Here is a 252,616-nt window from a genome sequence, read left to right on the forward strand (position 1 = left end):
AAGGGTAGAAGGACACCTGACAATGTTTCTACTATACAGCTATAGAATATTATTCTTCATAATAATAATAATAATTTTCTTAACCCTTGTGAACATCAGTTTCCTAATTGGTGAAATTGTAATAAAAGTACCTATCTCATAGCATTATTATAAGGATTAAGGAAGACAAAATTGTTAGTGTCTAACATAGAAATGTATTCATTATTTAAGAGACATATGTGAGGTTGACATATAATAGAGATTCACTACGTGGGAGTTATCTTAATGCCTGTAAGTCATTGATACAAATGTTTAAGGTGCTGAAGTGACTGCGGACCCTCTTGGCATGACAATAAAGCTCTCCCTCAGGTTACATAATTCTGTTCATCTCTTTGAACTACACATTTTGTAGTTGTCCCACAGTTCTTAGCTATTATGTGGTTTCTCAGTCTAATTTCTCATCGCTTTCCAGTTTCAGCATTCTCTATCGAGATCTCCTCAAGCTCAGAGATTCTTTCCTGAGCTATGTCCATTCTACCAGTAAGCCCATTAAAGGCCATCTTCCTTTCTGTTACAGTGGTTTTTTATCTCCGGTATTTCAATTCTTTCTTTAAATTTCTATCTCTGCTTACATTGCCCATCTGCTCTTGTATGTTGTCTATTTCATCCATTAGAGCCTTTAGTATATTAATCATAGTTGTTTTAAATTCCTCGTCTGATCATTGCAACTTCCCTGCCATTTCTGAATCCGGTTCTGGTGCTTGCTCTGTCCTCCAAACCATTTTTTTGCCTTTTAGTATGCCTCGTAAACTTTTCTTGATAGATGGACTTGTACTGGGAAAAAGGAACCGTTGAAAATAGGCCTTGAGTGCTGTGGTGGTAAGGTACAGGAGGAGAGGAAGTGTTCTCTGGTCCTCTGATTAGGCTGTTAGTGAGCCTATGCCCCTGGACTGTGAACTTCACAAGGGCTTCCCAGCCCTCTCCCTTAGATGGAACAAGAAGGGTAGAATTAGCTGGATTGGGGTATTTCTCTTCCCCCAGGTTGGTTAGGCTCTGATGATACCCCAACAGGTTACGTTCTGGTTAAAGAGCATCTCCTGAGAGCAGACCTTGTTAAGAACAGAATGCTCTGGTGTATTTCAAATGGCTTCAGCTCTCCCCCTGCCAGAAACAGGAGATTTTTTTTTGCCAGTATTCACTATGAGAACCTCCTAAAGCTCCTGTAGGTAAAACTCACAGAAGTGTCTGTGACAACCCCTGGGTTGTTTTTTTGTTTGTTTGTTTGTTTAATCTTTCAGACTTGACTGAGACTTCAGTTGGTCATTAGGCAGACTGAGTCACCCAGTTCTGATTCATGAACAGGGTCCAGCAGCAAGTGAACACCTCCTTGGAGCAATTCACAGAACTGCTTTCTATTGATTTGATTAAAATATTTGATGAGGGGCACCTGGGTGGCTCAGTGGGTTAAGGCCTCTGCCTTCACTCGGGTCATGATCCCAGGGACCTGAGATCGAGCCCCACATCGGGCTCTCTGCTCAGCAGGGAGCCTGCTTCCCCCTCTCTCTGTCTGCCTCTCTGCCTATCTGTCAAATAAATAAATAAAAACTTAAAAAAAATATTTGATGAAAACGAGTTGGAGTTGCTGATGTGCAACCTTGGCAGTGTGGGCATGAATGACTGGGGACAACATTCTATTTATGGGATAGGCTACTGCCCAACCCTCCTGACATTCCGTGATTCTGGAAGGCTATGCTGCTGATGCTTGCCGAGAAGTGTCTCTGGTTACCACAGTGTGTCACAGGGACATCCCAAGTACCTGTCTATGAATTTGCCTCACCCTTTTATTCCAGTGGTTTTCAGTGGTTCACAATAGAGCAATACTGGAGTTCTGAAAAACTTCCCAGAGTTCACACATGCTTTAACTGCCTTGACTTAGCTCCATATGAAAACTTTGAAGATTTATGAGAAGAATTTCTCACGGCTGTGGAAAATGCACAAAGATTTGAAGAGGTCAATAGTACTCCCTGCCTCGGGGTGCTTGTTTATGGAGTGAGTCCTGCTTGTGCTTTTGAGCTTGCCCAATAGACTTGGCAGAGACAATGGCAGAACCGTTGCAAGTGTGGCTCCAAGAGCAGAGTCTTCCCCCATGCACTTACCCAAGTTCAGATGTGGGAAGCCAGTCATAGGTCATGTCCCTGCATTTTCTACTACAAATTATCAACTGGATGATGACTACACTAATTATATTTCAGGAGGACTTTGCCTATTTGTGTTGTACTTTTGTTGGCAAAGCCAATAAGTATTTCAGTAGCTTTAAAAAAAAAAAAAAAACCTCTCAGTGACTCCACAACTCTCAGACACTTTAGACTCTTATCAATTGGTCAATTATAGTTCAGGATTCTTTACCCCAGCACTGGATTGTGTAGAGGTTTTAGCTCATGGGGTTTTGTTCTATTAAGTTGTAATTCTCTGCATTGGCTTGTCTGTCTTTTCAATCTAGGGGCAGCATTTTGCTGTGTGACCGACCTCACATCTCTTACTGATCCAAGAAGAATTGTTGATTTTTCAGTTTACTCAGCATTTTACTTGTTAGGATGGAATGGTAACTGCCAAGCTCATTACATGCCAGACCCACCCACTTCTTTTTTCCTTTAATAACATCATATGTTTATTCTGTTCATGTCAGTATATGTCCTATAATCTCAGCATTTGTTCTGATGAATATTTAGATCCTCCACCATCTCTTTTTTTGGCTACTCAAAATGTTTTAAGCACAAACGAATGCAATTTCTGCTCGTTTAAAAACGTGATTATAATTTCTATCAGTTATTTTGTTCCTCTTATTTGCAATAGACATGGGGGGATTATATTTTATCTATAGAAAATAATTCCACTCACACCATACCACTCATTAAGTCCTCTCTTTGGTCTCAACGAACATTTCCAAGCACAGCCAATTTGCTTTCACAACTACTTGCTAGACAAGCGCAATCAGCAAATCCTCCACCTGCTAGAAAGATAGAGGATTGATGTGGTTGTCAAGGAATAACTCAGACATTTAGTTAAACGTTTGTGTGCTAGTTTTTTCTTGCTTGAGAAGATCATCATTACACTATTGGCAAAAAACAAAGGCAAAAGCCAGGACTTATAAAAAGGAGACAGTAAGGGAGGAAAACACACAGTCTGGAGAGAGTGAAGGTTTATTCCTGATTAAGCTAATTCGCTGGAGGACATCACACATACTGGTATGGAAAGTCTGGTGTGGAGCAGGCCAGCTGGGTCACCAGGGAAAACAATTTCAGATTTTTATGACTTTTCTGAAAAGCCTTTGTTGGAATTTGGCCATGGGGAATGTGTGACCAGTCATCCAATATCTGCCCATGTACCATTAGTATCACTGCTGTAGGTCCACCAGGTGTGTACTATTTGTTTCTCTCGCCAGAATTTCTCATTTCCCCACTTTGGTCAAAGTGGCTTCCCAAAGAATGGATTCAACCATGAGGATTTCTTTCTTTCTTTCTTTCTTTTTTTTTTTTGGGGGGGGGACAATATCAGTTGGATGTCAGCTGGGGATCATGGACATTTGGTCAAAGTGGCTTCCCAAAGAATGGATTCAACCATGAGGATTTTTTTTTTTTTTTTTTTTGGAGACAATATCAGCTGGATGTCAGCTGGGGATCATGGACATACAACATGTAAGCATTCTGATGTTCAACAGTGGAAGCACGTAACAGGTATGAGGATGATCACAAATCCCTAAGAAACATCTTGCATAAAAACCATGTTTTTATCCAGGTTTTATTCATGCTTTTATACATTTATATGGTAAGTATGATGATGCCATCTGATTACATAAGAATAGTTTAGAATGTGCACATTGAGTAACTGGAAAATGTTGTTTTTGGTAAACAGTAGTCAGTATCCATCCAAATATATCTGGACACCCTAAGACCTAACTCAATTTTAACACTGTTACAGGCACATAGAAAAGTGTGGGAGTTCATCTTATGCTTATCTTCTCATAAGAAGAGAACTGAGTGAATGTCCTAATAAAAGTTATACATCTTTCAGATGTTAATAATTCACAATATATCCACTGGTACTAGTGAGTAAATGTTACTATCATTTGTGAGTTTAAGTTTAACTATACCTTTGGTATAGTTAACTTTAGGCCAGGCATTAAAGTACACATGAAATATATATGTATATAAGTATACATTAAAGTGTACATTATGCTCTTGTTAATTACTCTCTGTAGGTATAGTCTGTCTATAACCATAGGACAAAGAAGTGTTTTTATGTGTTAGTGACCAAAATGGTTTCACATGATCCCCCAAATGATGGCATTTGCACTTTAATATGTTGGCAAGCATGTCTATGGCTGCCGTTAATTTAGGGTGACCTGATTTTAAAAGAACATTTGCTTTACTAGAGGAGGGAGTGAAGGGGAGTTGTCTAATGGGTATTAGAGTTTCAGTTGGGCAAGATGAACAAGTCCTGGAGATTGGTTGCACAACAATGTGAATATATTTAACACTACTGAACTGTATACTTTTAGGAATGGTAAAATTTATGTCATGTATTTTTTACCACAATACCAATAATTGCTTTAGAGTATTATTACATAATGCCTAATAATTATGGAAAAATCAGAAAATATAGACAAGCAAAAACGAAATCCACCCACAATCTTAACAGCTAAGGCTAACATTTCACCGCATTAAATAAATAAATAAATGTGTGTGTGTATCACACTATATATGCTATTTTAGAACTTGACTTTTTGAAATAAAATCTATACTACTTTTAAGTATATTTTATGTTCTATGGTCTTTTTTAAAAGATTGATTGATTTATTCTAGAGAGAGAGAGAGCATGAGCAGGAAGGGCAGAGGGAAAGAGAGAGAGTGAGAATCTCAAGGAGACTCCATGCTGAACATGGAACTCTACAAGGGGCTCAATCCCATGACCCTGAGATCACGACCTGAGCCAAAACCAAAAGTCAGGTGCTTATTCTGACCTCACAAGACTACACCACCCAGGCACCCCTTAAATTCTATGGTCTTAATTTAAAATCCAAAGGAGTAGGATATTTCACGTTCCTATAAATTCTAAGGCCTTAAAATGGATGTGAACCTGCATATTTAAGGGTACTTGCCCCTCCAATGATGCTTCTCTTTTTAGGTCATATGTCTTCAAGAGAAGGAATGGGCTTCTCCACTCGCAAATTGTCCACCAGCTCTGCTGACATTTTGCAGTGTTTCCTTTTATGACCATACATCCAGAGGCTTCTGGTACTTGGGAAATGATGAGTCTACCTACCCCCGGGGCTCCTCATTCCTGAGTCATGTGTCTCTCTACTGGGATATTGTAAATAAACATCTGAGTCAGGTTAATGAGTAAACTGTTAAGATGAAAGGTCAGGAGACCTGGTTTTATTAGGAACATCAGAACATCAGAATGGGAGATAACGCATTGCTGCTTGCAGTCCAGTTTCTCTGAGGAAAAGAGTAAATAAAAAACAAGAGTCACAGGAGAGTCTTCATTCCACAAGAGCTCCAGGAACCATGCTGGAGAAGTTCTGCAACTCTACATTTTGGGTGAGGAATCATACTTATTTTCACTGTTGACTCTTCTCAGACTCAGAACTAGTAGATTAACCTCAGTTGCTACCATAAGAACTAAAAAAGTTAGATGCGCACGTGGTCTAAAGCTTAGAGTTTTTTGGTTTGGGTTTGTTGTTGTTGTTGTTATTTAGGTTTTGGTTTGGGGGGCTTAAGAAAAGATATGTCATAATATCTCCAGAGGATATTCTGTGTGGAAGAGGTAATCGATGTATTCTCTACCATATATTTATTGTATCCCAGACTCTCTTCACAGACTAGCTAGCCATAAAATTGTGTTCTCTGAAGAGAAATGGGGAAAAGGCTTCCAATTTCAACAATGTTAGGAGGGAAAGTTGTTGTTGCGGAGTTTGTGGGGTGGGAGGAAGACCCAAGTTTGAGTCTTGCTAATGTTGAAATGAATATCCACTGGAGACACTTCTAGAGGGACTGGCAGTTAGTGGTATGAAGTGGAAGTTGAGGCCAGGGATACAGATTTGGGCATCATGAGCACTGAGACAATTTTTGAACCATTAGAGGAGAGAATTTCAAGTGAGGGTGAGCAACAGTACCAAATGGCTTAGTGGAATTGAAAATGAAAAGGAACCTAGATTTAGTGATTCTGTGTAAGTGTGGTCTGCAAATGCCTAGCATCAGAATCACATGGAGGGCTTGTTAAAATAGTTAAAATATCTTTTTCTGAATTCTAAAGTCAACTAACTTTATGGAGTGATAAGAAGAGTGGGAATGAGATAGCAGAGGAGTTGGTTAACACTTCACATCCTAGAAAGAACCTGGGCCCCAAGGGCCTCAAGGCTGGGACGTGTTTACCACAGGAAGGTGGGGCTTAATGGGGCCAGGATCTTACCAGGCCATCTTTGGGGAATTCTCTCTGGGAATATCTGACAGATCATGTTGGTCAGGGCGCCACAATGTTTGTTTTAAAGAGTCTGTGTGAACAACTATACAAAAATAACTAAAAAATGTTTATGAGGAGAGAAAAATCTACCCTCACAAGACTCAAGAAATAACTGGTGCTCCCCACCCTCACTTCACAAGACACTTCTATCCATTGCAGAATGTAAAGACTAGTATAGACCTGCTGGGGACGAGCCTTCCTTCTACTGGTGCTCTACAGCTCCTAGGCCCAAGGTCCCCTAAGTTCCAATGACTGTAAGCCCTCTGGCCCAAGGAGGCAAAATGCCATTGTCTGATGAAAGCTTCCAGCTGCCTGCATGTTTGAACATCTGTCAGGGAGCATAATTAGTGCTAGAAACGAAAATAAGAACAAGTTTCTGTATCCCAGGGAACTATTTGAAGAATAGTCTGTCCCTCTTCTTCCCATAACTTGGCAAATGCAGTGGTGAGGTTTACTTAGAGTAGCTGGTGAACGAAAGGTTCATAAAGGTTGCATTGACCCAAAAAGTCACTGTCATTAAATGTTGATTTTGTATCCATGGAGATTAATAGGAAAATGCATCTAGGTAAAGGGTCAGGTTGGCTATGGATATAGAATGGAATTAAAATTGTTTGGGAACGGGGTGGAAGTGGAGGGTTCCCTCACACGGGTTTTCTGTCTTCAAAAAATGAGTATATTCAATAATCTTTCTGTTTTGGTCCCCCAGAATTCTTCATTCTTGGATAGCCCAGAAGCGGACCTGCCACTTTGTTTTGAGCAAACTGTTCTGGTGTGGATTCCCTTGGGTTTCCTTTGGCTCCTGGCTCCTTGGCAGCTTCTTCATGTGTATAGGTCTAAGATCAAGAGATCTCCTATAACCAAACTCTACCTCGCTAAGCAGGTATGGGAACTCCACTATTTTCTAATTACTTGGTACAGGGCAGAGACATTTTTTGATGGTTAAAGTGTCTGCTTCCCTATCTTTAACCAGCTTTCCTAAGACAGGCAGTCACTGGCCCCATGTCATATTTCTTAGTTAAGGTAACTTTAATTTTTGCATAATGATGACTCTTGGGGCACCTGGGTGTTTCAGTTGGTTAAGTGTCTGCCTGCAGTTTGGCTAATGATCCAGAGTCCTGGGATCCAGCCCTATGTCGGGCTCCCTGCTCCCTGCCCAGCAGGGAATCTGCTCCTTCCTCTCTCTGCTCTACCCCGCCGACTCATGCTCTTTTTCCCTCTCTCTTTCTCAAATGAATACATAAAATCTTAAAAAATAGGAGGGTAGTGACACTTAAATCTTATTGATAGCAGATTTTTAAAACACCAATGACAAGTAACCAATCAGTCAAATATTTATTGTCTTTTTAATATTTGAGAAACAAATACTGGATGACCTGTCTTGAGACTGTTTGAATAACTCAGGAGACTGTAATTCAGTTGGCACCTACAATGAGGTAAAAATAAAATGCACCATTTTCTCTGTACCATTCAGGCAACCCAACCATCATTCATCTCCCATAACTTGGGTCTGAAATAAGGCTTCCATTTTCCCAAAGTCTTCCATGAGTCCCCGGACACTCACAGTAGAGTGAGATAGGGTGAGTGCTCACAGTGACATGCCTGAGTAGGGAAATATGGGAAGGACAGGAGCTGCAGGAGAGGGCCCAAGAGGAACTAGGGGAGGAGCCGGTCGGCCAGCTGCACTGATTAATGCAGAAAGGGTCTTGCGGGAACCAAGACATTCAGTTGAGTTTGAAAATCCACCTCCTAAACTCCACCATCTGCTTTTTTCATTACTCTTTTTGTTGTGGTGGTGGTGGTTTGTTTTTCCCTATCTCTCCTGATCTTTAAACTGGGTTTAATTAAAAAGATTAATTAGATTTGATGTTCTGTGAGTGCACATACCAACGACCTCAGTTTACCTGGAATCTAAACAGAAGGAAGGAACTTGGCTAAATGAAGTGGGATTTTCTTTGACACTCCAAGGCAGGGGCTGGTGGTGAGCTTTTTGGACCCTGGACAGGAAAGAATAGTCCCTGAGAGTAGGGGCAGGGTCATTGTCTCTTTTGTTGATCCAAGTGCCAAGCACAGGGCTTAACACTCAGTATGAATTTGTTAAATGTTAATATTAAACGTACTCTAGAAGTAGAAGTGGAGTCAAGAATGCGTTAGATCCTGAACATTGAACAGCATGCTCTAATGCCCCTGGGAATGAGTTAGAGACTTTCGAGAAAAGGCAGGGTAATGAATAAATCAGTATCGCAGTCTAATCATAGTTCTTAATTAACTATAAGAACTTCTAACTTAAAAAAAAAAAAAAACAGGGGCACCTAGGTGGCTCAGTGGGTTAAGCCTCTGCCTTCGGCTCAGGTCATGGTCCCGGTGTCCTGGGATCGAGCCCCGCATCGGGCTCTCTGCTCGGCGGGGGGCCTGCCTCCTCCTCTCTCTCTCTGCCTGCCTCTCTGCCTACTTGTGATCTCTATCTGTCAAATAAATAAATAAAATCTTTAAAAAAAAAAAACAGCTTTAGGGCACCTGGGTGACTCAGTGAGTTAAGCTTCTGCCTTTGGCTCAGTCATGATCTCAGGGTCCTGGGATCGAGGCCCGCATCGGGCTCTCTGCTCGGCGAGGAGCCTGCTTCCCCCTCCCCACTGCCTGCCTCTTTGCCTACTTGTGATCTCTCTCTCTGTGTCAAATAAATAAATAAAATCTTAAAAAAAAAACAGCTTTATTGAGATATAATTCACATACCATACAATTCACCCATTTATTTTTTAAATTAAATTAAGTTAAATTTAAATTCAATTAGTTAACATATAGTGTATTATTAGTTTCAGAGGTAGAGTTCAGGGATTCATAGTTGTATATAACACTTGGTACGCATTACATCACATGCTCTCCTGAATGCCCATCACCCAGTTACCCCATCTCCCCACCTCCCTCCCCTCCAGCATCCCTCAATTTGTTTCTTATGGTTTTTCTCCCTCTCTGATTTTGTCTTATTTTATTTTCCCCCCCTTCCCCTATGATTCTCTGTTTTGTTTCTTAAATTCCACATAATGAGTGAAATCATATGATAATTAGCTTTCTCTGATTGACTTATTTCATTTAACATAATATCCCCTAGTTCCATCCACATTATCGCAAATGGTAGGATTTCATTTTTTGATGGCTGAGAAATATTCCAGTGTGTGTGTGTGTTTGTGTGTGTGTGTGTGATCTTCTTTATCCATTCATCTATTGATGGACATCTGAGCTCTTTCCATAGTTTGGCTATTGTGGACATTGCTGCTATAAACATTGGGGTGAAGGTGCCCCTTAGATCACAGCATTTGTATCTTTTTGTTAAATACCTAGTAGTACAATAGGTAGTTCTATTTTTGACTTTTTGAGGAACCTCTATACTGTTTTCCAGAGTGGCTGTACCAGCTTGCATTATACCAGCAGCATAAAAGGATTCCCCTTTCTCCACATCCTCAAAAACATCTTTTGTCTCCTGACTTGTTAATTTTAGCCATTCTGACTGGTATGATGTGGTATCTCATTGTGGTTTTGATTTGCATTTCCCTGATGCTGAGTGATGTTGAGCATTTTTTTCATTTGTCTGTTGGCCATTTGTATGTCTTCTTTGGAGAAATGTCTGTTCATGTCTTCTGCTCATTTCTCGACTGGATTTTTTGTTCTTTGGGTGTTGGGTTTGTTGTTATTTATAGATTTTGGATACTAGCTCTTTATCTGATAAGACATTTGCAAATATCTTCTCCCATTCAGTAGGTTGTCCTTTGGTTTTGTTGAAATTGTTTCCTTTGCTGTGCAAAAGCTTTTCATCTTGATGAAGTCCCAATAGTTCATTTTTGCTTTAGTTTCCCTTGCCTTTGGAGACTCAATTCACTCATTTAAATATAATTTTTAGCATACTGATATATACAACCATCACCATAATCAACTTTAGAACAGAAACAAACCTCCTGTCTCCCCATCCTCCTTAGTCCTAAGCAACCACTAACCTACTTGCTATCTCTAGTTTCCTTATTTCAGAGATTTCATAAATGGAATCTTATAATACTATATGGCCTTTTATGGTTGGCTTCTTTCACTTAGCATAAGATTTTCAAGGTTCATCCATATCATAGTATATATCAGTACTTCTTTCCCATTTTATGCCCAACTTATATTCTATTATATGGGTATAATACGTTTTGTCTAACTTGTATAAATACAAATCTTTATAGACAAAAAGAAAATAAATGTATTGACTTTTTTTTTTCGTAGCTAATAATCCACTCATCCTTGCTCATAGTCTCAGGATCAGGAGCCCCATTCCTAATTTATACTTTATTTTTTGCCCTCTACCCTGAGAGTAACAAGCACAAATTAGCTGCCTCTTAAAATTTTCAAAATAATTGGTCTCTTCTTTAAAAGTAGAAGTATAACTCCTCACATAGTATAACTTTACTTCTGTGAGAACCTTCTTTTGGGCTCATTCCTCAACTTGATTTTATTTCTCCATTTCCTGCTTTTGGGCTATTTCTCTCTGACTTTCCTGAACTGTCTATACTTGTCTGAACTAAGTCCGTTTGCTTGACCAAAGTGAGAGATTCTACAAGTTTGTTTGTTTAAAGATGCATCCTTACAGAAAGGACCTGATGCACAGTAGGTAACTGAATGAATTGAATCACAAAATACATGAATGAATGAATGAGCTCAATCCCAGGGAAACAAAAAAGGAATTTGGTTCTGGAGGTTGTGGAAGTGCTGAGGTTAGAGGAAGGAAGATGTGTGGCAAAAATAGACTTGGTGTTGAGCCAGTGAAATGTGGAAATCATCTTTAAGTGATTGCAGAATATTACATAGAAGATTTCGAGCCTGTTCTGTTCGGCAGAGTTTCAGAAAGCAGGATCAAGATTAAGTGGGTGGAGGTTATTCCAGGGAAGCCTACTTTGGCTAAATATATTGAAGGACTTTCCAATAATACTGACTTTCTGAAAATAGAATAGACTGCTGGGGGTCATATTCCCTGAAAATATTGATGCTGAAGTTAAATACTTATCTGCCAGCGAAGTGATAGAAATAGACACTCTACAATGGATAGAAGATTCAACCAGAGTGACTATCATTCATAAAGCTCTGGGAAAAGGAGGACCTTGCAGAGATGGAGAGATATTAAATATGACCAAAGCACTCTTCTCTCTTTTTTAATACCAATAAGATTATGTTTCCTTAAGAAGTTTAGTAAATTCCATGTGCGCTTGAAGCTCCTCCAATAAATCAGAGATCAAAGACAAGGATTATTTCAGGACAACCATAATATTTCCCTGATCCTATTTAATAAAAGTGTGTGCATGTTTCTGATTATAAAAGTAATGCATTGTTGAGCGCCTGGGTGGCTCAGTTGGTTAAGTGTCTGCCTTGGCTCAGATCATGGTTCCAGTGTCCTGGGATCAGGCCCCATAATCAGGCTCCCTGCTCCACGGGGAGTTTGCTTCTCCTTCTGCCTCTGCCTCCTGCTCCCCCACTTGTGCTCTCTCTCTCTCTCTCTCTGTCAAATAAATACAGTCTTTTAAAAAATTAATGCAAGATTATTGTAGAAAGTTTGGAAACTCTAGGGAAATAGGAAGCCAATTAAATCCATTGACCATTGTTATCACCCTGATACATTCCTATTAACATTTTGGTATGTTTCCTGCCACTCTCTTGAAAAAGAAAAAAAAGGAGCCAAAAAACACAAAATGAAAAGTTAAAGTCTATTTCTTACCCTTCTACCTCCTAGTACCATTCTCCAGAGACCTTCATTTAAAATTATTTTAATGGTTACCTCTATATCTGTAAATAATGTGTTTATACCTGTATTTCTTGATCGATCACCTTTAAAAAAAGATCTATTTCTGCCTTCCATGCAAGACAAGGAATTCAGTTCATTGGCCCTACCCTCACCTTCCTTTTCTTCTTCTCTTTCTCTCTTTTAACTTTGTATGATTGCTTTCAGTTCTTCTGTTGGTTACCCTTATTCCTAAAGATAATCTGCCATCAATTTTAGACTCAACATCTTGATACCCCTTTTGTAAAATGAGAGAATTTGTACCCCCACAGTTCTTGGATCTGAAGAAGATCCTCAAATAAAATTTTCAGAGAGAGCAACAGTAAATAAAGTCTCAAAGTCCTTGCTTTCTGTAAATGTTCATCTGGATATGGAATGCTAGCTTCAAACACATTTTTTTTAAACTCCAAAGATGTTGCCATATTGCTTCCCAACATCCTGTGCTACTGAGTTATCTTCTGTAGAAGGCTTTATCCTCTTTTTTTCTTGATGTCTTGAAATTCCATGAGTCTGTTTACATGGGTCTTTTCTCATTCAGTGGGTTTGACGCTTTCAACCTAAAGACTGATGTCTTTCTTATCTCTGAGAAATTTTCATCTATTAATCTTTTTACTTCCTTTCCTCCAATTTTGAAATTCCATCTCTTCAGAACTTCTTTTAGGTTGGTTTTGGACACTGAATTGATTTTCCTTCTCAACTTCTCTCTTTTTAAAATTTGTTTTTCTCTTTTCACCTATGTTCTGAGATATTCCCCAATTTCTTTTCTTTCAGTCATCCTAAAGAGCCTTTATTTTTGTAATCATGGGTTTGATTTCTAAGAATTATTCTTAATTTCAGAATACACTTTAAAAAAAAACCATCAACCTATTAATGGATGCAATGTCTTCTCAGGTCTCTCCTAAGACATTAATATTAAAAATAATTTAGAAGTATCTTCTGTTCATTTAATAATTTGCTTGTTTTATCCCAGAATCAGTTGTCCTATGTAATTATCTTGGCTATCTTCTTTGCTAGTATTGGTTTTTCTCCACCTTCTTATGGTTATTACTGTTCTTTTTGCATTTATAAGCAAAGGACTAAGTTAATGAATATATGTGATGGGAGCAGACCCCTCTGCCAATCTGTAAGACAGCTCCCCCCGGGTGGCCTCTCCTTGAGGGGAGGACTGCTTTTGAGCTCTGAGTCCTGAACAACTGTGTGGAACTATGGCTTCTCCCAAGAGCAGGAGGCCACGCTGGAGTTCTCCACCCTTACTGCATGCTGCACGAAGACTAGTTTCCTCTGGGCACCAAGACACTCACTATCTTCTCATTCCTCCTCAGGAGAGCATTCTGTTTCAGACAATTACTTCTGTTTTAGCCTGATTGGGGGTGGTCGTGGCAAGTGAGTTTCAGTGGATTTGTGATGATGGGTTGGAAGTGGGAGAAACAAAGAAATGACTGGCCTAACCGTACCAGTTCTGTGCACAGGGCTTCCATTAAGACTCTGATTTCTGTCCTTTTCCCCAGTCTTACTCTCAGCTGGTGCTGACTATAAGGAATAGATTTCTGTCAGTGGAAGATCTCACTGGCAAGTCACACCTGTTAGCTGAGGCAATAAGGAATTGATTCTCTTACATAACAAGAAGACCAGAGGCAGTGCAGCCCCAGGACTTATTACTTTAGAAGCTCAACAACCTCAGCAGATAGCTGATTATTTTCATCTTTTCCTCATCAGCTCAGCCTCTCAAGCCAGTTATTAAACTAGCACATGATGACAGGGTGGCTGCAGCAGTTCCAGGAATCACACCCTCAAGTCAGTGTCCAAAGGCAGATAAAGACAGCAGGTGCTCCTATATAGCCCTTAAAAAATAGCTTTATTGATATATAGTCTACATACCATAAAACAGACCTGTTTAAAATGTACAATTCAGTGGTTTTTAGTAGACTCACAAAAATGTGTTACCATCACCCCTGTCCAATTCCAGAATAGTTTCATTACTCCAAAAAGAAACTCAGTTCTTATTAGGAAGTAACAACCCATTCCCTTCCCCCTCCATCCCTCTCCCCTAAGCCCTAGCAACTACTAATCTACTTTCTGTCTATGGCTTTGTCTTTTCAGAACATTTCATATAATAGAATTATATACTATGTAGCCTTTAGCACCTGACTTATTTAACATAGCAAAATGTTTTCAAGTTTTCCTCATCTTCTTTTTTTTTTTTTAAGATTTTTTATTTATGAGAGAGAGGGAGAGGGAGCACAAATGGGGGAAGGGGCATAGGGAGAGGGAGAAGCAGACTCCTCACTGAACAGGGAGCCTGATGTACGGCTGGATCCCAGGACCCTGAGATCATGACATGAGCATAAGGCAGACACTTGACTGACTGAGCCACCCAGATGTCCCTATTTTCAAGTTTTATACATGTAATGGCATGAATCAGTACTTCACTTCTATCTTTATTATTATCATTCTGGTAAAATACAGAGAACATAAAATTGACCATTTCATCCAACTTAAAGTGTAAGATGCAGTAGCATTAAATACATTCACAATATTCTGCAACCATCACTGCTATCCAGTTCCAGGATTTTCCATCACCCCAAGTGGAAACTTTGTATCCATTAAACCGTCACTTCCCTGTGCCCTCCTCCTCTTATCCCTTGGAAATCTTGAACCTGCTGTCTCTGTGTCTGGATAGTTCATATATAAATGCAGTCATACAATAGCCTTTTGTGTCTGGCTTCTTTCATTCAGCATTATATATTCAAGGTTCATCCATGTGGTAGCATATATCAATATTTCATTCCTTTTTATGGCTAAATAATACAATATTATAGATACATCATGTTTATTTGGGATGGACACGGATTTTCAATTTTCTTAGTATAAGTATTATACTTACATACTTAGTGTAAGTATTATATACTTTTATGCTTAGTTTAAGTATTAGTATAAGTATATACTTATGAGTAGAATTGCTAAGTCATATGGTAGCTCTACATTTGATATTTTGAGGAACTGACAAGTTGTTTTCCAAAGTGGCTATCTCCTTTAAATTCCTGCTAGCAGTGTATGGGGGTTCTAATATTCATTCTCACCAGTACTTGTCTTGGTTAATCTTTTCAGTTATAGCGATCCTAGTTGGTGCAAAGAGCTTACTATGGTTTTGACTAATGACGTTGAGCATCTTTTCGTATGCTTTTTGGCCATTTGTATACCTTCTTAGGAAGAAACCTATTCTTTAAAGAAACCCTTTGACTATTTTTTTAATTGGGTTACCTGTGGTTTTTAATTTTTATTTAATTTTTTAAAAGATTTTTCAGGGGCGCCTGGGTGGCTCAGTGGGTTAAGCCGCTGCCTTCGGCTCGGGTCATGATCTCAGGGTCCTGGGTTCGAGCCCCGCATCGGGCTCTCTGCTCAGCGGGGAGCCTGCTTCCTCCTCTCTCTCTACCTGCCTCTCTGCCTGCTTGTGATCTCTCTCTGTCAAATAAATAAATAAAATCTTTAAAAAAAAAAGATTTTTCAAAATTTATTTATTTGACAGACAGAGATCACAAGCAGGCAGAGAGGCAGGCAGAGAGAGAGGAAGGGAAGCAGGCTCCCTGCCGAGCAGACAGCCCAATGCGTGGCTCCATCCCAGGACCCTGGGATCATGACCTCTGCCGAAGGCAGAGGCTTTAACCCACTGAGCCACCCAGGCACCCTACCTGTGGTTTTTTATTGTTGACTTGTGAAGAGCTCTTTACATATTCTGGATCTATGTGTCACTTTGATCAGTGAGAAAAACATTTCCCAGAGTCCCCAGAAACAAGAAACAAGTTCCCCCCAGCTGTCCCCTAGTTCTCTTTGGCCAGAATTGTGTTGCCTGCCCATGATCCAGGCAGTTACTGGCCAGGAGAATGGGACCATCATGACTGGTTTTAACTCACCTCATGGGGTTGGAGATGGGTCCAGCTTCCACCTGAGCACATGGCTGACCTGAGTGGAGTAGATATTTTACAAAAAAGGGAAGGGGTTCTATTAGGAAGAAGAGAATAGCTTTGAGTAGGCAACTCTACCATCGGCATCACAAGAAACAGACGGCTGAGGCCAAATAGGATGTGAGAAGGTTGTATTTACAAGGGAACCTGGAGCCAACGGTTACCACTCCAGGCTTGAAGGGACAAGGATGGGGGTGAATCTGGGAGGGGAGCTACAAACACAACAACAACTATGACTATACAAAAAAAGCATGTTTGCTTTTTGTCTTCTAAAACTTTTCTGGTCTACTGAGCTTGCCCTTCTCCATTCAGATGCTCAGTGCTGTTATGGATTTATTATTTGGGTGCCTCTTTACCAGCAGTTCAAAGGGGTAGAGAGGGATGGGAATAAACAAATATACAAAATCTGGCATCTTGAATTGGAAACTCCTGTCTTTCTCTGTGCGTATTTAAAAACATAATTGAACTCCTTGCATAGGCAATTTTATAGTCTATGCTTTTCACTTAAGATGATACAAAAATCACTTCCCATTGTCATTAACACGATTTTAAATGTAATTTGGGTGACTACTGTAGGCATGCCGACAGCACTGACTCCATCTTTGACTCCTCGTCTTGTTCTCTTCTCCAATGCACAGACGGCACCACTTAGGTAACTCAGAGAGAGCCCCTCTGGTGCACAGATGGTGCCCCTTTAGATAACGACCCTGTGACCTCACCAGCAGGCCTCTCGTTCCATAAGAACTGGGGATGAGGGTCCGGATAGTCGCAGAGAGTGGGGAGGAAGGCGGTGGAGAATAGCTGTGTGGTGCTCGGGCTCTCCCGCCCATCCTTCTCTACTTCCTCTGGGCCCGGTCAGTAAGTCACCCCGAATCAAATTCTGTGTAAGTGGTATGGAGGGGCTTCCTTCGTTTTCTTCCATATTAAAGTGCCTTTCTCAGACTGAAGAAACACCCCGACCCTCCTCCAGCTTCTAACAATTGGCGCATGTAGCTTGTCGGATACAAAGAAATGAAACAGGGGTTTGTGGCAGGAGAAAGCTCGCTGTCCGTGGGGGAAAGCCCAGGTTGACTAGCTACCTCCGTGTGGGCGGGCTTGGTCGGGTTTTTTGAGCGTTTTGGACCGGGCTGTGAGTGTGGGGATGCCCCAAACACACCAGGGAGTGGTAAGGATCCCATTCTCCATGGTGTGGGGCTGGCGGGGGCGGGGGATGTCCTAGGGAGGGTCGGCTATCCTGTTCACAAAGGTGGGGACAAGGGAGTGGGGAAGAGACTGTGCATGAGTTACTGCGGGTTGTTGCTTGGCCTTGATCTGTGCCTTACAATAGGCCATGGAATGAGGGCGGGTTACAGGTGAGAGAATGCTAAGAGACCACAGATGCATTGGCTTTGGAAAAGGATAAATGAGCCACATGTGCTTCTAATACAGACAATATGTTTGAAAGAATTCAGTGTCAGAAGGAGTGGTTAGAAATTAGGGTGCAGGTGCACAGGCACAGACTAGCGTGTACTGAAGGGAGAACTCTTGTATCTTTATTCTTAATAAATATATTTTTAAAATTTAATTGACAGAGAGAGAGAGGGAACACAAGCAGGGGGAGTGGGAGAGGGAGAAGCAGGCTTCTGACAGAGCAGGGAGCCTGATGCGGGGCAGAACTATTCTATCTTGAGAGAATCAGGCCCCTAAATCTTGGGATCCCTGCGGTAAGGACTCCTCTTTGATTCAGACAAAGACTTTTTATGTGTGTGGTTAAAAGAAATCTTTATTTTACAAAATTAAAAACAAATGATACATACACTCCTCTTAAATACCAGCTTATAGTACTTGACATTTCTGGATCATTTGAAATGGAGTTTTCCATAAGCTTTTATTCATTTTTTCTTGAGGGGGGGGAGGGGCGGTAAGGGAGGGTAAGGGAGAGGGAATCTTAAGCAGACTCCTGGTCTGTCTCATGACCCTGAGATGATGACCTGAGCCGAAATTAGGAGTCTGAGCCACCCAGGTGCCCCAAGTTTTCCATAAGCTTTTAAAATGCAAGACTATTCATCCTCTTCGGTGAGTTACAGATTCATTTCCACCATTTCACAGGGGTTTTTGTTTTTTCCAAGTTGTCCATACTGTAGTCATTCAAAAAACAATACAATGTACTGGGGATGACCAAGAGGAAATTCTCGCTAGCCAGAAAGTGACTGCGGGAATATTCTGCAGCTAAATTAGTGGCGCTAAAGAGCCACTTCAAGCGAAAGGGCCTAGAGAGGGGGTGGCAGCTTGGGAATTAGGACTGTGGGACACTGAGAGATGGAAAGACCCCGAGGGAGGAGTGCAGGACCTTAGTATCTGACCTTGTCCCTATTAACCCAGTGCTAGAGTGGCTGCCACAGGGCTGACTTAAGTGAAACCAGGACAATCTGTCCAAAGGGAAATCAGTTCTACTTATTTGTAGAAGTTCAATAGGAATGTTTTCCTGGGACGCCTGGGTGGCTCAGTTGGTTAAGCCAGTGCCTTTGGCTCAGGTCATGATCCCAGGGTCCTGGGATCGAGTCCCATATCGGGCTCCTTGCTCGGCAGGGAGCCTGCTTCTCTCGCTGCCTCTGCCTGCCTCTCTGCCTGCTTGTGTGTGCACTCTCTCCCTCTGTCTCTCTCTGGCAAATAAATAAAATCTTAAAAAAAAAATGTTTTCCTTATAACATGACATCATTGGAACGATTGGTTGTATTACCAAGGCCTTGACAGGAGTGTCCTATTTGAGAGGGACCTACATAGACTCAGGTATGACCAGACAGCCTGAAAGCTCTAAGACTGACTTTATGGAGCCAATGAATGCCATTGGGGGAGTGGGGCAGGAAGCAGCCTGTTACATTCCATATAGGGTTCCTGGGAGCCTTGCCAGGTAAGTAAGGAAGGTCACTTCCCGGCAGGTTCATGAGATTTTGGAGAAGAGAGGAAGTAACCCAAAATGATAAGCATCAAAGGGGAGTTAATAGCAAGTATTTGGCTTGGCTACCCAAGAAAGCTCCAAATAATGGCTCCGTGCAGGGCGGGGGCCCAACTTACCACCAGGGAATATCTTTAATTGGATGTAAGGCTGTTTCTTGTTCTTCAAATTCTGATCCACACCCCTTTTAAATAGGAAGAAGCCAGAGTGGTTGTCACCCCTATCTCTCTGGAATGACGAATGATGAAAAGCCAGGGGTGGCACTGGCTCATGGGGCTGAAACAGCTATTGGGTTATTGCTGGAATAAGATCTGCCATGTCTATTGCCCGGAAAGCCTTTGTCTCACGGGCTTAGCACAGCTGATGTTCCCTCCTGGTGCATCAGGAAATGTCTTCCTGTCATGGGCTACCTCTTAGGCTGAAATTCACAGTTGCTTCATCTGTTGGGTCTGAGGAAAGGACCTCTTTCCTGGTTCCGGGGGGACCTTGCGTTGCTGTTTGTATTGCTGCTGTGACCCAGGAATGCAAGTCACCTCTTGCAATCTGGCTCAGGGGTCATCGTGAAGAATGCTGTGCATAGATGGTGCAGGCCATAAAGACGTCCCTGTCTCTGTTGGGGACGGAGTGTAGGAGTGCAGACAACACTGACTCCGTATCTGGCCTTCCATTTGTTCTCCCCTCTGGCTACTTTAGATAACTAGTAGAGAGCCATTCTGGTGCACAGATAGTACCACTTTAGATAACTATCTTGTGACCTCATCAGCATGGCCCTTGCTCTATGAAAGCTGGAGATTAAGGTCTGGATGGCTGTGGAAAATGGGCGGGGAAGTTTGGGGTGGAAAATAGCTGCATAGTGCCCTCCGTAGTGTGTCCGTCCTCCTCCATGATTATCCCTGTGGGTAAGTTAACTGAGTAAAACTGTCAATGGTCTAGAGTGGCTTGCAGCATTTTTGCATTTGAAAGCAGCTTCTCAGTCTGGAGGATGCATTACTGACCCTCCTCTGCCTTCTACCAGCTACATAATCGTTCATCACATGAGGATACCATAACTTGTTTTAAAAACTCTTGCAGCATTAATTCCCCTCCACCATTGTTTTGGTTTATTTTAGATTTTATAAATCACTGCTAAAACTGAGATTCCTGTTAAGATTCTGTGCACAAGTATTTGCCTGAAATTCATTGTATTTCCTTAGAATAGCTTCCTAGGAGTAGAATTACTATATCAAGGAATATGAGTGGTTAAGGCTTTTGAAACATGGGAAATTTTTTATAATTTAGGAAGCTTTTTGCTGATTTACATTCTCACCTAAGGTGTGTTAGAATTTGTCTCTGCACCTTTGCCAGCACTGGGTCTAACATATTTTTATTTTATGTGTAAAATGGCCAGGTCAGTGATTCATCAGTCTTCTATAACACTCAGTGCTCATTATGTCACTTGCCCTCCTTAATGTCCATCACCCAATTCCCCATCCCTCCACCTACCTCTCCTCCAGCAAGCCCGAGTTTGTTTCTTGTGATGAAGAGTCTCTTATGCTTCATCTCCCTCTCTGGTTTTGTCTTGTTTTATTTTTTCCTCTCTTCCCCTATGATCCTCTGTTGTTGTTGTTTTTTCCTTAAATTCCACATATGAGTGAGATCATATAATTGCCTTTCCCTGACTTATTTCACTTAACATAATATCCTTTAGTTTAATCTACGTCATTGCAAATGGCAAGATTTCAATTTTTTGATGGCTGAGTAGTATTCCACTGTATTTAACATTAATCTTTTGAGTAAATCAGGATTACAACTCAAAATTTACAAAAGGTACATGGTATTCTAGTCACTCATTCTTGTCTGAATTAGCAACCACTGACCCTAGTTCGTTGGATATCCTTTCAGAGATAAGTCATGCTTATAAAAATGCCTACTTTTCTTTATACAAATGTTAGTGTCTTGTGTTAATCTCCATGTCTTGATCCCTCCATTTTTAGCACATAAAAATCTGCTCTCTAATGTCCACTCATAGTGCTGTTATTTGGATGTATCCTAACTTATGTGCCTTATGTGACAGAAATTTAGGTGGTTTTTAACCTTCTGCCATCACAGGCAATGCTGCAAAAACAAAACAAAACCCAAAACAACAAAAAAACTTTGTTCCCCTGTGTGTCTGTAGCATAAATTCCTAGAAATGAAGTTACTGGGTGAAGAGTATATGGACTCAAAATTTTGAAATAGTTGGGGGCGCCTGGGTGGCTCAGTGGGTGAAGCCGCTTGCCTTCAGCTCAGGTCATGATCTCGGGGTCCTGGGATCGAGCCCCGCATCAGGCTCTCTGCTCAGCAGGGAGCCTGCTTCCCACCCCCCCACCCCCCCACCCCCGTCTCTCTGCGTACTTGTGATCTCTCTCTCTCTCTCTGTCAAATAAATAAATAAAATCTTTAAAAAAATTTTTTTTGAAATAGTGAAAATTATCCTCCATAGAGGTTTTTCCTCAGTCTCGCCAACTTTTTATCAAACTTTCTGATATTTGCTAAGCAGTTAAGTAAGAAGTGGTATATCCTTATAATTTGAAATTGCACTAATTTTCACATTAAGCACCTGTTCCTGTCTTTAAAAGCCACATTTTTTCTTTAAACTTTCCATCTTACGCCTTTTACACTGGATTGTTGGTTCTTATCTTGAAATGTTTTCTAGGACTGCTTTATAATGTAAGTTGTTCTTTTTGATATGGGTTGCTCAGTATATCTCTAATCAATGTGTAAGAATTTAAGTGGAAGCCTGTGGCAAGGCCTGCTCTTTTCCTTGGCCTGGGTAGCTGGTTAGTATTCCCTTCACCTATTCTCCTCAAATCCTCCTTGACTGGGTTCTCTAGCTCCACCTTGCTCATTTTTTTAAAAGATTTTTTACTTATTTATTTGATAGAGCGTGATCACATGTAGGCGAGAGGCAGGCAGAGAGAGAGGGGAAGCAGGCTCCCTGCTGAGCAGAAAGCCCCATGCGGGGCTCGATTCCAGGACCCTGAGATCATGACCTGAGCCGAAGGCAGAGGCTTAACCCGCTGAACCACCCAGGCGTCCCTCCACCTTGCTCATTTTTATACCCAATTTACCTAAAGGCAAACCTAAAGGCAAACTTATCTTACCACGTCAAAAGCTGTTATTTTTTTTCCAGAAAAAAAGCCTGTCTCATGTGAGAAAGCACAATATAGTATATTATGTACTTGAGAAATGCATTCCCTTCATTAATGTGTCTTTGACTTTATGCCTTGCTAAATAACCACACAGGTCCTACTATCCTACTATAGATGCATTCATGTCCCTCGTTGGTTGGTTTTCATCTTAAGCAGCTCAATACTTCTGCCTGAACCATTTGGGATGAATGATACATGGGATTGAATAGGGACAGATGTATGGGAGTTGAAGGGATGGGGTAGGGGAGATGGTCCTAAAGACCCTCATTTTGAGGGCTAAGATTCTGGTAGACCTCCTCTGCGGAAGTAGTAGATTTTTGTCCTGATGGGTGGGAGTGATTCTTTAGAATAATATGATGTATAGCATGTCTTATGAACTCATAGGACAAATATTGATTGGCTTGGATTCCTCCTAGGGTGACATAGTCACAACTGTTTGCAACATTAACTTCAAATCTTGTCTGGGGAAGAGGCTGGGAATAATAACCAAGGAAAGGGAATAGGACCAAGGAAAAGGGAAATCCCAATTAGGGTAAGGGGGCTCCCTTTTTAAATCTATTTTTTTAGTTACCTATTGTTGTATAAAAAATTATTCCAAAACTTAGCAATTTTTTAAAAAGCACATTTTTTCTCACATTTTCTATGGATCAGAAATTTGGGAGATGCTTACCTGGGTTCTGCTCCAGGGTCTCTCACGACATTGCAGCTGATATGCTAGCAGAGACTAAGGTCATCTGAAGTCTTGACTGGAGCTGGAGCAGCTAAGTCTAAGATGACTCACTCACATGGCTGTTGACAAGAGGCCTCTGTTATTTACCAAGTGGATCTCTCCATAAAGCTACTTGAGTGTCCTCCTGATGGCACTAGGAGCTTTCCCTGAAGTGAAGTGGGTGATCTGAGAACGAGAAGGAGGAAGCCATATTGTTTTTTATGAGCTTCTACCATATTCTGTTCTTTAGAATTGAGTCACGAAGTTAAGTTCACATTCAAGGGAACAGGTACCAAGATCTCCTTTTTGAAGGGAAGAATATCAAAGAACTTGTGAACATAGTTTAAAACCATCACACTCAGCATTCCTCAAAAACCTACCCTGGCCTACATTGAACTTCATTCCATTGCTTGAACTACAGTCCATTGCTTGGTATTCATTGATGCCAGAAGTATTTCTTGTGTTCTCTGTATCTGTGCATACCATCTTTATTATCTGTTATCAGGAACCATTCTATTCTAAAGCATGATATCCTCTTAACAGTGGTCTTTTTCCTTCTCAGGTGCTTGTTGGCTTTCTTCTTATTCTAGCAGCCATAGAGCTGGCCCTGGTACTCACAGAAGACTCTGGACAAGCCACAGTCCCTGCCATTAGATACACCAATCCTAGCCTTTACCTGGGCACATGGGTAAGTCCTACCTCCACTCCTGCCCTGTTTATCTTCTTCTTATTCATAGCTATCTAGTTGAAATGTACTCTTTTGGAATAAAATTAAGTCCAATTTCATTTATCTTTTTTGAGGGGCCTATGATGAGGCAAAATGTGGTTATAATGGGCTGAATCAAATTTTAGTTTTGTATATTCTTTTGAACACTAACTTTTGGATCCTTCTCCCTAGCATAAATACTAGCTTTGATGCCTAAGATATGTATCTTATGCCCTCCTATCCTTCCATCTAATGATTATACATGAGTGGGTGCCAGGCTGGCTGAGGCAGAGACCTGCACTCTGGTGGGCCCAGAAGGTCAGCACCATGACCATGTTCCACTTCTGGAATGGCTTCACCCTGGTCTACTTCCCCCACTTCATCACCTACAAGCACCGTGGCCTGAGTACAATGCCTTCTAGACATGTGTGCAGGCCAGGGTCACTCACCTGTTTATGCAGCTGTGCAAGATGCTCTTCCTGGCCATGGTTTTTTTCCTTCCCAGGCCATGATTTTTTTCCCACCTGGAAGGCAGCATCTGTGACTTCATTAGGATATCATGAAGGTCATCGTGGATGTGGCAGACCAGATACATCTAAACTTTGTCATGTCCTAGAATGTATGCAAGGGAGAGTACAGGATCATGGTTGCTGCCTTGGGCTGGGCCATGGCCATGCTCATTATGTCCTGCTCCTTCTCATCTGAGTTGGAGCCCAGGGCATTGAGTTTGACTGGAAGTACATCCAGAAGAGCATGGACTCCAATATCAGGCTGGTCCATTACATTGTCTCATCTGCCCAGGTCTAGATGATAACACACTACAACCCATACCACACTTTTCAGCCAGCAGTGCTCCTACTGTTGTTCCTTAGTCTCTGAGGCCTTTATCATGGAGACCTTCATCCACCTCTGTTCCCTGGGCAGCTGGACAGCACTCTGTGACCCTGTATGTCACCGTTGTCAACATGCACTCCTAGGCTTGGTGTCCCAAACATTCACACACCCTTTCCCTGGCCTCCAGGCTTCAGTGAAATAAACAGTATAAGGAAAGTAAAAATAAATAAATATATATATACACACATGAAAGCCAAGTTTCTTGATGTTAAAAGACTTTTCTAAATGCTGGAACTAGTATTCTTAAATTGACTAATGACTCATCAGTGGATCATGGAGTCCGGAGTTGTTTGTATAAACTTGATAACGGACATTGTTCTCTCTCCTGCGGGCTCAGTTTTGGGGGAGGCCTGCATAATGTTTTAAAAACAACTAAATTAATTGCTATGCCTTTTCTTTTTATTTTCTTTTTTTAAGAATTTTTTATTTATTTGATAGAGAAGTCACAAGTAGGCAGAGAGGCAGGCAAAGAGAGATAGGGAAGCAGGCTCCCTGCTGGGCAGAGAGCCCAATGCAGTCCTCAATCCCAGGACCCTGAGACCATGGCCTGAGCTGAAGGCTGAGGCTTAACCCACTGAGCCACCCAGGCACCCTCTTTTTTTTTTTTTTTAAGATCTAAAACATTTTAAAATTATTTTTATTAACATATGTTATTTGCCCAAGAGGTACAGGTCTGTGAATCATCAGGCTTACACAATTCACAGCACTCACCATATCACATACCCTCCCCAATGTCCATAACCCAACTACCCTCTCCATACCACCCCCAGCAACCCTCAGTTTGTTTGGTGACATTAAGAGTGTCTTATGTATTGTCTCCCTCCCAATCCATCTTGTTTCATTTTTTCCTTCCCTACCCCCAAGCCCACCACTCTGCCTCTTAAATTCCTCTTATCAGAGATCATATAATTGTCTTTCTCTGACTGACTTATTTCGCTCAGCATAATACCCTCCACATCATTGCAAATGGCAAGATTTCATTTCTTTTGATGGCTGCATAGCATTCCATTGTTTTATATATAAAACAAGGGAATATATATATATTATCACATCTTCTTTATCCATTCATCTGTTGATACACATCTAGGTTCTTTCCATAGTTTGGCTGTTGTGGACATTGCTGCTATAGACATTTGGGTGCACATGCCCCTTTGGATCACTACATTTGTATCTTTAGGGTAAATACACAGTAGTGCAATTGCTGGGTCATAGGGTAGCTCTATTTTCAACTTTTTGAGGAACCTCCATGCTGTTTTCCAGAGTGGTTGCACCAGCTTGCTTTCCCACCAACAGTGTAGGAGGGTTCTCCTTTCTCCGCATCCTCGCCAAAATCTGTCGTTTCCTGACCTGTTAATTTTAGTCATTCTGACTGGTTTGAGGTGGTATCTTATTGTGGTTTTGATTTGTATTTCCCTGATGCCAAGTGATTTGGAGCACTTTTTCGTGTGTCTGTTGGCCATCTGCATGTCTTCTTTGCAGGAATGTCTGTTCATATCCTCTGCCCATCTCTTGATTGGATTATTTGTTCTTTGGGTGTTGGGTTTGTTAAGTTATTTATAGATTTTGGTTACTAGCTCTTTATCTGTTAAGACATTTGCAAATATCTTCTCCCATTCTGTAGGTTGCCTTTTGGTTTTGTTGACTATTTCCTTTGCTGTGCAAAAGCACAGGACTTCTTGATGAAGTCCCAGTAGTTCGTTTTTGCCCTTGCTTCCCTTGCCTTTGGCGATGTTTCTAGGAAGAAGTGGCTGCAGCTGAGATTGAAGAGGTTGTTGCTTGTGTTCTCCTCAAGGATTTTGATGGATTCCTGTCTCACATTGAGATCTTTCATCCTTTTGAGTCTGTTTTAGAGTGTGGTATAAGGAAATGGTCCAGTTTCATTCTTCTGCATGTGGCTAACACCATTTGTTGAAGAGACTGTCTTTTTTCTATTGGACATTCTTTTCTGTTTTGTCAAAGATGAGTTGACCATAGAGTTGAGGATCTATTTCTGGGCTCTCTATTCTGTTCCATTGATCTATGTGTCTGTTTTTTGTGCCAGTACCATACTGTCTTGATGATGACAGCTTTGCAATAGAGCTTGAAGTGTGGAATTGTGATGCCACCAACTTTGGCTTTCTTTTTCAACATTCCTCTGGCTATTTGAGGTCTTTTCTGGTTCCATATAAATTTTAGGATTAATCATTCCATTTCTTTGAAAAAATGGATGGTGTTTTGATGGGGATTGCATTAAACGTGTAGATTGCTTTAGGTAGCATAGACATTTTCACAATATTTGTTCTTCCAATCCATGAGCATGGAACACTTTTCCATTTCTTTGTGTCTTCCTCAATTTCTTTCATGAGTACTTTATAGTTTTCTGAGTACAGATTCTTTCCCTTTTTAGTTTTATTTCTAGGTATCTTGTGGTTTTGGGTGCAATTGTAAATGAGATGGACTCCTTAATTTCTCTTTCTTCTGTCTTGCTGTTAGTGTATAGAAATGCCACTAATTTCTGTGCATTGATTTTATATCCTGACACTTCACTGAATTCCTGTATGAGTTCTAGCAGTTTTGGAGTGGAGTCTTTGGGTTTTCCACATAAAGTATCATATCATCTTCAAAGAATGAGAGTTTGACTACTTCTTTGCTGATTCAGATGTCTTTTATTTCTTTCCGTTGTCTGATTGCTGAGGCTAGGACTTCTAGTACTATGTTGAATAGCAGTGGTGATAGTGGACATTCCTGCTGTGTTCCTGACCTTAGGGGAAAAGCTCTGTTTTTCCTCATTGAGAATGATATTTGCTGTGGGTTTTTCATAGATGGCTTTGTTGATATTGAGGTATGTACCCCCTATCCCTACATTTTGAAAAGTTTTGATCAAGAGAGGATGCTGTACTTTGTCAAATGCTTTTTCAGCATCTAATGAGTATCATATAGTTCTTGTTCTTTCTTTTATTAATGTATTGTATCACATTGATTGATTTGCAGACGTTGAACCAACCTTGCAGCCCTGGAATAAATCCCACTTGGTTGTGGTGAATAATCCTTTTAATGTATTGGCTATGTACTGGTTAGTATTTTGGTGAGAAGTTTCGCATCTGTGTTCATCAAGGATATTGGCCTGTAATTCTTTTTGATGGTGTCTGTCTGGTTTTGGGATCGAGGTAATGCGGCCTCATAAAATGAGTTTGGAAGCTTTCCTTCCATTTCTATTTTTTGGAACAGTTTCAGGAGAATAGGTATTAATTCTTCTTTAAATGTTTGGTAGAATTCCCCTGGGAAGCCGTCTGTCCCTGGGCTCTTGTTTGTTGGGAGATTTTTGATGACTGCTTCAATCTCCCTACTGGTTATGGGTCTGTTCAGGTTTTCTATTTCTTCCTGGTTCAATTTTCGTTTGAATTGGTTCAATTTGGTTCAAATTTCATCTCTAGGAATGCATCCATTTCTTCCAAATTGTCAAATTTACTGGCGTATAGTTGCTCATTATATGTTCTTATAATTATTTGTATTTCTTTGGTGTTGGTTGTGATCTCTCCTCTTTCATTCATAATTTTATTTACTTGGGTCCTTTCCCTTTTCTTTTTGATAAGTCTGGCCAGGGGTTTATCAATCTTATTAATTCTTTCCAAGAACCAGCTCCTAGTTTTGTTGACTTGTTCTACTGTTCTTTTGGTTTCTATTTCATTGCTTTTGCTCTGATCTTTATTATTTCTCTTCTCCTGCTGGGTTTAGGCTTTCTTTGCTGTTCTTTCTCCAGCTCCTTTATGTGGAGGGTTAGGTTGTGTACTTGAGACCTTTCTTGTTTCTTGAGAAAGTCTTGTATTGCTACATACTTTCCTCTCAGGATCGCCTTTGTTGTGTCCCATAGATTTTGAAGAGTTGGGTTTTCATTATCATTTGTTTCCACGAATTTTTTCAATTCTTCTTTAGTTTCCTGGTTGACCCATTCAGTCTTTAGTAGGATGCTCTTTAGCCTCCATGTATTTGAGTTCTTTCCAACTTTCCTCTTGTGATTGAGTTCTAGCTTCAGAGCATTGTGGTCTGAAAATATGCAGGGAATGATCCCAGTCTTTTGGTACCAGTTGAGACCTGATTTTTGACCCAGGATGTGATCTATTCTGGAGAATGTTCCATGTGCAGTAGAGAAGAATGTGTATCCTGTTGCTTTGGGATGATATGTTCTGAATATATCTGTGATGTCCATCTGGTCCAGTGTGTCCTTTAAAGCCTTTATTTCCTTGTTGATTTTTTGCTTGAATGATCTGTCCACTTCAGTGAGGGGTATTAAAGTACCCTACTATGACTGTATTACTGTCAACGTGTTTCTTTGATTTTGTTATCAATTGGTTTATATAATTGGCTGCTCCCATGTTAGGGGTATAGATATTTAAAATTGTTAGATCTTCTTGTTGGACAGACCCTTTGAGTATGATATAGTGTCCTTCCTCATCTCTTATTATAGTCTTTGGTTTAAAATCTAATTGATATAAGGATTGCCACCCCAGCTTTCTTTTGATGTCCATTGGCATGATAAATTGTTTTCCACCCCCTCACTTTAAATCTGGAGGTGTCTTTGGGTCTAAAATGAGTTTCTTGTAGATAGCATATGGGTGGGTCTTGTTATTTTTTTAGCCATTCTGATATATATTTATATATGGTGAATAGAACAGAGCCACCCACTTGATTTTGGATGTATTCTGGTCTCTTAGAAGAAACTACCTCCCAAAATTTTAAAGAAAAACATATATATACAAAAATAAGGGTAAACATGATGAAGGCAAGGAATATGACTGTATAGATGAAAATTTTAAAAGATTTCTAAAAAAGGAATTGATGGTTGGAAAAAGAAAAAGAGAATGTGTTCAGGGTGGAGACTAGAACAAAGCCATGTGCTAGATTTAGGGTATATTTTGATCTATTAGAAGAAATCGTATCCCCAAATTTTAAAGAATAAAAACCTATATGTATATAAAAATAAGGCTAAATACAATGAAGGGATAAAATATGACTATAACAATGAAGGTTTAAAAAGATTTTTTAAAGAAGGTATTGTTAAGATAGACTAGTTTAAAAATGTTAAAAGAAGAAAGAGGAAAAGTCAAAAAAATAGAATAAGAAAAAAATTAATATAATTTAGTCTTGCAAAGACTAAAGGATCATGGGGGAAAAGCCATGAATTCGATGTGTTGCTTTCCCCTAGCTCTGGAGTTCCACTCTTCTCGTTGATCATTGAGCTTGGTCTTGGCTGGATATTCTTGCTGATCATCTGGGGGGAGGGACCTGTTGCTGTGATTCTCAAATGTCTTTGCCCGAGGTGGAATTGTACCACCCTTGCCAGGGCCAGGCTAAGTAATCTGCTCAGGTTAGCTCTTGGGAGCTTTTGTTCCCTGAAGGTTTTCCTTAGTGCTCTGGAGGACAGGAATGAAAATGGCGGCCTCCCAGTCTCTGGCCTGGAGGAGCCATGAGCTCGGGGCCCCACTCCTCAGTGTGCCCTCAGAGAAAAGGTGTCAATCACTCCTGTCTCCCTGGTCTCTGGCCACGCTCCGAGTTCTCTCGGCCTGTAACTGAGGATTTCTGTCCCTGGTGCATGGCCCCATTTGGAGTTGCCAAACCTGCTGACTCCTGCAGTGTACTCCTGGCTGCTTCTCTCAGAGAGGAAGGAGGGGATCTCTGTGGATCTGCCACTTGTGGGGTCCCTACTCAAAGAGCAGTGGCCCAACTGTGCCAGGTAACCATGAGCTGAGAGCTCACTCCTTGGCTCCATCTCTGTAGCTTGCTTCTCTGCTCTGATACCTGTGAGCTCTGCCACACTCAGATACCCCAGTCTTTCTGTGACCCCTCAGGACCTGAGACTACACTGTCCCTGTGAGGACTCCACCCCCGCTTAGCCTCTGGAGGATGTCCCTCAGTGGAACAGTCTTCTGAAAGTTCTGATTTTGTGCTCCATTGCTCCACTGCTTGCTGGGAGTCGGCCCCTCCCCATCGGTCTATCTTCCCATCACTTCGGATTCACTTCTCCACATGTCCTACCTTTCAGAAAGTGGTCGATTTTCTGTTCCTAGAATTCCTTACCTCCTATTGAGTTTGTAGGTGTTTGGAATGGTTTGGTAACTATCTAGCTGAACTCCTATGACCTGATGTCATTTCAGTCTGCTATACCTCCACCATCTTGCTACTAAGTTGTTATGCTTTTCAACGGAAAAGATGCCACATAACTATTTGGATTTCTAAACCTCCTTGAAAAATCAGAATGCCTGGTATCTATGGGCCTGTATCCCTGTAGGACAATGGTCAGCCTTTGCGTGTGCATCTCTTCCCAACACTGTGCTTAGTGACAGCTTGTTGGGGCCTGAAATCCACCACAGTGGTATTATCTATACCACAGAAATTAACAGATGATACTAATCATGGCTTTGTTTTCGGAACACTAGTTTACAAGCTCCACACTGAGTCTAGGAAACCAACATTTAATTATATTTAAGTGAGATGTTACAAGGCAAGGTTTTTTTTTATTGCCTAGTTTGATATTATTAGAAAATCCCATAGACAGTTTACACCTGTCCTGCAGAAACTCCCTCCCAGGTGGACTACTGCAGCACCTGAAATTCACTTCCTTGGGTCTTGGAAAGACTTTTGGCTCCCAAACCAACTCCATTATATGTAGAAGGTGACCCTCTGTGTCTGTGGCTAACTCCCCACCCAAGTGCGGTGGGGATATGGGGTGAGGAAGGGGGTCCCAGGGAGAGGATGGACACCCTAAAAGAGGAGGTTGGATTGTATCAGGGAGGAAGTCTATAACTTGACATTTGTGTGTTTTCTGCTTGGCCTGATTAGTTCTAACCGTCTCCTCCTTTAACCCACCATTCTTTCCCTGTCTCTGGCATCTTTCTTTCCTTTCATCCTTGGTGACCATATTTTTCAGAACGTGATGTGAATTTCTCTTTAGCTCCTGGTTTTGCTGATCCAACACAGCAGGCGATGGTGCATACGGAAGGATTCTTGGTTCCTCTCCCTATTCTGGATTCTCTCAGTACTCTGTGGCGTTTTCCAATTTCAGACTCTGATCCGGACACTCTTAAAGGTAAGGAGGAAAGAGAGGGTTACTTGAGGAGATAGTGTGGTGAGCAACTTCTAAGTCAGAGTGAATAGCATACAGTCAGTTGGACTCTGGGATAGAAGTATGTTTAGGAGATTTGATGATAAGCTTTAAGCACAAGCATTGACCTATGTGGGCATTTAGACTTAATTTGGGAAAAGGCTCATTTTCTGTTTTTTTTTTTTTTTCTTTCCCCCATAGGACAGCAATTCTAATCTGGCCTATTCCTGCCTGTTCTTCATCTGCTATGCACTACAGATCCTGATCCTGATCCTTTCAGCATTTTCAGAAAAAGATGCCTCCTCAAATGTGAGACTCTAAATATGCCGATCTCATGTATTATTTCATTAGATGGTATTTTGACACGTGTAACTTCGAGATGTCCTAGGCCTTGTTTGGGGGGGGGATGTCCCTCGAGCCCAGAATATAGCTGTGTGGATCATTAATGGCTTAAGGAGACCAAAAGTGGCTAGTGTATAGAAATACTCTTTTATGAGTCTGGAAATACTTTTATATTGACCCGCCAATCTTCAGCATGGATAATGCATTCATCTATCTATGCCAGAAAATCTGATTTTTACCGGTAAGACTTTAGGGTCTCCAGATAAACCTATGTTGTCCAGTCTACTTCAGTCTTAAGTCTGCTTTTTTGCATAACATTATATCTAGAAAAATCACTTTCTGATTTTAGAGTCCCACAAAGTTCCTGTTTCAGGTTGATTTACTTTTTTATTTTTTTTGTGTGTCTTGCAGAATCCATCATTCACAGCCTCATTTCTGAGTAGCATTACGTTTAGTTGGTATGACAGGTAGGAAATGCCTGGGGCGTGGGTTGTCCATATCCCTACCCCCTCATTCTTCTGAAAGTGGTGGAAATCTTAATTTTAAAAATGCTTCCTGAGGCCTCCATTTCTCCTCTACTTGGAGTCCGAGAATGTTAATTTAACAGATCTATTTATTTCAGACTGGGATGTGGAGGAGAGGATGATGGGGGCTTTGCTCTTGGTGGCCTGGAGGTTCACAGGGAAAAGGAAGGTTGTTAGGAAAGGTGGAAGGAAAAGAAGGGGGCAGGCAGTGTGACACCATTTGAAGGGTAAGGGATGAACTAGCTGGCCTGGGCTACCAAAGGATCTGCAGCCAACACTCTTGGCCTTTGTGGTTCCATGGACCACTTGGCAACTGGTACTGCCTAGGAATCCCTCCTCAGATCATGTTTTCTGTACATAAAGAAAAAGACAGGGTTACAAAGGAAACCAAATATATTGAAATATATTCACTTAAATATTAAAAAAAAATTTGTGATGTAACACAAGTGCTCCTTTAAAATGTGTTAAATAACAAGATCTAGTGATCTAGCAATAGGGCTAACAATGACCACAACCTCAAAGGAACAATGAGTGTACCTGTGCCACGAAAACACTGTGATGTCTCTTGGTGTCCAAGGAATGGGTACTCCTGTTTACAACTGCTTGTTTGCTTCCGTTCATGTTATAAGGAAAGGCTAGGTTTCAGTTAGAGGCTAGTGAAAATAAAGATGTAATTTATTTTGTATCCATGTTCTCAAACACCAGGTTGGTGGGCCTGATCAAGAGAGAGAGCAGAGAGGAGGCCTCCAGGGCTGCTCAGTTCCTTAAGGGCATTGAAGGCCCCTCAGGGAGATGCCCCAGGGGCAGAGTGGGAGCTAGTGTTCAAGGAGGAAGAAGCAGGTGGACATGATGCTCTTTTGGTTTTTCATTCAGTCGCATTGCTCCTCGTGGCCTCCTCCTCGTCTTAGTCTACATTCCATCACCTCTCCCATCTGTTTTCTGCCCTCCCCATGCCTCTGTCAGGTTTAAAGGGCTGGGAGATGGAGCAGTGGCCCCCCCTCCCTTCCTCTATCCCTCCATCTCTGAACTGGGGGTCAGGGGGCAGCTTTTGTCAGAATCAGCAGGGCAATTGCCACTGACCCAGCATGTAGGGTCTCAGCCTGTGGATCGCTCTGGTTCCAGCATCATTTTGAAAGGCTACAAGCAAGCTCTGACACTTGAAGATATCTGGGATGTCAATGAAGAGAAGAAAACCAAGACACTGGTCAGCGCGTTTGAAAAACATATGGTAGGAGAGCTGCAGAAGGCCAGGAAGGAACTCCAGAGACGGCAGCAGAGGAAGTCCCAGGGGAACACTGGAGATGGGCTGCATGGATTGAACAAGAATCAGAGTCAAAGCCAAGATATCCTTGTCCTGGTAACTTTCTCATGAGTGTCTGTGTGAATATGCTCTAGGTTTCAGGCAGGAAGATATCAGTATCCTAGTGATTCTGTCCTATTTTGATAGCGCTGTATATACTGCAGTGCATTTATGGTATTTGTAGTGTTTATAATACTAATAATACCTTAGTGATGGATACGTTTGGGTAGGATGTGCTGTTCTCTCTCCTTTAGGTTATATTTGAAATTTTCTATAATATGTCTTTAATAGTAGAAAAATAGGGGGTGCCTAGATGGCTTAGTCCATTAAGTGTCTGCCTTTGGCTCGGGTCATGATCCCAGGGTCCTGAGATCGAGGCCCGCATTGGGCTCTTTGCTCAGCGGGGAGCCTGCTTCTCCCTCTGCCTCTGCCTGCCTCTCTGTCTGCCACCCCACTTTCTTTCTTTGTCAAATGAACAAATAATCTTTTAAAAATAGAAAAATAGTACCTTGGCATTACCAGAATTCGTACTTTGGTGGGCTTTAGCATAGCAGCTACTCCTCGTATTTATTCACTCAAAGTATTAAGTACCTAGTGTCTGACTATTCTGGGCACTGGGTACAAGGAATAGCCTGAAAGTGTCCTCTTTAGAGAGCCAGAAAATAAATAATAAAAGAACACATGTTATTCTTTGAGAGTGATACATGCTATTAAGAATGTATAAATCCTGTTAAAGTCTTTGAAATGGAATGCCGTTAGGGTCATAAGAGAGACCTCTCAGAGGAGGTGTCCCTTGAGTGGAGACCCAAAGTCTTAGAAGTGGATTTCCACCTGAGGAACCGTCAGAAGGAAGGATAATCCCGTCCAAGGGAGCAGAAGTGTGAGGCCGCGGGGAACACATCTAGTTTGTCTGGAGAACTGCAAGAAGGTTCTGAGGCAGGGAGAGAGGGGCTAAGTAAGAGGTGAGATGAGTTCAGAGCAGTGGACAGGGACTGTGCCGTGTAGACCCTTGTGGGCCATGGTAAGGAGTCTAGGTTTTATTTTACAAAGGGTGGAGAGCCGGTGGAAGGTTTTGAACAGAAGAGTAATGGGATCAGATTTGTACATTAAAAAGTGCATTTTGGCTGCCGCTGGGAAGATGGATGTTTGGGGGCGAGAGTAGAAGCTGGGAGGCAGGCTGGGGCCGTTGCCCAGGCAAGAGAGACGGATCAGATGGGATCTCAGTGACCCAATTACAAGAGGACGTCACTGGTAGGAAAAACCTGGAAACTCAGGCTGTGAGGCTGTATTTGGGGCCTCATGGGACCATGGAGAATATAACAAAGAGGTCAGATCACAGGAAGAGAAAGAGGCTGGCAAGTGAGCAGCAGTGCCCCGTGGATTAGATTCCTGGATGGAACAGTGAAGTTGTGCCCTCACAAAGCACCGCTAACTGCATGGCTTCAAACCAATGTATGGTTCACAGGCAGGTTCACAAGCAGGAATCCAGAAGCCCAGTTGGAGGCAAAGTATCAGCAGGGCCATGCGCCTTCCAAAACCCGGAGGGGAGAAACTTTCCTTGCTTCTTTTACCTTCTAGTCTGGCTGTTCTTTGGTCTGTGGAGGTGTCGCTCCAATCTCTGCCTCTGTTATCACCTGGCCATCTTCTCTCCGGCTTGGAGTCTCTTCTCTTCTAAAGACACCAGTCCTACTGGACTAGGGCCCCGCTAAGGACCTCCTCTTGATTACATCGGCAAAGGTCCTATTTCCAAATAAAGACCCATTCTGAGGTACTGGGGCTTAGGGTTTCCACATCTTTTGAGGGAGGACATAATTCAACCCATAACATCCCACAACAACCACAAGCAAGAACAAACAAAAAGGCTCTGAGTATCAAAACTACGCATCAGGTCATGCCCTTCACTCTCTGGGATTACCCAGCATGCCCCCCCACTTAGGGTCTATTCTTTGTTTTTTATATGTTCTCCCCCTGCTTTGTTGCGTGGTTTTTCTCACCCAGACTAGATTAGGCGTGTCAGGATAGGGGAGAGGGAACTGGTGACGGCAGCTGAAGGGGTGGATGATGACCAGACAGAAAACCAAAACGCGTACAAAGACAGCAACAGGACTCGGGGCCTTAACACTCTGGAACTGAGCAGTGCAAGACAAAGTTTTACACTTCACGGCTCTGTAAGCTCTGTTGGTGTTTGGAATTTATACCTAGGAAGAAGTTAAAAAGAAAAAAAAGAAGTCTGGGACAACAGAAAACTTTCCCAAGTCCTGGTTGGTCAAGGCTCTCTTCAAAAATTTCTACGTCATACTCTTGAAATCGTTCTTCCTGAAGCTGGTGCACGACCTCCTCATGTTTCTGAACCCTCAGCTGCTGAAGTGAGTCCTGGGCCTTGGCTCTCCCTTGAGGGAAGCCCCCTCTGCCCCTCTCCTCTGTGCTGGCCCCTTGGATATGCAGGCAGGAGCTTTTTATTAAACCCCTGCTATTTCAAATGCTGATGAGATTCTTCTACCTGATTGTGTTGTGTTCATGAAAAGCACAAGGCCATTTTCAAGATCCAAAATGCTAGGTCCTTTAGCTTCCCTCTTTTCTATAGCCCTTCCCTCCTAGGAAGCCAGATCCTTGTTAGGAGCTCTTGTTAAACAGAATGGGAATTGTTAAACTGATATGGGAAGAGCCGTGCCCAACAGGCGGGCAGCAGGGGGCAGGACAGCCTTGTACCTGAGCTCTGGAGCCCCTGCCCTAGAGCCGCAGGCTTCTGTGGGAGGTTCAGCGTGATCAGGACAAGACTTTGCAGCGTGTGGGAATCTATGGGATGAATTCTCCTCTTGGGGGAGTTCGAACTCACATTGGATACAATTACTTCTTGGGCTTGCTTTGTCCAAGATCAAATCCACGTATCCCACGCAACCTCTTTTATCATGGGGTCAGGGGAGGCCAGGCCAAAGCCTTGCAGCAGCAGGTGTGAGGAGCATTTCTTTCATCATCCCTGCTCACAGCTACGGGCCATCCACTTGGACCTCTTGCTGCTGTGAGGAAAAGCAAGAGTCCCAGCACGACTGTGGAGTTCTGGTCTTCCACCAGCTTTCGACCATTCTGGTCACTTTGTTAACCACAGGGCAAGGGTAGGGTAGTTGGCCATACGTGAGGAGTGGGGAGAGTCCCTGGAGGCCTGACCGGACCTCACTGACTTGGTTTTGTTTCGGCAGGTTGCTGATCTCCTTTGCAAATACCCGAGACATGTATGTGTGGACCGGGTATCTCTATTCAGTCCTCTTCTTTGTGGTGGCCCTCGTGCAGTCTCTCTGCCTTCAGGGCTACTTTCAAATGTGCTTCATGCTGGGCATCTCTGTGAGGACAACCATCATGGCGTCCGTATACAAGAAGGTGAGTGGCTTGTGTCAGAACTTGCTGAAAAAATCTCCTTAAGTGTCAGCATTGATTCCAAGGGGCTGAGAAAAATTTGATGGAAATGATAACGGATCTTAACACTTGATTCTGACTAGCCAGATAGCCTCCTCTGGATTTTTCTTTGCAAGCTATGGAAAAGTGGATTCACAGACATGTGTGACAGGGCATGTGTGTGATCAGGGGACACAGGGGAGGACACACACTAGAGGAGAGCTGGCAGGCTTTTCTCCACCCAGGATCTGCCTTTCAGCCTCGAAGGCTTGCATACCTGTCCCTCTCTTCTTGCCTCTCTCAACAAAGTGAGAGCACCTTGGGAAAGAATGGAAGATCAGAGTCCTCCCTTGGCGGCACATACACTAAGATTGGAAACCCTAGAAGATCAGGAACAAAGTGCTGGCCCATGGCAAACTCTTAAAACCACCATTTAAATTAGCTACTATGTGAAACTGGATTCATAAGACTTGTGCATCCATCTCGGTGACAATTTTGCCATAGCCTAGAATGCTCTGTGGGCCAGGGCTCCATCTCCCCAGTCCCACTTTTGCTTAGACACTGCTTTTTCTCATCTTTAGCATCTGCCCATCCACTCTCTGCCTGACTCCCTTTTTCATTTTGTAAACACACATGCTCTCTGGTTACTGAGTTCTGCAGACTTGGGAAGATTACCATGACTTTACGAAGATTTTGCTAATCTTCCTTCTGATATGTTGCTTTTAACATTTAACTTTCTCAGAGCCACTGTATTTTCCTCGTGTCCCAGATACCAAGGTGAAATCTCATTTTGTCCCTTGAAAATAGAATCAAACCTATCTCAATAAAAAAATAAATGACAAGAAATGAGACTAGAATAGCTACCGTCAGTGACTACAAGCCTGAGGGAAAAATTCGTACATGAGGAGATAGGACTTTCTATAGACTAGAACATTAAACACCAATTGCTTTTTCTTCCTCTCTTTCTTGGACCACTAGAGCATCCCATAGTGATTTCTCTGTTATAGTTCCTGGTTTTCTCCTTTGCGTTTGTCTCTTAAAACTAATGTGTCATTGTCTCGCAGATGTTGACTCGTCCAGAGACCCAGACAGGTAGTCCAAAATGTCTTTAGATCAGAAGTCTGGTCCAGACTGGAATTTGTCTCCCCCTCAATTTTTAATCCCCTTATTTCTTTTGGAGATACTGGATTTCTGCCCGTTTGCAGGATATGGGGGTCCCTAACCAGGCTATCTCAGCCATTTCTGTCAATGTACACTTTTACAATCATGGTGATTCATTCCCACTATTTTTGATTCTTAATATATTCCAAGTTTTAAACTGTTACAATCCATAAAGAATTTGTAAAATGGAATCCTTAATAAGTCTCTCATTCAAATAAATTTTGCTACTTAGATAGAATTTGAAATTGATTTCTTAGGTTTAGACAATGCTTCATTAATGAAATGTTATGAAAATTTTTTAATATCCATTATCCGTTCATGGTCCTGTGAAATAACTGCATTCTTCCTATTTTACAGAGAAGTAAGGCTTAGATCATTTCAATACCTACAATCACATAACCAGGTCTTGCCCTCAGATAAGGGCTAGTGGCACTAAACTAATGTCTAATGTCTCTTCTACTACATTGAAATTTTATACAGAATAGAATAATGATGACCTTGATGGGTAATTAGTTTGTTTGGCTTTTTGGTTTGTCATGGGAAGGAGGTGTTTGTTTTTGCCCTCCCATTCCAAAGGGGGAGATAGAGCAGCCGACTGATTTCTCTAAAACCTTGGTGGCCTAACATTTTGGGGAATTTCCCTCATTTTACTGTATAACCAAGAATCCTGTTATATTCCAAAGAAGTGTGTCTTGGTGGATTAAGATGAGGATGGCTGTGGATCCCTTGGACCACCCCTAGCCCATACACCATCTTTTGTGGGAATTATAAGGCTCTCCTTCCTCTAGGAAGATGTAGCCGATGCTGGGTGGTTGTTTGGTGAGCATGGTGTGAATAAGTGCCAAATCCCTTGGCTGGGTACATTAGTGCAAGGCACTGTTGTAAGTGACAGACCTGTGGAAGTCAGTCTTTTGATCTCTCTAACATGAAAACAGAAGCCCATGCTAGATGATTCAGCATCTAGATTTTGCCCACAAGTTCCTGACAATAAGAAAATTGTTTTGCTTCATATGCATGAACCGTGCAGCTTTCCTCTTCATGCTAAGATCTCTGTCCTTCTCGGAAATGGTTGCAACTTCCTCATAAGAACATTGCTCCAAATAACATTGCCACATCCAAAGTCCAAAGGGCCAGAATCAATATGTGATTCCTCCCTTCCTGTCATCCTTCAGTATCTGATGCCCTACTGCGTGCCGTGTAATACAATAGTGAAATGAACAGATGTAGCCCTTGTCCTTACAGCGTTTACATCTGGTGGAAAAGTAGAAAGGTGAAACAATCGCAGTTCAGTGTGATGAAAGTAATGACAAAGGTAAGCCCAGAATGTTCTGGGAGTTCCCAGGAAGTACCGGCATCTAACCCAGACTCAGGAAATCTTCTCAGAATAAATTCCATCCGAACTGACACTAAAGAATGGGAATTTTCTGAGCAAAGAAATGTGTGTGTTGGGGAGGGGGTGGCAAGGGGTTCAGGGAGGTTGGAATAACCTGAAAGAGTAATCGAGAATGAGAGAACACTGTGTGTAAGATTTGGAGGCAAGAAGGCAGAGCCCCTGGGAAAAGTTGTGTCCATGTGGAGCCCATCCTTCTACTGTGTTCTCACTTCTTGAGTTTCCTTTTTACTCCCCGTTGTCCTTGGCCTTGTCCATAGATCCTAATTCCAATCTTTATCTTAGGCGCTGACCCTATCCAACCAGGCCAGGAAGCAGTACACTGTTGGAGAAACAGTGAACCTGATGTCTGTGGATGCCCAGAAGCTCATGGATGTGACCAGCTACCTTCATCTGCTGTGGTCAAATGTTCTCCAGATCACTTTATCCATCTACTTCCTATGGGCCGAGCTGGGACCCTCTGTCTTAGCGGGTGTTGGGGTGATGATACTCCTAATTCCAGTTAATGGGATACTTGCCTCCAAGAGCAGAGCTGTTCAGGTAAAGAAATCGAGTCCCCTTCTTCAAAGTCTAAAGTCTTGGGCTTACTCTAACTCTTGGGCATTTAGGCAGGCAAAGCTGATAGAAGACATTCTACCATCCCACATGAACGTGGCTTTCTCTATCTTCCCTTTTCATCTTTCGGTCACTCTTAAATGTACTCCCTCTTTACTCATGTGAGAGGGCAGAGCCTGATTAGAGAGGGGAGAGCGTCCCAGGGATCCTGCACAGAACTCTTCTAGCCTGCTCTGCTGGGCATCTTAAAAAAAAAATATTTTTAAGTAATGTCTACCCCCAACGTGGGGCTTGAACCCACAACCCTGAGATCAAGAGTCGTACCCTCCACTGATTGAGCCAGCCACTACCCCAGGGCTGTTCTTAGAGTCATGGTGATTGGTCCTGTTTCCTTATCACAGCAGGACAGACCAGTCATTCAGAGCAGATGCATGAGTGACCCAGATTTTAAGCCTAATTCTTGGCAATCAGCCCAGCTACTACCAGTGGTCAGGGCTCCCTGTGCGCAGTCCTATGATCTGCCAGAAATCCTAGGGCTCCATGGTGAAGGTGATGTATTCACTCTTCACTTTGCCTTCCTTTAGTTACAAAGAATTCTTTTTAAAAGATTTATGGTACATACTATTCTGGGATCAGGGCATTAAATTAGACCAAAGCTCTTGGTCTTGTGGAGCTTATGTTTTCCTTGGGGTGGAGAGTCAGGCCATCAACAGAAGTAAACAGGAAATCTATCAGGTCATAAATACGATGAAGAAAATGAAATGGGGTGATAGAGCAAGCGAGTGGGTGGTGGTTTTAGATTACGGAGTCAGGGAAGGGCTGTGAGGAATGTACCTCTGAGTTCAACTGCAAATAGCAGGAACCTGACTGTGAAGGAGCAAACCCCGGAAAGTACACCCTGGGAAGAGGCAAGCCAGGCAAAAAAAAAAATTATTATTATATTATTTATTTAATAAATATATTTATTAAAATATATTTAATAAAAATATTAATATTTAATAAAACATGTTTTAAGGATCAGAACAAAGATGGGTGTGGCAGAAGCAGCCTGGGCAAAGGGGGTGGGAGGTGGGGGGAGACTTGTATCCTGTCACCGGGCTCCTCCAGCTCTTACCAAGTGACATCCACAGTGCCGCCAGCAAGACCTAGCATTCGTGCCAAATCTGGACCTTCTCACGAGGAAGTTGTTTTGTTTTACTTTTTCCTGGCAGGTAAAAAATATGAAAAATAAGGACAAACGGCTAAAGATCATGAATGAAATTCTCAGTGGGATGAAGGTGAGAAGTGGAGGGGGTACGGGTGGCTCTCCATGTAAAATGGCAGCCCCATGGCGTGGCGGCCTTCACCGAGGCTGTTGGGGTGGTGGATGCCCCCTTGGGGGCCTGAGGGGTGTCGCAGGACCCCTGACTTCTCTGCCCACAAATCTCCAGGTCTCCAGGCTTCTCCCAGCTGTTTCAGGCCCTCTTTCGAATCTTGATTTCTGCTTATTTACCTTCAGTGGTTTCTTTTGTTTTATGTTTTACTGTAGAAATTGTCAAACGCACACAAAAGTAGAGAGAATGATCTTTGGCAGGGAGCCTGCTTCCCCCTCTCTCTCTCTGCCTTCCTCTGTGCCTACTGGTGCTCTCTATCTGTCAGATAAATAAAAAAATCCTTAAAAAAAAAAAAAAAGTTCATTGCCTTGGGAAGCCTGGGTGGCTCAGTTGGTTAGGCGTCTGCGTCTGTCTTTGGCTCAGGTCATGATCCCAGGGTGCTGGGATCGAATCCCACATCGGGATCCTTGCTTGGCGGGGAGCCTGCCTCTCCCTCTGCCTGCTATTCCCTCTGCTTGTACTCTGACAAATAAATAAATAAAATCTTTAAAAAAAAAAAAAGTTCATTGCCTTGATCTATTAGTAGTAGCAAAAGATTAAAATTTTAATTCTATTACTCCTTTGGCATTGATTAGCTGGAATTCTATAATGAAGAAGTATCTTTAATCAACTAGTTGGTTACCCTAAAATAAAGTTTGTATAGGACAGGGAGGGAAAGAAGTAAGCATTTACCCCACATTTGGCCAGCTTTCAAAATAGTGCATTTCCTCCTGCAAAGATCACTAAGAAGTTATTTTTTAATATTTTTTAATATTTGTGTTGTTTTGAATTCAGAAATCTAAGCATTACCCTAAACTTCTTGAAAATGAAACAGAGGCCTCTTTTTTTAATTATGTTCAGTTAGCTAGCATATAGTACATCATTAATTTTTTTTTATGTGACCGAGAGATCACAAGTAGGCAGAGAGGCAGGCAGAGAGAGAGAGGAGGAAGCAGACTCCCTGCTGAGCAGAGAGCCCGATGTGGGGCTCGATCCCAAGACCCTGAGATCCTGACCTGAGCCGAAGGCAGTGGCTTAACCCACTGAGCCACCCAGGCGCCCCTACATCATTAATTTTTGATGTAGTGTTCAATGACTCATTAATTGCCCGTAACACTCCGTGCTCATCACCATGCATGTTAGGATGCAGAGGCCTCTTTCAACTCCCTGATATTTCTCTACACAGAGCTATCATATGCCTTTCTGCTGAATGTAGTAAATGAAAAGATAGCCCTGGCTTGGAGTCTCAGTTCTTACATTTCTAGCTTGGTAACTTTGGGCAAATTAAGTAGCTTCTTCAACCTGTTTCCCTATCACTAAAATTGATACAATAATTCTACAAAAGTAGGGGACTCTCCCTGGTTTGCCCAGAACTTTCTGGGGTTAGCACTCTGAGATCCCATGTCTTGAGCAACTCCTTTAACCCCAGCAAACTGGGACAATCGATCTCACTAAGGTTGTTACAAGGATTAAGTAAGATAATGTGTATAAACCGTTTTTATACATAGGTTGTCAGTAGATGTAACCCACCTTTCTATAATCATACTTTATAATGTAGATTTCTACCCTCTGTCCCCCATTTTGGAGAGCATATCCTAAAATCTGGGCAGATGTTATCCACCTGGTGTCCTTTTGGGGCAACAGTGTGAGCTGTGCCGTTTTCTATCCTATTAGATCTTGAAATATTTTGCCTGGGAACCTTCATTCAAAAACCAAGTTCATGGACTTCGGAAGAAAGAGCTCAAGAACCTGCTGACCTTTGGGCAGATGCAGTCTGTGATGGTGTTTCTCTTATACTTGACTCCAGTCCTGGTGAGTAACAGGAATCCGTGGGTTGGATCAGCTTCCGGAAAAGGAAGGTCTGTTCTAGATAGACTGCCCAGTGCCCGTAGGCCTGACCCTGAAAGCCAGGGAGCTCTGCCCCCTCCTCAACTTCCCAAAGCTGCTATTCCTACCTCATGCCCCCCAGCTCTAGTTTCAACCTGGTGTACAATTTGGTGTTCTGTCCGCCCAGAGCACGTTTCCAGGATGGACCGCATGAAAGCGGCATCCAGGAATGGTTTGCAGAGCAGTGTGTCTTGTCTTCTTGAGGAAGCTGTGTGGGTCTAGAGCAGGAAGGAACACCAAAAAGCGAGCCGGGAGACCCGAACTGTGGTCCCAGCAATACTATTAATTGACCTGTGACCCCAGGCAAGATATTTCCTCTTCTCTGGACTCCGCTTTCTCGTTTGTAACACAAGAAGGTGGAGATAATCATCCCCAAGACTGCTTCAACTCTAATAGACTGTGTTCCCGAGACTTAGCATAAGACTGCTTGAAACCGTTGCGGAATGAATTCCTCATGACCTTGCTTTTCCAGGTGTCTGTGATCACGTTTTCAGTTTACACTCTGGTGGATAGCAATAATATTTTGGATGCAGAAAAGGCCTTCACCTCCATCACCCTCTTCAATATCCTGCGCTTTCCCCTGAGCATGTTTCCCATGGTAATCTCCTCCATTCTCCAGGTGGGTAGGATCTCTCCCTGCTAACTGATTATCTCTGGTTAAAAGCCTTACTTTCCAAAATAACTGGCCTGTCGTAGCTCACTTCCAGCTTCCATGGGTGAACTTTTGATCAGAGAGATTTCTTTGGTCTCTGGAGACCAAGTTTGGTCTTATTAAAATCACAAGCTCTCAGAGCCCTAGTTTATTTGACTATAAAATGGGGAGAATCATACCAATCTCCTCTACTCACAGGGAGACAATGGTAGTGAAGGCTTTTAGTGAGAGAATGATGACGAGCCCTGATACCTGGAATATTCCTAAGCCTTTTTCCCCAGCCCAGTTTCCCCCACATTTTTCCAAGGCTTTGGCGGGGGGGGGAAGGGGGTGGTAATTTATACAGCATTAGGGAAATACGGCACAAAGGGAAAGAAAAGATTCTCTCTGCATGAAGCCATGTGGTGGTAAAACTGAATGTAGTTCATGAGTTTGGAGTTCAAGAGGCCTCAGATGGGCCGGAGGGAGAGTGGGGCTCCTGAAGAGTGAGCACAGTCCGCGAGATGCACCGGGTGTCAGCCCTCAGGAGAATGTTTGTGGGGTGGGTGGTAGACTAGTGACGTGGCCAGGAAGATGGAATGTGGTGACGTGCATTGACCTCAGGGGTGCCTGGCTTCAGTCTGTAAGAATGACGAGTTTAAGAACTCCCTGTCCCAGAGGGTGTTAAGAAAGGCTGACCAATGGGCACCTGTGTGGCTCAAATGGTTAAGTCTCCCTTTGGCTCAGGTCATGATCTCCAGGTCCTGGGATCAAGCCCCACATGGGGTTCCCAGCCCAGCAGGGAGTCTGCTTCTCCCTCTCCCTCTGCATCTCCCCCGTTCATGCTCTCTCTGTATTTCTCTGTCTCAAATGAATAAATAAGATCTTTTAAAAAAAAAAAAAGAAAGAAAGAAAAGAAAAAAGGAAAGGCTGACTAACTTGGCTGATGAAGAAACTGCAGGTCCTTTTTAGATTCAGATGGCTTCTTACATGGATCGCAAAAGCAAGATCAGGAGAGGTTTCTGCTTCCTGCGTTCCATGTCTCACAGGATGACTAAGACATGAAGGGGGCTGGCTGACCACACACCACGGGCAGTGGGGCACTCCTGTCTGAGGTGCTGACCCACACGGCAGCTGCCCTCAGAGGAGCGGGCGAGGCAGACAGTCCGCAACTTCACTAGAACCCAGGCGGTAATGAGAAACCGTCTCCTGGCAGGCCCCCTGGGAATAGGGAGGCAAGTGACAAATGTCCTTGTAAGAGCTGCCGGGCATCCTCCCAAGTTCTCCTGTTTCAGGAGACCACAGGGTGTTCTGCCAGTGCTTAGGTCAGCTGTAGTTTGTTTTGTTTTGTTTTATTAACATAATGTATTATTAGCCCCAGGGGTACAGGTCTGTGAATCGCTGGGTTTACACACTTCACAGCACTCACCATAGCACATACCTTCCCCAGTGTCCATAACCCCACCACCCTCTCCCTACCCTCTCCCCCCGGCAACCTAGGTCAGCTGTAGTTTAAACCTGGGCCGTGTGGACATTTGTAAGGTCTCTGGGGTGCCATGGCCAATTCCTCTATAAAGGGTCCCAATGGTGGCTCAGTTAGGACGCTGGATGAGCCCAAGGCAGGAACTCCATTACAGAAGAGCACACCAGGGGCCCAGTTACCAAAACCAAACAGAAGTTAGGGTTTTGTCTTAGAAGAAGACAGAAGATGGTTTCTGAAACTGGGTCCAAAAATTGGAGAGATGGCCATAGAGTTGACCCCTGAGTTTTCTAAAGGGGTGAAACAGAACATCTTAATTGCCTTCTGTCTCCCAAGTCTGAGGTGTGGCTGAGTCTTTGGTGGGTCTGAGGTGCCCACTGCACCTGGCAAGCAGCCTGGCAAGTTGACACTGCTTCCACCTCCAGAGCTGACGACAAAGTCAAAATCCTCTCCCTGCTTGTGCTTGTCATTGGATATTTTATTCTTCAGATGCTTTGTGTCCTTCCCTAGGCCAGTGTTTCCAGAGACCGGCTAGAAAAGTACTTGGGAGGGGATGACTTGGATACCTCTGCCATTCGCCATGACTGCAATTTCGGTGAGGAATTCTGAAGTTGTTCCCCACACTGCTTCACAGCACTGGCACATTGATATTGGGGGGCTTAGGGGCAGCCAACTGATTGACAGGGAGAGCCAGGGGTTTGCCTTGAACCTACATTTGCATAATAAGCTTACTGTTTTTACTTAAATTCTGTTTTCATTTAGAGGACTTAGCCAGATTGCTAAACTGAGCTGGGCCAGCTACTGTGGGGGTGAGCAGGGAGTCCTGCAAAAGATACAAAAGTCAGGATAGAGCCAAGCATGTGAACTGGGGAAGGTAGGAAAGAACATACGCAGGTTCTGAAGGTCTGAGGCCTGGGGGCTGCCATGGCCAGAGCAAGCTGTGTGTCTGGAATCCAGGGAGTGGCCAGATTTCTGTCTGGAGGTGGAATTTTTTTTACCAGGACACAAGGCAACAGAGGGCCTGAGAATGTACCCAGAGTGTCTGCAAGTCCGGAATCTGGGTTCCTGACAGGTCTGGAAATCTGAGCAAAAGGGCCTTTGTTGGCGGGCCACCTTTGGTCTCACCGCGGGAGTTACCCTTTGCCCTTGTTAATAGGGGAGTCAGCACCTGACAGAGGTGACCTCAGGATCTGTCGAAGGAAGCGAAGATGGACATGTGAGAGCTGAGGAGGGGCAGACAGACACATGGGGATCTCCATGGGACTAAAAGAGAGGGCCTTCTTCTCCACAGACAAAGCTGTGCAGTTTTCAGAGGCCTCCTTTACCTGGGACCAGGACTCGGAAGTCACAATCCAAGAGTGAGTTGCCTCCTTTCCGTATTGTTGTTCTTTGGGATTTCCCTTGCCAGTCCTGTTCTTGGAAGATTCCACGTAATAGGGCACGTGGGAAATGGGCTATGTGCCCATGTTCAGTATAGGCTAATCCCTGGAGGGATGCGCTGATGGCAAAATCCTGAGCCTCTTTCCCTGTAACTGCCTCTGACTCCCCGCTGTCTTCCTTGGGGCTGAACGCCTCCAGCTAAGAACCCGCGAAGTACTCCAGACTGTGGATGGAGGGAGAGCAGCATTGGCAAGTGGCCTAGGGCTCTGGGTATGGTAAAGGAGACACACAAGAATCCAAAATCAATTTCATTTTATCCATTCGTTCAAAAATAGTAACCAAGAATATGGCTTCTTTCCCCCCAATGAACAATGGGACTGCCTCTAACTAAGCTTCAACTTGAGTTTTACGTCTAAATAACCCATTTCCGCATCCCACCTCCTCTGCCCTAAGCCCACCCTTTCCTGCCATGCTGCTGCTCACCCAGGAGTTTCCTTATCCACAGTTTTGCTCTCCCTGATTTCGGTTACCTGCAATCAACCTTGGTCTGGAAGGAGGTGATCCTCTTCTGACCAACAGTCTGAAGGTCAGTAATAGCCTAACGCTGGGTCACAGCACTGACATTATTCACCTCCCTTGAGCTCTTCAGGTAGGCCTTGTCTGATCTTGCGTCATCAGAAGAAGGATGCGTGCGGTACCGTAAGAGAGCAAGACCGCATTCACATGCCTTTTGTTACACTATATTGTTCCAATTTTTCTATCTTGTTAGTTATTGTGAATCTCTTACTGGGCCTAATTTATGAATTTAACTGTATCATAGGGCTGTCTGACAAGAGAAAACACTGTCTACACAGGGTGAAATACACGGCATATATCCAGCGGCACTGAACACAGCACACACGATACCCAGGAAGACTGTGCAGGCCAGATCTTCCTTCCCGACCCAGCAAACCTTATCTTCTCCCTGTTACACCTAGGACTTGCCACACTTCTTATTTCTACAGCCTTTCCTATGGATTCTGGAGCCTGCCCCAGGAGGCATCAGGCCAAGAGGCCCTCCTCTGAACCCTCCCAACCTGAAAGCCTTGCTTTGCAAAGAGAAGACTGGACAGAGCTCCCACTTTGAGCTGAACTTCTTTTAGATTTTACTAGCAATGGGCAGGTTCAGAAAGATTGTGAGCAAGAGCCCGATGTTCCAAATATTCCAGGGACTCAAAAACAGGATGGGCATAGAGTTCATAGGAGTCCAGGCCAGTGAGTGCTCCTCCCCAGCCAGACACAGTCAGATCTCCAGGGGACAGGGCAGGGAATGTGTGCTTTCAGCAAGTGTCCCCTGAATGGCTATTCTTGTCGAATAACCAAGTTTGGGAAACACGGATCTATTCCAACCCCATTAGTCCTTAAATGAGGGTCCAGACGAAGCGACTTTCCAAGATCACACAGCTTAGCGGTAGCAGAGTTGAGACTCAAACTCAGGTCTCCAGACTCCCATTAAGGTCTTGTTCAATGGTACCATGTTGGTGCTAAGAGAATTTTTCCAGTTGAAAGCTATAATGGTACAAAGAGCTCATATAGTTGGGTAAGATAGGGTTCACTCTCTAGCCCTTTAGAGCTTAAAAAAAAAAAGTATTAAAGAAGCATTTCAGGGTCTTCTATATCCAAGACAAATTTTCCAATCTTGAGGAGAAGTTTCCTAATGCCAGACTTCCCATGGAGAGTCTGAGAAGCAGCCTGAACTACTCTTGAATAACTCCCTCCATTTCCTTCAAATGCTCTTCTCTCTTTCAGTGTGAACCTGGACATTATGCCAGGCCAGCTGGTGGCTGTGGTGGGCACTGTGGGCTCTGGGAAGTCATCCTTGATGTCAGCCATGCTGGGAGAAATGGAAAATGTCCACGGGCACATCACCATCAAGGTGAGAGTGGATGCCAAGGAGAAGAGTTCTGACATTCAAGTGTGGGCCACTTAGTGCTGCTTTCTTGTTTGGGAGAATGCACTGAGGAGGAGAATCTGCTAACCGCTGTTGTTGTCTTACTGTTGGTGCTGTCTTACAGACATTTGTTAGACTTGCAAACTGTAGATCTTTGCCCTACTCCACACATAGATTCAAACTCTGGGGCAGATTCTGGAAACCTGCGGGGTTTTGCGTTTTTGGTTTTTTGTTTTGTTTTGTTTTTTGTTTGTTTTTAAAGATTTTATTTATTCAGTTGACAGAGAGAGACACAGTGAGAGAGGGAACACAAGCATGGGGAGTAGGGGAGGGAGAAGCAGGCCTCCCGCCGAGCAGGGAACCCTATGCGGGGCTCAATCCCAGAACCCTGGGACCACGACCCGAGCCGAAGGCAGCCTCCCTAACCAACTGAGCCACCCAGGTGCACTGAAACCTGAGTTTTTAATGAGGTCTCCAGGTGATTCCCATATGTATACTTAACTTTGAAAACTTAAACAGAGCCTTCTTCCTTCAAAGTATAGGCAGTTCTGCTTTATCTGTGTTTCTAAAAGCATCATTAAAAATTTACATAACTTTTGGGGCACCTGGGTGGCTCAGTTGGTTAAGTGTGCTTTCTCATGCCTTCAGCTCAGGTCATGATCCCAGGGTCCTGGGATCGAGTTCCACATCGGGCTCCCTGCTCAGTGGAGAGTCTGATTCTCCCTTTGCTTGTGTTCTCTCTCTCTCTCAAATCTTTAAAAAAAAAAAAAAAAAAGTAACTCTGTAACCAGGGTACCAACAAAACTAATAATAATAACAATTAAAACAGCAACATTCTAAATTACACTCAGCATCACAGTTAGCCCTGGACTGCCTACCTCCTCCTTTGAGAGCTTGGTCTTTGAGGGCACTGCTTCCAATACAGAAACTTGATACCAGCTGTAGATATCTTTTTTTTTTTTTAAGATTTTGTTTCTTTGTCAGAGAGAGAGAAATCACAAGCAGAAGGAGTGGCAGGCAGAGAGAGAAGCAGGGTCCCCGCTGAGCAAGGAGCCCCATGTGGGGCTCAATCCCAGGCCCTGGGATCATGACCCGAGCTGAAAGCAGCCGCCCAACCAACTGAGCCACCCAGGCGCCCCCAGGTGTAGATATCTTCATCAGTTTTTTTAAACAGAAGAAATCTTTTCATAGTAGCTTCATTAGCACTCTCTGCTTCCCCAGAGAGTTAAATTTAGGGGAAATTATAGGTACTTGGAATCATTTAACCAGTCACTACTTGCATCCAAAAAACAAACAAAAAAAAGTCAATAAGCTTTTTAGCTTTTTTCCTTAAGATCTTCGTATATTGCTAAGCATTTCTTTCTAATTAGGAGAGCCCTTGCCCCTGATTGCTGACACTGACACGCTTAGAAAATTAAGAACTAACGTTTCTTTCACATTATCCTGACATTATTCCCTGATTTACCAATCGCTTATGAGCTAATTTACATTAAATAAACATGCAGTATAGCAGAACAGACTCTATAGATTAAAATCTGTTTCCTAGCTTCTTTTTAAAAACGATTTCTTTATTTTAGAGGGCATGTGAGTGAGCGGGGGTAGGGCAGGTGGAGGGAAAGGGAGAGAGAGAATTTCAAGTATTTCAAGATCCTGGGTCACGATCCCAGGATCCTGGGATCGAGTTCCACACCAGGCTCCCTGCTCAGGGAGCCTTTGTCAGGCTCCATCTCTCTTTGGACATGATCTGCTTCATGCATCAGCCTGCACCGTAATTCAAATCTCTTGGTTCTTCCTAAAATATCATCTATATTATCTCCTGTGTCAGTGTTAGCCCTCTGTTGGTCTTAGGAAACTCACTGGGGACTGACTTAAAAAAAACATGTTTGGGGTACCTGGGTGGCTCAGTGGGTTAAAGCCTCTGCCTTTGGCTCAGGTCATGATCCCAGGGTGCAGGGATCGAGCCCCACATCGGGCTCTCTGCTCAGTGGGGAGCCTGCTTCCCCCTCTCTCTCTTCCTGCCTCTCTGCCTACTTGTGATCTCTCTCTGTCAAATAAATAAAATTTTTAAAAAACAAACAAAAAACCCCTGTTCTAGGAGCAGCATGTGCATTCATCCCGCAGTTTTTGGGATCATGACTACAAAGTGATAGTAAAAAAGGCGGGGAGGGGTAGTTGAAGAGTAGGGTCTCAAATCTTTCTCCCTTGTTGCTACAATACATACAAGCACATTTATAAATATCAGATGCCTAACATTCATCTTTTCAAATCCAAGTTCTGTTTTTTCTTCCCCATCCTCCTATTCCTTCCTCCAACCCTGCAATCCTGGAGAGATGACTGTCACGTGCTCTGATCCTTCCCATCTAGGGCACCATAGCCTATGTCCCCCAGCAATCCTGGATCCAGAATGGCACCATAAAGGACAACATCCTCTTTGGATCCGAGTTCAATGAAAAGAGATACCAGCAGATTCTGGAGGCCTGTGCCCTCCTGCAAGACTTGGAAGTACTGCCTGGAGGAGACCTGGCTGAGATTGGAGAGAAGGTACTTGGAACCCCAAGGGACCTTGAAGGGTGAAGAAATAGCAAAGGGAAAAAAGTGAGGATGGTGGAGAGGATGGGAGGACAAGAGCTGGCCGGTTTGCATAGTCAGGTTGGAACAAATACCAGAAAACATGAGTTTATACAATATTTGAAAATTAAAAATTTGTAGCTGGAAGCAAATATCAGAGTTGTGTCATCTAAAAGAAAGCTGATGAGGATCTGAGAGGCTAACCAACCAGTGCCTGGCCCAAGGCTGACCTCACAGTGGGAGGAGCAGAGAGGCAAGACCAGAACTTGTATCCTAACTCTACCTCCCGATATGAGTGAGGCCCAGAGAAAGGTCCGATAATCTCCTTCTCATGCTTAGAAATTTAGTGTGAATTATTTTCTCAGGTTATTAATGCCTTTCTTAAAAACAGATTCTTAATGACTTTACTGTATCCATTATATGGTCACAGCATAACTGGTTATGTATTTAGAGTGTTTTCAACTTTCCTCCCTATTACTAACAATGAATAGAGCAGCCTTTGGGGGACAAGGATCTTCAGATATTAGCAGATTAATGAAGATATGGCTCGAGAATGATTTTGCACATTAATTCAACATACATTTACTGAGGACCTACTATGTGCCACACACTATTTTAAGTGCTGGATTTACATCCGTGAGTTAAATAGAGAAAATCTGCCCTGATCTAGTTTTACATTCCCATGGGGATGGATACAAAATTCATAAGTAAATCATATAATAGAAAATGGTAGGCGCCTAGGTGGCTCAGTGGGTTAAACCTCTGCCTTCGGTTCAGGTTATGACCCCAGGGTCTTGGGATAGAGGCCCACATCGGGGTCTCTGCTCAGTGGGAAGTCTGCTTCCCCTCTCCCACTCCTCCTGCTTGTGTTCCTTCTCTCTCCATGTCTCTGCAAATAAATAAATAAAATCTTAAAAGAAAATGGTAATTTGGGCCTACATTTAATAATTGGGCAGTATGTATTTGAAGTAATGTATTTGAATCTAAGTTACTTACTTATATAAAGGAACCTATAAGATTTTAAAGTCCTTGATAACTTATGGGGGAAAATCGCTTCTTTTCCCCTCCTTAACGAATAGTGTCTGCAAAGGCAGAACTGTGGAGTAGTGCTTAACAGAAATTATTTTATTCTTCAGGGTATAAATCTCAGTGGGGGTCAGAAGCAGCGGATCAGCCTGGCCAGAGCTACCTATCAGAATTCAGACATCTACGTTCTGGATGACCCCCTGTCGGCCGTGGATGCTCATGTGGGAAAACATATTTTCAATAAGGTCTTGGGTCCCAATGGCCTATTGAAAGGCAAGGTGAGAAATTATTTAATGCAAAGAAGACATTGGCGTGGGGGGTGGGGTGGGGAGACACATGTCCTTGGACTGCAGCTGTCCTGAAGTAAACTTCCTTACTTATCTGCCTCCTAGGCTGCTGAGGACATACAGTGTCACACTGGTCTCCCAGGCGAGGACCCATGAAAGCTTCCAACTTGAGGTCATGGCCTGTGCCAGAACTGTCTGATTAGAGCCTTGTTCTGTGGCTCTGACATTGAGCCTCTTAGGATGATCGATTGTGATAGAAGGCTCTTTGAGACCTGTGGTATAATAAGGAATATGTTTGGGTTTTGTCCCCAGGTCCTGGCACAGACCCCCTAACCCTTGGACTTTGCTAAGTAATAATACTAGGAGTGGTTTCTGTTCATAAGCCTGAGGAGTGACTTAGGAGGTGTTCCCTCGACCGCTTCAGGACAGGGCTGTTGGAGAGAAAGCCCAGGTGATAGGTGGGTTAGAACTTTGAGCCCCACACACAAACCTCTGGGGGTGGAGGGAGGGCCTGAAGACTGGGTTACAAAAATCTGTGGACAATGGGATTCAAAGGGCTTCTGGATTGGTGTCAGCACAGCAAAGGTCCTGAGAGGATGGCCCAGCTGGTGAGAGCAGGGGAGGCCCTCAGGTGCTCCCCACAGCCCCATATGTTGCTCTGCTTGCATTTCTTCCATTTGACTCTTGGTCGTGTCCTTTACAACGAGCTGACAAACCGAAGTGTGTTCTGGAGATCTGTGAGCCACTCTAGCAAGTTATTGTTCACGAGGAAGGGGCTTTATAGCTGGTTGGTCAGAAGTACGGGCGGCACAAGAATCCCAGCCGGTGTCCGAGATCAGGTCCATCTCATGGGCCCGAGCCCGTAAGCTGTGCGGTTTGTGCTAATTCCAGGAAGTCAGTGTCAGAATGGAATTAAATCCTCTGAAAACCTCCCAGAGGACCCAACAAGTCACCTCACTGGTGGGACAGAGGTCATCCTGCAGGTTTTAGCGCTCTGCTCTATGAAGGCGCTTCCCCAGATCCCCCGCAGGATGTAGGAATGCTGTGCCTGGAAGGGATGACTCAACCTAAACATAAAGAGCCAACATTTCTTGAGTATTCGTTATGTCCAAGGCTGGTGCTAAGTACTTTGATTGCACTTCCTCACTTGGTTCTCACAATGCTCCTGGGAGACAGCACCAATGAGGCAGCCAGAACAAGTCAGAAGAGCCTGTGGTAGGTGAAGACTTGGCTTTTCTTACCATGGGCCACTTAGCACATCTTCCCGGACACGGCGGGCTGAAAGGGGAAGGGGCTGACAGATCCCCTCGAGGATTTGAGTGTGTTCCTCACCAGCAGTAAGTGTAGAATGAGGGCTGTCAAGAACAGCTCCCTGAGCATTGGTCAGTAAAACTCCCATCTGTGTTTGGCCTGTTTCTTTCAAGACTTTTTGATTGCTGCCGGTCACGATAGGTGGGCCGCTGTCCCACTGAGGCCCTTTGCCTCTTTGGATCAGCGAGTCAACAGGAGCTCACTCTCCATTCTACTCCTGGTTCTGGCTCCTGTCTGTAAGTCCTCTTGGCCCCATTTATTCATGAACTGTGTACCACCCCGTGCCTGACTTGCTGCAAAGACTGGGCATACACACATGAACAGGCCTGGTCCCTGCTTTCAAGTAAACATACAATCTAATGGGAAGACATACAGAAAAGCGAACAATAATAATACAAGAATTATTTTAATGGCAGTCTATACAAACTACAATAGAATCATTAGTCCCCAGGTAAGACAGTCCCAAGTCTTACCTGGGGAACTCAGGAAAGGCTCCCAGAAGACTTGGCTTTGAGCTGAGACTGGGAGGGTGAGCATTTCCTGGGTCTTCTAGATATGAGGGATCTGGTCTCTGTGGGGTCATGAGGTAGAGAACAGAGGCAGTGGCTTGGGTCCTCTCTCCAGAGGCCCATTTCAACCCCATCCCCTGTCTGAAACACATTACTGATCCATGAGCGTTTTTCTTTCTCTGACTGGAGTCTCTGCGTCCTTGGTCAGTGTGGTTCGCAAGTACACAGGAATACAAGGGATGCCAACTCTCCCGCACCAGGGAGGGCCTGGGCTGAAGACAAAGTTGGATGCCCCTGCCGTGTCTCTAACGTGCTGAAAGAATCTGAGCAGCTCTTGTTAGTTTAGTCGGTTAGCTGGTTATTTGAAGGGGAAGTTAGTTAGCTAGTTATTTGGTTTGTATGCATCAGTTATACTGATAGGCTTTGATCGCAAGTAACATTCCTAAGCTCCTAGGAAGCTGGAAGAATGTGTGTAGGGAAAACTGCATATCACTACAGAAAATAACTGAATATATCCACCAGGGAAGGAGTCTCATCTTACACGCAGTGTCTGGTGTTAGGATGAGGTGCTGGAAAGGAAAGAGGAAGGAAAAGAGATTAGGTGGTCAGGGCTACATTTTGAAACCCAGCCCTATTTTGAAACAGAATTAAGATGACTGTTTTTCTTTTCTTCTTCTCCTCCTCCTTCTTTCTTTCTTTCTTTCTTTCTTCTTTTTTTTTTTTTTTAAGAGCAAGTCAAGGAAGGTGATAGACATTCTGGACATTCTGGGTAATTGGAAGTTAGCTACCCATAGTTAGTGGGAGGTTAGTTTCTTTCCTTTTTAAGAGCAAGCCAAGGATGGTGGTGGCCAGAGCATCTCACTAAGGAAAGGCGATGGTACAACCCACTGTTGTTCTTTCAGACTCGACTCTTGGTTACGCATAGCATTCACTTTCTTCCCCAAGTGGATGAGATCGTGGTTCTGGAGCATGGCACCATCTTGGAGAAGGGATCCTACAGCTCTCTGCTGGCCAAGAAAGGATCGTTTGCTAAGATTCTGAAGACATTCACAAAACAGACGGGTCCTGAGGAAGAGGCCACAAGTATGTAAGGAAGAATGGAACAGGATAAAGCTTGGGTATGGAAAGGGTAGGACTGGTAAACTGTTATCTCCTTCCTGAACTATTCAGTATCCAATAGATTAGATTTGGAAGTGAATTATGCAGAGAGCCAAAATCTGTTCTTTCTATATTTTATGTCTCTGTAAAGAAACACAGTCTAAAAACTCTGTGCCTGAGCCAAATGGGGGGCTCATCTTGCTCATACAGTCTCTGACATGCAGTCGATGGACACTAGAAGGGTATGACTGAAGATTTAGGGTTATTAGCCCTTGTGGAAGAAACACTAGTGGGTTCAGGGGCCCCCTTTTAGGGATGCTGTGCTCTATTGATTCATATTACCCATCCCACCCCACCTACCCTGAATCCACTAAAACCACTTCCTGGACAAGCTTCATAGGCTGGTCCCAAGGGTACACAGAATTTTTTTTCAAAGATTTTATTTATTTATTTGACAGAGCAAGATCTCAAGTAGGCAGAGAGGTAGGTGGTGGGTGGGGGAGGAGCAGGCTCTCTGCTGAGCAGGGAGCCTGATGCAGGGCTCCATCCCAGGACCCTGAGATCATGACCTGAGCTGAAGGCAGAGGCTTAACCCACTGAGCCACCCAGGCGCCCCTGTACACAGAATTCTTGATAAGCCCTAACAAAGGCATCCGGACCAATATACCAAAACCACTGGGTGTTTCAACTCGGGAAAAATCAAGGCAGTTGCATGGTCTCACAGTGTACCATAGGAATAGCCCCTAATACCACCACTATTGGGATCATCAATTAGTTCTAGTCAGCAATGGAGCCCTGATCCCTGAGGACCTTCCCAAGGATCTGCCAACAGTAGTCCTGTACATAGTCCTAGGTATCTACTTCCAAAGCAGTCACCAGCAGAAGATCAAGCCTGAGAAAGCAAGATCTGGAGAGTGAATTCCAGAAGTCAGTTGGGAGAGGGAGTAGCTACAGAGCCAGCAAGTGGGGACTCATGCAGGCATTGAAGTCAGGAAATATGATGGTTCAAAACCACCCTGGGGAGCTCAAGAGATGGAAAGAAAAGCCTAAACCAGAAAGTCTGTAAGTGTTGGAGGGATAATGCAAGAGCAAAAACCAGGATGATATGGGTGACAGGGACTGGCAGCCATCCCAGGAGACTGGGGTAGGGGCACTTCAAACCAGCAGAAAGGAAGAAGCCAGAACTTTCCATCAGCCTTTATGTAATCTAGGGACTGGCATGGAGAAAACTAAAAGTACCTGCCTGGGGAGCAAAGGTCCCAAGTCAAAGGGCACTATCTGATGCTCGATTCCCCTGAGTCATTGCTTAGTCAACCACATCACCATGACTTGCTCCAACAGTTTCCTTATGCTAAGTCTAGCCTTTCCCCCGCTCCCTTTGGCCATGATCGGAGTTTCTGGATTCTGTTATAAACCCCCATTGGTGGATGGCCCCTTTGAAGTAATCCTGTCCTTTATGTACAAAGGTCAGTTTGCAAAACAGCTCATCAAGCCTTTGTTCTGGTAAACACTGATTAACTATGTCTGAGCGATGCCTGGCACGCTGCTGCTGTTGGTTCTGGGACTCAAGGTTCAGACCAGTATATGGCAGAATGAAGGGAAGGGCAGGAGGGCAAGGTGACCTGTATCAATACTGGTTTGGTGTATTAGTTTCTTAATTAGCTGGCATAACAAAGAACTACAGACCAAGTGGCTTAAAAAACAAATTTATTTTCTTATGGTTCTGGAGGCTAAGTCCCAAATCAAAGTGTTGGTAGGATTCGTTCCTTCTGAAGGTGATGGGGAAGGATCTGTTTCAGGCTTCTCTCCTAGCTTCTGGAGGTTTCTTGGCAGTCTTTGGCAATTTTGGCTTGGAGACACACCACTTTGTTCTCTGTCTTCATCTTCTCATGGGATGCATGTGTGTCTCTATGTCCAAATTTCCCCTTTGTATAAGGACATCAGACATAATGGATTAGGAGCCCATCCTACTCCAATCTGACCTCCTCATAACTATGTCTATAATGAGCCTACTGCCAAATATGGTCATATTCCGAGGTAGTGGAAGTTAGGATTTCAACACACACATTTGGCAGCAGACAAAATTCAGTCTATCACACCAGTCCTCTGACACACCCAAATTCTTTCTCGTGTGCAAAATACATTCATGCCATACCGACGTCCACAATGTCTTAATTATTCCAGTATCAACTCTAAGTCCAAAATCTCATCTAAATGTCAGTTCGAAGTCCCGCATATCAACATTTGACTCATGCAAGTCACTTGTGGGTGAGACTTGGAGTCTTGGGGCAGAATTCCTCTCCATCTGTCAAGCTGCAAGATCAGACAGGTTATCTGCTTCAGTAGTGAAACAAGCATAGGATAGACATTCCCATTCCAAAAGGGAAAGATCTGAAGGAAAAAAGGGGTCATGAATCCCAAGCAAATCTAAAATCTAGCAGGACAGATTCCATCAGATTTTTAAGGTTCGATAATGATCTTGTTTGGCCTGATGCTGTCTGTTGTTGAGGCTCAACCTGGGCTGATGGTTTCAACTCCTCCACCCCGGGCAGTGGTCGCACCCTATGGAACTGAGGAGTAGCCAACCCCAGTGTCATTGTTCCCTTTACTTGAATGATAACACAGCTCTCCGCAGCTGGATAGCTCTATTGGTACATGTTCCGCCTCTAGAATCCTAGAAGTCTGACAGCATTCCTTTGTTTGGTCCTGTCTCTGTCCCCTCCTGTCCAGACGGGCAGCACTTCTGCTAAGAGGGTTGGTCGGATTAAGTCCTATACTCAATCTCCTTAGTAAATCTGCTCTTGACCCTTGCTGGTGCATTTTTCATTTTCATTATTGTGCTTTTCTAGAATTTCTTTTTTAAAATTTGATCTCTTTATTGATGTTCTCTATTTGAGAACTCATTCTCATACTTCATTTATTTTTTTTATTAAAGATTTTTATTTATTTGACAGAGATCACAAGCAGGCAGAAAGGCAGGCAGAGAGAGGAGGAAACAGGCTCGCCGCTTAGCAGAGAGCCCGATGCGGGGCTCGATCCCACAACCCTGGGATCGAGCCCGATGTAGGGCTTAATCCCACGACCCTGGAATCATGACCTGAGCTGAAGGCAGAGGCTTTAACTCACTGAGCCACCCACGTGCCCCTCATTCTCATACTTCAGATCTCAGACATGGCTTCCTTTCGTTCTTTGGACATATTTATAATAGTCAATTTGAAGTCTTTCTCTGCTAAGTCCAATGTCTGTGCTTCCCTGGGTAGAGTTCCTGTTGACTGTTCCCCCCCACCCCCACCCCGTATATGGTCCCATGCTTTCTTTTTTGTATGTCTCATAATTTTTTTGTTGAAAAATGGTCACTTTAAATAACGCAACTCTGGAAATAAGATTTTTCTTCCTTAGCCTGTCAGAATTTGTTGTTGTTTGTCCTGTTTAGTTTCCTGAACTAATTCTTATGAAATCTGTATTTTTTGTCCTATGTGGCCACAGAAGTCTCTGCTTGGTTGTTCAGCTAATTATTGGACAGAGATTTCCTTAAGGGCCTGGAATCAATAAGTCACTCAGCTTTTTCTGAAAGACTTCATGGTGGGAGGGAAGGCATGTCCCTAACACACCAATAGGCAGTTGACAATTCTGCTTCACCTTTTTTTCCTTCTTGTCCAGAGTCTGAAGGTTAGCCTGGGTAAGAGAATAGGGCCTTCTCATGTCTATCTTGAGAATGTGCACAGCCCTACCCGTGCGTACAGCGTTCTAGATTGCCAGGAATACATTAAAAATATCAAAGATCTCTAAGGGTATCTTCTTCCCCTATTTTCCCTTTTAAGTTTTTGTTTAGCTTATTATTTGCCCCAACTGCTATCATCCCTTAGGCAACTCCGATGTTAGACAGTTGCTGCTGATTATTTTAGCTAACTCCAGTAAGTCCGGTCCAATAAAGACAAGCCCTGTGAATCACTTCTCGGCCTTTTGGCTAAGATCAAGTGTAAAGACAAGCCCTGTGAATGGGGTTTTCTAGAGAACTGCAGGCAGGTCAAATAATGACAATTCTCTAGGGATTGAAATTGATAATCCAAGGATTAATGGGACTAGTAATCACAACTGCAACTTTTTACCCAGGCCTTTTTTATTTACCTTTAAATTCCCTTGACTCTCCCATCTTTGGGTAGGCAAATTTGAGGCTTGTCCTCCCATCTCTTCATTTGGCTTCATCTTGCGTAAACCCTTTCCTTGTTGAACAGTTAGTATCTCAGTGATTGCCTGTCCTGTTCATTGGGAAGTCAGACGTGGGTTTGGTTCCAGGATGAGACTTTTGGGAGAGTTTGAACACATTCTCTTCCCTCCAGCAGTTAGGAGGCTGCTGATTTTTTTGTAGTTACCATGTTTGTGAGGTTATTAGTATTCTAAGCTATAGCAGATCCAAGGAGGAAATTAAACTATCAAAAAACTTAATGTTCTTACTGAGATTTAGCTATTTTTCTTAAATAAATGTTCCTTGGATTGTTGTAAGACTGGTTAATTTCAGAGTTATAAAGTTGGTTTTAACAATATTTTGCCATTGGGGCCCCTGGGTGGTTCAGTCGTTTGGGCATCTGCCTTTGGCTCAGGTCATGATCCCAGGGTCCTGGGGTCCAGGCCCACATTAGTCTCCCTGCTCAGTGGGAGCCTGCTTCTCGCTCTCCTCCCTGCTCATGCTCTCTTCTCACTATCTATCTCTGTCTTTCTCTCAAATAAATAAAGTCTTAAAAAATATATTTTGCCATTGATTTCATGGAGTTATCAATTTCCAGAGCTCTTTATCATTGCCACTGATGCCCAGGCTGTTTTAGATTTTATTTTTAATTTTTAAAATTTCTTTCTTATTTGCAGGATATGTTTTTTGGATGTTTCAAATTCAGGGATGCCTGGGTGGCTTAGTCAGTTAAGCATCTAACTCTTGATTTTGGCTCAAGTTATGATTTCAGGTGGTGGGATTGAATCCCACATCAGACTCCATGCTGGGCATGGGCCTGCTTGGAATTTTCTCTCTCCTTTCTTCCTCCTCTCCCTCCCTCTCTAAAAGGGAAAGGGAAAAAACAAGAATAAAAATAAAAAATATTTTAAATTGATAAAACTTTGTAAAGTTATTTGAAGTTCAAGAAGAGCATTTTCAATTTACTCACCTCCTTAGTCAATTCTAAGAATTAGGACTCTTCTGCTTATCTACTCTAACCCTTAAAAAGTTCTTTTCTTGCTGCAAAGAAATTAAAACGCTTCTGGGAATATTTCTCTCCTTTTGAACATTTCTCTTCTACTAGAAACTCCTCTCTCCTTTATTCTGGTATTTCTTGGTGAGAAGGTGTACTAATCAATAATCATTCTGGAACAAAATCACCAGCCTGTGTGTATGTCTGGGATCTCTTGCTGAGGGGCCAGCAAGATCAGAAAAGAATTCTTGTTTGTAGAACTTTGCAGCTCTATGTTGCCATCTCCCTAACCTTTTGATGTGTCTCCTAGTCAATGAAGACACTGAAGAAGATGATGACTGTGGGCTGATGCCCAGTGTGGAGGAAATCCCTGAGGATGTGTCCTCCTTAACCACAAAAAGAGAGAACAGCCTTCATCGAACACTTAGTCGCAGGTTGGTCATCTCGTCAGCTGGCAGCCCCTCGGCACATCCATATTTCCACTCAATCATTCTCTTTCTCTCTGTGGGCTTTTCCCAAGGGAGTGGACACCGAGATACTCCCACCCCTTTGTTTCTTTGAATGGAGTGGGGCTAGGGGGTGGCAGGTTTCCCCCAGAGCACTTCAATGTAAGCAGAGCGACTGTGACACATGCTTGCTTCTTGACCTTGGGGTGCACCTGCGTGCTCAAGAACGCATCCCCCCCTCTCGATTTCTCAGTTCTAGGTCCAATAGCAGGCATCGGAAATCCCTAAGAAACTCTTTGAAAACTCGGAATGTGAACACCCTGAAGGAGGAAGAAGAAACAGTGAAAGGACAAAAACTAATTAAGAAGGAATTCATACAAACTGGAAAGGTGGGCACCACGATAAAAAGTTCCATTTGAGGTGATACAAGGCTTGGGATCTGAACATTGTAAAGTTTGATGATTTGACTATCTGTCTACGGGAGGGATAAGTCTTGTGTCCTTTGCAAATCATTAAACTCATCATTGAAATGTTGGTAGAGGCTTTGGGCTTTCTATCAAATCATATTTCCAAGAAGGATAGGTTTCCTGTGTATATCCTCCTAGCACATTTCACGAATGATCCCATCTGATATGGGGAGAGAACAATAAAACTGCCTTGAGATGCAGGTCTTGGACCCAGAGAACACTAATGAATCAATCTCAGAGCACACGATTCAAATTAGTATAACTTAAGACCTTAAACCTAAGACCTTGGTTTGAACTTAAGTCCAAATTAATAAGAACAAATTCTAAGGTCTACAGTATAACCCCCATCCCATTCTGGGGTGTGTGTATGTGTGTGTGTTGTTGTTGTCATCCCACTCTGTTTTTATCTTTCTCCCTTAATTGCTTCTAGAAGCTCATTAATAATGTGATGTTATTTCCCCCGCACTGTATTTCAGCATTGATTATGATCCTGGCCCAATGCAGAAATAGACCACAGATGACCAAATCTTGCTGCCTGCTATCCACTTTTCCAGGGGAGGCCATTCCCCCTTGTGATTGGTATTCTAGGTAATTCCTCACCAAACACCATTAGGATTTCTAACACTGAGGATGGGGCTTTTCAGGTGAAGTTCTCCATCTACCTCAAGTACCTAGGAGCAATAGGATGGTATTCAATATTCTTCATCATCTTGGCCTACGTGATCAATTCTGTGGCTTATATTGGATCCAACCTCTGGCTCAGTGCTTGGACCAATGACTCTAAAACCTATAATGGCACTAACTATCCAGCGTCTCAGAGAGACCTGAGAATTGGCGTCTATGGAGCTCTGGGATTCGTGCAAGGTACGTCTGATGGCGATGACAGCCATCTCTTAGAGAATCTGTCTTGTCTGTGTATTTTGCTTAGACTCAGGGCAAAAAAAAATGTCCTTGTGTCCTTGGCACAAGTCCTGCGGACCGTGCTGACTAAACGGTTCTATTTCTAGGTGCATTTGTGCTCATAGCAAATCTCTGGAGTGCCCATGGTTCCACTCACGCATCGAACATCCTTCATAGGCAACTGCTAAGCAGTATCCTTCGAGCACCCATGAGTTTCTTTGACACAACACCCACAGGCCGGATTGTGAACAGGTTTGCTGGGGTAAGTACCTGAATGGCTGTGTGATGTGTTTGTATGCTGAGGGTGTTTCCACTCTGACAGGGACAGAGTTCTCCCATGGCCCGAGGCAACGCCATGCCGGTCCACTTAGCATGCACATGCTTCCTGCATACCCAGGATGAGGTCCCAAGGATCCTGGAGACACAGAGACGAAAAGCTCTGGCCCTTTAAGGCGCTCACCATCTAGTGAGGGAGACAACCAAGGAAATAAGAGGAGTATGACGGAAGACAGTAAAACCAGTGACAGCAATGTGTGTAGAGTGCTGTTCTGGGAACACAAAACAGTGACAGAGAACAGCAGTAGTAGCTCAGCCTGGGTGACAGGGTGGGAAATGTCAGAAAACATGAGACTTAGGTCCTAGAAGGAACTTTCTTAGCCAGGGAGATGGTGGAGCCAGGGGTTGGCGGTAGAAGCAAAAGGAGAAGGAATATTCTGCCGAGGGGGAAACACAAGTAAAAGCACGATCACGGGCTAGAATGGTGAATAAAAGGGAAAACAGGAAAACCCTTTGCTTGGTCTATGTTCTGTTCCTGTTTCTATCTTTGCTACTTTAAGAATAAACTGGGTCTGAACTATGGGAGAGAGCCACCTATAATTTAATTTAATTTTTAAAAAGATTTTATTTATTTGACAGACACAGCGAGAGAGGGAACACAGGCAGGGGGAATGGGAGAGGGAGAAGCAGGCTTCCTGCTGTGCAGGGAACCCTATATGGGGGCTTGATCCCAGGACCCTGAGATCATGACCTGAGCCAAAGGCAGATGCTTACTGACTGAGTCACACAGGCGTCCCAAATTTTCATAAGGTTCTAAAACCTGGTCTCTACATACTGCAGATCCTGGACCCCTTGGCATTCACTCATTCCACAGCACTTCTTGAGCACCTGAGAGGAGCACTGGAACGCTCACTAAACGTTAAGATTGTAGATGGCTCTCTTCCAAGGGCCAAACCCAACTCATTCATTCTCAATGCATAGGAGATAGTAATTTCAGGAACAGAGGAAGAAAGCAAGGAATTCTGAGTAACAGTCAACTGTCATCAGCCCAGTTTAAGTCCTCTGTTTGTAGAAGAGGAAGCACATTTTTCAAAATGTCTGAGCAGCTACGGGTCCTTCCTGGTTTTGTCTTGGAGCAGACAAAAGAAAGGCCAGCCCACAGCCAGGTTCTGGGGACACAGTGGCTGCTTCAAAAGTGTGCACATTGATTGGTCTGCATTTATCACTTTCTTCTAGGACAAAAATGGTGAGCATGATATCATTGGGGACCACTTAATAGGTTTTCTGCTCTTCAATAGAACCTAAAATAGCATACAATTTTAGATGGGAAGATTCTCATGGGAATTTTGCAAAAATCGCACACTTTTCTTATGTTGCAAAATATACATAATTAATCTTCTGAAAAAGGAATGCAGAACTTATTGTGAGTTAGTAAGGCAACTGTTCTATTTTGCTCACTGCTTTTGCATGAAAAAGGAAACTCGTGTTTGATTATATGGTGAGTTATAGGGGAAGGTTTCCTATAAAGGAAAGTTTGATTTAGAATCCTCTCGGATTGATAGCTGAGCCCCTAAGAAGAGGTGAAGGGAAAGGGTGGAAGAAAGAAAGCTGGAGAATCTGTGCCAAGTAGGGGTAAAAGGAACCTACATAGAACTGATAGCCTGTGAGGATTTCTTTCTTTTTTTTTTTTTTTTTTTTGCCAATCCTGGACATAAAGTTATTTGCATCCTGCTCTGACTTTGGGAAGGTAAATTAGACTCAGGAGTCATTCAGGACTCTCTTGGGAAACTTACCCTTACCCAGATTGGGACACTCCAGAGATAATTTGAATTCGCCTTGATAATCACATATTACTAATTGTAGAATCAGCAATATCGAAGAAATAATCGGTCAGGGAAACCCAAAGTGTAAGTCAGGCTTCCTTGTACAGTATACTAAACCATTATCCATTCATCCACCTGTCCATTTGCTCATTTATTCAACATGACATGAAGGCAATATGGCAGAAAGACCCATTTTTCACCTCTGGGTTACTCTGTTAGAACACTGGTCAGGCAAGGGTCACATTCAAACTCCTCCTCCCTCTCCCCTTGAAGCTCTGTGCTCAGTGGAGAAAACAACTTCCCAGTTAAAGGATGGTTCTTTAGTCAAATGGGGGTGACCAGGCTTGTTGACTGGAGCCTTCATACGAATTAAATGCTGGTTATGTGCCAGGTTCTGTTTAGGCACTCAGTGGAGTTAGGCCCCTTGTACAGTTAGATTAATTGAATTGGCTTGGTTATAGGAGGATTTACCTGTAAAGCTCTATTAGCTTACAATGGTTTAATAAATTCAAAGACCTTTACTAAGTCTATTGAAAAAGGTGAAGGGTGACTGCCATATCTGTTTGGAGGGATTTAGAAAGAGGAAGAAATTACAGAAATGAGATTTGTTATTGGGAGAAGCACAACCATATATTGCAAATGAATATCACGAAATGATTAAACGAAGGAGACACTGAGAACCCAGAATCAAACAAATTCTCTGCTGGAATCAGAAAGATGGAAAATGGGGCAGGAATCCATTAGTATACCATTCTTCTAATTCTGTGTTCCTAGGATATTTCCACAGTGGATGACACCCTTCCCTTATCCTTGCGCAGCTGGATATTGTGCTTCCTGGGAATAATCAGCACCCTTGTCATGATCTGCACGGCCACTCCAGTCTTCGTCGTCGTCATCATTCCTCTTGGCATCATTTATGTGTCTGTTCAGGTGGGTTTGGAAACAGCTAGGTCTCCTCTCTACTTATGAAAGCCCAGGTTCTTTCCTGAGAATCTTCTGTTTTGTCGATTGCTAGTCACTCAGTCCCGTCCAGCATCTTTGTCATTTAGTCCTATATTGATATACCAAGGAGCCGTAGGCCACTGTCTAGAGCTCAAACATCAATACCAATTGGTATATGGTTCAGAGAATATCTCACCTTAGCTGCTGCCCCCCAGAAGTTTATATGGGGCAGATTTATGTTTGGATCCAAGACTACCTTGAGGTAGTCAAGCCATCCAGAGGTTGGCTCTGGATGATCTTGAAGTTTGGTAAGATCCCCCATAATGGTTAAGTCATTGGTTGCTTCTAGAAGGGTTATATACTATGGCTGCTTCCTTGATTGGCTTAGGCTTATCTGCTGGGAGATGTATCTCGGCAGGAGCTAGATCTCTTCTCACTTCAGGGTAGTTCTAGTTTCACTGCGATGCCTATGAATGATGGGATGTCTGTAGGCTCAATGTCAGTATGTTCTTGAGGGAACCGGTGGCTTGAAAGCCAATTCTCAGGGGGGAAAAAAAAAAAAAAGGGACTCCATTCCCATATTAAAAACTGATGAGGGGAGGCAAGCTGTGGAGAGAATTCCTTAGGATGATCTATTTGCCTTGGGAAAACAATTCCAAAAAACTTGCCTTCAAGGGCAGCCCTGTCACCTGTGGTAAGGTGATACCCCCTGGTATTTGTGTTAAGTTCCTCAGGTACATTGTTTCCTCAATGACAGCCTCTCATCCAGTAAAGAAGCAGGATATTTAAGGAAATTTCCAGGTATAACATTTTGAATTCTGACACTCAAATGCCTATCCCTTTCCTGATTTCAACAAATCTCCACAGAATCTCGTAGCACCACTGAACCTCATCCCACTGAACCTCATCCTTCAACCCTTGTGTCTCAAAATCCAACTGTATACTTTTAGTTCTATTTCTTAGACTCTCGACACTCCACACATTTCCAGAACTCTCTCTATCTTCACAAACCATGAAGCACAGTGTGGTCACTTACCTGACTTGTTCAATTTTAATCTAAACCTCAGAATGCCTTTCTCTGGCCATTTCCTGTCCATCTCCACTTTCCATGCCCCTTGGGTCCCAGCTACAATTTACAAAATCCATTTGGAGACCATTTTTCTAGCTGCTACAAAAACTGTCACTTGGACAGTGTATGCAGATTCTTGGGAGAATATGGATTAGGCTGACAAAATTCCTCAGTGGTTATAGTCTCCTCACCTTCATCGTCTTCTGTTCTCCACCAACCTTTTCCTTTGTACCTCTCTCATCATTCCTCTAGCCAGAGGGGAGGCTGGAGGCTTCTGACCTGTTCAAATATGGGCTGTGCCCATCAAGGTGAAGGACACTGGGTCAGGGCCACCAAGGAAGAAGTATTCCATATGCAACATGATTGTGTGACTGACTCTTTACTTTTGGGGTCCAGATATTTTATGTGGCCACTTCCCGCCAGCTGAAACGCCTGGACTCAGTCACCAGGTCCCCAATCTACTCTCACTTCAGTGAGACAGTGTCAGGTTTGTCCGTCATCCGTGCCTTTGAGCACCAGCAGCAATTTCTGCAACACAATGAGATGCAGATTGACACCAACCAGAAATGTGTCTTGTCCTGGATTGTCTCCAACAGGTGAGGCTGCCCCTGTGTATTTACTGAAATATGCACTTTAGGCTTCCACATGTTTGATATTAGCTATGGGAGGGGAGGTGTAGCCAGTGATGTGAATTTCACTGTGGCCAAACATGGCTGTCCCGTAAGTAGAAGAAAGTATGGGCTTCAGGGTCAGAGATGGGGTCCCTGTGCCTACTTTGCTATTTACCAAGCTAGGTAAAATGCCTTGACCTTCACAGGAAAATCTCACTTCTTGTTTTTACAATGACTAGAACACAACCTATATCATAAGTCAAATGACTTCTATAAGCATTTGATACCCCAGGTACCAAACAAGCGGGGTGAGCTGGGCATTCGTAGTCGGCATCCCTGAGAAGCGGATGTGAGATTCTCCACAGGCAGGACACTCTTCGTAGGGTGGCGAGAGAAGCTTGCTTGCTTGCTTGGTAAAGCAGGTCACTCAACCTTGGGGTTGTGAGTTTGAGCCCCATGCTGGGGGTAGAGTTTACTTTTTAAAAAAAAAGTGAATTCCCAAACTCCACTCTAGGCTCCCTGAATCAATCTCCTACGAAAGAGTCCCAGAATTTTCTTGCATGAATTTTGTATTTTTAATAATTACCTCAGACAATTCTTCTGCTTTGGCAAGTATGAGAGACCCTGAATCACAGGATTCCCTTCATGTAGCAAACTTCCCTAGTGCCTTTAAAATGCCATTTATTTTCTAAAACCTAATTTTAAAAGACTTTAGGAACATATGATGTAGTCAGATTGAGGCATCTTGTGAGAACACAGCCCAACCAACTCAATCCCTCCCAATGTTCCATGGACATGTAGGTTGCTGGTTAAGGTAAGGAGGTGAATGTCAGTGACACTTTTTCTCTGGTTCTGTTGCTCTACAGGTGGCTTGCAATTCGTCTGGAGCTGATTGGGAACCTGATTGTCTTCTTTTCATCCCTGATGATGGTTATTTATAAAGATAACCTAAGTGGAGACACTGTGGGCTTTGTTTTGTCCAATGCGCTTAATGTGAGTATGAAGGTTGCGAGTTAAATTAATGCACTTATTCTCAAACCGAGTCTAGAGTATACCATGGAGTTTGTGTTCTTGATCCCTTTCTAGATCCAGAGGGACTAGGGAAGACTGAGGTTCAAGCCCTGGCTCTGTCTTTTACTAATTGTGTAACCTATCGACATGTTCCTTACCCTTTCTGAGTGGGTACCAGTGTCATCTGGAAAAATGGACAAAAATTTTGTTGCCCTTGGGAGTTAAGAAAGCAATGTGAGGGGTGCCTGGGTGGTGCAGTGGGCTGAGCATCCAACTCTTAGTTTCGGCTCAGGTTGTGATCTCAGGGTTGTGAGATAGAGCTCTGTGCTGGGCTCTGTGCTGCTCAGCCTGGAGTCTGCTTGGGATCCTCTCACCCTCTGCCTCTCCCCCCTACACTCGTGCACATACTCTCCCTCCCACTGTCTCCCTCAAATAAATCTTAAAAGAAGACAGCAATTCAATATGACTTAATCTGATAGTTCCCTGTTTCTTTGCCTCTTTGCCTGATTCTAGTCAAAAGAGAATAAATGAGTTTCTTTCCGTTTATTTAATTTTTTAAAGAAGGCTCCACACCCAACGTGGGACTCAAACGCATGCCCTTGAGATCAAGAGTCACATGCTTCACCAACTGAGCCAGCCAGGTGCCCCCAATTTCTTTTCCATAATATAGTAGTAATGAAGTCTTTTGAATATCTTTTTCTATTTTTGTTTTTCTTAAATCACAGAATAAATTCTAATAAAGAATGTGGTCCAGTAAACCAGTATGACTAGGCAATACATTATTTCCTAGTGCCCAAGGTTGTGGCTGACACTACAATCTGTATTCACTAAAGGATACTCATTTTATGAGTCATTTGACCATCTTTCATGATATTTTGGGAACTAATATATTGGCTTATATAACTACCAGTCAGTTCTGTATGGTGCTGTGCTCATTTGGAGTTAATAAGGCCTAAGGCAATCACGGTGGGGCCCCAAAGAGAACTCTCTTATACACCAGAGTTATTCAGTTCCTTGCGCCACTGCTCCTTCATTACCCCCAACCCCATTTTGGGGCTTATTAACCTCGGGTGGATGGGGCAAAGGCAACGATTAGACTAAATGAAAACAAAAACAGTCAGATATCAACAATTCATTTCACATGGCTCTACCTAAACAAAGTGGTTACTCTTCTCTCCAACATCCTGTACTCTCCCTCTTTTTAACCACCATTTGCTCAAAAAAAACTCAACAACCCTGGTCTAAGTGTATGTGTGAAAGAAGCTTGCATCTAAGTAATCCACAGATTCCCCAGGCTCTAGACTGGCGCAGACTTGGACAAGCTCTTACTGCTGGTTACATGTATTTCTGCAGGCAGGAGTTTACTGGGGTAAAGGAGGGTCCTTGTCGATGCTCCACCCTGAGCCTTGGGCTCTTGTTGAAAGCAGAGAGAGGAAGCAGCTTTTTGGAAAGCTTTCTCTTATGCTTTCCCCATTTATAGAATGCCACCCACTACTCCTTCCACAGAGAACATTGGGCTTCCAGGCAGGAGATTGGAGTTCTGGTCCCACTCTACCACCTGCCAGCTTCACCAACCCCAACTTAACCCCAGCCACTCTGGTCTCATGTTGTCTTTCATGTGCCATCACACGGTTGAGCTCTTAATTGTCTTCCAGACCTTACTGGTCTCATTGCCTCCCCCAAGGAGGTGAGGACTGTCACTGACACTTTTCCCCGCTCTCTCAAAGAGCTCAGCATAGTGCTAGTACGAAGTGGGCACTGGATTGACCTTATGGTTTGACTGAGTTGGTATCTGAGCCAGAGGTGATCTTTAGTTTTCTGTTTTTTTTCTGTAGATCACACAGACCTTGAACTGGCTAGTGAGGATGACGTCAGAAATAGAGAGCAACATTGTGGCTGTTGAAAGAATAAATGAGTACATAAAAGTGGAAAACGAGGTAAGGAGGATTTAGAAGAACCCAGGGACAAGACAAAAGAAAAATGTTCCCTTCAAGAGCTCATCTTTACCCTGTCTAGCGATTTTGCATAGAGTCACAAAGGTTCTTCTAAAGTTTGCTTTGCTCTAATTCAACCCGATTTCTTGAAACTTAAAATAGGAAATGGTTTAGGGGGAGGTGAGGTCTTGGAATGCACCAGGTTAAAGGTGTCTTCATTCTGGAAGTCCACAGAGCAGCACTGTGGAATGGAGCTTCTTTGACTAAGGCAGGAACCTTCTGGAAGTACTAGTCTAATTCATTCTAGTCAATACAGATGCCCAGAGGTGGCTAGGACACTGCTATCCTCCTAGTCTGTGACACGAGACCTGTGGGGACTATTCAGTGAGTTGCCACCATGTAAAGCACTTCTCTTCCTGTCTCTTTGCCAGGCACCCTGGGTGACTGATAAGAGACCTCCCCCAGGTTGGCCCAGCAAAGGGGAGATCCAGTTTAACAACTACCAAGTGCGGTACCGGCCGGAGCTGGATCTTGTACTGAGAGGGATCACTTGTGACATTAGGAGCATGGAGAAGGTAGGTGGAGCTGAAGAAAGGCCTGAATGTGCATCCTCGTGATCAGGACACAGTTGGACACAAGGGTGGAAAGCAGCTGGACTCTGCTTTCATTATTGGGCTGGAATGAGAGGGTCAGGGCAGTCTTCTGCCCTGGGAAGGTGCAGGGATACAGTCCTACCACCAGAGGGCAGGATATCAACAAGGGATCAACTCGACTTACTGGGGCTGGAAGGGTTTTCTGCTTAGCCCTTCCCCATCTCCCTGAGGCACCTGTGGCAGCACCGTCTTCTTCTCTGGCTGATGGGAGCTCATTTTCTGTAAGGGCCATGTCTTGTGGAGGGGAAGTCAGGAAGCACCCAGCCTAGGAAAGGAAATGGTGAGAACAGCAATGTGGTCCCAGCAGAGAGAATGATTTAGTTCTCTGGTCTGCAAAGTCCTGCACCTTTCTGTGGTGCTCCTGTTCTCAAGGACTTGGGGTCTGATGTAAAAACATAGAAATATTTTAAAAATTAAAAAAAAAAATAAGTCTGGGTAAGGTTGCTGATGAGGTTCTCAAGTGATGAGGCCTGACTTTCCCTTTTCCTCACTTCTAAACAAAGATTAAAAAAAAAAAAAAGAAACCCAACCTATAATGTCCAGTCATAATTGTAACAGCTGCTGAGGTGTCCATTTCCAACAGTCATTGTAGTTCTGAGCAACAGCAATTGAGAAAGTAGAATGAGAAGGCCTCTTTTTCTGACATCTGGGCACTTTTTTTCTCTCACCAAAACCAAAATTAGTAGAATATCTTTGAGAAGGAGGAGCCAATCACTGTCTCTTTCCACCTGGGCTTATGAATGGCCCAGACTAAAATCATCCTCCCGAAGAAGTACATGGTGAACTAATGTGCAAAGGAAATGTATTTACAGATTGGTGTGGTCGGCAGGACAGGAGCCGGGAAGTCCTCCTTGACAAATGGCCTCTTCAGAATCCTCGAGGCTGCAGGTGGCCAGATCATCATTGATGGAGTAGATATTGCTTCCATTGGGCTCCATGACCTCCGAGAGAAGCTGACCATCATCCCCCAGGTGAGCTCTAGAACTTGTTCTGTACCAGCCGCAGGGGACAGATTTTATGCAGGAAACATATGCATCTTCTTCTTGATGTATATTCACTTAGCCATGTCCTTTCTGCAGGCTACCCAGGATATCTAAGCCCGTTCCCTAAGACACATCCTTTCTAGAACTTAAAAATAACGCTGGCATTTTGTGGGGATAGGCTTGTGTGACTGCCAGCATCGAACCGCTAGGTGGCAGGAACACAACAGAAGTGAAATAGAGCAGATGATTATTTAGCATTTCTAGAGCCCATCCTGGGTTCACAAGACCATTGCAATCAACATTTGCAGTTTTGCTGCTGAAGCTTGAAACCATTAAGCTTTATACTCCCCATTTGCTATCGTTGAAGACAGCGGAGGGAATTTGCTGCAGGTTTATGTCAGCAAGTGGAATGCTTAGTGTGCATCAGCAAAAAAGTCTCCCCTTTGGCTTCCTCTGGACCCTCCCAAATAAGGTCTGCCTTGGAGGCTTCTTGGCCTGGGGGTGGGAGATGGTATGTGGGTCCTTATTAGAATCATTCCTCCTCTATTCTTGTAGCCAAGTCTCTGGGGATGGTCTTGGCTTGTCTGATGTTCACTCAGTTGGATGTAATCTTTTCTCCAGCTTCTTCAAAAGCTTAATAAATTCTTCCATGACTGTACTGTCCCTTCCCTGGCCCACCCCTGATCCCTTCACTTCCATACCCTGAATTTTCATTCGAGGGTGTGGAACATTCCTCTTCCCTTCTTAAGATATGCTGAGGCGAACTTGGAAATCCATAAATGAATCTCAAAGTGAAAAAAACAAACGCTCCCCTTTATCTTGTGGAAGCCCCCCTAGTCTTCGCAAGAGCTTGACCACTAATGAGCTGTGCGTCTCGGGTCGGTCCTATCTGCCTTCTTCTAGCCACAAATAAAGCCTGCTAGACCCTTTCTTGTCGTGCGCTTCAATAGCCCCCCTCCTCCCTTGACTCACAGGATCCCATCCTGTTCTCTGGAACCCTGAGGATGAACCTAGACCCTTTTAACAACCACTCAGATGAGGAGATTTGGAAGGCCCTGGAGCTGGCTCACCTCAAATCCTTTGTGTCTGGCCTGCAACTTGGGTTGTCTCATGAAGTGACAGAGGCTGGTGACAACCTTAGGTAATGTTTCATAACCCACTTCCCCCACAGGCAGTGGGAGGAGGTGGGGGGAAGCACCCCTTTGTTCCTGGTGCTAGTAGTAGTCTGTGGGGTCACAGAATTACTCTGGTCCTGGATGCCTTCCGAGTGGTAGGCAGGGCATGAACCCTGAGCTGAGGAAGCTCCGAACAGAAGGGTGGCCCAGCAGCTCGGGCTTCCCTTGGGAACTTGTCATGAATGCAGACTCTGACGCTAGACCGACTCATCAGAATGTACGTGTTAGCAAGAGTCCCAGGTGATCTGTGTGTACATTACAGCTTGAGAAGCACTACCTAGAGCAGGGAGTCTTAGCGAGGCTACACACTAGAACCCCTTAGGGAAATATTTAAAAATCCCAATGCCCAGGTGGTGCCCCAGACCCACTGAATCGGGGCCCAGGTGATGCCAGTGTGTAGCCTTGATACAGAATGCCATCCCGTTTTGTTTTCCCATCAGCAACAGATCTAGGAACTAGCAGGATGTAAGTGGGTCTTCAGGCCTATGCAAAAGACCCTTCAGTCCACAAATATGTACTGATCGTGTAGGAAATGTCGTGTAGCAGATAGGCAGCCACGAGGGGCTGTGGGGCTCCTCTGGCTGGATATGACATGGGGGCCTTGACATGTCTGGTTTGTGAGAACACCACATCCTACCCTCTTTCTCTCTTCATGCTGGGGACACCTAAATGGCATGACCAGGGCCTTGATTTCAGACCTGGGTTGGAGGGGTTGAAGCCTCCATTTCTCTGGTGAGTGATGGGAGGTGGGTCATGTGGAGAGAGAGACAGCGGCTGAAAGCCAGACTGGCACCTGGGCCCCAGCCTGTTCTAGGAACCCCCCCCGCCCAGGGCCAGGCAGGAGGGCATGCAACTGAACTCCAGTCTTGCCCTGTCTCTGTGAGGACACTACAGTGGAAAACTGGGAGTTCATCTTGGGTGACTTCTCATCTCCAGCAGAAATTTTCTTGCGGAGAATTACAGAACTTTAGCCCGGTCCCCCTCTGTTTAATATGTTCCCTAATGGCCACAGCAGGAAAGAGCAATTAGCGAATTCCCGAATATTTCCTTCACATCATTTCCCAAAGCTGTTTTATGTAAGTAAGAGGTCCAGCCTTCATTACTGGCTTTTAGCAAATTAAAGCGATTTGCATTTTACAAGCATATTCGATTTCCACATACATTGCATCTCACACCAAGACACCATGTTCATTAGATAGCTACGCCTCTAATCAAGGCAGAAGGCCTTGAACAAATAATTAGCCTTGAGACTAGAATTACACATTAAAATAATGAATGGATTTGCTGAGGCCGCTAAGAAATGCCACTGGGACATTCTGATGTGGTGTCACCCTATATTAATGGTGTCGGGTCAGATATGGCTGTGGTGAACTTGGTGACCTCCCATCCTATTTTGGAATTGCTGTTGATGTGCTGGGATATCACCTAGGGATCCAAAGAACGGTTCCCCGGTTACGGTTTTCTAAACTCATGAACATGGAAATTGCCTGGGGTATTTATTAAAAAATACATGCCCTGAGGCTCCTCCCCCTTGTGTTTGAGAAGAGCAGGACCCAGGCCTATGAATTTTTTAAATTAAGCACCTGCGGTAGGAGAGAGTTTGGAAAACCTCGTCTTAGCCTCTTCTGTGAGGTGTTTGTTCTGGGGGAATTTAGGAGTTGGTGTTTCAGAAGTCGGATCTGGAACGTGACCTACCCCAGTCCCACATTGGCCATGGCTCCAAGGGGCTCACGCTCACTTTGGTCCCTTGGCTGCAGCATAGGACAGAGGCAGCTGCTGTGCCTGGCCCGGGCTCTGCTTCGGAAATCCAAGATTCTGATCATGGACGAGGCCACCGCTGCCGTGGATCTGGAGACTGATCGCCTCATCCAGACAACCATCCAAAAGGAGTTCTCCCACTGCACCACCATCACCATCGCTCACAGGCTGCACACCATCATGGACAGCGACAAGTGAGTGTGGGGACAGCTTGACAGACACCACCGGGCCCTTGAATGACAGAAATAGCATTAGTCATAAAATACCCCACAGCTGAAAGTCTAACCACCATCATTTTACTGATGAGGAAACCGAAGCTTCAAGGAATTTGTCCAAAATTATACACCAAGCTAATGAAAGCCAGTAGGGTTAAGGGAATGGACTTGAGGGCAAAATGGGCAATTGTATATGATTATTAACGGAGTGTGAGGAGGTGGAGACCCTAGCCATGAGGGGCAGGTATTAGCCACAGATCTTCTCAACCCCCGAACCATGACTAGATGCTTCCTGCTTTTTCCAGCTCTGGCATAGTACGTTAAAAATAGGGGTAATGTCAGTAATCTTGGAACCTGTTTGGAGACAACAGGCTCCCTGAAACAAGGTCTATCTTTTAAAACTTCTGTAAAGGGACGTCTACTGTATTCTTCTACTACTTGATTCTTTGGCCATATATATGGAACCCACCTTTGTCAATGCAGACAGCTGCGGTCCATTCGTTCTCACTGCTTTGTAGCCTTTCATGAATGAATATACCACGTCTTCGTCCTGATTGTTCTTACAAATGCCAAGATGTAAAAGGACTGCTGACACCTTTCTTTCTCCTTTGTTTCAGGATAATGGTCCTAGACAACGGGAAGATTGTAGAGTATAGCAGCCCTCAAGAACTGCTGAGAAAATCGGGCCCCTTTTATTTGATGGCCAAAGAGGCTGGCATTGAAAGTGTGGACAGTACATCATTCTGACAGTAGGTCCCACGGGTTGGGAAAGGACTATAGGGATCATGTCTGATTTTTTGTGAGTGCAGTCACACAGAAGTGTGTAAAATGTACATTCTAAAGTAGGATCACACTCTATCCAGCCACAGTAGAACCCCCCCCAACCCCACTGTGATGATCCCATTTTGATTATACCTCCTTCCTACTTACCTTCCCAGAGATAACTCCTATCCTGGATTTTGTGATAATCATTTTCTCTTGCTTTTCACTTTAGTTTTACTATTTGGTATGTACCCTTAAACAAGGTGTATCTTTTTAAATTTATGTAAATGGCCTGACTCATACTTAACCTATTCTTCTCTGGCTTTTGTTCAGTATTATTTTATTAGAGATCCATCTGTGTCAATGCACACAGTGAGGCTGGTTCATTCTCTGCAGCAAGGCAGGGTGTGAATATGCCACCATGTCTCCATTGTCATGCTGCTCAGTAGGGTTATTGCTCGGGGTTTTCTCCCATTATGAATAATACTGCCAGGAACATTCTGGTATATTACCCCCGAGATACGTGTGTAAGAGTTTCTTTAGGATGTAGTGTAGGAATGGGGGTTAAGCGCATGCTTACGTGTATCCACTAGGTAACGCCAAACTGAGTGTCAATTCAATACACTTTTTGTCAGTTTCCCTGATTACTACTGAGATTTCTGCTGGTCCTTATTCATGGTGCTTCGTTTCCTTGTGTGCCTTGCGGATTTTGACTGAGCTGCTCACTCCCAGCATTTTATCTGTGGGCATTCTTTGAAAGCTGAGCTCCCTGGGAAAGCGTTTGCCTGTCCCTTGAGGGCATTACGCAGAACCGATTTGAATTAAATTCTCTACTAGGGGTTTCAAACCATATAGTTAGTGGGACTTCAGACCATAATCTGGCACGAGAACCAACTTGTGGTTTACAAATTCCAAAGGCAGGTTCCTCCCCTTGCCCTAGCGTCTAGCTGAAGATAGACACATTGCCTTGTTGACTCCTCCTGCAGGGTGTGGTTGATTTCTCGGTTACCTATATTACTACAGATAAAGACTTATATAGCTTTGTGTCCAGGTTTATCAGAGGGTCTCCTGTTACACTCTTTATCTTGACAGGCGTTGGCTTTATCTCTTGCCTTGGCATCCTGTATTGTCAACGAAGGTCAAAGTCTTCCCGCTTCAGAAGTCACCCTAAGCTTTGACCCTTCTTATCTTCCAGGGGTTTTTTTGTGTCCCATTACTTTGGGTTCAGTATATTCTTTACTTCCATTTCAGTGATGAAATTATATTTTTCTTTATTCATCATGTTGGCTGTTGGAGGAGATGCTCAGAGACCGAAACGTCCTATAGGAAGAGCAGAATAGCTGCGAGGCTGGGTGAGGAAGGGGTTTTCCTATTCGCTTGGTTCGGCAGCTTCACCCTGGCAGTGTTGTCTGCAGAGCAGGTCGTAGCTGGCAGCAGTGCAGACTTCAGTTTGTCCTGTGCTTCTGGAAGCAGGGTCATTGTGCTCCTCAGACACTAGCAGCACGCCTTCTCAGGAGCCTGGGAGTTGGCTCCGTGAGGACCTCCTATGTTTTGTGGGAATGCAGACTGCTCTCATTTTGTTCTCCTAGACTTCCAATGGCAGCTGCTTCTGGAAGGTGCTGGCTCTCTGGAACTTATTTTCCTTTGGTCCTTTCTTCAATGCCTACTTAATTCTTTATATGGTTCTGTTAAAATAATATAAGGTTTCTGTCTCCCGACTAACCCAGCTGATAGAACCCTTGGAGATTATCAGGTTAAAGTCTCTTATTTTTCAGAAAAGCACATAACCTGCAGAAGGTTAGAATATCCAAAGTCAAAACATGGGTGTTTCTGGCAGAGCCTGGATCAGAAATCAATTTGCTGATTTTTTTCCTTCAATGGCAAAGGGTTTTTGACCTACCTACCCCTACTGATGAAAATAAAGAGAAGGTAAAGGTCATTCTTTTCTCAAAAGTGATGACTAAGGCAGTGAAGCTGGTGGAAACCAGAACCAGCCTGAATCTAAAACTTTGGCGATGACTCCTTCCATTTCAAATCTTGTTGGCACAGACCCTGGATAACTGAACCCCCACTCTGGGCCACTTATAATATGATTGCTCTTTCCTACTTTTCTTCCTGAAGGTCCCCTTCTTTCACCTGCCCTTGAAACATTAAGATATTCTTATGTTTTGGTCCTTGACCTCTAGCTCCTTCCTCCCATCCAGTTTTGACATTCATATGTTCAACTCCCTGCAGATACTCAGACCTGAATATTCTTCAGGCATCTGACCCTCAGCTCACCCTACTTTGACAGATGCTTCTACTCCCTCCACTCAAAATATTTTCCCTCTACTTACCTCCAGTGATGACCTCATTGTCCATTCAGTCCTACAAAAGGAAAACCCTGGGCATCACTCTTAACTTTTTCTTTTCTTCTCAGGTCACACTGACCACTCCGCCCTTCCAGTTCTCTTTCTTTACCCCCATTCCTTTTACTCTAATTCAGATTCTTATAACATCAAAGGGCATAGGTATCCGTGCATCCTGTGTTATTTTCTTAAATATATCCCCCCGTGTCTATTAGAGTGATCAGATGTGCAAAACTGCCCAGATTACTCTTACACTCCAGAGTAAAGTTAGAATCCTGAGTATGGTATAACAGCTCCCCAGCATCTGGTCCAATCACATTTCTTCTAATTCCTGTTAAAGAAAGAGACAAGAAGCCCCAAATGGGGTCACTTATACTAAGCCTCATGCCACCAAGCAAAGACTTAATACTTACTTTTTAGTTTCAGCCCTTCCCAGGAATGGAATCTTAAACCAGTCAATCCTACTGAGGTAATCTGCCTGACAGACCCCCGTGTCCCCTAAAGGAAGGTGACCTGGCCACAACCACTCTACTTTTTGCTAGTATAATTTCTGTGTCCCATTCCCTTCTGCCTATAAAAAGTCTTTTCATTAATCAGATACATCAGCACTGGGGACATCAAGGCAGGGACGTCTGGCAGTCGCAGCTGTGACCATCACAGCTGTTCTCCGTTGGTGGGGGTTCTGGCACCAGGGGCCAGGGATTTGGCCTGATACTGAGCATCCTTCCTGGCTTCAAAGACTCAAATCAGGCTTTCTTCTTCTCCCAGAGAGTCAGTGAGCTAGCTGCTACCATTTGAAAACTTCCTTTCTGCTTAAGTTTTACCAGAATTGGGAACTGTCATTTACAACTCAAAATACTCCCCAGCTAATTTCTTATTACTGTATCACTTTGTCAGATAATTTTCTGTTTGGATCTCCCTCACTAAGCTGTGAGCCTCTTGAAAACAGTTTTTCCAGTGTTCAAAAAAATCTTCATAAAAAAAGCACACATTTTCCCCAGTTGTGTAACAATGCAGCAAAAGGGAAAGAAGCATAACTCCACGTTGGTACACTGGCACGAACAGGAAGAATAAACATAATGATCAAACCTTAATTTCTTGTGGGCTGGTTTTGTGTAAGCGCCTTTTGAAATGCTCTCTGGAGAAATTTATTCCAGTTAGGTCCTAGGATGAGCACATTCAATCACAAATGCACATTGTTCATGACTTTACTAAAAAATTTGCAAGCACTGTTGTGAAAATATTGACATTTAAATCTTCAAATGGTTACACCTTAGTAAGCAGAACCATAGTTAGCTCTAAGTGTGCAGTCTTCCACATAGATACTGAACTGTTTTTGAAAGACTATGCTGCTGAACAGGAGAGAGGGGAAAAAATTGAAAATAGACTAAGGGAACTCAGTGACACCATGAAGTATGATACTATTCACATTATAGGGACCCCAGAATGACAAGACAGAAAATCTATTTGAAGAGATAATAGCCAGAAAGTTGCTGAATCTGGAGAAGGGAACAAATCCAGATCCAGGAGGCAGAGAGCCCCCAACAAAATCAACCCAAGGAGGTCCACACCAAGTCCCATAGTAATTAAAAGGGCAAAAAGTAGTGCTAGATAATTTAAAAGCAGCAAGAGAAAACTGTAACATACAGGCGAAACCCTATAACGCTGTCAGCTGATTTTTCAGCAGAAGTTTTGCAGGCTACCCTGGAGAGTCATGATCTATGCAGGTGCTGAAAGTAAAACAAAACAAAAAAACCCCAACCCTGCAAATAATATTCTATCCAGCAAGGCTATCCTCCAGAATGGGAGAGGGAAAGAGTTTCCCAAACAAAGGAATTCATCACCCTTCAACCAGCCCTCCAAGAAATATTAAGGGGACTCTGAGTAGAAAAGACAAAAAGTAGGAAACACAAAGGCAGAAAATTAAGTATATCTATAAAAATCCAAGAAGTCACAAAATAAGAATGTAAAGCATGACACCATATACCTAAAATGTGGGGAGAAGAGTAAAGAATGGGTTCAAACATAAGTGACCAACAACTTAATACAGACTATTGTATGCATCTTAATGTAGAAAACTTAATGTGCTATATACTTAATATAGACTGCTATATATATAGGTTATATATAAACCTAATGGTAACCACAAATCAAAAACCAGTACTAGATATGTAAAACATAAAGAGAATGGAATTGTATCATTAAAGAAAGCCACCAAAGCTTGAGAGAAGACAGCAAGAGAAGGAAGACACAGAAAAGAATTCCAGAAACAACCATAAAGCAAGTAACAAAATGGCAATACATACCTATCAGTAATTACTTGAATATAAATGGTCAAAATGCTCCAATAAAAAGACCTGGGGTAACAGAATGGATAAAAAAGCAAGCCCAAGCTATATGCTGCCTACAAGAGACTCATTTCAGACCTAAAGACACATGCAGATTGAAAGTAAAGGGATGAAGAAGCATTTATTATGCAAATGGATATGAAAAGAAAGCTGGGGTAGCAATACTTCTATCAGACAAAATAGATTTCAAAACAATACAGGGAACAATCCAACGAGATACAACAATTGTAAATAGTTATGCATCCAGGGGAGCAAACGAATATGTAAAGCAGTAAGAAAGAAAAAAAAAGTGATAGTAGTACAGTAATACTAGGGGACTTTAACACCACACTTGCATCAATGGACACGTCACCCAAACAGGAAACCACCAAGGAAAGAGTGGTTTTGAATGACATAGGACCAGATGGATTTAACAGGTATAGTTAGAACATTCCATCCTAAAACATCAGAATATACATTCTTCTCAAGTGCACAGGGAACATTCTCTAAAACAAAATCACATATTGGACCGTAAAACAAATCTCAACAAATTCAAAAAGACCAAAGTCATACAGTGCATCTTTTTTAACCACAACACTATGAAACTATGAATCAACCACAAGAAAACATCTGGAAAGAGCACAAATACATGGAAGTTAAATAACATGCGATACTAAACAATGACTGGGTCAACCAAGAAATCAAAGAGGAAATTAAAAAAAAAAAATACATGGAGACAAGTGAAAATAGAACAATGGCCCAAGAGCAACAAAATTTATAAACCTTTAGCTAGATTCCTAAAAAAGAAATCAGAAATGAGAAACAACCAACACCTCAGAAATACAAAGGATTGTAAGAGAATATTATGAAAAGATGTATGTCAGCAAATTGAACAACCTAGAAGAACTGGACTAATTCCTAGAAATACATGACCTCCCAAAATTGAATAAGGAAAGAAAGAGAAAATATGAACAGACCAATTAGCAGCAATGAAATTAATTAAAAAAAAAAAACGCCCAACCAACAAAAGTCCAGGACCAGATGGTTTCACAAGGGAAGGGAATTCTACCAAACATTTAAATAATGTTAATACTTGTTCTTCTCAAACTATTCCAAAAAATAGAAGAGAAAGGAAAGCTTCCAAATTCATTCTATGAGACCAGCATTACCCCAATACCAAAACCAGATAAAGACAAGATACTAATTAAAAAAAAAGAGCTATACCCCCAATACCAAAACCAGATAAAGACAAGATACTAACAAAAAAAAAAAAAAAGAGCTATAGGCCAATATAGATGCAAAAATCCTGAACAGAATGTTAGCAAACTGAATCCAACAATACACTGAAAAGAATCACTCACCATGATCAAGTGGGATTTATTCCCAGGATGCAAGGGTGGTTCAATATTCACAAATCAACCAACACGATACATCACATCAATAAAAGGATAAAAACCGTAAGATAATTTTAATAAATGCAGAAAAAGCATTTGACAGAGTACAACATACATTCATGATAAGAAAACCCTCAGTAAAGTCGGTTTAGAGGGAACATACCTCAACATAATAAAGGCAATATATGAAAGACCCACAGAAAACATACTCAATGGGGAAAAACTGAGAGCTTTTACCCTAAGGTCAGGAACAAAACAAATATGTCTACTCTCACCACTTTTATTCAACATAGTCCTGGAAGTCTGAGCCACAGCAATCAGACCACAAAAAGAAATAAAAGGCATCCAAATCAGTAAGGAAGAAGGAAAACTTTCACTACTTATAGATGGCATGATACTATATATAGAAAATCCTAAAGACTTCTCACACACACACACACACACACACACCTTCACTAGGACTGACAAATGAATTCAGGAAAGTTGAAGAATACAAAATCAATATACAGAAAGCCATTGCATTTCTATATACTAATAATGAAGTAGCAAAAAGCAAAAGAAACAATCCAATCTAACTCAACATCCCAAGAACAAACAATTTGGTCAAGAAATGGACAAAAGACGTGGACAGATATTTCTCTAAAGAAGACATACAAATAGCCAAGAGACACATGAAAAAATATTCAATATCACTCAGTGTCAGGGAAATACAAATAAAAACCACAATGATATACAAATCAAATACAAATCAAAACCCCAAACCAGTCAGAATGGCTAAAATTAACAAGTCAGGAAACAGATGTTGGCAAAGACGTGGAGAAAGTGGAACCCTCTTATGATGCTAGTGGGAATGCAAGCTGGTGCAGCCACCGTGGAAAACAGCATGGAGGTACCTCAAAAAGTTCAAAATAGAGCTACCCTATGATCCAGAAACTGCACTACTGGATATTTATCCAGAGGAAACAAACATAGTGATCCGAAGGGGCACGTGCTCCCAGGTGTTTAAAGCATCGACGTCCACAACAGCCAAACTATGGAAAGAGCTCAGATGTCCATCAACAACAGACGAATGGATAAAGATGTGGTATATATACAATGGAATATTACTCAGCTATCAAAAAATGCAATCTTACCATTTGCAATGATGTGGATGAAACTAGAGTGTATTATGCTAAGCAAAATATGTCAGAAAAAGCCAATGAGCTCACTCATATGTGGAATTTAAGAAACAAAATAGAGGATCATAGAAGAAGGGAGGGAAAAATAAAATAAGATGAAATCAGGGAGGGAGATAAACCATAAGGGACTCTTACCTACAGGAAACAAACTGAGGGTTGCTAGAGGGTAGGTGGGTGGGTGGGGGTAATAGCGATGGGCATTAAGGAGGACACTTGTAAAGAGCACAGGGTGTTATATGCAACTGATGAATCACTAAATTCTACCTCTGAAACTAACACTGTATGTTAATTAAATTTAAATTAAAAAATTAAACAAGGGAAAAATGCAAAAAAAAAAAAAAAAACCAACCCCACTCCAATCCCATTTACAATTGCATCAACAATAATAAAATATCTAGGAGTAAACTTAACCAAGGAGGTGAAAGACCTATACCCTCAAAACTACAAAACACTAGTGAAAGAAATTGAAGATTTTCCATTCTCATATTGTTTAAGTGCTCATACTACCAAAAGCAATCTACAGATTTAATGCAATCCCTATCAAAATCTCTACAGCATTTTACTCAGAACCAGAAACAACAATCCTAAAATTTGTACAGAACCACGAAAGACCCTGAATAGCGAAAGCAGTCTTGAAAAAGAAAACTGGAGGTATCACAACCCCAGATTTCAAGATATAGTACAAAGCTATAGTAATCAAAACAGTGTGTACAGGCACAAAAATTGACGCATAGATGAACAGAACAGAACAGAGAGCCCAGAATAAATCCACAATTATATGCTCAGTTACTCTTGGATGAAGGAGGAAAGAATACACAATGGGAAAAAGTCTGTTCAACAAACAGTGTTGAGAAACCTGGACCATATTCTCACACGTTTGCAACAATAAACTCAAAATGGATTAAAGACATAAATGTGAGCCCTGAAACCATAAAAATCCTAGAAGAGAACAAAGCAGTAATTTCTCTGGCATCAGCTGCAGCAACATTTTTCTATACATGTCTCCTGAGGCAAGAGGGAAAAAAGCTAACTATAAACTAGTTTGGGACTACACCAAAATAAAAAGCTTCTGCCCAGCAAAGGAAACAAAACCGAAAGGCAACTTACTGAATGGAAGAAGATATTTGCATATATATACATATATATATATATATATATATACGCATTTATATATAAAATTTATACAACTCAACATAAAAAAAACAAAGAATCCAATTAAAAATAGGCAGAAGACATGAACAGTCATTTCTCTAAAGATGATACACAGATGGTCACCAGACACATGAAAAGATACTCATTATCATCACCATCAGGGGAACACAAATCAAAACCACCACGAGGTCCACCTCGCACCTGTCAGAATGGGTAAAATAAAAAACAAGAGACAAGTGATGGTGAGGATGTGGAGAAAAACCTCTCCCACTGTTGGTGGGAAAGCAAACTGGTGCAGCCACTGTGGAAAACAATATGGTGGTTCCCCAAAAGGTTAAAAATAGAATTATCATATGATCCAGTAATTCTGCTACTGGGAATTTATCCAAAAAAATATGAAAACATAAATTCAAAGGGATACCTATGTTTACTGCAGGTTTACAACAGTCAAATTATGGAAGCAGCATAAGTGTCCATCAGCGGAGGAATGGATAAAGAGATGTGGTGTGTGTACACGATGGGACATTACTCAGCCATAAAAAAGAATGAAATCTTACTATTTGCAACAAGGATGGACCAGAGGATATAATGCTAATGGAAATAAGTCAGGGAAAGACAAACACCAGGTGGGTCAGTCATTAAGCGTCTGCCTTTGGCTCAGGTCATGATCCCAGGGTCCTGGGGTTGGGCTCCCTGCTCATCCGGAAGCCTGCTTCTCCCTCTCCCACTCCTCCTGCTTGTGTTCCCTCTCTCACTGTGTCTGTCAAATAAATTAAAAAAAAAAAGACAAATATCATATGATTTCACTCATATGTGGAATTTAAAAACCAAATGAACCTGGAGGCTCAGTTGGTTAAGCGTCTGCCTTCGGCTCAGATCGTGATTCTAGGGTCTTGGGATCAAGCCCCGTATCCGGCTCCCTGCTCAGTGGGAAGTCTGCTTCTCCCTCTGCCTCCTGCTCCCCCTGCTTGTGCTCATGCAGTGCCAAGTAAATAAAAATCTTCACATATATATATGTATAACATGTTATATATATATATATATATATGTATATATATATATATATATATACATATATATATATATATACATATATATATATATAAAATAAAACCAATGAACAAAGCAAACCAAGAAACAGACTCTTAAGAAAACAAACTGCTGGTTGGTCACCAGAGGGCAGGTGGATGGGGGGATGGGTGAAACAGATGGAGATTAAGAGCACACTTACCGTGATGATCACTGAGTCATGGATAGAACTGCTGAATCACTATAGTTTATTCCTGAAACTCTTAGAACTCTGTAGGTTAACTATACTGGAATAAAAATAAAAAAATAAAAGGCTTTATGATGCTTGAAGATATTAAAGGAAAAGACTGTAAAAAATGCATAAAGGAATTGGCTATAAGAAGCAGTTCATTTCACCCTGAAACAAATCATACAGTATATGTTAATAAAAAATAAAAATAGGGCGCCTGGGTGGCTCAGTGGGTTAAGCCGCTGCCTTCGGCTCAGGTCATGATCTCAGGGTCCTGGGATCGAGGCCCGCATCGGGCTCTCTGCTCAGCAAGAAGCCTGCTTCCCTCTCTCTCTCTGCCTGCCTCTCCGTCTACTTGTGATCTCTCTCTGTCAAATAAATAAATAAAAATCTTTAAAAAAAAAATAAGAATAAAACCATGAGAATAAAGCAGTTAACAACAACAAGAGAAGCTGTCCATTTCCAACCTACTCTCTTTTACTTCATAGGCAAGTAATAGATGAGGCTGTAGAATTTAACAGCTGTAGTGTAAAAAGCAGTCATTTAGGAAAGAAGTTGCAGAAAGAAAAAAAAAAAAGGGTAGGGTTTCTTTAGGTAAAATGAGCAGAAAAATAAAGTTTCAGGAAGAAAAGTTACTTAAGACTAGTTTGGGTTTTACTAAACTTGAAAAAAATGCACTAAAAGTATAAGAACTCCCTTCTTCAGTCAAGTCCTTGGTCACCCTATTGATTAGTAAACTTGGTCCTTGCTGTGACAGCCTCTTCCTGACAACCACTGTCACTGATCTCAGATTCCCTTACCCTCTTCTTGGCTTCCACTGTAAGGACAGGCTCTGCTGGAGCACCAATCTTTGGGACATTTGCTGCTTAAGCTCACAGTCACTCACTGCTCTCTGGGAAACAGCTTGGTTAGAATCCTGTAAAGATTGGCAAGTTATCCACTGATTGTACGTCTAGACACAGATTTCTCTCCCAGACCTGGTGTTCACAACATTGCCTGCTGGCTCTTCTGGCTCTTCCCTGTCTTCTGCAGGGAAACTGTGATCTGGTTTGTCAGGGTTTACATTCTGGTATCATAAAGACACCTCCTGGGGTCCCTGGGTGGCTCAGTGGGTTAAAGCCTCTGCTTTCAGCTCAGGTCATGATCTCAGGGTCCTGGGATCGAGCCCCACATCGGGCTCTCTGCTCAGCAGGGAGTCTGCTTTCCTTCCTCGCTCTCTGCCTGCCTCTGCCTACTTGTGATCTCTGTCAAATAAATAAATAAAAATCTTAAAAAAAAAAAAAAAGACACCTCCTAGCCCCACGGATATCTGCCTAGCTGATACGTTAGTTCCCATCTCTACACCAATTACGCTTTTGCTAGCTTTTCATTTTCCTTCCTCAAAAGGTCTCATTTTCCTGCACACTTAACCTCAACATTAGTGGGTGACCCAAATCTTTTTGCTGTAGCCAGACCTAGAGGAGGGTATGGCTCCAGGGCCAAATCTGGCTGGCTGTTTTTGTAAATGAAGATTTACTGAAACATAGCCGTGCTCACTTGTTTCTGTATTATCTATGCCTGCTTTTGGGTTACAAAGGCAGAGCTGAAGAATTGTGACAGACTGGATGGCCTGCAAAGTCTGGAATATTTCCTATCTGACCTTTTTCAGGAAAGCTCTGCTGACCCCTATTCCAGAATCACCAGTGTAGCCACAACTGGATCATGTTTCCATTTTCAAGATCATTTGCCTCAGAAATATCATGTGGCTTCGTATCTGCAGCAGATAGAATAATGGGCCCCAAAGATATTCATGTTCTAGTCTTCCAAACCCACGAGGATTTACTTACCTTACATAGCAAAAGGGACTTTGCAAATGTGAGTAAGGATACTGAGATGATCTTACCCATATGGGCCTGATTATCAAAAAGATCCCTATACGAGAGGCAGGAGGGTCACAGTCAGAATGATGATGGAGACTCTAGGAGACATTATGCTGCCAGCTTTGATGTCAGAGAAAGGGGCCATAAGCTAATGCAGGCAGCTTCCAGAAGCTTGGAAAGGGCAAGGAACCGGATTCTCTCCTGGAGCCTCTAGCAGGAACCAGCCCTCCTGCCATGGTGAATCTAGCCCCATGAGACTGATTTGGAACTCCTGACCTCCAGAATTGTAAGATAATAAATTTGTGTTGTTTTAGGCCACAGACTGTAGTAATTTGTTGTATCAGCAGTGGGAAACCACCACAAAACCCTGAGTCTAAGAAGCTCTGATAAAATTGCCAGTATTCTCCAATATTGTATATATGTGAACAAGAACAAAATGGAGGTATCTTAAGTATCTGAAGCTAGACCTTCTGGCTCTAGAACAAGGTGGAAAGATTCAGTTAGAGAACCCAAGACCCAGGTTTCATCTTCAATGAATCCTGTTGTCTGAATTTGTAGGATTATGCCACCTTTTTAGCCCTGCTGAAATGGGTTTCAGTGCTCATGCCTGCCACCCCTTCTAGCAAACTGCGAAGATCTTATTTAGCTTCATCATTTTTGGGAGGTTTTCTTGATCTCAGCCGAGGGGTTGTAGGAAGGTCCCTTGTTAAAGTGAGACATGGTGATTCCAACCACAGGAGGAGGCTGTGGACAGATCAGCAGTCGCTCTCGGCATCCCTGATCCTGGACCTGAGGAACAGCTGCCATGGGAACGGTTTGGAGCTCGAAACTTGGTGTCTCAGGGACAGGTGGTACTCAGGCAGGGCCTTATACCATGGTTTAAGTCTGTAGACCCCCCCTGATTGGCAGTGGATTCCCATGTGTCTCCATGCTCCCAATCAACATTTCCTGAATGAATACGCCACTGTTGCCCTAACTGGAACATTCGTTCCCTTCCACCACACTATCAGAACTTCTGGGAGGATACTAAATTGGCTCCTTTCCCTTTGAGGGTCACCTTGGAGGGATATGAAGGAATAGATGGCCCTATGTAGCTTTGCAAGGCCCCCAATTTGTTGTTGAACTCTCCCTTCTCGATAGAGGTAAAAGACTAATCCTGATCTTCATTAACAATTGCGGGAAGATTCCAGTAGGCTAGGTGAGGTAAGGCAAGGAAGGGCTCTGCTGTACTTGGCAAAGGTGTGACAGTAAAAACTCCATCAATACAATGTATTAACAGGCAGAAGAGCTTAAAATCCCCAGTTGTGCGAGTTGTGGCAACTAGAGAGAGGATTTAGAATGATGTGTCGACATCTTGAGGTATCTTGGTCCTTGGGTCTAAGGTTCTCCACGTGAAACAACCATGTTCTTCTGGGGCCGGTTTGAAATCCTGATTCTGAAACAAAAACTGCATAGCAGAGTCCTAGTTTCGCAATCTAATTAAAACAGGGTGACACAAAATTCAATCCTTATTAGAACCATGTAGTCCTAGAGCTCCCATTGCACAAAAATTTACACGTCATCTTATTTGGTTCTCACAATACTCTCCAGATGAAAGCCAGAAATCCAGACTTTATAGATGGCAGTCCCCACCACTGCTCTATTCTCCTAGGCCTCTTGGATAAAAGCACAACTGAAGAGCTACTTCCAGGCAGGAAAGGGAGAAAATTCATGAGTTGATGCAAGCAGACAAGCCAGATTTAGAAATTTTCTTCAATAACATTTCCTTCTGTTGTGTCTGAAACATCTGATACTTTTTTTTCTTCCATGGGTTTTGTAATTCTTACTTTTCTGACAGTAGAAAGTTCCATTTAAAAAATTGCCTTGGGGGGTATGTAGGTGGCTCAGTCAGTTAAGCAGACGTTTAAGTTCAGCTCAGATCATGATCTCGGGGTCCTAGGATTGAGCCCTACCTCAGGCTCCCCGCTCAGCGGAGTCTGCTTCTTCTCCCTCTGTGCTCTCTCTCTCAAGCAAATAAATAAAATCTTAAAAAAAAAAAAAATTGCCTTGACAGATGGTTCTCAAACTGTCCTGTGCACATAAATCACGTCAGGATCTTAAGCCCTGGGATGCTCAGGAGGGGCCTGCATTTCCATTAATTCCCAAGTTGCAGTGATGCTACTGGGCTGAAGGCCACACCTGGAGTAGCAAGACAGGCAGACATCTCGTGTTTAATATGACAAACCTCATCTTTTCATAAACCTGCTCCCATCCCAGTGATCTCCCTTTTGTCAGTGATTCCATCATTTCTTCAATTGCAGTCTTTATAGAATGCTATTTTCCACTCTCAAGCAATCTGATGCCCAAAGCAGTTACCTTTTTTTCCAACTAATTAGATTTTCTTGCCTTTGATCTGTCCTCCCTCTCAATCATCCCCTTAACATTTAGCTTTCCTAAAACAGACAATCCATTAAAGAGCCTACCAGAGTTTCTTACTACCAGACTCATCAAATTTAAATTCCTTGACTTGGACCCCAAGGGCTCTCCAATTTATTACTAAGGATCAGGCAGCTCTAGGACTCTCCATGTACTAACTCATTCAATCCTTACAACAACCCATGATGCGGATAGAATTACCACCTACTTTAGATGAGGAAGCTGGAAGAATGGGTTGGGTAAGTTGCCCAGGTCACAAAGCTCTTAAGTATCTGAAGCCAGACCGTCTGGCTCCAGAACAAGGTGGAGAGACTCAGCTAGAGAACCCAAGACCCAAATTTCAATTCAGGATCCATTAAAAACTCAATGCGTGGCTTGGGGAAGTCACAATGTCTCTAGATCCCACTTTCCTAGTCCATAAAGTAAGAGTTGGCCTAGCTGACTGATAAATTTCTTCTCAGAGTCTACCTATCCCATCGTGTTTTCTCTCCCTTCACAGTATCAGGTAATTGCTTCATGGTCCAGGGTCTCCCCTCACCCACAGCAAACCCCCCACCCCAACCCTGGACGGCCAGTGCTCCTGCTATTTCTCCCCCTACCGTCCACATCCTCGCCCAGCTGCTATTCCATGCCTTGTTACTTCATCTCTAGGGCGTCAGTTTCCATCTCTGTGATATCAGCAAAGTACTTACCTTATAGGGTCTCCAGTTTGTTTGTTTATTATTTATTTTCAGCAGCGGCACGGCTAGTGGGTGCACCTGGGAGGAGTCCTGGACGAAGACACTGCCGTTGGACTTGACAGCCATGAAATACTTTTTTTTTTTTTTTTTTAGGGTCTCCAGTTTAAAGCCTTCAGTTCTGTTCCACTAGCATTTTATAGTACAAAACAGCATAAAGAGGCAATCACCTGCAACATGGGCATCTTTTGAGGGTATGGGAATTCTGTTGAAATTATATTTGACAATGGATTTTTGACTGGAATTTCTTCAGTTAGCCTCTCTCATTGTCTGGAATCTCACCATCGTTTTGAATTGTCAAAAAGGTACCTTCAGAAATCCGACAAGGTTCAGGCTAAACACATGGACGGTAATCAAGAAAACACACGGCCCATAGAAATGCTTTTATTTATAAAATAGCTACTTAAATATAAACATCTCTAAATATAAACGCTATTCACAAGAGACTCGCATTGCTGCCTTCTGACCAACCCGCAGACACACAAGGCTAAGGGGCCCATAGGTGTCTCCCAGTTCATCAGGATTTTTAAGGCCAAAGGTGCAGTTGAAGGAGCAGGGGGCTGTCAGGTATTCTTAATTCCTTTTCTTGAGACAAAAGTTTAGTTTTCTATTCCAAGGTAGGCCTCATATCTGGGGCAAACCTTAAGAATAAGAGCCTTGCTTAAATAGAATAGTCAGGGAGAGATTCTTTGTGTAAGGATTAGCGGAGATCTTCCTGAGACCAGATGGAGGGACGATCAGGCACTTTAGAATCTGTCTGGCTTAGACTATGGTCTCTGAAGCATGGAGGTTAGTGGTGAAACAGAAAATGCTTATTTCCAAGTCTTGGATAAGCTACCTCTGGGACCACTTCTCATTCATACGATACATGAGCATTAGGCTTTCTGCATCTGTGGACAGTAGTGCGGATGAAGGAGAAAGGCATCCAGGCTTCCGCCAGGCCAAACAGGTTCAGCTCACTGTAAGGCAAGATCTTTCCATGGGGTGGCTGAAGCTCTCACCTTGTTCTCCTAGGAAAAGCTATCTGTTATTGGATTCTGGGTGAAGGGCCAGGAGACATCACACACGGACTCGATAAGGTGCAGGTGACTCTCAGAAAGGAGTAGACGGTTGTACATCTCAAAGGGAAGAGACCCATTCACAGAAATGATGAAGGGAAATAAAGACCCTAAATGCTTTTAAAAAAGAGAACACAACTGAATGTTGCCGAGCCAATCTGGGAATGCAGTATTTGAAACAAATAAGGTTACAGATGGTAGTATTTGAGGGACTTTTGGAAATTAGGGGTGGGGGTGTATGTATGAATGTGTACTAAACATGGAAGCGTTGAAATACCAGATTTGGTACAATCTCAACAAACTTCTTGCCATATGCGGAAGCGCAGTCTATAAGGGCTCCCAGAGAATTCTCTTCATCCAAGTCAGTATCTGGTCATTTGTTCACGGAGCATGGGACCACCCCAAACTCAGTATGGTACAACCCAAGCCCACATCTTCTCAGGCTGGAGCATGCCTCCAGCATATATCTGATACTGGTCTTCCCACGGGAAATTTCTCATTTCCAAAGGCTGACCCAAGACATGCCTTTCTTCTCATGGTCACAGAGTCATTCACAAGCCCTGGGGTCCATTTCAAATTCTAGAAAGTCTAGTGAGCATCAAAGTTGACAACCCAATGGCGGGAAACAAATCTCATCTTGTGTCCTGTGCCATGCCGTAGTTAAACAGTGCGGATGGGGCCGGTGTCCCAGGAGCAGGTGCCCTCTCGCGGGGCCACCAGGACCCTTCAGCAGAAGGAAGTGAAGGCAGCAAGGTTGAGCGAGAAGGAGAATAAGTTCAGGTATATTCAGCTTTGCGGATATAATTGGATGGGACATAGCCCTTCTTCCCATTAACTTCGGCTAACCACCACTCTGTATTTCCCATAACATCTTTAAACTCCAGGATCTTGAGTCTCTGATTGGCTGACACACTCAGCTCATTTGGATTCCGTGCCTTGAAGGTATACACAGCAAAATAGACCTATGAGAGGGAGAGAAAGTGAGTTGGGAAACTTGGGACCCTGATTGGAGCAATACTGTCCAGCAGGACTTCCTGTGGTGATAGGAATGTTCTATACCTGTGCTATCCAATATGGCAGCCTCTAACCACATGTGGCTATCAAGCACTGGAAGTATGGCCAGTAAGACTGAGGCACTTAATTTTAAATTTTATTTAATTTTAACTAACTTAAATTTAAATAGCTACATAGACCTAGTAGCTACCATAATGAACAGGGCAGATTCAAAGAAAACCAAAATTTATATCCTTCTACTCTTTTAGAGTTGTCTTAAAAAGTGAAAGAAGGAACTTTCAGCCAATATGGCTGATAGGCAGTGCTCAGTGATTGGGAGGGGAAGACACGAAGTCCAGGGAGGCAAAGCCACAAAGTCCAGGGAGGCACAAGGATGAAAATAGACTCTTACGACTTGGAGGAGTCGATGAAGCGAGAAGTGAGCTTTTTAAACAAAATCATAATTTTTAAAAAAGGGGGGCCATCTCCTCCTTCCATATGTCTAGGAAAAGGGTCCACTGACTGGCCCAAAACTTGGATGTCTGTCCTAGGCAGTGGGCAGTAGCAGAATCACCTGAGGAACAGGCAATTCCCTAAGCCCATCTGTAGTCTTGAGGAATGTGGCGTAGAAAGACTGAGCTGAGAAGCTTGTGTTGAAAACTGGTCTTTTGGAATCCAGAGCTTGGCAGAGGCAAATGCCTCCACAACCCAGGACACATCTGAGTCTCTCAAAGGCAACCCTGCTGGAGATGAGTTCACAGAGAGATGGTCTAAGACACACATGGAAAATCCCTGATGCAAGAGGGAGCAAAGGCAACCAGGGGTTCCCCAGCCACGAATGTGAAAGTGACCTTAAAATAGGTAGGTTTAATATGTTCAAGATACAAAAGCTTATTCAAATTCATAAAGACAAAAATAGGCCATTATAAAAAGAATAGAAAAAACTGAGAATGTTATTTCTAAATTCCAGGGGGAAAACACAGAGCTATTTGAATAAAAAAACAAATAGATGGGATAAATGGCAGGCTTTATACAATGAGGGATTATGAGCTGGCAGAGTGGAAAAGGTTTTCGCTGTAACACCTTGTGAATGCCCAACGACACAGCAGAAGGGGCCCAGAAGGGGCCCAGAAACAGCCCGGGAAGTGTCAGCCAACCTGAAGGCATGGAGGTGCTCACTCCTAGAGTGAGTTTCTGTGTGTGCTTTACAAGACTTGTCGGTGAGCTCAGCCCAGACTACCAACCAGGCCCTGGGCGTGCCTCGGACTCCCCCGCTCCTCACCTACCCCCCAACACTCCCGCCATGTCTGCCACACGGCGACCAGTGAGCACTTGCCTGGTTGCCTTCTGCCTCCCTGCTTTCTGGCTCTTCGTTTTTGTCTTCCAGAGACTGGGATGTTCTCGTACACCCTCTCATAAGGTCTTTTCCCTGCCCGTTTCGCCCTGGTAGGGAGTAACCGGCCGTTTCTGGATGCCTGGAGTTCCTGCAGCTCCTGAGGGCAGGGGCAGGCGGGTGAACGTCTCTGGCTGCCTCCGGGAGGTCCCATGACCTGGGCTGGGAGCTGGGGTCTGGGTGTGTGGGGCATCTGGAAGGACTGCTCTCTGAACAACCCAAATTTAAGGATGCACTGAGAGCTTCTTGGTCCAGTTCCTTCAGTGAAGTGGCATCTTGAGGCTGCTTCTGGCAAGACCCCGAGGTGAAGGACACGGCCATGCTGCTGGGATTGAAGGTCAGGGTGCTGCTGCTGTTCTGCCGTGGGAACCTGGGGGAGGAGCTGCCCAGCTCCGACTCAGTGGATGAGTGGCTGCCCACCGAGGCGTCCGAGTGGCTGCGGCGTGCGTTGTAGGGCTTCAGGAAGGAGCTGTACACAAAGCCTTTGGTGACTACAGGGAGGAAGAGTCAACAGGAAGTGCTTTTAATGGAATGGGTGGTGGGCAGAGTCAACGAAGAAAAAACTACGGTTGAAAAGTAAAGGCAATAGTGAGAGACACAAAATAAGATGCTTAGGGACAGTCAATCCCAGGAGACACAACCCTGTGGCTACCTGCCAGGGCAAACTTACTACCACTGCCTGAAAGGTGAGTGCCGGGAGTCCTTGTGGACATTCAAGGGGGCAGTAATACAAGTGGCCATGTGCTTGAGAATGAGCAGATGAAGAAAACTGAACAGGATATCTACATCATGGAAACAAAGGCTAGGAGAGACTAAACTAAGGATGTGCTCAGATACACTGAGTATGGAAAAAGGGATTTTAAAAACCATCCTCCTAGTGACTGAGCCACTCGGAGATGGCCACCAGCCCTTTTTCCATCCAGGGCACTTGAATCTCCACGTGTGGTCTGGGAACGTGGTAGACATATTGTGAGAACAGGCTAAGGCAGGAGGCAGTCTATGGGGGCTCGTGTGGACGCAACACGGGCACAGCACGTGATCACTTTAATAAATGTCCTAAGATAATGACAGAGGGGTCTGCAGCTCAAACTTTGCAACATATAAGACTGAAATCCTTGATCCACAGGTACATTTTGTATAATACTAAGTAAGAAAGGAGGATCTGTCAAGGGAAGCACCCAGAGCATGCAACGTCCATGCGACCAACAGCCATCTCCGTCTTCATCTTCAATGTGTTTTTGTTATATCTGCCTTAATGGGGGCAGAGGGAGTGGTTTCCCTTGGGCAGATGGTGAGGGGTAGAGGGTCTAACTGCCAATCCTAATACTGTGGGCTTCCTGCCACCACTCACCGGGATGGCGTAGATAAAAGCCCCAGGGGTGGAACAGTTTCTTGAACAGCCTGGATGGTTACTGGGAACCCTTCTGTGAACCCATCAGCAGCTTCCCCGGCCCATCGCCCTCCATCCTTGTGTTCCTTTCCCACTGCCAATCTCCATTCTTTTGGGTAAGCAGGAAGGATGGGCGGGGGAGGAGATCCACAAAATACTTTCAAACTGAGAATGTCACAATTTTCCATTCCGGTGGTGTGAACAGAGAAGTTTATTGTATAGGCCCACAGTCCTTATTTAAAATGCTAAGAGCCAGATAGGTTTTGGAATTCAGCCTTTTTGAATTTAGGAAAAGGAATCAGGTCTGTATATGGTTTATGGCATGACATCCCCAGCAGGGTCTGGGTCACCGCCTCAAAATTAAACCCACTGATGTTTCTATAAGGTATGACTATTCACATCAAAAGAGAGGAGTAACAATTATAAACAGGTTCACAAGACTTTGCTGGGATTTTGCTACCAAATAAGTTCAGATCAGGGAAGGTTTTGGCAAGTGAGTTCTGGGAAAAAAAGCCCTTTGTTTTTTAGAGCTTTTTGGATTTTTGGAATAGTGGAGAAATGACATGGATTTTTTTTTTTTTTTTTTTTACTTTTCTTTAAATTCTGTACCCAACAAACCCCCTAGCCTCTGCCACCATCCCTGCTAGAAAAAAGCTGTAAGCTATTTTTAAAGCCATTCCCTAGTCATGAGGTAAAACCAGTAAAGCAAACAAAAAACCCTTTACTACAGGTTCTAAGTTCACACTCTCAAAACCCATTTCCAGGGGCGCCTGGGTGGCTCAGTGGGTTAAAGCCTCTGCTTTCGGCTCAGGTCATGATCCCAGGGTCCTGGGATCGAGCCCCGCATCGGGCTCTCTGCTCGGCAGGGAGCCTGCTTCCTCCTCTCTCTCTCTGCCTGCCTCTCTGCTTACTTGTGATCTCTGTCTGTCAAATGAAATGAATAAAATCTTAAAAAAAAAAAAAAAAAAAAAAAAAAAACATTTCCAGAGCTTGGAAGAGGGCAGCTTATTTTGTGGTTCACTTGGAATAGGTTGAAAGGGCTCGGGTGCCGATAAGCATGGCCTGGAAGAGCTATGAACCTTGGCAAGAGCCTGCAAAGGTAAGAAATGGAGCCCCTTCTGGAATTTGTGAAAACAAAACCAAAACCAAAGACAGGTTTTGTTTTGGTAATGACTTGGGCACTGCACTCTCCCAAGATGGACAGAACTTGCAAGGTTATTTTTCCCCTTTAATCAAAGACTCTCGTTTTCTTTTCTTTTTTTTTTTTTTTCTTTTTCTTTTTTGGCCTAGACAAGATTTGGGTACAGTCAGAAATAACTTTCTCCTCATTTAGAGTTAGAGTAATATGAGGTCTACCATTCCTACCTCCATTGTCAATCAGCCAGCGGTTCTGACTGCCCATGGGGTCTTTTTTTTTGATCACGCCCACCAGGTCCCCTTCCAGAAGTGAGACATCCAAGTCCTGAGCGGCATTGAAGTTCCGTTCTGCTTGGAAGAGTTTCTCAGGGGGATACCTTGCCAGAAGGGAGGCCCGGAGTTCTTCCGACTGTAGCATGTAACTTGGCTGGAAGGCAACACAGGAGACGCAGTAGACACAAGTCCTCCCTGGCCACCAGACCATGGTCACAACTAATCTCAGCTCACAGTCTGAGTCTCAGAAATGGGGACAACGACAGCCAGCCCCTCGCTACTCCCATCGGATGTTTTTGAGCCTGAGACAGTCCATGTGGCTGGGTAAAAATCATGATCTTAACTCATGTTTTATGCCTTGGTAGCTATTAAGAAAATTTAATGTTCCATCTTAGTGCCACATCTCTTTATCTTGTGACCAAAAAATGTGATTTAAGTGTCACGTGGGGTGCCTGGCTGGCTCAGTCGGTAGAATGTGCAACTCTTGATCTCGGGGTTGTGAGTTCAAGCCCCACATGGTGTAGAGATTACTTAAAAATAAAACTTTAGGGGCGCCTGGGTGGCTCAGTGGGTTAAAGCCTCTGCCTTCGGCTCGGGTCATGATCCCAGGGTCCTGGGATCGAGCCCCGCATCGGGCTCTCTGCTCGGCAGGTAGCCTGCTTCCCCCTCCCTCTCTGCCTACCTCTCTGCCTACTTGTGATTTCTGTCAAATAAATAAATAAAATCTTAAAAAAAAAAATAAAACTTTAAAAAGAAGTGCCACCAGAAGAGTCAAACTATATAAGTAATATTACAAGATTTTCTGTTTTGCTATATGAATTTAAACAACTAAGACTTTCCCGGGGGTGCCTGGGTGGGTTCAGTGGATTAAAGCCTCTGCCTTCAGCTCAGTTCATGATCCCAGGGTCCTGGGATTGAGCCCCACATCGTGCTCTCTGCTCAGCGGGAAGCCTGCTTCCTCCTCTCTCTCTGCCTGCCTGTCTGCCTACTTGTGATCTCTGTCTGTCAAATAAATAAATAAAATCTATAAAAAAAATTTTTTTTAAATAAACTGAGACTTTCCTTATCTTGACTTCCCCATCTATAAAAACAATTATGATTTGTAAAAATTAGAAAAAAATAAAAGTAATAATAAATTTGATTTTCCCTTTTAAGGTAATATAAATTAATGCCTATGAGATTATACAGAGCAATGTATTGTCAACAGAGATCAATAATCTTTCCAATTATGGCCCCATGTAATCTGGTGTATCTCATCCTACTTTGGAAATGAGTTCTAAAAGAATGTTACTTTGGGTAGAAAAGCAGTCAGCCATGAACAATTTGGCCATGTATCAGATAATTACTTTTTTTCTTTTTAAGATTTTAATTTTTATTTATTTGACAGAGCACACAAGCAGGGAGAGCAGCAGACAGAGGGAGAGGGAGGAGCAGACCTCCCGCTCAGTGGGGAGCCTGATGCAGGGCCTGATCCCAGGACCCCGGGATCATGATCTGAGCGGAATTACCCGAGCAGATGCCCAACGGACTGAGCCACCTTGGTACCTTTTCCAATACATGATCGAACACCGGGAAGCCTGGCAGAATTAACATACCCTTAAATCAGTTTCCTTATTAACTGATCAAAGTATTAATATTAGTCCTTTGCAAACTCCATTCACTGGATAGACTAAGATCTGAGAATGCTTTTCAGAAGCTGTTCTGACAGACATATTGAGTGTAAAAAAGCTACTGATGGTCACTAGCCTTACCCACTCTGATGCTCAGGGACATTGCCTGCAGGAGCCCAGACAGATGTGAGAACTCCATGGCCTTTATCCTCCATTACGTTAAGATATTTAAACTCCTGTGAAAGCGCTCCTCTGTGGCCGAAGCTGGGTGCATCAGCAGTAACAATGAAGACAGCTTCCCTGTGCCACGCTCGCTCTGTGCCAGGCCATTTCTAAGTGCTTTACACATACGAGCCCGTCTGAACGTCATAATAACTTGTTGATGTCAGTATGATACCCGCGTCCATTAGCTGAGAACCGGGCTAAGCGGCCTGCTCCGGGACACAGAGGGCGTCGCTGACCAGGCCAGCCCGAACCCCCCCACTCACCAGGCCCAGGAGCGGCTTCCGCGCTGACTGGCGGTCCATGGTCTTCCTCTCAAAGGGCTTCCTGGCGGCAGGAAGGGACTCCGGGAAGAAGGTGAAAACCTGGAGCTGCTGCAGGACCCTGCTGTGCTCTTCATGGAAGATGGCGATCAGGTTGCCCTCTCTGCCGGCGACTTTAAGTAACTGGAGTTGGCGGGCGGGGCAGAGAGAGAGAGAGAGAGAGACCACGGATGGAGGACCCAAGCTTGCCGGGTGTGGGTCCCGTGGCCCCGCCAGTGGCTCTCCACCGCTCCGCGGCTCTGCAGGGTGGAAAGAGCCCCTTGGAAGCCCCAGACACAGGCAAGGGCCAGGAAATTCCAGGTGGGACAGGCCTGACCCCGGGCCCTCTCTAATCTCTCCAGCGGGAAGACTTTCTCAGGCACCCCACATGTGCACTCCCAGGACACTGGGAGAGCCTGCGACCCCTCTACCATGCCGGAGGTTGGGGGGCGGGACACGGACGGGAGGGTGGGCGGCACACGCACCGACAGCAGCGGCTGGAGCTGCTCCAGCGCCCGGCGCACGAAGTCGCAGTGGGCCTGGGCATAGCCGTGGACGCAGTTGGTGAGCAGCCCCCGCGCGTACTGGTGGAACTTGGGCAGCTCGTCCAGCAGCTGCGCGTTCAGGGCCTCGTAGTTGTTCCGGGCAGACTGCAGCTCCTCCAGGGTCTTCTTGTCCTTCAGCTTCTCCGCCCGCTCGGTGCAGTTGTAGAAGTCCAGCAGCTTGTCGAAGCGCTTCTGCACCAGCTTGTGCGGCCCCGTGAACATGCTCAGCAGCTGATTGAGGGGAGAGATGACCAGCCGCTCCGTCCTCTCCTTCTGTGGGGACAAGACAACCACAGGGGTCAGCCCTTCCGGATCCCCTATTTCTGATTTTAACCTACCATCAGGTTCGGGCAGACAACGTTTGTATTTACTTTGTAAATTGTATTTACTTTGTATTTATCCGGGTTTGTATTTACTGAGACTCGATCCGCACGGTAAGTCCAGTGACCACCCGTCACCGCGGATATATGTCCTTCCCTGAAACACCCGTCGGGCGGATCTGTGATATCCTGCAGTGCCTGCTTTGCTCCTCCAGCACAATGGAAACCCACGCAGGTCCAACACGTTCTACTTACCCAACACCAGACAGACTCACACATTTTATAAAAACTTCTCAATGTATAACCTTCATCAATCATATGCACTTGCCAGAGTCTGCGAAATGTGCTGAGCCCGCCTTAGCGCCACCGTGGATAACAGGGTCGTCTGCCGGGTATCACAGCTTAGTACACAGGTCTACATGGCTCGAATTTAACCCAAGAGGTACTTGTTGCAGACTTCTGAGGGGGAGAAGCCTTCATACACCCACCATACCTTTTCTAATCATAACTACTTGTTAACACCTGCTTCTACTTTTCAAAAGATTTTTCTCTTTAATTTGTTCTAGAAGGACAGACATCGAGGGGTAGGATAGTGTCACGTAAAGAACATAAATAGGGACTTAGTATGTTTCTTTCAGTAAGATGCTACTGTTGTGAGAACACCTATAAGTTCCTCAAATGTGAATGAATGCTTTCTTCAGCCTGAAGCCATCCAGAAATTTCCAAGAAACCTTCGAACCCCACTCCTCTCTCCTCACCATCAAACAATCCCACATCTATATTTAGAATTGCCAGAGCAATTTGGCCTTTAGTACCATCTTTATAAGGAAGCACATGCCATTTCAAAGATCCATTGGTTAACTTTGAAACTACTAAATATTTCTTTCTAAGTTAGGGCTCCTACAGTTGTCCTTTTTCTTCAGAGTTATCAACAGTGATACCAGATGAAATTTCCCAGTTTGCCTCTGTCTCCTCAAACTTGACTGATCACAAGCTATAAAAAAATTCTCTTTGAATACCAGAGGCCCAACCTGTCCTTTTAACTAATTAAAAGCCATTGTTCTGAATATAAAACCCTGATACGGATGGAGCCAGAGGATGACTGGTATTCCTGAGGCACACGGTATGTCTCTGTGGAATTAACTTTTCCACAGAGCGGGTGCTCAAGAACCCCGGGGAGAAGGCCACCCTACGAAAAGAGGGTTGAAGGAAGAGTCACTTACGAAATTTGTGAAGAGCTGGTCACTGATGTAGCGATGCACCTTCTCAAACTGCTCCAAGTCTCTGTGTCCCTTCTCCATGCACACATCCCACATGCTCACGGCTGCCACCACTTTCACGCACGCCGATTCCTGGAGCCGGTTAGAAACAAATGCGATAAGACAGACAGAACTTTCTAGCCTTCACCATTCATCCCTGTTGGCAGAATGGTACAAAATTTAATTTAAAAAATTAAAAATTTTCTCTCTAGCACAGTATTTTAGCTTTGAAATAAGGACACTCTGATCAACTGTGATTTATGAGGCACAGAGAAAAGCTTAAGACTCTTACTCATAGGAAAAAGTAGTGACAGTTTTTCAGCTCCTTAGCATTCCTTTATGTTCCCAACTTGAGCCCAAAATGATTCCTGCAGGATCATGTCAAGGAGCGATCACCTCTCCTCCTGCAAGCGTTAGCTCATGGTGTCACCTTCTCCAAAAGCTGGCCAGGACCCTACGCAGATTACAGCCCCACTTCCTGCACTCAGACACACCTGACTGCTCTGTCCTTTGTCGCTGCAGACAAGATCACTTACTAATGTTTGCTCACTGACTCTAATCCCCCCCACCCACAACCCCCTGAAAATACGTAAGCTCCAGGGGGGCAGCGATTTTTGTCTGTTTTGTTCACTGACTCAATTATCACTTGCTGAGTAAATGAATAAATAAATGCAATAGAAAACTGTTCCTGATGGATCCTGACACATTTAAAATCCCAGGCTGTTTTCTCTGGCTACTTAAACAATGCTGGGTTCTCTCCTTTTTTAGTTGAAGTTAGGGGAAGGCCTATTATTTCGTAGACATCGTGTTTCCTCAGAAGGAGAAATTGTGTCATCTTCCTAATTCCTCCTGAGTGGGAGAATAAATGTGAAAAGAGATGTCCTCTCATTTTCTTTTAAAAAATGCTGATTGGGGCACCTGGGTGGCTCAGTGGGTTAAGCCTCTGCCTTCAGCTCAGGTCATGATCTCAGGGTCCTGGGATCGAGCCCCACATCAGGCTCTCTGCTCAGCCCACTTGTGATCTCTGTCTGTCAAATAAATAAATAAAATCTTTAAAAAAAAAATGTGGTTGAAATCTCAAAATAGTAGACTACATGCCAAGGTAGATACCACATATAGTCAATGTCCCTCAGCTTGTGTTCTTGCCAGCTTGCTCTCTCTCCGTGGATCCAGCTAATTTTATGTGGCAGGGCTTTTCATTTTATGTCAGTGATGAAACCGTTCAACGTCTTCTCCCTTCATTTCTGGTTAGCAGTCAGAACCAAACTGACCTGCCCATCAAATGGCTGTGTCTGTTCCATTATGTCCCACCCACTACCATGGAGATAGGCCTTTTAAGAGCTGGGGACTCGGATATATGCTTGCTACACACTTAGAAAACATGGGGCATGGGGCGCCTGGGTGGCTCAGTGGGTTAAGCCTCTGCCTTCAGCTCAGGTCATGATCTCGGTCCTGGGATCGAGCCCCGCATTGGGCTCTCTGCTTAGCGGGGAGCCTGCTTCCCACCCCCACCCCACCTGCCTCTCTGCCTACTTGTGATCTCACCCTCTCCCTGTCAAATAAATAAATAAAATCTTTTAAAAAAAAGAAGAAGAAAAGAAAACATGGGGCGAAAACACCCAATAGGAGGGTACTGAAAGTAGAGGAACTGTAAGGCAAAGTCCTAGACCAGGGACTATACTTGGGGGTGGTATCAACACTGTTTTTGCCAAATTTCTCACTTTAAGCCAATGTGCTCTTAAAAAATCTTATAAACCCTAATTTTTAAATAATTATATACTTAAAACATGAAGGGAGAGAGTTTGCTACTTAGGGGCATGTAGGAAATGTAGGGAGCATTTCAAATCATAGGGATTATTTAATAAATGATAATTGGAAAAGCAGGTGTGAAAAAAAAAATCACAATGGATCCCTACCTCAACCTTATATACTAAATTCCAACTATATCAATGACTTCAACTTTAAAAAAATGAAATAATAAAAATACTAAAACCTGGGAGATACTGATTACCTTGGAAGAGCAAAGAACTTTTCAAGTATGACATAGACCTACGACGCCATAAAAGAAAAGTTCAGACCATGCAAACCTAAACATTTTCAACATGGAGAAAACACTGAAGCAAACTCAAAAGTCAACAAACTGAGGGAGAAATAGTGGTAAACTATCATCATACACAAAGGCCTCTCCTATTTTCTCCAACAATGCAGAAGTACTACCAGTCAATAAGAGAAGGATTATCAAATAAATAAGGGCCTCAAGATATAGACAAATGAAAGAAAAAGGAATATAATGACTTAAAGATAGGAAAATATCCTCAACTTCATTCATAAGGAATGCAAACTTAAACTATGTGGAAATAGCATTTTTAACCTATCTTGCAAAGAGAAGACATTTTGATTTGGTAACACCGTGTGTTAGTAAGGGATGGGGGAAATCCTTTCATACGCGACCAATAGGGAGTCTTCCCTGGTACAATGTGTACGTGCGCTGTGATTCCGCTCAGCACATCTAGTCCTCTGGTGTTCAGATATTCTCTCACAGATCAGAAAATGATGTATCTACAATGATTTATCTTGGGCCAATATATCATTTGCCAACTACAAATAAATGTCCATCAATGGGAGACAAGTTAAACATGTTGTGGCACACCCATATCATTAAATACTAAGTAGTTGTTTAAAAAAAAAAAAAAAAGGCAGTTCTGTGTGCATTGGTCTAGAATGACTTCCAAAATACTACTATGTGCAACACCCAAGATGCTCAACAGTGTGTACCTTTCCCTTTCTCTCTCTCTCTCTCTCACACACACACATGATTATCTCCAATGAGAGGAGAATCTGATAAATGCAGATTGTGTCTCTAGAGGGTGCCTGGGAGACCGGTTGGAGGAAGAATTATTTCCACTTTTTATTTACCCCTTGGTACCTTTCGAATTTGTACCATTTTCCTGAATTTTTGTTTTTGTTTTTAAGCAAGCAGAGGATCTCTCTTTAAGAAAACAGTTTCATAGGAAGAGACGTCATGTGTGAAGGACAGGGGTACATGATATGCCATTCTGTGAAGCAAACACCATTCTGTGAATCCCATAGGAGAAGGAGATACCCGAACAGAAAGGAGTCTAGTTCCACCTCTGACTGAGAAGCAAACACCTCCTGACCTCCTCAGCCCCCCCAGCTCTCCAGACCCATTCATGATTCTAACAGCTTTGGAGGCCTCGTATACGGCAACTAAATTAGATGGAAATTTACATTATTATGAGAACACATGCCTCCAATGGGAACCATTCTCATACTATTCGAGCTTTGAAATGATCTTGAGAAATGAACTTGTGACAAGTGCTTCACAAACAACTAGACAGGGGACGGTAAGAAAAAGGTGGTGGGGAGGTCGGTGAAAGCGAGAGGGGGGGAAGGAGCAGACTGCTCTAGAATTTAGATTCAGCGTGCTCATCTTCCAAACGCTACAGGACCCCCAGGAACAAGTATATCAGGGGACAGTGGTCGTCTGAGTCCAAATTATTCAAAACGCATCCCACAGTAGGTGGACAAGCAGGAAAACGGACAGAATTCCAGCTTGTGTGATTCTAAGCAGAGCAGTGCCTTCTCTCACCCGGATATGCTGCAGGTAGAGAGACAGGTCTCGGATAAAAGATTTGATCAATCTTTCTTGCATTCGGAAGTTCTTTTCTGTTTCTTCAAACGCTTCATCTTTGATCTGTTCAAAATAAACAAGTGCTATTAGCCGATCTGGATTCTCTTTCAATCTCTCCTATTGGTAAAAGTATCTTTCTTAAAAATATCTTTTCTCCAAATTTCAAGCCTTTGATGTTTCCCTGAATTATACTTGAGTTAAATACCTCTACATGACCTTGAAAGAGCGCCAAAATACACGTGGGCCGTCCTGCCTTTCACCTTAACTCATCCTGTTCCTGATGGGAAGACATGCTTTGCTCTGGTCAGGGTGCTCTCTCCCTGCCCCAATGACCACATTCGTTCACCCCGGTACATTGTCTCGAGCTGTCCCCTTGCCTGGAATGTCCTCTCCTGTCCCTATGCCAAAGTCCCTTTCTTTGAGCTTGGATTAAATCTCTTGTCCACACGAAGCTCGCTCTCCTGCAACTCTTATCTTCCTAAGTACTAGGGCATATGAAGAACACACTGCAATACTGGGCAACTGATTGTTTGCTAGCCACTGCTCCCCACTGGCCGCGGGCTGCACGTATGCTGGACAATGAAGCCTGTGATGCACTCTCAGGGATGTGGACAAATGCTTCCAAATGACTCAATTTCTCACACTTCACATTTTTTAAATTTTTGACAGTTGTGTGGAACTACGGTGATCTCTTAAATCCCTTCTAGCTTCATGTCTTCAATTTGGTCTCCCCAAATATGTCACAAGATCCTCCCAGGTGTCTAAAACCACATTGACTATGATACCATGACTGATTAGGCCTCCCGGTTAGCCTTTGCGCACACTGTAAGCCGTTCCGCACGGCATGGGGGCAGGGCTGGGCAGGAGGATTCCCATGCACAGGAGCGGCTGGGCCCTGTATCCACTCTGGGGCAAACACCGAAAGAGGTACTAAGAGGGGAATCATGCCACATGAGGAATCCTTCCATGCAGGAAGCCCACGATGTGGAACCCCGAAATGCTGCTAAAGATGCGCCAAGCCTTCAACGGTGGGAATCTCACCTGCGGAGCGAAGCCGGTCAGGTGCTTCAGGTGACTGCTTACGCGGTTGGATTTCTTGATGATGGAATGGATGTTCAGTTTAGAAATCTTCTCCATGAGGCTGTCTTCATCGCCCTTTCGGTACTTGAGGACTAGGGAGTGAGTCAAGAAAGCCCTTCTCTGAGCATGGACAGGCTACAACATGAGCCACAAAATGAGATCAACAACCCAAACTACAGCTAGTGCTTGTTTTCAATGAGCTTGTAGCTGAGTAGAGACAACACATGAATGCAAGTCACCGTTATGGAGAGACAGGCTACTTGATGAAGCTAGAGATGGTGCAGACTAGAGGTGGTTAGGAGGAAAGGGAGCAAGGGGTCGGGAGAAGAGTCTAAGATCTGGAGTCCAGGACACCTTTGAGCTCAACACCTGGGCCCGTCATTTCATCAAGGTGTGGCCTCCCAGAAGTCACTTAACTCCTCTGAGTCTCATTTTCTTCTCCAATGAAATGTAGGAAGGAACACTACTTGCTTTATAAGACCATCTTAAGTGGTATCATGTACAAACGAGATATTTATATGCAATTGTCTCGTATAGTAAAATGCTACACGGGAGTCATGTGATCAACTACTGTGTTATACCTTAGGCACAATCTCTAGAAAAGTCTGGAGACATCAGAAGGGTCACAGGGAGAAGACTGGGTGGCACTACAAAGGCATACTTTGTTGTTGTAGGAGATGAAGACGACATCACATTAGGAGATACGAAGCAGAGAGGGAGACAAACCACAGAAGACTCCTAATTTTAGAAAACAAACTGAGGGTTGCTGGAGGAGGTTGGGTGGGGGGATGGGTAACTGGGTGATGGACATTAAGGAGGGTACCTTTTTTTTTTTTTAAGATTTTATTTATTTATTTGACAGAGAGAGATCACAAGTAAGCAGAGCAGCAGGCAGAGAAAGAGGGGGAAGCAGGCTCCCTGCTGAGCAGAGAGCCCGATGCAGGTCTCGATCCTAGGACCCTGAGATCATGACCTGAGCGAAAGGCAGAGGCTTAACCCACTGAGCCACCCAGGTGCCCTGAGGAGGGTACTTGATGTCATGAGCACTGTGTGTTATATAAGACTGATGAATCACTGAACTTAACCTCTGAAATCAGTAATACATACTATGTTAATTAACTGAATTTAAATGTTAAGAAAGGGGGGCACCTGGGTGGCTTATTTGGTTAAGCATCTGCCTTCAGTTCAGGTCACAATCCCGGGGTCTCCGGATCGAGCCTCACATCAGGCTCCCCACTCAGCAGGGAGTCTACTTCTCCCTCTGACCCTCCCCACTTCATGCTCGCTCACTCTCTCTCAAATAAACACATAAAATCTTTAAAAATAAATAAATAAAATTTTAAAAGGTGGGCGGCAAAAAGGAGATAGGAACCAAGACAAAGGGCTAGCAGGCCTGAGGGTTTTAAGAGCACAGTCAACACTGCATACCAATGTGGGTGTCGCAGTGGGTAGAAGGTAGAGAAAGAGGTTATACCATATTATAGATTCTTTGAGGGTGTGACTAACAAATCAGTTTAGCATGGTCACCATGCTGTACTCATCGGGGGTTCAAATTAGAGCCTCATGAGAGGTCTGATGAAAGAGAAAAGATATGGTTCAGTTCCTTCCACTATAAAGAAAGCGCTACGTGGTTTGCAACTGACTACACAGCACTGGGGGCGGAGCTCAGGCCAGAGTGGTGTCATAGGATCCAGAGACTGGGCAAACTGGGGTTTCCTGAAAGAAGAGGAAAAGTCCTAAGCTGAGTGGATGTAGTAAAACATCCAACACAAGATGAAGGAAAACAAGCCTAAGCATTGAAAAGGCTTGGCTTCCATGAGCGGAGAAAGTACTCACCGGCGCCTGAATGAGCCACTCTCTGTATCCTTCGGAAAGACTCTCACTGATACAAGCTCGATCACAGGTGCCTTATTTCCAATATTCCACAGCTGTACTTTATGTTCTTGCTTTTTCATAGCCCATTTCCCCCCATTCTGCCACCATTTCTACAGCAGAGCCCTATCACCGAGCCCCTGCCTTGCCCATCCCTGGTGAAGGAGTAATTCTTTTGAGGAAGAGAGCATGGTCAAGGGCATACCTCCTTCTCAGCAAGTATGCTTTTCTTACCCAGGTCCTTGCGACGTTTATATTCATTAATGTTCACATTGATCTCCTTGACCGCAAGGACTGCACTGGTTAAGGGCACCTTATCAGGGTGGGATTCTGGGGTTGAATTCAGCAGCTCCATGAGCAGCAGGGGGTAGCGCATCACTCTCTGGACAGGTTTGATGAGGAAGGAGCCCAGATTAATGTAATTTGTGCATCCCCTGATACAAAAGGAAAAAGACTTTTAATCAAATGTCAATAATACAAGGACTACTGGTAATGGTTGTGATTCTTAAATATAGCTCTGTTTTCTCGCTCTCCATTCCAATCTCATTTATTCAGCAAATATTTTCTGGGCACCTAATAAATACCAGGTACTGTGGTAGGTGCTAGGGATTTAGCAGTGGAAGGAGACAGGCAACAAGCAAACACTGTAGCAAGTATCATTTTGTGGTAAGCACTATGGAGAAAAATACAGCAAAGGCCTACTTCTAGGGTTCTGTCTATAAGGGAAGAAAACAAAGACATGAGCTTACCATTCTGTGTACAGGCTCCTACAGGGCAGCGAGCATGAAAAAAAAAAAAAACCAGACAACTGCTTAGAGGGAATGCTAAATGCCGATTCTCACATTCTTCAGAGAATATATTAGTTCAAGTAATGCCTATTACTTGGGCAGACAAAAAAAAAAAAAATCACAGGGGATAAAGGGAAATCATGAATATCTATGGAGGCATATCTAGTCCATTAAAGAGTTATTTAAGCCCCTAACTTCACTTTGATCTACTCAGACATATATTGTATCCTTATAACCTAAGTCCAGGAGAATCTTACCTGAGGGTCAGAAATAGGTGAATTGGGTCTTCTTTCCTATGTTCTTACTTGTTTGGACCAACTATCTCCCTGGCGGCTTCTTTTTTTTTTTTTTTAAGATTTTTTTTTTATTCATTTGACAGACAGAGATCACAAGTAGGCGGAGAGGCAGGCAGAGAGAGAGGAGGAAGCAGGTTCCCTGCTGAGCAGAGAGCCCAATGCAGGGCTTGATCCCAGGACCCTAGGATCATGACCTGAGCCAAAGGCAAAGGCCTTAACCCACTGAGCCACCAAGGTGCCCCTTCCTGGCTGCTTCTTACCTGAAATGCTAACTTAACACTTTGTATCTACAGATAGGAAGTGGGAAGCCACTGAAGATTTTCAAGGGAAAAGGCAATATGATAAGAGCAAGTTACATAACAGGACCTATAATAACATATTAATGATTAAAATAAGACAGATGTCATAAGAAGTCTAGACCTATGAACAGACTGACTTCTCAAAGACAGAAGTAAAGAATTATGATGGAAGTGTAGTGGGGTCAAAACTCCTACTTGAGATCTGCCAAGGAGTCCTGAAGATGCTTCTGGATCTTCTCATCCTTCTCGTAGATTTCTAGCAATGAAATAGCCTCATCGTGATTCTGGCAGTAAACCTTGTATGTTCCCTCAAGCTCATCCCGGTGATCGAGAAACACAGGCCCTTTGGATTATACGTAAACATAGAGTGTTTTTAGTAACTTTCTTCTCAGTAGCCTCCATGCAGGCTGGATAACCAAACTTTTATCAATTAAATCCTATCATAAGAAACGATAATGAGACTAATCACCCAATTTATCATTTCCATGAAATAGCTCAAAATCATATTTATTTAAAGCAAAATTTCAGAGAACCATGTTACCACATATTTATTTTTTAAAGCACACACACATACAGCTGGTCCCAGAAACCGTCTCCAGTCCCTTCTCAGTCAGGCACAGGTGTCTGCCAGTGCTCCCCACGTAAGATCAGAACTGTAAGGGCCCCTCACTCTCTAAGCCCCAGGGAAACCACAGTGAGGAAGAGAGTCCTTCCACTGCTGCAGTTTCTAACCTCTTCTTTGTGCATGAATTAAATACACAGGACTATAAATGAAGTTTATTATATTAAAATACCTATAATATTAAAAAATTCCAAATCTGTGACAGTAACATGTGTATTTCTTTATAAAGCATTAAACAGCAAAACATAGCTATAAACTAATAATCACCATAATGAATCTGACAATTCCTTGGTCCTTCCTTCTTCAGCCTATACTGCTCCTCAAGGTCCACTCACCCTTGAGGTCCTCTCTTAAAACCTGATCCCACTTAGTGAGCCTGCTACCCTTCCTACCAGCTGCTCTGGACAGAAACCCCCCACGGAACCCAACTGCTTTCTCTTCAATGTCACCTCCATTCTCTATGTGCTGTCTTATGGAATGCTCTATTTTTGTGTAGTTTTCATTTACATTAAACCTACGTCTTTAATTACTGCTCCTTCCTGTGAGAGAAACTTGAATTCTCCCATAAATATCCCTCTCACGCTGCCCTCTCCGGGGCAGCCTCACTTCTGCCTGTCCCCGCAGCTCAGCGGGCACGGCAGCAGACTGGGCTGGCTGCCTTCCTGACCTTCGGGACTTTGGGAGCCCTGACCTCCAATGTCTCCATATCGACATTGTCTCCATATTGACATATCTGCCTGCCTTCTTCTTCTGTGTTATTCCTTTGCACCCTGTCCGCATCGACATTTCCAGAACCATCATGATCGTGCTGCTGCTGACGTGTGCCCCTCCACTCACTGCACTGACCTTCCCTGTAGGGCCCGCTCTACACCAATCACCAACTAGCCAACCTACATCTTAATTTCCAGTGTCCTTCAAACTGTGGGTCACAACCCATAAATGGGTCATGTGATCTACTGTGTGGGTCACATTCAGCACTTTGCGGAAATAAAATGGCATAGAAAAGAAAATCTCAGGCAATGTTGGACACAGTCAAAGCACAGACATACACACACACAAATCCTGGGTCACGATGTAAAATAGATTTCTTTCTGTGAGACAGGTGTAAAATAATCTAAAACACTATGTACCCAGAATCTCCTGGTGCTTTTTTCTCATCTCCTTACTCAGACAAGCCCCGTTCTTTCCTCCCTCACCAGATCCTGTCCTGCCTGCACTAGAATCCTTCCCCAGTCAGACTACTAATGAGAATTCTGTGCTGCTTTCGCCAGCACCCAGTATTACCTTGATTTTGGCTGAGTTCTCCCCCTCTCTGTACACTTTTTCCATTTCTATTCCTGGCTCATAGAACTGCTTGGAAGGTACATTATTGTTGGGGAGTGAGGCTTAGTGTAGAACAGTTTGAATAATTCCTTACTACCTGTGTGATTTGAAAAAAAAAAAATGGAGGCTGGGTCCTAGAGTAGAGAAAATATATATGTAATTGTGGATATATGATAAACTCTCTGGAAGGCAAGAGAAGAAAACTAGTAACACTGGGTGCTTCTGATTTGAAGAGCTGGTGGAGAGGGAATGGGTAAGAGCCTTTTTCATTAAGTTGTTCTTTGTAACTCTCTATGTGCAGTGGGAATGTATTAAAAATAAGCTAAATTAGAAATATATTAAAATAAAAAACAAAGAAATATATTCAAATAAATCTGACTTCCCCAAAAATTGCTTATGCAATTCATGCCAAATTTGCCCTTTGCTAGTGGGTCACCAAAGCTTTAATTCGCCCGCATTCCTGTTCCTGTGGCCATTCCTCTCCCAGGTGAGTCAGGTGAATAGTACCTAGTTTAAGCCAACATCATGGTCACATTCTCCTTTCCACGAATCAGCTTAATAAGCATATGCATGTGACCCAGTTCTGGCCAATGAGAAATAAAGAGAAATCTGATAGGAGAGCAGTGGGAAAGCTCTGCTCACTCTTAAATGACACAGGGTTACTTTTCCCTTCTGCCTGATGTGTCAATGTGTATAGGGGGATGGCTAGAACTGCGGTAGCATCTTGTGACCATAATTCCAGGAAAATAGCAAAACGGTAGGATGTCCTTCCCATGTTGTACAAGAGCTAGTGTGTGTGACCAACAGAATATGGCAGAAGTGATAGTATGTCATATCCAGGATCAGGTTAGAGAAGACTCTGTGGGTCTCCCATCTTGAGCCTTCTCTCCATCTTGGATCACTCAATGGGGAAAGCCAGCTGCCATGTCCTGAGGACAGTTCATGGAGAGGCTCAAAGGGCAAGGAATTAGGGCCTAAAGAGCTGAGGAGGCTTCCTTGGAGTGGATCCTTGAGCCCCAAAGGATGGCAGTCCAGGCCAACAGCTTGACCCCCACCTCAGGAGAGACCCTGAGCAGAGCTACCCAGCTAAGCCCCTCCCGGATTCCTCAGCCACAGGCACTGTGGGGTAATACATGTCCCTGATTTAAAGCTGCTAAGTTTTGGTATAATTTGTTACAAAGCAATAGATAACTAACACAGTTCCTTTGTTGATTAAAAACAGATGACTGTTTTTCAAACAGTTTTGACCATGACCCACATGACAGCCAACACTGTAAATCGTGACTCAATATGTAGAGTTGAAGTGTCAAAAAACTGTAGCTGTGCTTATTCTTTACAGTATATTTGGTATTTTCTATTTTATTTTATTGAAAAAAGTAGATACTGGGTGCAACTTGTGCTAGAGATCTCAGGAGTGTCAGTCCGGAAAACCCACACTATATGACATCTAAAATCTCTTCTATTGCTGACATCACCTCAACGTAGGCCGTAGATAAAGGAGAACAGAGGGCCAAGTGACCCCTGAACTAGGTAGCTAGAATCTCATTTTCCCACTCAGTACCAGCAAGGCTGCTTCACCTCTTACCTCCTACCCATGAAGTTTAACAAATGTGATGGTTGGGGGGTGGGGGGGGAGCTGCTTCTGAAGCAATGGCAGGAGCTCATACCTACAGCATCGCTGATTTCCAGATCTGCCAATAACTGCTTTGAGGCCTTAATCACCATCTGCATATTTCCAAAAAGTCCTTCAAAGTCAATGTTTGGTATCTGAGAAAGGGAGACAAAACGTAAAGATGCATGGAAATGAAATTAATGGCATGCCATTCATACTAGGAACATCTCTTCAAGGATGGTACAAACTGTTGAAGGTCATCTTCACTTGCCATCACCAAGATTCTAGAAGAGGAGCGTCCCAGCATTGTCTTTAGTGTCACTCTTTGTCCCTGACCCAGTTATTCTTAGTTCCCTCAACACCCCCACTACCTTTGTAAAAGGACCGTGTTACCAATTTGGTCTAGAATTATATTGGGATACAAATTCCCATGCAAAACCCAAAATCTGATGGCAGTGCCCACTTCCTGTACTAGCTCTTAGGAGTGAATGTTCCAAAAGAATAAATCCAAGCCAGGCCCAGATGGTCAAGTGACAAGCAATATGGACAGTAAATGCCCAGGAGGCTGTTAACCATTTTTCCCTACCTTGAGCATCTAGACAAGTATCTGGCACACACATGAAGGTCAGGGTTTCCTGAACAAACGCTGTACTGTCAGGTGCAAGAGCCACCGAACCCGCCATCCCCAGACTTCATTATTATACCACCTTCCCAATGCAGCGACCATCCAGACTGCCTGGGAGTGTCTTTAGGAGCCAAGAAGCAGGGAATGTCCCGGGAGCTAATATAGCAAGTCTGGTAAGTTAACAGTAGTCTTGGGAAGTGACAGGATGCTGAAAGCGTAAGTTGATGACACACACATGTGGGGGCCCTTCAATTAAGAGCATGAGAAGCAGTCACAGCCAACCCAGTAACCCTTGTGGTGAAAGCACCCATAACCTAATGCTCCAGGCTTGGAGAATCACATTAGGGGTAAAGCAAACTTTCTCGCACGGCTCCCACCTGTGCCTGCTGCAGGGGCAACATGATGTGCTCAATGCACATTTCCAGATCCCGAACGTAGTCTCGCTCTGTCTGGAGAAGTTCTTCTATCACCTTGGTTCTCTTCTCCAGCATCCTCTGCTCTGGGTTTTCAGTGTACACGGACCCAGGAGGGGCCACTGGTGATGAAGACTGGGAGGAGAGCAGCGTCATTTCTAGAAGGGAAGAGAGAACTGGTCAGCAGCTCCGGGTGTGGAAGCAAGACTCTTCAACAGTTCAGGCTGAAAAGAACACATTCCTTGAGAACCAAAGTCTCATTGCTGTCAACCACCAGGCAATCTGATCACACGTCAGTTCCAATTATGAGCAGATGAAGGGCTGAGAAAGCCATTTCTGCAAAGAGAACTTCTCTCATCAGTATGATAACATTTCTAGAATTCATCCTAAAAAAGAGAAGCTGGCCCACTTCAGGAGGGCAAATCAGTATCCAAAACCACTTGGGAAAGAGGCTGACAGAGGGGCTGTTCTTATAAGAATTGCTTTCACTTAATTAGGTAAAAAAAAACAAAACAAAAAACAAAACAAAAAAAAAAACCCCAATACATGAGAATACATGAGGTCAGCAGCAGAAATACCAAACTGGACATTAAAAACACTGATGGAGTACATTAAAAAGAATATTAGGGGAACATGACAATGACAACTAAGGAGAAGACGAGAGTTAGATGGGAATGACCTGTCCGAGAACTGGGTGACTTACACGGCCTACTGTGTTCCAGTCACCGTGATGGAGGGTGAACATCCACAATGAAATATACAAAAATTATCTAGATTGTCCCTATGGAAACATTAATGAAGACATGAGCACCTTGTTATTCCAAATGCCCTAGAAGATACAAAAGTACTAGAAAGATGAAGTTCTTTTTAATGGTATTTTCAACTAAAAGAACCTCTGTAGAACCATACCGTATGAACTAAAAACGGAAATAAATATGTACCTGGTCATTAGCTTTTACAATAACCCATTATTGGCTGCTACACATAATGGTTAGCTACACATGATGAGATTTATAAAGATGGGATGGCACTTGTTCATTAAAAATAAACATTAGGGGCGCCTGGGTGGCTCAGTGGGTTAAAGCCTCTGCCTTCGGCTCAGGTCATGATCCCAGGGTTCTGGGATCGAGCCCCGCATCGGGCTCTCTGCTCAGCAGAGAGCCTGCTTCTCCCCTCTCTCTTTCTGCCTGCCTCTCTGCCTGCTTGTCATCTCTGTCAAATAAATAAATAAAATCTTTTTTAAAAAAATTAAAAAAAAAAATAAACATGAAAAAAACCCAACAATCAAGCAGACTCTGCTCAGTTTATTTCAAATTCCTTAAAGATCCACATTAAAAAAACTACGAATTTGGTTGAGTAAATATACTAATCTGGGTGTGATCACAAGAATATTTTTAGCAGATCTAAGAAGCAAAAACACATGTTTGTACTATTTATGGAAAACGAGGCTTTCGCATCAGATTTTAGTCTTCAAAAATCTTCCCCACTGCCCCTTCTCTAGGAATTCCAATGTTTAAAAAAGAATGCACCCAAATTCTGGTTTCTAAAAACCACTCTCCACTAAAAGAAACCAGAATTCTTTGGAGAAATAACTAAGATTGGGGCAAGGAAGGTACAGGTGAACCGGAAACATCGAATGGCTAAAAGTAAGAAAGTGCCCAACAAAATGATGAAGCTATTTCCAAAAGGCATGGAGGTGGCTTAACGCGGCTCCCACTGGCCAAATCTGGTATAATTTGAGTATCAAAGTAAATAAGCTATAGACTATAATCCATTGACTAAGAATCCATGAATTCATATTGATAACATATAAGTATGTAAATAAATGGGGAGAGGACAATGTTTTTGCTTATGGTATAATGTCAACTAATAAATATAGAAGAAATGATGGGAATTAGAAAACCAGCATTTTGCAATGATCAGAATAAAATGTGGTGCAGGCATAAATCCTCAATGGGTGTTTCTGGTGTTGATGGTGGGGTCTGATGATCAGGATATTTGCAGTTTTGAGATCGTTATTACAAATTACTTATTAATTACAAAAATGAAAAAATAGTGACTATATATAGTGGAGAAAGGGAGAATATGGTCAATGAGTAAACAAAATTCACATCACCAATAAGGGGCAAACAGACATCATGTTTTCCCATTTGTCATATCTGGAAACAACACATATCCCTTATGTGGTATTCCCGTCAAAAATGCATAAATCTGAAACAAATCTTGAGGAAACAGCAGACACATGCAGTCTGAGGATTTGTATTTTTCCAAAATGTCACGTTATGAAAGACAAGCAGGGGGGGCGCCTGGGTGGCTCAGTGGGTTAAAGCCTCTGCCTTCGGCTCAGGTCATGATCCCGGCGTCCTGGGATCGAGCCCCGCGTCGGGCTCTCTGCTCTGCAGAGAGCCTGCTTCCTCCTCTCTCTGTCTGCCTCCCTGCCTGCTTGTGATCTCTCTGTCAAATAAATAAATAAAATCTTTAAAAAAAAAAAAAAAAAAGAAAAGCAGAGGCTCCCCAATTGGTGGAGCCTGTGACTCTTGATCTGGGGGTCATGAGTTTGAGCCCCCCACTGGGTGTACAGTTTACTTAAAGCAAGCAAGCAAGCAAGCAAAGCCTGAGAGACAGTTCCCAATCGAAGATGACTGAGGAGATGATATATAAATGCCATGTGTGAATATGAACTGGGTCCTGATCTGGGGGAAAAAATACTACAAAGGACATTACTAGGGCAATTGGTGAAGTTGTAATATAGACTATAAATTAGATAAATGATTAAATCAGTGAAAAATTTCCTAAAATGGCAAATCTATGTGGTCATGTATGACATCCATGGTTCATACAAAATGCACACATGGAAGCTTACAAAAAGACACGATGTATGAAACCTATACTCAGAAAAAAAGTGTGTGTGTGTCTGTGTGTGTGTAGAGAATGAACACAAGAACCCAACAAAATGTTAAACACCGGTGGAATGTGAATAAAGGATATACAGGAGGTTTTTGGTACTATTGCAATTGTGTAAATTTTATACTATTCAAAACAAAGTTTAAAAAGACATAATTGGAAAATATCTTTCTTGAAGTTTTTTTGGTCAAACGAATGACAGAAGTTCAAGCATAACTCTTATTTCACAAGAATGCTAAATCATAGGCCCAAATTAATTGTAGCATACGTAAAATTCATTTTCAATAGCCTTGTTTCAAATTTTCTTTGCAATTACAAGCAATAGGATCTCACTCCCAAATATGGTTCCATAAGTAGCAAGTTGAGAAGAGAAACTCATTTTTAAAATTTATTATCTTTTTTATTTAGGAATAATTGACATGCTTACTTCAGGTGTACAACATAATTATATGTTACTTTTAGAAGACACTCATTTTTAATACAGGACAAAAAGCTCTGAAAGGGAGAACATTTATTGAATTTCTACCAAGGGCAATACAATTTACCTATTTATGTCCCTGAACTTATTTAATATTCATGTCAAAACTCTGAACTTATTATTTTATTATTACTTGATTTAATAGAAAACGTGGGTTTTGAGAGGGTGACCAACTTGTCCCAGGTTATGTAGTGAGTAAATGGCAGTGCTGGAATTTTAATCTAAATATATTTCAATCTAAATCCTATGCACTTAACCCTGTACCAATTTGCCTCCCTAGACTGGAATCTCAACTAGAAAAGGTCAGGGCTTTATTTGCCTCAACTCTTGAAAATTCCCTGGAAACTATTCAAATCTCAGGAATCAAAATTCTATTAATTATAATAGTTGAAAGCTTAAGTGTATTCATCAATCAAAAGCTAGCAACCTACACTAAGAAACTCGGATTTTTATTTTTATTAAAAGAAAAATGAAATGGTAACAATTCTTTTGAACTACCAGCGTGATGCTTCCTTTTTTCCTTTTTTTTTTTTTTTTTTTTTGGCAGGTGCATTTATAAACTCTTGGACCGTCTTTAAGAGAAAACCAAGAACACTTTAGCATGATTTAAAATCCTCGTAGACTGTATCGGCAATTTTGACAAAATTCTACATGTTTCTGAAGGTGTAGGTGACCCTCAAGCTCTACACACATACTAATTCTCAGGATTAAGTCAAACTAGAAATACCTGGCTTGAAATGACTCCAAATGTAAAACCCTTTTTCCATTATTCCACGTATTGCGTAAGGAAAAAGTTCTGACATAAAATTTTAGTGCCTGGGATGACCGAGTGAGAGAGGAGGGCCTCCTCGCTCAGCGAGCTGCAGTGTGGACAGTCTTGGAACCCTGCTCTTCCCTGCTCTATCTGGGCAACCCCGGCAGAGGCCACTTTGACCTCTGGGCCTCAATGTCCTCATCTGTAAAATGAGGGTAATTGTGCCTGCTTTGCCAAGCTGTTGAGGCCATAACAAGGCCATAACTCGACACAAGTTAGTTCTTTTCCCACCACGGGCCAGAATGTGTTCTCTGCACCAGATTTAGGTAAAATGCACCAAGTCAAAATGCTCTGTCTGTCCAGATACTGGAACACTCCACTTTTCTCTCAAAACAATAAAAGCTGAGGAAGCACATGGAGGAGGCTGAGGCCAGTACCAGCCCACACTGCCCTGTGCAGACCAGCTCCCACCTTCTTCCTGGGATGGCCCTAGAGGCATTCAGGGGCTGGAGCCAAAGCTGATTGCACAAAATTAGTCTCTCGGATCAAACAGTTCATGCGGGGTTGTTTCTTTCCTATTGTTCCCCTTCCCGGTCCCACCACCTGCACAAAGTCCCCATTGCAGCCACTCTCCGGACCCCCACCCCGCAGGTTAGCGTGTGTCACCAGGCTCCTTCCTCGGTGGGGTAAGGAGGGGGTCCAGCAACCCCGCAGCTTCCCTCAACTCTACAAGCCACACTTGTAAGCAGGGTCACAGAAAAAAGCCACTCACTTCTGGCTTCCTCTGCAAGCTGGCTCTGGGTTTGGCGAGGAAAGTCTCTGACCTACCGGCAAGGTCCCCAGCTGCTCAGGCTGCCCCACCTGCTGCTGCGGGCTCTGGTGCCCCGGGACGCACCTTCGGGGCCCGAGGGCCTCAGCCAGGGGGAGGACGTGTGGGCCCCAGGGTAACAGGCAGAGCAGAATCTTGCCAGAGCTCTGGAATGCTCCGCAACCCCCAAATCCTTTGAATAGGGTAGGCATTTCCCCGAGGCTTTCCCACATTTACATATGAATCGCCCGAGTCCCCAAGGCTATCACGGCAGGGCCGGTTCTAAAGGACGGAGCTGGAATCCTCCTGGGGAACGAGCTGCAGGGTGAGGCCCAGCTTTGCTCAAACTCCACACCTTCCTCTCCTGCTCCTGAAACAGTCACAGTTTCACTTCAGGAGTTTTTAATCAAGAGTATTGCCTCTCACTTTGCCCACCCTCACTACGCTTTGTTTTGGGGGGATGCTTTTTAGGGAAGAATTCTGAAGGCCCATCCAGCTCTCATTTAAGAGGCCATGCTGTGAAGTGGGTGGCACTTGTCTACTCTGTCTGCCTTAGGACCTGGCTTTCCGCAGCACCCCCTCCTCCCCGCTGGCCAGAGCTCTGTCCAGGGACCCAGCCCTCCCACTTTGGGGCCTTACCCTGTAGCCAGCAGAATGCAGATCCCAGCAGGCCGGGCCCAGCACAGCAAGGAGAGCTCGGAGGGATTTACAGGACTGGGAGCCCTGCTCACAGCTCTCAAGCACTCACACTTTGAAAGAAACCAAGGAAATGAAAGCTGCAGAAAAAGAGGCCACTACGTTAAAAAAAAAAAAAAAAGAAAGAAAAAGAAAAAGAAAGAGAAAAAAGAGAGAGAGAGAAGGGAAAAGAGCGGAAAAAAGAAAACCCGCATCAGGGCAGGAGCTGGCTCTGGGGCAGAAGGCTCTGAAAGTGCTGAGCCCGCACTTCTCCATCGCACCAGAATCTATTAATGTATCACCAGTAATTGAAAATCAGGTGTCACGCTAACTAAGAAACGTCTCTGTTGGTGAAAGTTTGAGCAATCTTGGAGGTGACAGCTTTCGGTAAAGAGCCCTTCACGCTGCGTCTGGAATGGCAGTTCTCTCTGGGAGCACCCCCCCCCCCATCCCCCGGCTGGTGAGCCCGTCCTGGCCTCCCTCCACCCACTCGTGCAGCCCCTTGGAGCTTCGTATTTTAACCAACTCTTACAGGGCCCGCACGGTTCTCAGCACTTTACAAACACCAAGGTATTTAATCCTCCTAACAACCCTACCATATCATCCCCATTGCACGGGCGAAGAACAAGGAGAACTCCATGAACTGGCTCAGTAAGCACAGCTGGGACTGGAGCCCGCTACGGCCCCTGACCCACAGCTACTGTGTCCGCGGGCAAGTCAGGCCAGCGGTGACCCAAATTCTACCTGGGGGTTTTGGTGGCCACTGGGGAGCCAATAGTACAGCAGAGCGGCTCTGAAGCACCCACCATGAGCAATTACATATGTAAGCACATCTGCATATCTTCATGTGAGGGTATCTGTAAAACCCCATTTGGCAGAATCAATAATCCCTCAGCATCCAATCTAGCGGTGTCAAGCACGGTAACGATTCCACAGTATTCTGATAATTTACAGCAGAACACACGTGAAACCAAGGAAAAGGCTTATTTTATCCTGTCTTCTGATGGCTTTCTGACTTACAGAGTCATCATCTTCCTAAGGGAAGGGGGGAGCCCCCCCTTCAAGAACCCTCAGCTCAGTCTTGTCAACCCTGACAGACATGGCACCTCAAGGGGCGGGGCAGCAGGTAATAACTTGTAATACTGTTGTTTTGTTAAGATATTCTTTATTTAGGAGCAGATGGGTGGCTCAGTTGGTTAAGAGCCTGTCTTTGGCTCAGGTCATGATCCCAGAGTCCTGGGATTGAGTCCAGCACTGGGCTCAGCGCTCAGCGGGGAGCCTGCTTCTCCCTCTGCCTACCACTCCCCCTGCTTGTGCTCTTTCTCTCTCTCCCTCTGACAAATAAATAAATAAAATCCTAAAAAAAAAAACTGCTTCAAAAAAAGATTTTTATTTATTCGAGAGGGAGTGCAAGAAAGAGAGAGAGCACGCGCAGTGGGGAAGGGTAGAGGGAGAGGGAGAAGCAGTCTCCCCACTGAGCAGGGAGCCCAACACGGGGCTCAAACCTGGGATCCTGGGATCATGACTTAAGTCAAAGGCAGATGCTTAACTGACTGAGCCACCCAGGCGCCCCTACTTTCTCTACTTCTTAAAATAAAAAAAGTCAAACCTTTTAAGCCAGAAGTTTACTTTTAGGAAGATATTATACATCAGTAGTTGGGCAAATGCGCAAGATGCATAGGCAGGGATGTTCCCCAATGTGTAAAAAAAATTCAGAACGACCTAAGCAGAAACAGCCAAACTTTCTTCCCAAAAGGAACTGGTTAAATAAATTATGGCATATCGGTATGACAAAATACTATTATAGCCACTGAGATACAGATTTTTATTTAACATGGAATGTTGTCTGTGTGTGGTTAAATGAAAAAAGCATATAACAAGAGTTTATGAACAAACTGCGATTTAGTTAAAAAGGGAAAATACTTTCAGTGCGTATATCTGAAAATGAGAAAGTCTTGGCAGAGATGGAAGTGCTGATTTTTTTTTCCTTTCTTGGGCTGTGTTTTCTAGTATTTCTACAGTGAACATGTAACGCTGATATGACAAAGAGTAAAAAGGTGGAGGAGAGAACATTTGCTATAAAATGAGAATATTCTAATACCAACAGTTCTCAATTACTCTGTTAATCCATTGCAAACTCTTTCTTCACTTTTTAATGATCTGAGGTCTCTTTGCTGGCCCCATCCCTGTAAACTGCGGAAGACAGTAGGTCAGGAAATGCTGCTTAAGTAACAACACTACAGTCTCCCGAGCAGGCTGTCTTTGTAAATTTGCTCATCTTCCCCAGGCCCAACCCGGGCAATCAGAAATCCTGGTTTTCCCGCATTTCCTGCCACTCCAGCCCCCACCCCGTCTTTACCTTTAGCACCTGCAAAACTCAGGGCCACCCAGCTTCAGAGAGGAATTGATCCCCTTTAGGAGCTAAATCTCAAAGGCAACTGAAAAAACTTTCCCTGTGGCCTTTGCTCTGTAACTGCCACCTACTTTGGCAAGTAGCCCCTAGCACAGTCCCTGCTGGGAGGGTTTCCACCAAGGGGAACTCAGCTCAAAACTTCTCATTTATCCCTTCCTTTTTCTAGATCCTATCCGGGTCTTGGGAAGAACCAAGGAGTCAGGTGCACCATGTCCAAGTCTGCATTTTCCTATACTGCTAGGCTGGAAAGTTTAATTCTAGGACCAACTCAAGCACCATTTTTGAACACTTACTAATACACATCACTCCTAGAGGGGTGTGTTGCTGGTGGGACAGCACTATTGTTACTTAATCTTTAGGCAGCAGAAGTGGAATTATCAAGAGAGCAAAAACAGTTTTCATAAAATAGCCCACCAAGAATAAATTACCAGCTGAGTAAGCAGATTTTGATTATAATCAGCCAAAAAAACAAAAAACAAAAAACAAAACACCTCTATATGAAAAGCTTTATTATCTAAACACACACGCACCTGATATTATATTTACCAAGTCTCTTGAGGGAAGTTATTATTGCTCTCATTTTACAAATGAGGAAACAGGGGCACAAAGCAATGACATGGCTGGTGTGTGACCGCAGGGCTAAGACAGCTGCATATTCAAACCCAGCATCCAGGGCCTGTGCTTCCCATGAGGGGTCAAGGTCTGTTCTGGATTATAGGTCTTCTCCGTACGCACATGGCCATGCCTGGCATTATAGTTCCATTTGCTCATGTCCATGCCCCTCTGGCTATTTTTCTATCCTACCCTATAAAACTAGACTTTTCAGCTTCTATGAGGTAGTTAATTTTTATTCCTTCCACTTGCTTTCATAGTATTTTATGTATCCTTTATAAATGAGCATCCCCCCCCACAATCAATTTCCCTGAATCATAATCCTTTTCAAGTTCTAACTATAAAACTGTATGAATATTTAATAGGGAGCTACCAAGCAGAGTGGTAGGCCATTGGGCAAGTAGAAAAAGTTGAAATGCCCTCAAAAGCTTTCCTTAGTCTCATCGGGAAAGTTATGTTATCTTTCCTGAGTTCAGAAATAGCAAATGGGATAGGGTAAAATTGGTGGTACTTAAAGTTACTCCCATTTGATTTAATGAATCTACTTGAACAGGCAAAACATAAATTCATGAAACAAACGAATAATGCAAAATAGAATGAACTTAAGCATTAAGGGCTTTGGTAATATTTATTAGAATGAACCCAATCTCTCAAAGATTCTTTCCAAGTGTGATCCGATATTTTGATAGTAAAATCTCATTAAACTCAGGATATCCGACATTATATTACTAGTATCTGTTTTCTAGCTGAAACATAGGGAAAAAAAATAAAACCTCAATACAAGGGAAATATAAGTCAGGTTTTCCCTGGGAACCCAATCATAAGTACTGTGTTGGTTTAAACAAGCTCTGGGTAGTAGAGAAGGAGAGTAGTCCCTCTCTCCTTCTCTATCTCCTCTGGCTTCCATTTCTGAGCTGTAAGTGGAGCTGCTTCTAAGATCTTGAGAGGAGAGCAGGTACAGTGAATAAAGTACTCAAAAAAGCCCTGGGATCTAGCCCTGCCTCCCCTCCTTCCTGTGTGATCTCAGACATGTTACAGGACCTCTCTGGGTTGTTGTTTCCATACACATATAACAAAGGGGTTGGGACTCGTTGGTCACTTCCGAGATCTAAACTCTTCCATGACGTGCTACCTTATTACTTCATTTACTCATCTCAGTTTGGAGTAACCACATCAACTACTAACTAGTCCCCAAAGCAGTGGCACTTGGTATGTAAAGCCTCTTTGGATCCACCCAGGCAGCCACTTCGTCTCCCAAGCCCTGACGACAGGGTCCTTGCTGCTGTTATTATGGAACTCAGTGAAGCCAACTTCCAGTATATGTTCCCTTCCTCATCCTTGAACATGACAAGCCCAGCTTGTCTTTCTAACTTTCTCCTCACCTCCTGTCCTTTAAGTCCAGCTAGATGAAAGCCTCTCTAGTCCCTGCATCGGTCTTTTCCCTAAACTTCCCTTCTTGAGCAGCAATACAAAATAATACATACCAGGGCACCTGGGTGGCTCAGTGGGTTAAAGCCTCTGCCTTGGGCTCTGGTCATGATCCCAGGGTCCTGGGATCGAGCCCCACATCGGGCTCTCTGGTTGGCAGGGAGCCTGCTTCCCACTCTCTCTCTGCCTGCCTTTCTGCCTACTTGTGATCTCTCTCTCTCTCTCTCTGTCAAATAAATAAATAAAGTCTTCAAAATAATATGTACCATTTTATCTTTTTTTTTTTTTAACACTCCCAAGTCTTATCTATTCTAGGATTATGATGCTGGTTCAACTTTTGAAAATCAAACAATGTAATTCACCACATCAACAGGCAAAAGAAGAAAAATCATAGGACCAAGTCAATTGACAGGGGAAAAAATACATTGGAAAAAAATCCAACATCCATTTATTGTAATAAATAGGAAAAAGGAAATAGGAAAACTAGGACTAGAGTGCAGTTATCTCAACTTGGAACAGAACATGTATTAAAACCCTTACTGTTTAGTGTACCTATTCTGTGCCCCAAAATAGAATATTCCATTTGACAACACACATTCACTGAGTACCTATGACATCCCAACTTACTAGGTTCTGGAAATACTCTCTTTACCACCATCACAAAGCTTAGATGCTACTGGACTTCTGTACCTAATGTATACCTAATCTATAGGATTTAGCACAGCAAGTGGCACTTAATAAATGGCAACAATCATTGTAACTTAGAGTGCCCTGAGCATTACTCTGCTATTGTTGGGATACAAGACATTATCCAAAGATTTTTAGAAATCATGAACTATCCTAAGTTTTATGAAAATTTTAGTTAAAATTCAGGACCTGTGGCACTGTGGGTAAATCAGGTTTCCATCCTCCTCTAAGCGGGGCAGAGGTTGGAGACCAAAAAAATCGAATTTCCTATCTCCAAATCACTGAGGAAAGTTAGAGGAATTCTACCATATTTTTCATCTAAGTATCGCTGTGAGATCAGCACTAAGTAGAAACATCTTCACATTTCAATAGATGCTAAGATGCACATTTTTTTTTCACATTTTAACATCTCTAAAAGCAAGATGTGTTTTCCAATAGTGTGTTAAAGTTTAATTAGATGTTGTCTTTTTAATGGTACCTAAACTTTTTCAGTGTCTTACAATAGATGGTGTTGTAGATGGTTAGAGTCAATGAAACATAATATATTCCATCAGCCTCCTCTCAGTTCACAATTAGAAGATATGGGTTTCTTGATATGGTGGGATGAGGTCCACTGTGGAACCGTGTATGCAAACATGTCCCTTCCTACCAATAATCACTGTGCGTGGGCACGATTAGAGCCTGATGGTCATGCCCAGTGTGGGCACTGCCTGGTTTCTCGGGAAGTACCAATTTGGAAAATTCTGGGGCATCTACTCTGTGGGTGAGTCAAGTTCCTAGGTTCTCACTTTGACATCCTATTTAAGGCCAGGCCTGCTGTGGTTTTGCAAGTTAGCTGCTTTGATTCACCCATCCTCCCGCTGCGCCCTCTAACATCCTCTGGTCTGCATGAAAGATGGTCCTCAAGAGCTCTTCTTCCTATCCACCCCCAACAGCTTGCCTTTCCTTGAGATCTCTTGCTTTTACAGAGACCTGCCATCATCCCAGGCCAATCTTCCTATGTTGCTGATGAAACATTCTACAAAGACAATTTAGGGGACAGCTCGTAGAGGAAACAGACAACCTAGCTTGAGGACACAGCTCCCGATGCCAGGGCAAGGTCTCTGGGTTTGGTGGGAATCTACCAGACTGGATCATTCCAAACTCAGGAGGGCCTTATTTCCTCTCAGGCTTCAGTCATCTCCTAACCTTTGGGTAAATATGGCCCCCCAGATATGTCTTTTGCCTCCACATATTTACCCTTTCCTTCTCCTTTCCCTCCTGCCTACCATCTGTCCTCCAATAAGCAATACCACCCTGATTGTAAAAAGTAAGCACAGGAAAGCTTTGTCCAACTCTGTGACCCCTCAGCTACAGTCACAGGTCTTTGATTCTTTTTGCCAAAGGTCTTGAAAGAGTGATCTTCATGCGCTCCTTCTATAACCTCATCCCCCATAGAAATCCTCTGAAAGTAATTCTGAGTCATCACTGTTACATCAATATTGTCTTTTCAGTCAACAGGTAACCTCCTCGACAAATCCAACGGCATTTCCCTGGGGCTCTTCAAAGCATTGGCCATTCTCTCTTACTTTAAATTCTCTGGTTTTCCATCACCAAAGGCAAGCAAAAATGAACTATTGGGACTTCATCAAGACCAAAGGCTTTGCACAGCAAAGAAAACAGTCAACAAAACCAAAAGACAACCCACAGAATGGGAGAAGATATTTGCATATGACATATCAGATAAAGGGCTAGTATCCAATCTATAAAGAACTTATCAAACTCAACACCCAAAGAACAAAGAATCTAGTCAAGAAATGGGCAGAAGACATGAACAGACATACGTGCAAAGAAGACATTCAAAAGGCCGACACGTGAAAAAGTGCTTAACATCACTTGGTATCAGGGAAATACAAATCAAAACCACAATGAGATACCACCTCACACCAGTCAGAACAGCTAAAATTAACCAGCCAGGAAATGACAGATGCTGGCTAGGATACGGAAAAAGGGGAACCCTCCTACACTGTTGGTGGGAATGCAAGCTGGTGCACCCACTCTGGAAAACAGTATGGAGGTTCCTCAAAAAGTTGTAAATAGAGCTACCCTATGACCCAGAAATTGCATTACTGGGTATTTACCCTAAAGATACAAATGTAGTGATCTGAGGGGCACATGCACCCCAATGTTTATAGCAGCAATGTCCACAATAGCCAAACTATGGAAAGAGTCCAGATGTCCATCAACAAATGAATGGATAAAGAAGATGTGGTATATCCAGCCATCAGAAAATGAAATCTTGCCATTTGCAATGACATTGATAGAACCAGAGGCTATCATGCTAAGCAAAATAAGTCAATCAGAGAAAGACAATTATCATATGATCTCACTGATAGGAGGAATTTGAGAAACAAGACAAAGAATCATAGGGAGAGAGAGGGAAAAGTGAAACAAGATGAAACCAAAGAGGGAGACAAACCATAAGAGACTCTTTATCACAGGAAACACACTGAGGGTTGCTGGAGGGGAGAAGGGTGGGAGGAATGGGGAGGCTGGATGGATACTGGGGAGGGTGTATGCTATGGTGAGCACTGTGAATTAAGACCAATGAATCACAGACCTGTACCCCTGAAGCAAATAATACATTATATGCTAATAAAAAATACACATATTGAAGGTAAATTCTCTGGTTTTCTCCTGACCTCCTCACATGATCTCTCCCTATCCCTCCTCTGTCTGCCCCCAAACTGTGGCTTGGTTCTCAGATACCTGCTCTTCTCCCCAGTCACTCTTTGCCTCACAGAAGGCATCTAGGCAGAGTTTCAGTGATTACATCTGAGAGGATGATGCACCCCATGCACGCCTAGCCCACCTTATTCCTCAAGCTCTGGTCCAAACTGCCATCTGGTTTCTGAGACTTCAGTACTTCAGTGCTCCCCACACTATGTTTCTCTGTCACCACAATTATGTAACCTTGCTCATAAAGTTTCCCCAACCGGGAATGCTCCCCCTGCTTCTCTCTGCCTAGGTCAACCTCCATTACTCTCTTCAGCTTTAGCTCAAGTTCAAACACCTTCCTAAAGCCTTCTCCCCTAACTCAGATAAGCACTGAGCTTTCCCCCTTCTGACTGTCCCTAGCATTCACTGTCTAGATGGTACAATTCTGTACCATAGTACAGGACTGTTTTACATTTTACCTCTTCACCTGGTCTGTAAAGTCCTGTGTGTATACTGGGGGTAGGGGGACACCCTTCTCTGGATACCCCCTGATGCTTGGTCCAGCGCTAAGTACAAGTACTGGCTACTAAATCCCTGTTGAACTGTGGTCAAATGGGATCTCTGTGCTGGTGAAGCGACAGTGGTGGCTTATGTTTATTTAGCATTCCCACCCACCAGGCTCTACTGGACTGTTCAAGGTATGTAGATATCTATAAACTCACTTAATCTTCACAATACTGTCATGTAGGCATATCAGCTCGTTTTATTGATAAAGAAACTGAGGCTCGTGAGATTAAATGCTTTACACAAGGTTACACGGGTGGTAGGGCAAGTAGGGGAAAGGTATCTAACAGTTCCCCTTAAGGGACTTACAAAATTGTATTTTAACTATTTGTTTATATGCTGTTTTCTGTTCAAAACTGCAAGTGCCTGAAGGCAGGCACAAGTCTTATCTATCTTCTCCAGTGTCTCAGTGGGGACACAACTGGCACTCTGGACAGGACAATTCTTCATTGGATAGGACAGGTCTACACACTGAAAACATTTTGCGTCCCTGGTCCTTGCCTTCTAAACGAGTAGTTCCCTGCACCTGCCACTGTGACAGCCAAAAGACACCTCCACCCAGTTCCAAATGCGGGGGTTGGTGTGGGCCAGCCAGCCTCAGAACTGGGACACTCCAGAGCTCACCCCATCCCAAATGGGCAGGTTTGGCAGTCTCCGTGGCAATGATTTACACCAAGTGACCCCCCTCCCGGACACACCTCTACCATTCTGGACCACGGGTTTGTACCCAGATCAATGAATGGTTAGTTCATATGATGAGGAGGAACTAAAAAACACCAGCTGAGTCACTTGTACTTACTCTCCCCAGAATCTGAATCAGGGTATCAGGCAGATCAGACAGGAACAGAAGCTGTAATAATGGCCCAAGGCAGTAGTGGGAGGAGAGTCTGGTTCTGTGTAATCTAAAGTGAAGCAGGAGTAGAAACTATGAGTAAACGGGAAGTGTGGGTCTGCAAGGAGAGGAGAAGCAGACACTCAAGGAAATGCAAAAACGTCAAGAGAAAGACGGTCCCTGAAGGAGAGAAAGAGAGAGAGAAAGGGAAGAGCTGGCCAGGAGGAGGACACATGCTTCCAGCCAGCTTGCACTGGAGCAGGAGCCCCACCCCTCCTCAGGACTGTCAGGGAAGCGAGGTCTAACCAAAATGTAAGTGTTTGGGACTTAACACACTCCTGTGAGCTAAAAATTGGGGAGCGGCTCATGCTTATAGTAACAGAATGACATTAGAGGGAGCGGCACAAAGGGCCCCGAGAACAGCCAAGCAGGTGAGTTAGAGTGGTCCTACCGCCCCTACCTGCATTACTGAGCGTGGAACACCGGCATTACTGAGCGTGAAACCTATGGTCTGTTTTGCTGGTCATTTGTGACTCGGATGGGTATGCCCCTCATGGCACCTGCCACACTCAATGGCTTTCAATCAGCATATGACATTAGCCAGGATGAAAAGCTAATGTCTTGGACTGACTGGCAGACATTTTATTCCAATAGTTTGAATCCAGTCTGAATCCAGCCTACAAAGATATCATGTTCACACACCTACAATGAAAAGAAAGAAACCTTGCCCCACGGAGTACTAAAACCTGAACTATGTGTGTAATATGGGCAAAACTGCCTTCAAGTCTATGCTGCTTTTTCTCATCTTGGGAGAAAAAAACAAACAAACAAACAAACACCCATAAGATTTTCCTGGATTCTGTTGTTCCACTACAATTACTGTCCAAACTTTAAAGGAATTGCTTCTCTATCTTCATCACCACCTCCCTCCTAAACTCCTTATAATGTGCTCTGGGCCTTGGTGGCACCTCTTCCTCACTCTATGCGCCAAATGCAAGGTCTTTCTTTGGTCCGCACCCCTCCCCTATTTCTGCAGAGTGTCACTCTGGCTGCGCCCCCCTCCATTTGAAGTCCCTCCTCCAACACCCTTAACACAACACTTTTCTGCTTTTCTAAGTTCACTGACGTGGAAGGAACTCATAACTGTGCTTCTAACTTCAACCCTGAGAGCACTGGTCTGGGCTTCAGGAGACCCTGGTTCAGTACCTGGGCTCAGGATGGAATTTGGACAGAGGTTTCAATTTCTCTGAGCTCCGTCTCTTTGGTTACAGAAACAGTGGGTAAGCTTTAAGTGTTTTTCAAACATTTTTTTTAACTGTGGCTGCCACACTTTACACTGTGACTCAACATATACATAACACATAAGATGTGTGTGTGTATGCATACGCTCACTCACAAAAGTATGACATACATACATACTTTTACTACATCAGATGTGCTATGACATTTTCTATTCACTTTTATTTTTCAAAAATGCTAGTTGAAACCCACCAAACAGACTGTAAGACCCGGTCGTGGTGGTTACCCATTATTTATAAAACACGGGTCTTGCTGATGTGTAGTGATGTAGGATTCGACTGTGGCTCTCCAACCCTGGACCTCCAAGCCTTGACTCTCACCTGGATTCCAATGTCCTAGTTCTCTCTGGGAGACTCCTTTACTCCGATATCCTAATATCACGTAACTCAGTTAACATGGAATTCGAAGCACCAAGTCCTTTCCCCATCATAACCACTTCTGTTACTAGCAAGTGTTAAAATCTTCCTGCTGACTCTTGGTCTAGCAATGGGAGGGCAGCTCGCATTGTTACAAAGCTCCCTGTTGAGAACTATTAGGAACTCTGGGTAAGGCATTTTCTAAAGTAACTATGTGAAAGGCACTGGAAAGCAACCAAAATCAGGCTGAAACTAGAGGGGATAGGACTCAAAACAAGGGAAGCAAACTAGGTAAGATCCATATTTACGCAATTCTTATCCCCTGAAGTCAATCCCTAGTCTTCCAGAATGTGGGGGGAATAAAGCAAAAATGTTAAGTCAACAACTGGCAATTTTCTTGGGCTGAAGAGTCAAAGGCTCGTATGTGGGGCTGTGAAGTGTTTAGATATTATGGGAGATGTCTGGAAAAGAGGGAGCCACGCAGACAGCAGCCCAAGATCCGTGCAGAAATTCCCCTCAAATCCCTGAACGCTGCCTGCAGGTGCTGAGACTCCAGGAAGCCGGCAGAAAGCAGGAACAGCTGGACGCCAAAGAGCCCAGCAGATACTCATTCACAACTGTCTGGGGCCGAGAAGACGCAGCCTGAAATGTGAGTCGCTTCAACTTAGGAGGTTCAATAAAACACTCTGGTTTTCCACAGAAACCTCAAAAGAGCCAAATCTTAGGACTAAGGCCCGCCTCCCAGGACGAGGGGCCGCACCCTAGGACTAAGGGCAAACAGACCTGCCCTAACAACAGGTAAGACAGGCTGTCATAGGAGAATGACTGATAAGGCAGGTGAGGGAAGGGACACATCCTGATAGAAGGACCTGGTTTCTAGCTCAAGAGACAGGCTGGAGCAGCCATTAAACAGGGCTTTGTTTCTCAGATGGAGCAGGTGGGGCGGGGGGGGGGGGGGGGGGGGGGGGGGGGAGTGGAAGAGGCAGAGGGGGCGGGGCGCTCCCCTTGGGTAATCATACCTGCAGACACTGGGTCTGAGGGCAGATGTCCCATGGTGGGGGGCGTCCATCTGGATTTCAGGAGAGAGGAGACCTGGAAGTGACAGGTTGGCAGAGCAAATGATAAGGGGGAGGGGAGGTGGGTCACCAAGAGACAAAGAACTCATAATTTATGAGCACCTACTATGTTCCAGACATGTCATTAAGTGCTTTATTTATGTTCTCACACCAACACAGGTAGTATTAGCCTCATTTTATAAATAAGGAATCCAAAGCTCAGAGAGGTTAGGTAATTCACCTGAAGTTACATTATTAATAAATGATGGGGCTGAGATGTGAACTCAGGGCAGAAGACAGACTCCCACACTTGTTTCTTTCTTGAATTACATGTTGTAACTGTAACATTCGGGAAGGGCAGTGGTATGTGTGTATGTAAGACAGCCAGCAAAGTACGGTAGAAAGCAAAAGGGTTTTCGGGCAGACTAAGATTCTGTTACAGGTTAAGGAGGATTCTAGAGGTACAAAAAAGGGTGTCAACTGAGCGAAATACGAACGCACCATCAAAATTCCAGTCCTCAAATACAGAGAGAGTTCTAAAACTGGAAATGACAGAAGGTGGGACTGAGCTACTACTGTTAGAGAGATCACAGGGCAAATTTCACCACTCTGTGGAGAGAAGGGTTTGACTCTCATTAAGTCAGAGAGAGTAAACACACTTATTACACTTAAGAGGCTTAATACAATAAGGAACTAAAGATAGGAAACAAAGTTCATCTAAGGAACAGATGTGGGGAAAGGGAATAGGAACAATACAAAAACCAATATAAGAAATCATAGAACCACGTGTGTGTGGGGGTGGTGGTGGTGGTTGTTGTTGTTTTGAGCTGGAAGGAATTTAGAGGTCATTCAATCCCTATCATCTCAGAGCAAAACTGCCCCTAGAAAAAGTGGCTAGCTGCTAAATACCTCGGTCTCCCAACAAAAACCGGGTAGGTTTCATTCTTATCTTTACAAATGCAGGTGGGGAGCCTGATTTATCCAAAACAATGTCCTAGAAATTCTAGTTTAGTCCAGACTGTGCTGGAAAACCACAGGATAAACCACCAGCAGTTAGGGGATGTCAGACCAGGGACTTGCCGTGCCCCTGCCAAGATTGAATGTATTCTGAAGATCTCGGTGAGAGACTTTCCACTTACGAGGAAGGTGTGCGATAGATTTTCTGGATCCTTCACATTTTCTGACTCTAACCCTTATCCTCTGGTCATAACCTACACTCCCCCAAATTGGCAACCAGAAAGTTGGCCTGGCAGGAGAAGAGCACATACATAATAAAAATAAAGGTTTAACAGAGAGTCCAGAAATTATAAAAAAAAAAAAACAACAACAAAATAAAACAAAATATAGTTCATTTCAGAGACCTGGAGAAGATAAGCTGGCAAGAAAGAAAGAACCTCTACATTACAAAAGTCTCAATTAATACTCACATTACAGATAACTCAGTTTAGGGCTAAAGGATATGGAGTAATTTGAATATACAAAGCATTGTGTGCTTGAACAAAGCACTATGCAGAATATCATCTTCTGATTTACAGAAGAGCTGTAGTGCTCATCATTCACGCAAGATTCCTGACTGTCAAGACATGAACACTCTATAAAACAAGTTAAATCTTCTTTTCCCTAATGTCTAAACTATAGGGATTGAGAGAAGGAACATGCCAGGAAAATAAATTATCTCTTGGTGCCTTGATAATGAACTTGCCATCCCCAGAAGACAAAAAAAAAAAATTAAAGTAAGAATGGAAAGATATTTAGGATTAGAGATGCCTGACAAAACCCAGAATGGAAAGTTCCCATGAGAATAGGGTCTCGTTCTGGAGGCCACGGTGCATATGTATAGCACTGTATAGGGTCTTGCTCCGTGAAGTGCCTCCCAAAAGGTTTAAATCTCTTAGAGATTTGAATGTTCTCATTCAAGACACACTTAAATAAGAATTTCAAGGGTCAGTTTCCTTAAGTGCATGAGTGTTCCTAGTACCTGGTATAACCACCCCTTTTATCTATTTTCATGTTGTATCCTTCTCAAAAGGATGGCTGAGTTCATACCTTGGGTTTTCTTCCTGTTTTGCACAAATTCTGAGCGCCTCAGGCTGCTGGGGGCTGTGCGGCGGTAGCAACTATTCCTTTTCCAAGTCTCCAGGCCATTTCTTTTCTTCTCTTCCTCAAAATGCCAAGTATTCTTCCCTAACCAAGGGCCACCGTGGTGTTCTCCCGGGTCCCCTCTCATCCGCCGATCCTGCAGACTATCCGGGAATGTGCCTCTGCTCCCAAGCGCTGTCTTTCCTGCTTTGTCAATGCCATTATCCTCCCAATTCTTCATCTGATGCACAGAATCTGTCCCTCTGTAATTCTGAAATTTATACTCACAGTTTGCAAATAAAGTATCGTAGCCTTTATTTTCCATATCAATGTCACTGGGAGCCAGCGCGTGACTCTCTGCTTTGGGACAGATTTTACCATTTTGATAAACCTTTCTGTCCCTTTCATAGTACTTGACAAATTCTTTACCTTCATTCACTCCATCCAAATCTGGGAAGTCCACAGACCGACCATTAATATAATTCCCAGGAGCCTGACATAAATTGTTGCGGTTTCTATAATAAAAATTAGCTTCTTCATAATCCTCAGGATTATAATTAAAATTACTGTGGTCCATGTGCCACTTTTCAGGTTGACCACAATTCCCCCCAGAATCATCCAAACCACTGGGGCGAGTGCACCATTCATTTTCTTTGGAGTCCTCAGGATCACCATTCAGATTCTGACCATCTGTGTGGCCATTCACGTCCCCATACCCTCCAGCTTTCCAGCTTTCTGCGCTGCCTGTAAGCCAGTTACCCTTAGTCCCTGGGCTCAGATTCCCATAATCCATGTTTTCTGAGTTCTTGTAACCATCACAACTCTGAGCCGTACTTCCGTAGTTCATACAGTCCTTTCTACTTTCTTCCGCTTCCTCACAGTCCTCGTAGCTTGGTTCACTCTGCTCAAAAGCCCAGTATCCACAATGCCTTTTTCTGTAGGGCCGATTCTGCCCCAAGGTCCAGTGTCTGGAATCCAAGCTGCCTTCTCTGTAAAGTCGATCCAGCCCTGTAAGGTCCCTCTTCTGTAGACTCCTGTGGTCTTCATACTCACAGCTGGAGCCCCAGTGCCCTTTCTTCTCCGCTTCTCTTTCTTCTCTAACTTCATGGGTCTCACACATGCTTGGTGTGAGTAAAGACGGGCGTTTTACTTCTTTCTTCCATGGGCCTGGGTGGGGCTGAAATGTGGACAGGTGCAGGTTAGCCTAAGGCTGTATCCGTCCTTCTGAAAATGTCTTCCAAGGTGTCTGAGACACTCTTCTTGCTCCTCCAGCTGGAGCACAGAGAGATGTGGAGCTATTTTAACCTCAGGATCCAATCAGGAAGCTGCTATATCTTTCCCCACAGAGGCCAGAAGATAATTAGTAACCAGTGTTCATGTGATTGGAGTTGGCAGCTTTGTTCGGTGTTTCCCTCAAGCTGGTCAAACTGGCTTGGCTGCTTTCTATGCTGAAGGTAGAAGCATTCTGCTGTTCGAAAGGTCTTGGAGAAAAACGACGAGTGAGGGAGAACAGCCCCCTTTAAAAGCCCAAGGTAAGGTCCCATAGCTCTTCTGCCTCTTTAGGTATTTCAGTCATCAACCAGTGGTATAAGTCATATTTTCATGCACAGCTCAGCACAACACATGGACGTTCCCTATCCTCCAAGTTGGGCTTTCTACTCCCTGGACATTTGAAACTCTGTGGATCTCCCTTAGTGAGAGGCAGAACTCTTCCTCCTTTGAGAGTTTGCTTTTTATGGGAGTCAAGTTACCAGCTGACATACACTCAGATCACAAGTGGTTTCCACTCCCGCCTGTAGACGCATGGGGACATCCCCTGGAGCAAGAAAGAGAACTTCCTTTTTACTCTGATTGGGTATATGGGTCATTTTCAAACTGTCCCCTAGAAGAACATAGTTACGTAGGCTTTCACACTTTCCTTGATACATGCCATGGCAGAGAAGCATGAAGACCATTTCCTAAAAATCTCTTTCCTATATCATCCAGCATATTTAGGAACTGGGGAAGAAGGTTAGAAAGCAGAAAGGTACAGATAAACATACCTATTTGAGTCAAGAAACTTTAGCGAGGCGCCCATTATAGGTGAGGTATTGTAGGAGAGAGAAAACAGGGGCAAGTTAGCCCCTGCCTCTTGCAATGCAGGAGCAACACTCAAAGGAAAATCCAATGTGACCAGCTCTACAACAAACACAGATGGCTTTGGCGATGGAGCAGAGTCCTGCTGGGGCAACTGGAGATTTTGCAGAAGGGGTGGCTTTTGAGCAATGCCTTCAAGCATGAGCAGAATTTCCACAGAATTAGGAAATGGGGAACAGTTTGAAGGAGAGAGTACGTACAAAAAGTAACAGAAGATAAGGCCGGAGGGGTAGACTGGGGCAGATCCCAAAGGACCTGAATGTTGTTTACCTCATTCAAGGGGGAGTACCAGGCTCAGAGCCAGGCTTTGGTAAGATGACTCTTCTGGCTAGTGGGTCATCTACTGGATGCCCAGGAATGATTCCTTGAACCTTCGTCTAATCCCTATTTGTGAAACAATACACAACATAACTGTGAGGAGACCAGGGTTATGCGCTTTGTCAATAATGAGATGTTTACTCTTGGACAAACCACTTACTCTCTCGAGAACTGAATCTACCCATCTGTAAAATGAGACAGCTGGTCCCCAGGACTCCCAATTCTTCCAGTTATAAAAAAAAAATCCATGGAGCTGTTTTCCTCACTACTTCTTTTTCCTTTCCTCAATTACCTAATGTGCCAGTGGGCACCTCTGGTCAGGTGACAGACGCACCGCCCCAGTGACAGTCTCTGCTTCCTGTGGTTCTTGCCGTCTTCCAGAGCAAATCTCTCTCTCATCTCACCCATGTTACTTTATTATAGTTGTTTATCTCCATCTCTTACACTGAATGCTCCGTGCAGGCGGGAACCATGTCTAATTTATAGGTAGGCGCTAGAGGCCAGGAGAGGGCAAGCTTGCTTAGGGGTTAAGAACACACTTTTGTGAGCCCTGGGTGCGAGTCTGACCCTTGCCACTCACCAGCTGGATAATCTTGGGGAAGTTACTAAGTTCTCTGAGTCTGTGTTGTCATGTTTTCATTTTAAGCACAGAAGACATGACATTTCTGTGGAACATGATTAATTCTAAAAAGTATCATTATTGAGGAGTTCCTACTACCTGGAATTTGAGACATTTTTGTTCTGCCTCCCGTATATCTCACGCAGGAACAGTTTACGAGTGTATCCCAAAACCTAGAAGTACAGAAGGCGGTGGAAGATCCTGGAACTTGCTCTGGCTTTGGGGATGTGGCATTGAGCCGAAACTCCCTTCGAATTCCTCTTCAGACACTCTGAAATCATCACGGTATCTGGCAATCCCCCGGAACTTCAGGTACTCATCTTCAATGATCATTTCTTTAAATGCCACCTTTCTTTCTTTCTTTCTTTTTTTAAAGTAAATTCTACCCCCAACGTGGGGCTCAAGCTCACGACCCCAGGGCTCTCCCGACTGAGGCAGCCAGGCGCCCCTGCAGGATCCCCTCTCTGAGGACGGGCCTTGGTGCTCATCCTCATGCTTCACTTGGAGGGTAACTGCGGCCGCCACCCCCGTTCAGCGCAATGACGGGGGTGGGGGCTCAGGGGTCTGGCTCCCCTCATTCATCACACCCATTTGCTCCAGGAGCCCCTCCTGCCGCGCCGCCGCCCAGTCTGCAGTCCCTGCACCCGCGCCCACTTGCTCTGAGGTCCTCTCCTGAGCTCACTGCAGAGACAGTTTCCTCTTTCACCCTGTCTGCTTTCCAGCTTTCAGAAAATGACTCCATCTCTGGCCTTGCCAGAATACTCTTCCTCGCTGGGATTTCTGTTTCCAGTCATGGTCAGCGGCCTGAAGCAGGGGGGAGGGAAGCAAGAGGAGCTGGCCTGCCATTCTCCTGTGCTTCTCTCCCCTCAGCACCCTGCAGGCCCTGCAGCCACAGATCACTGGGGCTGTTTCCTCTCCTGACCGCACGTGGGCTCGGAGCTCTCTGGCACACCTGCCCAGTGACACGGCCGTGTGTCCTTGGGCCCTAGTCTGCTGTGGCCACCTTGCTTTCCGCCTTTTTCCTCTAGAAATCATTACCATTTCTTCATCCTTTCCCTATCATCTACCATCCTAGTGCGTTTGTACCCATACACTCTGCCTGCCCCCCTGTTCAAATGGAGAAATGGTCTCTGCTCCGACAACAGGCCAGTCTCTCCGCTGGTTCACTGGATCCCACTCCCGCCCAGCCCCTCAAGAGACGCTGTTCCAGCAGTTCGCCACCCCCCAACTCTGCTTCTTCAGTGCACCCGCTCTAATGGATCAATCCCGCTCACTGGACTACCAGCTTCTCCTTGGCTAGCCCATCTTCCCGTCCTGCCCCTCGCAAACACCAGCGTGTCCCGGGGCTTCTCCTAGATCTGCAATCACCTGGCATACAGCAGGACTGCGGGGAGCATGGATTTGACTAGAAATGTGGTTTCTGCCCTTATCCGGTGCAGCTGCCTCTTGGCCTAAGGAAGAGCTGTCAAGGAGACAGCTCTGGCTAAAGCTACTCAGAGGGCGTCCGTGGTGCTAGAGCCTCTGGTGGTGTGGACAGAGGGCCTGCAAATGAAGAAGAGGAAAGACCCCTAAGACCTAAAGGTAAGTTCCCTGACAGAGGTAGGAAGGAAGCAATAATGAAAAGAGACAACTGGGAGAAGGAAAGGCAGGAGCAGGAGTCTGGCAGCACTGTAAAAGGCGAAAAAGGCTGGAATATAGGAAAATAAGAGGTGTTTGGGGGAAATCTGATATGCTCTGAAAGGTGTATATGCTCTTAATGTGACAGGCTGTGAGAAGCATTTAAGATGCCTCAGGTTTTAAGCCTGGTGGTGAACTGAAAGGGTTAGGAGTTAGGTGAGGGTTCAAATAGAGAAACTGGAACCTTGAGCAGCTTGGGGATGTGGCTAGCATGAATGGGTAAGGGTTTTGGAAACTCGTGCAACTTCATGATAAGCTAGCCGTCAGAAGTGGATCTGCGAGGAAGGGTTAAATATTTTTTCAAAGCATATCAATACACATATGCTCTTGTAGTTTTCAACAAATGAGAGTACTAAAAAATGTTACGCTCGGTATATATTATTTTGGAAGTTGGCAAGGGCCACTCGGGATCCCTCCTCCACGAGCACGTGTACTTCTGAGTTTTTCAAGTGCTGTGTCCTACCACCTGCTCTCAGAGATGGAGCAGTCTCTCCTGAAGTTGAAATGCATGGACACCACAGTGGGGCACAAGGACAGCCAGGGACAGAGACACACAGCCTGTTCGAGGAGATGGGCCTGAATTTGAACCACAGCGTGACCACTGACCAACTGTGACACTCTGGGCCAATCTCTGCTTGCCCATCTGTCAAATGTGGGCAATGTAGAGGATGAGAAAAAGCGCTCAATGACCCAGCATATTGTCTGACAAGTAGTAAGTGCTCAGTTAATTCTAATTACGATTACACCTTACTCTTCCAGTTTCCTTCTGCTCCTGGGGAAGTTCAGTGCCTGGGCCGCCTCTCTTTTTCTCTATCTACACTTTATTTTAAAAAAATTTTTAGGGGCACCTGGGTGGCTCAGATGGTTGGGCATCTGCCTTCGGCTCGGGTCATAATCCCAGGTTCCTGGGATCGAGCCCCGCATCGGGCTCCTTGCTCAGTGGAGAGTCTGCTTTCTTCTCTGCCTCTCTCCCCTTCTCGTGCTTTCTTTCTCTCTCAAATGAATAAAAATCTTTAAAAAAAATTTTTTTAAAGTAATCTCGTTAAATGTCTCTTTAAATAATGTCTCTGTGCTGCCAAAATGTCTTTGTCACTAACGCACGTCTCCAGCCCTCACCTCTCCCCTGACTTCAGGGCTGTTACCAAACTGCCTAGGCAATGCTTGCACTCAGATGTCTTACAGGCACGACAATGTGACTAAAACTGAGCTCCTGACTTCTGCCCTGTCCTACCTCCCCCAGCAGCCAGTGTCTCCTGCTGTCTTCACCAAGAACTGAGAAATTACTGGCAACTCCAGTCTTTCCAGTTGTCCAACCTCAGGATCATCCTTGACTTTTCTCTCACACCTCACACCCGACCCACCAGCAAGTCCTACAGGCTCAGACTCAAAATGCCCCCAGAACCATGGACTCTGCATCATCCCTGGTCTACTGTCCTGGTACAGGCTGCCCAGAGGGACTCTAACATTGTACATCAGACCTCACCACTCCCCTGCTCTAAACCTTCCCATGGCTTCTCATCTTACTCTCAATAATGAACCATAAAACCCACACCTTCGCTCTAGTTGAACTGCCATCCTTGCTGTCCCTCAAACACGAGACGCACTCTTGTCCTTGCTGTCCCATCTGCCAGTGACGATTACCTCCCCCTCAAAATGGCTTGGTTGGCTTCCTACAATCATTTGGATCTTCACTCGAATGTCACTTTTCGGTGAGGTCTTCCCTGATTTCTTAGCTACCTCTGCCTTCTAATTCATATGCATGTTTCTGCTTGCTTACTGTTTATCTCTCCCCACGAGGGCAGAGATCACGGCTTAGAATACAGCAGGAACTCAATACTGGCTGAGTAAGTGACTGCCCCAGAGCCTTTCTGGGTCTTGCGAACGTCTGGGAAAGTGAAGGGTCAGAAGTGGCACAGTAAGGCGGCCGCGGGGTGGCAGGAACGCTCACTGTGGAAGGTCCCATGCTGGCGGGGGTGGAGGGGTGTGGGGGGTACGCAGGCCCTTTCCCTGGGTCCAGCAAAGCCTCAGTGAAATCTGAAACCGATACTTAAAATCCCTGGATGTAGTCCAGTTTCTCCACCCCTCTGCCTAGAGCTGGGGTGAAGAAATGTTCACAAAGCCATACTGCAAAGTTAAGAACAGTGATTCACAGGTTACTTATAACTAAGTTAACCATATCAAGCTACATTTCCTGATGTACGTTAAAAGACCTATCGTAAAAGGAAAAGTAGTTTCAGTCCTAAATTCACATAGATTATTAATGCCTTCCGACTCTGTTTACTGTTTTATACCAAGATAAAATCCATTACAAGTAACGGAGCTAATTTTTACTGAGCCAACACCCTGAACCAGATGTCACAAGTCAAGGAGACTTGCTTTTTTCCTACGTACTGACAAACCAGAAACAAAGGTTATTCATCCTTTCACATAAACTTTTATATCTTGAAAGACCACAAATGTTTTGGCTATTTAACTCCCTTATCTTTTACTAGTTTGAGAAGGAATTTTTTTTTTAATATTTTTTTTATGTATTTGACAGAGAGAGATCACAAGTAGGCAGAGAGGGAGGCAGAGAGGTGGGGGAGAAGCAGGCTCCCCACTGAGCAGAAAGGCCGATGCGGGCTGGATCCCAGGACCCTGAGATCATGACCTGAGCTGAAGGCAGAGGCTTAACCCACTGAGCCACCCAGGCACCCGAGAATGAACTTTTAATACCTGAGACATTCCAAGGAATCTTCAGGATAACAAATTGCTTCCGTTTGTAGAAAAACTAGACTTTCAAATTTTAAGAAATCTATCTACAATATTATATATCACTTCAGTATAAAGATCTTATTGTTCCATATCAGCAATTTTCCTACTTGTTAACTGAATGGCTCTCTTTAGTGGGCCTTAGATCTCACTCAATATCTTGCTGAAAATGTTCCGTTCCTTAAAAAACATGTTCTGATTTGATTTGCAACAGTCTTTTAAAATTATCCTGAGAGTCTCTGGTCAATATCCCTTTTCACAGTACCTTAAAGGGAAGAGAAGCTTAGGAGCAAGGTTCCTGATGTGGAGGAGACTGGCTCTACACTTTACCATCCACTGCACTGATTCAGAATGTGGGGTCCTTGCCCATAAGAGAGTAAATACGGCCATGAGTCAGAGGCAACAAGACAAATAGTGACCTCAGTAAATACAGAGGCCAGTATCACTAGATCACTAGAGTCTGAGAGCTACAGGAACATGAATGATACTGTGACTACGTCCTTTTTATTAATCAATGGATAGTCAGTGCCGGCCTCCTAGTATGTGCTCTAGAAATATTTGCTGAGTAAAGAAATGAATGTACTTGTCCTTTTTTTTTTTTTTAAAGATTTATTTATTTATTTATTTATTTGACAGAGAGAGATCACAAGTAGATGGAGAGGCAGGCAGAGAGAGAGGGAAGCAGGCTTCTCGCTGAGCAGAGAGCCCAATGCGGGACTCGATCCCAGGACCCTGAGATCATGACCCAAGCCGAAGGCAGCAGCTTAACCCACTGAGCCACCCAGGCGCCCTGTACTTGTCCTTTTGAGGCAAGGGAACCACTCCTAGAGATAGAACAGAACTGTCACATGCTGAAATAAGATTCTCTCAGGGCTACAGGATATAGTCCTAATTAGGGCCTCTAAAAGTGATGTGTACTGGTCTAGTTATACCATGGGGTATTACCATCAAAGAGAATGAAATCTTACCATTTGCAATGATGTGGAGGAGGCTAGAGGGTATTATGCTAAGTGAAATAAGTCAGAGAAAAGCCAATACCATATGATTTCACTCATATGTGGCATTTAAGAAACAAAACAATGAACTACAGGGGAAGAAAAAAAAACAGAGAGGGAAGCAAACCCTAAGAGACTCTTAACTACAGAACACAAAGGGTTGATAGAAGGAGGTGGGGTGAGATGGGCTGAAAGGGTGGTGGGGATTAAGGAGGGCACTTGTGATGAGCACTAGGTGTTGTATATAAGTGATAAATCACTAAATTCTACACCTGAAACCAATTTTACCATGTATGTTAACTAACTTGAATTTAAATAAAAGCTAGAAATAGATCATAAAATAAAAATTAATAACTAAAAAAAATAGAAGTATGTACTAGGAAATCTGAAAGTCTGCGGGTTAACTCTACACGTTTCCACTGCTCTGGAAGTCAACACATTCATCGGAGTTGAAGGTACTGTGTTTTAGATATAGACCTTAACTTATTAACCAGCAACTCGTTTTGACTAGAAGCTCTTTGAGGGCAAAGAGCACATTTGTGTTTATTACCCTGCCCTTAGCATAGTGCCTGGCACACAGCAAAAACTCAACCAACATTTGCTGGGCGAATGAGAGACTGAATTGAATGCCATCATAAAGCCTGCAAAATGGCATCTCGTTCCCCAAAACACTATAACCAGAGACGCCTCCTGCTCTTCTACTCTGACTCAATGTGCTAATTCCAAATTTGAAACTCCAAATTCTCAGAGCCAAATAATGGCTTATCTGAAACTATCAGGGATTTGTGGGGCTCCTGGGAGGCTCAGTCGGTTAGGGGGCTGCCTTCAGTTCAGGTCATGTTCCCAGAGTCCTGTGATCAATCAATGGCTCAAGACCCCATCAGGCTCCCTGCTAGGGGGGAGTCTGCTTCTCCCTCTGCCTTTGCCCCTCCTCCTCCCGGTGAGCGTGCTCTCTTTTTCTCTCTCTCAGATAAATAAATCTTTAAAAAAAATGATACAACTATTGGGGCTTTTTAGTTCTAAAAACTGAAGTTTGGGTTATTTAGGTCAATCCTCTCACAGAAAAAAAGTTTAAAAAGTTGGAGAAAATATAAAAAAATCTTAAAGCTATCAATACACTGACAAGATGATAGTGCGCTAGACAAAACCAAAGGAAAACTGGAATCCAGAAAGGTAAAAAACCACAGAAATGGCACTGCCCTGGGGCATCTGCCCGTCCCAGAAAAATGGAACATTTGTTTCAATGACCCTCTCAGGAGAAGGGGTCAAAAACTCAAACCCCAGGGCCTATCTGAGGGGAGAAGTCTAAAAAGAGACCTTTTGCTAGAATAAGCTGGTAAGATTCCAAAGGACTCTTGAGAATGCGTCAGAATGAGAACAGCCCTCCTGCAAAATTATAGTTGGGGTTCCAAAATCCTGGTCGTCCCTGGAATTTTAAGCCTTGAAATTAGTTTCAGGTAACTGAGCTGGGACTGAGCAGTGCTTCCCTGTGGGAATACCTTCTCAGCGTTTCTTGGGAAATGTGTATGTCTTCCTGAATCCAAAGAAAAATCAGTCAAGAAATGTGGAACATGAGAGAAAATACCATAATCCTCCTGTGAGAATAAAGCCTAGTAATAAAGGTAGACACGTTACTGGTTCAAAGGAATCCACCGCATCAAGTTGAAAGCAAGAGCAGAAAATGCTGACACACAGAGTAAAAGATTAAGGTTGACCAGGAGGACAGAACCAGGAGAGAATCGATCAGGATCTAATCAGTTAGTTTTGCTTGTAACTGTCGCTATGCTATGAGTGTGTTTATAAGTGTTTGTGTTCGTGGCCCTGCGTGCTGCTGAAAGTGAGTCATGCCTGCAAATCAAATAAATATTAATAACCTTATTTGTACAGCACATTTTATACAAATCTTACGAAGTGACTGTCCAAGAAATATCAAGTTTTAGAAGCAAAAAAAGTCCTTAAATTGGCAATCCTGACAAATGATTCTGTGTAGTGTTAAATCTTGCTCCGAGGGGTGAATAACATTCCATTATTTGAATACTTGAAACCAAAAATGTTTGCCCAGTGTTCTCCAGGGCTTAATATTTGCTACAGGTTATAGTTCTTTAAAATATTTTAACAGAAGATTATAGAGAAGATGTGAATATTAATAGTGAATCATTATGTTCCACACTGATCTATATCAATTATACCGCAAAAAAAAATTTTAAGATATGAATATTGTCAAAATTTATTGTCTAAATTTTGAATTAGCAAAAACAATATTTAATAGGGAAGCAAAAATCAGAGCAAGTACACAAAATATTTTCATTGTTTAAAAAAATGAGCTTACCCGAAATAACATATACCCTAATGGCCCCATCTAAAGATGCTTTTAGATACATTCTTAACTCAGTCAAAATCAATCCAAGATGGAAACTCACTCCTATGCCTAGAACATTAACAAAATAAAGATCAATACTCTCTGAGCGACTAAAGCTTTGTGTATTTAAAACCCTGTTTACAGGGTGCCTGGGTGGCTCAGTGGGTTAAGCCTCTGCCTTTGGCTCAGGTCATGATCTCAGGGTCCTGGGATCAAGTCCTGCATTGGGCTCTCTGCTCAGCAGGGAGCCTGCTTGCCCCCCACTTCTCTGCCTGCCTCTCTGCCTACGTGTGATCTCTGTCAAATAAATGAATAAAATCTTTAAAACAAAACAAAAAAACCTTGTTTTCAGAATAACTTTTCGATACTAATTGTGGGATTATTTTACAGTTTTGAAATTATTTTTTGTCTTTTATTTTATGTGAATATGCCCTTTTAATGTTTTCAAATGTTTACTGTCATATTTATTTCCTGATTTTGATAAATAATCTATAGTTATGTAAGACATTAAGGTAAGGGGGAAGCTGAGTGAAGGGTATAGGAGATTTTTAATTTTTGGCAACTTTTCTATAGATCTTAAATTATTTTACATTAAAAAGCAAAAAATGTTTTAAAGATTTATTTGAGAGAGAGAGAGCATGAGCAGGAGGGGCAGAGGGAGAGGGACAGAGTATCTCAAGCTGACTCCAGACTGAGCAAGGAACCTCACATAGGGCTTGAACTCACGACCCTAAGATGAAGAGTCACCCTACCAACTGAGCCAGTCAGACACCCCTAAAAAGTATCGTTGTTGAGAAATTCCCACTACCTGGAATTTGAGACATTTTTGTTCTGCCTCCTGCATATCTCACGCAGGAACAGTTTACGAGTACATCCCAAAACCTAGAAGTACGGAAGGCGGTGGAAGATCCTGGAACTTGCTCTGGCTTTGGGGATGTGGCATTGAGCCGAAACTCCCTTCGAATTCCTCTTCAGACACTCTGAAATCATCACGGTATCTGGCAATCCCCCGGGATTTCGGGTACTCATCTTCAATGATCATTTCTTTAAATGCCATCTTTCTTTCTTTCTTTCTTTCTTTCTTTTTTTTTTTTAAAGATTTTATTTATTTATTTGACAGAGAGAAATCACAAGTAGGCAGAGAGGCAGGCAGAGAGAGAGGAGGAAGCAGGCTCCCTGCTGAGCAGAAAGCCCGATGTGGGGCTCGAACCCAGGACCTGGATCATGACCTGAGCCGAAGGCAGCGGCTTAACCCACTGAGCCACCCAGGCGCCCCTCTTTTTTTTTTTTTTTAAAGTAAATTCTACCCCCAACGTGGGGCTCAAGCTCACGACCCCAGGGCTCTCCCGACTGAGGCAGCCAGGCGCCCCTGCAGGATCCCCTCTCTGAGGACGGGCCTTGGTGCTCATCCTCATGCTTCACTTGGAGGGTAACTGCGGCCGCCACCCCCGTTCAGCGCAATGACGGGGGTGGGGGCTCAGGGGCCTGGCTCCCCTCATTCATCACACCCATTTGCTCCAGGAGCCCCTCCTGCCGCGCCGCCGCCCAGTCTGCAGTCCCTGCACCCGCGCCCACTTGCTCTGAGGTCCTCTCCTGAGCTCACTGCAAAGACAGTTTCCTCTTTCACCCTGTCTGCTTTCCAGCTTTCAGAAAATGACTCCATCTCTGGCCTTGCCAGAATACTCTTCCTCGCTGGGATTTCTGTTTCCAGTCATGGTCAGCGGCCTGAAGCAGGGGGGAGGGAAGCAAGAGGAGCTGGCCTGCCATTCTCCTGTGCTTCTCTCCCCTCAGCACCCTGCAGGCCCTGCAGCCACAGATCACTGGGGCTGTTTCCTCTCCTGACCGCACGTGGGCTCGGAGCTCTCTGGCACACCTGCCCAGTGACACGGCCGTGTGTCCTTGGGCCCTAGTCTGCTGTGGCCACCTTGCTTTCTGCCTTTTTCCTCTAGAAATTATATCTTATGGGAGTTGGTGAAGACGAATGAAGTCCCCTGAAGCTGGTCACCCCTAAATTGAGGGACAGAATTCAAATTTCTGAATGTGTAAGGTGGGAAGCAGTAAACCGTAATAGTTAAAAACAGAAGCTCCCAGCTCCATCAGTAAGCTACTCCATCTCTACAGATCTTACCTGCCTCTCCAACAAGCAGCCATGTGAATTATCCCAGTACGTTTAGGGTGGACGGGAAGATTATTTGTGCAAGCAAATGGTAACACGTCCTCACTATGAACAAGTTAATAGTTATTAGCTCTTATGTTTACTATTGAAACCTAGACCTTGGGGCGCCTCGGTGGCTCAGTCATTAAGCATCTGCCCTCGGCTCAGGTCATGATCTCAGAGTCCTGGGATGGAGTCCAGCATCTGGCTCCCTGCTCAACAGGGAATCTGCTTCTCCCTCTGCCTCTCCCCCTGGCTTGTGCTCTCTCGCTCACTCTCTTTCTCTCCCTCCCTCAAATATATACAATCTTTAACGAAACCTAGTTCTTCAAGCACAAAGATAAGAGGCATAGTTTTTTTCACGAATCTTAGCCTACAAGTCCTTAGTTCTTACCAGACGCTGGTTAGAGAAGGCCACCATAGTCAGGGACTTCCCATCTGCAGGACCACTATGGAGGCCTTAGCACAACAGGTGGTATAAATGTCCCATGAGGTTTGAGCTGCCTATCTGAGCAGCAAGTGAAGACAGGAGGCTCCAGTGGTCAGAGGATATACTGGGACAGAGCAGTCCAATTGTAAAGAGTAAAAAATGAGGTAATGCAAAAGCAAATCATTCTTTGTCAAAGATGGTAACATCTTTCTTAAAAACATGGGGAGGCCATTACGTGGACTGGTAGATGTCAATAAACGCGTATCTATTAATTCCCCATCACTTACCTCTGAGTTGCTGGAGTTCCATATTCAGACTTTCGATGTTGCTCTCATAGAACTCAAGATCTTCAAGGGTTTCTGCCCTTAATGGTTCATCCTGCTTCTCGTCCAGCATTAAGTTGAGCTCTTCTTGAGCCCTGCTACCCACATCTGAGTCCTGTTCCATTTCCTGAACCCTCACCAATACTAAGGGGCACTGGGAAGTCTGGTCCAAAGTCTGGTCCACACTCTCAGGGCTCTCCTTCTCTGAGGTCTCACAGCTGGGTCTGGTCCAGGGCAGGAGCCTGGGAGATGTGGGAGCCCCTCTCTGCTGTGCTGAGGGAGGCAGGGGAGCTGGGCGAGAGGGTCGCATCGCCAAGGGCGGTTCAGGCTTCGGGTTCTGGTCAACAAGCACGTGAGGAGAAGCGGATGCTGGAGTACAGGGACGTGGTGGCGGGGGCCTTCGGGCTTTCCTCCTCTCAGGCGGCTCCTGCTGGGTGATCAGCTTTGAGGAACCTCGGACAACGTCCTTCTCAGAGTTAAAGTCCGTGATTGAAAAGTGACGCAAAATTTTGTCTGGTTCTATGCCAGGCCCCGACAAGCTCTTTTCAAACTCTATCAGCTGTTGTGTCAACTTGGAATCCAGGTCAGTGTCACCTTCTCCCTGTAAGAGTGCCATCTCTTCGGCTGCAAACGCCTTGTCCGGCAGACCCGGCTTCACTCCAGATCTCTCTGGTGCAGAACAAAAGCTGGAAGTGTTGTCCTTGGACGCGTGGTGCTTTCTAGCACATCTCACCAGGCCCCGGAGCGGAGAGCTCAACTGGCTGGGTCTGATTGCTGGAGGGGCTAGAAGACAGGAGCCACCGTGAGGAGGGGGCGCTGGCTTCTGAAGGGTTTTTGGTGGGGAGGCCAGTCCTCTGGGAGGTAGGCTGAAGTCATCTTTAGTCCTCGCTTCGAAGGGAAGAGGGTCAGAGTGCTGCTCTGAGCTGAGGTGGCCCCCTCCTGCTGCAGAGTAACACTGGTTTTTCTGCCATCTGGGAGGAAAAGGTACCTGAGGTTGGGAGGAAGCCCCATTGACTATCTCTGAAGGATCCTCTGCGGAAGAGTTTTTGGCAAGAGGCTGTTCGTGCCCCAGGCCTGGGCTTCTTGGGGGCTCCCCTGAGGTGCCCTCATCCTGACAGGAGTTTTTGTTTACTTCATACTCAGAAGTCAGATGCTCCTGGGGAGAAGCAGATGTTTCCGAAATAGCACAGTGGGACTTCTCTGCGCTGTACTCGGGAGATCCAGGTCTTTTTCCCTCCACCACCAAGGAGTTCTCTGAGCAACCAGAAGAAGTGTCAGCAGTCTCAGCAGGGCTGCTTTCCTGTGGCAGACCCACGGTCTCCTCTGCTCTTGTTTTAGAAAACAGCTTTACAAATCGGTAAGGAAAGATGCCTGTTCTGCCCTTCAGCAATCCTTCTAGCCACCCATCTTCAAGTGTTCCCAGAATTCGGATTTTATCACCTACCTCAAAATCCAACTCATTCGGCTCCAGGGCTTGGAATCTGTAGAGGGCGATTCCATAGGTCCCCGGCTGGTCCTCATCCTCTTCTGGCCCCCTCTCTTCTTCTCCTGTTGGGGTCTCTTTTTCACCATTAATAATGCAGTCGTCGTGATTTCCAGAACTTACCAACTCATCCACAGTCCTCAGGGGCCCCAAAAGTTCTACAAACCCTTCTGGAAAAATGCCTCTTCGACCATCTAATTCCCCTTCAAACCAGCCTGGTTCAGGAACTCCAATAATGGTAATCACATCCCCTTCTCTGAAGTCCAGCTCCTCATCCAGCTGGGCTGAAAGCCCCATCAGCGCCCGCGCTTGTCCCATTGAGTAGTCAGGAATCTGAAGCAAGGCGCTCTGTGAGTGCCACCGCTGGCTCTGCGAGGACAGGCAGAGCTCCCGAACACAGGTCGATGGGAAGAAGCCCCGGGTGCCCCAGCAGCTCCGGCCCTGCAGCCAGCTGGCCGTGGGGGCACCATCGAGAATCACTAGGTCACCTAAAGAAAGACAAGCAAAGATAACGACCTGAGTCATCACCCCAAAACAACATTACCATGACTAAATAGTGCAATTCATCATTTCAAACATCTATCAGATTCAGGGAAGTGTACCTCTGGAGATTAAAGGGCATAAAAGTTTCAACAATTTAGTGAACTAGGTGACAATTTAGTGAATTTTGACAACTTAGTGACAATACAGTTCATAGTCCTGAAAAGCAGTGCTTTTCAACGTGTGGTTGTGCATGGAATCCTGGGAAAGCCCCAAGATCCTTCCAGAGAGTCTGCAAAGTCCAACCTATATTTTCTTCATATACTTTATGTACTTCAGTTAAAATAACAAATCACATTTATTTGAATATAAATACAAATATAAAAGTCTATCTTTCTTCTATTCAAGCAAATATTTTTTTTAAAGATTTTATTTATTTATTTGACAGAGAGAAATCACAAGTAGGCAGAGAGGCAGGCAGAGAGAGAGGAGGAAGCAGGCTCCCTGCTGAGCAGAAAGCCCGATGTGGGGCTCGAACCCAGGACCTGGGATCATGACCTGAGCCGAAGGCAGCGGCTTAACCCACTGAGCCACCCAGGCGCCCCTCAAGCAAATATTTTTAAAAAGATTTTATTTATTTATTTAAGGTAGAGAGAGAGCAAGGGCAGGGGGCAGAGGGAGAAGCGGGCTCCGCGCTGAGCAGGGAGCCTGATAAAGGGCTCAATCCCAGGGCCCTGGGACCATGACCTGAGCTGAAGGCAAACACTTAACCGACTGAGACACCTAAGAGCCCCTATTAAAACAAATACTAAAGAGATTTGCAAAAATGTGAATCAATGATACTCTTTTCACTAAATTTTTTTTGTTTAGAAATTTTTCATTAAAAATATGCTATTTATGTTAATATGTAATAGGTTTTTAAAAAATGAATTGATAAATGTTTTTAAAATTTCTGTTTTAACAGCAGATATTGAAAATATCGACAGACTCACATAAGCAAGAGCTTATTAGGGTCTTTAGGCTCTTTAGGGTCTCAATAACTTTTAACAGTATAAAGGCTCTTAGGACCAAAAAGTTTAAAAAATGCCACTAAACAATATTCTTACTGTCTGTGCCATTGATTAGTTTATAAATGACAAAGAATATATACATGTCCATTATAATCCTTTGAAAGAGGCATCTGATCTCTCACACTAACTTTTATTCAATATCAAATATAGAACAACAAAAGAAGTCTTCAGGAATGGTTTCTTTTCTTTTTTCTTTTTTTTTTTTTTTTAATATTTATTGATTTATTTGAGATAGAGCAAGCACGGATGAGCGGGAGGGCAGAGGGAGAAGGAGAGTATCTCAAGCAGACTCCATGATGAGCTAGGAGCCCAACTCAGGGCTCAATCCCACAACCCTCAGATCAGGACCTGAGCCAAAACCAAGAGCTGGGTGCTCAACCAACCATGTCACCCAGGCACCCCTCAGGAATGGTTTTGTTGGAGGTACAGTGTACGAGCAACAAGCTCTTCATTTACTTCCTCAAGGGGCCTTTTTGAACTATCCTTACCCTGACAATACATCATAATGAAATCTTAAAAGCGTGTTCTAGCACTCAGTACTTTTGTGGGGTTTTTTGTTGTTGTTTTTTAAGATTTACTTATTTGAGGTGGGCCTGGGTGGCTCAGTCAGTAAGCGTCTGCCTTCGGCTCAGGTCATGATTGAGGGTCCTGGGATCGAGCCCCACATCGGGCTCCCTGCTCAGTGGGAAGCCTGCTTCTCCCTCTCCCACTCCCCCTGCTTGTGTTCCCTCTCTAGCTGTGTCTCTCTCTGTCAAATCAAAAAAATCTTTAAAAAAAGGATTTATTTAGGGGCGCCTGGGTGGCTTGGTGGGTTGAGCCTCTGCCTTCGGCTCGGGTCATGATCCCGGTGTCCTGGGATCGAGCCCCACATCGGGCTCTCTGCTCTGCGGGGAGCCTGCTTCCTCCTCTCTCTCTCTGCCTGCCTCTCTGCCTGCTTGTGGTCTCTGTCAAATAGATAAATAAAAATCTTTTTAAAAAGGATTTGAAAGAGAAAGAGAGAGAGAGAGAACGCACACCCACACAAATTGGGGGGAGGGGCAGAGGGAGAGGAAGAAGCAGATTCCTTGCTGCGAAGGGAGCCCAACCTGGGACTGGATCCTCATGACCTGAGAAGACAGATGCTTAACCAACCGAGCTACCTAGGTGCCCCAGGACTTTGGTTTTTGAAAACAGATTCGATGTTTCAGGTTACCTTTACAAAATGTAAGCTGAACGGTTAGCGTCTGCCTTACTGTTGCAGAAGGGGAGATAAAGAAAAGATAGGAAAGGATAGCACAAGTGATTCTGGGGAAAAAGCAAGACCGAATCAAAATTCGGTCTTAGTGGACTTCCCCCAACTTGAAGAGTTACTCTGTACTAAATTGTTTTATAACAAACTCTTAATTACCTGATGATGAACTAACTGTTCATTTTGTGGATTATCAGTTTCAACCTTTTTAAACTTCCCAATCACTTGACACCTGGTCAACTTTACTTTCATCAGCAGAGGTGGTCAAGGAATGCAACCAGCCTAAGTAAGTAAGACCAGGAGAGCAAACCTCCTGAGTCGTGTAAGTCATTTTATAGTCAAGCTTATTTTGAAACTGGATTATCTTTTAGGGTATCAACTTGCGTGCTCTTGATTAACAAATTAAGTTAACAAATTAGATTAACAAATTGAGTCTGTCCTGTCTTCCCACTGAGTGAATTACATATTCCTTAACAGCCGGTACCACTTTTGTATTTCATGAGTCAGATACAATGCCTTTTGCACAGCAAGCAGTCAATGTCCATTTGATAATGACAATGATTTTCCAACTTCAAGTCCAAATTAATTATATCTTCCCTCCAAAACTGGCTTCAGCTGCTAGCTTCCCTTTTCCCTCTAATAGCCTCTTGTAAGCCTTTTTTTTAAAAAAGATTTTATGCATTTAAGGGCATTAAGTGAGAAAATGAGAGAGTGAGAAAGAGAGAGAATGGAGGAGCAGGTAAGGACAGAGGGAGAAGGAGACTCCCCACTGAGCAGGGAGCCCAGCACAGGGCTCATCCCAGCGCTCCAGAGACCATGACCTTGAGCCAAAGGCAGACACTTAACCAACTGAGCCACCCAGGCGCCCCTCCCTCTAATATCTTCTTGCAGAAACTACTTCCTCTCACTGCTTGCTCTTGCTACCACCATAGTCCAACAATCATCATCTCACTCTCCTAAACCTTGCCCCAGACCTTATCTCTTCCAAATGATTCATGCCAAACTAAAATGAGAAATGTACCAATTTTACCACATTCCTCCCCTGCTCAAACTTTTCCCTCAAGTCATGAAGGCTTCTTCCTACTCCCATAGGATTCTTCTCTAAAAGTTCTATTCTTATTAACTGAAATATATAAAAAAAACCATACATACATATATATATATATACATACATACATACATATATATATATGTACATACATATATATATATATAAAATATATAAGTTTGCTCTGGACACTCTCTAAAGATGTTTAATTACTAAACTACCAAAACACTATTTTTATGTTTTCACCTCTGTGCAACCAGGCACCTACGGCCAGTCATACCCTCCCCGCCCCAAGCCAGTCAATACTATCTCACCTATGAGACCCTGTTCCACACAAGGTCACTTTCATTAGCTCCTATACAAGCCTGTCCCTCTGAAACCCTAGCATACTTCTCTAAAGGACCTCAGAAACCCACATTCCCCTTGGCCATCTGTAGCCTACAGAAGAAATGATCAACATTACCCATTTTGACACTTGTATTTTTATAACTACATGGCACCTCATGTAAGCTTTTGTACTCGGTGGTAGGCACCCAATACATTTTCACTGATTTGATAGGTTTTACACATATATATATATATGTTTTTTTAAACCTAGATATTCTTGAAAATTCGGGTCTTGGCCCTCTATTTCTATATTCCTTTAATTTATGACTCAATTTCCATTGGTTGGAGCTCGGGGTCCTGAGAGTGTTATAAGTGATTTTTTTCCCCTGCCAACTCTAAGGCTCTTCCATCAGAACCCCAGAGGGAGAGGTACCTGGGTGGCTCAGTGGGTTAATTCTCTGCCCTCAGCTCAGGTCATGATCCCAGGGTCTTGGGATCGAGCCCCGTGTTGGTCAGCAGGGAGCCTGCTTGCCCCCCTCTCTCTCTGCCTGCCTCTCTGCCTACTTGTGATCTCTCTGTCAAATAAAAAATAAATAAATCTCTGTCAAATATAAATAAATAAATCTTAAAAAACAAAAAAACAAAAAAACCCAGAGGGAAGTCTTCAGAGATATGACTATCGACCAGGCACAATGGGCCTTTGGGAATTAAGAACAATAAAAGCTGGCCACAACTCCCACTCCACTGGCTTGGAAATGAGCTGGCTTTCCTAAAGCTGCAGAACGACAGTATTTTCCTTGCTTTGCCAGATCTCCTGGAAATCCTTATCATAGGGCTTGTTTCTCCTATTTTCAGCCAGGCGACTGTTTTGATAAGTTTTATTACCTAGCAGACCAGGATAGCTCTGTTGGCTACTTCTATATTTAAAAAAAAAAAAAAAAAAAGGTGGATTTTTTTTTGAAAGTCAGAGTTTAGACCCTGAAAATCACTTTAGAGATAGTTGAGCTCAACGCCTTTATTTTGTTGCTGGTGCTAAGGTTTTTGCACAAGTCACTGGTTTTCATCAGCGTCATGTGGCTCTTCCCCTGGCACCCCAGGTGATTCCTGAGGAACAGAGGCTACCTAGGGGTCATTTCCAGACTTCTGAAACAACAATATGAGCAATGGCTGGAAGAGAGTGCCCAGATTGCGCAAACAGGAAAATAGGAAGTGTGGTGACCCTCAGGGTGAAGCTGAGGCTTTCACTCATGCACAGTTAACCCCAGCACCCAGCTGCTTGCTTCTTCTAGTTGGATTTTTTATTTCTTTGAGCAGGAAATGCATTTAGGAATAAGATAGGGTCACCTGGGTGGCTCAGTCGTTAAGCGTCTGCCTTCAGCTCAGGTCCTGATCCCTGCTCAGTAGGAAGCCTGCTTCTACCTCTCCCACTCCCCCTGCTTGCGTTTCCTCTCTATCAAACAAATAAATATTTAAAAAAAAAGGGGGGGGGATAAGATGGTAAGAACAAATGCAAGTCTTCCTAGAATCTGAATATAAAAAGCCTAACTGCAGTATTAGGTCCCCCCGAACTGCAATGCCCAGGAGACTATGTGCTTTAGGTAGACTGACCACACATGTTACTTAGACTTCCAATGACCCATGTCAGAACCCGACCCTCATATGTCACACACATGGCATCACAATAAATTAAAAATAGAACTACCCTATGATTTTTTTTGCAAAAAATCCAGTAATCATATTATGATCCAGTAATCGCACTATTGGGGTATTTACCCCCAAACACAAAAACATTAATTCAAAGGGATGCATGCCCTCCTGTGAGGACTGCAGCATTATTTACAATAGCCAAATTACAGAAGCAGCCCACGTGCCTGCCCATTGATACATGAATGGATAAAGATCTAATACACACACACACACACCACACATATATACATACACACAATGGAATATTACTCAGATTCAGCCATAAAAAAGAATGAAATCTTGCCATTTGCAACAACATGGATGCAGCTAGAGAATGCAATGCTAAGTGAAATAAGTCAGTCAGAGAAAGACAAATACCATATGATCTCACTCATATGTGGAATTTAAGAAATAAAACAAATGAGGGGCTCATTTGGTTGAGCGTCTGCCTTCAGCTCAGGTCGTGATCTCAGGGTCCTGGGATCAAGCCCTGAGCTAGGCTCCCTGCTTCCCCCTCTCCTTCTGTCCTTCCCTCCTATCCCAGCTCATGCTCTCTCTCTCAAATAAATAAATGAATACATAAAATCTTTAAAAATAAGAAGAAATAAAACCAACCAGCAAAATTTGAAAAAGAGAAACGGGTGCCTGGATGGCTCAGTTGGTTAAGCAACTATCTTCAGTTCAGGTTATGATTCCGGAGTCCTGGGATCAAGTCCCGCATCAGGCTCCCTGCTCGGCAGGGAGTCTGCTTCTCCCTCTGGCCCTCCCCCCTTCTCATTCTTTCTCTCAAATAAATTAAAAAATTAATTAATTAATTAATTAAGGAAAGAGAAACAAGCCATGAAATGGACTCTTAACTGCAGAGAACAAAGTGATGGTTCCCAGAGGGGAGGTGGGTTGGGGATGGGTAAAATAGGAGATGGGGATTAAGAGCACACTGACCAGGAGCTCTGAGTAATGTACAGAATTGCTGAATCACTACATTATATTCCTGAAACTAATATAACACTGTGTGTTAGCTATACTGGAATTAAAATTAAAAACTTAATTTAAAAACTATCAATTCATTTTTTATTGGTCTTTTTTGAGGGTGGGAGGTGCCTAAAAACCTAAGGTTGTAGGCATCCTGAGCTATGTGAGGTCATTATTAGTGGCATTTCATCACTCCCACCAACTTTCTCCTCTCCTCTTTCTCTGTATTTTCCTTGTCACACTCTCATTCTTGTTTTTTGCCCACCCCCCCATCTTTTTTTTTTCTCCCTCTATTTATTTTTAAGACAATCAATGGCCCTGGCCACTTGCATGGATCCTTCTAAGAGAAAACCTTGCTTTTCTCTTTTTAAAAAAATGTTTCTATTTGAATAGAGTTGACACACAATGTTACATTTATTTCCAGTGTCCAACACAGTGATTCAACTTTTCTACATGCTATGCTGTGCCCAGGCATCGCTACCATCTGTCACCATACGTTGTGGTTACAGTACCAGCGACTCCATTCCTCATGCTGGGCCTTTTAGCCCTGTGGCTTCCTCATTCCATAGCTGGAAGCCGGCTCCTCCCACTCCCTGCATGCATGTTGCCCATCCCCCCACCTCCCCACCCTTCTGGCAATCACCACTTCGCTCTCTGAATTTACAGGCCTGATTCTGCTTTTTTGTTGTTTATTCATTTGCTCTTTTAGATTCCACATATGAGTGAACTCATCTGGTAGTTGTCTTTCGTGGTCTGACTTATTTTACTTAGCATAATACTCTCTAGGCCTATCCATGTTGTCACAAACGGTACAACCTCATTCTTTCTTATGGCTGTGTAAGATTCCATTGTATATATTTACATGTTCCTTATCCATTTATCTATCAAGAGACACTTAGGTCACTTCCATATCTTGGCTATTGTAAATAATGCTTTAATAAACATACAAGTGCACATATCTTTTTGAATTAGTCTTTTCAGGGGTTTTTTAGAAGATTTATTTATTTTAGAGAGTAAGCATGCCCATGTGCGTGCACATGGGGGAAGGGAGGAGGGAGAGAGACTATCCCAAGCAGACTCCACAACAAGCGCAGAACCCAACTTGGGACTCAATCTCAAGACCCCGAGATCAAGACACGAGCCGAAACGAAGAGGTGGACATTCAAGCTACTGAGCCACCCAAGAACCCCATTTTCATTTCCTTTAGGTAAATTATTGGAATTACTGGGTCATATGGTATTTTCCTTCCTTTTGTCCTTCCTCTCTTTCTCTTTCTCTCTTTCTCTATTTATTTTGAGAGAGAGACCATGTGTGTGTGCCTGAGTAGGGTGGATGGGGAGCAGAGGGAGGAGGAGAGAGAGAACCTTAAGCAGGCTCCATGCCCAGTGTGGAGCCCCTAGCCTGATCTCACAACCCCGAGATAAGACCTAAGCCATAACCAAGAGTCAGACACAACCGAGTCAGCCACACAGGCACCCCTATTTTTAATTTTCTGAGGAATCTTCATATTGTTTTCCACAGTAGCTGTACCAATTTACATCCCCACCAACAGTGTACAGGAGTTCCTTTTTTTTTACATCCTCGCCAACACTTGTTATTTCTTTCTTTTCTTCTTTTTTTTTTTATTTTAGCCATTCTCACAGGTATTAGGTGATATCTCACTGTGGTTTTGATCTGCATTTTCCTGATGATTAGTAATGTTGAGCATCTTTTCATGCATCTGTTAGAACTACATCAAAATAAAAAGCTTTTGCATAGCAAACAAAACCATCAACAAAATAAAAAGGCTCTCTACTGGATGGGAGAAGATACTTGAAAATGATAGATCCAATAAGGTGTTGATATCCAAAATATATAAAGCACTTGTACAACTCAACACCAAAAAAAACAAACAACCCAATTAAAACATGGGCAGAGGGTCTAAACAGACATTTTCCCAAAGAAGACATACAAAGACAGCCTTGTCTTTGAGTTTAAACAACTAAAAGACAGGAATGGTCCATAACAACTGGACAGCTTTATGGAAAGGAGAAAGAGTGACACCTGCTGGAAGGTGTACTGGTGATTCCAATTCCGGAAAGAATCTGAAAGAATGTTCACACACACACACACCTTCCTGGAACAATCAGGAAACCAGGCCTCCCAAAGCACATCTATGAAGTCCGGGAATCCTAGGTTAAGAATAATAAAGATAGGGGCGTCTGGGCGGCTCAGTGGGTTAAAGCCCCTGCCTTTGGCTCAGGTCATGATCCTAGGGTCCTGGGATCAAGCCCTGCATTGGGCTCTCTGCTTAGCAGGAAGCCTGCTTCCCTTCCTCTCTCTCTCTGCCTGCCTGTCTACTTGTGATCTCTGTCTGTCAAATAAATAAACAAAATCTTAAAAAAAAAAAAAAGAAAAAGAAAGATAGCTCATCTTTACTGCATATTTACCTTGTGCCAGATGCTAAACATGTACGACCTCGTTCAGTCCTCACAACCAGCTGAGTTAAGTATTATTATCCTACGAGGCCGAGAGAATGCAAGTAACCAGCCTAACATCACAGTGATAAGTTGTGGAGTCAGATTTAAATCTAGGGCTGTCAGAATGCTTATCCCCTAAGCTATGCTGCCTGCTCTACATATATCTAAATACATATATTTCTTTAGTAATATAATTTTACAATTAAAATATATCATTTTTCCAGGGTGCCTGAGTGGCTCAGTTGGTTAAGCGTCTGCTTCAGCTCAAGTCAAGGTCTCAAGGCCCTGGGATCAAACCCCATTTCAGGCTCCCTGCTCAGCAGGGAGTCTGGGTCTCCCTCTGACTCTCCCCCTTCTCATGTTCTCTCTCTCTCAATTAAATAAATAAAATATCTAAAAAATAATTTAACTCCAATGATATTTCTGAAAGATAAGCAGGTAACAACTAAAGGCACTCTGGTGAAACAAAACAGTTCTCAAACATCATCCCACAAGCTCTCAAGGTTTTCAGATTCCCTCCTGACATATTAAATCACCAAAAGTTTTATTTACACAGAACAGGAGAAGTTCACTGCTACACAGAAGGTACTAAGGAGAGATAAAGAAACAACAGGATTAATAGTACTAGAAGAAAGAGATACAGGAATGTAGGCTACTCATGAGCTGGGACACCGACCTAATGGGAAAAAACAATTTTCAGTATAAGAAACAGAAGGGCCATTTCAAGCACTAGACTTGAAAATCAGGAAGTGTTGACTCAAGTCTTATAAACTGTATGTGGTATAAAACAATACTTTCATTTTTACTGTGTTTCCAACTATTATTATCTGTTAATGTGGACTGTCACATATAGAAAACTAGAGAAGGTAATTATCATTTCTGTGTCTCGTGCTCAACTTCCCAGAAAAAGACAAACTGCAGAGGTACATCGAAATTCCCCATTCTCAAAGGCTTATGTGTTCAAACCAGAAGACACAGAGCTAAGAAAGATGTGAAAAGCTCAGAAGGAAAGAGAGCTAAATAGTCAGCGCACTTACTGGCAGGAGAGCATCAGGGATGACAACAAGATCAAACCGCCGGGAGTTAGCATACCTCTTTCTGGTCGCTTCCTATGGATCGCCCCTGCTGCATCCTCTTCCTTTGCTTAAAAACTAATCACGATAACATCTACAGATTCCAGGACCCAGCCTGAGCCTGAGTCAGTCTTGGCTCAGGAGGCTCATGGGTGAAAGGTCCATGCTAGGGTCTTCCTGAGAAATCTGGTTGGTAGCCCTGCGATTACTGACGTGGATTTTAACTTCAAAGCAAGTTCAGAAGAACCCATGAGACCAGTCTTCCCAGAGAAGGCATTTAGAAGAAAATGTCTCTTTTTAGTATCTAAAGCTTGGTGACACAAGATACAATTATGAAGCAAAAAATGCTAATTCCAGAAGCTACATCCTCAGGTGCCCTCAAATGTCTTAGACATATTGCATATTCCTAGAGTATTTTCTTACACCCACTATTTGCTCCAGGAATCAGATGTAGGAAAGGACACATCCATGCCACCCACATCCTCTGCACAGCTCTGACGGAAGACACTGTGCTCTGGGGCCCTTTCTCCGCTCCCGCTGGTCTCACACGAACTACAGCCCCAGGGCTGTGAGTAGGGACAGATCAGAGTTCCCTGCTCTAACATCTTCATCTATTTCTCTCTGCCTTCCCAACACTGATTAATAAGGAAGTGTTCAGAAAAGAGCTAGAGGGTCAAGTGTGAAGTGAAGTGTGAGAAACTCTCAAAACAGATTTTGAGGATGAAGATCCAAATCCAATATTCCTTCTTCCATGACTATGGGTTAGGAAGTTGGCTAGGCTCTCTCTTTCCCCACCTCTGCTCTGTCTCTCTCATATGTGCATGTGGTTTAAGAAATTAAGCCTATTCCTTTAGGGCCATATTCAAAAGAACAAGTGACAATAACATGCCCAATAAATTCTACCATTTTGCTGGCTGTCCTAAGTCATCACAATATCGCACTGATTGTAAACATCAGTTTGCAGAACAGTACTGGTTCCTGTGCTTATGCAGAAATGTGCAGACTTAAGTATATTTGGTGAAAGGGTTTATAGTCCATCTTTAAAAGTTTCTATGCCTATCGGAGCGAAGTGAGAAATAAACTTGGAATGTCACTGAGACGTGGCTATGCCTATTCACTTTAAACCATGTCCTTTTAAACTGGGTCTGATGAGAACTTTAAGGTAACATTACCTAACGGTTGGGAGTCAAATGGGACTGTTTTGTATTTGTCTCTTAATCTCCACACCACAATTCCTCCTCAGCTCTTACACATTTATAGTAATATTGCTAGCAAAGTTGTATTAGTTTTTAAGGGGAAAAAGCTAAAGGTTGTCTGAAGTGTGGCTACAATATGGGGCAGTGGAAAGAGAATGCTGGGCTTATATTCAGGTGACATGATTTACTTTCGGAGGCCAGAAGTTTGAATCTCATTTTCATTATTTATTAAATGCAATTAATAATATCTACTTTGCTACCTCCCAAAACTGTATTGAGGATCAGATGAGAGTGTATCTGTAATAAAATCCTATGGAAATTCTAAAATGTTATGCAAATATAAGACATTATTGTTGACAGCACAATCTCGCTATTACTCCCCAGAGGTTAGCCACTTAAAAAATTTCAAAAAAAAAAAGGGGGCGTCTGGGTTACTCAGTGGGTTAAAGCCTCTGCCTTTGGCTCAGGTCATATCTTAGGGTCCTGGGATTGAGCCCTGCATCTGGGCTCTCTGCTCAGCGGGGAGCCTGCTTCCCCCTCTCTCTGTCTCTTCCTGCCTCTCTGCCTATTTGTGGTCTCTGTCAAATAAATAAATAAAATCTTAAAAAAAATTTAAAAAAAAAAGACCTAGTTGTCAAAATGGGACAACTCCACTAAACCTATTTTATTTTTAATTTTTTGAGAGAGAGAGAGAAAGAGTGAGGGCATAAGTGGGGCGGGGCAGAGGGAGAGAGAGAAACCCCAGCAAACTCTCCACTGAGCACGGAGCCCAATGTGGGGCTCCATCCCATAACCCTGAGATCTGAATTGAAATCAAGAGTCACCTGAGGGTTTTGAAGGGGCGGGGGGGGGGGTGGGAGGTTGGGGGAACCAGGGGGTGGGTATTGGAGAGGGCATGTATTGCATGGAGCACTGGGTATGGTGCAAAAACAATGAATACTGTTATGCTGAAAAGAAATTAAAAAATAATTTTTTTTAAAAAAGTCAAAAAAAAAAAAAAAAAGATACTTAACTGACTAAGCCACCCAGGTGCCCCAACTAATCTTATTTTAAACAATCCACCTTGGGGTGCCTGGATGGCTCGGTCAGTTAAGCATCTGCCTTCAACTCAGGTCATGATCCCAGGGTCCTGGGATGGAACCCCGCATCAGGCTACCCTGCTCAATGGGGAGCCTGTTTCTCCTTCTGCCTGCTGCTCCCCCTGCTTGTTCCCTCTCTGTCTCTCTCTCTCTCACTGTCAAATAAATAAATAATCTTTTGAAAAAAGTAAACAGTCTACTCTTGAATGGCCAACTTACCTCGATGGAGGGGAAGACTATTCAGTTCTTGGGATGTAAATTCACAGATACAGACAAATAGCCTCTCTCCTTCTTTTAGACTGGGAATAGTCACAATTTCCACAAAACTGCTGGGGAACTGCCCTGAAAATAAAGGTAAACATTTCTAATATTGAAATTTCATTTTCTGTCTATATACCAGGACAAAGTAACTTTTCTTCTGAGCCCATTTACAGACACTAAATTGAAAACCAAGTACTCAGAACTGGAGAATCTCTACAGAACAAGCACAGCCCACACAATCTAAGGCATGCAGGGCACAGGGAATGCAATTCGATCTAATTAGCATTGATCCAGTGCCCCTCGACACAGGGTGCGCTGCAGAGGGAAAAATGGGAAAGACAGTCTTGGCTCTCAAAGGTCTTAAAACTGAATTGAGACATAAGCAATAATTCCATCCTGAAATCTAGCGACACAATAGAGGTGTACAAATTGCTGTGGAAGTAAGGGAAGGCAGAAAGGCTTTCAGGAAGAACAAGAAAAATTTTATGAAAAAGCTTACATTTGAGTCTGAAGACAGGTAGGGTTTTAATAAGGTGGTAGTAGACAGACAGGGCTTGTTGGCTGAAAAGCATCAGAAAATTTAATGGATCCCACCTTCTAGAAACCTCTTGTATCCTCCACTTATCTCCAGACCCACCACCTTGGTCCAAGTCAGCAGCATGTCTCACCTGGTTTATCGCAACAACCTCCCAGCAGGACTCCCTGCCCCTGGCTCTGCCCTTCCTGTCATTTTCCAAACCATAGCATCGAGCTTTCTCAACTACAGATCTGACTGTGTGTAAGGCACCTGTACATACCCCATTCTGTAACTCCTTACCATGGCATCCTCTGTCCTCTATGGTCAAGCTCCCGCCTCTCTGCTCAGCACATTCTTCCCCCTCAACCTTCCACACTGCATGCCTGGCTCAACTCTTCTCGACTCTCCAAGTTCTTTGTCAGCCCAGGGCATTTTCTGTCTATCTTCTTTGCCTTGCTAACTCTTACCTGTCCTTTTTGTCTTAGCTGAGTTATCATTTCTACTGGGAAATAATGTATTATCTCCCAAGTGTGTGGTAAATGTCAACAGAGTCTGTTCGAAGGACTATATAACAAACTCCAGGCCAGACTTCTGTAAATACATGCAAGTTAAGGACTGGATTTAACACAGGTGCACAGTGTGGGGTAAAAACTTCCAGACTTCCCTAGGCTAATGAAAGAAAGAAACAGGTGCTAACATAGACTTTAAAGTCCAGAAGAAAGGAAACTAGGTGCATAAGAAGTGGGAGGTGGCTGTGCTGAGCGCAGGTGCAGCTTTAATAATTTGGACCAACCATGGATCTGGGAAGGAGTGAAGAGAATGCATCATGCTCCCTTGAAAAGAGTGGAAGAAGGGTAGAAAACATTTGAAGAAGACAACCAGAGAAAACATGGGGGAGAGTGACTTAAGTTCCATAAATCGGAGATAAAGGCTAGTAGTGAAAAGTAAAGGCAAACAACAGGGTTCTGAATAAAGAAGTAACACGTGTTTTCAGAAGGGAAGCAATGGTGGATAAAGGCCCAGGAAGGGGAGGTAAACACGTGAACAGATAACAGGCTGGGGACAGCTGGTATCAAACCATCTCAACCTTTGGAAGGAACCCATGAGGAGAGATGGAATGATAACAAACAATCTCTCCTCACTGGTAGAAACCACAGTAAAAATATAACAAAAACCACAAAGGATTCTGAAGTTTATGACTTGGGCTTCCCATTTAAACTTTGTTTTTAGTATAGAAAGAAGGGAGGGTTGGTGGTCTGTTTTGTACGCAAAGAATTAGGTAGGAGCCTCTTACCTGTAACATCCTCTTTCTTTCCTAGAAGCCAAAATTCATCCACCACTGCCAACACCTCAATGATATCTCCCACGAAGAGCGGTAGCTCTTCAGATACACTAGGGCAGAAGTCAAAGATGGCACGAACCACTGAGCCAGCCTCCATGTTTTTACAGCCTAGAAAGACAGGTCAAAAAGAAATTGGAAAGTGTTAACTATTTAAGACACTGGAATATAGGTCAATATCTTGAGAATGATAAAGCTTAAGATAGACACTTAGAATCAAGGCAAAGCCAAGCAAATAAGAAGTTTGTACTTCATACTTTAAAGAAATTAAGGCACTATCTCACAAAAATAATAATTTCCTCAAAATACATTTTTCATTTGCTTCTCAAGGCAATTCTGGAATTGAAAAAAAAAAAGTGACCTTTACTTATGAGTGACAGAAAAGGTACAAAGACTGGCAATATGGTAGTTTTAAAATGTGGTATTTAAAAAGTAGGGATTTTAAATATGGCATTTCATTTATGTCCCCAGAACTATCTTAAAGATTAGGATACTTGGGGCGCCTGGGTGGCTCAGTGGGTTAAGCCGCTGCCTTCGGCTCAGGTCATGATCCCAGGTCCTGGGTTCGAGCCCCACGTCGGGCTTTCTGCTCAGCAGGGAGCCTGCTTCCTCCTCTCTCTCTGCCTGCCTCTCTGCCTACTTGTGATTTCTCTCTGTCAAATAAATAAATAAAATCTTTAAAAAAAAAAAAAAAAGAAAGATTAGGATACTTATGCTCAGCAAGTTGGAAAACTTAAACTAAGATCACAGAGTTCATTCATAGCAGCAGGACCAGGATTCAGGCCCAGGGGATCCTGGCTACCTACCCACTACAGAAAAGAAGAAGAAAGAAAAAGAAAAAGGAATGTGGGATTACACCTCAAAGGCAGAGATTTAAAACATACTGAAAAGTAAAGACCCACAAAAAGAACAAGACAAGGTGATAGAAAAATGACACCTCCAGACAAGATCTAGTACATACACAACACCAAATCAAGAGTGTGTTTTCAGCTCAAAGACACCTAGGCCCCAAGTCTGCACAGTATCCTCATACTGTTACGGTGTCTGTGCTTTGCTAAGTTGGTGTGTTTGTTACCTTGACTCGTGCACTTGGGGAGCCTAAGTACGAGTTTAAGCAACAGAAAGGGAGGAACGCACCGGCATGCACTCACCTATAAACAATCAGCCATGATTAACAACCTCCCTCCCTAGGTCTTCCTCCTGCAACGAATGACTCTCTCCAGAGTATCCAGGCCTCAAGTCTATTCCCTTTATTTACCTCAAGTATCTATTTGGTGTCGTTAGCGACAAGGATTCTAACTTTCATCTCACATATAACTATGATGACATCAAAAAGCGCTAAATGCCTAATTACAAAAAAAGACCATGGTTATAGTGCCATTGATTTATTACTATGAAAACAGGGATATGGCCAAACATGTTAGGCATATAATAATAAATAATTGAGCATATCAATGTGGGGTACCTTTAAGATTTTAGTGAATCATGCAACACAATTCACATTGCATATTTCATTTTTACTGTTGAGTGAAAGGAGCTTATCTTTGTGTTACTGGAATTTTTTTCTATAACGGTATGACTTGGGTCCACAGTGGAAAAAAGAAGGGGCCAGGAACATTCCCCACATCCTCTGTCCTTTCCTACCATGTATTTTCTTTAAGTATAAAAGTCTAATTATAATCACATGCTGAGGAGGCAGCTTAATGTGAATGCAAAGTAACCAGGGGTCTGGAGTCAGAGACCAAGGGTCAAATGCCAGCTCCACTACTAGTTATTTCGCCTTGGACATATTCCTTAAACTCTCTGTGCTAGCTTCCTATTCAGAAAAACAGGGATAACTAATTATACAGTCATAATCATCATCAAGAGGATGATGATAATGATCAAAATTATTATAACAATGCCTACTATTTACTGAGCATTTACTATGTGCCATGCACTATACCATGTACTTCCTTCACTGAGTCCTCACAACAATCCTACCGTGTATTATTGGTTTCATTATGCGGACACAGGCTCAAAGAGGTGATGTAATCGGTCCGAGGTCACACAATAAGTCAGGGATGGAATGGAAATGGAAACCCAGATCTGTCACCAAAGACACAGGATGCTGCTAGTGCGAAAGCCCCTAGGACGGGGCTGGTACAGGAGGTATGCAATGTTAGCTGTTATTACTAAACATTTCCATAATCAGCTACAAGCTCAAATCTGTCTCACTGATAAATCATGACCAGAGAATGTGCTATTTCAAGTACAGAAACACCACAGAATTGACCGTTTTAACATGTCGAAACGTGGTTTAGATTTGACCACGTTTAAAAAATAGACACTTTATATACCTCTCTGCCTTCTGCAACAGGAAGACACTGAACGTAATTTACTCTTCGACTGACGGATGCAAGTTCATTATGAAGACCATACATGACTATACTGTGCAGTGACAGATAACAGCAGTACTGTGTAACTTTTGGGTCTTCCTGCTACAGTCATCTCCTCTGTCAGCTTTTCTACCCTCTTTCTAGATCACTGTTTATACTCTGCTGGGGAGAGAAGACCGCACAGACATCGCCCAAATTATTACAAGTTCTCAGATACATAAAAAGTCAACAAGCTCCAAAGGAACTGCTAACAAACTCTTCTGTGGTGGCAAACTACATGTGTTAGCTAGAGTTTTTCAACAGTTAGTTTTCATGTGCTCTGAGGCCCCTTTCTTATTTTCTGGCTGTCCTCCCAACAGCCGACGTTGCCAGATGTCAGATTTCAGATGTCAGTGTAAGGGTGGTGTCATAAATATTTTTTTTAAACAAGCATATTATTTTGCAAACCTCTTAGCCATCAATATATTATTAACACAACTCAAGGCTGGTGGATATTATTTTCCTCCTCCTAGTACATGTTCTCAAATTCCATGTCACTCGCAGACTAAATATGTACCTCATTATCTGAAATGTCAGGGAAAGAATTAACATAAGCTCTGTGGGATGTGAGAGAGACCCTGCCACACTGAGGAGTGAGCTTTGAGAGGTGGAAGAGTCAAAGCTTCTCCCTCAGAGCCTTTCAGCTGCACCAGAGAATGACTCAGAAGCAGGGGAGGGACCGGTGAATACTTTTGCTGTGAATACTTTTGCTGACTGACCTCCGACCCTGCTGGAAGGAGTGTGTAATCGCTGTGGAGCACACACCCTGCGAGGGTGCCGGAGTCCGGGCCTGGCTGGAGTGCGGGACTCGTGTGGGACAGAGACCAGACCAGAGGTGTCCGTGGCCCCCTGGTTTACGTGGCACCTAGTGAATTTCATCCCCGTCTTCTCCGCCCTGGACACCCTGGGAAAAGCAACTGTTAGTGCTCCTGTCTGGGCCATTGTAGAGCCCTGGACAGATATTTTGAAACTTAATCACAAATAGCTTATATAAGCTATTCCACCAACTCCAGATGGAAGGAAGAAGAACTCTGAGCGCAGATGGGCTTGTGAGAAAGCAGGGGAAAGAGCAGCCCGGGCAGCAGGATGTCAAGGACCTCAATATATTACTGACCTCAAGGAAGTCGGCTGTGGAAACACTACCTTCCTCGCTCGCTGGTGAATGCCAGCGTTTCCGTTCTGCATTTGAGATATAAAGATCCTTAATTCTTCAAACTCTTTTAGAACACAGAACCCAATGAGGGAAAAGATCTGGGTCTGTTTTGCTCATTGGCCTAGAGCGGTGCTCAGCATATTAACATGCTTTTAAATTTTGGGTTAGCAAATCATTCATCAACCTTTCAAAAAAACATACGAAACTGTCCATATCAAAACTTCTATTTCCACGTATCTAAAACGAAATTCACCATCTCTTCTCCACACACGGTTTGACCTTCCAGCTTGTATAACGGTGTCCTCTAAGCTTTCCAGATCAAATACTCCTGTGGGCTTCTTCATCCTTTAGAGCCGACGGTAATGCTAATAGCAACAGCTACCATTTGAGAATCTACTGTGTGCCAGACACTGAGCTAGAAGCTTGAATCGCGGCTGCATTGCAAGGTAGACAGGAAGGCTCTAAAGCCTGGGTGCCCAGGTTCAAATCCCAGTGCCACCCCTGGGCTGTATAGCTAAAATCCCTCGCGAACACACAGCTTAGCCAGAACCAGAACTCAGGTCTGTTTAACTCCAGTGCCCGTGTGTTTGCTTTGTTTTGTTTTTACTACAAGCTACCCTTCTCTTAAACCTCACTGGGTTCTTCCTTCAAAATCTTCTAGACTTCCATGCTCCTCTTTGGTTCTCTGACATTTTCTTTTTTTTTAAAGATTTTATTTATTTATTTGACAGACAGAGGTTACAAGTAGATGGAGAGGCAGGCAGAGAGAGAGGAGGAAGCAGGCTCCCCACTGAGCAGAGAGCCCGATGCGGGGCTCAATCCTGGGACCCTGGGATCATGACCTGAGCCAAAGGCAGAGGCTTTAACCCACTGAGCCACCCAGGTGCCCCACACTCTCCAACATTTTCTTATAACATTTTTTCCAACAGCGAAGTTGAAAGAATTTCACACACAAGACCTAGAGTCTACCATTCACATCTCACTGCTCGTCATCACACAACCTCTCCCTTTATCCATTTATCAAGCTATATTGCTTTCTGACACACTGCAATATTTATTTTATTTTTGATGCTTTTCAAAATAAACCACAGACTTTACCCTGCAGCACTTAGGCATATGTATCTTAACAAGGGTCGTTATCTGTTTACATTTTGTTCTTGTTGTTGTTTTTAAGAGTCATTTTCCTCTTTTCTCAGCTAAAGGTACAATTCATTTCTCCCCACTAACCTGTCCATGAACCTGGTTAATCTTTCAAATGGTTGATTTTTACATATTGTTCAGATGCTTAAAAAAAATTCACCAGGTTTTCCCATTTTCTATAATTCATTCAGATATTTAGCAAATATTTATCAAGCCTAATGGACTCAGTCAAATTCTGATGCAGGCTGAACCCACTCTTCTTTAAATATTTATTCTCTAATCCTGTTGGTGGTTGACAGGAGCATTCAACTCTCTTCTATTGTCCTAAACAGATCAACTCCTATTCCAAAGTATCTACCCCACCTAGGAAAAATAAAACCCTGGAGATAACTTGACCATTCATCAGAGGAGGAGATACGCAGGCTTATCTTTTGGTTAGACAGCAAGAGAAAAAGAGAGACAGAGAAATTCTTAAATCTATAGTGACATTTTCTAGTGACGCAAGGATATTTTAGCACTTTCTATAACTGATACCTGTGGCAGCTGCCTCTTAATCCAGTGTTACTCCTACAATGTACCAAAGAACATTCAAGATACAGTTCCTGCGCCCCAGAAGCTTAGAATAGTCCCCACTATTTTCCCAAAACATGTTCTCTCGCTCTCAAATAAATCTTTTTTTTTTTTTAATGAAATCTTTCCATTTGCCACAACATGGATGGAGCTAGACAGTGTTAAATGCTAAGTGAAAAAAGTCAGAGAAAGACAAATACTGTATGATTTCACTCATGCGGAATTTAAGAAACAAAACAAATGAACACAATGGGGGAAAAAAGGCAAACCAAGAAACATACTCTTCACTGTAGAGAACAAACTGATGGTTACAGGGTGGGGGGTTGGGTGACACAGGTGATGGGGACTGAGAAGGGCACTTGTGATGAGCACCGGGTGTTCTATGCAAGTGACGAATCACTAAAGTCTATACCTGAAACCAATATCGCACTGTATGTTAACAAGCTGGAATTTAAATAAACTTAGGGGGAAAACGTGGTACATACATACAACGGAATATCATTCAGCCTTAAAAAGGAATTCAGTCTGACACATGCTAGAATACCAATGAACCCTGAAGACATTATGCTAAGTCACAAAAAGGCAAATATTCTGTGATTTCACCTATGTGGTGTGCCAAGAACAAACCTGAAGAAACAGAAAGTAGAATGGTGGTTCCCAGGGACTGGGGAGAGGGGGAAACGGGTATAGAGTTTCAGTGTGGAGAGATCAGGAACTTCTAGAGCCAGCTGGTGGCCATGGCTGCCCAGCAATGCGAATGTGGGGCGTGCCGCAGGTCTGCGCACTTCACGTGGGTAAAACGGTATCTTTTATGTTACATATATTTACCACAGTAAACAAGGGTTTTTTTAAATGTATGTCATTCAAGCAAGAGGACGTGAAGGAAGGCCTGGGGAACTTCAGTCATGTTTAATGATCAACGTATCTACAAGTCTGGACATACTTATTGAAATCTCCCAAGATACAAATTATAAACTTTTACCCTGATAGATACTGATATTATGCAGCTTAAAAAGTCATTTCCAAAGGAGTCTTTGGAGAGAAGAGCTGAGCCTGGTACAGATGGAGGACACTGAGCTATAAATAATGTGCTAGATGTCTTGCATTTCCCTCCTGGTCCTGTCCTCCACCTTCCTCCGCCCTGCACCCTTCAACGGTGCCCCTCAGAGCCCACAAGGACTGCATCAAGGCGCCCTCTTGCCTCTGGCTTCCAGTTGGGTTCAGCCAACACATGGTATGGCGAAAGAGCTGATGGGAGAAGGACGGTAAGGCTGGAGTGTTTACTCCCCTGGTTCCTTCCCTGCTGGGCTATCCGTTGGCTCCTGGTTCCCTGCCCCTTCAGGCCTGGGGTGGCTCTCCTGCTAGCCTGGGGTAGTTATATACCCCAAACCTGTCCATTCCATTCTAAGTTGGACTTCCCCAGCTTGAGCATGCCTTCCATATTCTGCCAGGCCCCTGATGGGTATGTGCCCAAAGGGATTTTTCAGCATTTCTGAGAATGTCTGCATGAAAAAAATGGGGACAAAGAATACAGAAAACTATAAAAATGAGTTTCCTAAACCTACCATTGTAAATCCAGGTGAGAGATAAGAGCTAGAGATGTAAATTTTGAAGGCTTCAAAAAATATTGATGAAGATAATGATGCCTGCATTACTCCACTAAAAAAAAAAAAAAAAAAAAAAAATCGCCCCACTTTTGATGGAATTGGTGCACGGGACCCAAACTCTAAATTCTTATTTCGAAACTCTGAGCCATCTGTTTTACTACCAGGAAAGTAGGATGCCCTGTACAAGAGGTTTGGAAACTTGTTCTTTGAAAAAGTGCTGGTGACACTTCCTATACTCTTCCTAATATTTCCCAGTTCATAGTAGAAGTCTACATTCTGGGATTCCAGAACAAAATTTCCGAAGGGGTTTCCTTAACAAAGGCCTCCTGTTTCTCCTTTCTTGTTTGCTCCTGCAGATAGGGAGCCCTGGCTCCCACCAGCACCTCTCTGCCTACCTGACAGGAGCGGGGCAGGGGGTCTTCATTGTGAGGACTCTCCAGTATAGTTTCCTTCAAAGGAATATCCTTTCATGAATATGTGGAAACTTCTTTAGGTCTTGCAATTGACTTTCCTGAAAAAATTACCTTTTGGGAATGGGAATCCATTTTATAAATGTCAAGTCCCGGCAATGAGAAATAATATTTAACTTCAAAAAAAAGTGTGTGGTTCTCTTATTCTTGACAATACAGGCCTAAAAAGAATAGTCTCTTTGCTTTAGTTGTGAGGGGATTAGAGGTGTCAGAAAATGAAGTTTAAATCTGTTTCAGGAAGGAAATGAGAGAAGCTAGGAAAATAGCATTTCCTCTTCCGGTTTATGTCACTGGAGATCATTTTGGACAGAAGGTCAATAGTCGCTGCCAGGTGATTACTCAGAGAACCAGCAACGAATGAGGAGGAAAAGTAGAATACATCTTGATCATGGCGTCCCCCATGGGGCTGAGTAGCATAGCATAGACAGAGGTCAACATGTCCTCCTACAACAGAATCTTCTGCCTTCTGCTCTCCTGATGACAACAGCACTGATTTGCTTTACCCAAGTACCACAGCACTTGGGTAAAAAAGGCTATATGGCATGTTGGACTCTTAGGGAAAAAAAATGAAAAACCTGCTTTGAATCAGGGTGATCAGAGTAACGAAAGCAGAAAAGGAATTTGCTATCATAAACTGTCTTACAATTTATATTACATTTTGCTTATTTCAAATTGGTCCCCCACTGGAAGGCAGCAACCTTGGCAGATGGACAGGATATAGACCAGACGTTCCACCAGTCACGGTCCACCACAGCATTTAAACCAAACACTTCTCACCTAAAACAAAGTTGTAGCTACTTTAAAAAAATGTGCTCATCTATCTCTACATGAGTTTTGTCTTTTTAACAAAACTGCACCAGAGGAGGAAGGTCCCAAGGTTAACATTTCAGGACCTACCAAGTTTGAAGTTATTTCCATTAAGATATATTTTCAGATAGGTCAACCTACGCGTTCCTGAAGTACTCTCTCAGGTGCCCATTCCTTAAACCGCACATGAGTCTCAATTATGGGTGGAAATTTAAGAATTACTGACTCATAAGTAAATACATTGGACATGTCTGAGCTAAGCAGCTGAGCAATACATTAAAATTCACAGCTCCACTGTGCTGTGCATGGAAGAAATGCCCAGATAATACATCTGATAGCAGTTACAGACCTGCCGATGAAGATGAAACTGTAAAATGAAACTTTTGGGTGAGGCTACAGATAACAAGAAGCACCACGAACATGCAAGAACAGGCAGTTTTGAGGACAGTATCCAGGGAACGCCAAGAAAATGTATTAACCCAGTGTTCTAAACTGTGAGGGTAAATGTTACAGAGATCTGCAAGGTAGGCATCTTGTTTCTTTTCCCTATCTGTTTCAAGTACAAGCTAATTTTTTTGCTGAAGACAAAGACTTAAAAAGACATGAGGAGTTTCTCAGCCTACTTTATAAAATATTCTTGGTATTTTCGAAGTAAGGGTAAGAAAAGGAATTCTAAAAACAGAAAATTCTGAGGAAAAAAAGTAGGGGGAAAAGAAAGGAGTTAAAAGTACCTGAGGATGGGTGACTTAGCTCATTTCAAAGAGCACCACCAGCCAAACACCATGGAAAACAGACATGCAGCTTTATACAAACAAGTAACAAAAACTAATACTTGTCATTTATAGAAGGTAAAGCCACTAAATTTGAAAGGAAAATGTATATATGGAATCTTCTGGTACTGTTTATTTAAGACGAACCTGAGAATAACGCCAAGACAGAGCAAACCCAATGAATGGCTGATTCCTTACTGTCGATGAGAAGGATTTAATGTTCTAAATCAGGATGTTCATACCTTAAATTCAAGGTTCCTCTCATGTGAAAAGATCTCTGACAGGAGAGGAGGGGACAAAAGTAGGATATGTAAAGAAAATAATGTATCTAAATGGAAACCTTGAATCTGGGAGTGACCAGTTACAAATAGGAGCCGGGATAAGATAAATGGAGAATGAAACAGGTGGGAGATTTATATTACAGACTCCCATGAAAGAAAACAAAGATAACATTTTAATAAGAAGGTTACAAAATTGCTACAGAAACTAACAGTAGTGTCTGGTAGTTGATACAAGCTGGAATGCTAATTCCCTAAGAAATAGAAAAGGCATACAATCTCAGGGCAATTGATTAACTATGTCCTAGAGATCATGCAGGGTCTTTTTCTGGGCCTTCTGGGCAGCTAACATGTCTGATCATTATGATTCCTGCCAAAAGAAATAAAGGGCATGGGGCACCTGGGTAGCTCAGTGGGTTAAAGCCTCTGCCTTTGGCTCAGATCATGATCCCAGGGTCCTGGGATCAAGCCCCGCATGGGGCTCTCTGCTCGGCGGGGAGCCTGCTTCCTCCCCTCTCTCTGCCTGCTCTTCTGCCTACTTGTGATCTCTGCCTGTCAAATAAATAAATAAAATCTTAAAAAAAAAAAAAAAAGGAAATGAAGGGCATGGTTCAGAACTTTGTTTCAGTTGTGCATACCATTTTGTTTTGCCCCTCCTTTTTTTAAAGTCATGAATAAGTGAGTTTTATCAAATGCTTTTTCTGTATCTACTGAGATAATCATGTTTTTTCTTCTTTATTCCATTAATGTTGCAAATTACATTGATTTTTCAAATGCCAAATCACCCTTGCATTCTTGGAATAAAACCTATTTGCTTATGATGTATTATTCTTCTTATTTTTTAGTAATCTCTACACCCAACCTGGGGCTCAAACTCACGAATCCAGTATCAAGAGTCGCACACTCCTCAAACTGAGTCAGCCAGGTGCCCCTATTGTTATTTTTATATGGTGCAAATTTCAATTTGCTACTATTTTGTTGAAGATTTTACACCTATGTTCCCAAGGGACTAGTGTGTAATCTTTTCTTTAAATGTCCTTGTTAGATTTGGGTAGATGGGATAGGCTAGCCACATGAAGAATGGAGAAGTGTTCCTTTCTCTATTTTCTGAAAAAGTCTATGTAAGACTGGTATTGTTTCAAACTTAAATATTTGATAGAATTCATCAGTAAAATAACCTGGGCCTATAAAACTTCAAGGAAGGGTTTTTCATTATATTTAATACTATTAGCAGATATAGGGCTATTCAAATTTTCCATTTTTTCTTGTCTCCATATTGGTAAGTTGTGTTTTTCAAGAAATGGTTCTACTTAATCCAAGCTATCAAATTTGCTGACATACAGTTGTTCATAATATTCCTTTTTAACCTTTTAATATCTGCATGATATGTAATGATATCAGAAATTTTTGTTCTCTCTCCATTTTCCTTAGTATTGCTAGGAGGCTATCAATTTTGTGGATCGTCTCAAAGAATCAAGTTTTGGCACTGTTAAATGTCTTTATTGTTTGTTTTCTGTTTCACTGATTTCTTCTTTTATTATATTTGTTATTCCCCTGCTTCAACCTTGGGTTTATCTTTTTCTCATTCCTGTGAATGAGAAATGTCCTGTGAACTTAGACAATAGATCTTAAATCCTTCTTCTTTTTTTAATATAAGCATCTAAAGCTATGAATTTCCCGCTAAACACTGCTTTAGCTGCATCCCACTGATTCTGATATGATGCGTTCACTTTCATTAAACCAAAAAGACTTCCTAATTTCCCATGTGATTTCTTCTTTTAACTACGGGGTTATTTAGAAGCACACTGTTCACTTTCCAAAGACTCCATATGTCCACCAATCCGTTATTCATTTCCAGTTTAATTCTGCTGTGGTCAGGAAATGTACTTTGTATTATTTTAAACTCAGTGAGGTGTTTTATGGCCCAGCATATGGTCTATCTTCGTGAGTGTTCTATGTGTATTTCAGTAGTTTTTGAGAATAGTGTTCTATAAATGTCTGTTAGGTTAGGGTGACTGATGGTGGCATTCAGATCATAAATACCCTTGTTGATTTTTATCTACTTGCTCTGTCAATACGGAGAAAGAGGTATTAAACCCCTCTTAATGGAATTTTTCTCTTTAATTCTGTTGGTTTTGCTTCATGTATTTTGAAGCTCTGTTATTAGCACATTTAGAATGTCTCAATCATTTTGATGAATTGTCCCTTTTATCATAACAATATGTCCCTCTTTATCTTGTTAATACTCCTTATCTTAAAGTCCAATTTCTCGGACATCAGTATAGTCATGCCTGCTTTTTATTGTTTACATGGTTTACCTTTTTCTATTTCTTTTTTTACAACATATCTAATGCCTTTATATTTAAAGCACATCTCTTTTTTCCTTTACCTTTATGAAGATATAATTGACATATGACATTGTGTAAGTTTAAGGTACACAATGTGATGATTTGATACATGTATATATTGCAAAATGATTACCACAATAAGATTAGTTAAGATGTCCATCACCTCACAATATTAATTTTTTTTTTGCAGTGAGAACATTTAAAATCTACTCTTTTAGCAATTTTCAAGTGTATGATACAGTGTTAACTATAGTCACCATGCCTATATTAGATCCCCAGAAGTTATTCATTTTATAACTGAAAGTTTGTACTCTTTGACCAACATCCTCCCATTTCTTCCACCCTTCAGCCCCTGAGAACCATCATTCTACTCTGTTTCTATGAGTTTGGCTTTTTTTAAAGATTTTATTTATTTATTTATTTGACAGAGAGAGATCACAAGCAGGCAGAGAGGCAGGTAGAGAGAGAGGAGGAAGCAGGCTCCCTGCTGAGCAGAGAGCCCGATGCGGGGCTCAATCCCAGGACCCTGAGATCATGACCTGAGCCGAAGGCAGCGGCTTAACCCACTGAGCCACCCAGGCGCCCCGAGTTTGGCTTTTTTTAGATTCCACATGTAAGTGAGCTCACACAGTATTTGTCTTTCTCTGACTTATTTCTAAAATACCTCTCTTTTAAACAGTTGACATTAAATCTGAGCACTTACACTTTTAGATTTTTTAATTTTTTCTTTCTTTTCAGTGTAACAGAATTCATTGTTTATGTACCACACCCAGTGCTCCATGCAATACATGCCCTCCATAATACCCACCACCTGGCTACCCCGACCTCCCACCCCCCGACCCTTCAAAACCCTCAGATTGTTTTTCACTTATTTGTGGAGCACTTACACTTTTAAATTAAAATATTTAGACCACTTACATTTAATGTTATTGATATGGGATTTGTTTTCTACTTGTCCCATTTGTTTGTTCCTTCCTGCCTGCCTTATTTCAAACTAGACAAATATTTTTTTAGTATTCCATTTCATTTCCTCTATTGCCTTTTTTTTTTTTAAAGATTTTATTTATTTGGGGCGCCTGGGTGGCTCAGTGGATTAAGCCGCTGCCTTCGGCTCAGGTCATGATCTCAGGGTCCTGGGATCGAGTCCCGCATCGGGCTCTCTGCTCAGCAGGGTGCCTGCTTCCCTCTCTCTCTCTCTCTCTCTGCCTGCCTCTCCGTCTACTTGTGATCTCTCTCTCTGTCAAATAAATAAAATCTTAAAAAAAAAAAAAAGATTTTATTTATTTGACAGACAGAGATCACAAGTAGGCAGAGAGGCAGGCAGAGAGAGAGGAAGGGAAGCAGGCTCCCTGCTGAGCAGAGAGCCAGATGCAGGACTCGATCCCAGGACCCTGAGATCATGACCTGAGCCGAAGGCAGCGGCTTAACCCACTGAGCCACCCAGGCGCCCATCCTCTATTGCCTTCTTAAGCCAAGCTTCTTAGTTTGGCTTCTTAGCTATACCTCTAGATTTCTCGATCATTGTTCTAAGAATTACAATATGCATATACTTAGAATTTCTTTCTTGAAACAGATTTAAACTTCATTTTCTGACACCTCTGATCCCTTCACACAAAGCAAAGCAACTATTCTTTTTAGCCCTGTATTGTCAAGAATAAGAGAACCACACACTTGCTTTTTGAAGTTAAATATTATTTCTCATTGCCAGGACTTGACGTTTATAAAATGGATTCCCATTCCCAAAAGGTGATGTTTTCAGGAAAGTCAATTGTAAGACCTAAAGAATTTTCCACATGCTAAGGTTGTGGTACTAACAGTGTGTAATTTCCAAGACTAGGTTGTAAGAGTACTCATGCAGCCTTATGGAGAAGCCCACATGATGAAAATGAGGCCTCCTGTCAGCAGTCTTTTGAGTAAGATCTTAGAAGGAGATCCTAGAGCCCAGTCAAGACTGTAGATGAATGTAGCCCTAGACAACATCCTGATGGCAACTCATGACAGACTCTGAGCCAGAACTACTCAGTTAAGCCACTCTTGAATTCCCAACCAACAGAAACTGTAAGATGATAAATATTTATTGTTTTAAGCCATTAACTTTGGAGATAATCTATTATACAGCAATAAATAATGTAACATATTATAAAACCCATAATACAATGCCATTTTCATTATAAACAGTCAGTTGTTCTTTAAATAAATTAGGAAACAAAAGCCTTTCACATTTGCCTACATAATTACCATTTCTAGTGCTCTTTATTCCTTTCTACGGATCTGAGTTTCCTTCTGGCATCATTTTCCTTCAACCTAAAGAACATCCTTTAGCATTTTTAACAGTACTAAGTCTGTTGGCAATAAATGCTCCCAACTTTCATTTATCTGAAAATATTTTAAGATTTATGTATTTGAGGGAGAGCATGTGCATGGGCAGGGTGATGGGGAGAGGGAGAGAATCCCAAGCCGACTTTGAGCTAGGTGCAGAGCCTGACATGGGGCTCAATCTCATGGTCTTGAAATCATAACCTGAGACAAAACCAAGAGTTGGACGTCCAACAGAATGTGCCACCCAGGGACCCCCTATCTGAAAATATTTTTATTTCACTCTCATAGCTTTCTCTACATATCTTTTTTTCTATGACCACTCTTACAATTTTTCTCTTTAAGTTTGGTTTTCACCAGGTGAGTACAGTGTGCTCAGGTGTAGCTTTCTTCATATTCACTGTTAGAAGTTCATTAAGTTTTTTGGATTGTGGGTTGATGTTTGTCACTAAATTTGGGGAAATTTTGGCCATTATTTCTTCAAATAGAATTTCTTCTTTGTTTTTCCTCCCATCTTTATGGGACTCCAATTAGACATATGTTAAACTACTTGATATTGTCTCACAGTCTTTACAGCTTTGTTATCCCCTGTCCCCAATCTTTTTGTTCTTGGCTTTTCAGTGTGGATAACTTCCATTTATCTGTCTTCTAGCTCATTGGCCTCTTTTTTCTGCATGTCTCCCTTGCTCTCATAAATCCACCCAGTTAATCTTTATTTTAGCTATTGTACTTTTCAGTCCTAGAATTTCCATTTGGCTCTTTTTTTTTTTTTAAGATTTTATTTATTTATTTGACAGAGAGAGAGAGAAATCACAAGTAGGCAGAGAGTCAGGCAGAGAGAGGGGGGGAAGGAGCTCCCTGCTGAGCAGAGAGCCCGATGCGGGGCTCGATCCCAGGACACTGAAATTATGACCTGAGCCAAAGGCAGCGGCTTAATCCACTGAGCCACCCAGGCGCCCCCATTTGGCTCTTTTTAATAGTTCCATTTCTTTGCTAATGTTCTCCATCTATTCATTAATTATGTCCATCTCTTCTTTTAAATATCTGAACACATTTACATCAGCTGCTTTAAATTCCTTGTGTGCTAAATCCATCATCTGGGCCATCATATATCCTCTTCTCTGGAGTATGGGTCACATTTTTGCTTGTCATATTTTTACTTCTTTGTATTATAGTAATTTTTATTGTATGCTAAATATTGTGGATGAAATGTTGTACAAAGCCTGGATTATGTTGTTTTGCTTTAATGGGTGTTGAAGTTTGGTTTGATAAGCAGTTAAATTACTGGAAGATCCTTTTGATCCTAGTAGGTTTGGTTTTATGCCACATAAGATGGGTCTATTTTGGTTTTATCCTAGTCTTAAGGTACAGCCTTTACTCTAGGGTACTGTTCTCACTCCTAAAGTTGTCCTATTTAGGGTCTCAAATGAAGTCTGAAGTACTCATCAAGGTCTCTCAGGCAGGACTAGAACTTCAACATTTCTTTTTTTTAAAGAGTTTATTTACTTGACAGACAGAGACCACAACTAGGCAGAGAGGCAGGCAGAGAGAGAAAGGGAAGCAGGCTCCCCACCAAGCAGAGACCCTGATGCGGGGCTCGATCCCAGGACCCTGGGATCATGACCTGAGCTGAAGGCAGAGGCTCAACCCACTGAGCCACCCATGCACCCCTCAACATTTCTGAGCACTAAGCCTCCCTCGGGTGTCTCTGTACACCTCTCAGCCCCACAGCAGCCATTCTGCGTCAGGTCTCACAGAGTCTTGCCCTGTGACTACCCATCCTGGCCCTTGGCCAAGCAACTGAGGGAAATCCCTGATCAGATTCCGGTCCCCTATACCCATATGTTGCTCCCTCTCCTCCTGTACTCTGTCCTACAAATCAGCCTTCTTTGTAGCCCCAAACTCTGATCTCTTCCTCCCCTGTTCAGTGAGACCATTGCTCTCACTTGAGCTCCACTTCCCTGGGCTGTAGTTAGGAAAATGTCCCCAGGCAAAGAGCCAGGGTGAATATGGGGTTTACCTGGTATTTCCTTTCTCTCAAGGATCACAGACCTATACTGCCTATTGTTTAGTGTCTGAAAACAGCTGCCTCATGTTTTTCCCACTTTTACAGTTGTTTACCATGAGAATATAAGTCTGACACTGTTTTTTCCATCAAAGACAGAAGCATTTCATAGCATTTGGTATTTGCAAATGTTTCGTATTAAACGTCTCTGGTTCATAGATTAGAATATCTTTTTCTAACTCTAAATTTTAAACTCTCTGAATTTTGTATATGTGAACAGTAGGTTTTCCTACAACATTAGGAGGCAACCACTGTAGCCTAAAGACACAGCTCCTCCTCTAGTTTTCTACCATGTAGATGCAGGAATCTCTCTGATACTACTGGGTGCAGGGAAAGAAGGGCTCCAGTGATGCCTAAAATTAAATTTTCCAACAGCCAGGCAGAAGGAAACTTAGAATAGGTAAAATATGACTCATATAAAGAAATAGTCAATGTCTTTACACCATAGTGTTGTGAAATAAAATTGATACCAGCAACACAGAACTAACTAAAACAAGCCAAGAATCAGTGGAGCACCATAACTGACAATTTGTTCCAATCCTCTAACAACATCTTTGACATACCCTCACAACGTTTTGTCATTTTTATCCCCATGTCTATTCACCTCTGTATTCATGCCTTGTTCAGCTAGTTCTCCCGTTTATAACATATACTCTTATAGAGTAAATTGTTATTCAAAATCCATCACCTTCTTTATAATAGAATTATGGATCCATACCCTTCGCTGTGTGATTGTGCAGTGCCTTCCGCCGTGGGCAGAGTATAGCTCCCTGTCACGTTTTTGTTGGACTTGGCCATGTGACTTGCTTTGACAAATGGAGTGCCAGTGGAAAGGACATGAGCAGAAGATCAAAACCATGTTTTATGGTTTGGCTGGTCTCCTTGTGTTCTAATAGCCCACCATGAGAAGAACATGGCCTGGAAAGCTGCTGTCCCTTCAGCCAAGGGCCCAGAATGAAGACAAGGGAAAAGAGACTTGAACCCAAATGAAAGCTTGTTGTGGTCCACCTGGCCCAGCCTAGATCAGCCAAATTGCAGCCAGACTTCAGACCCAGGAGGAGGAAAGTAAATGGTTGTTGGGATAAATCACTGAAATTTTAAATTTAAAGTTAAAATAAAAATTAAAAACAAACAAACAAACAAACAAACAAAAAACAGTATAGATGCTAGACGTTTCGACCTGACCAGGCAGGCACCTCATTCTTCCATCAAACACACATAACTCTTATCATCTGGATAAACTCCTATTATTTTTTAAGATCCAACTCCAATAATACCTCCTCTACAAAGCCTATAGGATTAGACCTTATCTCTTATACACTCTACCAGGCAAGGATTCTTTTTGTCTATTTTATTCACTGATATATATCAAGCACCTAGAGAACAGTCTGGTACATAGCAGGCCCACCATAAATATTTGCAGAATAAATGACTGAACTGCTTTAAATTATATACCCAAGTATGTATCACATTCCCAGTGATCATGCCATTCTTTCCCACACAGCTGATTAGTGTCTCGTAGGCCACACATCCAGGTTAGGGAGGGTTGGGCTTTGATTTTTTAGGTACTTGGAAGCATCTGAAATGTTTAAGTAGGCAAGCAGGGGCTTAGAACTGTTTGCAAGTGACTGAGTACCCCCAAAAAAGGGGGGCAATGGGGTGGGGGACCATGTGTGTGAGAGACCATATATATACAACATATTTAATTTTTTTCAGATGAAGACAAAAGTATTCTAAGGAAAATCATTCTGGTTGTTTCTTTTCATATTTTTAAAAAACAGGTTAAGTTATAATTCACATACTATACAATTCATCCACTTAAAGCATAAAATTCACTGTATTTTAGTATATTCCCAGAGTTGTGCAACTTTTACCACTATCAATTTTAGAACATTTTCACTATCTCAAAAAGGAATTCCATACCCATTAGCTGTCACTTCCTATTTCCCCCCAACAGTCTCCCACCCACCCTACCCTCCCCCTCACTTCCAGTCCTAGGCAACCAGTAACTGACTTTCTATAAATTATTATTCTATAAATACCCTTATAGATATGTCTATTCTGGATGTTTCATATAAATGGAATCATATAGTATGTGGTCTTTTGTGACTGGTTTCTTTTATTTAGCATGTTTTCAAGCTCTTCCTATCATTTTCAAATATAAATGATTAGCTTAAGACATATATAATAATTAAGAACACAGACTACAAAGCCAGTCTGCCCACATTTATATCCTAGCTCCATCCCTTATTAGAATTATATGATTTGAGGTGAGTTACTTAACTTCTCTGTGCCTTAATTTCCTCATCTGTAAAATGGGTTTAATAATAGACCCTGCCTTGTAGGGTCAGAGTGAAATTGAAATGAGTTAATACACGTAAGACACTTAGAACAGTACCTTACACATACTAAGCATGATAGAGGTGTTGGCTGCTATAATTATTATCTGTGTTAAAGAGAAGGTGATTATAGATAGTCTCAGAATTTTTTTCATAGCTTAGGATGTGTTTTGGTATTCAATACATTTGAAAATATGTGTCTCAGCAGGAGGAAATGGGGGTTGACTGCTAATGAGTGCAGGGTGAAGCAAATGTTCTGGGGTTAGATAGTGACTATGGGTGCACAATTTTCTGAATACACTTTAAAAACCCCATTCAACTGTATAGCTTTTAAGAGGGTGAATTTTATGGTTTGTGAGTTATATCTCAATTTTTAAATTGAGTGTATTTCAGCAACTGCTACACTTGAGTCAAAATAGTGATGACATACATGAATATTCTACCTTGAAAAAAGTTAGAAATTTAAATAGCTTCCCTATTCTGCCCATGCACCACCTCCCCCATGGTTTCTCCTGTGCTTCATGTTTTGTTTTGTTTTTTTAAGATTTATTTATTTGAGGTGCAGGGGGGCAAACAGAGAGGGAGAGAGAGTCTTAAGCAGACTCCATGCTAAGCGAGGAACCCCAGGTGGGGCTCGATCTCATGACCCTGAGATCACGACCTGAGTCGAAATCTAGAACCAGATGCTTAACCAACTGTGCCACCCAGGTGCCCCTCCTGTGCTTCATGTTTTAAAATGTTCTATACTTGTGTTTTATACCTGTTAGGAGCTGCAGGAAACACTGATTACATGGACCTTACTGGGCAGAGCTGCAATGAAGAGCAAATTTAAATAGAGAAATCATACCAAATCATATAAGTAATAACTAAATTCCTAACAGTTAAGAGCTCAGACTCTAAAATAAAAAGAAAACTAGGTTCAGTTTCTGGCTCCAGCATCTGTAAAGCTATGTGACATGGGACAGGTTTCTTACACACTCTCAGCCTTAGTTTCCTCATGTGTAAACTGAAGACAGTAATAGCAATTTACTTTACAGGTTGTTAGGAGGATTAAGTTTGATCATGTAGATAACACATTTCGTACACTTCCTGGCAAAGAGTAAGCACTCCTCTATTTTGTAAATGTCAGCTATGAGAATGATGATGATGGTGACGGAGGAGGAGGAGAACCATCATTCATCACCTGGACTCACTAACATACAAAATACAGATGAGGCAGCAACTTCTGGGTGCTGGCTCACCGCCCAACATTGCTACAGGCTTCTTGAGAGGAAGGGGGAACAATGTGATTCTGTGGTTACTGGTCACAAGGACAAAGCAATTGACACCCCCTCTACTCTAAGCTCTAAATGAGCCGCGTATTCACAACAGGTCCACAGGGATTTGGCGGCAGTTCACAAACCAGATCCCCACTTATGGATCCAAGGAAACCTTTGCCAAATGCCTTCCAGGGATTAGAAGAGGGATATAAAATTAATTTATTTACTCTTCTAAAAAACAAACAAACAAACAAACAAAAAACCAAAAAAAAACCTTGAACTTCTAGGGAAATCACCGACATTACTGTTAAATCCCTCAAATGCATTGACCTTTTAAAAATTGTCCTTTCGGGCCTGAAAGGTACAAATTTGAGATCACTGTTGCCATGTTAGACCCTCAGCACCTTTCCTTGGGGACTACTGCAACAACTTCCTACATGCCTATCTACCAGGCTCCTGGCCTTCAGTTCTATTTTCCACACTGCAACGAGGATTATCTTTTTAAATACAAAATCCCGTCATTCGCGGCTGCTTGACGCTCCACAAGGGGTTCCCACCCAGCACCTGCAAAAGTATGTCAAACCCTTCTGCTGACTGTATAGAGCTCATTGTGACCTGGTCCCTGCTCCCCCAAGTTCAGCCTCATTTCTAGATACTCCCTACTTCCCTTGCACCTTCAACTCCAGCCTCACTAAGATGCTGGAGATCACTCCGCAGTGCACTACAGCTTTATGACTCACATCGGTACCATCTAATGATCCACACCCCACTTCTCAAATACCTCATCTCGTGTGTGTTGTTGCTATCTGTGATCAGCTAAGAATGTCAAGTGCTTATTCTTATTGCTAGTTGATCACTGCAAGGATCAACAATCAGTGAACTATCAAACCACTCTAACACCTTGTGAATAATAAATATATTTCACTTTGTTAGTGTTTGGAGTTACCAGAAAAGAACACATACCAAGCCTGACTCATACCTAGAGAATATAAGAATAAAGTCTGAACACACTGGTAAAAGTCAACACAGAGATTTTATTCCTTTACTGTTTTCAGAGCCTGAAAGCAAACCTCTTACTTAAAATAAACAAGGCACCTTATAATAAAATTATTTAAAATAAATTCATCACACGTATTTCTCATTCTACGTTAAAATTTCTAGCTTTGGTTGACTAGCCATTTGGCTTTAAAACTAGATGAACATATTAACACTGCGATACTATATTCTTATACTCTCCGAGCCACTGAATACACAAATCCACACCTGGCTTCCTACTTCAGCAATTTTCATTCTTTGACCTTCAATATTGACTCACTACCCTGCACAATCATCACAGCCGACCACCAGGTCAAGGCAACAAGACTCCAAGAACTATAAGACAAAACTGGACTTCACATCTGTAGTGGTCCAGCTATAATTACTGATTCACATCTAGGTGGCAGCAGCAAGAAGAACAAGGAATGAAAACTATGGGTTTGAAAAACACAAGTATTAGCACTATGCTCCACAGTTCAGCTCACTGCTCAAGAATACAGGACCCCAACAGCCACTAACGAAAGTCTGGTTTTAATGTAAACCCATTCTCCTCTTACCTGACCCTTCGGGGATTCTGTTTCCTGATAAGCAGATCTAAACCGTAAGACAATAATATCCCAAGGAGGTTCTGGCCCTGAGCCCCAGAAATCCTTAAAGCAACAAACACTGTCTAAAAGAAGAAAACCAGACTACTCACTCCCTTCTCTGTTCTCCCCACTAACTCCAGGAACACAGAAATGCCTTGCCAACTAGAAGTTATAAAATTCTTTCAGAGGCAAAATGTTTTGAAATACAGACAGTCTGTTGACCATGTCTTACCCTGTCACCTGGAATGTTTGGAAGACTCCTCAGAAATTACCTCTGGGCCAAACCAAGCCATATGTAGACCAGTGAATCCTTACTATATATGGAAGCTGAATAACTTGGAACCTCTTGTAGTGACTGACAGATTAAAAGGGTAACTTAACTCATAATAGGTCAAAAAAGTTAAGTCAAAAACCAATTTAAAAATTCAGAATGTAAAAAAAAAAAAAAATTCAGAATATAGGGACCCTGGGTGGCACAGACAGTTAAGCATCTGACTTTTAGTTTTGGTTCAGGTCATGATCTCAGGGTTCTGAGATTGAGCCCCACATGGGGCTCCATGCTCAGTATGGAGCCTACTTGAGACTCTCTTCCCCTCGCCCCCCCATCCCACTCTCTCTCAATAAATAATTATTTTTTAAATCCAGAATCTGGGAAACTATAAGATAAAAGCCCAGTTTCCTCAATAAAATAAACGGTAATCAAAAAATTAAAATGAAAAAGGGCGACTAATCAGTTAAAAACCACTCAAACCTTAATGCAGTGTGTGCCCATTTCTTGGGTCCTGGTCCAAACAAATCAATTATTTAAAAAATTAAGACATCTTAAAAAAAGAAAGGGGGGGAATGTGCCTGAGTGGCTCAGTCAGTTGAGTGGCTGCCCTCAGCTGGGCTCTCGACCTCAGGGTCCTGGGATGGAGCCCTGCATTTGGCTCCCTGCTCAGGCAGAAGCCTGCTTCTCCCTCTGCCCCTTCCCCACTATTCATTTTTTCTCTGTCTCCCTCTAAAATAAATAAAATCTTTTTTTAAAAATTCCCCATGTTTCAATTTTTTAAATTTATTTTTATTTTTAAATAAGATCTTAAAAAAAATAATAAAAATGGGGCACCTGGGTGGCTCAGTGTGTTAAGCGTCTGCCTTCAGCTCAGGTCATGATCCCAGGGTCCTGGGATGAGCCCCTCATTGGGCTCCCAGTTCAGCAGACAGCCTGCTTCTCCCTCTTCCTGCCGCTCTGACTACTTGTGCTCTGCTACCTATCAAATAAATGAATAAAATCTTTTTAAAAATAAAAATAAATAATTGAAACAACTGGGATGAGGAATTTTTTTTTTTAAAGATTTTATTTATTTATTTGAGAGAGAGAGAAGAGAGCATAAGCAGGGGGGAGGAGCAGAGAGAGAGGGAGAAGCAGACTTACTGCCAACCAGGGAGCCCAATGCAGGGCTTGATCACAGGACCCTGGGATCATGATCTGAGCCAAAGGCACACACTTAAACAACTGAGCCACCCAGGTGCCCCAAAAATGGGTTATTTTTGAACACTGACTAGCTTCTTTTTTTTTTTTTTTTTAAGATTTTATTTATTTATTTGACAGAGATCACAAGTAGGCAGAGAGGCAGGCAGAGATAGAGAGACCGGGAAGCAGGCTCCCTGCTGAGCAGAGAGACCGATGCTCATGAGACCATGACCTGAACCAAAGGCAGAAGCTTAACCCACTGAGCCACCCAGGCGCCCCGAGGAGGGCACTTAACTATCTGGAATAGTCAAGGCAGGATCTGGAGAGGAAGCCTCCCAAATGGTTTCGGCTCCAGGCAAAATCCTCCCATGTTCTCCACAACTCAGAGCACTGGTGAGTAACACAGCATACGTGAGAAAAGGACAGTCCTCGAGAACCCTGTGACTCTGTGTCACTCCCTGTCTTCAGTCACCTGCTCACCTGAGGCCGACCACATACAGCATGCTGGTTAAGAGCATGGGCTTTGGAGACAGACACATGTGGGTCTGAATTCTAGTTCTACCACTTAACGGTAGTGTAACTTCCAGGCAAGTTTCTCAAACCAATTTCTTAAGGAGGATCCCCAGACAACGTGGGGCTTGAACTCATGGCCTTGAGATTAAGAGTTACACGGTCTACCAACTGAGCCAGCCAGACGCCCCTCTCAACCGATTTGTACATTAATTTCTCCATGCGTAAAATGAGGATTATACTGGCACCTTCCTTATAAAATCATTCTGAAGATTAAATGAGAATGCATTAGTATGGTGACTGGCTAAAATATTAGCTGCCATTGTGTATTAGTATTGTTGTTTTATATTTCTTTCATTTGAATTGAGACCATTAGTGAAACCCAGTAAAATGAAAGATGAAATATTCGCAATTGTAATTAACAGTATACTACCGCTAGCATTATTGTTGTAGGAAAGATCATCTGATGAATGTGTGAGGAAAGCATGAAGTGGGGACTTAAAGTACATTACTGTGTACAGGTAGATTTGCAACAGACTTCAGATGTGCTGGGGGGCAGTGGTGGGTATCAAGTAGAATAATAAGTGACAATGAGTCAGAAAACAGTCTGTACAGGATAGATGGGGTCTGTGCCATTGGTCTCTTTGGCACCATTCAGTGTATTAGCAGCAACTGTTTTTTTTTTTTAAGTCACCCTATATTGTGCAATTAACATGATTTGAGGCCTTGCTTTATGATAAAGTCACCAGGTATGCACAACATGACTATCATCCTGACAATCCTGACCTGGATCCAGAAATGACAGAAACACCAAAAGGTTTCTGCATTCCTGGGGATGGGAGGGAAGAACAGACTAGAAAATGGGAGGACATGGGGCACGAGGCTGGGAGTTCAGCACCGCCCAACACATCCATTGCAACTTTTTCTGCTGATGGCACAGATCATTTATCCTCAGAGAATCACCTCATGAAAACAATGCAGTGTGTGCTGGGCTCAGAACCCATGGCTAGAACGTCAGCAAGGATTATTCTCTCCGGGGCCCCCGCTCCCACCATGTGCTTGTCAGCAACACAGACACTCACACCCCACGCTCGGAAACCACAGGCTTCACAGGTGCTGCTAAACCAGATGTAGAGAAATCAGCTCTGTGGCTGGGTTGATGGTCATGCATACAAGGTCAAGGAGGAAATAGGCATTCTACCACTTTACTGAACCCATGTATTTAAAGGAGGCTGAGAGAACTTTCTTCATCCCTCCCTTAGACTTCCTTGCTCTGTATCACAGAGCTACTTCTCTACAGACTGAGTCATTTTATGGCTTCCATTCGTTGAGAGAACAGTATACACCAGGCACCTGCTTGGGAGTTGTCAGCCAAAAAAACAAAGATCTGCTGCCACTGAAGCACTTTCTCCTTGAGGGATGGGGAAGGCAGATGTTTCAGGAAGTGGTAGGTGGGTGTTAGGACAAAAATGAAAAAAGAGGGGGGCAAGGCAAAAGGAGAGGGAATGAGAAGGGGGAGGGCCAGGCAGATGTGGAATCTACCAGTTGGTAGGAATGTTAACCTAGGGCTTATTTCAGAGTCAAAATAAGATAAATCACAACTATTTTCTCCACACTTGTCTTTTTGGAAAGTGGCCTAAAGAAGGAAAAGTGCTCAATGAACCAAAGCAAAATGACATCAGATAGACTGCTCCCCTCTCTCACAACCAAGCTGGTCTTTGGTCCAGTTGCCTTTGGGCTTCAAAAAAAAACCCCGTATTCTGACAGTGAGGCCGGGCTGTCTGTGTCCTGAGGCTCCCACAGGAACAGCCTAACAGTTTCTAAGGAATCAGCCTAGAAGTTACTCATATCTTCTTGTTTTTTTTCAGAGGATCAGTCAAAGCAAGAACGAGAGTTGGTGGTCTAACCCTGAAAGAGGAAGGATGATACAATTATATATAGCCCAAGTTTAAGTACATTCTCCTACTCCATGAGCATGCCCCAACCCTACGAAAAAAAAAAAAAAGCGAGAAATAACCAACATTTTACAGGTTGGTGCTAGAAGTCAGGATTAAAGAATTGCCTTTCTGTATTTTTACAAGTTTTCTACAATGAAGATGTATAATTTTTATAATTAGGAGAAAACAGCTAGTTAAAAAAAAAAATCCAACCCTATACCAAAAGAGGTGACGATGAGACTCAACTACCTGAGACCCCAGTAGTTACAGTTGCTAAAGACCTACCTGTTGAGGTATCTCAACATTTTGAGAGATCTACTTGGATAAGATTTATACCTATACTAGAAACTGATCCGGAGTAAACAAACTATAATTTTACATATCTTATATTTACAATCATGCTGACAACCCCAGTTGTGATGCTGAATATGGCTCTCTCTCATTCTTTACACCAGCTATTTAAATTCTGACTCTTAAAAGCAGGAAAAAAAAGCTGGTCTAAAGGTAAAATAAGCTTATATTGGAATCATGACACGTTCACCATTAATTTATGTAAGTAAGGTTCAGAAGTACTGAAGACTCTTAAAAATCCTCTTTTGCTTAAAATTTAACCTTAGCAGAGGCTAAAGCTTTCCATATGCACCCTCCTGATGCCACCTTACTTCTTTGGAGACAAATCTGAAAAAGTATCTATAAGGCTTAATACCCATGTATGATGAAAATGCTCAGTAAACTAGGAATAGAGGAGAACACCCTAACTGGAGAAAGGCACATCTAAAATCCAAAACAAACAGTATATGAAATGGAAAAACGCTGGACTCATTCTCTTGAAGACTGAAAGCCAGACAAAGACACCTACTAGCATGGCAACTGTTTTGAAATAGTCCTGGAAATACTGGCCGCTGCTGCAAGGAAAGATAAAGAAATAAGATGTATAAGGATGGGTAAGAAGCTACAAAACTAGCACTATTTTCAAGGACTTGTGATTAATAGTGGGAAAAAATGAGAATAGTGGGAATAGTGGGGAAAAACCCAGAAATCAACTATTTGAATAAGATGGGGAAAAAAGGCTGTCAGTTACATAATCAGCATGCTAATAGTCAACACTCTTTCTCTTAAACTACCAGTTTTAAGAAAATAGAGATATGATTCACAACAGCAGCGAAAGTATGAAATAATTAGAAATTAGTTTAACCAAAAACACCTTCCTAGACCTTTATGGAGAAAAAATTTAAAGTTCTAATAAAGGATTTAAAAATTAGCTGATGAAGTATTTAGGGATAAAAGGGCATGATGCAACAAACTCAAATGGGTCAGAAAAAAAAACATGCATAGAAATGCAGAAAGGGAGTAATAAAGCAAATATGGCAAAATGCTAACATTTGGTGAATCTAGGTGAGGGACATACAGGAACTCTTTGTACTAACCTTAGAACTCTTCTGCTAGTTCTAAATTATTTCCAAATAAAACAAAAATTCTTTTAAAAAGTGCTGAATAAATGGAGACACATTACATGCTCTTGGAGGAAATGAGTTAATATCAAAAAGATGTCAAGCTTCTCCCAAATAATTTATAAATTCAATGTAATCCTAATAAAAATTCCTTAAAAATAGAATTTTTAAGGAATTTATAAACATGATTCCAAATTTTATATAGAAAAATAATGGTCCAGGAGTAGCTCATTAAACTTAAAGATGAAGAACAGAGATGGGGTACTTGCTGTGCCTGTCATGAGAACATATTATAAAATCTATAAAATCATTGCAATAAACACGTAGCAGTAACTGACAGACTAATGGAACAGAACAGAGGCTTCGAACAGACCAGTTTATCCACAGAAACCATAGATGAGACAAAAGATACCACAATTCAATGGAGGAAAACATGGATGCTTTTGGAGATATTACTGGAAAATTTGCCTCATTAAGTGAAGAATAATAGGACTGGACCCTAACACCATATGCAACATGGGCTCTAGTTGAATTAAAGAAATTGCTATGACCCAGGGATTGAGAGGGTCTTCTTCAAACTCCACAAGTATTAAACACGTCAAAGAATTTATCTGATTACATCAAATTAAGAACGTTTCTTGATCAAAGGACAACAAAGAGGGGCCCCTGGGTGGCTCAGTCGGTTAACGGACTAACTCTTGGTTTTGGCTCAGGTCCTGATCTCAGGGTCGTGAGATGGATCCCAAGTCAGGCTACATGCTCAGCAGGGAGTCGGCTGGAGATTCTCTCTGCCCCTGCCCCTCTCCTGCGTGAGCACACATACACACACTCTCTCTTTCTCTCTCTCTCAAATAAATAAATCTTTAAAAAAAAAAAAAGGACAAAGACAAAATTAACAGATGACCAAAGAGAAGGCATCTGCAGTCTAAATATGAACAACGCAGATAGCAACTCCAATAGAAAATGGTCAAAGATCTGCATAAGCAATTTACAGAAGGAGCTGTATGTGTAAGAGATGCTCACAATCCTTTGTAAGCAAAGAAACACAAATTAAAATGGCAAGAGATCACTTTGTACCTCCGAGACCAGGAAAGATGGAGAACTGAATAAAGCTGAGCGCTGGCAGGACGGGGGAGCGTAGGAAGCCTCTAACACTTCTGGCAGCCACCGTGGAGAGGAACCTACAGCTATTTAATCAAATTCATTATGTGCCAGCCTATAGCCCAGCGATTCCCTTCTGAGTAACTATTATGCAGCTTTATAAGTGGACAGGTTCAAAGATGGTCCCTGCAGCAACACATGTGAGGATGGAGGGACAACCGGAGTATCTATCACGCAGACAGCAGATACAAAAAACTGGGGTTTGAGCGCATGGCATGGAGTATAATGCATTAGTCAAAAATGATGTACACACAGAAATGGTAGACAGATAGATCTTCAAACCAGTATTTGGAGAAAAAGGCAGCAAAATGAAATACAGTTTTATAAATTAAAGCACACATAAAACAAACAAGATCCTACACAGATAAAAAGAAACACATTCCATGCATTAGAATGAGTATCTATGAGACATAGGTGAATGGGAAGGGGATAAGAGAATTAAAAACAAATCTTTCAGCCTCCTCCCTGTTAAAAAAGAAAGAAAGAAAGAAAAATTCGAATGACCCATGATAAATATAAAATTAGAATTGTTTCCTTCCCCAAAGTTTCCAACTTTCCTAACAACAAAAGCTACTTTGGTTGCCAGCTCTGTTGATGAGTAACAGCTCTTCATCCTCTTTCAAGCAGGAAGAGAAAATTCAGGGATCAGCAGAGCACTAATGGGATCAGCAGCGAATATTCACTAAACTATTTTGGTTCCCACGACCTGACAACCTGAGTGAGAAGACTGATTACCTCTTGATTTGAGGGATTCAGCTAAAGGAAGGTCAAGTTTCCAGGTCATCTGAAGCTGTTTACTTTTAGAAACTCTTCATATCCCCCGAGCTCCACGCTACTTAGAACCTTAAAATTCTAGAGCTCGAAGGGACCTGGTCATCCTACAGATGAGGAAACTAAGGCCCCAAGAAGAGTTATGGTTTAGGGTCACACACTAGTATGAAAGGGAAGGTGTTTCTGACTCTCTCTGCTCTGTCCCCCTTCTGCTCTTGCCCAGCAGCCAGAGTGACGCTGTCAAAACAGCTCTGTTCAAAACCCTCTAATGGCCTCTTCCCCTCACTCAGAGCAAAGGTCAAAGTCCTTACAATGGGCTATACTGATACGCCTCTTCCCACTCCCACCGCCTCTCCTCTGCTGCCACCTCGCCCTCGCCCACCTTGGCACTGCCTGGCCGCTAGGACCTCGCCAGCCCTCACGCATGCCAAACAGGCTCAGCATCTGGGCCTGGAACTTGCTCATCCTTCTGTCCCCTCCATCCTCAGAGTCTCAATTCCTTCCAGGCCTAGATCAAAAGTGACCTTAGCAGAGGCCTTCTCTGACCTCTCTGTATTAATAAAGTCAATCCTGCCCACCCCCAACATACTTACTCTTTCCTATTGTTTACACCTCTTTAAAGTTCTCCAGAGCACAATGAGCATGTGACCATCTACCCATTCACAGTTTGATTTGTCTGCCCCATGTACTACAATGCTACCGCCTTTCCATGGGGCTTTGTCTCTTTCATTTGGGGCTCTATCCCCAGAACCTCAGAATAGCACCTGGTAGACACAGGTGCTTAATGTGGTGAATGGACAAATCAGAACTGCAGACCTCAGCACCCTAGCACAATGCCCTATTTGCTCTGCTGTGCTGTCTCGGTTCTTGGTGATTGGGTCCTTGGGTAATCCCTAACACCTAAAAATAAAAGAATACATTTTAGCTACTCTATGTTCATTTTATCTCCTCTGGCTTTTACAGCATTGAGGATAAAGCACCCAACCAAAAGTTAAGGGCTTTTTTCATTATAGAGCTGTTCTGTGATCTTATTTTATGGCGATTACTTTAGGTCTCTGCCTTTCCAGGCAAAAGTCTAATATCCCATAATTTTTTTAAAGTAAGGTCTATGCACAACGTGGGGTTTGAACTCACAATCCTGAGATCAGGAGTCGCACACTCTACAGGCTGAGCCAGCCAGATGTCCCTGGTATCTCATAATTAACACCTGACCCACAAGCTATGTTATCCAATCTTGAAAATTAGTTTATCCAGATGTATTCCTGAGCCGAACATAAGAAACTATTTAATATTAATTGGATTGTTGTTGTGAAACTTTTCATATGTAACTCTGAATTTTCAGGATGCTTTAGCTAAAAACCTAGCACAGCTGAGAATTTCAGAGCAGATAAGCCTGTAACAATGCTATTCTGTAGGTAATACACTGACTTCAGAAACAATAATAAACCTAGAAAATGATTCAAGCCTTATACCTGGCAATAGCTTTGCAAGTCTCCATTTGCTTTTTATTGTAGTTGCTTCTATCATTTAAAAAAATTCCAATATAAAAAGTATCTACAATAAAAATCACTGAAGTATCTAAAATTTGAAAAACAGCTTTTTGCTTATTTTAGCCCAACACTGTAAAGTGGGAGGGTTGAGAACAATAACACACTTGAAGATTCCCCAGGCATTTTGCAGAAAGGATTTCCTTCTGAGGCAGAGATAAGTGAGTTTGCTGGCCCGGGAGCCTTCCCATACTGCAGCCTTCAAGTAACACCAAAGATAAAAATCTAAGCACAGTCCACTTAACCCTTTTTCAGAACCAGAGCCTCCTGAATTCTTGCACTGCTCTAAAAATGAACACCCACCCTTAGGAGTTCATAAGTAGTGACTCAAGAATTGGGATTTGTCATATTCAAAGCAGCGAAGGAGGTTCTGAACTGCAATGTGGATGAAAGAGGAAAGGGAAAGGATTTTTTTTTTTTAAGATTTTATTTATTTATTTGACAGAGAGAGATCACAAGTAGACAGAGAGGCAAGCAGAGAGAGAGAGAGGGAAGCAGGATCACTGCCGAGCAGAGAGCCCGATGCGGGACTCGATCCCAAGACCCTGAGATCATGACCTGAGCCGAAGGCAGCGGCTTAGCCCACTGAGCCACCCAGGTGCCCCAAGGGAAAGGATCTTTGCAGGAAAGAGGGCCACTCAGAAAGCTCCAGAAGAAACCAGAAGTGGGAAAATGCTCTGCTTTGGGGCCGCAAGACAAAATAAACAACTTGCACATATTTGGACAGACTGTAACAATTCTTATTCTATCTCAGCCAAATATACACACAATATCCCTCCTATATAAAAGACATCTTATCACATTTCCTGAGGCAGAATGTTCTCAGCTTATGGCAGAAGTTATCTGTGCAGTCCACACACCCCATTCCCAGGTCAGATTTTAGCTATCCTCACAAAGCACTCCATTCCAATCTCTGAATTTAAGTGAATTTAACACTGAAGTAATTTGAAAAATCGTTTTCCACACTTACGTTAGGCCAACGCTGATAAGGTGACTTGTTTCATTAAAATTTTTGTCACAATGAGTGACATATGTTTCAAATTAATATGGAAAAATCAGGAGCTCCGAGAGGGCTGGAGATCCTTTAATTCAATAATTTAGAGAAAAACAGGTGCTGAGGGATAAACTAACTTGCTTATCACCTGGAATCTATTTCTGTTGGGTAATAAATGCGGCACTAAGAAAGCACACCTGGATGTGGTCAGGTACTATTCAGTCTGCCAAATGCCAAATAAGACCAGGGATTAATCAGTCCCACTCTCCCCCTGGAACTCCCCTTTGCAAACAATCAGAGCTTAACTAGGCTCAGACCCTAAACATTAAGCCTGCCACTGGCTTGCCACGTATCACAGCATCACTAATTAGGAAAAGCAAGTCTTCCAACATAAGCTGTGCATATTACTGTAAAATAGGCAAGTTACCAATATAACAGAATAACGGTGCGAGGGCCCTTCATCATTGCATAAATGAGAGACAATAAAGGATAATGAGACTGCATTTAAAGTGGGGTTTTTTTGCATTTAAAAAATTAACTCTACACCCCAAGAGTTCTCCACAGCGCCTGACCTGCCGCAGACCTGGGCAGTTCGTAACCCCGATATTCCTTTATGCAAAGGATGGCACCGTCACCCTCTTCACGGTTGAGTGCTTTGAGAAACTGATGCCTGGTGGACATCAATACCTGTGGCAGGAATGCGGGCGTCCGTGGGTGACAGCAAAAGTCCAGCATAACCAAACCTGCATCTCTAGCCCAACTGGTCTTACTTAGTCTTGCTTCGGAAATCATCCCTCCTGCCTCCCTGACACAGAATCACCGACTCCGAGACCGCCTGGATGTGACTTTGAGCAAGCCAGAATATTTCTTCATCTGTAAAACAGGGGGGCTGGGCTCATGCTGAATTCTTTTCCAGCTCTCAGATTCCGCCTCGTTGCCCGAGTGGCAGGGCGGTGCAGTGAAAAGAGCCCGGGGCTTGACACCGTCTCAAAAGCCCACATCCGCGTCCCCCCGAATGCCGGCCGCCCAGCCTCCCCCCGCCCCCCCCCCGCCACCCCGACGGGGACCTCACACGGCCGGACCTGACCCGGGCTGCGAGGAGGGCCGGCGCCCTGCGCCTCCTCCCCCGTCCCCCACCCGGGGGCTCCCGGCCGGGGCAGCGGCCGCCGCGGGGCAAGGGTGGCGCAGGCCCGGCCGCGCGGCGCGTCCCTCCGGGCGCGGGTCCCCTCAGCCCGCCGCAGCGGGTCCGCCACCCGAGCTCCCTGCCCGGCCCCTGACCTGCTCTCCGCCGCCCAGCGGTCCCTCGGCGCGGCGGGCAGCTGCGGCCGCCCGTCCCGGGCCGCTGTCACCTCCGCCCCTGGAAGCGGCGGGCGGGACGATCCGGTGTGACTCAGCGCGGCCGCCCCGCCTCCCGCCTCCCGCCTCCCGCCCAGGCTTCCGCCTCTCGCGGCCGCGCGGCCCGGGGGCTCCTCGGTCCCCGCGCGCCCACCTCCCGGACGCCCGCCCCGCGCTCGCGCCCCCTGGCGGCCCGCCCGCCCCGCGGAGTCAGAGGGGGCGGCGCTCGGAGGGCCTCTGGCAGGGGAAACTGAGGCACGGGTCCCAGGACCCGGCGCCCGCCGCTCGCTGGTCGTTGGGCCCTGCGTGCCGCCTGGGCTCAGTGCGAGTCCCCGGCCGCACACGGCCTTCCAGCCTAGAAAAAAGGCGAAATTCCTCTGAGCGAAGGCCCGCTGGGTTCCTGTCGGTGGTGCGGGCCTCCCCCTCCCCCGCCCGAGGCAGTTTTCCTCACAGCAGGCAGAGTTGGCGTCCGCTCCTGTCCGTCCCATTTTTCCCTGAGGAGAGTCTCTCCCGGGACAGCTCTGACGAACAACAGAATGCGAGAACTGGTCAGGGCTGAGAGAATGCTTTCAACTTGCCCGTGAATCCTCGCAGGATTCCCTTTGTGTCTTCAAGGCCATAGAGTCACTCTGCCGGCGTGTTGTGTGAATTCGTGCGCCTCACGTTTCTGGGAGCTACCCAGGAGATGGCGAAGAAATTCAACAAGTCTCTCCCTGTGTGTCCATCACAGAGAAACCTCTATTTCAGAAATGTTCATGGGATTTCCCTTCTCCTTCCCTTGTGGTGAAATATGCTACGTAACCTAAAACTTTGGCATTTTAACCATTTTTAAGTGAACGATTCTGTAGCATTAAGTACATTCACACGGTTGGGCAATCATCACTACCACCCAACCCCATAGCTTTTTCATCTCCCCAGACCCAAATCATATTCATCAGACACTAACTCCTCATTTCTCTCCACCAGGCCCCTGGCGACCTCCATTCCACTTTCTGTCTCCATGAATCTGACTACTCCAGATCCCTCCTATTAGTGGAATCTTCTATCTGTCCTTTGGGACTCCCTTAGCATAGTAGTATCCGTTGTATGATAGAACCTTCCGTTCATGCATTCCTGTGTCAGGGGACTTGTTCCATCCAAGGTTTGCCTCTACTCTTTGACTGCCGTGAATCATGCTTCTGTGAACATGGATGTACATACAAATATCTGTTTGAAACCCGGCCTTCAGTTCTTTCAGTATACATCCAGAAATAGAATTGCTGGATCACGTGGTAATTCTAGGTTTCATTTTTTTGAGGAACAGCCATACGATTCTCCTCCTCCTTTTTGCTGCATGTCAACATTGTGGACAGAAAACTCTCTGGTAAAATATCAATACTCTGGGTTTTGTCGAAATTGTTAACAAATGCTTCATTTGTCTGTAAAATAGGGACTTCTCTTCTTAAGAATAAGTAATTAACATTGCAAACTTATGGCCCTTATTTTTGAAGATACTGTTACTATTCCCTTAACCACAATTTTGTGTTTTCTGCATATACTTTTCTAATGTTTCTTGGACAGGGTCAAGTATGTCATATGAAATCAGCATTAAATTGAACTTGAGCATTTCATTTTAAAGATTTTATTTATTTATCTATCTATTTGTTTGTTTGAGAGAGAGAGAATGCAGGAGGGAGGGACAGCAAGGCAAGGAGAGGGAGAGAGAGAGCCTTGAGCAGATTGGGCCAGAGGGCGAGCCCCAGGAGGGGCTTGATTTCACCACCAAGATCATGACCCAACTGGAATCCAAGAGTAGGTCGCCTTACCAGCCAAGCCACCCAGGTGCCCCTTAAGCATTTCGTTGTGTTGTTGTCGTTTTAAAGATTTATTTATTCCAGAGAGAAAAAGAGCGCATGGGCAGAGGGAAAGGCAGAGTCCGATGTAGACTCCATGGGGAGCATGGAGCCCAGGGTCCCCCCGGGGGCTGGATCCCAGGACCCCAGATCACCACCTGAGCCGAAACGAGGAACTGGAAGCCCAACCAACTGCACCACCCAGGTGCCCCAGGCATTTCATGTTAAAAAGAAGATGATTTTGAATGTCTTTACACTCAAATCAACCTGAACTTTTTTAAAGATTTATTTGAGAGAGCGAGCACAAGCAGTGGGGAGGGGCAGGGCATGTGTCATTTTTTGGTCTCTCATGTCTGAACCTAAACCTGTCAGGACATACAGCCTCTAAATTGTCTGTTACTGCTATGATGGATGATATCACTAACAGTTTGGCATGGTTTGGCCTCAAATCAAAGCCAACTCCCCCTGGCTTCCCTCTGGAATGTGTCATGTCACAGTCACAAGCTGTTGCTAGTGATGGCAAGCTGTGAAAGCAGCAAGCTGCTGAAACTAAGTCGGCCTTGCTCGTGGTGCGAGTCATCTGTTCATCTTAGAACAGCCAGGGGTCCGGCACTGAAAAAAAAAAAAGTGCAGATAAAATAATATATTCCTATTTCTGTTATTAAAGATGATGTAGTTTTTTAATGTTGGTGAGGTCCTGAGCCAACGGCCAAGAAAGAATTCCTGAGATGTCTTTGGTACAAAAATGTGATTCTATTCAAGCACAGGGACAGGACCCGTGGGCAGAAAGAGAAGCTGCACTGGGGGCATGGGAAGTGACTCCATTGTATACTTTCAAGCTGGGAGGGGGTTAGGGGTAGCAGAAGACTGGCAGGTATTTTGGAAACAAGGTTTCCAGGATCCTGAAGGGGCTAGCTATTACTGTTTACTAAAAACTCAGTCATGAGGCTCTTCAGATGTCTATCAGTGGGTCATATGCTTGGAGGATGATTGTCAACATGTATCTTGGGGGGTAGAGATGAAGGTTCCAAAGGAATTTTTTTTAAAAGATTTTATTTGACAGAGAGAAGGGGTAGGAGGGAGCACAAGCAGGGGAAGCAGAAGGCAGTAGGAGAGGGAGAAGCAGGCTCCCCACTGAACACACGGCTCGATCCCAGGGCCCCGAGATCATGACCTGAGCTGAAGGCAGATGCTCAACTGACTGAGCCACCCAGTCGCCCCAAAGACATTTTTATATGTTAAAGTAGACTTATAGGATCCTGGGGATTGGGCTAAGATTGCCTTTTGCCTTTAGCGATGTATTAACATCGAGGCAGCTGAGTTCCTAGAGGAATGTCACGCTGCCTGTTTCAAGGACTTGTCAGTGGGTTGTAACTAGTAAAGAAATTTAGTGATTTTTCTTCTGCCTTTGTTTCCCACATCAAAGGTGTGTTTTAATGTCTTCATGAGATAATATAGAAGGCATAGATCTGCATTTTTTTTTTACTATTTAAACTGCAATTCTTTAAAATTAACATAAAATGTATCATTTGTTTTCGGGGTACTGGTCTGTGATTCATCAGTCTTATACAATTCACAGCACTCACCATAGCACATACCCTCCCCAGTGTCCATCATTCAGCCACCCCTACCCTCCCACCCTCCTCCACTCCAACAACCCTCAGTTTGTTTCCTGAGATTAAGAGTGTCTTATGGTTTGTCTCCCTCCTTGGTTTCATCTTATTTCATTTTTCTCTCCCTTCCCCTATGATCCTCTGTCTTGTTTCTCAAATTGCGCCTATCGGTAAGATCATATGATTATTGTCTTTCTCTGATTGACTTATTTCGCTTAGCATAATACCCTCTGGTTCCATCCATGTCATTGCAAATGGCAAAATTCTGGGGGTTTTTTGATGGCTGCATAATATTCCGTTGTATAGATATACCATATCTATAGCTCTGCATTCCATGATGTCAGAGAAGGAAGAAACGTCATTTGGAAATATTATTAATATATTATTATTATTATTATTATATTATTAATCTTTCATCAAAATGCAAGTGCCTGGTTGAGGTAATATTTTGGGGAAAAAACTCATTCTTTTATATATCTAAGTGATATTCTATTTTTTACTATTTTCATGAGAAGACAAGAGAGAAGGTATCGGGATCTGGAAGGAGAGAGTGGAAGGAAAAGGGAAGCTGAAAAAACTGAAGACTATTTTACTTTATTATTTTTTAAAGATTTATTTACTTTAGAGAGAGAGAGAGAGAGAGGGAGAGAGTGAGCAGGGAGGAAGGGCACAGAGAGGGGGAAAGAGAGAATCTCAAGCAGCTGAGTGTGATGCCTAACGGGGCTCCATCTCACAACCCTGAGATCATGACCTGAGCAGAAATCAAGAGTCAGACATTTAACCGCCAGGTGCCCCATGAAGACAATTTTATAGTAAATGTTTATTGAGACCTGGCCTTCAGTTAAGAGCTTACCATATATTTTTTTTCCTTCCATTTGCTGGAAAAATATTTATCACCTGAGAAATAGATTCTCCATTTGAATAGAATCAATTTTTACAAAGTATTTTATAAATTTTTTAGAATATTTTTATTTATTTACTTATTTTTATTTATTTACTTATTTATTTATTTACTTGACACAGGAAAGAGATCACAAGTAGGCAGAGAGGCAGGCAGAGACGGAAAGGAGGAAGGAAGCAGGCACTCCGTGGAGCAGAAAGCCCGACGTGCGGCTCTATCCCAGGACCCCGGAATCATGACCTGAGCCGAAGGCAGAGGCTTTAACGCACTGAGCCACCCAGGTGCCCCAAAGTATTTTATAAATTTATAAATCATCTTTCTTTTCTTTTCCTGGTTGTCTGCATTAATGAAGCAAGATAAACAAGCTCATCTTTTCCTTTTCCAAATAATATTGGTTGTTTTTTCCTAGCAGGTATCATGACAACAATCCAGCCAGGTAGTTATTGTAATCCTTAGCTTGTAAATGAGGCCCTGAGGCTCTGCGAGGTTGAGTCCCTTGCTTGCCTAGTGCTTCCCACACTTCCCACACTTCAGTCGTTCCTGTGCCACTCTTTGCTATAATCTGGTACTCTCAAAAAACCATCATCATATTCTTGATGAAATGGCATACTACCTTGCTATTTTTTTGTTTAATGTTTTTATTTAAATTTATGCACTCTGTTTTTTAAGGGAAACTTTGCGCCACTCCCATAAATACAAAGCCAGTATAGACTGTAATTCATAGAAGGTAATCTTTAAAATAAATACAATGGAAAAAAAAACTGTTAGTAAATTCTAATTCTGAGCGTGAGGTCTACTCTGCATTTGTTAAAAAACATTGGGGAAGGTATGTGATATGGTGAGTGCTGTGAAGTGTGTAAGCCTGACAATTCATAGACCTGTACCCCTGGGGCAAATAACACCTTATATGTTAATAAAAATAATTAATTTAAAAAAATGACACTAGCCAGTGTTAGAAAGTTAACACCAAACAGAAACTTTCTGCTTGACATACTCAGAAGGGTCTAAAGAAATTGATAAGAGAACAACTTTTTCACTAAGTGATTTTTTTTGCCAAGTGATTATTGGCATAACCTAAAATTGACTCCTGCACCACCTGAATTATCCTGAAAAACATCTTGAGTACTACCCATGATTCTTTACCCATACCTTGGGAATACCTGATTTGCCCAAGAAAACAGAGCTTGTAGAGGACAAAGCTAGGATTCAAACCAGCATCTGTCAGTACCAAAGTCTTTCCATTGTGCAATGTAGGCTCCCCCTCAACTGATTTCAAAACTTTGCTTTGAATTAGCCATGTTTGTCTTCTCTTGGCAACATTTTATCCTGGTGAGTCCATGAGGCTTAGTGATGTCATGACCTTCAATTTCTTTCCTGAATATGTGCCAGGAACTGTATACCACACTCCAGAGGAAGCCTGACCCCTGTGGGGCCTGGTGGGGCTATGCTCTTTTGATGTAATGCTGTGCTTTTTCTAGCACAGCCTGGGAATGCATTGCCTGTTTAAGCAGCTGGACCACATTGCTGTTTCTTGTTGTACTGTGGTCAAGTTCACATTCCCCCATACCTCCACCTCCTGTATGATAATTATGTTTGAATTAGTGTACAGTGTTTCACAGGAGATGCCATAGGAGACATCTGATTTCATATGGTACTAAGTCAGGCCTGCATTAGCCAAAGTAGGACTGAATGACAAGGGGGATTATGATTCTTTGACCTTTGATGGGACTGACCTTCAATTGCTTACACACTATCATCATAAAAAGTATCACTCTCTCCCTCTCCTCACAGATGGTGAGTTCACTGAAGGCAGGGACTACAAATTTGTCATTCTATCCTTATTGCCTATCAGAGTGCCTGGCACAGAGGTGTACTTGATAAATGTTTGTTGAATGATTGAATTCACTTGACTGAAGAGTCATAGTAAAATTAAAATTGTTCTTGAATTTAATAACATTGCCATGTTCTTTTGTTTTTGTCTATAATCATTGATTCTTCTTTATTTGAAACAGTTTTTTTATTTAAAAAAAAAATAGGAACCAACTCTCCTATACGGTTGACACTTGAACGACATGCATTTGAACTGCATGGGTCCTCTTACATGCAGATTTTTTCCAATAAATACAGTAGAGTACTATAAATGTATTTTCTCTTCCTTATGGTTTTCTTTTTTTTTTCTTTAAGATTTTATTTATTTATATGAGAGAGTGGGTGAGAGAGAGCACGAGCCAGGGGAGGAGCAAAGGGATAGGGAGAAGCAGGCTCCTTGGGAGCCTGATGCAGGGCTCAATTTTAGGACCCTGAGATCATGACTTGAGGTGAAGGCAGACACTTAACTGACCGAGCTACCCAGTACCCCTTCCTTGTGATTTTCTTAATAATGTTTTCTTTTCTCTGGTTTATTTTATTGTGAGGATGCAGTATATATAACTTATGAAACGTGTTGACTATTTACGGCTACTATGTCATAATACAACTATTTCATTGATAAGGCTTCTGGTCAACAGTAGGTTATTAGCAGTTAAGCTTTGGGGAAGTCAAAAGTTATACACGATTTTCAGTTGCACAGGGCAGGGGGGTTGGCACCCTGATCCCCCATGGTATTCAAGGGTCCACTATACTATAAGTCACCCTTAGCCCCCTTCTGCCTTCCAGGAGTTGGGCATATGATCCCAGACTGACCAATTAGAGTCACTAAGATAGTTTCAGAAACAGGCACATAACCCAATTTGTGCTATTGCGAGTCAGGCCCAAGAATCAATAGTTCATTGCTAGGCTGGTAAAATACAAGCTTGAAGCTGTTGATGGACATCTGGTCCCCTCATGGGGAAAGCCCATGTGAGAATGAAGTCACCACTGAAGATAATGAAATCAAGAAATGGAGAAGAGTCCTACGGCACCTGGATCCAGACGTGCCTGAAAACTCCTCTTACAAATTTAGTTATTTGAGCCACTAATGTCCCATCTTTAAACTACTGGTCCAGGGATGCCTGGGTGGCTCAGTCAGTTAAGCATCTGCCATTGGCTCAGGTGATGATCCCACGATTGAGTCCAGCATCTGGCTCCCTGCTCAGCGGAGAGCCTGCTTCTCCCTCTGCCTACTGCTCCCCCTGCTTGTGAGCTTTCTCTCTCTCTCTGACAAATAAGTATATAAAATCTTTAATAATAAATAAACCACTGGTTCACAAATGCCAGTCCAAGACAAAACATTTACTGTTCCCTAGCAAAGTGAGAAAAATAACTTGATTTATAAGATCCTTTATCCTGACATTATATCTTACCTAATTTTTGGCATTAAAGCATTTAAGAATCGATGGCAATAACAGATAGGAATTGTATTTTTCCAATTGTCCTTAATAGAAAACGAGAACGTTAGTGGGCCCTTTATCCATCCTTCGTCTTGGTCTGCTACAGCTGCTATAACAAATTGCCATAGGCTTAAACAACAAATGCTTATTTCTCCCAGTTTTGGAGGTTGGGAAGTCTGCCATCAGCGTGTCAGCCTGGCTGATTCCGGTGAGAACTTGCTTCCTGGCTTGTAAATGGCCTTCTTCTTGTTGTAGGCTCACGTGGTAGAGAGAGAGAGAGAAAAGGTAGCTCTCTTCCTCTTCTCATAAGGACATGAATCCCACGGTGGGGGCCCTACTCTCATGACCTAATTACCTCCCACAGGCTCCATCTCCAAATGCCATCATATTATGGCTTCAAATTCAGAATTTGCATTCTGGGGAGGAGACAAACCTCCATCCTTAGGACCCTCCACTTAAAAATGTTTTTTATCAGCCCATGAAATAGAAGTCTGCTATAAACTACAACGTGTAAAATACAATATTTGGATATACAATAAAAATTGTGGTCCTTTCATAGTTTATTTATACTTCATCTGAGTCCAGAAAGCATTAAGGAAACTCACTTGACTCCTTTGATCTAATGCCCAGGAAGGACTCTTCATTCCAAAGGTCCCACATGGGACTCTCTAAAAGCAAGGCAAAGAGGTCTTTCGTCCCTCTTCCTGGGGGGTGGAGGGGTAGGCATGGATCCAAGTGATGATTTTGTTTGTCTCTTCCTTGGGACTGTGCAATGGGAAGCAGCATGTCAGCAGAAAAAAGCCCACCCGAGGGCTTCTCCTTGACGATTGTCACCTGTTCTGTAATGGCTCCAGGTCCCCCTCTTATGAGTGATGCTATATCCCTCGTGGACCGAGGATTTGATGGGATGAGGGTGAAGGCATGCAGGGAATGGTGGGAGGGGAAGAGAATGAAGGAAAGATCCATGAGAGGAAGGAGAGTGGGGCAACACATTCAGTGAGGGGAAGAATAAGAAAAAGTGAGGGGAAAAATAAAAAGGCTTTTAAATAGTGGAATTTAACTTTTGGGAGGAGAGAGAGAATTGATGTTTGCTTAGGCACTTGCCCAGGGGGCATGTTTACTCATGGTTTAATAGCCAGAATGAGTTTAGTGTTAAAGTAGAAATTAAATAATATTCTAGAACAGAGGTGGGCGTGATAGTGTTGTGCCTGGTGTGTGCTGGAAACATGTGTCTTAGACAAATCATAGTACCATATATGTGAAGAGGGCGTTCTGGACACATGAACTCTGACGTCTGACGGCAGATTTGTGCCAAGCCATGCTGCTGTCCCACTTTCTTGATCCTTGTTTTTGAGATGGCTGGTTCGGGCTGGGATGTTCCCTGTGGTCATGGAAAAAGTGAATCTTTTTGGTTCACTTATGACTAGACTCAGTGTGGTTTGGACACTATCCTATGTCTTGGACCTATGCTGGGTTAGGCTTCTAGCAAGTTAGATCATAGATGGGGAAGCTAAGCACACACACACACACACACACACACACACACACACACACACACACATCCTTAGAAAGAGATGCAGCTAGGACCAGCCAGGCTCTTTCCTGTCACAGGGTCCTTGGGCTTGCTCTCCCTTCTGCCTGAAACTTTTATTCCTATTCTCTGTAAGCCTTCCTTTTTCTTATCCCTTACACATCACTTCTTCAAAGAAGTTGTCCGTAACTGTCCTTTCTCAGATAGACCCCCACCCCTGGCATTTCCTCTCTCAGCACTTTTCTCAGACACTAATTCTTGTTATGTGCTTATTAACTTGTTTTGTTGTCTCTTCCTCCACATCCCTTTAACTTCAAAAAAGGGAGGAACCCCATCTCTCTGGTTCACCCACTGCTTCCGCTACTCTTAACACAGGGTCTGCTTGATAAATGGGACCCAGCGTTCGTCAGATGACCAGATCAATACACGAACTGCTATCTTGGATCTCTAACAGATGAAAACTGGACACTCTGTATTGGGATCTAATTGTTTTAGAATCAGATTTCAAACTGTTTGGCTATTTACAAGGGCTCCTCCTCTTGCTTTTCCTTCAAAGTGTCCTGAAGTGGATGGAAGAGCCTGGGATCTTGCACATTGCTTATTGATTTTCGAACCTTTGGGAAAGGGAGAAGAGCCCTCATTTCAAGAACGATTCTGTCTGTAAAGTCTTTGGACACCCTTTACCCTCTCTCTTGTTTTAGTTTTTGTGCCAATGGTGCATGCTCCCAGTCTTGGGAGAAGCAATTTGGTACAAATAACGGGAGCTATTTGAGGCAAGACACTACAGTTATCCAAAACCTAAAGTCCTTGCTGTCAGAGACATGTCCATTTAGAGAGAGAAAATGTCACAGTCACCTCCTGGGTCAAGTTGACTATAGCAGCCCTCTTCTTTAAAAAGATTTGTATGTTTTTGTTTTTTCCTGTTTTGTGCTTTACACATTCACTGGAGATGGGAGCATGGCAGCCCTACCTCCCAGTACGATGACTACAACTGGTTATTTGTGTTTTAACTATTTATATCCAACCTAATTTACAGAAAAAAAAAAGAAATGGTTTATATATTCCTTTTTTGTTACTGCATAACAAATCTATTGCTGCATAACTGCCTATTTCTCACTGCACAACAAATTACAGACTTAGAACAGCACAAACGTACTATGTTGCAGAAGTCTGGGCATAGTTTGGCTGGATCCTCTGCTGTGGTCTCACAAGGCTGCCCTCAGGTGTTGTTGGCCCAAGCTCCTTCAGATTATTGGCACAACTCATTTCCTTGTGGTGTAGGGCTACGATCCCCATTTTCTTGCTAGATGTTGTCTGGGTGCATTCTTAGCTTCTAGGGGATGCTCCTCCCCATAGGCAGTTCACAAGCTAGCCATTGGCTTTCTTCCTCCCAGGGCAGCCAGAGAAACTGTTTGTAAAGGGCTCATCTGATTAGGTCAGGCCCACCCCAGATAATCTTCCTTTTGATTCACTGAAAATGACTGATTTATTTCCCTGTCATGTTGCCCTACCCAGGTTCAGACTGCCATCTCAGCAGGCTTCTCACTGACTCAGTCTTGCTCCTGCTGCAGCCAGCTCTTAAGGCTACAGCCCGGTTGATCATTCTTAATCTAATCCTGCCACTCCCTGAATAGAACCCTTCAATGCCTCCTTGTTCTTCCCAGGATAATAAAGTCCAGACTCTGTGATATGGTTGAAAGGTCCTTCATGATCTGTCCCTCCCCCCGCCACTGGCCTTGACTTTTGGCTTTCCGCTCTCTGCTCAGTCCACCCTGCCCCCTTACTTGCTTCCATTTCTTTCCATCTGGCAGTGCCACTTTATCTAACCTTACTACATCTCACCTTGGTGGCTCTGGGATACCTTTCCTGCCTGATCGGCCCAAGATCATATAGGAGGGACCCTCCCACAGGCTCCTCACCCCTACCCCAGAGTTTACTGAATTACAGCAATCATCACAATGCAGTGTGATGACCTATTGTCTTCCCGACTAGACTGTAGCTGCCAAGGTCATGAGCCATATCTTATATATATATTTTGTATCCTTTACATTGAACAAGGACTCATACATGTCCCCTGAATGAATGAATGAATGAAAGTATGTGGCTGTGTCAGGGAAAACACCATGACTACGCTTTGCAAGTATCAGCTCTGCTAAGGGACTATGTACCAGGGAACCTGAAAACAAAGCAACTGATACTCGGACAATCTGGGAAAACCAAGTGCATATGGCAACCTCAGGCACAGAATTCCACTGAGCCTTCTCAAGAAGCTGCTGCTTTCTAAAAACAAAAAGAGAACCAAGGAATATGGGATTCAAATTGGGAAGAAAGGAAAAGTGCAGGGAAAGCATTAATCACCTGAGGAGAGAAATCACTTTTTAAATGGGAAAAGATACATTTTTTCTGTTTTCCTTTTGACCACAGATTGAGAGATTGCTAAAGTCATAGAAATATAAATTGTGATCATCATAGTCTTGACTGGCCTCCTGAAGAGGTAGGTTGTCATAGTTAAGCACCTTTTGTTTTCTGATGGAGGTGGGAAAACTTCTTGAAAGGAGCAAAATTACTCAATGTTAGTTAATTAGTTAGTTAGTTAGCTATAGGCCAGGGTGGGGGAGGTTGACAGAGTGGGGGGATGTGGAACAAGTGGAGGAAACTGGAGCCTGCCCTCCCTCCCCGAGGCTGCGCTCTGAAACGGGGTGTCAGGGAAAGAACCCTCACCAAAGCCCGAGGACAGGAGACTCCAGAACCCCAACATACCTGATGGGAGTTTGTGAACTTTTGTGCTCATGACTATACATCTCTTCAAAATCTTTACTAACATCTCCTTCCTCAATAACGGTTAGTACAGCTGGGTCCTGGGGAACCCAGTGAGGTAGGCAGTGCTGGGTGGCACCGGCACAGGGAGAGGACTGAGTCATTCCACAGCAGCATCCGCATTACCCTTATAAACCCAGAAACTGTTCTGAAACATACATGTTGTGTAAAATACCCATGTACGAAAATGGGGAGCAGTATCTAGGTATTTGTGAGTGAAGTCCGTTTCTTATTAAGAAACTGTTGGCTAGGGCGCCTGGGTGGCTCAGAAGGTTAAGCCTCTGCCTTCGGCTCAGGTCATGATCTCAGGGTCTTGGGATCGAGCCCCGCATCAGGCTCTCTGCTCAGCAGGGAGCCTGCTTCCTCCTCTCTCTCTGCCTACTTGTGATCTCTGTCTGTCAAATAAATAAATAAAATCTTAAAAAAAAAAAAAAAAAGAAACTGTTGGCTATTGTTGAAATAGTCCTCTGGGATGGCCAAAGACTTGGTCACCTGGCCTTGCTATGGGAACAACACCCATGATGAATCATCTCAGCCTTTCAGCCATGCATTCTGGAATCTCCCGAGTGCCTGCTATGTTGCAGGCTTGGGGCTGGACTCTGGAGGTAGACGGCCAACCAGCCGCTGGTCTCCAGATGCAGTGTTGACTGACGTGGAGCCTTCTGGATCCAAACCATAGCCCCAGAATTGGAAAATCTTACTGAATCCGCTGACTGGATGCAATGCCACATCAGAGGATCTCACCCCGGGAACAGAGACCATTCTGAATTGTTCTGAATATGGTTGTATTTAAATATATACCAGATAATAAAATAGAAAGAAAGCTTCATGTGATGGGAAAGTGGGAACAAGCCTTTCTACCGTGTGGCCCCAGCACTGTGGATCTCAGGCAGGGACTCTGGGGCTGCGTCATCTCCATCTCCTCTTTCCTGGCTGACCTGGGGCTGCACTTGCTTTGGTCTGCCTCTGCCTCCATGTCCTGAGTTGGGAACTCTCCTCGGTGGGGCTGTTTGAGGGACGCTTCTCCTGAGATGGAAGTTAACCTAGAAGAAAAAAAGCAGCAGCTAGGAAAGTATTCTGTTTCCTAGAATTGAAATTGGGGAAGACCTGTCTGGACCTGGTCTCCCCACAGTTCCGGGTCCCAAGGGCAGGGGACTAAAGAACATTATTAGCAGCAGCCCTGGTGGTGTCAGGCTTGGCTAATGGTCCCAAGAAGTGGTATATAATCACTGGTGATACACAAGGTATACCTGGATGAACTTAATGTAACTTTATTTTTAATTATTAGAAGAAAATTACATCTATACCTCAAACAACAGTTCACTAATATTGTCACTGAGGACAGGAGCTATGATTGATGGTGCCATAATGATCCCCTTTATGCCAATGGGTGAATCACAGGTGCCATGCTCAGGGATGTCAATGAATACCTCTGACCTTCAGATCGAGACTTGCGGCCATAACTGCTTGAAAATATAGATAGTAGAGGTGACACAGATTATTACATGGCTTCTTAAATTCCAAATCTCCATGTGCAAGGAATGCATCCTTTCCAGCAATACATTGAAACTTGCCCACTGGCCATGGCATGCAGACCTAAAGATGGTTCTGACTGACAAGTGTAGGATCTGCTGGCTGTGGAACCATCCTAGCAAGACGGAGTGGCACAGTGTTCTAACCACACTCCCCTGAGGGATCCTTGGCTTTTAGGCCCTTGGAACAGTTTGAGCTGCTGAAGCCAGCTGGGAGTTGAACAACAGACAAGAGCTCTCCCTGGGGTTATTTTCTGCCTCTTCCACAAAAATCCATAGCCAGCTTTTCTGCTAGTTCCCCGAAGTAGAGGGAATCAGAGCTAACTGTACTATGTCATTAGCATTTCGTATATAGTAATTCAGAGATCTAGGAAAGAGAGAGAGAAGGCAACAAAACGAGGGAAGGACAGAGAAGAAGGAAAGGAGCCTGACATCTGGCCAGATGTGGGGAAAAGCAAAGAGGACACTGGATGACTCTGGGAGGTATTTGAAAGAGTCTTAACTGTAACATGAAAACCCTCTAGTAAATAACCTTTTTTTTCCCCCTTTTTTCTTCCCCCAGCCAGATGGATCTCTGCTTCAAAATGAAAAGAGAGATAAGTTCTACTGCTATCAACAAATGGATTCTTTGTTGTTTTCCTCTCTAGGAATTATATCCAAAAGACAATTGTTCTCTCTTTTTTGGTTATATGTGACACAATGATAGGTTATGTTGATTTATTTAAAGGCTATATGACAAAGGAAATGAAATCTTTTGCAGTAGGATACATGACTCCAGCAGATTTGTTGTTGTTCGAATCTGACACTGAAAAGCACCTGTAAGGCAGGGCTCATGGACACAGTTGCCAATTAGTCTTTGGATTTTAGGGTAGAACAAGAAAAGGGGACAGGAGAAGATATTTGCAAATGTCTTATCAGACAAGGGACTAGTATCTAAAATCTATAAAGAACTTATCAAACTCAACACCCAAAGAACAAATAACCCAGTCAAGAAATGGGCAGAAGACGTGAGCAGACATTTCTCCAAAGAAGACATCCAAATGGCCAACAGACACATGAAAAAATGCCCTATATCACTTGGCATCAAGGAAACACAGATCAAAACCACAATGAGATACCACCTCACTCCAGTCAGAATGACTGAAATTAACAACTCAGGAAATGACTGATGTTGGCACTGATGCAGAGAAAGGGGAACCTTCCTACACTGTTGGTGGGAATGCAAGCTGGTGCAGCCACTCTGGAAAACAGTATGGAGGTTCCCCAAGAAGTTAAAAACAGAGCCACCCTATGACCCAGCAATTTCAATACTATGTATTTATCCAAAAGATACAAACATAGTGATTCAAAGAGGCACCTGTACCCCAATATTTATAGCAACAATGTCCACAATAGCCAAACTATAGGAAGAGTCCAGAGGTCCCTTGACAGATGAATGGATAAAGAAGATGTGATATGTGTATGTATGTGTGTGTGTGTCTATATATATAGACACACACACACATACATACAATGGAATACTACTCAGCCATCAGAGGCAATGAAATCTTGCCATTTGCAATGATGTGGATGGAACTAGAGGGTATTGTGCTAAGCAAACTAAGTCAGCCAGAGAAAGACAAGCATCATATGATTTCACTCATATGTGGAATTTAAGAAACAAAACAGATGAACATAGGAGAAGGGAAGGAAAAATAAAAGAAGATGAAATCAGAGAGGGAGACAAACCATAAGACTCTTAACTATAGGAAACAAACTGAGGGTTGCTTGTGAGGAGGGGCTGGGGGGCTGGGGTAACTGGGTGATGGGTATTAAGGAGGGCATGAGATGTAATGACTATTGGGTGTTACATGCAACAGATGAATTACTAAATTCTACCTCTGAAACTAGTAATACACTATATGTTACTTAAATTGATATTAAATTTTTAAAAAGGGGTGGTGGGGAGAGAAAGTTGGTTGGGACACTGGGACCATATAACAAGCTGCCATGGCAGAGTTAGTCTTTGCTTCCTGCATCTACAAATAGAAGTAGTTTATAATATGCAGGAGCTAGGAATAGAGGGAAGAGAAGGGAAAGGGGGAGCTATCTAGAAATTTCAGAGGACTTTTCAGAGGATGTAAAGAACTCTTTATTTGGATCATTATGTTAAAATAAGGGGTTATGAACACAGGCTGTAAGCTTAGTATGAGGCCCTGTAACATGCTGGCTAAGAAGGCAGCTTTGAAGGCCCAAGAGAGGTTGCAGTGGTGGCTCCACTTACTGGCTGCATGACACTGGGCATGCTTCTTACCTTCTCTGAGTTACAGTTTCTTGGCCATAAATGGTAATACTTACATGCCCCTGACAGAGTTGTTGTTAAGGTTAAACGAGATCATTCTAGAAAGCTCTCATACAGTGTCTCATACATAGTAACCATTCAGTGAATGGTATCTGTAACTGTATTTGAAAAAACAAGCTACTTGACTGCACAGTGTTAACAGGGAAAGGGGCAAACCAGTTGGCTAAGCTCTGGGGTTGGGGTTGTATAGAGAAGGAACTGGACAGAGTCTGGAGGCCCTAGGGAAGATCGGACTTGTGGGAAATAAGGTCCATAGGACCTCATTAAATAGGACAACCTCATTACCTTTTCCCCATTTGAGAAATCTGAAGATTAGTGTTGATAATCTCTGAGGTTTTTTTAGCTCTGAGATCCTAATCTAAGATGAGCAAAGCTGAAAAGGTCCAGCCAGTAGGTAAAAAAAGTTCCTTGCTTCTTGTCCTGCTTCTAAGAGACAGCCATGGAGAGCTGAATTCTGGAGAGCAACTGGCTCTTTTGCTGAGGTGAGTGGCCAAAAACTGGCACACAGGGGACCAGGAGGGGCTAGAGCGCCATCTGGTGGTAGTCCCAGCTGATGGCACAGAAGCGGGTCACCCGAAAGTGTCAGTGTACTGGGGCAAGGTCTCGGGGATTTACCAACTATCATTTGTTAAGCACTTTTGATATGTAGGTCACTGTCCTAAATGCTTTATATGCACTTTCTCATCCCAAACTTATAAAGGAGGTGCTGTTATCACCAATATACAGAGGAAGAAACTAAGAAAGACTAATTAGGTAATTTGTCCAAGGGCTGTAGACAAATGAGCCAGATTTATAAGATAGCCCTTTTCATCATTATGCTATGTTAAACAGAAGAAAGAGAAAAAGCTGAAAGGAAAAGGGAAGGATATAATAGGAGAATGACAGGAGAAAAATAAGCATATGAGAGCAATGAATTTTTTTTTTTTTTAAAGTGAAAGAAGGAAGTTCAGCAGAGACTAGAACCAAGCAAGAGGTTGTAAGTGATCTTTACAGTGCTCTATGAAGGTCAGCCTAACTCACCAGTTTTGGTTCCCCAGGACCCACGGTCACAGTCACTGTCTCTGGGTCAAACCCAGGTGCTGTGGCAGTGACAGTGTAGGTACCTGGAAGCAGCAGCCGGAAGTAATCACCACGGTCACCTAAAAGTTACAAGAACATAACTCAGTCTGCTGATTAGAAATATGCCACTTGGGGCCTTGCTATGAAAAATGATTTGAGGGTTTTAGCTGACCACAAGCTTGATTTTTTAAAATAGCATGATGAAACTGGCTAAGATCTAAAACAATCTTAGGCTATTTTATGTAGTAAGAACACAGGCTTCTCAGCTCATGGGGAGTAGAAGTTTCAATGTGCTCTATACTGACAGTATTGCACTTAATTCTATACCCTGTATTTTAAAACAAACTCAAGTCCAGGAAAGGGTCACTTGGAGAAAGGCTGAAAGATATATGAATGTTTTGTATGGTAAAGAAACTACATGAGACTTCTGTTTCAATGTTTGAAAAGCCACTGTGGGGGCACCTGGGTGGCTCAGTGGGTTAAGGCCTATGCCTTCGGCTCAGGTCATGGTCCCAGTGTCCTGGGGTCGAGCCCCACATCGGGCTCTGTGCTCTGCGGGGAGCCTGCTTCCCCCTCTCTATCTGTCTGCCTCTCTGCCTACTTGTGATCTCTGTCTGTCAAGTAAATAAAATCTTAAAAAAAAAAAAAAAAAAGAAAAGAAAAGCCACTGTGAAGAAATGACATCTACCTAAAAAAATAAGAATGAGAACTATAAGTTTAAATTGTAGGAGGAAGATTTTGCTAGACAGAAGCAAAACTACGGTGACAGAGTGATTATCAAAAAAGAAATGGACTGCCTTATGAAATTGTGAGCACTGAAGCAGAGAATGAATTAGTGTCCATGGAAAAGCCACACAGTTATGCAGTGCACAATCTGCACTGATGGACGTGGTCCTGCACTAAAGGACATGACAGCCCCATGTTAGAAAACCAGCTGTCACTGTGTAATCTTCTCTTAATCAGGAGGGCTGGACTAAATAACCACTAAAACTCTGATTTTGAGAATTCTACTTTTAATATTTCTTCTATCACCTTCTAATGGGGAAAATAAAATTCAAAAGAAAGCCTATTTTTCTATGGCAGGGATATAACATTTTGGCTAATGATTTTGTATATCTTTAGAATCAGTTGTAACCATGCCTTTGAAGTTTCTTTTAAGCAATGAATAATTGAAATAATAAATGCAATTAATAATGGAACTGACTATAAATACTAGAGAAGTCTCTTCTCTGCCCCCTACTAAATGTCTGTAATTCCTTTGAAAGTACTTTTGCAAAAGCAGTGAGTTATTATGCATATGTTGGGTAGTGTAAGTTATACATCAGGGGCTGTCATCTTCTTAATTGGGGATTTACACCCCTGAATGGTTAGCTAGCATTATATCAGAAAGGCCCAATTCCAGATAGAGCTATTATAAGGGCTTCGGCTATCTTCCTCTGTAATCAGCACTAGATGCTCTTCTAAATAGCATAATGAATGTTACAATGAGCTTTTTTGGTGGTGAAATGAGTAGTCTGTTAATTTAACATAATCAGTGTTGAAAGTGGGTTCTTATTGGTGGAATTAGTATTATTCAACATATACTGATTGTCTAGAATGTTTCAGAGACATTCCCTGTCTGTGTATGAATATTATATAAAAATCTAGCAAGCCCTGAAGTTCTGAGGGATGCCTCAGGTTTGATGCCTAAATGGTCCTGGGTCCAACCACCAGCAGGGAGGATTCTGGTTGTCTGATGCTTGACTATGAGGCTATAGAATCCTGCCTTTAGAATGTTGCTGCTTTTGCCTTGAATGAGCCTTTCAGGTTGGGATCCACCTCCAGTAATATTAGTTATCTCTGAGATTCCATCCGGTTTAACCAGGACTGTAAGTCTGAACTGTAAGATGCCTGCGTGGTATTAGGCATCAATGTTGTAAAATGGGGCTGAGCCTTGCTTGTATAGAGGTTGTGGGAGGTAGGCAAATTTTACCCACCCCTGGCCATGGATAGCTACTGTTCTACATTAATGCCAAAACAAACATCAAGAAAAAAAAAAAAAAGGAAAAAGAAAAACCTAAGAGTTGTGCATGATCAAATTTGGCTGGGGCAGTTTGCAACACCTGTGCATATGAGATATTCTGTACCATTCTAGGAGGTTCCAGGTTGGTTTCAAGATCTGCCTCCACTATCACTCTTGCCCTACAATAAGCCTATAGAAAGCATCTTGCTAACTTCTCCCTGGATGGAGGTGTCGTGAAATGCCTGGGTCCGGGACAAGTCTAAATGTCAGTTTTATAGTCTTCTTCAACCCCATTTCGCACCAGTACCAATATCTCAAACCCAGAAAACACCCCCTAAGGTGTATGAGGCAGTGACTCCTAAATGCTGAGAGAGAAGTTACATCTTCCTAGTCCTGGCCTCTTAGTTCACTGTCCCTATGTCTATCATACTTCCTTTCTCCTGTCCCCAACCCCAATGTCCTTGACACCCCTGCTAGTCTCACTGGCTTACAAACTGGCCTCCTGATCATGCTGAATAAAGGTGAGGACATGAAGGCTTCCTTCTCACTGCACTAAGCATGGCCACCTACCTGAAGTGATGTCATGGTTAATCCCACTAACAGAAATGACAGCCTCCGCAAGGTTATTATAATTCTCATCACGCACCATTCCTTTGATACCCTGGTGTACCTGCGGGAAAGTTTACAGTGCATGGTTATGACCACAAGACATGTGTTCAGTGTTTGGGAGTCCTCAAAGCCCTTTCTCTTACATTTTTACAATTGATCTTCACAAAGATTATGGTAATAGCCCCTTAATTAGCTGGTTTCCCCACCCTCCTTTTCCCCACCATCTCTACTCAACAGCATGCTCGAAGTGATCCTGTGAAAATCTAATGCAGAAAATGAGACTTGTCTACTCTCTGTCTCTATGGATTTGACTACTCATATAAGCAAAATTATGCAATATTTATCTTTTTGTGACTGGGTTATTTTTCTCTGCATACTGTCCTCAGAATTCATCCATGTTGCAGCATATCTGCAGAATCCTCCCCCCACCTCCTTTTTTTTTTTTTTTAAGGCTGAATAATATTCCATTGTATGTCCAAACCACATTTCATTTATCCACTCACAAGCTGGGTCACAGTTACCTTTCAGCTACTGTGAATAATGCTGATATTAGCATCGGTGTACAAGTATCTTTTTGAGACTCGGCTTTCAGTTCTTTTGGATCTATACCTGGAAGTGGGATTGCTGGATCATCTAGGCTATTCTACAATTATTTTTTGAGGAACCACATACTACTTTTCATAGTGGCTGCATCATTTCACTTTCCTGGCAATAATACACAAAGGTGGGGTGCCTGGGTGGCTCAGTGGGTTAAGCCTCTGCCTTCGGCTCAGGTCATGATCTCAGGGTCCTGGGATCAGCCCCGCAACAGGCTCTCTGCTCAGTGGGGAGCCTGCTTCCCCCTCTCTCTCTGCCTGCCTCTCTACCTACTTGTGATTTCTCTCTCTGTCAAATAAATAAATAAAAATCTTAAAAAAAAATAATACACAAGGGTTCCAATTCTCCACATCCTTGCCAACGCTTGCTACTGTCTATCTTTTATGGTAATTTTTTTTTTTTAATAAAAGCCATCCTAAGAAGTGTATATTTGATTTGCATTTCCTGTGGTGTCCTTACTGGGGAGCCCTTGCTTCCCTAGAAAGCTGCATGATTCTCTCTCTCACCTTCTTTAAGTCTGTTTAAATGTCATTTTCTCTGTAAGGCCTTCTTCATTGGATTTTGTACTTAACATGCTATAAAATTCACTTTATTATTTTGTTTAGTGTCTGTCTCTCCACCCTAGAATACAAACTTTATATGGGCAGGGCTATTTGTTTGCCCATAACACCCAGCATATGGTACCATTTCTGACAGATAACTGTGCTCAAGGATGTTGAACGACTAAATCTGATGGGTAGAAGAAGCCCAGATGTATGGTATGAAGTCGAAGTCAGAGTCAGAACTGAGCTTCACAAAAATCCTTGCCTACCATTGGAAAACACTTCTCTTTCTATAACCAGGAAAGTTCAAGAATGGGATTTTACCTGTTCCAAGAATTGGATTAGAGCTTCTCGATTACCCAGCCATTCACGCTGTAATTCCTCCTGGCGAGGAAACTTGTCACAACTCAGTTCCAGCGTGATCTCAAAACAGTTGGTGTGGAGATAGTTAAAGTCTTGCATTCCTAAGAGGAAGAGGGCAGAGGCAGATCTGTATAAACTGAATCCCACCAATGCCCCCACTCAACTCTCCATAATCACAATTGCTCTGTGCCCCCCATGACCTTCTATTCTACCTCCTGGTCTCCATTTATCTCCTCCAAAACCTTTCCCCAACTTCCCAGTTTTCTCTCTTCATAAATGCCCATTTTGTCGCCCCCATCCTTTCCTCTTCCGCATTTCATCCCTTAAATTCACTCCTTGACCCTCCACATTTCCAAAGTCTACTGGTTAGTGGTGCCTTGATATTAGACCCTGCACATGTATCGCTTCCAAGGGGACAGATGTTCTTCAGACCATGGATGTTAAAGATGAATATCTTGCTTTCACATTCCTCTTCCTATCTGAGAACACCGGAGTGACCTGAAAATAGTTAACCTAGAAAAGCAGGCCCCTGAAAAAGCAGAAGGCAGCTATAGTTTTCTTTCATTGAATGCCTGTCTGCTTCTATCTTCTGGACTCTCCAGTGGAATCGATCATTTTTTAAATATGTTCCTGATTTATTAGAGTGGTGTTTTGCCCAAGGGTATTTGGGCAAAAAACGATTCATCTGGGGCACCTAGGTGGCTCAGTGGTTTAAAGCTTCTGCCTTCGGCTCAGGTCATGATCCCAGGGTCCTGGGATCGAGCCCTGCATGAGGCTCTCTGCTCAGCAGGGAGCCTGCTTCCCCCTCTCTCCCTGCCTGCCTCTCTGCCTACTTGTGATCTCTGTCTGTGAAATAAATAAATAAAATCTTAAAAAAAAATTCATCTAATCACCTTCACCTGCTCTAAGCTGATGAGCATAAGCGGCTATTATAGAGAGAACGGGGAAAGTTGGAGAACTGCACCTCTTTCACTGGATCACTCTCTGCATCAGAATAATCGAGAAAGTTGTGCCTTCCAGCCAGATACAGTTGCTGGGTCTTAACTAGGGTTTCAGTGGGTAGGGGGTGAGCTCCCCTTCCCAATTTGCAGTCCTAACAAGTTCCCAGATGATGCTAATGGTGCTGGTCCGGAGAGCACACTGTGGGAACAATCACTGTAATGAGCTGAATAATATTGGAATTGTATCAGCTTATTTTAGGGCAATGATTTTCACTGGAAACATGAACCATGCTTTCCCAGATGATGAGAAGGGGGAGGGAGAAACAAATGCAATTTGAAAAAGTATAGTTCATATTTTAAATTGGAGGGCAAGATGACCTATTGGTTTCCTAATGCAAACTAAAAAAAATAATATTAAAGTTCAACAAAACCTCACCTTGTGCTCAAGCAAGTTTTCAGCCACAAGAAGTCTGTCACCTCCCAGTACTTGGTGACTACCTAACCTTCCTCCTCTCTACTTGTCATAGAACCAGCTATAAGCTCAGCTCTTACCACTGAGCTCTCTGTTACCTGTGCTCTGTCCAGGTCAGATTTGAAAGTATGGCTAGCTGCTAAAACATGATGACTAAAAGAACCTGGCTTCCTGTTTCAGCCTCTTCCTTATCTTTAGGTTCTCTATCTACCGAAAGTTCATAAACAGAGGTTCTATCTCAATCCTTGGTGTTGGGAAAGGCCCAGGGAATAGAGAGAGAAGCCTCTTGCTGGAGGTGTCGGCTATGCCATCAATAGCCAATGTCCATGGCAAATGCTGGCTCACAGGAGATGGGCAGGTAGGGTAGGGAGAGCACATAGTACAGGAACTGTTGGGTGTCCAGGCCAGCTCCTTTGGCCATCTGTTGCTATGTAAAGCATAGCTCCATGCTACTTAGAAAAGATCCTAATAGGGATGTCTGGGTGGCTCAGTTGTTGAGCATCTGCCTTCAGCTCAGGTCATGAACCCTGGGGTCCTGAGATCAAGCCCCACATCAGGATCCCTGCTCAGTGGGGAGTCTGCTTCTCCCTCTCCCTCGGACTCTCTATCCCCTGCTCATGCTCTAGCTCTCGTGCTCTCTCAAATGAATAAATTAAAAAATCCTAAAAAAAAAAAAGAAAAAAAAAAGACCCTAACATTTGGGGCACCTGGGTGGCTCAGTCAGTTAAGCACCTGACTCTTGATTTCTGCTCAGGTCATGATCTCAGGGTTGTGAGATCAAGCCCCAGGTCGGGCTCTGTGATCATTGAGTAGTCTGCTTGAGATTCTCTTTCTCCCTCTCCCTCTCTCCCTCCTCCCCTTGCTTGTGCTCTCTCTCTTTCTCTCTCTCTAACAAATAAATAAATCTTACAGGAAAAAAGAGAAGACCCTAACATTTATAAGCCAGGCATTTCCAAATGCTTTATGCACATTGTTTTGCTTAATGTTCACATCAAATTTACAACACAAGTATTGTTATTCTTTCTTTCTTCTTTTTTTAATCTGAGAGAGATCATGGCGGGGGGAGGGACAGGAGGAGAGGTGAAGAGAGAGAGAATCTTAACCAGGCTGTACACCCAGTGTGCAGCCCAATGTGGGGCTCAATCTCATGACCTGAGATCATGACCTGAGCTAAAATCAAAAGTCAGATGCTTCACCGGCTGCGCCACCCAGGCACCTGGCAAGTATTTGTCAAAGTACAAGTGAGAAACCAAAGCACAGAGAGGTTAAGTAATTACCCCGAAGCCACATAACTGATAAATGGGCAAGCCAGGTTTCAACCCAATATACCTTTAGAGCCACATTCTTAATCACCTGACTACATTATTTCTCTCCTATGCCCTGATCTACTGTGTAAACCACCAGTTTTAAAGGACCACTAGGTGTCCCTACGCTCGTTTTAAATAATCACAAGATGACATTAAATGCCAGCTTAAGACTTCTCCATTTCTCAGGTCTCTGCTTAAATGTGAAATTCTGTGGTATTCCTGTTGTTTCCCTGAGAAACGGAGATGAGCCCCATTCCGCTTCAGCTGGAAACACTGTTGTACCCAGCACTCTTCTTACCCTTGCTGAGAGAATACCAGGAAGCCCCATTGGTGATGCCATCTGGGAAATAATCCCCACAGTTCCAACCTTGGTGCATCCATCCATGTGCATACGAGTAGACCTTGGCCAGCTGTAGGTATATCAGATGGAAAATGACCTGAATATTCCCAATTCATACAACAATGCTCCTACTCAGAACAGGGTGACACCACAAAACCCCACTATGTATACACAACTGATTACTTGGTTCAGTGAAAGAAAACACCAGCAGGCATAGGAAGATGGTGTGTGTGTGCACGCGCGCGCGCGCGCGCGCATGCGTACTCATGCGTGTGGTGGATTAGTTAGAAGAGCTGTATTCTGGGGGCACCTGGAAGGCTCAGTGGGTTAAGCCTCTGCCTTCGGCTCAGGTCATGATCTCAGGATCCTGGGATCAAGTCCTGCATTGGGGTCTCTGCTTGGCAGGGAGCCTGCTTCCTCCTCTCTCTCTCTGCCTGCCTCTCTGCCTACTTGTGATCTCTCTCTGTCAAATAAATAAATAAAATCTTAAAAAAGAAGAAGAAGAAAAAGAAGAGCTGTATTCTGATTTTTCTACTATCTTGGGGATAAGTTTCTATTTGGGGATAAGTTTCTTCAAGTGCAAAGTGAAGGGTGACACTAGATGATATGCAAGTAAACTCTTTTCTAAGTGTACCATTTTCTAGCTGAGTTTTATGAAAGAAAACAAGGAGCAAGTATGATAGGCCTTGGCCATGAAAAGAATTCTAGTAGTCCCACCCCCCTCCCCGCCAACCCATGGTTTTGCTTTCTGTGGTTTCAGTTACTAGTAGACACCTGTGGTCTGGAAGCAGACGATCCTCCTTCTACAATATATCAGAAGGTCAGCAGTAGCCTAATACTGGGTCACAATGCCTATGTCATCCAGCTCACTTCATCTCACCATGTAGGCATTTTATCATCTTGCATCATCACGAGAAGGGTGAGTGCAGTACAGTAAGTTTTCTTAAAAAGATTTATTTATTTGAGAGCGAGAGAGTAAGCATGGCCACAAACAGGGGAGGGGCAGAAGGAGAGGGAGGGAAAGAATCCTCAGACTAACTGCTGAGCACAGAACCCTATTCGCTGCTTGACTCAGGACCCCGAGATCACGAGCTGAGCCGAAACCAAAAGTCGGCTGCTTAACTAAGACACCCAGGTGCCTCTACAGTAAGATATTTTGAGAGAAAGGCCATATTCACATGTATTTTATTATAGTACATTGCTGTAATTGCTCTATTTTATTATTAGCTATTATCACCACTCTCTTACTATGCCTAATTAATAAACTTTATCATTGGTATGTATAGGAAAAAATGATATATAGGGTTCAGTACTATTTGTGGTTTCAGGCAGCCACTGGAGGTCTTGGAATGTATCCTCCAAAGATAAAGGGGGTACTACTGTATGTATTGGGGATGAGAGGTGTGTTGGAGGGAGAGGAATATATGTGGAATCTCTACAATTCTCTTTCATTACTACTCCACAACAGTGGAAAAAAATCAGATTACTGGGAGAAAAAAGTATAATAATTTATTTGCATTACAAAGCAATAGCTGGTGTTATTCTCTATGGAATTCATTAATCAATAAATTAATAATTAATGTCAATTATTATATTAATATTTATTAATAATATATTAACTATAAAATAATCTGATTTTTTATTCTCCTGCTGTTTTGAACTATTATGTAAATGTTTTTTCATGTACATGGTCTATTTTTCCTTAATGTAGCCATATCACCATAACCTTATACATTAGACCCCCTCCCGTACTCCCCTGAGCCCCACGTGCCTCTGGCCAAACAAGCTGCCATTCTGCATACCTTCTGGAAAAGCTTGTCATCGGGCGTGGGGGTATTGGCAGTCCGGCGGAACCCTCGGACCCGATGTTCAAGGGATCTGTCATATGGGTAATTGGCCACCACTGCCCCTCCATGGAGATTGGCTGAAAGAACAAAGTTGAAGGAGCAGATCCACTGGATCACAGCCTGTGTCTCCGGTTCCACCTGTGGAGAGATGAGGGCCTGGCGGTGAAGCGGCAACTAGAGGTGCCAAATGGCTATGCAAATGAGTCTGTCAGGAAATGGCCTGAGAAGAGGGCATGTCTGAGTACAACAAAGAACATCCTCCTGGATATGAGAAGTGTAGGGACATTTTGGTCTTTTGTCTGATGGTTTAAAAAATTAAGTAGATGGAGTCTTTTTCAAAATGAAATCGCATGTGGAATCCTGATAAACAAAACAGCTGAAAGGAGAGCATCTAAGGCAGTGAAACCATTGAGTACGACACTATAGCAGAGGACAGAGGCCATGACCCATTCGTGAAAACCCAGAGAATGTACAACATGAAGAGTGAACACTAACGTTAACTACGGACTTGGGTGATGATGTTGAGTCAGCCTAGTTCTTTGATTGTAACAAATTACCACTCTGATGGGGGAGGTTGATCAAGGAAAGCTGGGGGTACATGGGAACTCTGTACTTCCCCTTCAATTTTGCTGTGAATCTAAAACTGCTCTATAAAAAAATAAAGTCTATTACCGAAGACTTATCTTAGCAGGTGCAACTAGCATCTGCTGAGAAATTCAAAGTTCAAGATGAAGCTGTCTCAGACATTCAAGAAAACACATGGGCTTGAATTGTACTCGAGGAGAGTGAAGAGGAAGAGGTTGATCAAACAGGTGTAGAGGTTAAGGACATAGAATTGATCACATCACAAGCAAATGTGTCAGGAGCAAACGCAGTCCAAACCTGAACAGCAGGAATGCTATTACATAATAAACCATGTAACCATAGGAAAACGGAGGACCTGGTTTTTGGTATTTCAAAAAATAACCATAGCTTGGTTTGAAATTTGTACTGTTTCTATGATTCATAAAGTTGTAGCTTCTTGTTGGATGAAAAAAAATCAAATCTATTTAGAAAAAGGGGGGGGGTTGGTCTGAAGAGGGGTAGCACAGTTGGAGAGCTCAGAGCTCCCTGCACCTCCTTCTATAGCTAACTGTTGGTGTGCACACAGTGCATCACATGTAAGAGAACTTCTCTATAGAATGCTAGAGTCCTCTGTTGACAGTATGGTGCAGGAGAAAGAACATTGGCTTCCGAGTCAGAAGACCTGAGGTTTAATCCTGAGTCCATCAATTATTAGCTGTGCAAGCTGTGAAATAGGGATGGATGAATGCTCCATGCATTCACCGCAGTGTTAGAACAATACCTGAAATGCTGACTAAGAAAGAATTTTGTACAAGTGTAAAGTACCATGCAGCTGTGGGATAGCGCTTTGCCTTGACTACCATGGCCACTAACATAAACAGCATGTGCTCTATGAGGGGTGTTCTGCTGGGGTTGCTGGGGGGAGAGAATGGATACAAAAAACGGAAGCTAACCGCTCCTACTGCTCTGGTCAGATTAACCTGGAGTTGAGCTGATGCTTAGTTCTTGCTTGTTTAATTGATAGGAAGGTTGCTAGAAATTCCAGATGTTTATTTACCTCCTTCTGCATGCAAATTTCATCTCCTACCTGACTTTTCCAGTTGTCTGGAAGAGGCAAGTGGTGGTTGGGGCCTCCGTGTTTCTCATTGTAGTAGATGTAGGTGTTGAGATCCGGGAAGTTGCGGTTCAGGTCCACTCCATTCGCATTGTTCCTGCCAACCAGATACCCAGAACTGTCTGCGCCCTATTGGGAAAGTGAAGAGAAAAAGGAAGGTTTCAGGATGAATCCTATCGTTGAAGAATACTATGTAGCATAGTATTGAGGGGCATTAGTTTAATCTATCGACTGACATAGAATTTTCTTCTTTAATTCATCTAAAGACCCAGTGGTGTGGTTCAAGTCTCCCTGTACGCTAATGGTAGAGATCCCAGGAGAGGCGCTAACAAGAGTAAGGTGTTTCAGGATAATGGGAACCCCTATTTTTTTTAAATAGTTTTATTGAGATTTAATTTACATACCAAAAAAGGTATGATTTGCACACCATTTCAAGTGTATGACTCAATGAATTATTAGTCTCTGCTGACAGAGTCATGTGAGCATCAGCACAGTGTAACTTATCAAGATTTCTAACACCCTGAAAGGAAACCTTATGCCCATCTAGTCATTCTTCATTTTTAGTCCAGCCCTAGAACATTACTTTCTCTCTCCATAGATTTGCCTTTTTCAGTAAGAGAGATAACACATTGCGTGTCTGGCTTTTATCACTGGGCATAATGGTTTTGAGGTTTCTCCATGTTGTAGCACATAACAGTACTTTATCCCTTTTTATGGCTTATGAATATTCCATTCTATGGATTTACTATACTTCATCTATTCACCAGTTAATAGACTATCATATAGCTCTAGCTCCTATGGCTGCTGTAAGCTGTAACAAATTACATAAACTAGATGGCTTTTCACAACAAAAATGTATCTTCTCACAGTTCTGGCGGCAGGAAGTCTGAAATCAAGATGTCAGCAGGGTCTCACGCTCCTAAAGCTCCATAGGAGCTCCTTCTTCGTCTCTTCCAGCCTCTGGTGGCTGGTGGCCATCCTTGGCATTCCTTGGCTATAGATTTATCACTCCAATTTCTACTCCCATCTTCACAGGTCTTCTCTCCTGGGTGTGTCTCTCTACAGATTTCTTCTTCTAAGGACACCAGTCATGTTTGAGTTAGTCACCCCATCCCAGTATGATTTTACCTTAACTTGATTGCATATGTAAAGACCCTATTTCCTAATATGATCACAGCCAGAGGTTCCAGATCGGCATGAATTTGGGAAGAGGGGATACTTTTCGACCCTGCACATGGACATTTGGATTATTTCCACTTTTTGGCTATCGTGTAAACATTGCTATGAGCATTCCCATACAAGTCTTTATATGGATATATGTTTTTACTTCTCTTGGGTAGATACCTACTAGTAGAACTGCCGGGTTATACTTTAAGTCTATATTTAACTTTTTCAGAAAGTGCTAAACTGTTTCCAAAGCAGCTGTACTGTGGAAATCACCCCCAACCCCTTTATTTTTTAAATTTAGGATCCTTGTTTATTTTTCTTCTTAGCAGCATCAACTTCCTGGATCCCTTCATTTCTCTGCTCACACTTCAAATTGTAGCATTTATTTGGTATGTATTCACTCATTCATTCATCCTTTTAGCCAATCAACATTCACTTAAATGCATCTCTACTCAAAGCCCTCTGAAAGACACTATGAAAAGAGATAATGAGACATTATGCCAGCCTTCTAGAAACTCATATTATATACAAAGAGATAGACATATATGTAAATAATTAAGATATATCAAGTAGTAAAATAGAGATGTATTCAAAGGCCCTCACAAAACAGAAATTCCATTTAATGTTTTGTAAGGCATTGGAGAAGGGTAATAGTGTCCACTGGACCCCTGGGAACTGGAGAGAGAGCCCAAACTGGTGGCCTTTCCTGGAAGTCAGGTGAACGGATGGATGTTGGGCAGCAACTCACAGATGTAATACCACTTTCATATTTTTTTAAAAATCCTTATTGTTCTTAGATTTCTCTATTTTTCATGGCATTCTTCTCATATTTTATTCTTATATCTCATTGAGAACATAATATTTCTTTAAGTTACCTTAAGTTCCCTACATTAATTCTGTTCAGGTGAAATATTCATGTAATTTTTCAATTGGGAGTTTGATTTTTCACTTGTATGAGACAATGATTTTCATCTCATTTCCAGGAGTTTTTCACTACTTGCACATTCATATCAATGTAGCTCCTAATGTTCATATTAAAAGCTATGTTAATTTACTTATCAGTTGATTTACCACTCACGCCAGGTCATAAGGCTGGCAGATGAGGAGTTTCCGTAACAGAAAGTTCCCATAAACAGGTTAGGTTTCCTTCTGTAACAAATTACCACATACTTAGTGGCTTAAAAAACACAGGTTATTATCTTATAGTTTTGGAGGTCAGAAGACTGAAATGGGTTTCACAAAACTAAAATCAAGGTGTCAGGAGCGCTGTATTCCTTGTGAGGTCTCTAAGGGAATCTGTTTCCAGATTTTCCCAGCTTCTATAGGCCACCCACATTACTTGGCTCATGTCCCTTCTTTCTTCTTAGAGACCAATAGCATGACATCTTCAAATCTCTCTGATTGTGACCTCTGGTTTTCCTTTTCCACACTTGAAGGATTCCTGTGATTGATTACATTGGACCCATCCAAATAATCCAGGATATTTTAAGGTCAGATGATTAGCAACCTTAAGTACATCAGCAACCTTAATTCTCCCTCATCATGTAACATGACATATGCACAAATTCTAGGGATTAAGATTTGGAAATTTTAGGTGGGATGGGGAGAGGGGAGGTTATTCTGTTTTATCTACAGGTAGCTTTAGGTACCTTTTAGGTACCTTTAGGTAGGTGGGTCTCCCCTGTGTAGCCATGCAGACAGCTTTTCTCTGGGTATGGCAGATAGCTCTGGGAGTTTGAGAACTTTGATGGGGTCTCTCTTGGGCTCAGGTTCAAGATCTGCTCCCTCTGAACAAGTACACAGTAGGTAAGTAAAGGTGACTGGCTCCCTGGAGATGGCTCTAGGATTTAGGGGGTTGTCAGGGTTTTTTCCCACTTTATCCCACCCCATCTCATTCCCCAAAAGACGCACGCAAGTCTGACATTCTCGTTTCCCCAATGCAATTATTGGGAAGGGCCAATAGAAGGAGAGCAACCAGGCTGGAGGTCTCCCCTCACATCTCTTTCAAATGTTCCTGCTACTTTGGAAACTCAGGTCTCTAGATGTTAGTGTACACCTGTATGATTTTCCAGTGGGGAAACAAAGCTTTCTTTTCTCATTTATTGAGTTGCATTGGCAGGAAGTGGTGAGATTGCAGGGGGCAAATTTGTGTTTCATTCAACATCTTGGCTCCATTCCCTCCCCCTTCTTCTACTTACCTCCCCAGCCCTATCCTCAAGTAGGTTTAAAATGGAATGGACCAAAAGGACAGATGCCGCATGGTTCCACTTGTACAGGACAGAGTGGTCAGATTCACAGAATCAGGGAGTAGAGGGTGGTTGCCTCTGTGGGGCTGGGAGGAGGTAGAAATGGGGAGTTCTTAATGAAGGTACATAAAGTTTTGGTTGAGGAGGGTAGATAAGTTCTGGAGACCAGAACTGGAGACAACACCTGTATCTATAGTCAACAATACTGTCTTGTACACTTAAAGTTTTGTTAAGAAGGTAGACCTCATCATGGGTGCTCTTACCATAATAAATTTTTTTTTAAAAAGTAGTGAAATTTAGTCTTAAAAATGGCAAAAAAAATTTCAAGACCGTCTCAAGTAGACATTTTTAAGTTGGGGGAACAAAGCCTCTTTAATTTAGAAACCCCCATCCCTTCATCCAAAAGCCCAAACAAACCAAAGTTTAGACATAGCTTTTAAAGGAACATATCTACTGTGTAAGTCAGATGCCTGGCTTCACCCTCGAAAAATCCCAGTTCAGTAGATAGGGGTGTGGGCGAGGCTAGGAATCTGTATTTCAAAAAATCTTCACCTATGATTCTGATGCACAGCCATAAAAAAAAAAAAAAAAGATATCATTGATTTAAAGTTAGGTACACTGACATTTTGAATTTATGTTGGAAAATAAAGTAAAAGCTCATAGATCCCTGCAAAATGTAATTCTAGAAAAATTTAAAGGCTTAGTACTATACTAGTAGAGGAAAAAGCCATACAGAAATGTGGTATTCACTTAGCAAAGTACACAAATGTCCAATCACTATGTTGCTCACCAAGAACTAATATAATATTATATGTCAATTATACCTCAATAATAAAGAAAAGAAATACAACCCAAAGCATGAAGGATCTAGAGTTAGCCCCCATCTGCACAATTCTGGGACAAGCTAGTTCTATTCCCCCCAAACGCAATTGGAAGTGTGATGTGGGAGGGAGAAGAGTATGTGGGGTTCGAAGCTAAAAATCGAGGGAAGGAGGTGTGTTTTGCAAGAGCCCTTCACACCTGTTTAGTATTTTCCAGTTTAGGAAGCATTGTCACAGACACTGCCTCTTGATCCTCATAATAAAACCCGGAGGTCAGCGGGAAAGGTGTGGAGAGAAGGAAGTTCAGAGGAGCCCATGTTCACTGCCTAGGCTGCCACACGGCTGAACCCGGGTCTCTACACTGTGTTGTAGTTCCACCGGCTTTTTCTCGATGACACGGTGGCACTGGCAGCGGGACCTGGAGGACTGGTCAGAGGGCCTTGCTGTGCAGAGGTCCCCGCTCCGGGGCTCGGTACCTGGGCGGCGGCCACCTCGTACCCGTCGGGGTTCATGGACGGCAGGATGTGCACACGCGTGCCCTCCAGCAGCCGCACGATGCGCTGGTTCCCGTTCCGGAACTCCTCGCACAGGAACTCCGCCAGCTGCAGCAGCAGCTCGCGGCCCAGCGCCTCATTGCCGTGCATGTTTCCCACGTACTTGACTTCCGGCTCCACTGCAAGGGCAAGAAGACGCAGGAAGAGAGAAGATGGAGAAAGCGTTCAAGTGCCAAGGTTTCCTCACCTTGCAGAGGGACCTTTCCCCCTAATGAATAAATGAAAATCTTACGCTTCCACTGGGTCTTTTCCAATGATTCCTGAGGCCCTTTTGGACAAATTGCAATTATAAACTGCCCTATAGAGCCCAGTATAATGTCTTGTGCTTAAAGGTGCTTGATATGAAACTCTTTGTCCCCACCTTCCACTTATCCAGAATAAAACCACTTCTCATAACAACCCCTGCTATCATTTTGGTTCAAGCTCCATATGCTGACAACCTGGTTTGTTACAGGAAATCTTCTAGAACAGCTTGCATCTACCCCGCCCATCAAGTCTATTCTCCAGAGTCACTGGTCAACAAGCTTTTTCTGTGCAGGGCCAAATCGTAAATACTTTGGGACTGTGAGCTGTATTGTTTCTGTCTAGCTACTCGACACTTCCAGCAACAGCAGACATAGTCAATACAAAAACAAATGGGCAGGGGTCCTGGCTGGCTCAGTCAGTAGGACATGTGATTCTTGATCTTGGGGCCATAAGTCCAAACCCCACGTTGGTGTAGAGTTTACTTTAAAAAAAGGAAGGAAGGAAGGAAGAAAGAAAAGAAAGAAAGAAAAAATGGGCATGGCTGTGTTTCAGTGAAACTTTATTTACCTAAACAGGGGTCTGGCCCTCAGGCTATAGTTTGCTGAGTCCCGTTCTGAGCTGTCTTTTATAATTTATCCCTATTCTGAATGGTCTTTTAAAAAATTCTAAGCCAGATCATGTCATTTTTCTGCTTAACACCCTCCAGCGGCTTCTCACTTTACTCTAAAAGCCAAAATCTTCACAAAGGCTTGGAAGGCACCACATGATCTCCTGCCCAAGAGCCCTACCCCCAACCATACTGCTCCAACCTTGCTTTCCTGTTGTTCACTCTGCTGGAGCCACATGGGACTCCTTGCCGTTCCTCACACATGCCAAGCAAGCTCCTGCTCTTCCCTCTGCCTGCAGACATTTTCCTCCCCAGCTCTAGTTCAGCGTGCTCCAGCACATGCTCAAAACCACCTCAAAGGAGAAACTTTCCCTAAACAGTAACAACTCCCTCCCCGGCATTGGTAGACTCTCTCACTCTCTCTCTCTCTCTCAAAGGTTGTTTTTCTCTATAGCACTTTTTTTCCATCTGATTCAATATACATTTACTTACTTACACACTTGTTACCAGTCTTACACCACTAGAATTAAGGCCCCCCAAGGGAGTGGTCTTTGTTTTATTCTCTGTTTGTTGTCTATTCAGAGTCTACAAAAGGCTTGCAGATAGCGCATCATCAGTAATATTTGTGGAATGAATAATGAATGATTGCATGGAAGAACAGCTAAATGATAGGGCATCAGAGAAAAGAGAGCTTAGTGAGGACTAGAATAGGATAAGAAAGCCTCAAGGAGACCTGGAATGCTAGGCAGTGGAAGAGGGCGTGGGAGCGAGGGGCTAATCTATGATGTCCACTAGCACCCACAAGCTTCCACAATGAACACCCCCCCCCAAAGCGTGGTGTTTTCAGTGCAGGCATGGCTTCAAAGCAAAGTCTTTATCCTCATTTAATGGCACAGATTTCCTTGAGCTACTGCCACTCTACTACCCCTACCCTCCCCACAGGCCATGTAACATTCTGAAGCTGTCAGGGACAGGATCCACTGCGTGTGAGGTTGTCACTGAAGGATTCTAAGCAGGGCAGTGAGAGGATGAGATAAGTATCTGGGGAAAGTATTCTGGCATCTGTGTGCTAAATGGAAGGTTTAGAGAGTGGTGGCAGGTAGGGGTTAGAGGAGTCAGGAGCCTAGTGCAGCATTTTAGGCAGGTGGTGATAGTGTTTGGCTAGTGTGGGGGACGTGGAAGTGGAAAGGGAAAGAGAGATTTGAAGCTGACAGGCTGAGCAAGAACTGACATAACTTGGATGTCACAATTGCTGTAAGTAAAGAACTGAGAAACTAGAAACAACTTAAATGTCTATCAGTCAACGAACAGTTACCTACAACCACGCAATGGAATATTACGTAGCCCGAAAATATGATGTAAATGCACACTTATGGACATGGGTACTGTTTATGAAAGACGATGAAATGAGAAAAGCAGTTCTAGTATGATTCCATTTTTATAAAAAAATGCGTGATGTGGGATTGTTAAACATGCATACACAAAATCTGGAAGGATACGCATCACTATATTTAACAATGATCATCTGTGAGTGGTGGGATCATGCATGAGTTTTGTTCTTGTCTCTTTATCTAATTTCTACTTCCAATCTAAACACAGATTGCTTTTATAATAGAAACAAGCAAAAAGTAATCCAATGAATAAAACTAATATCCAAGACTTCAATCTCTCTCCAGGATCATTCCCCAAAGAGACATCCCTAAACCCTTTGAGGTTTCCTGGCAGAATGAGAAGAGCTAATTGTTTCTGCTTGTGTCTTCTGAAGCACTGAGTAAAGACAGCATAATAACACGGAAAAAAGAAGAGTAACAGGAGGGAAGGCAGGGGGACGCGGTGGAAGCAAGGAAGACTCACCTTTAACCATGAAGGTCTTGAGCAAACAGAACTTCAAAAGGGAAGAACAGACTAGAGCCTGAACTGGGGCTGCAGGTCCCCAGAAGCAGGGCCAATGTGAGGGTTAAGTAGGGAAATACTTAGCACAGCTGGAGGAAGGTGATAATTTGTAGGTGGAGGGGTCTATGGACTTCCCCAGAAACCACCCCAATTACTGGCTTTGTAAGGGAAGGGTCCTGCCCCATCCACCCCAAGAACCGCTCAGGGCTTACGAGGCTCGTGGATCCCAGGGTAGTCGCTGAATTCCAGCACGTAGAGGTGTCTCCCCTTCACGCTGCGCCCGATGCTGTAAACCCGCGTGATGTAGGGGCATTCGTTGTGCACCCTGTACAGCGTCCGCACAAGATCATCATAGCGGTGGTGGCGAAAGGTCACTGGGGCAACAAACTTGAAGAGGAGGATAAGGTGGAAGGAGACTGAGAGCAGCCCTGACATCTTGCTGGGCTTTTTCAAAGAGACCCACTAAAATTGGCTCCACCTCTCGCAGTAACTAGTCAAAATCCAACGACCAAGAACCAGCTCTTCCTGGTTTCCCCACCAGTAAACACCAGCGTGACCAAACCTGGCAAGGAAGTTCAGAATTGTCCCGTTTAGAGCTGGAAATTATTTATGTAGCTCTAGAGCAGCCACTCATCTCTCCTCCCCCATCTCTCTGCTTCTCCTCATCCAGGGAAACCTTTTGGAAGGTTTTTGCACTCCTCCAGAATGGGTAGTTTCACTGATTCTGGCTTACTGATTAACCGGACTGTAAACAGGCTTCAATAAATAGTCGCTTATAACCCTTTGATTCCCAGAGAATACTGAGAAACCTGGCCTAGGCTTATTCCCTATCTTACAATTTAAGGAGATGTATTAATGAGAATTCTCTGTTTCAATCAATCCTACACACAGCCGCCAGACTCTTTCTGAGGCACAGCTCAGAGTCTCGTTCCTTTCCCCCCTCAAATATCTTTCAGTAGATACCATTGAGAAAATGAAAAGATGAACCACAGCCTGGGAGAAAACAACTGCAATCCATAAATCTGATCATATAACCAGAACACATCAAGAACTCTTACAACACAATAATTAAACAAGCAACCCAATTCAAAAGTGGGCAAAAGATTTGAATAGATATTTCACCAAAGTGGATATATGAATAGCTAACAAGCACACTTAAAGATGGTCACCATTATTGGTCATAAGGAAATATAGCACAAAACCACAATGAGATATCACTTCACATCCACTAGAATGGTTACAATCAAAAAGTACAACAACAAGTGTTGATGAGAATAGGGAGAATCTGGAACCCTCTGATGGGAAAATAAATGTTGCAGCTACTATAGAAAACAGTTTTGCAGTTTCCTAAAAGGTTAAATATATACTTACTACATGACCCAGTAATTTCACCCCTATGTATCTACCCAAGAGAAATGAAAACATATATCCACACAAAAACTTGTACATGAGTGTTCATAGCAGTATTATTCAAAACAGACAAAACGTGGAAACACCCAAATGTCCATTAACTGGTGAATGGATAAACAAAAGATGGCATGTCCATACAATGAAATACCATTTGACAATAAAAAGGAGTGACATACTGATATATTGCATAACATAGATGAACCTTAAAAGTATTATGCTCGGTGAAAGAAATCAGATAAAAACGGCCACATACTACATGATCCAATTCATATAGTAAAGTAAACAAGAGGTAGCCTAGGGCTGGGAGTGGAAATGTCGTGACTCAAGGTGCTAGAAGTGTTCTACGATTAGATTGTACACTAATACACTAATTTACAGATTCAGTGAATTGTATATGTAAATCAGGTGAATCTTTTGGTATACAAATTATATCTCAATAAAGCTGTTCTACAAAAAGGAATAAAAATAATGAAGTAAAGCCCCCCTCCCAAAGTTAACTGTAAATTTACCATACAATCCAACAATTCCCTCTGGGTAACTAGCCAAGAGATGAAAGACTTGAACATGAGAATGTTTATAGCAGCCTCTTCATAATAGCCAAACAGTAGAAACTACCCAAATGTGCCTCGACTGGTGAATATCCATATAACTGAATACTACTGCATGGATGGGCTCCAAAAACACTATGCTAAGTGAAAGAAACCACCACGAAAAACCACGTATTAAGTGACTCTGTTTCTATGAAACGTCCTGCAAAAGTAAACCTACAGAGGGGCGCCTGGGTGGCTCAGTGGGTTAAAGCCTCTGCCTTCGGCTCGGGTCATGATCCCAGAGTCTTGGGATGGAGCCCCACATCGGGCTCTCTGCTCAGCAGAGAGCCTGCTTCCTCCTCCTCTCTCTCTCTGCCTACTTGTGATCTCTGTCTGTCAAATAAATACATTTTAAAAATCTAAAAAAAAAAAAAAAAGTAAACTTAGAGAAACAGAAAGCAAACTGGCGATTGCCTGGATGGGGGATGGGAAGGGGGATTCACTGTAAACGGCATGAGGCATCTTGTTGGAGTGATGAAAACATTCTAAACCAGATGTTGATTTCTAAACTGCATCATCCTAAGCTGGATGATCGCACAACTCAGTAAGTTTTCGAGACACCACTGAGTGGTACATTTAAAATGGGTGAGTTTTACGGCATATAAGTTACACCTATTTTCAAAGAACAAAGTTTCAGTGGATCCGCATGGAGTACAGTGTAAAGTACAAATGTCTCGGCCTGGTCTTCAAGTTCTTCCTACCAAGCCCAGCTGTGACTTGCCATCCTGTTCCTCACCCCAGTGTAGGCTCGCCACACGGCCTACTGTCTTCTAAGCATGCCCTCATTGCCTGCCTTCCTGCTTTTGCTCCTGCTCTTTCCCTGGGTAGCTTAACCCAGCTCCCAATCCTGGGTCTTCCTCACCCCCCCTTGCAATTGCTACTATAATCAATCTTTGTATTTCCAACCCTTATTGCTTTGTCTGTTATGTACTTATCCACTGTGCTAGGTGTTAGGATACAGGGCAGCCCCACTGACACCCTGCTCCTGTTCTCTAGGATGGCTTTGGGCCTCTAACACAGAGCCTGGCACAGGTGCACCCTTGTTGAATGAACGAACAAACTCAATATTGACTTCCCTCTTGCATCCTGCTGCTCTATCTCTAGCAAACTTTCCCAAGGAAATGCTATGCTTATATAACCTGTCAATAAAGACCACTATTTCTTCTTAGATATGTTGGGCGAACGCTATCTAGATAGGCCAGTCTAGCTCACATGTAGTCCAGCGGGTTGACCCGAGATAAGTACCAAATTCCTAGTACCATAGGGCTACTGTCTTATACCCTTTGCTAAAATCCATAGCAATTCTGATGAGATCCTGACACCCCAGGTCATGAATCAAGACAGAAGGCTGTGAAGGCATTAGTAAGGTTTCACAGGTTATGCCCTTTTTCTAGAACAATGTGATTACTGGAGGCTTGGCTTGGCAGCTCTCAGACAAACCCAAATTGCTTCTCTGCAGAAGAATTCCTATTTCTCTGGCAAATGTGCCTAGAGTTATTATGAGGACCTCACTCATGCTAAACAGATGACCCCCATTCTCTAGGAGAGGGATGTACCCTTCCTGCCTGATTGAACTTTGGGTTGAGGTAAAGTGGAAATGCTGTCTACATATCAGAGCTGAGGTTGACACTCTTTCCCTGGAATTCCACTCTGATTGATACCTGAACATGTGCCCTAAAGCCAGAGGGCTTGCAATGCCTCTCAGAATAACTAGAAGTGGACGGAGCCTGTGTGTCAGAGGGATGTGATATTTAAGTTTCCAACTTTTTTTTTAAGATTTGTTTATTGGACAGAGAGAAATCACAAGTAGGCAGAGAGGCAGGCAGAGACAGAGGGGGAAGCAGGCTCCCTGCCGAGCAGAGAGCCCGATGTGGGGCCTGATCCCAGGACTCTGAGATCATGACCCGAGCCAAAGGCAGAGACTCAACCCACCGAGCCACCCAGGCACCCCTTAAGTTTCCAACTTTAATGAGATATAACTAATATTGTGTACATTTAAGATCTACAACGGGATGATTTGATATATGTATATGTACGTGTATTTGATATATGTATATGTATATGTTGCAATAGAATCAGTTAACACTTCTGTCACCTCACCTATTTATGTGTGTGTGTGCATGTAGTGAGAATATTTAAGATCAACTCTCTTTTCAAGCATATAATATACAGTATATAATATACAGTCACCATGCTATACATTGAGTTTATTCATCTTACAGCTGGGAGTTTGCATTCTTTGATCAATATCTCATTTCATCCATCCCCCAACCACTAGCAACCACCATTCTACTTTCTGTTTCTATGAGTTTGGCTGTTTTAGATTCCACATATAAGTGAGATCTACAGTATTTGTCTTTCTCTGTCTGACTTATTTCATCCAGCATAATGCACAAGGATATAATTTTAAATACAAGTTCAACTCCCTCTTAGGCCATTTGACCCTGGGCTAATTAATTAACTTCTCTAAACTTACGTTTCCTTCTGTATAGGATGGAGAGGAAAAAGTTCCTTTCTCATGAGTTGGGTGGGTCAGCCAAGTCGATGCATGAAAGGCCTTTGGCACAGTGCCTGGCACATCGTAAGGGCTCAATACATATTATTAGCAGTATTGATAGCAGTAGCAGCAGCAGGAAGCATTTGTTCTATGCTAAAGACCATGCTAGATGATGGCAATATAGTTCATTCATTCAACAAACATATATATAAGGCCTTTACTATTAAATGCTAACAGCTTTACTAAATTTTTTTTAAGATTTTCTTTATTTATTTGACAGACAGAGATCACAAGTAGGCAGAGAGGCAGGCAGAGGGAGAGGAGGAAGCAGGCTCCCCGCTAAGCAGAGAGCCTGACACAGGGTTTGATCCCAGGACCCTGGGATCATGACCTGAGCCGAAGGCAGAGGCTTTAACCCACTGAGCCACCCAGGCACCCCTACTATTATTATTTTTGATCTAGAATAAAACAAAGGCTCCTGTCCATGGGGTGCTTACATTCTGGTGAAGTGACAGACAGTCAAGAGCGAAAAAGGCAGTCTCTATCTTGAAAACTACAAATGAGCAAGCACAACACTGGGGGGAAATTGGTGGGTGTAAGCACTTGGGACCACTAAGCAGAGTCATGTAACTTAGCTTGGGAGGGTCAGCGACAGCATGTGGGAGGTAAAGTAGATCAGAGGGTCCTTTCTCCTTCTGAGGTAGTTGTAATAATGGCCAAAGATGTCCACATCCGAATTCCTGGGACCTGTGAGTATGTGATGTTATATGGCAAGGCCCAATGAAGTTTACAGATGGAATTCAGGTTGTTTATCAGCTAATCTTGAGATGGTGGAATTACCCAGGTAAAAGAAGAAGGCAGGAGGGTCAGAGCCACAGTGATGAGATGAGAGAAGGAGGGTGAATTTTGGGAATTTCCTTCTTTCTGGGTTCTCGGTATCCTCAAAGCCGCCCCCATCTGGACCAAGAAGTCTCCAATATTTCACAATTCTCCATTGCCCTACAGGGTACCAACTCATTCCTTACTTATTCCCCACAGAGCCTGGGGAGACGGGTGTAATAATTCCCATTTCAGAGGAGGGATTTGCCCAGAGTCACATAACTAAGTAGTCGGGGAGGGTCTGGACTCCACACCCCCATGGCAGTGAGCCCAACATTCTACTTAGCCAGTTCCAGTGGTTATAGATATGTAGCTGAAGTAAGTTCCCACCAGGGAAATGTGAGCAAAGAAAGGAGTACATGAAAACTTACAAAGGAGCGGGAGGAGGTAGAAGGATATTCACATCAAGTAAGGAGGTGGGGAGCAGTCATCCTTCTTCCTTCTGTCACTCCTCCCTAGACCCTAGACAAAGGAGAGAGGGAGTGGAGAGTGGGAGGAGAAAGAGAGAGAAGGGGAAGATTGTGGTTTCCCAACCCACACTTCCAGTTATCTTAGTTTTCAATTTTCTAACATGCAGCAGTAACTCTGAGTTTCTGCAGAGCAATCTCATCATTTAACCCTGCTAAATAAATATTAGTGGGCTGGGCCTATAAATGAATCACATGTCCAGCTCCATTCACATCAGCAACCACTCTCGGAGATTTGGATTTTTTTTTTAAGATTTAAAAAAAAAATTTATCCATTTGACAGATAGAGATCACAAGCAGGCAGAGAGGCAGGCAGGGGGTGGGGGGGGAAGCAGGCTCTCCGCTGAGAAGAGAGCCCGACGTGGGGCTCGATCCCAAGACCCTGGGATCATGACCTGAGCCAAAGGCAGAGACTTTAACCCACTAAGCCACCCAGGCGCCCCACGGAGGTTTGGATTTTAAGTGTTATGAGTGAGCAGGGTGAAGAAAACCTGGCCGGGTGTGGAGAATAAGGGAAGGCAATCCTCAGGAGAGACCAAGCCCCTTCCAGTTCTCCTTGCTGGAATGTTCTTCTTGAGGCTTTTCATCTGGGGACCTTCCCCTGATCATCTAAACCTAACAGGGCTCCCCAGTTATGCTTGGTTTTATCTCCTGTTTATTTTAGTCAGAGTATTTCACTTGTCAGTCTGTAATTATCTTGCTTATTTCTTTTCTTGTTTATTTATTTATTAGCTATCTCCCCCAGTAGAAGGCAAACTCAGTAAAGGCCAAGACTAACTTATCTTACTGTTCACCATGTGATCCCTGGACAATGTGTTAGATAAACTAAAGAATGAAGGAAGAAGAAATGCATGAACTAAGATCTGAGATCTGAAAGAGCAGATGGTGACCCCAGAAAAACGGTGGAGTGTTTGGGATGTTTTTGAGAGGGAAGAGCCTCTTATTTCCTTTTCATCCCAATCACATGGAATCTGCTAGGGTCTGTTCCTGGATTTCTCCTCCTTACTTGTGCTTACTCCCAGATGATCTCATCCACAAATCCCAATATGTATATGGGATATATGATCTCATCCACAAACCCCAATGATTCTCACATTTAGGTCTCTTGCTCCTACTTCTCTGAACTCCAGAACTTTATTTCCAACTGCCCACTTCCCATCTCCACTAGGATTTCTACTAGGCATTCCTGCCAAATAGCACCCACCCTCTCCAGTCTCTGAAGCCAGAGCAGAACCTTACAGATGCAGACTGTGTCCACAAATGCCACCAAATGATGGTGGATTAACTGGATGAGGAGAAACCAGTCCTTTCCCACAGCGCTCCCTTTCATCTTGCCCTGCTTAATATTTCTCCAAAGCACTTACTAACATCTGACATACTGTATATTTGTCTATTTATTGTCTTCTCTCCCTGTAAGAATAGAAATACCTCATGGGTAGAGAATTGATCTCTTTTATTTTCTGATGTGTCTCTAACAACCAGAGCAGGGTCTGGATGTAATAGGTTTCCCATAAATACTTGCTGAGTGAGTGAATGATGGAATGATTCAAAGCTCTTACATAACCCCATCTGATCTTTATCTGAGTCTTTCTTGGGGGACTATTATATCCCATTTACATATATGAGAACCCTTAAAATTTAAATGATTTTCCCAGATCATATGACTTATGTTTGGCAAATCTGGAGATTAAATTAGCTTTCTGTCTCCGAAGCTTTCCACAGTGCCAGAACTATCACATTGGCCTGGTTACATTATGAAACAGCCTCCAATTTGGCTTCCTGTTCTTAAGGGTCCTTGAAAAGAATTTTCTTTTAAAATGACTTTATATGCTTATGTAAAAAGGAAATATACTTGTTATAAAAATGTAGACAACATAGAAAAGAATAAGGATAAAAATAAGATGCTAGGAATCAACTAGGAATAACCACTGTTGGTAACCACTCTTGGGATGACTCAAAATCTGCTCCTTCCCTCCTCTGCTTCCTCAGACTGGCAAATATTACCACAATTGACCCCATTTCTCAAGCCAAAGCCTAGGACTCATCCATAATCCCTCTTTTTTTTTTTTTTAAGATTCTATTTATTTATTTATTTGACAGAGAGAGAGACAGCACACAAGCAGGCAAAGAGGCAGGCAGAGAGAGAAGCAGGCTACCCACCGAGCAAGGAGCCTGATGCGGGACTCAATCCCAGGATCCAGAGACCAGCACCTTAGCCGAAGGCCGTGACCCAACCGACTGAGCCACCCAGGTGCCCCCATAACCCCTCTTTTTATCTCACTCCTCATGTCACCAAGTTATATGGATTCTGTTTTGAAATACATCTGGAAACTACTTCTCTCACCTTGACCACCATCATCCTAGGCTAGGCAACCATGTATTTCTTGCTTGAATAATGACAATAGCGTCCTCGAATATTCTTCTTGTTTCTATTTTTGGCCCACTAGTTTTATTAACTATACCATAGCCAGAGTTTTGAATTACTTTCCAACTCAAAACAGTTCAGTGATTTCCCACAGTTTTACTTAACATAAAAAATTCATACATGCCTAGTCAGCAACAGTAACAATGTCCTTTATAGTCCTTGGATGTACTAAGCTTATTTCTCCCTCAGGGCCTTTATACTTGTTGTTTCCTGTGCCTGGAATTCTCTTCTCCTACATCTTTGTGTGGCTTCTCCCTTTACATCATTTAAGTTCATGCTCAAATACCACCACTTTAGAGAAGCTGGCCCTGATCTTCCTACCTACCTAAACTAGTCCCTGGTTGCCATCCCTTTCTATTCTCTATCCCTTTACTTGATTCTTCTTTGTAATACCTTCATTACCTAAAGGGATATTATGCAATTAGTTGTTCCTTTTTTTGTTTGTTTTTGTTTGTTGTATCTACTACTAAGGTGTAAGTTGCGTGAAGTCAGGATTACCGTCTTGTTTCCCTGCTTTCCCTCAATGCTTAGAATGATGCTTACCACATACTAGGTGGTCCATAAACGTTTGTTAAATGAATTTTCAAATAGAAGGATAGATAATTTTACAAAAAAGGTATTATAGCCTTTATGCTTTTAAAAATAAAAATGACTATCTTGACTATTTCCTTTTTTTAAGATCTTATTTATTTATTTGACAGAGAGAGACGCATAAGCTACCTAGAGTGGGAGAAGAAGCAGTCTTCCCATGGAGCAAGGAGCCCGATGCAGGGTTCATGACCTGAGCTGAAGGCAGATAATGACTGAGCCACCGAGGTGGTGCCCTGAATATTTCTTATGCTTAACAACAACAACAAAAACAGGTCGAAATAAAGCCAAAGGAATTGCTTACCTTTCAAAAAATGTCCTTCATAAGATGAAATAATAGGTGCCAAATAATGGCTCTAAAGAAAAAGAAAAGTATGGAAATCATTAAGGGATGGTGATTGTTAACGCTGTTAGGTTTTTCAACCACATACTTCACTTGTAGGTGGTAACAATTTAATCCGTGCTGTGATAGATCTTTTCGTTTGTTCATTTATTCACTTAACAAAAATATATTGAACACTTCATGTCAAGGTCTGGTGTGGGGCTAGAGAGTAAGACAGGCAAGATCCCACTCTCATGGTCTGTGGGGGGAGGTGGTGTAGCGGGCATAAAATAAACTGAATACTTAATGACTGAGACATTTTCAGGTTTTATTTATGAAGGAAATAAAGCAGTATGTGATGATAGAGACTGGCCCAAGGCAGGCTAGGGTGTGTTGGGGTGGCTGATTTGGATTGGGGGTCAGAGATGGCCTGTCTTGTGCAAGTGACAAATTTATTTGAGCTTTGTATCATTAAAGGAGTCAGGGGAATCTCCAGGAACAGAGAGCAAGCAGTCCAGGCAGACGCAGTACCTGCTGATGGTTTTGGACACTGGAGAAAAAGATAGTGCAGGAGCTTAGAGACCAAAGAGGCCACACACATCTGAGAGGAGAGTAGGGAGGTGGCACACAACTTGTTCATATGGAAAGCAGTTCAGATTTTATTCCAAGAGTATTAGACAGGAGGATAGCATGAAGTGAGCTCTCCTTTCTTCTAAAAGCTCCTTTGCAGTCCAGTGGCTCCAGATTATGTTAGTCACATTACTCGATGCTATAAGATTTATATTCAGTTCTATGTTCAATTCTCACAAGTGTTGAGCTGTCTTTTAGATCTAAAATGGTACAATGTTTATCATCATTGTTTAAAAACTGTGGCTTCTCTTCCTCCCTTCCTCCTCCCTTGGTTTTCTTTCAGGAAAAAAAAATAATTTTATTGTTTCCCATCATTACATATTAAAGAGCAAATTTGTAGAGATTGAAAAAAGACCTCAACAGAAATGTAATTTAAACATGAAAAAAGTTCTTTTCCATGGTATTAGGTTGATAACTAAAGTGCATTTGTCTGGTTTTCACAGTAACTTTTGTTTACTACTCAAGACTGCCATAAAATCAAGGTTTTTGGTGTCTTGTCTATTCTACCATTCTTGACAATAGAGTCCTCAAAAAAGCCATGCACTCTTGGTACTTCGAGGCTGTGCTGAGCTCTTCGTGATGGCTTTATTTTTCTCTCTTATTTTTCTTCCTGAGTTCTTCCTTCAGTCACCTCCCTGATATTCTGCCTTCCTGAATGGCTCTTCTTTATATTCTGATTTTCCAGGAGTGTCTCTGCCCCTTAACTCCCTATACCCATTAAGATCAGATAGAAAATGCTGACAGATTGTAGCTTTACTTCTTTCTCAAGTGAGTGGAGTTTGGAAGCAAGCCATTGAAGACCACTGTGATCATCAAAATGGCCTAGGCCCCTTTTCATTTGTTGCTCTAGCAATCTTACTTCACAGAAATGCATCTTATGTGTGGACAGATGTCCCAGTGCCACCATGATGTTCACATTCCAGCCACCAGGAAGGAACCCACCTTTTTCCTTGAAAAGCAAACTTCCCACCCTCACACACTGCTGGTGGAAACAGATAAATGGAATGTGGTGTACACATATTCAGCAATAAAAATAATTAAGTACTAATACATGCTATAACATGGATGAACCTTGGAAACACTATGCTGAATGAAAACCTACATCTTACATGATTCCATTTGTATGTGGTGTATGGATTATATCTCAATAAAGCTGCTGAAAAAAAATTAAATAACAAAGGCAAACTTCCCAGTTTTACACATGGCTTCCACTTCCATCTCATAGGCTAGAAGGTAGTCACATGGTCGTACCTATACGCAAGGGAAGCTGGTAAATGTAGTGTTTACCCCAGACAGCCATGAGCCCAGCTAAAAATCAGAGGTTCTATTCCAATAAAAAGAGAGGATAGAGACTGCAGAACACTGATCATCTCTGACCCACCTTAGTCAGACCTTAGACCCTGTCAGTCTACTCACAGAGAGTCACTGGATGCACTTTCCAGGAACATGACACTTAATTTTAGGTAAATTGGTCTCTTTTCCAGAGTCTATGCAAGAATGTGTTGGATTTGTGTGATCACATATTTTAGATCAAAATTAATTTCATTTGGCAGTCATTCTTTACAGTTTTGTTTTATAACATTTTCCTTGTTTACCGAAAGGGAAAGGTGTTTTTACCTTTTTTCTCTTTTGCTTTCAGCTGGTTTCAAAAGTTGGAAGTGAATTCAAAATGCCCCTTTCCTACATTTTTAACTCCAGTTTTTCAGAATAAGTACTCTTGAATCCCTTTTTTTCCTAAATGCAGCCCTTCTGGGGATTTGTAGAAGCTAAAGTCCTCCTGGTGTTTCCTCTACTTTTTGAAGTAGTCCCAGTCCCCAGTCCCTAGTGTTGGACTTTCAGTGCTCTCTAGAGAGTAGCTGTTCTCCAGATACCCTTCCCTCCCACCTCACTTCCCACCCCACACACATACAGTCTGCTCATTGGGTCTCACTTTTCAATAAAAGTTCTGTATAAACTGTAGAGTGCTATGTATATATTAGCTGTATTTACTAATTTCTTGCTGCCTTGATTAGAATGCTTTCTTCCTTTTGCCTGTTCCTCAGGGACCTCAAATGCAACCCCTTTGAATCTAAACACAGCTTCTCTTCTCCCTTAGCCGCTCTTCTTGGGAAATGGCACCACCTGTTGCCCAAGTCAAAAACAAGGGAGCCGTTCTGAATGCTCCCTTCTCACCCACTTCTCAAATGTACTCACTCACTAAGGCCTCTCCATTCTCTTCCTTGATGGTCCTCACCACTGCCCTTGCTCTTCACCTCCACTGCCACTGTCTCAGCTCTGTTCTCATTCATCCTGGACTGCATCTGCCTTCCTGCCTGGGATTCAAATCCCTCCAGCTGCACATGTCACACAGCAGCCAGTGTCATTTTTCTTCAGTGCAAACCACACCAAATCTCCTGCTCCCGTCATTGTTCAGATCCTTTATTGGTTCTCTACTCTCCTCAGTTAAGTTTAAACCTCTTTGCCAGGCAACAAGGCCCTCCAAAGCCTGGTGTTTACAGCCTGTGCCACAGCAGATCGCCTCTCTTCCCCAAATGACCTCTCCTTCCTGCTAGTCATACCAAGCAACCCACAATCTTTCAAAAGCCTCCACGGTATTGCCCCCAATCTTTAAAAATTATGTTAAAATACACTAACAGAAAAGAGGTTGAGATCTCCTCTCTCTCCATCTGGAAGCTGACTCCTATTTGTGTTTCAAAACTAAGTTTAGGCATCATTTTTTCTAAACCTCTTCTTTCCTTTACCCCTGGTCTGATTTCAGTGTCCTTCCCTCGTGTTTCCATAAACCCTGTGCATACTTCTCTACAAACATAACGTGATGCCGTAATTGTTGACTTATTTGTTTGTCCTCCCTTAAGTCCAGGGATAATATCTCGTTTCTGGAATCCCAGTCCCACACCTATACTTGAATTGTGTAACAGAATTAAACAAATGTTGAAAAGCAGTAACTATAATGAACTCTCTCCTCTGCATTTACATTTTGTTGACTTTAGAACAGGGCAGGAAATGACTAAGTGGAATTCCAGAAACCCAGGCTCTTCCATATGCCGCCACTAACCCTACTTCCAATAGGGCAATCATTGGTTCAGTGACATGTTGACTCAGACTGCTCTCCAGCCAGTGGAAAGCAGGCATAGCATGAACTCTGAATCCGTTTTGTGTACCAGTATTGCCTAATTTGTCAATAGCCTGTACCTGTGTAATCCTCCTTGTTGGAGTAAAGTGGTTCTTTCTGAGTTTGAAAAAAACTAATGTAATGTGTGTTTACTGATAGGACATCATATCAGGTATAAGGGCATCAGGCAGGTTAACTGAAAAAGAGGAGGCTGACTCTAAGTGACCTGGTTATCTGGGATCAAGGGACTAACGTATGTCAGACTTTGAGCAGCCTGCTAACTGGACCAGTAATGGACCATGGGTCCAAATGTAGTAGGGGGCAACTGTATTTTATTAATTTTAAGGTGCTCTTAGTTCATATTTTAGTGTCTCTGAAACTGAAATGTATTTAAATTCAGAGAAATACAATATTATAATAAGTATAAGGGAAATTGTCACTATTATATCAGAGAAATATAATAACAAATATTAATTGATTGAATAGTGCCTAAGCCTGGAATTTCATACATTAATCCAGGAAACAGAGTGGGGAAAAGCAATGAATGGCTCACAAAGAATATCTAAAAACTTAAATTTGCATTGGCTGTGGGAGAATTTTCAGAGACTTGAGTGTAAAAAACCATCACTTATTAGCTCTAATTATCAGAGAAACTATACACATTTCACTCATCCTCGACCTCCTAAACTTGGAAAGTAAGAGTTATTAATTTTACTTTTCAGATGAAGATCAAGAAAGTCTGGTCCTGCCCTAAGTCACATAGCTAGCATATGTCACAAATGATCAGATTAAAATCTGTTAGCTTTGTTCTATTCTATGTTCCCTCCTGAAGCAAGCACTAACCCTAAAGATAAAAATAATTGTTATCTAAGGCAGGAGGAAAATTTTTTCGGTTTGAGCAACTGGATCATCCCTGAAGATCAAACCTATCCCTCCATATTAGAAACTAACAGACAGATAGGAAAGAGAGGCTTGAGAAGCTTCTTGAGTTTGGCTTTTAAGAGCCCTGAGAATGGAAATTCATGAGGGTTATTTCATCCTATTTCATCCTAAACAACCACGAATATGAAGTTGAGTCCAGTCTAGTCCATGAAAAAATCAGAACTAGAACTGACTACCTGAATATAATGTTGGTACCACTTATGTAAAGGTCTGGAGACTTAAACTTTGACATCACTGAGACCAAAGGTATTTTCCCCTAAATCGTTCTCATTGTGATTGCAAATCTGTAGAATTACCTACTGTTTACCTGACAGGACCTATGCCTGGTATCAAATCCTCCTCTTATATCAACATCAAACTCAGTCAAGCCAAAGTTCACCAACCCCTCTTGGACACTCTAGATTGAACTGTTGACTCCCCCAAAGTGGCCCAATTCCTTCCAGTTCTGGTTGTGCCCAGGACTGGGGCTTTTCCTTTCTCCTTACTGGCCTGTTCCAATTCCATACTTCTGATATTCCAGCATGCCTTTTGGAACCTGAGTCTTGACACTGCATGCCCTGAGGTGGGGTTTAGAAGATTACCTATAAGCCATGAAGTACTTACTAGTCGTCATACTTCTATTTTATCAGGACAACCTGTGCAAATTATTTTGCATTGTATATATATGTTCTTTTTTTATAAAAGAAATTTTATTAAGATATAATTCACATACTATAAAATTCACCCATTTATGTGTACAGTTCAGTGGTTTTTAGAAAATGAGTTGTACAGTCATCACTACAATCTGATTTTAGAATATTTTCATCAGCCCCCTTCCTACCACCCAGAGAAAACAGTGTGCTCATTTGCCATCACTTTCCAGCCCTAAACAATCATGAATCCACTTTCTGTCTCTATAGATGTGCCTGTTATGGACATTTCATATAAATGGAATCATACAATATGTGATCTTTTGTGTCTGGCTTCTTTCATTTAGAATAATGTTTTTGAGGTTCATCCACATTGTAGCATGTATCTGTACTTCATTCCCTTTTAATGGTCAGATAATATTCCATTGTACGGCTCTTCCACATTTCGTTTATCCATTCACCAGTAGATAAACATTTGGGTTGCTTCCACTTTTTGTTTACTATGAATAATGCTATTATGAATACTCTTGTACGAGTTCTTGTGTGGACATGTTTTATTTGTCCTGGGTATACACCTTGGAGTGAAATTGTTGGTCATATGGTAATTCTATGCTTAGCACTTTGAGGAACTGCCAAACTGTTTTCCAAACTGGCTGCCCCATTTTACATTCCTAGCAGAAATTTATGAAGATTCTAACTTCTCCCTATTTTTGTAAGTACCTGTCCTTACCTGTCTTTATTTTAGTCTTCCAAGTGGGTGTGAAGTGGTATCTCATTGTGACTTTCATTTGCACTTCTCTGGTAACTAACGATCTTGAGAAACCTTTCATTTGTTTATTGGCCATTTGTGTATCTTCTTTGGAGAAATGTCTATTCAAGCCCTTTGCCCATTTTTAAATTGGGTTGTCTTTTTATTACCAAGTTACCAGAGTTCTTTATAAATTCTGGGTACAAGTCCCATACTGTCTATGATTTGCAAATATCTTTTCCCATTCTGTGGGTTGTCTCTTTTACTTTTTTAATGTTGTCCTTTGAAGCACAAAAGTTTAAAATTTTGATAAAGTCCAACTTATCTGTTTTTTTGGTTGTTGTTACTTGTGCTCTTGGTATCATTTCAAGAACCTACTACATAACTCGAGGTCATGAAGATTTACTACCATGTTTTCTTCTAAGAGTTTTATAGTTTTAAGTCTCACATTTAGGTCTATGAGCCACTTGGAGTTTATTTTTGTGTATGGTTTAAGGAAGAGGTCCAACTTCATTCTTTTGCATGTGAATATCCAGTCATCCCAGCCCCATTTGTGGAAAAGACTATTCTTTTCCTATTGCCTTGATACCCTTGTTGAAAATCAATTGACCATAAGTGTGAAGTTTTATTTCTGGATCTTCAATCTATATGTCTATTTATACACCAGTGTCACACATTGTTAATTACTGTAGTTTTGTAGTTTGTAGTTTTTTTCTCAACTATAATTTTTTTTAATAAAGAAAATTATAAAACATGGAAAAATCAGCTCAGAAAGTCCATTTACTTCTTTAGTAGATCATTGTTTGACAAAGTAACATCAATTTTTAAATACTATTACATGAAGCATGATGGAGTAGAGAAATTTTTCATTATAATTAGAAAAGTCACAAAAAAATTTGCCAAGAAAAACAAAAGCCATTTTGAAAATAAACACAGTCCATGCCAAATTAGTATAAAATGAATCCAGGAGCCTTCAAAAGGAAAAAACTTTCTCCCCTTTTAATGGCTTCTGAAATGGGGAGACTCTCAAATTCAAAGGTTGCTGAGCTGTTCTGATTTGGCTCTTTTGGTATCTGTTTTTTCACCACTCTTTTCCTTCTTCCTTAACATCTACTCCCCCCCCCCCCTCAGTTTCCTTCTTGTCTTCTTTGGTTCTAGTTTTCTTTGCTCTTTCCTTATGATAGTCACATTTCTATGACCTCCTTTCCTCTATCCTCAGAATCTGAGAATCCCTCATCACAAGCTCTCTCTTTATCTGATATTCAAATAGAAATTCTCTTGTCTGATTCTTGTCCATCTTTATCTCCACTGTTTTCATGAATAGCATCTTCCGGAATAGCTTGCATCTGGATGCCAGGTGCATGAGGTAGCATGTGTAAATTTTCAAATAAATGCTATTTTATCTTTTCCATATATTCCATAGTGTTCTGGCTTGTCATGTTTGAAGGACTAATATACAGTTTGCAGTCTGGCCCAAAATACTCAAAGTAATCATTATATGGCAATTCACTGGGAACCTCACAATTGAAGGCAACTGTAGTCTTATATGTCCAATATCGAGCAACATTATAGATTGTCTATCCACCTCCAAGCATCAGTATTGGCCTATTGAAAAGTTTTTACCACTTCTACACATTTGGCATGACCTTTGACTGTCAGACTGAAGCAACCAAGTCTATCACCAAATAATGAGTCTGCACCACACTGTGACACCACAGCACTAGGTTGATGTTTATCTCCATCACTTTCAGGATAATAGGCTTACATAACTTTCCTGACTCATCATTTATACCATCTCTCATTGGGAAGTTGACAGCAGAATACAGACTATTCTGTACCGATATCCCTCATGTCTCCTCTTCCAGGTAAGTATTCCCTATATTTATGGAATAATAGTCATTACACGATCTGTTGCATAAAAAGCTTCTTGAGCACCATCACCATGATGAATATCAGTAATAATACATAAGACTCTCTGGTGATACTTCAGTAACTCAAGGATGGCAAGTACAATATCATTAACACAACAGAATCCTAATTCTTCTGATTTCTTAGTATGATGGAATTCCTCCAGCCCAGGTAACAGCCATGTTGGTTTGTTGTTGGTTTAACTTCACAGCCCCAAGCACCAGCTGAGGGTTGACAAAACTTAGTCCATTGAATTCTGGACAATTATCTCCAACACTAAATTTCTGCATCTGCTTACTATATTCAGACATGTTATCTGGTCTTATTGAATATAAACATTTGATGTATTCATCACTGTGGTATTTTGCCATTTCTTCACCAGTGGTTTTATGGGGACTGTATATTTCCATTTTTTTATATAAACCATAACTTAGCAGCAAGTTACAGAGCCATGAGGATTCTGAGGTTTCATGGGCTGATCCTGCGCATAATAATTTCCAGTATCACCATCATAGTAGTTGACTTTCTTCTTGCCACCTCCCTAACACTAGGCCATGGATTCCCAGACCACATCAAGCTCCCAGTTCTGGCTCTTCCTGCTCCTGCTGCTGGGTCTCAACCCAGCTTGCAGGTGGCAGTGCCACAGAGAAGGGCTGGCTGGCAGTTGGAGAGAAAAGAGTGATGGGAAGGATCGAGAGCACCTAGTATATACAGTAAAATATTGACAGTGATTATCTCTGTAGGGTGTTTATTTATTTTGCTTTTTTCATTTTCCACTTATGTTAAACACCTATTATCATTTTAATTAGAAGCAAAACATATCAACCGTTATTTTTGAAAATACAAATAAAATCAAATCAAATGATTAGATAACAAGGGAAAAAATGTGTACTGACCAATCCTAAATTATTTTTATGAACTTATGGAAAACAGTAATTAGGAGCCAACCAGCTCCTGCACAGAGGCAAGGGTATATGGGGCTCTAAATTTCAGAGGGGAAGAAAGAAGATAAAATGGCCAAGGTCTTTTTAATGGTCCCTGGCTCTAGGAATCAGAAAATTAATAATGATTAATAGTTTACAAAAAAGAAAAGAACTTGTACATTTTGTTTTAGAAGTCTGTATTACAAAGGGGAGATCAACAAAAGTTGGCAAAAGCAAATTCCTTTGTCATCTGGTAGTACATGATACCTGATTTGGATTGCCCTTCTTTGGTTTCTTTAAAAACCTGCATTGTACTCAATTACCAAACAACAAAATAGTTCCTGGAGGACCTCTCTGATCTTACTGGTGTACATACTTAAATGGTTTCATCCAGATTTGGAGAGTTATAACAATTTGATTTGATTGACTTTCTATCACCAGTAGATTACTGAGTTATACCATAAATTCAGCGAAGCTAAAAACTGTCCAGAATGTGCATGTGTATGACTTGGGTGGATTTATTTGTATTTGCCATGGAAAAAAGGCACAAAGTATTCTATTTACCTGAAGCTGCTATTTTTATCCAAAAAGTGTCCTGGATCAAACTTCTCTGGATTGGGAAACTCCTTGCCATTGAAAAAAACTAAAGACAGTAATGCAATACAGTAGTGCCCTGGAACCAAGAAATGGAGAGTGGAATGTTACTCTATCACACTTATCCTTGGTTTATAAAAAAAAACACAAAAAATACCACCACCACCACCTAACACTCTTAATTATAGTGGATTGAATAGGACTGAGCACTCTTAAACTAGCCTCATGAGTGGTTGTCTAGTTATGGCTGTTTTACACACACTCTCATACATTACCTTTTACTGAATAATAAGATGGTTGTCAGTGGGAAGAACAATATTATGGTCAATGTGTAATAATCAATCTTGAAAAGCTAGGGTTTGTAACCCATTTTGTCTAGACAACAAACTTTACTGGAATTGCTGCCTCAAATTAGGAGCTTACATGTCACAATATTTTTCTTTCTGAATCCAGATATGAATGGAAGAAAATGAGATATGAAATTACTGACTCAAACCCCACTTCCTTCACTTGTAAAATGGGGTGGGGCAACCAAAACAACAGGCTTTCTTCTTTTTTCACAAAAAGTTTTGAGGATTAAATGACAAAATAGTAACAATAACCACAATTTATATTGGGCCCTTCACATTTACCTGACACTACACTTAGTTTTTTAGAAATCTCATTTAATCTCCACTTCAACCATGTCTAGTAGGCTTTCTTTGTTCATATGATATAAACAAGGAAACTGACATTTAGAAAGAAGAAATAATTTGAGGTTAGACTTTTAGCAAGTGGCATGGTTAGAACTTGAACCAGGTTCTGATTATAAAAGCATTCCTACTACTTAAGCAAAAGCTTCCTTTTTCCATATTTACTTTATTTTGCATTTCCCCTAAACATTATTTTACAATGATTTGAGTAGGTAATACATGCACATGGTATAAAATATAAGAAAATGTACAAAAGTGTGAAAAGTGAAAATGAATCCACTTTTTCTCCTATATTCTTCTGGTTTCCTTCTTTATGTAATCACTGTTACGCACTTATGATATATCCTTTGGGAGACAGATTACAGATTTAAAAAAAAAAAAGACAGATATATACATCCCCCACTATTTTCACTCAAATAGCAGCATCCTAGGGTATTGTCACTTGCTTAGTATTCTACTTTATTGAAATAAGGCAATTTTTAAAAAAGATTTTATTTATTTATTTGACACACAGAGAGAGAGAGAGATCACAAGTAGGCAGAAAGGCAGGCAGAGAGACAGAAGGGGAAGCAGGCTCCCTGCCGAGCAGAGAGCCCAATGTGGGGCTCAATCCCAGGACCGTGGGATCATGACCCAAGCCGAAGGCAGAGGCTTTAACCCACTGAGCCACCCAGGCACCCAAAATAAGGGAATTTTAAAAACTCTTTTAAAATGAACACTCAAGAGATCTTCCCGTCTTTAAATATCACAAATATTGCTATGATGAATACTCTTATTTTGGGGGAGGTTCATGAAGGATAAATTCCCAGTAATGAAATGCTTTTTAAATTTTGTTTTGAATTTTGATGAATACTGCCACATTGCCTTCCACGGAGGCATTTTACAGTTTACAGATTAACATTCTCTGTGTATATACTTGAGCCACCAAGAATAAATTTTCATGTAACATGTGAGCTAGGGATATACACTATTTCCAACTCCCCCTGAATTTTCTGAACTCTATTGAATAATCCATATTTTCCCTCTAGGTTACAAGGAAAAAGGCTCCTTTATCATGTATTAAGCTTCCATATGGAATTATTTTTTATTTTTTTTTTAAAGATTTTTTATTTATTTATTTGACAGAGAGAAATCACAAGTAAGCAGAGAGGCAGGCAGAGAGAGAGGAGGAAGCAGGCTCCCCGCTGAGCAGAAAGCCCAACGCGGGGCTCGAACCCAGGACCTGGGATCATGACCCGAGCCGAAGGCAGCGGCTTAACCCACTGAGCCACCCAGGCGCCCCTGGAATTGTTTATTTTTTATACTTTAATTGACCTGTTAAAGCTATAGTACTCAGCTTCAATAACTGTGATTTTAAGATTTTATTTGAGAGACAGAGTGAGCAGGGGGAAGAGCAGGGGAGAGGAACAAGCAGACTCTGCACTGAGTGTGAAGATGGATGTGGGGCTTGGTCCCACAACTCTGAGATCATGACCTGAGCAGAAATCAGGAGTCGGACACTTAACCAACTGAGCCATTCAGGTGCCCCAGTAACTGTGACTTCATATTTTAACATTAGGTAGGTCTATTGTGACTATTCTTTTAAAACTTTCCCTATCAAGTTTGGGATGTTAGTTTAGTTCCAAAAACTACCTGGTTGATATTTTTACTGAAATTTCATAAATGTGTAGATTGACTTTGGGATAACTGCTCTCTTCCTTCCCACAGAATAAGTCAATTTATTAAAAATTTTATATCCTCTCTTTAACAGTTTAAAGTTTTTTCTATAGATCTTGAAATTTCTTGCTTATTCCCAAGTATTTTATCCTGGCTTTTAATTAATAAAAACTGGACTTCATTATATTTTTTAAGTTTTATTTTATATAGGGTAGCAATTGTTTGTTTTAAAATAATACATTTGTGGGGCACCTGGGTGGCTCAGTTGTTTAAGCGTCTGACTCTTGATTTCGGCTCAGGTCATGATCGCAGGGTCGTGAGATCGAGCCCCGTGGTGGTTGGGCTCCTTGCTCATCTTGGGGTCTACTTGAGATTCTCTCCTTCTCCTTCGGCCCCTCGCACTCATCCTGTCTCTAAAATAAATAAATAACATCTTAAATAAATTTGCACGTAACTACTGAATTCTATTTTTGCAATCATGTTTAGAAAATTTTCTTGTACTTTACAGGTACAATTGTATCGTCTACAAATATGCCTCCTTTAAGATTTTATTTCATTCCCTTTTTCTAATTCTAGTAATGGTAGATAGACTTGTTTTATTCCTGATACTATGGTGATCCTTTTAGTCTTTCATCAATTAGCCTGATTTGAGAAATGTTTTCTCTG

General features: G+C 43.0%; 4 protein-coding genes, 1 long non-coding RNA gene and 2 pseudogenes across 7 annotated transcripts; 4 read left to right on the top strand and 3 right to left on the bottom strand.

Moving 5' to 3' along the window:
- Window positions 1-5,421: 5,421 nt before the first annotated feature.
- Window positions 5,422-79,520, top strand: ABCC2 (ATP binding cassette subfamily C member 2). Its single transcript, XM_047702461.1, has 32 exons — window positions 5,422-5,579; window positions 7,208-7,381; window positions 23,637-23,762; window positions 31,603-31,737; window positions 31,954-32,061; window positions 32,506-32,561; window positions 33,741-33,975; window positions 36,121-36,284; window positions 37,116-37,293; window positions 40,145-40,399; window positions 41,626-41,691; window positions 43,441-43,578; window positions 44,126-44,272; window positions 46,275-46,359; window positions 47,056-47,122; window positions 48,933-49,059; window positions 51,439-51,615; window positions 52,779-52,946; window positions 55,678-55,858; window positions 61,364-61,487; window positions 61,753-61,888; window positions 62,611-62,830; window positions 62,974-63,128; window positions 65,740-65,895; window positions 67,373-67,572; window positions 68,454-68,580; window positions 70,434-70,535; window positions 70,964-71,107; window positions 71,998-72,156; window positions 73,143-73,309; window positions 75,101-75,295; window positions 75,934-79,520. The coding sequence occupies exons 1-32, from the start codon at window positions 5,547-5,549 to the stop codon at window positions 76,061-76,063; spliced, it is 4,635 nt and encodes a 1,544-aa protein (XP_047558417.1). The 5' UTR covers window positions 5,422-5,546; the 3' UTR covers window positions 76,064-79,520.
- Window positions 23,775-24,828, top strand: LOC125084728 (transmembrane protein 147-like; annotated as a pseudogene).
- Window positions 79,521-91,114: 11,594 nt separating the features above from the next.
- On the bottom strand, window positions 91,115-195,827 carry DNMBP (dynamin binding protein). 3 transcript variants are annotated; one of them, XM_047702413.1, is made up of 17 exons: window positions 195,716-195,827; window positions 163,408-163,563; window positions 161,555-161,677; window positions 147,199-149,205; window positions 113,795-113,988; window positions 112,848-112,947; window positions 109,431-109,578; window positions 108,602-108,619; window positions 108,087-108,286; window positions 105,942-106,072; window positions 104,859-104,963; window positions 101,213-101,341; window positions 99,610-99,942; window positions 99,089-99,268; window positions 96,946-97,144; window positions 94,134-94,681; window positions 91,115-92,766 (listed from the first exon to the last, which is right to left on the bottom strand). In XM_047702413.1, the coding sequence occupies exons 2-17, from the start codon at window positions 163,550-163,552 to the stop codon at window positions 92,581-92,583; spliced, it is 4,746 nt and encodes a 1,581-aa protein (XP_047558369.1). In that variant the 5' UTR covers window positions 163,553-163,563; window positions 195,716-195,827; the 3' UTR covers window positions 91,115-92,580. The 3 variants fall into 3 exon arrangements, with proteins under 3 accessions (XP_047558369.1, XP_047558371.1, XP_047558370.1); XM_047702414.1 differs by lacking the exons at window positions 91,115-92,766; window positions 94,134-94,681 and adding an exon at window positions 96,579-96,829 and having other exon boundaries at window positions 96,873-97,144; XM_047702415.1 differs by lacking the exons at window positions 147,199-149,205; window positions 161,555-161,677; window positions 163,408-163,563; window positions 195,716-195,827 and adding an exon at window positions 133,439-134,927.
- On the top strand, window positions 128,742-137,055 carry LOC125084715 (uncharacterized). The gene is made up of 3 exons (XR_007122680.1): window positions 128,742-128,994; window positions 130,879-130,986; window positions 136,691-137,055. It is a non-coding gene; the product is annotated as an uncharacterized LOC125084715 (long non-coding RNA).
- Window positions 195,453-196,331, top strand: LOC125084404 (basic proline-rich protein-like). Its single transcript, XM_047701634.1, has one exon. The coding sequence runs from the start codon at window positions 195,453-195,455 to the stop codon at window positions 196,329-196,331; it is 879 nt and encodes a 292-aa protein (XP_047557590.1).
- Window positions 196,332-208,215: 11,884 nt separating this feature from the next.
- On the bottom strand, window positions 208,216-231,636 carry CPN1 (carboxypeptidase N subunit 1). The gene is given in 10 exon segments (XM_047703480.1): window positions 208,216-208,708; window positions 208,710-208,817; window positions 212,668-212,786; window positions 215,279-215,378; window positions 216,781-216,920; window positions 219,838-219,949; window positions 221,682-221,864; window positions 223,378-223,533; window positions 228,115-228,311; window positions 231,151-231,636. Coding segments are annotated over 10 exon segments (1,446 nt in total). The 5' UTR covers window positions 231,374-231,636; the 3' UTR covers window positions 208,216-208,600.
- Window positions 231,637-246,884: 15,248 nt separating this feature from the next.
- On the bottom strand, window positions 246,885-248,641 carry LOC125084734 (histone deacetylase 2-like; annotated as a pseudogene).
- Between the last annotated feature and the right edge of the window lie 3,975 nt (window positions 248,642-252,616).

The sequence above is a fragment of the Lutra lutra genome, chromosome 14, assembly GCF_902655055.1.
Source record: "Lutra lutra chromosome 14, mLutLut1.2, whole genome shotgun sequence".
NCBI lineage: Eukaryota > Metazoa > Chordata > Mammalia > Carnivora > Mustelidae > Lutra > Lutra lutra.

What these genes read in the sequence shown, in the direction of transcription:
- DNMBP (XM_047702413.1), bottom strand. Translation starts at nt 163,552, where the DNA reads ATGGAGGCTGGCTCAGTGGTTCGTGCCATCTTTGACTTCTGCCCTAGT. An exon ending in TAAACGTCGCAAGGACCTGG is followed by an intron (nt 106,073 to 108,086) that starts GTAAGAAAAGCA and finishes CTCACTCCCTAG; the next exon opens with TCCTCAAGTACCGAAAGGGC. An exon ending in AGCTCCAGCCGCTGCTGTCG is followed by an intron (nt 99,269 to 99,609) that starts GTGCGTGTGCCG and finishes CGCCAACTCCAG; the next exon opens with TTACTTAAAGTCGCCGGCAG.
- ABCC2 (XM_047702461.1), top strand. Translation starts at nt 5,547, where the DNA reads ATGCTGGAGAAGTTCTGCAACTCTACATTTTGG. An exon ending in GCCAAGATATCCTTGTCCTG is followed by an intron (nt 33,976 to 36,120) that starts GTAACTTTCTCA and finishes ATTTATACCTAG; the next exon opens with GAAGAAGTTAAAAAGAAAAA. An exon ending in CCAAGAGCAGAGCTGTTCAG is followed by an intron (nt 40,400 to 41,625) that starts GTAAAGAAATCG and finishes TTTTCCTGGCAG; the next exon opens with GTAAAAAATATGAAAAATAA.
- LOC125084404 (XM_047701634.1), top strand. Translation starts at nt 195,453, where the DNA reads ATGCCGGCCGCCCAGCCTCCCCCCGCCCCCCCCCCGCCACCCCGACGG.